Source organism: Periophthalmus magnuspinnatus, chromosome 11, assembly GCF_009829125.3.
Source record: "Periophthalmus magnuspinnatus isolate fPerMag1 chromosome 11, fPerMag1.2.pri, whole genome shotgun sequence".
Lineage (NCBI taxonomy): Eukaryota > Metazoa > Chordata > Actinopteri > Gobiiformes > Gobiidae > Periophthalmus > Periophthalmus magnuspinnatus.
In genome coordinates this window covers 3,607,043-3,888,250 of record NC_047136.2, presented here as the reverse complement: position 1 = coordinate 3,888,250, position 281,208 = coordinate 3,607,043, and the positions used below count along the sequence as shown (strand labels likewise).

Genomic DNA, 281,208 nt, shown 5'->3' with positions numbered 1-281,208 from the left:
CGATATATATTAACATTTGGACTTTTTATTCCCACTACTGGGTATTTTTGGACTACACGAGCCGTAAAAAGTTAAATAAATGACTGAGTATCGCAGTTGGTTGAGTGTTTCCTCACCGATCTGAAGGTTGGAGGTTCGAATCCTGCTCTCGACGTAAAAAAAAAAAACATTATTTGAGCGGTTCCTTGATGATCATTTACGATTACAGATGTGTTTAGAATAGTTTTGGATTTTTATTTTTTTGTGTGTCAGTATCGTTTATCGTCTTACTACTTCAGCGATATGTCGAACTTCAAAATCAGATGTCGTGACTTGGCATGGGGCAGTATCGAAATGTTTTTATCAAGAACAAAAGGATTGCGATTAACGATTATATCACGATAACGATTAAAGTTGCTGGCAGTTTTAAAAATGTTACGGATATGAATAATTATAATTTTAATGTTATGAATAAGTTCCGTGTTTAAACGACTTTTATATAATTGTACAACTACGATCTCGCGGAAAACTTTATGAATAACAGAAATTTAGGGTCCCCGGGTCAAGAAGTGTTACAATTCTGGGCCCCCTAAGACCTCGGGGCCCGGGACAACAGACCGTTTTGTCCGCCCCTGTCGACGCCCCTGTGGTTGAGTAGCTTTTTTTCTGCACATTTTGACGATACAATGGCGATTATCTTTGTCGGCGATTATATAAAATGTCTCACGGACGATTATTATCAATCTTTTTCACCACGATAAACGATATTATTGTTTATCGTCCCGTCTCTAATCGTGACGGGTCAAGATAGTGACATTTTGAAACTGAAAATGGTTGTATCGCGATTCAGTTTCTGTTCATTTCAGCTCCGAGGTCATAAACGATTTTCCTCCTCCTCATTGGTCGGCCTCTGTCGTGTTTTGAGTGACAGGTGAATTCAACCAATCACAGTGAAGTAGACGGAATCGGTTTGTTACTTGAATCGTGAGAACGTTTAAATCGTGGTCTTGGCTCTTGAAAGTCGCGATATGATTTTGACATATGGCGAGGGGCCGATCCAGCTTCTTCAGTTCCAATATCGATACTTTGACTTTAAGACGATACCCGATATAAACCGATACCGGAGCAGTGACAGTCACGTTTTTATACAGCGCTTTTCCGCCGTCAAGTCAATCAAAGCTCTTCACGTCATCTCTGACCGACAAAACCAACGATGTTTACGTCGAGAGCGGGATCCAAACCGTCAGCCAACCGAGCCAAATATCGCCAGTATCGCTCCAAATGGCACTTTTATTTCCTTAAAACAAAAGTTAACGTTTTACACCAGAGCTCCAACAGTGTTATGTAACTGTTATTGACCTGTCGTCCTGTTGTCGCTAAACTATCGAACAGCTTTATATGAGTTAAAGTTCAAACATTATGACACAAAATCAGCCTGTACATAAACTTTATTACATCCAAGTAAAGGCGCAACCAGGATATCGGTTTAACCACTACCACAAAACCGATACCCGATACTCCTTTTGCTGCTTTTGTCATACCTGCCCCATTCAATACCAGTATCGGTTAGAGCTGGGTATCGTTAAGAAGTTGCCGATGCGATACATACCTTGATAAATGGCATTGTTGATTCGATATAGTTAAATTCGATACGATTCAGTGAAAAATAAAGGCTTTCGGGACTCCATTTTCACAAAAAATAAACATTTATTTTTATTATTTTTTTATATTAATCTTCCATTTATTGAAGATGAATGAACATAACAAAGTGAATTTAGTTTTGTGCATTTTACGAACTAGAAAAACATCAGACTGTTTGATTGTCCAGTATTACTCATCCACAGGTTACACGAGCGCCACATTTACATTTACACAGGGACACGTGCAGTTTAACGACGCTGAACGATCACAATTTATGGACTAAATCACAACTGTGACACTAAAAGTCTTTGTTTCACCAAAAGTAATAAATGAAATGAACCTGTTTTAATCATCAAAACAGTGAATCAAATGTCAAACGTTCTGCATAAACACGGTTCTTTCCTCTAAACCTCTAAACTTTACAGAGATGTTATATTAGAGTCTATTTTTAGTTTATTTTTAAGTCTATTTTTTAAATTATTTTAAGCTATTTATCTATTATCTATTGTTTTATTGCATGTACCATTTTCCTTCTGTTCTTTAACTGTGCGGTGCAATACTGGAATTTCCCCACTGTGGGACTAATAAAGGCATATTTTATCTTATATTTTATCTTATATCTTATCTTATCTTAAACAAGCCACACAAATGTAGCGCGGTAACAGAATAATTTAATAAAATATACAAAAAAAAACCCCACTGTTGACAATATATCAATACAGCAGCCCACGATATCGATACTTTTACACACCTTTAGTATCGGTATCTGTTCGTCCTGACATATTTCCCACCTCTTTATTAAACGAATGTGTTTTATTTGGCAGATGTTCGACTGGATCCTGCACAACAAGGGCTTGTTTCTGGCCGGTTACACGGAGATCGGCAACAACCACCCTCACGCCGTGGAGCTGCAGACCCAACACAACCACTTTGCCATGAACTGCATGGTAAGACGACATCAAACTGAGAGATGAACAGCGGGAGGAGGAGCGTTCCACCCACTCGGAGCATCACACGTGCGCCCCGTTCTACATAATCATACACTCGGAGTTCACCTCTGGGTGTTTGTTTGGAGCTGCGTGTGTGTACTTGCACATAGCAGCAGCAACTCAACCCTTAGATATTAACCGATGCTGTTTTGTAGCCGCTGCTGGTCTTACATAACCGTTATGAAACTGTAGATATGAGCGTGATGTGTGTGGATGTTTTAGTTTGCGTTTGAGCACATGAAACGAAACAGTTTTACTTTACTCTGAGGTTGTTTGGTTCACTTTGTAAAGGAATCTCTGTAATTACTTCACGTATTTTATTTTTCCACCCATATAACTATAAACATTTTGCGTTTACCAAAGTATATTTTCAAAAATCCGTCCTCTACCCAGACATTCCATCTGATTTTTGACTGGAAAACAAAACAGATCAACTATGAGACTTTATTTCTGTGATATTTTTGCCTCCCAAACACGGTCTGTCCTGTCTCTTTTTTTTTGCAGAATGTCTACGTCAACATCAACCGCATCATGTCAGTGGGGAACCGGCTGCTGGAGTCGGGTCACTACGCGTCTCAGCAGATAAAGCAGATCTCCGGTCAGCTGGAGCAGGAGTGGAAGGCCTTCGCCGCAGCTCTGGACGAACGAAGCACTTTACTGGATATGTCAGCTACTTTTCACCAGAAGTGTGACAAGGTAAAGCAGCTCCACGAGTTACAGGAACGTACGGACAATAGGGCGGTTTTGTCTTGAGAGCTGCACTGGGGGAAAAGCCTTTTAAAACTCAAATGGATTATGGTCTTCAGGGGTTAAAAAAGTGCCCATTTGCTTTGATTAAATTTATACCAACGTACAAACAGAAAACATTAACATATATTTACATAATATGCAGAACAGAGGGATGTAGTGTTAGTCTGGGGTGAGCTCATTATACTGGGGGAGTGGGGTCTGAATCACTGAAAAATCCCCATGATTTACCATTTACTGGTTTAGTCCTGGTTTAGTCTGACTTAGCCCTGATTTAGCTCCGGTTTAGTCCTGGCTTAGTTCTGGTTTAGCCCTGGTTCAGTTCTGGTTTAGCCCTGGTTTGGCCCTGGTTTAGTCCTGGTTTGGCGCTGGTTTGGCCCTAGTTTAGCCCTGATTTAGTCCTGCTTCGGCCCTGGTTCAGCCCTGGTTCAGCCCTGGTTCAGCCCTGGTTCAGCCCTGGTTCAGCCCTGGTTCAGCCCTGGTTCAGCCCTGGTTCAGCCCTGGTTCAGCCCTGGTTCAGCCCTGGTTCAGCCCTGGTTCAGCCCTGGTTCAGCCCTGGTTTAGCCCTGGTTCAGTCCTGGTTTAGCCCTGGTTTAGTCCGGGTTTAGTCCAGGTTTAGCCCTGATTTAGTCCTGCTTCGGCCCTGGTTTAGCCCTGGTTCAGCCCTGGTTCAGCCCTGGTTCAGCCCTGGTTTAGTCCTGGTTTGGCCCTGGTTTAGCCCTGGTTTGGCCCTGGTTTGGCCCTGGTTTAGTCCTGGTGTTTTGTTTTGGAGCAGATAACATTCTTACGCGGCCTAACACTCACTAGAGTCCATTTTGCGTAATATAAAACCTTTAAACACTCAGAAATATCATTATAAAAAGGTTCAGAGCTGTCCTGGTATGTTCCATTTTCATATCAATGATTATTAGCCTGGGGAAACCTCTGAGAACAGCATCCACCTCCCACTGAAAGAAACAAACAAACATATCAAAGATTTATTAACTCGGCACATGCACAGAAGCTCCAGTTTGAGCTTCTCACAAACATGAATGCTGTTCTTGTGACTGCAACAGATGAGGAAGTCATACCCCAGACCTCAGGGACCGGGGCTAAACCGGGACTAACTGGGGCTAAACCAGAACTAAACCGGGACTAAACCAGGGCAAAACCAGGATTTAAACCAGGACTAAGTCAAGACTAAACCGGGACTAAACCGGGACTAAACCGGGACTAAACCGGAACTAAACTGGGACTAAACCGGGACTAAACCAGGATTTAAACCAGGACTAAGTCAAGACTAAACCGGGACTAAACCGGGACTAAACCGGGACTAAGTCGGGACTAAGTCGGGACTAAGTCGGGACTAAGTCGGGACTAAGTCGGGACTAAGTCGGGACTAAGTCGGGACTAAGTCGGGACTAAGTCGGGACTAAACCAGGATTTAAACCAGGACTAAGTCGAGACTAAACTGGGACTAAACCATGACTAAACTGGGACTAAACCATGACTAAACTGGGACTAAACCATGACTAAACTGGGACTAAACCAGAGCTGAAGCGGGACTAAAGTGAGGCTGAAGCGGGGATGAAGCCAGGACTACGCCAGGGCCGAAGCAGGACTAAACCACGGCTAAACCAGGACTAAACCAGGGTTAAACCAGGACTACATCATGACTGTTTGTGATGAGGAAACATAACATAGATCAGAAAACAGTGTGATATTGGCTCTTTAAACTTTGACACTGGCCCCAGGTGGAGTCTTGTCCTCACAGTCTGACTGTCGTGTGACTCGTAGCATAAACATGTGTAAACACCACCGCTGTCTGTGCTACGTCAGCGGTGAAAAGCTTTAAATGAACGGCAGAGTGTGTTCTTAATGTCTTAATGGCCGTTGTGTTTGTTCCTGAAGTACATGGGGAACGTGGACTCATGGTGCAAAGCGTGCGGCGAAGTGGACTTACCCTCAGAGCTACAGGACCTGGAGGACGCCATCCACCATCACCAGGGCCTGTACGAACACATAACCACGGCGTACTCGGAGGTAACTGGCTTTTCACAAATTATCAACTTGACGCTTTAGGAGGGGGTTTTAAAAGAGTGGTTCCTTCAAGGTTAAAACGAAAACTCGATATCTGACAAGGTTTACTGTTACATTTACATATCTCTTATTTTGATATTGTATAAAAACAGCTAAATGGTCCCAGAATATTGGCGATTAGGATCTACGATGGACTGTATAAAGAAGTGGAGCAAGTTAATACGCACATTTAAGCAGCAGTTACAGAGAGAGGGGCCACAGTTTTTCAATAGAATGTGAATTGCAGCCAGAGTCAGAAGCGCATTAGAAGGTTAGCTATGTCCATTTACAAATACAGTCTATGGGATCGACTCAGAAAATCCATCCATGAGCTTCAGTAAAGTGATTTCTTCTGATTTGAAGTTTCACTAGAGGACTTTTCCTCATTCAAACGAGATAATATTTCGAGTTGAATTGTGTTATTGCTGTAACGGAGGACTGTTGCTATGGCAATTTCCTCAAATCGGGAAGGAATCCTTTGTCTCAGATGAATGAAAAGAATTTGATTAAAATGCTCGATGCCAACAGACCGAAGCAACCGAAGCAAATTAGCTGTAAAACTTTATATTCCAGCGTACAAGTTGTTATTTCACGGTAAACAGTCACATTATACAGCACTTTTCCTCTTTCAAGCCACTCAAAGCACCAGTTTACAGAGACACAGTGGGTGTAAGCGTCTTGCCCGAGGACACGACGACAGCGTTCGTCCGTGGTAATTGTAAATCGCACCTTCAACTTTCGGATCAGTGAACAAATGCTCTACCAACTGAGCAACTGTTAAACCTGAAACATATACAGTATTACATGTTTGTCCACTGAGTCGCACGTTGATGGTTCGATTCCAGCTCGCCACAGATGAACACTGTCGCTGTGTCCTCGGGCAAGACACTTAACCCCCGTCACCCCCAGCATGAATGTGTCAGCGGTTCCTCGATCTAAGGCGCTGTGAGAGCCCCGAAGACGGAAAAGCACCGCTAAAAATTGGACCGTTTAACATTTGACCATTTCCTATAGGTGAGCCAGGACGGGAAAGCCCTCCTGGACAAACTGCAGCGACCTTTGACCCCGGGCAGCGCGGACTCTCTGACGGCCTCAGCCAACTACTCCAAAGCAGTGCACCACGTCCTGGACATAATCCACGAGGTCCTGCACCATCAGAGACAACTGGAGAATATCTGGCAACACCGGAAAGTACGGCTCCATCAGCGTCTGCAGCTCTGCGTGTTCCAGCAGGACGTGCAACAGGTTAAAGCGCCGTGTTACTCTATTCTCTGACATCACGAGGTGGAACAGAGCGTTTTTGAGGTTTGGGGGTGTAGCTAAGACAGACGGACTATTACTCAAACACGTGTGGATGATACAAAACACAACTCTACGCCTGTTTTTCACGAGATCACAGCATTCTGACATGGTTAAACGCTCAAAAGACGCTATTAAACCTTTAAGATCTTAGCACGTATATAATGGACATGTGATTTTTGCCTTGATGCGAGCAGATTTCAGCTTTTGCAAATGTCTGACCAAACGCAGCGACATCTGCTTTTTGCAATGTTTAGGGGGGGATGTAACTTAAGAGGCAGTTTTACCGAGTTGAATGGGGTTGACAGTAATTTGAAAATAATAGGGTAGGTCTCCGGCTAGAAGGATCGTGCTCCTAATAAAGGGGTTTTTATCTTAGCAACAGCCTCGTTTCCTCTCAAAATTCCCTTGAGCTATTCGCCAGATCTTTGTTGTCATCCATCACTGTGCTCGCTAAACGCCGTAAGTGGCCAAATGTGTGCTCGGAAATCAAATATGAAACGCGATAATACCAGATCATGATGTCCAGGAGAACGACGAGCATCTCTTTTTGAGTGCGTCTCCGCGGCAACGACTGCCATGGCAACAGCCGAACTGGGTCATATGTCCATGCAGATGCTGTTTATTCATTTATGGCGAGGGCACAGCGAGCGGTGTGAAAATAAAGCATCGGTGCGACACCTCTCAGAACGCTTTGGCTGTAACATATTGCTCTTACGTAGTCCCTCGCTCTGCCAGGCGCCCTCTGCTGGTTGGTATGTGACGGTGGTTTGTCTGTCGCCAGGTGCTGGACTGGATAGAGAACCACGGAGAGGCCTTCCTCAGCAAACATACAGGTGTTGGGAAGTCTTTGCATCGAGCCAGAGCACTGCAGAAACGTCATGAGGACTTTGAGGAAGTTGCACAGGTTTGTTTTATTTGTTTAAACTTTATTTATATCATCATTTAAGTCAGGGGTTTCCACACTTTTTCAGCATGGGATCTACTTATAAAATTACCAAAAAAAAAGATCTACCACCTACTATAAAACTGCTAAACATATTACATTTGTGTCATGGCACTGAATGGAATCAGCAGGGATCCATAGTCCGGAGAACAGTATTTGGACTTAATAAACTTCATGTAGGAAAAGTCGTACTCGCGTAAATAAGTGGAGCTGAAAAATGTCATCAAGGAGGTAGCGCATTTCCTCATGTTGTGGTACTTTTTCTCTGTGAGTAAATTCGTGTCGTGGCTTTTGTGAACAGTCCGAAAATGCCGCTCCACATTTCTCTTCTTCGGATTAGCAACAGTGCACTGGCAAATGAGGCAAACGCACTTCAAAAATGACACTGTGGAAAAAAAAGTCCTGCTTCCATTTTGTATGAAAGTGGTAGGTTTTTGACTTCTTACTTGGTCCAGCTCCCCCATTCATTTTATCCCCTTTAAGTTTAGATTAATAAATAAATTGGAGCTAACTAGATGATAGCTTGATTTTGTTTTGCTGCGTTTAGCGTCTATTTTTGGGTTAATATCTTGATCTGCTCGTACTACCTTTGCGATCGATGGCATTTCTGATTTAAGTGAACTGCTATTAAAAATAACGCACACAATTTAATGAATGAGTTAAGTTTGGAGCTCAGGCCTCGGCAGAAGAACCAGGGCCAAACCAAGTCTAAACCGGGATTAAACCAGGTCTAAACCAGGACTAAATCAGGACTGAACCAGGATTGAATCAGGACTAAACCAGGTCAAAACCAGGACTAAACCAGGTCTAAACCAGGTCTAAACCAGGTCTAAACCAGGTCTAAACCAGGTCTAAACCAGGTCTAAACCAGGTCCAAACCAAGACTGAACCAGGTCTAAACCAAGACTGAACCAGGTCTAAACCAAGACTGAACCAGGTCTAAACCAAGACTGAACCAGGTCTAAACCAAGACTGAACCAGGTCTAAACCAAGACTGGACTAGGTCTAAACCAAGACTGAACCAGGTCTAAACTTGATCTGAACCAGGTCTAAAGCAGCCCTACATTTCTCAGGTCTAAAGCAGGTCTAAAGCAGGTCTAAAGCAGGTCTAAAGCAGGTCTAAAGCAGGTCTAAAGCAGGTCTAAAGCAGGTCTAAAATAGGTCTAAACTGCTCAAACCCCGGCAGAAGACTTGGCGATGAAGTGTGTGGCGAGTTTGTGGACGTTTAGGAGATGTCTTCACCCCGGGGTCTGGACTCTGGAGGTGGTAGGGGAGAGGGAGGTTTAAACTGGGCAGACTGGGCACTGATTGGACGAAGAGGAGGAACAATGAGGTGATGAAGACTGAGGAGCAGGTAGACCGTGACGTAGACTGTGAGGCAGTTAGATCTTCCAGGCTGAATTTATGCTCACTCCATTTTGGTAAATCTCTCTTATACTCATAATCTCTTTGTTATTGTATTGTTGTTTTATTGTGCTAACCCCCTTTTCTGCAGAACACGTACACCAATGCTGACAAGCTGTTGGAGGCGGCCGAGCAGCTGGCCCAGACGGGTGAGTGCGACCCAGAAGAGATCTACCAAGCCGCCCACCAACTCGAGGACCGCATCCAAGACTTTGTTCGTCGTGTAGAGCAACGCAAAGTCCTGTTGGATATGTCTGTCGCCTTCCACACGCACGTCAAAGAGGTAGGCAGCAGGCTGATGTAACACACAAGTGGATGTCAGGGTGGATGTGGGCTGTGTGTGTGTGAGAGCTCTTAAAACAACGGGCGGGTGGAGAGAGTGTGGAGCAGTTTATTCTGGAGCTTTGGTTTTTGGTAGTTTAATATTTTGTCTCAAAGCTCAAGTGAATGTGAATATTAAAATGTGTTAACTGAATTAAAGATGAGGATGGATGTGGGCCTGTCACGAGAACGAACCGGGACTGAACCGGGACTGAACCGGGTCTGAACCGGGACTGAACCGGGACTGAACCGGGTCTAAACTATATAATAAAACTAGATTGAAATCAGGACTGAACTAGAGCTAAACCAGGTCTAAACCAGGACTTAAACAGGTCTGAACCAGATATAAACTGGGTCCAAACTGGGTCCAAGCTGGATCTAAGCCGGGTTTATACCGGGTCTAAAATGGGTCTAAACCTGGTCTAAACTATATAATAAAACTAGGTTGAAATCAGGATTGAACCAGGTCCAAACCAGGACTAACCCAGGACTAACCCAGGACTAAACCAGGACTAAACCAGGACTAAACCAGGACTAAACCAGGACTAAACCAGGACTAAACCAGGACTAAACCAGGACTAAACCAGGACTGAAACCAGGACTGAACCCAGGACTAAACCCAGGACTAAACCAGGGCCAAAGTTCTTCTGTTTATGTGAACACAGAGGTAACTGTTGGCTTTAACCCACACCAAAACAAGAGCCAAACAACAGCAGACTCAACTCACTAGAGCCAGTCTCCAAAAACAGACCCGTAACTGACCAACAGAACCTCACATCGTGTCGTCATAGCAACCAAGTGTCCAAACAAAAGCAGTTACATTAACAACAACATAAACAGCTACAACTAAAGCTAAACACAAAATATCAGATTGTTACGGTTTATACAAACAGAAGAGAAGTTTTCGTTAACACACTAGTCTCTGATCTATGTTAAAATGGTGTTTCCTCGTCACAAACACACAAAACTAAAGGTAAAAGGAAGCTGCAAAGTTGAAAACTCCAGCTTCATAACATCACAAGGTAGAACGGAGCATTTTCAGCTTTGGAGACGTTACAGACTAATAATAAAGTGTTACTCAAACATGTGTGAATGAAACAAAACACAACTCCAGGTCTGTTTTTGAGGAGGTAACAGCTTTAGAACATGAATTAAAGGTCCTGTATTACACAAAATGGACTCTGGTGAGCTTTAAACTTGATGAACATTTTAACCCTGTTGTTTTGCGTTAGCTGTGGACGTGGCTGGAGGAGCTACAGAAGGAGCTTTTGGACGATGTTTACGCCGAGTCAGTGGAAGCTGTACAAGACCTCATCAAACGCTTCGGCCAACAGCAGCAGACCACGCTTCAGGTCACCGTCAACGTCATCAAGGAAGGGGAGGATCTCATCCAGCAACTCAGGTAACACACACCTGATGAATGTAATGTAGAAAGAAACATTCTCAAAAGCCTCAGTACCTCTAGTTGCATTTGCGTAGTATTACATGACCAGTCTGGATTCTTCTGGTGTAAATTTGAACATCTGCAAATACTTTTTAACTGTATGTTTCGCAATTGTTTCGTATGGTGTCAATAAATGCGTTTTCACCATAGACTGTATATATAAATGGGCATAGCTAACCTGCTAGCCGCCATGTTCCTAATGTTGCGGTCTTAAATGTTCATATTAACCCGCTCTACATGATCCTGGTGTTTTTATTTCACTATTGTGTCTGTAAATCAAGATATGAACATTAATAACAGACAAATCAGGCGCCTTCTTTCCCCCGAGGTCACGCCCGGTAGCATTAGCAACAGGTTTGATTGACAGCGTTGCTAAGTGCCCGCTCCCTGCTTAAACCAGTGGTGCGGGCGGGAAGGGGCGTTACCTTCAACAGCCTCACATAGGATTGGCTCTTTGGTTGCTATGATACTCGCGGTCGGAATTCCAAATATGAAACTCAGCTCCAAATTAGTCGCTATAACCGCTCTAGCCTCAATGAGCTTCATTTGACTGGAGCTGAACGCCGTGGGTGACGTCACACTCACTTTTCGTCCACATCTTTATATAAATTTGCATATTTCCAGAATTTGCATCAGAAAAGGTCATAACAAATACAACTAAGCAAATGTTTACCTGTTTATGAGGGCGGTTTGTCTGCTGCATCATGACACCACTAATCCTACAGAGGGCGCACCGTCCAAGCTAACGTACATGACCATTTACATCAGGGGTCTCAAACTCAAATTATCTGGGGGCTGCAGGAGGCAGAGTCTGGGTGAAGCTGGTCCGCATCAGGTATTCCACAAAAAAAACCTCAGAAGTCATCGCTGTTTTCAACGCACATGAGGAAATATGCCATTTTTTAATGATTTTATGGTTATACATCGTTATTTGTTGAATCTTTTGTGACGGGAGTACACAGCGAGAGTGACACGTGTGTTTGGGGTTTACCGATTTGTCAGAACCTTCTACACGCAACATGGTAACGCCACACTAACATTAAACTTCCATATTGTCCCGCGGGCCACTAAATATTGTCTCGCGGGCCGCAATTTGCCCCTGGACCGTGAGTTTGAGACTGCTGATTTACATAGACAGTGGCTCCCTGTTTTCTGCACCACTCGAGGAAAAACTAAAACTGCTTTGGCTTTGCTAGAGACGCACTTTCCGCTTCCTGTTCGCATTTGTGTCATGTACGTAACTTAGCGGGATCTTTAAAACCTAATAATGCTATAGATTTGTTTGCTAACGCCTGCCGCCTCAGTTTTTTACCAAAGTACAGCAGGGAAAATGAAAAATACTTGCATTGTACAAGCATAAACTTTCCCCGAGTTACTTTATTAATGAATATTAGCACACGGATGGGTCTCTGGGCACGTTATTACTTTCCCAGCGTCGTTTGTTTTTAGCTCGACACTAGCGCGCTGATAATAAAAACAGGAGATAAGGTGTCTCCTTCAGTGTGAGTCAGACTGAAGCATGTAGGACACAGGTGTTCTTCAAGGATAAAGCCACTTATTATGGAGAAACAGATTTATCTTGGCGCAGACCAACGTTAAGATGTGAACGTAGTGGAGCTGCCAAACTGGTCGTTATAAAGGACTTGTAATTTTTCGATATAAACGTTTCTTGGATTTTTCCCAGCAGCTCCACTGCTGTTTCCATCTTCACGTCGGTATGTGCTAAGCTAAATCTCTGTTCTGAGTAGCGCGGTGATGTTTAGCGGTGTTTCTCTGGAGGAATTTGGGCCAACAACGAGCAGCGTGATGGGATTATTCCAGCTTTGTTCATCCACTTCGGTCCAGTGCAGGTTCGTAGTCCGACAGTCACGTGGATTTTATATTTTTTTCACGAGTTTAAGTGCGTTTCCTCCTTCCAAAATGCGCTTTAACCGTTATGAGCTTAAATCAAAACCCTCCTGAAGCAAGAAAAGGAGCGTTTTATGTAATATTTGTGCGTTTCTGCCTCCTCTTACTTATGCAAATCTTTAAAATGTGCATTAAAAAACAAAGTGATTGAAACGCAGCTATTCAGTGCAAAGCGTCTTAAACAAAATCCATATTATTATCATCTACATCATTGTTCTATGGGCAGCCGAGGGACTCTGGAAATCAGCCCCAGGACAAAACGGCTAAATACTTACTAATTAGAAGCTCAGAGAACCTCTTCATTATCATCTACCCACTTTTCTCTCTGTTCTATTCATCTCTCTCTCTCTGGAGTGTAGGGCCCATAATGCATTCTTACATAAGTCTTTTATAAGAGCGTCTAATAGCACGACAGTTTCTCTGGGAGCAAACTGTGGCTCTGCTCACCTTTTCTGTGTGTGTGTTCATCATTGTGTTTGTGTGTCTGTGTGTGTGTGTGTCTGTGTGTGCTTATCTCACACAGATGAATCAAGCGAGACTCAGGATCCATCAAATGTTGTTATAATTCTGCTCCGTCACGTTTTGCCCGCTGTAAACTCGCCTGTGTGTGCATCAGTGTGTATGTGCGTGTCTGTGTATGCGTGTGTGTGTGTGTGTATGTGTCTGCATGTGGGTGTATGTGTGTGTCAGTGTGTGTGCGTCTGTGTGTGTACGTGTGTCACTGTGTCTGTGTGTGTATCACTGTGGGCTTCAGTGTCAGTGGGTATGTGTCTGTTGGGGTGTGTGTGGGGGTGTGTGTGTGTGTGTGTGTTCATGCATGTGGGTGTGCATCAGTGTGTGACTGTGTGTGTGTGTGTGTGACTGTGTGGGTGGGGGTGTGTGTGTGTGTGTTCATGCATGTGTGCAGCTGTCACATCGATGCATCAGATTCACTCACACTCAGTTCATTATGGGGCCTATAGGACCCGTCCCATCATTTCTCTGCACATTCTGTACATTTCTATTTCCAGCTCACCTCCAGATAAAGATATTCCAGACAAAAATATTCCTGATAAATATATTCCAGATAAAGATATTCCTGATAAAGATATTCCTGATAAAGATAGTCCAGATAATGATAGTCCTGATAAAGATATTCCAGATAAAGATATTCCAGATAAAGATATTCCAGATAAAGATAGTCCAGATAAAGATAGTCCAGATAAAGATATTCCAGATAAAGATAGTCCAGATAAAGATAGTCCAGATAAAGATAGTCCAGATAAAGATAGTCCAGATAAAGATGGTCCAGATAAAGATATTCCAGATAAAGATATTCCAGATAAAGATGGTCCAGATAAAGATGGTCCAGATAAAGATATTCCAGATAAAGATGGTCCAGATAAAGATGGTCCAGATAAAGATGGTCCAGATAAAGATAGTCCAGATAAAGATAGTCCAGATAAAGATATTCCAGATAAAGATGGTCCAGATAAAGATGGTCCAGATAAAGATGGTCCAGATAAAGATAGTCCTGATAAAGATATTCCAGATAAAGATATTCCAGATAAAGATGGTCCAGATAAAGATGGTCCTGATAAAGATATTCCTGATAAAGATATTCCAGATAAAGATATTCCAGATAAAGATATTCCAGATAAAGATATTCCAGATAAAGATGGTCCAGATAAAGATATTCCAGATAAAGATAGTCCAGATAAAGATAGTCCAGATAAAGATAGTCCAGATAAAGATAGTCCAGATAAAGATAGTCCAGATAAAGATATTCCAGATAAAGATATTCCAGATAAAGATATTCCAGATAAAGATAGTCCAGATAACGATAGTCCAGATAAAGTCCTTTTTGCATCTGCTCTGACCACAGTAAATATGTCTGGATATAATGTGGATGCAGAAGTCTAATATAACAGCGGTTATGTCGTCAGAGGGTCAACAGGGCGTGGGCGTGGTCAGTATTTGGATGCAGGGAATTCCAGGTGCCACAGTGAGGCGCCAGTGGCAAAGGACTTCCATTGTGTCCTTAGGCAAGACACTTCGCCCATATTGCTCGGTGTGAACGTCATGTGTGTTTTGGTGGTGGTTGGAGGGTCCGATGGCACAGATTGACAGTCTTGCTTCAGTCGGTCTGTCCCAGGGCAGTGTGGAGTGACTGAATAAAGCTCTGTAAAGGGTCTCTGAGTGTCCAAAAAAGCGCTTTATAAATCGGATTTATTATAATTTTTGTTGTTATTCCTATACATAGATTTACAAGTCCTCTCTTTACACAGTCTGTGGTGTCACCTGTCCATGGAACTGCAGATGGAAAGCAGCAGTCGCTAAATCTAGTACAAATGTGTTTTTTTTCTTTTGTGAGATTAATGAATTTGTACACGGTCCCTAACAAATAAAGAATAAACTAAACTAATGCTAAAAAAAACTCAAGATTACTTTTTGTCAATATTACCCATCTCTTTTGCTAAGCAGTAGTTTACTTTTCGGGCTGTTGAATCCCCCTCACCCGTCTGCTTCTGTTGGCTCATTGTGTTTGTGTGTGTTTGTGTGTGTTCACCAGGGACTCTGCCATTTCCAGCAACAAGACTCCCCACAACAGCTCCATCCACCACATCGAGTCCGTGCTGCAGCAGCTGGATGAGGCCCAAGCCCAGATGGAGGAGCTGTTTCAGGAGCGAAAGATCAAACTCGAGCTCTTCCTACAGCTGCGGATCTTTGAGCGAGATGCTATAGACGTGAGTGCGATTAACGATTATGTCACGATGATTATTCAAGTTACTGACAGTTTTAAATGTTATGGATGTGAATAATTATCATTTTTATGTTATAAATAAGTCCCATGTTTAAAAAAACTACTATAACTACGATCTAGTGGAGAATATTCTGGATGAGCAGGACCGTTGACAGTAATTTGGGGGCCCCCGGGCAAGAAGCTTCACATGGGCCCCCTCTAATACAATTTAACAGGAGAAGGGTCCAATTCTGGGCCCCCTAAGACCCTGGGGCCTGGGACGATCGACCCCTTTGTCCCCCTGTTGATTCCCCTGTGAATTAGTAGCTTTTTTCCGCACATTCTCCTGATATAAAGGCGATTATCTTTGTTGGAGATTATCACGATTTTATAAAAAGACCCACGAACGATTATTGTCAACCTTTTTTACCACAATAAACGATATATAATTGTTTCTCATCCCATCTCTAGTGTGAACCAATTTGTGAAGTATGGCGTTCCCGTTTGAATCGTGTTATTAGCCTTAAAGTAAATGTACTGAGCTTGTGTCTGAGATATACTGTAGTTATAATCTAAGGATCGTTATGTTATAATTGGGACATTTGGACATTTTAAATCGTCAATATTCATCTAAAACAACTTAATTAGTCCACTATGGCGCCCAATGCGAGCTGACGTTGAAGTAAACGTCAAAAAATGTGCACCAAAATGATGACGCAACGCTGCCAAATCCTACGAGTATCACTGCTTAAGAAAGTAAAACTGGAGAAGAAATGCGTACGTCACAGTGGAGGTTAAACAGGGGTTGATCGGCAAAATGACGTCTTGAAAATGAGCGATTTACGATTATTGAAACATGAATCACTCTAAAAAGGCAAGGCAAGTTAATGTGTACAGCACAATTCGTACACAAGGTAATTCAAAGTGTTTTACAGAATCAAAAAAGACATTAAAATCACAATACAACAAATCGAAACATAAATAATCCCAAATTAACATCGTAAAATTAACATTAAAGGAGAAAAGTGCAGACTAAAAACCTTTCCAAAAACAACTTTGAGACGGTAAATGAGAATAAACAACCGTAACATTCCCAGAAAAGCTGATGAGACGTCATAACGTACTAATAAAAATCATTTCTTTTTACGGTGGCTGTTCTGAATCAACGCAAAAGCATTTTTTTCACCATCTAAAATTCTATATAGAGTGTAGACTTATAGATACATTCATAATAAAGCTGTATTATTTGACTTTTAGTATAGAAATATCACATAACAAACAATATCTCAGTCGTCTCCGTTGTTCCATTCATCCCAGTCCGAGTGTGGTCTGCTCACATTAATTTGCACATGTTCATTTGGATTTTCATCTCGTTTCTAGATCATTTCTGACCTGGACTCTTGGAATGAGGAGCTGAGTGGGCAGTTGACCGAGTTCGACACAGAGGACCTGACCGTAGCGGAGCAGAGATTACAGCATCACGCCGATAAAGCCCTCACCATGAACAACCTGACCTTTGACGTTATCCACCAGGGTCAGGAGCTGCTGCAGTACGTCAATGAGGTCCAGGCGTCAGGTGAGAGCGACCAAACGGGGAATATTTCTCTGGTTTTATTTTAATACATTGATTTTCCAGACGAAGGTTTAGTTTGTTTCCATCCTTTTTTTTCCTGAACATTTTTTTTTTTAATCAAGTGTTGAAATAATCTGCAGTTATACAAGTTACAGTTGAATTACTTTTTTTTCTTCCCCTTTTTAAACCCAACACCTCTCACCTGTTCAAAAAAAATACAGTATAATAATAAAAAAATAAAATAATTAAATGAATAAATAATAATAATAAAAATATACAAAATCATACCTAACAGACAAAAGAATTATAAAAAATAACTAAACAAAAATGATTTTATATATATATATATATATATATATATATATATATATATATATATATATATATATATATATATATATATATATATATATATATATATATATATATATATATATATATTAATAATACAGTACAATAATAAAAAAATAATTGAATGAATAAATAATAATATCCAAAATAAAAGAATTATAAAAAATAAATACCTGATAGTTTGGACTGCTCGTGATGTTACTGCGACATGTCCGATCAGCTGATTTAAACAGGTTCTGGCGCTGTGTCCCTACCGCTAGAGGCAGGACGACAGCGCCACCTGCAGTCCAACTTCTTCAGGACAGTATCTCAGGTGTGTGAGAGTAAAAATGCCCCTCGTCTCTGTTTAAAGTCTCATGTGCACGTTTCTGTATTTCAATTGCCTCCTTGATATTTCTGTGTTCTTTCGTCGATCGTGACATCGCCTATGACCTCGCCCTTATCTATTTGAGCGACTGTGGCTCAGTTGGTAGAACACTGATCCGAAGGTTGGCGGTTCGAATCCCGCTCTCGACATAGACAGATATTGATGGGATTGTAAAGTTAATTACTATATCGACTAGAACTGGATCTGGAACAGTGTGATTTTGGGGTCGATATGTATTAATATTCGTACTTTTTCTTTGCGCTACTGGGTATTTTTTCACTAAACGCGCTGTAAAAGGTTGAATAAATAACTCAGTATATCAGCTGGTAGAGTGTTTGTCCACTAATCTGAAAGTTGGCCGTTCTAATCCTGCTCTCGACCTAAAAAAAAAAATCATTGGTTGAGCGTTTAGATCACGTGTCAAACTCAAGGCCCGGGGGCCAAATGCGGCCCGCCATGTCATTTTATGTGACCCACAAGGTAAATTTAAATGTATGACTGTCTTAAAATGTCAGTTTATCAGGAGTTATGCAATTAGACAGACATATTTTTTATATCTTTGCAAAATTTGAGACAAACCATTTTGCTGATGTGGCCCTCGGTGAAATTAAGTTTGACGCCCCTGGTTTAGATCCATTGACCCACAGGTTGGTGGTGCGATTCCAGCTGACCTTAAGCTAGCTAATTGCATACTGAGATTAAATTTGTTATTACAACTGTGTTTTATGAAGCTTTTTTCAAACAAAGTCACATTGTCTGTTTTTCTCCAGCCAGTCCTGTTAAAGGTTATACAAGAATTATGATCATAGACTGTATATATAAATGAACATAGCTAACCTGCCGCGTTCGAAATAGTAAGTGAACAAGGGCGCGTTTCCAGCTCCTTTGACCTCAGCTCACTTTCTATTGAACAACTGTCGCCGCTCTCTCTGTAACTGCTACTTCCAGGCTTAATAACAGATAAATCAGGCGCCTTCTTTCCCCCGAGGTCGCTCCCGATAGCGTTAGCAACAGGTCTCTGGTTTATCTTGGTGGTTACGTTCTAAAAATAACCTTCAATAGATGAAATCCACGAAGTATCAGCTTTATTTTTACAATTATTATATATGTATAAGGCTGTAAACCCCTCACCACACACTTTATACACTTTTCTCACACAGGCATTAGCATTTTCTCACATTTCTCTCTTGTTTAAACTCTCTCAAAGTTCAAACCCGCACGTATCTTTCTGCATAATTTTAGGATCGATCGATTTGATGCTGTTCACTGAATCCCAATGAAAACACAGCTTTATCTACTTGTCATTGCCATTATGCTGATATGCTGATGAAACTCTGCGCATTTTTCATAGAACTGGCTTTGCTCGTTTATCATGTAGGTGTTGTGCACTCGCGTTTGTCACCTTTGGTCAGCAGCTGTGAAAAAGCTCCCACTCACAGACCAGAATACCTCGTGGGTGATTTAACATAGGTTACATCACAAACTGGAATAAAACAAATTGTTAATCATAATAATCCATACTCTCGCTGTATAATTGCGAGACGGCAGGCAGAAATAGCGTTGCCTTTGTCAAGCAGAGCCTCTTCTGACTGGTTGTGTAATTGCGTTGCAGGTGTGGAGCTGTTGTGCGATCGAGATGTTGACATGGCGACGCGGGTTCAGGAGCTGCTGGAGTTTCTTCACGAGAAGCAGCAGGAGTTGGACCTGGCGGCCGAGCAGCACCGCAGACACCTGGAGCAGTGTGTCCAGCTCAGGCACCTCCAGGCGGAAGTCAAGCAGGTCAGTCTGTGCAGTGGTTGGCGCCATCTGTAGGGGAATACTTGTAACTACAGCTATACAGCAAAACAAAAGAGGCTAAAGTTTTAGAGTGAAGATTCATGTATTTATTTTATTTTTATTTATTTAATTTTAATTTATTATTATTATTTTATTTTTTTATTAAAAAAAATCCATTTAATTTACTTATTATATTTTACTTATTTATTTTTATTATTATTATTATTGTTTTATTATTATTATTATTAATTTGTATGTACGTATTATATATTTTTAATTATTCATTTAATTTACTTATATTTTACTTTTTATTTTATTTGTATTTATTTATTTATTTATTTACTGATTTGCTTTTATTTAAAACAAGAACAGTGCACAGAAAACCTTAACCCCTACAGGCTCATAGGGGTTAAACACCTCTGACACGAAGATTTAATCAATAACAATGTCTCCTTAAAATAACTACTATCCCAGTTCATTATTAAACCTTTTAAACTGTCAAAATCCATTTATTTCAAGCCGCTTCTTCTTCAGTTCTGGTCAGATTACTGCTGGACACTGCCTTATATCTGTCTGAAACTAACACACCTGTTTGTTTACAGTTTGTTTGTTGTTTAGGTCTATCAAACTGTGCCTGAGCCATATTTAGTATAATCATTCAGGCCCTTAAAGGCTGCACTCACACCTGTTGGCACACAGGCTATTGTTTTGATTTAGGTCTGAGTTATATCGGTGAAACGTCTTCACTTTAAAACCTTTGTCCATTTCCCTGAATCACACCGGGATGACTGAAGGATTACACAAGTCCAGCTATAATCAAGGAATCCATCTTTTGCCACTTTCTGCTTGTGAGTTTGGATCTGATTTGGTGACAGAAAAAAATAATTTCTCACTTTCAGACAAGTCCAGTTCTGTCCTAAAAGAAAAGTGAAGTCTGTGAACTGGACAAACGTTTTAAAGAGCGGCCAGTTGACAGAATTTTAATGTATTTTGTGATGCATCTGTGACATCTTTAAGCTCATTTGTGTCCCCTACATGGCAACGATGGTGATGACGAGGACGACGATGATGATGATGATGTCTGGGCATTGTTTTGTTCTCTTGACACTGTTTAAATTAACTACTTACCAAATTGTTATATTCATTGTGTGAACCGCATCTGTCCGTCACCCAGGTTCTTGGCTGGATTCGTAACGGTGAGTCGATGCTCAACGCCGGTTTGATCACGGCCAGTTCTTTACAAGAAGCCGAGCAACTGCAGCGAGAACATGAGCAATTCCAACACGCCATAGAGGTTTGTAAAACGGAAAGAGCTTAAATGTACAGCTATAGTATTTTAAAGCTCATATTAGGAGGTTTTCTGATCTGTAATGTTGTTTCCTCGTCACAAACAGACCTGGAGTTGTGTTTTGTTTCATTCACACATGTTTAACACACAAACCCTGCAGATTTCTCAAACAGAAAACACTCTGTTCCACCTTGTGATGTCATCATGTGGTAATACAGGAAGTGCTCCACTGTGTCTTTAAACTCCACACACCTTCATTTCTAGAATCATTTGGATCATTTCAGACCTGGAATTGTCAATCTACTGCTGAACTAAAGGTAAATGGAGCTGTTAACTCTCTCGATTTACTGGTCAATCTGTGTTTTACCCTCACCAATGGTCATGAGCTTTGGGTAATGACCAAAAGGACAAGATGGCGGACACAAGCGGACAAAATGGGTTTCCTTCGCAGGGTGGCTAGGTGTCCCCTGAGAGATAGGGTGAGGAGCTCGTTGTAGAGCCGGTGCACCTCCACGTTGAGAGGAGCAGCTGAGGTGGCTCGAGCATCTGTTCCTGATGCCTCCTGGACGCCTCTCTAGGGAGGTGTTCCAGGCATGTCCCACCGGGAGGAGGCCCAGGGGAAGATCCAGGACACGCTGGAGGGACTGTGTCTCTCGGCTGACCTGGGAACGTCTTGGGGGTCCCACCGGAGGAGCTGGAGGACGTGTCTGGGGTGAGGGAAGTCTGGGAGTCCCTGTTTAGACTGCTGCCCCCACGACTTGGCACCGGATAAGAGGAAGATGATGGATAGATGGCGTTATTAACTTGAAAACTACCACTTCATGACATCACAAGGTGGAACAGAGCATTTTCAGCTTTGTAGATGTTACAGACTAATAATAAAGTGTGACTCAAACGTGTGTGAATGAAACAAAACACAACTCCAGGTCTGTTTTTGATGCGTTAACATTATAACATGACTTAAACCTCACAAGAGTCAAGTTTTGTGTGATATACAGGACCTTTATTAAAGTGTAACGTGTCTCATGCAGAAAACCCACCAGAGTGCCCTGCAGGTTCAGCAAAAAGCAGAGGCGCTCCTCCAAGCCAACCACTACGACATGGACCTGATCAGAGACTGCGCCGAGAGCGTGGCGTCGCACTGGCAGCAGCTCATGTTGAAGATGGAGGACAGGCTGAAGCTGGTGAACGCCTCTGTGGCCTTCTATAAAACATCAGAGCAGGTGTGCAGCGTGCTGGAGAGTCTGGAGCAGGAGTACAAACGAGAAGAGGACTGGTGCGGGGGAGCGGACAAACTGGGGCCCAACTCTGAGACGGACCACGTCACCCCCATGATCAGCAAACACCTGGAGCAGAAGGAAGCGTTTCTGAAGGTAGTAATCAAGTGTGGTCCTATCTGTGTTTATCGTAGGTTTAGCTCAGACTGTAGACTGTTTATATAGATGCACATAGCTAACCTGCTAGCCACCGCGTTCTGAATGGGAAGTGATCATGGGTAGAGCGGGGTGTCGTTAAGAAGTTTCTGACTCGATACAATGCACTGTCGATTCAGTACAATACGATATATTTCAAATCAATTCGATACGATTCAGTGAAAAATAAAGGCTTTCGGGGATGCTTCATGATCAACCCCATTTTCACAAAAAATACATATTAATTTTATATATTTTTTGAATTCATCTTCCATTTATTAAAGATGAATGAACATGACAAAGCGAATTTAGTTTTGTGCATTTTACCGACTATTAAAACGCATCAGACTGTTCCATTGTCCAGTATTACTCGTCCACAGGTTACACGAGCTCCACATTTACATTTACACAGGGACACGTGCAGTTTAACGACGCTGAACAATCACAACGTATCGACTAAAACACAACTGTGACACTAAAAGATGATTAAAATATGAAATAAACCGATTTTAATCATCAAAACAGTGAATCAAACGTCAAATATTCTGCATAAACACATTTTTTTCCTCTAAACAAGCCACACAAATGTAGCGCCGTGACAGAATAATTTGGTGAAATATAGAAAAAAACACTCTTGAGAATATATCAATACAGCAGCTCATGGTATCGTTACTGTATCATTATATGAAATTACGATATAGCAATATTTCGAATTTTTTGCGCACTTCTGGCTCCAATTCACTTTACATTAGAGAACTGTGTATCTGCTGCTGTCAGACTCGTCATTTTGGTCTTAAATGTTCGTATTAACCTGCTCTACATGATCCTGGTGTTTTTATTTCACTATTGTGTCTATAAATCAAAATATGAACATTAATAACAGACAAATCGGGCGCCTTCTTTCCTTTCTTTCCACTTCTTTATGACAAAAGGAGCAATAAAGTGAGAATTTGTGATGCCAGTGTTTAGTCCATGGTTTTTTTAGACTTTAGTGGAGAATATTAAACTGTAGTAGTAATTCTATTAATGGGAATCAGTGGTTATATGATCAGTTTTTCTTTTGTTTGCCGGAGAACGTAGCCAAATCAAAAATTTTTACCCTGTCAGTCTGGAGTATATCAAAAAAAACCCACTCATTTTCATCCATCTTGTCTGTCATCTCCACCCAGGCGTGCACTTTAGCCAGAAGAAACGCAGACGTCTTCTTGAAGTACATGCACAGGAACAGCGTGAACATGCCCGGGATGCTGAGCCATGTCAAAGCTCCAGAACAACAGGTTAAAAACATCCTGAACGAGCTGCTTCAGAGAGAAAACAGAGTCCTCCACTTCTGGACCATGAGGAAGAGGCGTTTAGACCAGTGCCAGCAGTACGTGGTGTTCGAGCGCAGCGCCAAACAGGTGAGTGGACGCAAACGCCATCGTAAAGGTCGAAATGTGAGCGAGGATGTTGTTGATGCTTTGCGGTGACATTGCGCGGGACATGGGGAGGTCCTACATACGTCTATATGGCAGAATGTTCAGCAGTTTCCATGGTGACGCAATGCAATGCACAATGGCATTTCCCCCAAGCCTGTAAAACATATGTAGATCCTACAATTAAACTACAGAAAAGGGCAGTAAGAATAATTAATAATGCGGGATTCTGTGATCCAACTAATGAACTATTTATAAAAAACAAATATAATAAAATTTACGGACATAGCTAAGTTAAAAATGTTGACAGTTCTGTTTTGTGTCATGAACAAGGATATTCCTGTATGAATTCAGTCCTTTAAATTAAGAAATAGTCGTTAGAACTTAAGAGGTTCACTTCAATTCGACTCTAATAAAATAAGTTCTAACGTGAGGCAAAGATGTGTCCGTTTGAGGAATAAGACTTTGGAATGAGCTCGGTAATGAATTTAAGTGAATTAAAACTTTAAAACATGAGTTAATTCAGACATTTACATTGCAGTAGGTTTATATGAGTCAAGACGTCTGTGTTTAAGTCAGGGGTGTCCAAACATACTGAAACATATCTGTGTCGAAACAGCGAGTCAAACGTTGCATTTAACACACGTTTGACAGAGACGTTGTACCTTTAATACGACTTGGAAGATTATTTTTAGGTCTGTGTCACGATGCAAAGTGATGTTATTCGGGTTATAGACGTAGAATCTCTTCAGTTTGTAGTAAAAATACTTCCTGATCAACTGGGCCAATTCAGGAGGAGGCATGAGGGCCAACAGAAATGAGTTTGGACAGCCCTGGTTTGAGAGATTGATTTAAGTAAATAAATTGTGTTACGTTGCTCTATTGTGGAGTTATGTGTTGTTCAGGATGTTCTTACATAAACAGCTTCAGCCCAGTCCTTTTTTGGTTGTAATTAATGAAGAAACAAAAACAAACAAAAAAATGTAATCAACCAAAATAAAGTTCATTCATTCAATGCACACGTTAGCAAACTCCACCAAAAAACTCAAGAATAAATACAAAATGGATTTAAACTGGAGATTTTGATCAACCCGAGCGTTTCTGGTCCTGTTAAAGAGTTAGTCATTCTCACCTTTTTGTTGAAAATCGAACTGAAAAACTGTTGGCTAATGCTCGCGCGTGACTGAAATGTCATTTAAGAGACTTGTTTAACAGCACAAATCGGCTCACCTGCTCTAGTTTAAACTAAATCAGCTCTTTATGTTCAGATTGTGTTAAAACAAAGCTCAGATTACAGTCCAACTTGAGTAACATCTTCAAACAAAGCAGCGCCTACAGTTAGCATCACACCCACACGCGCAAAGTATCAATAGTGTAAATTAATATCGCCTGTTGTGTGTTGTTGCTGTGTCTGTTTGTTTTAGGCTTTGGAATGGATTCACGACACCGGGGAGTTTTATCTGTCAACACACACCTCCACGGGCTCCAGTATCCACCACACACAGGAGCTGCTGAAGGAGCACGAGGAGTTCCACATTACAGCCAAGGTACGACTGCACAAGGCTTATATAACCGCGTTTTGAGTTGGCGAACGGCTGCGGTTTAGATAATACCATTTCCTCTGCAAAGAACAAAATAATCTGGCTTCATATAGAAACATTTTGTCATATCTGCAGTTTCTACGTGAGACCTGAAAGACCTGGGTTTCTTGGTGAGGCGCATTGTTCTTCATCAGTTTGTTTTTCGTATTTTTCCGCCCAAACGATCGCATTTTTCACCCACTAAACGTCGACGAAAAGTGTCACATGGAGGTATAGAATCGACCGTTACGGAGAAACATTTCATAAAATTGGCATCGCGACAATGTCCCACGCTCACCGACTCAAAGGCGCCATCTAGAAGTGTTGACCCCAATGGGAGAGGAGCCTCGTAAATTTCAGAATAAACGCAATAAAACTGGAGCGGTGATGGAGCACGATGAGACGAGGCTAAAAAATGAATTGAAGCACGGCCTTATGTTGGACAGGAAGTCGGCCATATTGGATTGAAAATTTGCCGTGTGTTTTCGAGAAGATGTTTAAATCCAGACTCCAAACGGTTCTGTTTATCTGTGCATATGATTGAAAGGGTTTTATTCTTCTTTCTCCTCTTTTAATGTTACTTTTATGATGATTATTTATGTTTTGATTTGTTGTTTCATTATTTTAATGTCTTTCGTATGACGTAAAACACTTTGAATTAAAATCTAACGCTTATTTTTGCTTCCTTTTTCGCAGCAAACTAAAGAGCGAGTAAAGCTGCTCATTCAGTTGGCCGAGGGGTTCTGCGACAAAGGCCACAGTCACGCAGCCGAAATCAAAAAATGGGTGACGGCTGTGGATAAGAGATACAGAGACTTTTCGCTCCGGATGGACAAGTACCGCTGCAGCCTGGAAAAGGCTCTGGGAATCTCCCCCGACTCCAACAAAGCTGTGAGTCTGGAACATCTACACACGCATGTCGACACTGTGAAACGTTTAGAAGTAAAGTGGGACGAGAGATTCACTTTACATTGAAAAACTGTCACCTTTCTCTGTATCTGCTGCTGTCAGACTCATCGTTTTAGTCTTAAATGTTCATATTAACCCGCTCTACATGATCCTGGGGTTTTTATTTTGAGTTTATTTTTTCTATTTTTTATTTTATTTTTTTATTTTTCCTTTTTTTAAATTTATTTTATTTTTTTTACTTATTTTGAGTTCTTTTTTTATTTAGAGTTTATTTTTAACTTTTTTTTGTTATTTTGGGGGGTTTTGTTTTATTTAGTTATTTTATTTATTTATTTATTTATTGGTTATTTTGAGTTTATTTTTTCCATTTTTTATTTTTATTTTTTAGTTATTTTGATTTTTTTTTTAATTTTGAGTTTATTTTTAACTTTTTTTGTAATTTTGAGAGTGTTTGTTTGTTTTTTGTTATTTTGAGGGGTTTTTTTTTAAGTTATTTTGAGTTGGTTTTTTTTGTTTGTTTGTACCTGCTGCTGTCAGACTCGTCATTTTAGTCTTAAATGTTCGTATTAACCCTCTACATGATCCTGGGGTTTTTATTTCTCTGTTGTGTCTGTAAATCAAGATATGACTCCAGTGGTGGAATGTAACAAAGTAAAAGTAGTAAAGTACTGTACTTAAGTAAATTATAAATCATCTGAGCTACTAGGCCGACTGAGCTGAGACAGAACGACTCTCGGACAGGTCAGGGGGTTACTTCACAGCTGAGGCATCATGATCAGCGCCCCCTCATGGCCAAGGTGTGACCAGGAGGAAGGCCCTGCTGCACTTAGCTGTATTGATCATATCTGGGGAATTTTAAAAAATTGGAACGTCACTGAATTTATTTTTTCTCTTCTCTTTAAACTTTCCATCCTTCCCCTCTTATTCCTTTAGTTTTTCTTTTTTCTTACACACACACACTAACACTTACACACTTCCTTTACCTCAAACATGGATGTACACACTCCCTCTTCCCTCAAAGCTAAAATGTCTAATGTCTTTTATTGTTTGTATTGACTCTAATATCATAAAAAATGTTAATTATAAAGTGGATATTTTTTACTTTTACTTCACTACATTTGAGAGCAGTATCTGTACTTTCTACTCCACTACATTTTTGAAGAGGACTAAAAAGTAAAAGTATATTTTATGATTGTCTGAGACCTGGCTGTTCGTAACTGAGCAAACAAAAATATACAGATGTAAACGGCTAAAAAATCCCTGTCGATTCAGTTGTTTCTGTTGAACAAAACTCTGCACAAATCTTCATTAAAATCACCACATTTGAAGCTTTATAAGACTCAAAATCTGCGTGAAATACTTTTACTTTTTACTCTTTAAGTACATTTTTAAACAGGTGCTTTAATACTTTGACTTAAGTTGATTGTTTCATGCAATACTTTTATTTTTTTGTGTATTTTCTGTATTTTTTTGCGTACGTTTACTTAAGCAACATAATCAAGTACTTCTTCTAATTCGTCCACTGTTACTTCCAGAGCAAAGACCTCCAGTTGGACAACATACCTGCCACGGGGTCAGAGGTCAAGCTGAGAGACGCCGCTCATGAGCTGAACGAGGAGAAACGCAAGTCCGCACGCCGAAAAGAGTAAGAAACCATTTTAGGATTTATAAAACAAGCAGATTTATCCAGAATTACACAAAATAACGATGTGCTGATGTTGTGTTCTTAGGTTCATCATGGCGGAGCTGATCCAGACGGAGAAGGCGTATGTGCGGGACCTGCGGGAGTGCATGGACGTGAGTGGGAATTACATTAAAACGGCTCACTGCTTGTTTATTGCATTTGTAGATTAAAATAATAAATCTCTCTGTGACTCTCTACACTTTACGTTTAGTGTCACAGCCCTTAAATGAGGATAGTAGAAATAATCTTTAGGCTTTATTTAAGTTGAGGAGTCCGATCTTCTTCTCTCCTCACATCTTCTGTACCAAATTCTTAAACTATCTCTGCAACCTGATATGTGTCACTTATTTATGTGTCAAAACATTTGTAATAATCTCGACACATTACAGTTGTCCCTCACTATATCACGGTTCACCTTTCGCAGTCTCGCTGTTTCGTGCATTGTGTTGTGTGTGTTGTCCTGATTGGCTGTTGGACTGTAGACCATTGTCCATCAGTCTCCTCCGTGCCGTGTCTCCTGTCCAGTACAGAATGTGTTCAGACAAATTTACATAAACGTTGGATCTCAGTGTGACTCTGAAGTGCTGTACGTTTGCAATTTGTTTTCTCCCCGACAAAACCCACAGTTAAACTCTTTCTTTTCTCTCAGTGAAACTCTCTGTCTCTCCTTTCTCAGTTACTCTCTCTCTTTCTGTCTCTTCTCTCTCTCTCTCTTCTCTGTCTCTCCGTCTGTCTCCACCCTCTCTCTCTCTGTCTCTTCTCTTTTTCTCTCTCTCCCTCCCTCTCTCTATCTGTCTCTCTTCCTGTCTCTGTCTTCCTCTGTTACTCTTTTTTTGCTCTTTCTGTTTCCTCTCTCTCTCCTCTCTCTCTGTCTACCTCTGTTACTCTTTCTCTCTCCTCTGTCCTTCCTGTTTCTCTCTCTCTTTTACTCTCTGTCTCTTCTCTCTTTCTCTGTCCTTCCTCTCAGTTAATCTTTCTCTTTTCTCTTAGTGAAACTCTGTCTCTCTAAGTTCTTACTCTCAGTTAATCCCTCTCCTCCCTCTCCCCCTCCTTCTCTTCTTCCTCAGTTAAACTCATCCTGTCTTTACCACACATGCATATTCTTCTTTTCCTACGTTCTATAGAAATAACCTTGATCTCTCGTCTCCGCTCTCTTCTTGCAGACGTACTTATGGGAGATGACGAGTGGCGTTGAAGAGATTCCTCCAGGCATCGTTAATAAAGAGCACATCATCTTTGGAAACATGCAGGACCTGTTTGAATTTCACCATAAGTAAGTCTGAGAATAAAAACTAAAAATATGAAATACAGAGCTCACATTTACACTCAGAAACAACAACAGAACACACATTTACACTCAGAAACAACAACAGAACGCACATTTACACTCAGAAATAACAACAGAATGCACATTTACACTCAGAAACAACAACAGAACGCACATTTACACTCAGAAAAAACAACAGAACGCACATTTACACTCAGAAATAACAACAGAATGCACATTTACACTCAGAAACAACAACAGAACGCACATTTACACTCAGAAATAACAACAGAATGCACATTTACACTCAGAAACAACAACAGAACGCACATTTACACTCAGAAAAAACAACAGAACGCACATTTACACTTAGAAAAAACAACAGAACGCACATTTACACTTAGAAAAAACAACAGAACGCACATTTACACTCAGAAATAGAATAGAACGCACATTTAAACTCAAAAATAACAATTGAACACACATTTACACTCAGAAATAACAACTGAACGCACATTTACACTCAAAAACAACAACACAATGCACATTTACACTTAGAAAAAACAACAGAACGCACATTTACACTTAGAAAAAACAACAGAACGCACATTTACACTCAGAAATAGAATAGAACGCACATTTAAACTCAAAAATAACAATTGAACGCACATTTACACTCAGAAAGCCACAGATTTTAACTGTAAATTATTCCTTTTCCAGCATCTTCCTCAAAGAGCTGGAGAAATACGAGCAGCTGCCTGAAGACGTCGGCCATTGTTTCGTCACATGGGTGTGTATTATACTCCTCACAGACCCCTGGTGCATTGTGGGAGTTCTCTTTTCGTTTGTGTCGCCGAGTTAATCTGATGTCTCTTCTTTATCAGGCTGACAAGTTCCAGATGTACGTGAACTACTGCAAGAACAAACCAGACTCCACTCAGCTTATCCTGGAGCATGCTGGGAATTACTTTGACGTGAGTGTAACTGTAGTTTTGAAATGTAAAGGAATAGAGATGTAGTGACGTCATTTTATTTGAAAAATGTCCCTGAAAATTGCGACTGAGGCAGAACTATGGGTCGCACAACAGGCCAAATGTGTTTCTTTGCTTTTTTTGTCCTGATCCAAAAAGCAAAATAGTTTGTTTAAATTCTACAAACTCACCCACAAACCTAAACTGTTTATATAAATGGACGTAGCTAACCTGCTAGCCACCACGTTCCAAACAGGAAGTGATCATGCGCGCACTTCCTGCTCCGTCGACTTTTGCTGCAATTCACTTTCTATTGAAAAACTGTGTCCTCTCTCTGTATCTGCTGCTGTCAGACTTGTCATTTTGTGTCTTAAATGTTCGTATTAACCCTCTACGTGATCCTGGGGTTTTTATTTCGCTTTTTTGTCTGTGATTCACAATTTGAACATTAATAACAAACAACTCGCCTGATTTGTCAAAAAGTACACAAGGATTTTTTCATAACTAATTCCAAGTCTGACTTATTCTCAAATTTAAACTCCAAAAAATGAGGCGAAATTTGAATTAAATAAAATATCTTAAAATGATCTTAAATGTTCGTATGAACACGCTCTACATGATCCTGGGGTTTGTTTTAGTTTTTTTGAGTTTATTTTTTAAGTTTATTTATTTATTTTTTTGTTTTAGTTATTTAAATTTTTTTTCTTTTATTTTTTGTTTGCTTTTAGTTATTTTTATAGGTTTTTTTTGTTTAGTTTAGTTTATTTTCTTTAGTTGTTTTGAGGTTTGTTTGTTGTTTTTTTTTCTTGAGTTTTGAGTTTATTTTTAGTTTTTTTTGACAAACTATGACCTCTCTCTCTGTACCTGCTGCTGTCAGTCGTCATTTTGGTCTTAAATGTTCGTATTAACCCTCTACATGATCTTGGGGTTTTTATTTCACTATTGTGTCTGTAAATCGAGATATGAACATTGATAACAGACAAATCAGGCGCCTTCTTTCCTGCCGCTAGTGTTAAAAACAGATTTGATTGACAGCGTTGCAAAGAACCCGCTCTCTGCTAAACCTTTTTTTTTTTTAACCTTCAAATGTTAATATGGCTTTTTTTGTTCAAGCTTTTGGAGATAGTGGATATGTAGGATTCTAATAACTTAATTAAAACCGGAAAAAACAAAGAAGTACAAGAAAATTTACTTTAACCCCGTAGCGTCGGATGCTCTCGTCGCCGATAGACTCGCGACTTTCCATCACCTTAACTCCGCAACCGATTGTACTCTCGTGTAAATTCAAACTGCGTCTCAAAGCAGAGGCATGAGACTCTTTAAATATGTTACTTATTTTACCAAAGATTACAAACTTATAAGCTACAGAACTTATTCTTTAGTAGATATTCCAAAAAATATGACCTGGCAAAATCAATTAAACGCCTGACTTTTTTTTATAAGAAGAGCTGTAAAAACAAACTCTAAGTACAATCTGCATAATCTCTTGTATTAATGTTGATTATTGTTCATATATGTAATTTAAAGTGTTTCTGAGCTGGCCACATAGTTTTTTCATTGTTTAGTTGCATAAAAGTTACTCAAAAGTACATTCGTTTTTATATTTTTCTTCTACTTAAACTGGAAAAATAAGGATGGATAGAGGTGAAAAATGGAGGTAGTTGTGTGAAAAAGGGCAAAGGTAAAAGAAAAAAATGTCTAGGTATAATGTTCTAGCTGTGCGGGCGGGAAGGGGCGTTACCTCGCTCCGAATCGGCTCTTCGGTTGCTATGATACCGCTCCAAATTGTCCGCTGTAACCGCTAGTGTCGATGAGCTTCATTTGAGCCGTTTTGTCGCTAATCCCTTCGTTCTTTTTTTGTTTTTCGCAGGAAATTCAACAGCGGCACAGACTCGCCAACTCCATCTCCTCTTATCTCATCAAACCCGTGCAGAGGATCACCAAGTACCAGCTTCTTCTCAAGGTGCTCCACCGTCATCAGCACCGTCACGTAACACTTCTGTCTCTATGGCAACCACTAAGCTCCTCCTCCTTCTGTCTCCGTCATGTTTAGGAGCTGCTGACCTGCTGTGAAGAGGGAAAAGGAGAGATCATCGACGGCCTTGAAGTGATGCTCAGCGTTCCCAAAAGAGCCAACGACGCCATGCACCTGTCCATGCTCGAAGGTACGTCCGCCCTGGCATTTAAATCAGCCCCGTTGAGCTTGTGTCTCTAAGGTTCTCATCTCCGTGCATCATTCTGTTATGATTTACACATTTTAAATCACAATATTCATCTAAAATGACTTAAGAAAACCGCGGTGTCCAGTGGGAGCTGACGTCGCCGTAAACGTCATCACAACAAAGCGGCGTGTAGCTGTTAGCGCCCCCTATGGACAGATGCACATCACACTTAAAGCAGCACTTTTTTTTTTACATTTGTACCAAAATGATGACGTGACGCTGCCGAATCCTACGAGTATCAACGATTAAGAAAATAAAACTGGAGAAGGAAGTGCGGACGTCACAGTGGAGGTGAAAACGGGGGTTGATCGACAAAATGGCGTCTGGAAAATAGTCGATTAAAGATTAAACTCAAACATCAATCACTCCAAATACAACTTTTAACACGAGCTACACAGGATATGTTTGTGTTTTATTGTTCTTTCTCTATGTATCTTGTTATTTGTTTATTTGTTTTGTGTTGACTTTTATGTGAAGCATCTTAATCAGCTCAAAATGTTTTAAATGTGCTGTAGAAATAACCTTAAACTGAACTGAATACTCAACTAGAAACTCTTGATTTTCCAGGTTTTGACGAGAACATTGACTCCCAGGGTGAGCTGATACTCCAGGATTCCTTCCAAGTTTGGGATCCCAAAACTCTGATCCGAAAAGGCCGCGAGCGACACCTCTTCCTCTTTGAGATGTCTCTGGTGTTTAGTAAAGAGGTGAAGGACTCAAACGGGCGGGGCAAATACATCTACAAGAGCAAACTCTACGTAAGTTACTCTCACCGTTTACGTCCGCTTGTTTGTCAAACGCATTACAATAATAGACATGACCTTTGACCTCCAGACGTCAGAGTTGGGGGTGACGGAACACGTTGAAGGAGATCCGTGTAAATTTGCTCTTTGGGTCGGACGAACGCCCACAAATGACAACAAGATAGTTCTGAAGGTAAGTGCCCCGTGAGTCTGTGGATCCCAGGGGTTAAACTGAGTCTTTAAACTGTGGCTCTTTGGCTGTGGATGTGGTCGTGACGCTCAGTTTAACCCTTTTGGATTCTCTCTGTTTTTCTCTTGTTTTTCTCTCGTTTTTCTCACTGCTGCACCTGTTTTAAGGGGCTTCAGCTCAGCCTGTTGCATGAGCAGCTGCAAAATCGTTTCACTGAGCTCTCTCTTCCTCTGTTCATCCTCTCGCTTAAATGCTCTCTCTTTTCTGTCAGTGAAACTCTGTCTCTCTCTCTCTGTCCTCCCTCTCAGTTAAACTCTCTCCCTCCTAGTCTCTTTCTCCCTCTATCGCCCAATGCCCTCTCCCCCATCCCTCTCTCTCTCTCTCTGTTTCATCCTGTCTTTCTCTCTGGGGCTGTGTTTCTCCTCTGTTACACATTTCTCTTGCTCAGTTGCTCTCTCTCTGTCTCTGCCCCCCCCCCCTCTCTCTCTCTCTCTCTGTTTCATCCCGTCTTTCCCTCGTGCACATCTCTGGGGCCATGTTTCTCCTCTGTTACACATTTCTCTTGCTCAGTTGCTCTCTCTCTCTCTGTCTCTCTGTCTCTCTCTTGCTCTCTCTCCCCCCTCCCCTCTCTCCCCCCCCTCTCTCTCTCTGTTTCATCCTGTCTTTCCCTCGTGCACATCTCTGGGTCCGTGTTTTTCCTCTGTTACACATTTCTCTTGCTCAGTTGCTCTCTCTCTGTCTCTCTCTCTCTCTCTCTCTGTCCCCCCCTCCCCCCTCCCACTTTCTCTCTCTCCCCCCCTCCCCCCCCTCTCTCTCTCTCTCTCTCTCTCCCCCCCCTCCCCCCTCTCTCTCTTTCATCCCGTCTTTCCCTCGTGCACATCTCTGGGGCCATGTTTCTCCTCTGTTACACATTTCTCTTGCTCAGTTGCTCTCTCTCTCTCTGTCTCTCTGTCTCTCTCTCTCTCTCTCTCCCCCCTCCCCTCTCCCCCCCTCTCTCTGTTTCATCCCGTCTTTCCCTCGTGCACATCTTTGGGTCCGTGTTTCTCCTCTGTTACACATTTCTCTTGCTCAGTTGCTCTCTCTCTGTGTCTCTCTCTGTCTCTCTCTCTCTCTGTCCCCCCCTCCCCCCTCTCTCTCTCTCTCTTTCATCCCGTCTTTCCCTCGTGCACATCTCTGGGTCCATGTTTCTCGTCTGTTACACATTTCTCTTGCTCAGTTGCTCTCTCTCTGTGTCTCTCTCTGTCTCTCTCTCTCTCTCTCTCTCTGTCCCCCCTCCCCCCTCTCTCTCTTTCATCCCGTCTTTCCCTCGTGCACATCTCTGGGGCCGTGTTTCTCTGTGGACGTTGGTGTTTCTGGGTCCACATGTTGCACCAGCTGCTGACTCTGATGTTGTTCTGGGAGAGACACTGATTGGTTCAATGGGACATTTAACTAAAATAATCACATTCAGTGACTTTATAACGTCACAAACTTAAAAAAACAAAAAACAAAAACAGCTTTTGGAACAGCATGGATCCAAACTTCTAACTGAGAGCAGCCAAACTAACCGTCCAGATAAGTCTTGTTGTGTGTGCTTAAACTCATGACACACTAATATTGTTGTTCATTTAATTGGTGTAAACATAGAGCCAGTTTATCCTTGTTGTGTGTCACTACAAATACAATTAATGTCTTAAGCATATTCTGAATAAATATTTTAAAATTTCCTTTTATATTTCAAATTTAAAGCTAAGTCAGGGATCCAAACATGGCGCCACGGTGAGTACAAACTCCATAACACAGCCCTTAGCCACTTCATTCTCTGATTTACACTTTTGTTTACAATTTTATGTTGAAAAAAAAAAAATAGGTAAACAACAAAATCCTTAGTTTTAACTTTATCGATGTCTGTGTGACGTTAATCTTGGCTCATAATGTTACGTTCACCAGGCGTCTAACATAGAGAACAAGCAGGACTGGATTAAACACATCAGGGAGGTGATCCAGGAACGCACCATTCACCTGCGGGGGGCGCTAAAGGAGCCTATTCACATCCCCAAAGCCACAGCGGTCAAACATCACAAGGGACGAAGGTAAATGGGACACATATAGTCCACATACACAGACTGTAGAGGCGAGAGGAGCAGATGTGTGACACTTGTTTGTACCAAAGGGACGGGGAGGATCTGGACAGTCAGGGTGAAGGCAGCAGTCAGCCCGACACCATCTCTCTGGCGTCTCGCACGTCTCAAAACACCATGGACAGTGACAAGGTGAGACGCTGACAGGATCATAAGTGAGCTGTTGACTGCTCTTGTGTCTGACCCTCTCTCTGTGGCAGCTCTCTGGAGGCTGTGAGCTCACCGTGGTCATCCATGAGTTTATGGCCAGTAACAGTAATGAGCTGACGGTGCGGCGGGGGCAGACGGTGGAGGTGCTGGAGCGATGCCACGATAAACCAGACTGGTGCCTGGTGCGGACCACGGACCGCTCCCCGGCCCAGGAGGGGCTGGTGCCCTGCTCCATGCTCTGCATCGCCCACTCCAGGTCCTCCATGGAGATGGAGGGAATCTACAACCACAAAGGTGCAGGGACACAGGGTCATGTGACAGAGGTCATAGGGCACTGAGGTGATGGACTCTAGTATAAACTTCGAGTTCTTTTCACAGACACGTTGTCCGTGTGCAGTAACGACGCCATCCTGCCCGGCTCCTCCGCCACGCTTCAGCCAAACCACGGCATCGGCTCACACACGTCCCCCGGGCCGAAGCGTCCGGGTAAATATCAGCACAAATATCTTTAGTTTATTCTTAACTCCATCAGGGGTTTGACGGAGTCTCTGTTTTACTCTCAGGAAACACACTGAGGAAGTGGCTCACGAGCCCCGTGCGGCGCCTCAGCAGCGGCAAAGCCGACGGCCACGTGAAGAAGATCGCCACGAAACACAAGAAGAACCGAGACGTGAGGAAGAGCGGAGAGATCACTATCGGCTCACAGAAAGACTCAGACGAGAGTGCAGCCACTCCACAGGACGAGACCGTGGAGGAGGTCAGAGTTCAGAGTTCAGCCATAAGGTCGACTCTTTGGGTTTGTGTGTTTTTATGTCATTTTCCTGTGTAAATTCCAGAGGGTGCGTAACGAGGGTCTGTCCAGTGGCACTTTATCCAAATCCAGTTCTTCCGGGATGCAGAGCTGTGGTGAAGAAGAAGGGGAGGAGGGGCCTGATGCTGTCCCTCTACCGCCCCCTATGGCCATCCAGCAGCACAGCCTGCTGCAGCCAGACCCACAGGACGACAAGGTAAAAGGACCAGTCAATATATTCAGTACTTTTATAAAAGCACAATTTTCATATTTTCTTGGCACAGTTTTCTTTCAGTCTTTCTTCATTTTAAGCGACACACAGCGACGTGTCTGAGACGACCCTCGTCTCCACAGCTCGGAGACACTGACACTAATTTCTGTTTCTCTTTTGTTTTGTTTCCTGGTTGTATCGTTTTTCATGCTGTAGCATTATCTTGATTTATGTCCTGTCTTTGCTTTGTCTCAGTTTCCATATCTGTCCATCTGAGCGGCTCGTCCCTCTGTCTCTCCCCAGCCACTTCCTTAATGCTTTTCTTCCTCTTTCTTTAAATAGTAGCTGCTTCTTCTTCAGGAAACAGTTTTAGGAAATGAGTTTTAATGTTTCTTTTACTTTATCTGTTATTATTTTTTGCTGATTATAATTTTACATTTATTTAATTAACTTTAAAACGTGAGAGCCCTGGCTGGAGTCGAGCTCGAGCTTAAAAGGGTTTTTGTTTGTGAAAGAAAGTCATTGAGGAAACGTATTCAGTGTAGTTTTAGTCATTAGAAAACGTAACAGAAGGATTCTTAAAAGTAATAAGATGAACAGCACCAGATCACGACAACATAAATTATACAACTAAATATTGACTGTAACCCCCCAAAGACCTTATAAAACTCAAAGCCAGTCCCGTTGTTATTCCCGATCCCTCATATCCTCGCTCGTCCTCATCCCCTTTTACCCTGTGTGCGTAACCTCATTACCCATGCGAGTAATTGGCATCTTTAAACGCTGGCCAGAAGGGCACACAACCTCACCCAGAAATCCTAATTGGGGAAAGTCTTGAAGCACACACAGCAAGGGTGAGAGCCTCCTGCACTATATATATCCTCATACATCTGTAATGCATTCTGCCATCGCCGTTAGCTTTTTATTTTGTAGCTACAGCTCATCCTCACATAAAATACCCTCTTCAGTTTATTTTTACCTCTCAAGTTATTTTCATTTTGCATATATTTCCATTCAGTTGTCATAAAGTCCATCTCCATTTTGAATTTTCTGTGAGACTTTGCATAACCTCGTAAATTATATAAACGATCCATAACACATTCTGGAGTTTAACTTACATTTCATTTGCTTGCGTTAAAAAGAAATGAACTTAAATCCTTACAAAACTAATGTGAAATACTGAACACGGGTCTAACTCGGTGATGTAAGCATGCTCTGTGCTCGTCTAATGTTGAAGTCGTGCAAAATATAATTCAGTTTCACTTAAATAAATACAAAAACGCACGACATAACGCTACACGCTGCCACCTAAACTCATCTCAAGTGCTCAAAGTTTGATATATTTCCCTCCTCCCTGCGCAGGCCGCCTCCCGTCTCTCAGTCCGACCGTCCAGCTCAGAGACGCCCAGTGCAGCCGAGCTCGTTAGCGCCATCGAAGAACTGGTTAAAAGCAAAATGGTGAGGGAAAAAAACATCACAGTACAGTAAAACGTGGTTAAGTTTGTTTGTTACCGTGAGTTTAACCGGTTCAGGCTCTGGAGGACCGGCCGAGTTCACTGTCAGTGGAGCAGGGGGACAGCAGCTCGCCTTCGTGCAACCCGTCGGACCAGTCTCTCCTGTCGTCCTCGTCTCCGATGGAAGAGCTGGACGACCGCAGAGCCAGCGTTCTTAAGAAAAGGCAGTGAGTACTCGAGAACTAGCGTGTTTAAAGCGTCCTCAATGTTTTTGTAATGTTGTGTTTTTGTTTTATTTTATTTTAGATACATCCTTCTCGAGCTCGTTGAGACAGAACGAGATTACGTCCGGGACCTGAGCCTGGTTGTTGAGGTACGTTGATCGATTTCGTGGTTTGAAAACGCTGTAAATCTGCAGAACGCGCCGCTCTAAGTTGTTGAATGCGCTGTTACCACGGCTACAGACCGAAGTGCGTCGCCTGTGAATGCGAAAAGCCTGTTCACTGTCTGTAAATGCCTCGAATATTGTGTTTTAAATCAAGCTCGTCCCAGAGCTGCCAGGTTTCAGCGACCTAACCCGAGTGTCTGAGAAACCTCCCAAAACCAACGGAACGTGCGGCGCAGCTGGATTTTCCGATGTATTTATAAAAGTAGAGCTTCTCCAGTGATGCAGCCCCGCCTTCTTCCCTCTCGCTCGCACAAATACAAGTTCCACAGAGCACTGAAGGCTTTTAGGTTCAGAAATCCTATTGAAAGTCCAAAATTCAGGACTTTTTAATAGGATTATTCTAAAATTGAAACGTTTTACACAGGAAATATCTCTGTCCCGCTCTTAAAAATCCGCCCAATACTGCAGGAAGAACACCGTACCTGGCAACACGGGCTAGTTCCTGCTTTTTACGTAGCGCAGTTGAGGATTTGTTTACCCGCTGCTATGGTGGTAGAGCACTGATATAGAATGTGATTTAACCATTGCCGGAACTACTTGATCATTCCTGTGGCGTTGTGTCATGCCGTTACCATGGTGACACAACGCACACATGAGCGAAAAGAGTCAATAAAGTTTTAACATTGTCTGAAAACTGAAGAAAAAATACAAAATGGATTTAAACAGCACGTTTTCAGGAGCTTGTGGTGAATCCGTGCATGTGTTTAAGGGACTTGTTTAACAGTACATCTCCGCTCACCTGTTTTAGTTCCAGCTCAGTCGTTTTTTTTAAGGTCAGATTAAAGCGTCAGACAGAGCAGAGCCTACAGTTAGCTTCACACCCTCAGGAAATGTTGCGTTCTCACTGATCTTGGTGTAAATGTTGTTGTTTTTTTGCAGGGCTACATGAGCAGGATGAAGGAGGAGGGAGTTCCAGACGACATGAAGGGAAAAGACAAAATCGTGTTTGGAAACATTCATCAGATTTTCGACTGGCACAAAGAGTACGTCATCTGTGTTCTAATGTCGTTTCCTCGTCACAAACAGACCTGGAGTTGTGTTTTTTTTGTTTCATTCACATGTTTAACACACAAACACTGCATATTTAGGCTGAGTTTTTCTCTCAAACTGAAATATAAGACCTTAAAACTTGTTACTCTCATCACTTTAAACCAACTTAAACTCTAAAACTGTCCCGTTCAGCTACTTTCTCGGGGAGCTGGAGAAATGTCTGGAGGACCCTGACAGACTGGGACCGCTCTTTCTCAAACAGGTCCGTGTTTAATCATTCGGCTTCTCCTTATGACACTTGAAATACTCGGATTACGTAATATTATTAATTTGTAAACAGGAGCGGAGACTAAACATGTACGTGGTCTACTGCCAAAACAAGCCCAAGTCGGAGCACATCGTCTCGGAGTATCTCGACACATATTTTGAGGTAACGAATCGATTTAAATCAGATGTCTGTCCGTAGATACAGGTCGTTTGGGTGTTTTTACTCTTCTTCTGTGTAGGACTTAAAGCAGAGGCTTGGACACAGGCTGCAGATCACGGACCTGCTCATAAAACCAGTTCAGAGGATCATGAAGTACCAGCTGCTGCTAAAGGTGAGCTAATTCAGATATATTTAAATGTGTCTCATGGACATTTTAAGATTTTTATGCTTTTTACTTTAATTACAGGACCTTTTGAAATGCTCTAAAAAGGTCGGGCTGGAGTCCATGGAGTTGGAGGTACATTTATAAAGTGATGATTTAATAAAGTCATATTTTTATTGTGTTTAACTTGTTTGAAATCTTTACAGAAAGCCGTGGAGGTCATGTGCATTGTGCCAAAACGATGTAACGATATGATGAACGTGGGTCGACTTCAGGGATTCGATGTAAGATTTTGTGACCAGGACTCTCCGTGTGATCTGATTCTTCTCATTGTTTCTTTCATTTACGTATATGTTTGTATTGATGTGGTCACAGGGGAAGATCGTGGCTCAGGGGCGTCTTCTGCTGCAGGACACGTTCATGGTGTCTGACCCCGAGAGCAGCGTCCAGGGGCGAATGAAGGAGAGGAGAGTGTTTCTGTTTGAGCAGATGGTCATCTTCAGCGAGCCACTGGACAGAAAGAAGGGCTTTTCTTTACCAGGCTTCCTCTATAAACACAGCATCAAGGTAGGACAGTAGGACAAAGGGAGAAAGAGTTTTTTTTTTACTAATTATTGTCAGTCAGGTCAAGTATTAGCATTGATTTTCCTGGTCTCACTGTCCTCTGCAGATCAGCTGTTTGGGCCTGGAGGAGAACGTCGAGGGTGATCCCTGTAAATTCGTTCTGACGTCTCGCTCTTCAAACGGCGTCACGGAGTCGTTCGTGCTCCACTCGGCCCACCCCGGGGTGCGAGAGGTTTGGACTTTACAGATCGGTCAGATACTGGAAAGCCAACGCAACTTCCTCAATGGTAAGTTTAAAAAACACAGTTGTTCTTTTCCACTCCTTGTAAAACAGTTGTTTTTTTCCACTCCTCATAAAACACATTAACATTCTAACATGTTTCTGCAGCTCTCACTTCACCGATCGAGTTCCAGAGGAACCACATCGGCGTGGGTGTGGGCTCTTGTTCTTCTAACCCCGGAGCTGTGAGTGGAGGCAGCTCGTTGCCGGCTGCTGCAAACTCCCAGGTTAGCTCTGTCCCTTCAGGTCCTCTGGGAGGGTCCCGACGCCCATCGAGGATCCCCCAGCCCTCTCGTTTACCTCAGCCCACCCGCCATCACACCGGCACCGACGTGGACAGCCCCCACAAAATGTCAGGTAAGAACGTGCAAATATTATACGTTTACCTTTGAAAGAAAATGTGACTGAAGTGTGAGTTTGACCTACTTGTGATCCAGGTGTGTCCCCCCGCCCCGTCCCCTCCTCCCTCATCCCTTCAGGGAGTAGTCCACAAAGCAAACGATCTAGTCAGAGCTCAGAGGACCAGGCCAACAGTCCAGCCGTGCCCCCCCTCCCCCGCGCCACCGTGGGGCCCTTGCCCTCTACACCCGTTGCCAAAGTTCGGCCCGGGGCCGTGTCCCCGATGGCCTCGCCAATGGCCACTCCTGCTTTTGGTAAAGACGCCCAGATAGGGCCCCCTCCCAGCCCCGGTCACAAGTCTGGACCAGGCTTCTGGAGCTCCATGCCAGCTTCCCCAGCCAGCCGGCCTGGCTCATTCACCTTCCCTGGGGAAACCGGAGAGACTCCAGTGCGTCAGAATTCAAATCCGGTCCAGGCTGGTTCTGGATCTGGGAGCCAAAATCAGTCCCACAGACACTCCACCCACAGCAAGGAGGCTGATCGCATGAGTACATGCTCCTCTGCCAGCGAGCAGTCCATCCAGTCCACCCAGAGCAACGGGGTAAGACTACTGCCCCCTGCTGGTCCAACTAACAGACACACTGAGCCCGGTCTGTCCTGTCTGCTGAAGCCAGTGCTACTAATCTGTCCCTACTGATCCTTCTCCTTCTCTCCACTCGTCTGTAGCAGCCGTCTGCTCTCGTTTCACTGATTTCGGGTTGATTCTGCTCTAATGTTCAGCTCTGTCAAGGCTCTATCTGGATCTCTAACAACGCTTTTACTAACACCTGACTCCCTCTTGGCCGCCCTTCATCTCCTGCTGTCTTCATGATTTCACTCTCAACTCGTCAAATGTACTTCTCTGCTACTAACGCCAACGTTTGTGGTTTTGCCTACAAACGTGCCCTTACAAATCACTGCCTCTCATCTGTGTGGGAGTCAGAAGCAAAGCCAGTGAAAATACACATCTTTTTCTTTAGTTTCTTTCATCAACTGAATCTTGAAAATGAAAAGCCAGTCTAAAGTTTAGTAATGATTTCAACACTTCTCCACATAATTCTGTTGTTCTCGCTGTTCGTCCGCACGTATCGGCTGAGCGTGACCTGTGACCTTGTTGTATTTTGCAGAGTGAAAGTAGCAGCAGCAGTAGCGTCTCCACAATGTTGGTGACCCAGGACTACATGGCGGTTAAGGAGGATGAGATCAGCGTTTCACAGGGAGAGGTGGTCCAGATCTTAGCCAGCAACCAACAAAACATGTTCCTGGTTTTCCGAGCAGCGACCGAACAGGGCCCCGCTGCGGAAGGCTGGATTCCTGGATTTGTACTCGGACACACCTCTGCCACTGCCCCCGAGTGTCCAGAGGGATCGGTCAAGTAAGAGGCCTGACAGCAGACATAACGGGACACGCTTTAGACCATAGACTGTATGTGTAAATGGACATAGCTAACACGCTAACCGCCGCGTTACAAGCAGGAAGTGATCATGAGCTTGATTCTTGCTCCATCAACGCGCTGTCAGACTCGGCTTTTTTGTCTTTTTTGGCCTTTTTTTGGTCTTAAAATGCAGTCTATGGTTTAAACTGATGCTCAGACTCATGTTCTGGTGGATTTTCTGTCTGGTAAAACTGTGGTGTGTGTTTTTTTGTTTTTTTTTCCGTCAGTAGAAAATCTTCCTCTTGGCACACATCATTACGCATCCGCAAGAAGTCTGAAAAAAAAGAAAAAGATCCCAAAAAGGAAACAAAGCTGGAAAACGGGTACAGGAAGTCCAACAAAGTCTCTGTAAAGGTAAAATAAACAACAACCAATTTATCAGTTTATGTTAAAATCCTGGCTGTAAAATGATTCTGATGGTTTTGTTTAATCGCAGCTTCTAAATCCAAACTACATCTACGACGGTAAGAGCGTGTCCCGTTGTAACATACGTGTGGTTAAAGTTGTTAAAGTTACTAAAAGTCGTCTCTGTTTAGTCCCTCCTGAGTTTCTTGTTCCGCTGAGCGATGTCACTTGTGATAACGGGGAGAGCGTCACCCTGAGGTGTAAAGTCTGCGGTCGACCTCGGGCTTCGCTCATTTGGAAAGGTCCAGATCAGAGCACCCTGACCAACAACGGACACTTCAGCATCGCTTACAGGTAGAAAAAGACTAAACATTTTCTTCATTAATTACAACAAAAAAAAAGATTGAGCTGAAGCCGCGTGTTTATTTAAAACCGTCTTTACTGACACATAACTCCACAAAACAATTTATTTACTTAAATCAGTCTCTTAAACACAGACTGCAATGTAAATGTAAGAATTAACTCATGTTTTACAGTTTTTTGGTATTTAGATGTAGGTTTAATTCACTTAAATTCATCATTGATCATTCCAAAGTCTTATTCCTCAAACAGACACATCTTTGCTTCACATTAGCTCTTATTTTACTAGATTCAAACCAAAGTAAACCTCTTAAGTTATAGCGACTATTTCTTAATTTAAAGAAGGACTGAATTTCTATGAGAATATCCTCGCTCACGACACAAAACAGAAGTATAAAAATGTTTAACTTATGTCTGTAAATTTTAATATATTTGTTTTTATAAATAGTTCATTAGTCGGATCACAGAATCCTGCTTTATTAATTCTTCTTACTGCCCTTTTCTGTAGTTTCATTATAAGATCTACGTAACACAACTGAAAATAACTTACTAAATCTTAATATTCTTACAGTCTGAGTCCCAGTCTGTGGTGATAATGTGTCTTTGCTGTTGCCGTAGCGATGCAGGTGAAGCGACTCTGCGGATCATCGGCGTGGACTCGGACGACGACGGACTTTACACTTGTGTCGCCACGAATGATCTCGGCACCGTTACGTCCACAGCCAACCTCAGAGTCCTCGGTAAGAGCGGGTTTAACCGTGTAAACGAGCTGAGGGCGCGTGCTTTTTTGTTTAACGTGTTCTTGTGTCTTCAGCCGTGTCCCGGGACGGCGTCAGGGTGAGCTGGAAGGACAACTTTGACTCTCATTATTCTGAAGTGTCTGAACTCGGCAGGTAAAGAATCAGGAAAAGAATCTCGAAAACACAAAGACGATGCTTGAGCAGAAGTGACTGTCTTGTGTCTGCACTTTCACCAGGGGGCGCTTCTCTGTCGTGAAGCGCTGCGAGCACAAAGGTACAAAGTGTCCCGCTGCAGTGAAACAAGTGAACAAGAAACTGATGCGACGGGACAGAGTGACCCAGGAGCTCAGTCTGCTGCACCGACTCCAACATCCCAACATCGTCAGCCTCATCGACACGTACGAATCCCACAGCAGCTACGCCCTGGTGCTGGAGATGTGAGCGCTCAGCCTCGCACACGTCGGCCATGTTTGGAGTTTTTACTTTTTGGTCACATGACGCTTGTCTCTGTTTCTTAGAGTGGACCAGGGCCGTTTGTTGGACTACATCGTGCGCTGTGGGAATCTGACTGAGGAGAGAGTCGCCGCCTTCCTGAGGGGTGTTTTAGAAGCTTTACATTATCTGCACAACTGTAGGATTGTGCATTTGGACATAAAGGCAAGTCATTTACATTCTATTCATTTAAATTGAATTACTCATTGACCGAATAATAAAACGTGTCTTTTGTTTTCAGCCTGAGAACATCTTGGTGGCCCACAGTCCCATGGGTCAGCCGGTCGTCAAACTCATAGACTTTGGAGACGCCGTCCAGCTCAACAGCGCTCACTACATACACCCCCTGCTGGGCAGTCCTGAATTTGCGTCCCCAGAGTTGGTGTTGGGGGAGCCCGTGTGTCTGACCTCTGACCTCTGGAGTCTAGGCGTGGTGACCTACGTGCTGCTGAGCGGTGCGTCTCCGTTCCTGGACGAGAGCTCAGAGGAAACGTGTCTGAACATCTGTCGGCTGGACTTCAGCTTCCCCAGAGACTACTTCCAGGGCGTAACGCAGGCGGCGCGGGACTTTGTGTGTCTGCTGCTGAGGACTGACCCAGGCAGGAGGCCTCCAGCGGGACTGTGCCTCCAGGACCCGTGGCTCCAGCCGGGCCAGGCCCAGGGAGAGTTCTGCCTGGACACGTCCCGACTCATCACCTTCATGGACAGAAGGAAACACCTGACCGACGCCCGCCCCATAGGAGGAGTCCGCAGCTTTATCCAAAGTCGCCTTCAGTCCAGAGTTTGACACTAGTGGTTCCCTGATCCATTTCTCTGGCCCCAGCGTTTCAGACACAGGTGTTACACAAACATTAACACGTGTGTTAAGTGCACAGGCTGTGGACCTGAGCATCTCCCACTTTCACAGATTAACAATAATGATGAATGCTGATCTGATCTTTTTCACTGACACATTTCAGGCCTGTAGTCCTCACCTACATTTAAAGAGAACCACGTTCTCTCCTGCGACACATGCTCTTATCTACTGCTGCTCGCTAACTCTTAATGCTAACTCTTAACTCTTAACACATTTTGTACGTCAGGAAACAAAGGACTAAAAGACTCGATGAAGTAATTTATTTTTTAAGAGATAAAACTGAGCAGTTTGAAGAGGCAGATGCCACTGGACAGACGCAGAGCTGTTAGAACAAAATGATGCCATCAGAGCTCGCAACGCTGCCTCCCTGTGGAGAAAGAATGAAACTGTGTTGAGCTCTTTTTACTTAAATACAAACTTTCTTATAGAAACTATAAATAGGAAACAGAGTCTTTCAGGACCAGAAGAATAAACATGTCAGGAGTCGCTGTGCTACTTTGACTCGTCACATCCTGAGACTCTAGACGTTTGTATGTGCACTCAGAGCTTTGAGCGGCTGCGCTAACATTAATAACAAAACTATGGACATTTGCCATTTGCTTTTAATAGAACTAACCTTGTGTTGAGCAGTCTGGAAAAGTTCAGGCCTTATCTGTAAATAGACAGATGCCTTCTTCTTCCCTCAGAGCAGTTTGTGGTCGATGGTCCATCGGGGGGAGGGGGGGAGGCAGAAGAAGACGCTGTAAACGCACTCGTCTATGTTCAGTTTATCATGTGCAATGTTGCGGCTTTAACATTTTATGCAACTATTTATGAGACATCTGTTGTATCTGTAATAAATCTATAGAGAAGCACGTACTTGGTACTGCGAGCACTGCTACAGTAGTTTGTGTTTATTTGATCTGGTTTTTCTGAGTTCAAGGCCGGGCTTTTATTACAGGTCTCCCTCTGGATCTTCAGTGTCATCAGATAATGTTCCGTTTGCCTGCGTAGTATTGGTACACCAAAGTTGTTGAAGCTTAATAGTACTTGATACAGATTGTGTTGGCTTCACTTGGGTTTACGAAGACCTCGCTGTTTACTCGACTTAAATAACACCTTTGGTCATTAGCGTGTCGCTGTTCGTACTTAAAATTGTAAATAAAACCAAAATTACTCAAAAACATAAGTTAATCTGATCGGGATGATTCACAGAAGCGTTATTTATTACTGCCGATGCCATTCAAACAAGCAAACTTAAACTGAACGCAACGGTTTAGGTTTCATTTTGTTTTGTCAGTGTTTAAGTTACATGTTTTTTAATCTCTGCATGTATATTTTTGTACAGATCATATTTTCCACTTGTAAATATTCTCATTTTGTCATTTATTTGGAAATTAAAACTATTGAACACATCTGACTTTTTGTTTTTTATTCTTTTACCATTCTATTGGTTTTGTTTTGGTCACACACGGTGCCCACGTCTGTAAACGAAATGGGGCACAGCTGCAGTTTTATTTTTTTAACCACTCGATGGCCCCTCCCCTTTCCCCTGACCTGGCCCCTCCCTCCTCCCCTCACCTGGTCCCTCCCTCCTCCCCCTCACCTAGCCCCTCCCGCCTCTCTTCACCGATCCCTCCTGCCTCCCCTGACCTAGCTCCTCCCCCCTCACCTGGGCTCTTCCGCCTCCCTTCACTTGGCCCCTCCCACCTTTCCCCCACCTGGTCTTTCTCCCCTCACCTGGCCCCTCCTCTCTTTTCTCACCTGACCTGTCCCCTCTCCTCTGCCTTGGCCCATCTCACCTCCCCTCACCCTGGTGTCTCTCCCCTCACTTAGCTTCTCCCGCCTCTCCTCACCTGGCTCCTCCCACCTTCCTTCACCTGGTCCCTCTTGCCTCCCCTGACCTAGCTCCTCCTCCGCTCACCTGGGCTCTCACTTGGCCCCTCCCACCTCCTCCCACCAGGTCTCTCTCCCCTCACTTAGCCTCTCCCGCCTCTCCTCACCTGGTCCCTCCTCCCTTCCTTCACTTGGCTCCTCCTCCTTCTCCTCACCTGTGCCTCGTTCAGACTCACCTGTTCCTCTCTGTTGTTCAGTCAGACCAAAGCGACACTAATCAGCCAAAACCACACTTTTTGACAAAACTTTCCACAGACGAGAGGATCTGGAGCCGTGTCCCGTCTCCCTGATTTCAGAGGCGTGATTGACAGACGGAAGAACCAATCAGAGTGACGCGTGGTCCGTTTATGTCAAAACCAACATGGCTGCTCACACTTACAAAAGAAACAAAGAAACCGACAATGGAAGCACCAAACTCACAGGTAAAGAAGTTTCATTTTGTTCTGAAGGGACTGACAAACACACTGACCTCTAGTGGTGACATGTGAGAATACAACAGGGCAGGTCCAGTGTGGAACTGACTGAGAGGATTAAGTACTCAATTTTGTTTCTTAAATAAAAGTAGATAGAGGTAAAAAAAAAAAAAGTACTCAAGTAAAAGTATCACTTGAAAAAATCAATTTTTTTCCCCAGTATCTGTTTAGTACCTGTTTAAGGGTAAAATTTAAAGGATTTCACATTTTTAAAGTGTAAATGTAGATATTTATTTATAATGATACATAATTTGGTCACAGTAACAACACAAATGAACTTATTAATTTTTTCTTCTGAATTTTGTGTATTTATTTTTGTTTTGCTCAAAGCCGAAGCACGAATTTGAAAACTTTATTCAGGATGTTTCCACGAACATGGTAAAAATACTCCCTCAAATCAGATGAAAAGGACTTTTTACTTTTCAGTCCTGTTCAAAAATGTAGTGGAGTATAAAGTACAGATACTGCTCTCAAATGTAATCAAGTAAAAGTAAAAAGTATCCACTGTAAAATGGACTTAAGTGAAGCATTTAACCTAAAACGTTACTGAAATACTGTACTTTACTACTTGTACTTTGTCACTTTCTGTTGCAGTTCTCATCAGTTTTCACAGGTGGCAGCACAAATCCACAAATAGCAGCACTTATGTTTTTATACGTCTCCATTTTAAGACATGATTCCTTCTTTATTTTCATTATTTCATAGCGTAACGTCTTATATCCACGTCAGAACTCACCGAAAGAAAACACAACTTAAATATTTTGGTTTATAGCAATTTTGTCCTTTATTCTAAGTTCCAATACAGATAATATATCAGTCCCTTATTTGTACAAAAATACCTGATCAAGATACAATGTCGATCCAGGAGCCATACAGATGTGTACAGAATGAAGCAAAGCACAGTGGGAATTCTTTTTTTTTTTTTTTTTTTTTAAATGAACAAGGGTTATCATTTGCACTCTTTCTTTCCCTGAAATTGTATTATTTTTTTTCTCGAGCTTACGATGACATCAACCCAAAGTACAGCTCCACCAGCGCCGAGTCAGGTTCTGTTGGCCCATGACGTCGATGGGACTTCTGTGCAATGTCGGAACTCTACGGCCAAAAAGCGGTGGACGGATGGAAAATAAGGACTCGTTATAGGCACCTGCTGCAAAAATAGGCTCTTGTTATGAACGAACAGAACAGTATGCACCTGGAAGTCTGAATATACGGACAAACTGAACTAGTGTCTCAGCTACAGCACACGTCGCTCTAAGTGTCAGTGACTATTTCCGCGTGGGGCCTGTGCTATGTTACTCCACCTGTGTGTGCATATGTGCAGAGCGTTGGAGCCTGCACACGACTCAACTCCTTACAAAATAACGATAAGACACCGGTTACAGCTAGAAAGTGTAGTAGGATTTTGAACCAGAGTCAGGCTGTCAGCTTATATATGTGCAAGTATTGTTTAGAAATTTGACAAAACGCCAAAAATCCAGTTTGATCTCGTTAAAAAAAAAAAAAAAACAGCTTAATTTAATACTGTATATACTGTGGTATTTTTATATAAAAGGTCATTTGTGGCAAACCAAAGAAATACACAATAATATGTCAATGTACACACAAAAAATACAGGAAGAAAAAAAAACAAATTCTTCATTTTTACATGGAGTTATGAGCAAAAGCATAACACGCCATATAGTGATCTGTGACCTAAGTACAGTGTTAAGGGCTACATCCTTCCCATAGCTTCACATCCTCTGAAAACAAAAGTAACTGGTTTCGTCATTCACGTCTATGTAAGATTGCATTGTAGCACAGTGATTATAAAATGGAGGGAGGTGCGGTTTGGATCGAATCTTTAACAGATAGAAAAGAAACTCTGGTGCGTTTTGCGATTTGCGTTTTGCTTTCGGAGCGCGGTTTAGGCCTGTCATGATAAATACTGCGTCGGGTTATCGTTCCAAGCTGGAATTTAAGGTGTAAACGGTTAATTTCTGCGGGAAAGTGGCGTAAATTTTGATTCCATTTGATTGTTTATGTTTAAAAAGGTAAATAGTCGCGTTTTTATACAGCGTTTTACATCAAAAAAACGACTCACGCATTCAAACGCCAGCGTAAGCAAACACTAGGGGGCGACGTGGGTGAAGCGTCTCGTCACAGCGCTCATCTACGGGGAGCTGGGCGCAGGATTTGAACCGGCGACCTTCAGATCAGCGGGCAAATACTCAACCAACCGCAACTCCAGCAACACGTCGCGCTTCGAAGTTTGTTTTTATCGTGACAGGCCTCGCGCTGGGAATGCTGGGGAAAAAAGAAAACAAAAAAAATTAAAAAACGCCAGCCCACCTCGCGTCTCCACGGCAACAAAAGTACAACCTCGGGAAAAAACAAAAACAAAATAAAAAAAACACAATAGCGACGTTGATAATAACCAGCGTTCCTGAATCGTGAATGTTTATAACAGTCTGGCCATCATCACACTTACACACAACACACTGTATTCACCACAGGGACATAGCTTACAGGCTGGACACAGGTGGGGTCAAAGGTCGGGTGAAAGGGGAGGTCAAAGGGCGCGGGAAAGTTCAAGCATTATCCAATCCCTGGGAGAATCTGCCCTGGCTTGACGATCAGAGTAAAAAGGCCTGATTGGTCGAGGTGCGGAGCTGGTGAGTCGTGGTTTGGTTTGATTGGTTTGACCGGCGGCGGTTGCGGCGGCAGTAGCTTGAGAGCTGTGCGGTGGCGTTGGAAGTAGCGGTGGCCTCCTGTTGACCTCGCTCGCTCAGAACGGGCCACAGGGGGCGACGTGGGGCCGGGCAGGTGCTGGCTAATTCCATTTAAAACTGCAGGGAGCAAGATGGAAGGTGCGTTTTTGTGGGGGGTTTTCGTGGACAGGGCAGCCAGCGCCAGTGTGACCAAAGCGGTTTGTAAAGTCACTCCAGCGTCCGGTTTTCCTGTTTGTGTTCGTGGTCGTCACGGCCGGGCAGTGACGGGTCAGTGGACAGTCCTACGTCAAGAGATTAGAACAGGACAGACGATATTTCTAATCTTTCCATGAGGCTTTTAAACAGCTCAGAATGTCGTTTTCTCGTCAAAAACGGACCTGGAGTTGTGTTTTGTTTCATTCACACACGTTTAACACACAAACCCTGCAGATTCTCAAACTGAAAACACTCTGTTCCAACTTGTGATGTCATCAGTTGATACAGGAAGTGCTCCACTGTGTTTTTAAACTCCACACACCTTCATTTCTTGAATCATTTGGATCATTTCAGCCCCGGAATTGCCATTTTTACAACTGAACTAATGGTAATAGGACATCACAAGGTGGAACGGAGCATTTTGAGCTTTGAAGATGTAGACAGACTAATAATAAACATGTGTAAATTAAATAAAACACAACTCCAGGTCTGTTTTTGAGGAGGAAACAGCGTTTGAACATGACTTAAAGCTCATAAGAGTCAGTTTTGTGTAATATAAGATCTTTAAAATACAAAAAGGTTTCAGAAAGTTCTTGTCTCTCAACCAAAAAACTGACAAAAGCCTCTTTAATAAACACCTTTTGAAACCTTAAATTTTCTTACATAATGAGAAACTGCCCGTATTTGAATGTTTTTTCTTCTCTAAAATTCTGTCTTTTGCCGTAGGACTGTGATACCAAGAGATGCTGCTGTTGTGTTTAGTGAATAAACGGTAAATTTGTGTTTTACCTAATGGAAAAAAAAAAAAAATCTTTTGGCTCATTTTCAGCGGCACTACTTACAGTAAGCGCCTTCTCCACTAGGGGGCGCCCCTTAGTTTAAAACTTTCAAAGTGCTACACATAATGGCTTTAAGATAAACACGAATATTGTAAAAAATAAAGTTTTTGCTGCTGTTACATTGTGTACATCCAAGCTTTTAAATCACTCCAGTTTGGTTTTGATAACGGTCCATTTTCATTGTGTAGGATTTAGACCTGCAACGAAAACGTCAACACGACGCATCATCTGCCCAAGACTGTTCATATAAATGGAGATAGCTAACCTGCTAGCCGCCGCGGTTCAAATAGGACGTGATCATAGGCTCTACATGATCCTGGGTTTTTTATTTATTATTCATTTTGTCCGTAAATCAAGATATGAACATTAATAACAGACAAATCAGACTAGCGTTAGCCACAGGTTGCTATGATACTCGCGGTCGGGAGTCCAAATATGGAACTCGTCTCCAAATTTTCCACTATAACTGCTAGCCACGATGGAGCCGAACATATTCATATCGTATTAACCCGCTCTACATGATCGTGTTGTTTTTATTTCGCTATTTTGTCTGTAAATCAAGACACGAACATTAAAAACAGACAAATCAGACGCCTTTCTTTCTTTCCTGAGGTCTAGCGTTAGCAACAGGTTTGATTGACAGCGTTGCTACGTGCCCCGCTCCGTGCTAAACCAGTGGAGCGTTTCCTTCAACAGCCTCGCTCCTGATTGGCTCTTTGGTTGCTATGATACTCGCGGCCTGAATTCCAAATATGAAACTCGGCTCCAAATTCGCCGCTCTAGCCGCTAGCCTCGATTAGCTTCATTTGACTGTGGTTCTACGGGCGAGATCCGCACAGAGACGTCTACAACCTCTAACCTTCGACCTCTGACCTCGTACTAAATCCTACACAATGCGCACTAAAGCTATACTAAAATATAAAGTCAGGAAACGGCTCGTGTTTTTTGGCATGTTTTCAAACTCGAAACATAATTCACTGATTATCAAAACGTTGAACTTCCGATCGCTTCAAGTTCTCAAATATTGCAACATAACAGCGTCACGTTCTCGGATACAACTCATTTATATAAAAGATCATTATACGTATATTTTACTATAGCTTCGATTCTTACTAAAAGGTTTTCACATATGACAAAGGCGGACATTTTGAGTTCAGGTCGGATCCCCCCCCTCCCCAAAAAAACAACAAAAAAAACACCGTAAAAAGCTCGTGACGGTTCGTCTTGTCTCGTCGCTGGAGGGATCAGTGGTCAGTTAGCTTCGCTCGTACATGTGCTAGCTCAAAACAGACTAAAAATAAAAAACATTCTCGAATCATTTTTCACTGCGAGAGCCCGAGTCGATGTAACGAATGACAAAAGTGGTACGAGATTTCGAGGGGGGGAACATTTGCGGGGAATACGTTTTGTTTTTTGTTTTTTCAAGTCTGCAGTCGACGTCCACTTCCTTGTAGCTTCTTTTCTGAAAGGCACTGCACCATTAGCTTCGCTCTCTCTCGTTCTTTCTCTCAATCTCTCTTTCTTTCTCTTTCTCTCTCTCTCTCTCGGTCTTCTCTGCTGCTCCCACGCCACTGTAATCCAATCAGAGCTGGTGGAAATTCACATGCTTTCCAGAAGGGATGGGGGGGAGGGGGGACGGAGGGAGGGAGGGAGGGAAGGTGGTGGGTGGATGGATGGATGGATGGAGTGAAGAGGAAGAAGATGATAAACCGAAGAGCAGGCATTTTGAGAGAACAGCTGCTGTGTCCGCCTTGGGAGTGCAAAACTAGTTCTGCATTGAATCAACAGTAATTTTAAAAAACAGCATTCGTTTGACATCAAGTAATCGATCGAACTCGTGATCGTGAATCCTCTCGTTCTCGTCTGCCTCGCCTTCGCCGCCGCTCCTCTGCTATTTTCAGCTACTTTCGATTAGCTTTTCCCGCGTTTCCTCGGTTCAGATTGAGGGCTAGGGGGCGCTGTGCTGGACCTGGACACAGCGAGGACAATCACAATCGCGTGTTATTTTGGAGTTGATTTCAAAGGTCAAAGGGGAGTTATTCAGCTTATCCAGACTGGACTGCACAGGTTCAGAAAACTCCTGGATCCCAGTTTTGATGTAAAGACCCAAAGAGGTTCTCGTTCCATCCCTGATGATCAATGAGGAAGTCAAGAAGGGGCTGGCGCCGTCTGCCCGCTGACCAATCGCTTCCAGAGGTCAGGGGTCAGGACAGCGCCACAGCTTATCAGGCCTGGCGGATGTAGGAGGGGGTGACAAAGGTGGGTGGAGCTTCATCGCGGAGCTTACGACGGGAAATCTTTGCTCCGTTTTGTTTTTGTTGTTTTTTTTTTCACAATGCTTGCTCAAGTCTCGGTCGGGACAACACAGAAGCTGGGGAGCAAAATTCCAAAGTCCACGACGATCCGTAATCCTCCTGCCGCACATCCACAAACCCGCCGCAGTGTCACGTGACTATACTTTCTTCTGTGTTGTCGGCCATGTTGCATCGGTGAGAAAGGGGCGTAACGGAGGGGGGGAGGAGCCGAGGGAGGAGAGGTGTGCAAAACAGACGTGTGTGAGCGGAGGGGGTGTCACAAGGCCACAGCGGTGCAGGGGTGTTTGAGTTTGCACGGCAGCACCCCTCTGTTGAGCTGGTAGAACTCCACCAGGTGAATCAGGTCTGTGAACTTAGTGGAGCCGTCGTCCAGGCTGAAGAAAATCTGACCGTCCTCTTCACACTAAACACAAACACAGAGGGACAGGTCAGCTGCTGAGTACGAGTAAAAACAGTAACAAAAACGTCTGAAATACCGTATTTTCCAGACTATACGGAAGTTTTTATTCATACTTTGGTTCGGGGGTGCGACTTAGACGAATGGATTTAGTGATTTGAAGTGTTTGGTAAACTCGTTAGCTTGTTTTTTAACTGTTAACATCTTACGTTAACAAACCAGACACGTGTTCAGTTCTGTCTGTGCTTCATGTGGCTGAATAAATATAAATGTGTTACGTTAGCGTTAGCGTGATGTACTGATATTCAGCCTGTTGTTCCACATTTTATTGTTTTTATTATAACTTGACTTTAAAGATAAAATGTCTGTTCTTGGTCTTGGATTTTGTAAAATAAATTTCGACAAAAATGTGACTTACATGTTTTTTTTTTCATTATTATGCATTTTTTACTGGTGCGACTTAAACTCCAGAGCGACGTATAGTCCAGAAAATACGGTAATAACAGTTGTTTTTTTTTCTTTTTCTTAATGGTTTTTTTTCCAGACGCTCTAAGATTTCGTTCATTATTCTGTCACTCCACATTCGTTTCTATTGTAGCCACAGCTGCCCTGGATAGACTGACAGAAGCGAAGCTGCCGATCTGCGCCATCGGCCCCTCTGATCACCACCAACACTGATCTGATCCGTAATAAAAGCTGAAGTTAGACATAAGACAGTGTCCAGCAGTAAATCTGACCAGAACTGAAGAAGCGTCTTGAACGATCAGCCAAACGTCTTCACTCCTACAACATTTTGTCCAGTTGATAGATTTAACTTAAATTTACCACTTTCATAATGCGCAATGTGGATGAAGTGTCTTGCCTAAAGGACACAATAAGAGTTTGTGCCACTAGCGCCCCCCTGTGGCATCTGATATCCCCAGTGGTCTCCCATCCGAGTCCTGACCACGCCCAGCCCGGAGGTTTAGGCCACAACAAGGAAACAATATCCCAACAATTATTCATCTAAAGGCATTGAACGGATTTAGTGATACTGTTATTTATGTCTCCATCAGGTCTGAGCCACAGTAAAAGAAAAAGTCTAATCTGTCAATGGACGAGGGGCCAAACGTCTTCACTTCAAACGTTTGTCCAAGGGCTTCATCAGCTCTGGTCAGATTATCCATCTTTTCGATCTGTAAATGGATGTGCAGAGTCCTGGTTTAGTCCTGGTTTAGTCCTGGTTTAGACCTGGTTTAGTCCTGGTTTAGACCTGGTTTAGTCCTGGTTTAGTCCTGGTTTAGTCCTGGTTTAGACCTGGTTTAGTCCTGGTTTAGTCCTGGTTTAGACCTGGTTTAGACCTGGTTTAGACCTGGTTTAGACCTGGTTTAGACCTGGTTTAGACCTGGTTTTGACCTGGTTTTGACCTGGTTTTGACCTGGTTTTGACCTGGTTTAGTCCTGGTTTAGTCCTGGTTTAGTCCTGGTTTTGACCTGGTTTTGACCTGGTTTAGTCCTGGTTTAGTCCTGGTTTAGTCCTGGTTTAGTCCTGGTTTAGTCCTGGTTTAGTCCTGGTTTAGTCCTGGTTTTGACCTGGTTTTGACCTGGTTTTGACCTGGTTTTGACCTGGTTTTGACCTGGTTTTGACCTGGTTTAGTCCTGGTTTAGTCCTGGTTTAGTCCTGGTTTAGTCCTGGTTTAGTCCTGGTTTAGTCCTGGTTTTGACCTGGTTTTGACCTGGTTTTGACCTGGTTTTGACCTGGTTTAGTCCTGGTTTAGTCCTGGTTTAGTCCTGGTTTTGACCTGGTTTAGTCCTGGTTTTGACCTGGTTTTGACCTGGTTTTGACCTGGTTTTGACCTGGTTTAGTCCTGGTTTAGTCCTGGTTTAGTCCTGGTTTAGACCTGGTTTTGACCTGGTTTTGACCTGGTTTTGACCTGGTTTTGACCTGGTTTTGACCTGGTTTAGTCCTGGTTTTGACCTGGTTTTGACCTGGTTTTGACCTGGTTTTGACCTGGTTTTGACCTGGTTTAGTCCTGGCTTAGTCCTGGCTTAGTCCTGGTTTAGTCCTGGTTTTGACCTGGTTTTGACCTGGTTTAGTCCTGGTTTAGTCCTGGTTTTGACCTGGTTTAGACCTGGTTTAGACCTGGTTTTGACCTGGTTTAGTCCTGGTTTAGTCCTGGTTTAGTCCTGGTTTTGACCTGGTTTTGACCTGGTTTAGTCCATGGGATTTGATCTCTCCTTCACTGTGGTTCTCCTCGAGGTTTCTCTTTCTCCCACTGTTTTTTTGGTTTTTTTAGTTTTTTCTTTCCGAGAAGAAGTGTCTAAGGACAGGGGGCGCTCTGCTCTGGGTCACTTCTCCATTTGCTTGTTCTCTGTTGATTAATTTCCTTGTCTGTTTCTGTTTCATTCTTGATTTTCTACCTTTCTGTTGTTAAATCAATGCTCATGTTCAGCCCTAAGAGGCAATAAATTGAATTAAAGCCGCAAGCGGCGATGATGGCCCTCGCCCCCCGCGCGACCGCCCCCCCATGCGACCGCCCCCCCATGCGACCGCCCCCCCATGCGACCGCCCGGGGCCGCAATCCGCCCCCTTCACACAATTTCTATATAAATATGTGTGACCCACACATTATAATGGAGGTCCACGGCGTTGAACCGGCAACCTCGTGCACAATACAGGCATGGTGTAATGGACTTTTTTGCCTCTTTTGAGGTCCACAATGATCTCACCAACTTTCATGCCAATCGGACAAAGTTGAGTTTTTTACCTGTACAGTAGGGGGCGCTATGGAGGTCACTGGCCACATGTTTATAATGGTTCTCTATTCACAGTTTTAATCCGCATCAGTGATTAGAATTTGAGCTTTTTAGTCTGATCCACGTGTCTGTGAGAGGGAATCAAATATGCAGGAAAGCAGTCATATTTTGACAGTGTGGTGTGCATAAACCAGAAAGAATATCCCCAAAACGTGGATGATTATTGACAATAATCATATGTACATGCTGTATGTGGAGTTTGATGTAATTCGGATGAAAAACCTAGGAGTAGATATGATTCATAAACATGCAAGTCAAAGTGACAAGTGCCAATTTCTTTTCAATTTATTGCGCCCCTGGTGGCCAACAGTGGAAAATAACCCATGGCCATAATGTAATTTTTTGTTTCTTCTGAGACCCTGAATTGATTCCAAGAATTTCGAAGGAATCCGATAATGTTGGCGATTCACCCCTATGGTAGGGGGCGCTATAGTGTTAATTTTGATTAAAATTAATATTGCATTCCATTCATGCCCCAATCTCGCATATGTGATGTGAATGTGAGCTCTGTAGGGCAATGCCTGTGGTCGTGAGAGGACATCGAAAAAACAGGAAACGAAGGCGTTTTTCGGTGGCGCCGTCCGGGCGAACCGTGTGGAATTTGGAGAAAATGTGGATAAGTTATGAAAACCCATGTGTCTGAATGTGGCATGTGAAATCTGAGCTCATTTGGACCAAAAACCTGAGACTAGTAGCGTTTTGAAAACACGCTGCGAATGAAGTGGCGAATTTTCGATTCAATATAGCCGACTTCCTGTCCGTCCTAGGGCCGCACTATGATTGGCTTTTTTGCTTGTCTCCATGAGCTCTATCACTGGTGTGAATTTCGTCAAGCTAGGGCGAAAAATGCGTGTCGGCTCCCAATTCATTTTAAAATTTTGAATTTTCTAGGTGGCGCTGTCGAGCCGGTGTGCTTCGGACATTGTTGCAATGCCAATTTTATGAAATTTTTCGCCGAACCGGTCGATCCTATACCTATATGTGGGACTTTTCGTCGACGTTCAGGGGGTGAAAAATGTGATTGATTTGGCGGAAAAACGAAGAACAATGTTAATATGCAGTGTGGGCCTGGGCTGTGTGGCCCTGACTCTATATGAGAGGGGTCTGTGGCTTTGTACCGGCAACCGTGTACATAATACAGGTATGGTGTAATTGACTTTTTTGCCCCTTTTAATGCCCACAATTATCTCCCCAAGTTTCATGCCAATCGGACAAAGTTGTGTATTTTACCAGTACTGTAGGGGGCGCTATAGTGTTCATTTACATAACAATTAATAGTGCATTCTATTAATACCCTGATATCACATGTGTGATGAGAATTTCAGCTGTCTAGAACCATGTATGTGCGTGTAAGAAATTTTTTAATGATTTTTTTTGTAGTATTTGCACCCCTGGTGGCCAACCGTGGAAAATGACTGATGGCCATAATGTAATTTTTTGTTTCTTGTGATGCCACTGATTTATTCCCCGAATTTCGTAAGAATCCGATAATGTTGGCGTTTCACCCCTATGGTAGGGGGCACTATAGTGTTCATTTTGATTAAAATTAATATTGCATTCCATTCATGCCCCAATCTTGCATATGTGATGTGAATGTGAGCTCTGTAGGGCAATGCCTGTGGTCGTGAGAGGACATCGAAAAAACAGGAAACGAAGGCGTATTTCGGTGGCGGCGTACGGGCGAACCGTGTGGAATTTGGAGAAAACGTGGATAACTTTTGAAAACCCATGTGTCTGGATGCGGCATGTGAAATCTGAGCTCATTTGGACCAAAAACCTGAGACTAGTAGCGTTTTGAAAACACGCTGCGAATGAAGTGGCGAATTTTTGATCCAAAATGGCCGACTTCCTGTCTGTCATAGAGCAGTGCTTCAATTCATTTTTATGCTTGTCCCCCCATCCTCTGTCACTGTTCTGATTTTTGTGTGTGTTTTCCAAAATAAACCAGGCTCCTCTCCCATAGGGGTGAATTTTTAGGTGGCGCCGTCGAGTCAGGGGGCATGGGACATTTTCCCGACACCAATTTTATGAAATTTTTCGCAGAGCCGGTCGATTCTATACCCCCATGTGAGACTTTTCGTGAATGTTCAGGGGGTGAAAAATGCGATTGTTTTGGCGGAAAAACGAAGAACAATGTTAATATGCAGTGTGGCCCTGAGCTGTGTGGCTCTGACTCTATATGAGAGGGGTCTGTGGCTTTGCACCGGCAACCGTGTACATAATACAGGTATGGTGTAATGGACTTTTTTGACCCTTTTAATGCTCGCAATTATCTCCCCAAGTTTCATGCCAATCGGACAAAGTTGTGTATTTTACCAATACTGTAGGGGGCGCTATAGTGTTCATTTAGATAACAATTAATAGTGCATTCTACTAATACCCTCACATCACATGTGTGATGTGAATTTGAGCTGTGTAGACCAATGCATGTGCGTGTCAGAAATTTTTAAATGATTTTTTTTTTAGTATTTGCGCCCCTGGTGGCCAACCGTGGAAAATGACTCATGGCCATAATGTAATTTTTTGTTTCTTCTGATGCCACTGATTTATTCCCCGAATTTCGTAGGAATCCGATAATATTGGCGTTTCACCCCTATGATAGGGGGCGCTATAGTGTTCTTTTTTATTACAATTAATAATCCATTTTATTAATACCCTCATATCACACGTGTGATGTGAATTTGAGCTGTGTAGACCAATGCATGTGCGTGTCAGACATTTTTAAATGATTTTTTTTGGAGTCTTTGCGCCCCCGGTGGCCAAGTGTGAAAAAAGACCTATGCCCGTAATATTATTTTTTGGTCCTCGTCATGCCCCCAATTTATTCCCCGAATTTCGTAGGAATCCGATAATATTGGCGTTTCACCCCTATGATAGGGGGCGCTATAGTGTTCATTTTTATTACAATTGATAATCCATTTTATTAATACTCTCATATCACACGTGTGATGTGAATTTGAGCTGTGTAGACCAATGCATGTGCGTGTCAGACATTTTTAAATGATTTTATTTGGAGTCTTTGCGCCCCTGGTGGCCTAGTGTGAAAAAAGACCTATGCCCGTAATATTATTTTTTGGTCCTCGTCATGCCCCCAATTTATTCCCCGAATTTCGTAGGAATCCGATAATGTTTGCGTTTCACCCCTAAGGTAGGGGGCGCTATAGTGTTCATTTTGATTAAAATTAATATTGCATTCCACTCATGCCCCAATCTCGCATATGTGATGTGAATGTGAGCTCTGTAGGGCAACGCCTGTGGTCGTGAGAGGACATCGAAAAAACAGGAAATGAAGGCGTATTTCGGTGGCGGCGTACGGGCGAACCGTGTGGAATTTGGAGAAAACGTGGATAACTTTTGAAAACCCATGTGTCTGGATGTGGCATGTGAAATCTGAGCTCATTTGGACCAAAAACCTGAGACTAGTAGCGTTTTGAAAACACGCTGCGAAAAATTTGGCGAATTTTCGATTCAATATAGCCGACTTCCTGTCCGTCCTAGGGCCGCACTATGATTGGCTTTTTTGCTTGTCTCCATGAGCTCTATCACTGGTGTGAATTTCGTCAAGCTAGGGCGAAAAATGCGTGTCGGCTCCCAATTCATTTTAAAATTTTGAATTTTCTAGGTGGCGCTGTCGAGCCGGTGTGCTTCGGACATTGTTGCAATGCCAATTTTATGAAATTTTTCGCCGAACCGGTCGATCCTATACCTATATGTGGGACTTTTCGTCGACGTTCAGGGGGTGAAAAATGTGATTGATTTGGCGGAAAAACGAAGAACAATGTTAATATGCAGTGTGGGCCTGGGCTGTGTGGCCCTGACTCTATATGAGAGGGGTCTGTGGCTTTGTACCGGCAACCGTGTACATAATACAGGTATGGTGTAATTGACTTTTTTGCCCCTTTTAATGCCCACAATTATCTCCCCAAGTTTCATGCCAATCGGACAAAGTTGTGTATTTTACCAATACTGTAGGGGGCGCTATAGTGTTCATTTAGATAACAATTAATAGTGCATTCTATTAATACACTAATATCACATGTGTGATGAGAATTTCAGCTGTCTAGAACCATGTATGTGCGTGTAAGAAATTTTTTAATGATTTTTTTTTGTAGTATTTGCACCCCTGGTGGCCAAACGTGGAAAATAACTAATGGCCATAATGTAATTTTTTGTTTCTTGTGATGCCACTGATTTATTCCCCGAATTTCGTAGGAATCCGATAATGTTGCCGTTTCACCCCTATGGTAGGGGGCGCTATAGTGTTCATTTTGATTAAAATTAATATTGCATTCCATTCATGCCCCAATCTTGCATATGTGATGTGAATGTGAGCTCTGTAGGGCAATGGCTGTGGTCGTGAGAGGACATCGAAAAAACAGGAAACGAAGGCGTATTTCGGTGGCGGCGTACGGGCGAACCGTGTGGAATTTGGAGAAAACGTGGATAACTTCTGAAAACCCATGTGTCTGGATGCGGCATGTGAAATCTGAGCTCATTTGGACCAAAAACCTGAGACTAGTAGCATTTTGAAAACACGCTGCGAATGAAGTGGCGAATTTTTTATCCAAAATGGCCGACTTCCTGTCTGTCATAGAGCAGTGCTTCAATTCATTTTTATGCTTGTCCCCCCATTCTCTATCACTGTTCTGCTTTTAGTGTGTATTTTCCAAAATAAACCAGGCTCCTCTCCCATAGGGGTGAATTTTTAGGTGGCGCCGTCGAGTCAGGGGGCATGGGACATTTTCCCGACACCAATTTTATGAAATTTTTTGCCGAGCCGGTCGATTCTATACCCCCATGTGAGACTTTTTGTGAATGTTCAGGGGGTGAAAAATGCGATTGTTTTGGCGGAAAAACGAAGAACAATGTTAATATGTAGTGTGGCCCTGAGCTGTGTGGCCCTGACTCTATATGAGAGGGGTCTGTGGCTTTGCACCGGCAACCGTGTACATAATACAGGTATGGTGTAATGGACTTTTTTGACCCTTTTAATGCCCACAATTATCTCCCCAAGTTTGATGCCAATCGGACAAAGTTGTGTATTTTACCAATACTGTAGGGGGCGCTATAGTGTTCATTTAGATAACAATTAATAGTGCATTCTATTAATACCCTCACATCACACGTGTGATGTGAATTTGAGCTGTGTAGACCAATGCATGTGCGTGTCAGAAATTTTTGTATGTTTTTTTTTTTAGTATTTGCGCCCCTGGTGGCCAACCGTGGAGAATTACTCATGGCCATAATGTAATTTTTTGTTTCTTCTGATGCCACTGATTTATTCCCCGAATTTCGTAGGAATCCGATAATATTGGCGTTTCACCCCTATGATAGGGGGCGCTATAGTGTTCATTTTTATTACAATTAATAATCCATTTTATCAATACCCTCATATCACACGTGTGATGTGAATTTGAGCTGTGTAGACCAATGCATGTGCGTGTCAGACATTTTTAAATTATTTTTTTTGGAGTCTTTGCGCCCCTGGTGGCCAAGTGTGAAAAATGACCTATGCCCGTAATATTATTTTTTGGTCCACGTCATTCCCCCAATTTATTTCCCGAATTTCGTAGGAATCCGATAATGTTTGCGTTTCACCCCTATGGTAGGGGGCGCTATAGTATTCATTTTGATTCAAATTAATATTGCATTCCATTCATGCCCCAATCACACATATGTGATCTGAATGTGAGCTCTGTAGGGCAATGCCTGTGGTCGTGAGAGGACATCGAAAAAACAGGAAACGAAGGCGTATTTCGATGGCGGCGTACGGGCGAACCGTGTGGAATTTGGAGAAAACGTGGATAACTTCTGAAAACCCACTTGTCTGGATGCGGCATGTGAAATCTGAGCTCATTTGGACCAAAAACCTGAGACTAGTAGCGTTTTGAAAACACGCAACGAAAAATTTGGCGAATTTTCGATTCAATATAGCCGACTTCCTGTCCGTCCTAGGGCCGCACTATGATTGGCTTTTTTGCTTGTCTCCATGAGCTCTATCACTGGTGTGAATTTCGTCAAGCTACGGCGAAAAATGCGTGTCGGCTCCCAATTCATTTCAAAATTTTGAATTTTCTAGGTGGCGCTGTCGAGCCGGTGTGCTTCGGACATTGTCGCGACGCCAATTTTATGAAATTTTTCGCCGAGCCGGTCGATCCTATATATATATGTGGGACTTTTCGTCGACGTTCAGGGGGTGAAAAATGCGATCCTTTTGGCGGAAAAATAATAATAAGAAGAAGAAGAAACCCAGGAAGAACAATGCCCCTCGCCATCACTTCGTGAGTGGCGAGGGCCAATTAAATTAAATTACCACTGGACACTGCCTTATATCTGTCTGAAGAGAGAAGCTAACGACACTGAAGCTAACGACACTGAAGCTAACGACACTGAAGCTAACACACCTGTTTGTTTATCTGTTTGTTGGTTAGTCCTAATCAGCTAAACGTGTGAACTGTGCCTGAATCATATTAGTGTAATCATTCAGGCCCTTAACGGCTGCTCACACCTGTTAGCATACAGGCTAGCACTATTGTCTTCCTGGTTTAGATTCAGGTCTGAAGATGAAGTTATAAATTAAGACATAGATGACGTCTTGGGCCTCTGTTCCTGTTCAAAGATGGATTGGCCTTTCGTAACAAAAACAGCCTCTTTTAACACTTTAAAAACCTTATAATTAAACATGATTTCATTTAAAAGTATAACATATGAACACAGATACAGAACACGGACTAAACCGGTGCCCTACATGTTCCACCATCGTGTTTAAACTGCAGCTCTGGGCCGTCCGCAGAGAGATTATCTTGACTCGTCCCATAAGTTATAAAAGAAAATTCGGCAGAGACACAGCGTACATAAAGCTGCGGCGCGGAACGGCCTAAACACGGCGCACTTTTACATCTGATTCATCCCGTTTCACGTGCGACTCACCGGCAGGATTTGGAAGTGCTTTATTTTCTGGTGGTGGCACAAGGTGAGCACAAAAGCCTTGGGGTTACTCTGGCTGTCCCGAAGCAGGAACAGGCTGGAAAAAGAGGAGAATTCATGACGATAAATGCAAAAAGAACGCGTGAACGTGCGAATGTCGTGCGTCTTTACCCGTCGACTTGGCCCTGCTGCATGATCATTTTATGAGCGTCTTCTCTCATGATGCGGCCGTGAAACCAAACCTGTGTTCTGTGAATGACTGAAGCACGGTTTAATTAGTACTTTATTTATCGTTAGTAATATATTTGTTTTATTTACAGTGGTGGAAGTAAAGTCCTGTACTTAAGTAGAATTTTCAGGTATCTGTACTTTACTTAAGTGCCTTTTACAGTGTGTACTTTTTACTTTTACGTGAGTACATTTGAGAGCCGTATCTGTACTTTCTACTCCACTACGTTTTTGAACAGGACTGTAAAGTAAAAAGTACTTTTCATCTAATTTTAGGGGTTATTTTGTACCATTCTGACTAAAGTTTTCGAGTTCTTTGAGCAAAACAAAAATAAAAACACAAAATTCAGAAGAAAAATTAAGAAACTGATTTGTGTTGTTACTGCTGAACAAAACATGTGTCGTTTTTGAATCAATATCTCCACATTTACACTTGAACAAATGAACAATACTTTTACTTTTCACTCTAAGTACATTTCTAAACAATTCCTTTTTTCCTGTTACTTAAGTAGATGTTTTCACGTGATACTTTTACTTCTATTTGAGTATTTTTTTACCTCTGTATCTGTACTTTTACTTAACAAATCTGAGTACTTCCTCCACCACTGTTCACTTGTCGTCGGGTGAGTTGTACCTGTGCTCAGAGAGGACGGGTGCAGTGGGCTCGAGCTCCCCAAAACATTCATACGCTGACCTCTTTTCTGCGTAAAAAAAATAAAAAAATACATCACTGTTCATAAAAGTTTGATGTCCTGTGATACCTTTGCGGTCAGATGATGTCATAGTCTGTTTAAAGAAGTTGACTGAGCGAGCGCGACGTCACCCACGGCGTTCGGCTTGGGTCAAACGAAGCTCCTCGAGGCTAGCGGTTAGAGCGGCTAATTTGGAGCAGAGTTTCATACTTGGAATTCTGACTGCGCGTATCATAGCAACCAAAGAGCCAATCAGGAGCGAGGCTGTTGAAGGTAACGCCCCGCCCCGCTTCCTTGCCCGCATCACTGGTTTAGCAGGAAGCGGGAGATTTGCAACGCCGTCAATGCTCACTTCCTGTTTGTAACGCGGCGGCTAGCACGTTAGCTACATCCATTTATATAAACAGTCTATGGATGATTTGCTAAAACGTAATCAGAGTAAACGCAGAGAATATGTCGTCATGGTGTTTTCAGGCGCTGCTCCTTACCCTCCAGGTCTGTCCTTCCTCCAGGGCGGCGCTCTGGGCCTCCACGGGGTTCTCGATGACGCGGCCTGTGCGTCCAGAAAAGTCCATGGCGACCAGGGAGTTCTCGGACACGCTGCGCTGTTTGGAGACGTGGCACACGGAGGAGGACGGGGTGGGGGGTGGGGCGGCGCACGGTTTGGGCCAAAGAAAGAGAAGAGAAGGGAGGTGGGGGTGGTAGACAAAGGTCAGAGGTCAAACAAGCCAGACACACTCACTGGGGGGTGATAAATCCTGTCTCCACAGCTCCACTTCAGTCAGACCACAAATTGCGGAGGGTTTGGAACAATTTTTTCCCAATTTTTTTGTTTGTATCCGATTTTTTTATACAGTCGTTCACATTACAACTAAACTGAGACGGCTATTTAACCCCAAAGTGAACGGAATGCAACCGCAAAACGACCTGCACGTGGACTACAAAATCTGACAGAAACCGACAGAACCCAAGGAGCGTGACGGAATCCGGCAGAGCACAACAGAACACAAAAGAACCCGACAGAACATAGCACAACGAAACCCAACAGAACTCGAGGGAACAACCATGAAGGAACCAGGCGGTGTATAATGGAACCCAAAAGAACCCGACAGAACCTGAGGGAGCACGACACACCTGTTTTGGATGTTTTTATTTATATTGCACAGCCCTTTGGACAGCTGTGGTTGTTTTTAAATGTGCTTTATAAATAAATTTGACTTGATCTGACTTGAATTTCCATTTGGAGGAGCGTGTGGCGAGTCGGAGCCGTGGGACACTGACGGGAGCTTCACCGACACAGACTTTAGAAATTATATTTAGGCCACGTCCACGAACAAAACACTTTTAATGTCGTCTCTCGATGGAGAAAAGTCACATGAACATGACGTGTGTTTAGACTAAACCAGGACTGAACCAGGACTAAACAGGGACTGAACCGGGACTGAACCAGGACTGAACCAGGACTGAACCAGGACTGAACCAGGACTAAACCAGGACTAAACCAGGACTAAACCAGGACTAAACAGGGGCTAAAGAGGGACTGAACCGGGACTGAACCGGGCATAAACATGGACTGAACCGGGACTAAACCAGGACTAAAACAGGACTAAAACAGGTTTGAACCGGGACTAAACCAGGACTGAACCAGGACTGAACCAGGACTGAACCAGGACTGAACCAGGACTGAACCAGGACTGAACCAGGACTGAACCAGGACTGAACCAGGACTAAACCAGGACTAAACCAGCACTGAGCCAGGACTAAACAGGGGCTAAACCAGGACTAAACCAGGTTTGAACCGGGACTAAACCAGGACTGAACTAGGACTGAACCAGACTCAACCTGGACTCAACCTGGACTCAACCTGGACTCAACCAGGTCTAACATATTCCTACATTGCTACATCACCCTACGCTGAGTCTAAACATAAACTCGCTTTAATTCCTCGTCATTCTAAACTGACGACACCTTCGCCGCCGCCTCAGGTTATGACGGGTTTAGTCCGGGTCAAACATGTGCTGGACATTAACACAAACAAACAAACAAACAAACATGTGACGGACTCTTTAGCCCAACGCTCCAGCTTTAAAACGTTACGTGTAGGAAGTACTTTTGCTGCCAATACTATTTAAACGAGTAGAATGACCTAAATCTGTCCTGTAAGCCTTTTACTACAGAACATGGTTAACCTCATTAGGCAAAAGGGCAAAGGTCATCGTTTAAATGGGAGTTCACTTGGCCGTTGTCCAGTTCCAGATAAAAAAGTGATCCGATCTGACGTGGATTTAGATCTCCGTGGTCATTTCGCGAGTCGACTGACAAAAAAAAAAAAAAACGCTCCTGGGTTTATCTCTGGCTAATTACTACGTCCCTTTGTCCAGCAGGGGGCACTGATTCTAGACTTAAGCAGGTGATTTTAAAGAGCGGAGCCTCACCACGGGCGCGGAGAAGTGGGAAGGGGCTGGCTTCCTCTGTTGTGGCAGGCTGTAGTTCTGGTAGAGGACGATGCCATACTGCAAAGAGACGGAAATACACAAATTTACACAAAAATCACTGTAGTTAAAGGTTTAATATCACGGTGTGTTATTATAATGTTGTGTTTTGTTCCATTTACACATGTTTAACGCACAAACCCTGCATGTTTAGGCTCGTCTCTCAAACTGAAAACACTCTGTCCCACCTTGTGATGTCATTATGTGGTGATACAGGAAGTGCTCCACTGTGTTTTTAAACTCCACACACCTTCATTTCTAGAATCATTTGGATGAGTTCAGACCTGGAATTTGTCAATCTACCACTGAACTGAAGCTAAAAAGAGCTGTTGTAAACTACCACTTGATGACATCACAAGGTGGAACAGAGCGTTTTGAGCTTTGGAGATGTAACAGACGGACAATAAAGTGTGACTTAAACATGTGTGAATGAAACAAAACACAACTCCAGGTCTGTTTTTGAGGAGGAAACAACATTAGAACATGGATAAAACCTCAAATTTGCATATTACAGTTGTTTGTCACTATATCGTGGTTCACCTTTCGTGGTCTCGCTGTTTCGCGGGTTTTTTTAGTACAATTTTTCATGCTTTTTTACAGTGTATGAGCGTGCATTGTGTCGTGCGTCCTGATTGGCTGTTGGACTGTAGACCATTGTCCATCAGTCTCCTCCGTGCCGTGTCTCCTGTCCAGTACAGAATGTGTTCAGACAAATTTACATAAACGTTGGATCGCAGTGTGACTCTGAAGTGCTGTACGTTTGCAATTTGTTTTCTCCCCGACAAAACCCACAATGTCGATGAAACGTTCTGCACCGACAAAGACGCCTACGAAGGTTTGAACTTTGAGAGAGTTTAAACGAGAGAGAAATTTGAGAAAATGTTAACGCCTGTGTGAGAAAAGTGTATAAAGTGTGTGGTGAGGGGTTTTACAGACAAAAACATAGAGAATAATTGTAAAAAATAAAGCTGATACTTCTGATGAACTTCCCGGGAAACGTTTAGCAGAACAGTCCTCGCTCGCAGTCGTACCTTGAGTAGTCTAAAAGCAGTCATCCAGCAAGTCCGGCTCTGCTCGTCTTCGGCGCACAGCATCTTCAGTTCTTTACAGTCGCTTCTCACTTTACTGGGCTGTCAATCAAGCAGCAGACACAGCGGGAGATGAGATTAACGAGCAAACACGGCCATCGCGGAAAGCTACGGAGACGCTAATGAACCGGGGAGACGTGTGGTTCTGCAGAGGCTCCAAACCTCCCGTTTTATCACAGCGTTTCAAGGTTAATGACGACGTGTTTGGCGATGTCCTGTTAGCATTTATGTGGCTCATTTAGCTTTCATTACGGGAAGGTCGTTAGCATAAACACACACGCGCACGAGGATTTGACTAAACAGTTCTTGGCCAGCCTCGATGAGCTTCATTTGACTTGGTCTTTATACAGTCTACGGTTTGAACACCACATATAAATCATTGGGTTCTCTGGACTCTAAACAATCGGTATCGTCAAGGAAAAACCCCGTATTTTCTGGACTGTAAGTCGCTCTGGAGTATAAGTCGCACCAGCCAAAAAAATGCATAATAATGGTGAAAAAAACATATATAAGTTGCATTTTTTGGGGAAATTTCTTTTACAAAATCCGAGACCAAGAACAGACATTTTATCTTTAAAGACAAGCTATAAAAATAAAAATAAACTGTAACAAAATAACGAAAATGTGAGATTATATACCGTAAATTTCGGACTATATACAACAGTGCAGCTAATTTAAAGATTTTTACTGCCTAACGGCCACTGGGGGGCGCTCTAACAGTAAATGCAAAAGTGAGACATGGGGAAAGATTATGAACTGAACTGCTTTTCACAGTTAAAAAAAAAAAAAAAAGAGTTTCCTAAATTAAAAATAAAAAAACCTTCTGTGTAAATATCACATGTTACAACACAAAAACCTGCGGCTTATATATGTACAAAATTGATTTTCTTTTCAAATTTAGCTGGTGTGGCTTATATTCAGGTGCGCTCTATAGTCCCAAATTTACGGTACTTTAATAATTTCACATATAAGTCGCACCCCCGAACAAACTATGAAAAAAGTGACACTTATAGTCTGGAAAATACGGTAGGTTGATCTGTACTAAAGAAATGTCATATGCATCGATTTGTTGGATAAAGTTTAGTGAGTAAAGTAATATTTTATTTGGTCCTTACAATCAAAATCAAGCATTATTCAACTTGTATAAGGTTGTAACATTTTTATCGTGACCAAAAGGGTTTAGGCTAAAGTAAAAGTTCAAGATTATTAGGATCTCATAAAAACAAAAAACACCTTTGTCTACAGATAAAGATTAATAATCAGCATTTTTAGAAGTGAAACTGCAAAATAAAACTCCCAAAAACCCCAAAAGTCCAGCTAACTCTCGACGCGTTCTCTTTTCTGCCGTGATCCATACGGACGCTTCATTTCAAAATAAAATAATCAGTTGGCGTCTGTGTAATCCTTCTGTCGTCCAGGTCTGATCCATAGCAAAAGACGAAGTCGGCGGTGTCCAATTTCGTATTAATCGGCCAAACGACTAAGGAACGGCCCCCTGCAGCCCTAAAACACACTGGCATCACTGAATTCACATCAGAGCCGCTCCCAGTCGCAGATAAACCTGTCATGATAACACGTTTAGAGAAGCTAACAGCATTAAAACACGATTTAAAGCTCACAAGAGTCACGTTTGCGTAATACAGGAGCTTTAAACGAACAGAATGAACCAATAATCAGCCACAGAACTGTTTTTTTTTAACTCTCTACAGCTCAAATCTTATGTTATCTTACATTAAAATAGCTAAATCTCCTTATTATCGCAAAGAAACTGATAAAAACTGAGCCGCAAACTATATTGTCGAAGCTTCCACATACTGAAATATAAGTTAATACAGTAATTATCATGACAGGTGTAACCGCAGAGGTAAAATCCCATCACCCCATTGACCGCCGGGACAGACACAGAGGTCAGAGGTTAGACAAACTAGATTTGCTGTACCATCCAGGCTTATCCCGTCGAGCTTATCCCCGATCAGCAGGTGCCCACCGCAGAAAACTATGGCCCGAGTCCCGTAGAGTGCGAGTTAGAGCCCCCTGCTGGGTCGTTTTAACCACGCAGATTTGGAGGACACCTGTTACAAAGCGCTTCTGCCAGAGATGAGGTAACAACACATCAGGAGGTTTGTAAGAGACCGCGGATAAAGCCCATTACGGTTTATTTTGTAGGTAAAAGTTAAAATTACGACAGTTTTTGCATGAATTTGAGCCGTGCCAGATCCTAGTTGTATCTTTGCGAATAGAAGGATCATTATTCTTCCAAAAGTGGTGCGGAAAAAGTACCAATAAATAACGCCGGTGCACTGTTAGCATGCTAGTTTTTTTGCTTAAAACGCAGCAAATACAATACAGTGTTTAAATAATCTGGTGAAGCGCTTTTAACAGGAGTCTTGATGCTAGTTTGACTCACAAAAACAACAACAAATATGCGTTTACCTTGATGCAGAACTGGTACTCTGTGGGGGCATTGTGGAGTTTTCGGCCCGTGATGGTGGAGAAGATGTTGCTCTCATCCAAATCGGACAGAAGCTGCAGATGTCTTGGTTCCTGTTGGTTTGACAGAGGGACAATTTAGATGTTTTGCTGTTTTTTGGGTTTTTTTTTACTGTAGCACTTTGAGATCTGCCTTCAAATAAAGCGTAAAGTTCTTTTTAAATGTATTTTTTTTTTTTTATACAGAGTGATATCCATCTGGTCCCCACGTCGTCTGTTGCGTCTCGAGCCCGGTCAAACGTGATCGTCCAATCAGATCCGTTTTTTCAATGACACATCATAGTATCGAGTATCATAGCAACCAAAAAGCCAATCCAGATCAACTTCAATGAAAGAAGGCGCCTGATTTGTCTGTTATTAATGTTCAGATCTTGATTTACAGACACAATCGTGAAATAAAAACCCCAGGATCATGTAGAGGGTTAATACGAACATTTAAGACGTTTTAAGATGTCCATTTATATATACAGTTTATGGCATATGTGTCAAACTCAAGGCCCATGAGCCAAATGTGGCCCGTCGTGCCATTTTATGTGGCCCGCAACAAGGTAAATTAAAATGTTTGACTGTCTTAAAATGTCAGTTTATCAGGAGATAGCAAGTTTATACAGCCATATTTTTTACATTTATGGAAATACATGTGCAATATTTGTAAAGCGAATAAGTAATAAACACAGAAAGTTTATGAAAAAGTAGTTACAGTTATTTTAAAAGTACATCTGGCCATTTGAGAGCGACCATTTTCCTGATGTCGCTTAAAATGTGTTTGACGCCCCTGGTCTATGTAAAACGAAGGAGCTCATTGGTCACCTGAGTCACATGACTGTTTTTCCGCCATGTTTTTCAGCCTTGCAATATAATTTTATTTTACTTTATTATTTCCGATACAGACGGACCCTGCGTGTCCCTAATGGGCTAATCCACCCGTCAATCGCCACTAGTCAGACTAACATCTTCGTAAATCATTAAAGCCGTGCCCGTTCTAGCTCCAAACGTCAAACCAAACGTCTAAACCAGCTCCACACAAAGCGTTGCGTTTGTACCTTGGACGTTCCTTTAGTGGAGTAGTAAAGCCCGGAACGCCGCAGAAACATGTAGAGCTTCTTCCAGGACTTACGGCCCGGCTCCTTCACATATAAATAGCCTTGGATTTCCGGACAGCTGCTAGAGTTTAGGAAATTCTGCAAGAGGAAAATGCAACAAACTGTAGGAAGGCACTGAAAAGTAATTATGTTTTAGCGTTTACAACATGAATTTAAAAATATAATAGTTGGAGCTGACGAGCGGCCCACATGTGCACAAATAAAACTTAACTCCTTTAGCAGTGGGACTTGGACACAGAGGAAGAAGAAGAACTGGATTTTGTGACTTAGAGACTCCACCAAAGAAGCTACACAGTGCAGCTTAGTCTCCATGGAGATCTTACTGCCTCGGAATCTTCCCAACTATGGCATTAAACTTCTTTCTTACATTGATTCAACTGCAGGTGTTTTTATTGTTCAAAAACACCTGGAAAACAATGATTCCTTCTGTAATCAAGCTCTCCTCTCCACAGATCTGACCTCTAACTTGGTCTAATCTTGTGCACGTGGAGATAAAGAAGTTTATTAATGAGATACTGTGGAACATTCCGGGCATAGCAATGCATCTCCATGGCTACACAAGTTGAAAAGTTACACAGTGCGCCTTTGAGTAAAAGTACAGATACCGGAGCAAAGATATGCTTTTATTTTATTCAACAGAAACAACTGATTCGATCTTTTATCATTATTTATGAACGTATTTATTATTATTATTATTATTATTATTATTATTATTATTATTATTATTATTATTATTATTATTATTATTGTTCAAACTATGAGCGTGTTAAAAATAATCCCTCAGCCTTTTCGACAGGTCTCAAACTAAAATAAAAAATACTTTTAAGTCCAGTTAAAAATGTAGTACAGATACTTCTCTCAAATGTAGTGAAGTAAAAGTAACAAGTATCCACTTTAAAATGTAGTCAAGTAAACTACAAATAAGTAAAAATTTATACTACTACTTTACTTTGTTACATAAAAATTCTAATTGCTGTGACTTAAACAGCTAGAACTTAAACAGTCCAAAGTCCAAAATGTTATAAAACGCATGAGGTGTGTTGTTTTTGCACATTTGTTTTCTTTTATATTGTGATAAACATTTCAGCTCACATCACCCTGCCGTAATAACCATGAGATTTCACGTGTTCACAGAACTGTAGTTGTTTTGAAAGTGTGAACGTGTCGGAGGGTGGACCTGTCATTGTTCTGTTTCTGTAAATAGAGGTTATGCAGATGACATCGCCACATGCAGAATTTTTAGATTGAGAGACGTTATGTGAGAGTCAGTGGTGATATAACGGCGTTTTGTCCTGTAAAAGCTGCAAACACTAAAGCAAAAACGTGCTGCTCCAGTTTAAAAACAAAAATAAAAGTCAACAAAGTCTGCAAAGTATTTAGTTTGAGGCTGACTCTAAAACAAGAAACACAAGTCAAAAGTATAAACCAGAGAACAGGTAAAACCGACTCGTGTGAGCTATAAAACTTGTTAAAATGCTGTGAGGTGTGTTCAAAACGCTCTGCCCCACCTTGTGATGTCATGAAGTGGCAGTTTTCAACTTTAACAGCTCCTTTTACCTTTGGTTCAATAGTAGATCGGCAATTCCACAGCTGAAATGATCCAAATGATTCTAGAAATGACGTGGCGTGTGGAGTTTAAAAACACAGTGGAGCACTTCCTGTATCACCACATGATGACATCACAAGGTGGAACAGCACATTTTTAGTTTGGAACGTGTGAAAGAAACGAAAAGCAACTCAATTCTTTACAACATAGATCAGAAAACAGCGTAATATGGTCCCTTTGGATAACATTTTTCTGAGTTTATGTGTTTAAAGAGTTTTGTTGTGGGTGAGTTAAACCGTACTTTGTCTGTGTCGTTAGCTAACACGCTAGCAAAGCTCTGCACAGTCACAGCAACAACAGAGAGACTACTTTCAGTTTCCATTTTGCTGTAAAAAAGCTATTTGCAAGCTAGTTTGAGGGAAAAAAATAGCTCTAAGGGATAAAAAAAAGGCAAAGTCGAAGCAAAGAAACACATTACTTGTCTGTTTTCTTTGCACGGTTTGAAATTTCGAGGGGCTTTTTCTTAAATCGAATGACGTCAGTGTTTAAACCCATGCATATTCCACTGCCACCGTCTCACCTGGAGGAGCTGAGACTGAGGGATTGAGCCATCGGACTCCTGACACCAAGCCACCATCTGCTCGGGAAAGAAGTTCTGCAAAGAGAGAGAGAGAGAGCTACAATTAGACCGTGGACTCTCAAAAGCCCTTGTGCTAATGCAAGAGCAGACTGGAGTGGCTGTCTGCATGCGCACCTCTCCTCCTCCCTTCTCCCCGTCACTGAGAACAAGCTCTGGGCTCAAAGACAAAGTGAGAGGGGGCACTCCAAGCCTGGAAGTAGATGCAGCATGATCTCACCCGCTGACGTAATCCCCTTTAGCGAGCGTTGCTACTCTTAGTGTGATTGACAGGCCACGGCTAGCGCTCTGGTGTTTTACTGTGCTCATTACTACAGAGCTGAGGTCACCTGCTGGCTCTGACATTCACCTAAATCAACCAATGCAATACTGTCACCGCATACCCAGCAGGCCGCGCCGGAGTCCACATCAGCAAAAGGTGCCATGCAAAGTCCCGGGCGCTGGCTAGCCACTTTGCGGTTTTAAAGCTCCTATATTACACAAAATGGACTCTCGTGAGCTTTAAGTCGTGTTATAATGCGGTTAACAAAAAAAAAAAAAAACGTGGAGTCGTGTTTTGTTTCATTCAAAATGCTGTGTTCCAGCTCTAGACTGTGGACTAGAAGAAGTGGACTAAGTGAGTGCGACGTCACCCACAGCGTTCAGCTCCAGTCAAATGAAGCTCATCGAGGCTAACAGTTATAGCGGCTAATTTGGACCTGAGTTTCATTTTTGGAATTATGACCGTGAGTATCATAGCAACCAAAGAGCCAATCTGGAGCGAGGCTGTTGAAGGTTCCCGCCCGCACCACTGGTTTAACAGGGAGCGTGCGCTTAGCAACGCTGTCAATCAAACCTGTTGCTAACGCTAGCAGGAGCGAACTCGGGGAAAGAAGGTGCTTGATTTGTCTGTTACTAATGTTCATATCTTGACACAATAGTGAAATAAAAACCCCAGGATCATGTAGAGGGTTAATACGAACATTTAAGACCAAAATGACGAGTCTGACAGCAGCAGGTACAGAGAGAGGGGATGGTTTTTCAATAGAAAGTGAATTGGAGCCAGAATCGATGGAGCCGGAAGTGTGCCCATGATCACTTCCTGTTTGGAACGTAGCAGCTAGCAGGTTAACTATGTCCATTTATATATAGTACAGTCTACGGTTCCACCTGGTGATGTCATGAAGTGGCAGTTTTCAGATTAACAGCTCCTTTTACCTTTAGTTCAGTAGTAGATTGACAATTCCTGAAGCTGAAATGATCCAAATGATTCTAGAAATGAAGGTGTGTGGAGTTTAAAAACACAGTGGAGCACTTCCTGTATCACCACATGATGACATCACAAGGTGGAAGTGTTTTCAGTTTGAGAAAAGAAAAACTCAGCCTAAATCTGCAGGGTTTGTGTGTTAAACGTGTGTGAATCAAACAAAAAAACACAACTCCAAGTCTGTTTGTGACGAGAAAATGACATTATAATACCACAGATTAGAAAACGGCGTAACATGGGACTTTTAAACACGCACATGAGCCTTGAATCTCTCCCGTTTTCAGTGTGCACTTAAAAATATTTAAAGGTAAATTGGGCGAAGCGTGCCTCGGGGGGGTGAGGGGCGATGGGCTGCGTGCTAAAAGCCAGCAGTCACACAAAGGTCAGCTGTGGGATGAAAGTGACTCACCAGGGGGTTCCTGAAGAATTCATATTTGGCATAGTTCTTCCTGAAGAGGAATTTACTGTCGCTGCTCATGGAGGATTGAACATGGACCACGAGCTCATGGTCCTCCAGACACCTCTCTGCAACGCACACAAACACACTTAAAGCTCCTATATCACACAAAACTGACTCTTGTGAGGTTTAAACCATGTTATACTACTGTTACCTCCTCAAAAACAGACCTGGAGTTGTGTTTTGTGTCATTGATGCATGTTTGAGTAATCCTGCATTATTAATATTCGAATCCCCAAAGCTCAAAATGCTCTGTTCCACCTTGTGATGTCATGAAGTGGTCAAATTGCAAGTTAACAGCTACTTTTTACCTTTAGTTCAGTAGTAGATTGGCAATTCCAGGTTCTGAAATCATCCAAATTATTCTAGTGAAGGTGTGTGGAGTTTAAAAAAAACACACTGGGGAGCACTTCCTGTATTACCACTTGATGACATCACAAGGTGGAATAGAGCATTTTGAGCTTGTGATGTCATGAAGAGGCAATTTTCAAGTTAACAGTTATATTTTACCTTTTGTTTAGTACTAAATTGGCAATTACAGGCTCTGAAATCACTCAAATGGGTGTGTGGAGTTTACTTCCTGTATTACCACATGATGACATCACGAGGTGGAATAGAGCGTTTTCAGTTTGAGAGAAAATCTAAGCCTAAATCTGCAGGGTTTGTGTGTTAAACATGTGTGAATGAAACAAAAAAACACAACTCCAGGTCTGTTTGTGACGAGGAAACAACATTAGAACAGATAAAAACAGCGTAACGTGTGCGCTTTAAACGGCTTAAACAAGAAAAAATCTTCACATATACATTAGTTTTAAAGAATCCTACGTCTTTACCAATGCATTCATTCCAGTTTTATTTACTTCCCAAAAACATGTTCTCAGATCGGTTGAACCATCATCCATCTACACCATGAGCGTCTGACGTGTGCGCAGAGTAAAAACATCTACAAACTCCAAATCCGTCCAGTAACTGCAACCTGCCCGAGCCAAACGTCCGCGTCTGCTTTCGTTTCAATCAGAACTGACTTCGTTTATTGTTATATACAGTGACACAGCAAGAAAAACTGTTGCCAGGAGACAAGCTAGGGACTAAAAGGTTAAACAAGGAGGGGTTGTGAACAGAAGAAGCACAGTGAGGCAGGCGGAGGGGGGGAGGAGGAGGAAGAAGAAGAGGAGGAGGAGGTGGGCATTGCAGGAAGATGATGTCATATATTTAGGCTGATTGCTGAGAGCGGTGCAGCCATAAGAGCCGCGGACGAACTGCCACACGTTAAGAGCCCGTGCTGAGCTAACGAGCCAGTGCGCGGTGTATCTGTGTATGCAAAAGGACAGGTCAGGTCTCCCGTTTGCGCCGGCGGACGGACGGACGGGATATGATGTCAAAGAGGGGACCAGAAACTAGAAACTGATAGTGGCAGAATGTTCTAGTTCACGGCTAATGGTACCTCGCTGATATAATGCGTAGATGTTCTCACAGTTCTGCCTGGAGAGTGTGTGAGCTAGCATGTTTCTTACACACTCCCAGGCACGGCACGGTAACGATTACGTCACGGGAACTGTTAAAGATGCTGACGGTTTAAAATGTTCTGGATATAAGCTCCATGTTTATCGGTGAAAACAACGATCTGGCGGAGAATACGACGAATAACTAGGTCTGTCACGATTAGACTTAGCCGATATTTGCACCGTTTAGCGTAGCTGCAGTCGGTCTTAAATCTGCAGCACAGGCCCATGTTTTGTTTGGGTCAACAACCAGCTGCTGAAAGAATCCACATAAAGCTTTATTTGAGAACATTAACATCAAGAGGACACTGCGCAAAATGTGATTACGCTGCTCTCGTATCCACTTTGTAGAAAAACGGGGCTGTGGAGGAGTAAACGGCCCCACAAACAGTATCGGCAGAAGACGTTTAGCTACTCGTCCAAGCTGCTTCTTCAGTTCTGGTCAGATTACTGCTACAAACTGCCTTATATCTGTCTGCACGGAGGCGCTAACTACACCGAAACTCGCCAAAACTGACCGAAAACACCTATTATCTACACTTTCTGTTTGTAGGCTAGGTCTATCGCGCTACTCTAACTCTGCACTGTGCCCGAGTCCTACTTAGCATAGTCATTCAAGCCCCTAATGAGTGATTTCACACTTATTAGCATCCTGGCTAGCCCCACTTTAGTCGTTAGTTTGCATCTTTAATGAGCCAGAGAAGTTATTTATTCAAACTTTTACAGCTTAAATCTTGTTGTATGGCCAAAAAATTGCAAAAAAAAAATCTCATTAGTGCAAAGAAAAAGTACGCACGATAATTTTGACCCCATAAATATATCGTTAGAGCTGTCAACTATGGAACAGTAGGTCGTTGTGTAGTCATTAAGGACGCGTAGCTTTAGTCTGCACGTCCTGGTGATGTAATGCTGATTATCACGTTTATACAAATTTAATTACAAAGAAAATTGATCAGATAAATTAATTACAGTTGTTCTATTGTTCTCAGTGGTTATAAAAGTCTTTAATCACACTTGGGTCTGCGTGATCGTGTGTTCCTACATCAAACATTTCCAGATCGTTGGATTGGAAAAGCCTCCGCGTTACCGAACAAAAGCAAAAGATACAGACGCGATTGAAGCATTAATGAGGTTTTACGGACACAGTGCTTAAAATATCCCATGAACGATCGACTTGTCATGATCCTAATCAAGATTTTAGCTGCAGAGGGTCAAATAATTAGCTCTACGACTCGTTATAAAACTACTAAAACTAAAACTCGGATTTGGATTTCGAGCCTGTTCTCCCTGCCTGCTCCTTACTCATTCTACTCCCATTTAACTCCAGATATAAACTTCATCTATGTCTATAAGTGGTTAGAACTCATAAAAAGTGTTCTGGTTGAGTAGAAACGCCTGTGCATGTGTGTTGTGTGCATAAAAGTGGCCGGGAGCGGGGGAATTTCCTGTAGAAGGGTGAAGGTAAGACCGATTGGCTGCGGGAGCTAGGGGGCTCGTCCGACGCACACCCATCATTGGCTCCTTGCGGTTCTGGTATGACGCTTTGGTCCAAGCCTCTCTCTCTCCCAACCCTGCCTCCTCCTCCTCCCCCCTTCACCCCTCCAGTCCACACCCCTCCTTCCCTCTCTCTCTCTCTTTCTCTCCATCGCAGCCTGTCGTCCGCTCGCCCCTCTCTAGCCTTGCGTTTCCCTCCCAGCGCCGCTCCTAAACTCACATTCCATCTCCACTCTGCACTTTTTTCCAGAAACAGGGATCAAGCAGCGCCAAAGCACAAAGCCATCCCTTGAATCTAAAAATACAACTTTTGGGAGTAGGAAGCCCATACCAAAAAAACGCTCAAAACTGACATGGGACAGAAGTGAAACAGCTTAGAACTTTTTTTTTTTCCCTCTGTCTGTAAGCTGTGAATTATCGTGAGGTATGTGAGTTGTACATGGAAAATGCCTATTCCCGCGAGCTCCGCACCTCCCTGCCAAAGTCATACAGAAGGGCCTACGAGAAGCAGCGCCATGCTCAAGTGCACCTACATACTGGAACTACACACGGCAGCATCTCCACCCGTGTAGAAACAACAAGAACCATAGACGGAGACGTGCTCAGGAGCCAAGAGCACACCTGCTACTGCTGGAAGGCAAATGAAAAAGCCAAACGCTCAGCAAATCTGGGAACTTAAATCATCATCCCGTTTTGACTGAGTTACCTTATGCTAATTACGTAATCGAATTCCCGAACCAATTTTACACATTTTGCTATAAAAGGCCAAATGTACAACCTTAAACTTCCAAATCAACAAACGCTGAGCTGAGCAAATTTAAACCTTAAAATCTTAAATTTTCTTCACATTTTGACTGATTTTCCTTATTCTAATTTCCAAACCAATTTTGCACATTTTCTTAAATCTTAAAACATCTTCATCTTCACTTTTTTGGCGGATTTACCTTATGCCAATTCCGTGACCAGATTCCCAAACCAATTTTACGCATTTTACTATAAATTTACTACTTTACTACTCCAAATTACCAAACATTGAGCAAATTTAAATCTTAAAATCTAAAATCTTAAAACATCTTCACATTCTAGTTGATTTTTCTTATGCTAATTCCATAACCAAATGCCAAATTCCCAAACCAATTTTACTATAAAAGCCAAATATACTACTTTAAACTTCCAAAACACCAAACTTAAAATCTTAAATCTTAAAACATCATGACATTTGGACAGATTTTCCTTATGCCAATTCCCAAAACAAATTCCCAAACCAATTTTACCCATTTTCCTAAATCTTAAAACTAATTCCGTAACCAAATTCCCAAACCAATTTTACTCATTTCACTATAAAAGGCCAAATATACAACTTTAAACTTCCAAATCACCCAACACTGAGCAAATATAAATCTTAAAACATCTGACTGATTTACCTTATGCCAATTCCCAAACAAAATTCCCAAACCGATGTTTCCCATTATCTTAAATCTTAAAACAACTTCACATTTTGATTGATTTACCTTATTCCAATTCCCAAACCAAATTCCCAAACCAATTTAACTACTTCAAACTTCCAAAGACAACAAAAATTCCTTACCCAGTCCGAGGATGGGATGGTGCTCCACGAGTGTCCACGCGTTGTCGTCTACACAGTGGCTCTTGTACACCAGCAGCTGGCAAACATCCCGGGCCGTCATGTCCGCGGGAATCTCCACCACTTTACCGGCTCCATCCTCGCTCCACACCTTCACGATCTACAAAAACGCACACAACGTAACGGATCGTGCAACAGCGCTCCAAGTGGCTGGGTAGTCTAAAAACTGCGATAAGTCGAGTTGCATCCGTATACATCAACATGAATTACCTCCATGACAGAATTCCCGGTCAGATCCTCCCTAAAAAGCGCACTTCGCATTCTAGTGTCAGTCCAACATGAGATCAGCTTAAAAAATGGACGATGACGTTCAGGAAATGTTGGCTGTCCCGGCGTTCCCAGTTCAACCCTTTGTCCCCCAACACACTTAGGATTGTCGAAAGTAAAAGTTCATACCCGCAATCCCCCTGAATGTGCTAAATTGAATTAAAAAACGCAAAAAAAACATAGTGGAAATGGGAAAGACTGGGACAGATGCACATGTTGCACTGAAATGTCACCCTTTGGAAGCAGAACACAAGTCTGGTTCAAAGGCACAGTACCTCCCATTGTCGCGCCATTTTGAACCATTTCAGCCAAGTGCCCAAAGCGATATTTAAGCTGGGTGTAATTTTGTCTTCTGTGAATGCATTCTCCTCATCGAGCCTCATACCAGTTGCTTCACACCACCTAAAAACTCCGTACAGTACACAACCCAGGTCCAAAAAAACGGCTAAAATAACTGCTCTGACTGTTCAAATCCCAGTAATTTCTCTTTCATAAATCGAAAAAACGCCATATGTGACTTCCAAGTGTGTGTGCGCAAGTCTATTCCCCCCCCCCCCAAACCCACACACCTCCAGCAAATCCTGTCCCTGTACACAGCGGGGAAGCTAAAGCAAATTCAGCTGCCTTGCACACAATCCCAGCGAGGCACAACAGTTGGAAATTATATGAAACATCACAAAGCTGACCCAAAGCAAAAAGCCAGAGCAATGAAACACAGGCCAAAAAAAAAAAAAAAAAGGAAGGATGTAACGGTGGCCTGGAAATGACACAAAAGACCAAATGCACAGCAAAAAAGATAGACATCGACTAAAACATCGTCACAGAGCCGAGTGCCCCTGCAAAAACCAGAAGACAGCCTCCTTTTTAGCCCTACACGCCCCCCCCCCTCCACCCCCCCCACCCCCGGTTAACTAAAACTATTTTCATGACGCATTAGTTTGTATGGTCAAAAGTTTCGGGAGAGACAACGGATCACATCACTCTGCGTTAAAACAAAAGACGCACACACGCACACACACGCACAACTCTCTCCGGCAGCGGGCACATCCGAGCACAATCGAGGTCCCCCCTTACCTCCACAGCCTGAAAGAGGCAGCAGTCTGGAGAGCAGGATGGCATTTTCACACTGAGCGGCTCTCCACCAGTGGCACAGACCAGGAGAGCGAGGGGGAGAGCGGGTGGGAGGAGGAGGAGGAGGAGGAGGAAGAGGAGAGGAAGTCAGGCTGGCGAGTGAGAGAGGAAAGAGGTAGGGTGAGGAGGAGGAGGAGGAAGAAGAGGAGGAGGAGGAGGGGGGAGGCAGCAGACTGACACAACGGCAGAGACTTCTTCTTCTTCGCGGTCTTGGTCTTCTTCTTCTTCTTCTTCTCCTTGCGCTGAAAAAGCCGCTGCGTGTGCTCTCCGGTGTTCTCCCTCTCTCCTCCTCCTCCCTTCTTTCTTTCTTTCCCTCCTGGATTAACCCAGTGTGGGATCGTTCAAACGGTGAGCCGCTACCTGTCACGTACTAGCTCGCCCGCGTTTATCTGGCATTCAAAAATCCTCACGGCATCCTCTTTCTAAAGACAATGAGACGATGTTATTAAGCACATCCACAGACAGTCCCTTTTGAGCTGGGTGATGGTTTCAGTTTCTAGCCCCTCCCCTCCGCCTTTTCCTCTTCGTCCTCCTCAGCTGTATGTGAAATACTAGGCGGGAGTGTTAGGACCAGAGCAACATGTGTAACGCACACCGATTGCTTCGAGCTCGGAAAAGAAGGGAGCCCAAAGTCCTGTGTAAAAGCGGGTGGAGGAGAGAGAGAGAAGAGAGAGAAGGAGAGGGTGAGGTGAGGGGGGGCGTGGGGTTTTTGAGAGAGAGATGGGAATGGATCACGTGTCGGACGTTTGGGCTTTGCTGAAGGAGGGAGCAAATGAGGGAGGCGGGACGGGAGGGGAGGGGAGAGGAGAGGAGGAGGGGGGTGGTTGCTCAGCAAATCTGCCCGGCTGTGGAGAGCAGAAGGCAAGGCGCGAGGAGAGGTAGAAAGAAAAAGAGAGGGAGCGAAGAAGGAGAAAAGAGAGGCAGAGCTATGGAGGAATGTCAGTAATGCAATACTGAGTCATAATCAGGCTCATGTGTAGAGTCCAACCCAGCTGGCCCCTAATACACTGTGCCTGAGAGCCTCAAAACCCCACGCGCACACGCTAACGCACACGCTAACGCACGCACACACAGATACACACACGCGCACACACACACACAGATACACACACGCGCACGCACACACACACGACGCTTGTTCAAAGGGGGAAAGGGATAAAAACGCAAAGTCCCCGACAGTTTTTTTTTACTTTGCCGGTCCTATTTTAACTCCAGTCTCACGCGTTCAGTTTAGCGCCATGTGGGACTAGCCGCCGCACTTTGACCTTGCTAACGGCGTTACAAGAATAATGCGCGTATGGTATGAACACATGTGCGCACCATAATAGTGTTTTTATGATGTGTCGACCCGTGTATTTGCATTTAGAAACCAGCTCCGCGCTCGGCAGTGGGATTCTGTCAAGGTGATCCCTCGGCCTAAAAATAGTACGTTCAACTTTCGGAAATACAAATCAAGGCGCTTTGGTTGGACGGTCGAGGGTAGATTTTTTTTATTTCAATGTTCGTACGACCGTGAGCTTTAAATCCGCCCCAATGTTCTTGCGTCTCTATAGTTCTCAGCTCTGACACTGTGGATCGTTACGTTAGAATTTACACATTTTAAATCACAATATTCATCTGAAACAACTTAATAAAAGAAAAAAATCCGCTGACAGAAGTGCGTACGTCACAGTGGAGGTGAAAATGGGGGTAGAACGGCAAAATGGCGTCTTGAAAATAGTGGATTAAAGATTAAACTCATAACATGAATCACTCCAAATACAACTTCAAGACGGAAAATGAGAAGAAAACAACTATAAAACGGTCAAAAACTTTGAAAAGTCCATTTTGCAGAACAGGTCTGAGACGAAACAGCAATATGACCTGCTAAACTACGCAAGAATCAAGTGTTTTTCAGATGTTTGAACGTTAGGACAGATTTTATTCGCAATAGAATCCCATGATTATGTTGCTGTTTGAACAATACATTACCCACACAACTTCAGCTTTTACCATTTATCTACAGCAACTAGAGAAATAACGTAAAGTAGTAGTAGTAACGAAAAGTAGTTTGGCCGTCGCTGTCTGTATAAAATGTATTTATAAGTGACGACGACGACAGACTGACTCAATATCTCACCTGTTTTGTTGCACTTTGATACAGAAACTTTTAATCTAAGCTCTCATGTCTAAAAATTGGACGCACTAGAACTGAAATGGGGGAGGGAAAAAAGCTTTAAAGATTATTTAACTTCCCAAAAATGGAACAGATTTGAAGGACGTTTAAACTCTGTCCACTGCAGCACTTCAATAATGTGGAGATAAACATTTATAATCAACCTGATCCTGTTTTTAATGTGTTAAACTGACCTGCGCAGTGATGTTTTTGGTTTGCTTTTGTTTGTATTGTTCTGTATTTTAACGGCGCTTATGAAAAAGTCTGGAGCTCTCAATGGGCTTTCCCCGTGTAAATAAAGATTAATGAAACTTAATTCCTATAGTCTGTATAAAGAAGTGGACGAAAAGTGAGTGTGACGTCACCCACGGCGTTCAGCTCCGGTCAAATGAAGCTAATCGAGGCTAGAGCGGTTATAGCGGCTAATTTGGAGTCGGGTTCTATATTTGGAACTCCGACCACGAGTATCATAGCAACCAAAGAGCCAATCCGGAGCGAGGCTGTTGAAGGTAACGCCCCTTTCCTACAAGCACCTCTGGTTTAGCAGGGAGCGGGCACTTAGCAACGCTGTCAATCAACTTGTTGCTAACGCTAGCGGGAACAACCTCGGGAAAAGATCTTCATTTACAGCAAAAAAAAAAAAAAAGTGAAATAAAAACACCAGGCCACAGTTTCTCGATGTAGTGAATTGGAGTCAGAGTCGATGAAGCCGAAAGCGCGCCCATGATCACTTCCTGTTTGTAGCGCGGCGGCTAGCAGGTTAGTTACGTCCATTTATACATCTAGTCTCTGTTCATTTATAGCTGTGGAAATGTATAGAAAAGGGTCCTGGAGCTGCGGTGTGTTAGCCTCAGGGGTCAGGGACAGACACCTGCAAACATATAAACAAAGACCCGCACAGATACAAGACGGTTCAAAGGTCAAACACAATAATCCGTGCCAGGGTCAGGCCCACTTGACCAAGAGGTTTATGGGCCCCTAAACCTATCTAGACAAACACACACACATATACACACACAGGTCAGGACACAACCGAGCCGCAGCTTTAGGCCCTGGCAGATCTCTTTCACAGTAACAAGAGACACAAAGATGGATTCAGGGACATGCGGGAGGAGGGGGACGGCAGCTGGGACAGGACGTTTTTAGCCGATCTTACACTATTTACCTTTTATGTGAAAATGCCATGTTCTGTAACCATTTTCCTACGAATTTAAACGTGAAAATTAGTCTGAAAACGCGTCTCTTCTCCCTGGCATTTAATACTAGCTGTTTTATTGTTCTTTTTCCATGTTTGGTAAAATGGTCAATGGAGTAAATGGACAAAACGTCGCGTCGCCAAACCGGGATTTGAACCAGCAACCTTCGGATCAATGAGCACAAGCTCTACCAACTGAGCCACTGTCAAAAATATAATTAAAAACAGAGCTGGAGTTGTGTTTTGTTTCATTCACACATGTTTAACGCACAAAGAAACCTGCATATTTAGGCTGAGTTTTTCTCTCAAACTGAAAACACTCTGTTCCACCTTGTGATGTCATCATGTGGCGATACAGGAAGTGCTCCACTGTGTTTTTAAACTCCACACACCTTCACTTTTAGAATCATTTGGATCATTTCAGGTCTGGAATTGCAAATTGCTACTGAACTAAAGGTAAAAGGGGCTGTTAACGTAGGAAAACTACCACGTTGTGACATCACAAGGTGGAACGGAGCATTTTGAGCGTTGCAGATGTTACAGAATAATAATAAAGTGTTACTCAAACATGTGTGAATGAAAAAACACAACTCCAGGTCTGTTTTTGAGGAGGTAACAGCATTAGAACATGATTTAAACCTCACAAGAGTCAATTTTCGTGTGATATAGGACTTTTACAGAATAATTTCTTGTTTAAAGTGTGTTTTTTGCGCAGACTGAACACACCCTTCGCTCCGATGCTGCTCAGCGTCCACTTCCCACCTGCTCTGTGACGGCATCGTCCATCTTTCATTTGTCCCAGTGGTCGGGTTACAGGCCAGACAGGGCTGATTAGCTGCACAGACAGACCAAACTCGATTTCACCTCACCAACGCAGAGGCTCCAGCAGCAGCACACCGCCCTGCACCGCCGTGACCCTCTGACCCGCACCGCCATGACCCTCTGTCCTGCACCGCCGTGACCCTCTGACCCACACCGCCATGACCCTCTGACCCGCACCACTATGACCCTCTGTCCTACACCGCCATGACCCTCTGACCTGCACCGCCATGACCCTCTGTCCTGCACCAGCACCGCCATGACCCTCTGACCCGCACCGCCACCGCCATGACCCTCTGTCCTTCACCGGCACCGCCATGACCCTCTGTCCTGCACCGCCACCGCCATGACCCTCTGACCCGCACCGCCACCGCCATGACCCTCTGTCCTGCACCGCCATGACCCTCTGTCCTGCACCGGCACCGCCATGACCCTCTGACCCGCACCGGCATGACCCTCTGACCCGCACCGGCACCGCCATGACTCTCTGACCCGCACCGGCACCGCCATGACCCTCTGTCCTGCACCGGCACCGCCATGACCCTCTGTCCTTCACCGCCATGACCCTCTGTCCTTCACCGCCATGACCCTCTGATCTGCACCGCCATATGTTGTAAAGCTGAGCTAGAATCATCCTTCAGGATTCTCGTCCCTGATTGGCTCTTTGGTTGCTATGATACTCGTGGTCAGAATTCCAAATACGAATCTAATAACGCAGATCACAATATCACATAAAGGTCAACCAGTTTGGCAACTCCGGCCCCGTCTAGCCCCGCCCCCTGCTGTCCAGTCTTTACACACACCAATCTTTCTGAAACAAACTCGGCGCAACGAAGGTCTCAAAACTCATGAGAGCGTCATTTTTCAGATTTGCACGTGTAAAATTACAAAGTTGTGAGCGTAAAACTATATTTGTAAGAGTAAAATGAAATGAAAACAAATAAAATTTAATATTTGCCAGTGTATAAATCAACAATTGTGTCAGTCAGTGGCAAAAATACAACTTCAGTATATGAAAGATGGAACAATATTTATCACGTGCACAATTTCTTTGCGAGAATAGGGAGATTTTTGTTATTTTTGTTGTAATAAATAAAGATTTGAGCTGTAGAGAGTTGGAAAAAGTAACTGCAGCTCGGGCCTTTTATTTATAATCGTTTCACTGTGATTATGTTGTATTATTGTTATCGTGTCGGTGTTTTTCTGACAGGTCTCGTCATCAACATTCCCCGGGGAAGCTAACTGGGAGCACTACTCTGTCTGAAGCTCCGTGACTCCGGTTAGACTCACAGAACACGTCGTCCCAGCGGATCCAAACTAAACAAAGGTTTCTCCGGGGACGTCTTTAAAATGCGGTGAATCAAAGCGTGTTGGCGTCTGACAGTAATTGCACGTGTAAACACAGCGAGCGCGTGTCAGTGTCAAACGGCCACATGTTTCTGCACCGGTTGTGTCGTCACTTAGCAACCGATGTAAAATATTTAGCACTTGGCAGAAATTCAAAAGTTGCATAAATCATGATCCACACTCATGACTTAAAGACGGAGGGAGGGTCCCCCGTAACATTCCATTACATCATCTTATATCGCCAACACACACACACAGGGACATACACACAAACACACACACAGACGTACAAACACAGAGATACACCCACAGACACACACACAGATGTACACACACAGACATAAACACACATACAGAGATGTACACACAAGCAGACATAAACACACATGTACACACACAAGAACAGATACACAAACAGACACACGCAGGCTACAAACACATACACACAGGCATACACACGCAGATGTAAATACACACACAAACACAAGCACAGACACACACATACATGTACACACACACAGACATATACAGACACACAGACACACGCGCACACACACATATATACACACACAGACACGAGCACACTGACACACACGGACACACATATGCACACACACATACACACTCAGAAACACACACATATATACAGACACACACACACACACACACACACACCCTCTTGGTCTGCAGAGGGTCAGCAGACACACTCACACACACACCCCCACACCCTCTCTCACACACACACCCCCTCTCACACACACACCCCCCCTCACACTCACACCCCCCCACACACTCACACACACACCCCTGCACACACACACTCTCTTGGTCTGCAGACACACACACTCACACACACCCCCACACCCTCTCACACACACACACACCCCCCCCCCACACACACACACACCCCCTCTCACTCTCACACACACGCACACCCATACACCCCACCCTCTCACACCCCCACACCCACCCTCTCACACACACCCCCTCTCACACACACACTCACACTCTCACACACACCCCCTCTCTCACTCACACCCTCACACACATACACCCTCTCACACACCCACTCACACACACCCCCACACACACACACACTCTTGTCAGCAGACCGTTGCGTGCAGAGGTGGATCAGCTGACCACAGACAAAAGGGGGATGGGAGTTAAATTATTTCAGTGGAGAGAACACGGTCGCCCCCTGCTTCAGTATCACCTGACGAACACGGAGATTTAACACGTCTATGAACCGGGGCCAGCGCTGCATGAAGGACGCGGGTTTGTTACTGAAGTACAAGTACAAATACACAGGTAAAAAGTAAAAAGTACTGCAAGAAAAAAATCTACTGAAGTATTTTAAGTACCAGTTTAAAAATGCACTGTAATGAGTTTTAAATGTAGTGACACTGATTAAAAATGACATATATTTAGGCCAACAGTAACGATACGCATCAATTTTGTGTATTTATTTATGTTTTGCTCAAAGTCGAGTCAGGATGTTTCCACAAACACGGTAAAAATAACCCCTCAAATCAAATGAAAAGTACTTTTTACTTTTCAGTCCTGTTCATAAATGTAGTGGAGTAGAAAGTACAGATACTGCTCTCAAATGTACTGAAGGAAAAGTAAAAAGTACACACTGTAAAATGTACTTAAGTAGAATTTTTAGGTATCTGTACTTTACTTATGTACACGAAAAAAGTTATGGTGGAAGGTAACAAAGTAAAAGTAAAAAGTGCTGTACTTATTAGATCGTTGAACATATTTATGACTAAATCGTCTTTAATTATTGCTCTTCAGGAGATGTGCTGCTGCGGTTCTTTTGGTAAATGGGAAACGCTCACATTTTTATAGAACTTTTTCACTTTCAAGCCACTCAAAGGTTTTTACATCAAGGAACCACTCACACATTCACACACACTATTTATACACACTGGGGGCGAGGTGTCTTGCCCAAGGACTCTGTGGGAGCTGGAATCGCACCGTCAACCTGTGAGTCAGTGGATCCGACCGCTCAACCAATGATGTTTATGTCTAGAGCGGGATTCGAACCACCAACCTTCAGATCAATGGACAAACGCTCTACAAACTCCACCCACCACCACCCAATGTTCTTTTTTTTTTTATTGCACTGAACCAAAATGACGACACGACGCCGCCGAATCCAACGAGTATCACCGTTTATGAGAAGTACAGTCGCTTGAAATTTAGCCGTTTCAGGCCTCAAACAGTGGGCGTGTCCCGGTGGAGGTTAAACGGGGGCAGATCGACAAAATGTTGTCGATTAAAGATTAAACTCAAACATGAATCACTCCAAATACAACTTCAGACGCTCAACGAGAAGAAACGACTAGAACATGTTTAAACGCTCTGAAAAGTCCATTTTGCAGCATAGATCTGATTTAATTTTTTGATTTTCAGAGACGTGAATAGAGAAACTGAACCCTGTTATGAAAATATCAAAGGAATGAACAGCACTCAGGTCAAATCCAAGCGTCCTCGTTCTACTCACTGTATTTTTATTGCTGTTTATTAGTTTTGGTGATGATCCAAGGGTTTTGTGGTTCAGCAGAAGGACTGTGGCGTTGAGGACTTTTCCCCCCAAAACTTTCACACAGTTCTGCAGATGAAACGCCGGGATCACCTTCAGATAAATGAACTCCGTTAGCTGAAAGGAATTTGACATTTTACTCAGCGATGGGCTCTTGAAGTGTTTATAAACCAGAGGAGTGAAGGTCTAAAGGTCCAATATTACACAAAATTTACTCTTATGAGGTTTAACTCATGTTCTAATGTTGTCTCCTTGTCAAAAACAGACCTGGAGCTGTGTTTTGTTTCATTCACACGTTTGAGTTACACTTTATTATTAGTCTGTAACATCTCCAAAGCTCAAAAACGCTCTGTTCCACCTTGTGATGTCATCAAGTGGTGGTTTTCAACTGGTTTTACCTTTAGTTCAGTAGTAGATTTGGCAATTCCAGCGCTGAAATTACCCAAATAATTCTAGAAATGAAGATGTCTGGAGTTTAAAATCTAGTGGAGAATATTCTGAACGAGCAGGGCCGTCAACTGAAATTTGGGGGCCCCCGTCTAATACAAATTAATAGGAAGAAAGTCCAATTTTGGGCCCCTAAACCCTGGGACAACAGACCTGTTTGTCCCCCCGTGGATAAGTCGTTTTTTTTTCTACACATTCAGACATTTAACGAGTATCTTCATTGGCAATTATCACGATTATATAAAATGTCCCACGAATGATTATTGTCGACCATTTTTATCACGATAAACGATATTATTGTTTATCGTAAGTGGTAGTTTTCAGGTTAACGTCTCCATTTTAACTTTAGTTCAGTAGTAGATTTGACAATTCCAGATGCTGAAATGATCCAAATGATTCTAGAAATGAAGGTGTGTGGAGTTTAAAAACACAGAGAAGCACTTCCTGTATCGCCACATGATGACATCACAAGGTGGAACACAGTGTTTTTGAGAGTGTTTGAGAGAAGAACTCAGCCTAAATCTGCAGGGTTTGTGTGTTAAACATGTGTGAATGAAACAAAACACAACTCTAGCTCTGTTTTTAATTAGTATTTTTGACAGTGGCTCAGTTGGTAGAGCGTTTGCCCGTTGATCCGAAGGTTGGTGGTTCAAATCCCGGTTGGCGATGCGACGTAGAAAAAGAACAATAAAACAGCTAGTATTAAAAAGAGATGTGTCATGTTTAAATTTGTGGGAAATGGAAAACTTTATTATCAGTGTGTACATCTCCAAAGCTCAAAATGCTCTGTTCCACCTTGTGATGTCATGAAGTGGTGGTTTTCAACTTAGCTCCTTTTACCTTTAGTTCAGTAGTAGATCAGCAATTCCAAGGCTGAAATGATCCAAATGATTCTAGAAATGAAGGCGTGTGGAGTTTAAAAACACAGTGGAGCGCTTCCTGTATCGCCACACGATGACATCACAAGGTGGAACAGAGTGTTTTTTTGTTTGAGAGAAGAAGAACTAAGCCTAAATATGCAGGGTTTGTGTGTTAAACATGTGTGAATGAGACAAAACACAACTCCAGGTACGGATTGGACTTCCCGGTGTACCTTTATACACCTGACGGCCCACATTACCAGTTTGTAAAAGTCCGAGTCTGAATCCGTCTCTAACTCGCAAACAAACGGGCCGCTCATAAAAAGCGTGTCCCTGTGTTAAAAGGACTGAAGCTGAGGAATGTTCAGAGTCTATGTGTACAGCTGGAGGGAGAGATCCGCCGATAACGTCCTGCCAATGCAAATACAACGGCAGAGTCAAACCGCATGTCTCGGAGCTGCTTCACAAACTCCTCCGACCGCCGCAGAAACACTTTCAAAATAACACAACTCAAAAAATGCACAAATACCTTTATCGTTCAAACCACAGACTGTGTAAAGAAGTGGACTGAGCGAGTGTGACGTCAGTTATAGTGGCGAATCTGGAGTATCATAGCAACCGAAGAGCCAATCCGGAGCGGCCCTTAGCGACGCTGTCAATCAAACCTGTTGCTAACGGTAGCGGGAGTGACCTCGGGGGAAAGAAGGCGCCTGATTTGTCTGTTATTAATGTTCGTATCTTGATTTACGGACGCAATAGTGAAATAAAAACCCCAGGATCATGTAGAGGGTTAATACGAACATTTAAGACCAAAAGGCAAGGCAAGGCAAGGTAATTTGAACAAAGAAAAATATATAAATAAAAATGGCTCAAAAAATACTGATTCAGTCGTTTCTGTTGGACAAAATTCAGCACAATTTTTTTTTAATCAAAATCACCACATTTGAAGCTTCATCAGATTTGAAAATCTTATAAACAGATACTTTAATATTTTTACTTAAGTAGATTTTTTATGTGATACTTTTACTTTTGCTCCGGTATATGTACTTTTACTTAAGTAACACAATTGAGTACTTCTTCCACCACTAGTTGAGCTAACCATGGCTTAATAAAAATCAAACCAGCATCGTCCCATTAGAGCGCGAGAATCATAGACTGTTTATTTAAATGGACATAGCTAACCTGCTAGCCGCCGCTTTCCAAACATGAAGTTTTCATGTGTGCACTTCCTGGTCCATCGACTCTGGCTCCAATTCACTTTACATTGAAAAACTGTGTCCTCTTTCTCTCTGTACCTGCTGCTGTCAGACTCGTCATTTTGGTCTTAAATGTTCATTAAATGTTCCGCTCTACATCATCCTGGGGTTTGTTTTAGTTTTTTTGAGTTTATTTTTTAGGTTTATTTATTTATTTTTTTTGTTTTAGTTATTTAAATTTTTTTCTTGTTTGTTTTTTATAATTTTTTGTTACTTTTAGTTAGTTGGGTTTTTTTTGTTTTTTTTCTTTAGTTATTTTGAGGTTTTTTTTTTTTATTTGTTTCTTTTTTTTTCTTGAGTTTTGAGTTTATTTTTTGTTTTTTTGACAAACTATGATCTCTCTCTGTACCTGCTGCTGTCAAACTCGTCATTTTGGTCTTAAATGTTCATATTAACCCTCTACATGATCCTGGGGTTTTTATTTCACTATTCTGTCTGTAAATCAAGATATGAACATTAATAACAGACAAATCAGGCGCCTTCTTTCCCTGAGGTCGCTCCCGCTAGCGTTAGCAACAGGTTTGATTGACAGCGTTGCTAAGCGCATGTTCTCTGCTAAATCAGCGGTGCGCATTGGTAAATTGGCCCCTAGAGCTTCATTTGACTGGAGCCGAACGCTGTGGGTGACGTCACATTCACTCAGTCCACTTCTTTACACAGTCTGTGGTTTGTTAACTTACATTAGCATATATTAGCACAACAGTCAGAGCCCGTGTCGTCATGCTGTGTCGTTTATTGAAATCCCAGAGGACCTGATGTCTGGAGATAACAGTCTGGATGTGGCCAATCTGCAGCTCTCAACTCAAGTCATTTGATCAGTGAAGCTTCCATTTAATCACGTCTCGTTTTAAACATTAAGAGCGGATTAACATGGATGACTGGTTCACACGCATACAGTAAAACGGGGACTTACTGGTGCTGCGTTCTGCATGTGTAACACTCTATAATCCATCTACAGTCTTTAAAATGATGAACAAAGAGGCTGATGTGATACTTTCAGCTCTATAAAACGGTATGAGTGAACATATTATCGAGTTCAAGTGTACGCGAGTGAACAAATCCACAAAGTCCTCACCAAACCTCGAAGAAGGTCAAAGTTACACGACCACGACATGTTCACCAATCAGCGTGAGAATCTAGCCTGCGGTCAGTTTGATAAGAGCGGGTCAGAGGAGTGGTCAGACGGGCCGATGGCACAGATTGGCAGCCTCACTTCAGTCTACCCCAGGGCAGCTGTGGCTACAGTAGAAGCTTACCACAACCAAATGTGGAGTGAATGAGTAATGAGTATGAGGGAGGCACCGGCAAACAGGAGCCATTTTTTTAAATTAAATTAAATTAATTTATTTTATGTTTTTTATTTTAATTAATTAATTTATATTTTACTTTATGCTTTCTATTTTATTTATTTTTGTATTTATTTATTTTTATAGCAAAAGACTAAGTGGATCAGACCTGGATGACTGAGAGACTACACAGTTTTTTATTTTATTTATTTATTTATTTATTTATTTTTAATGTTTTTTATTTAAATTAATACATGTATTTATTTATTTTTTGTTTATTTTATTTATTTATTTTTATTCTTTCTTGAGTTTGCATGTTCCTCACTCCTCCTGGTTGTTTTTTTGATCCGGCCACTCCATCAGCCCAAGACACGAATAATACGTAAAACCCTCCAGCTAATTTGGAGATGGTCGGAGGGGCCGATGGCACAAATTGGCAGCCTCATGTCAGTCGACCCCAGGGCAGCTGTGGCTACAATAGTATCTTACCACCAACAAATGTGGAATGAATAAATTATGACACTTGGAGAGCTTTGAGAGGATTCGACAAGCGTAAGCCACTATTAATATCATATTATTTGATTTATTTTTATTTTATTATATTATAATATTTTATTTTATTTATTCATTTATTTATTTTTTTTACATTTATTTATTATTAATTATTATTTTTGTTATTTTTTATTCTTTCTTGAGTTTGCAGGTTCCTCACTGCGTCCTGGTGGGTTTTTACCTGAACACAATAGTTAGTAGTAGAGGATTTAACCTAATTTAATCCTGACCAAGCCGAGCTCAAGATGGGTCAATGGGTCAACGGGTGCAGCACTACAGCACCACTGACCCAGCAGCACTGACAAACGGGGCAAATGCAGAGGACAATCTTCCAACAGGCTGAATAAAACAGTATTTTAACCTTGATAACAATGTTTGTTTTTTTTTCCATTATAGACGCAGATGATGCATTCGTCTGAGAGACTTTCACAGCTCAGGCTATAGAAACAGTGGGAGCCTGTTTCGTTCAGCGGCCTTCGTGAGTTCCTGAACACTTACGCCGATTCTGCCCCATTTAGTGTCTGCGTGTTCGACAAGTGATTCATTTGGGCTCAATTTGGGCCTTTACATGTGGGAGAGATTTGTTAAAGAACTTAACTATACGAGCCATACGGAGAGGAAGACAAGAACCGCACAGTCTGCTCGAAACAAAAGAGCATTTGTACAAACTGCAGACTGGCACAATCGCTCCAGACCTTGTGAGATGATGTCAGAAAATGCCAGAGTAAAGGAAAAAAATACTCCAAAGCGAATCGGTATGGGAAGTTTTAAATACTAATGTTATTGTCGCGGTGTGGGGAGGACATCCTGAAAGTGTCTTGGAGAAAAGTTACTACAGTCCTGGGACGTAAGGGTGGAGGAAGGAAGGATACAGCCTTGACACACGCAAACACCCACTGACACCAAGGGCCCCGATGGCAGCGTGTGAACGGGGAACGGGCGCCTGTCGTCCTGAAGCAAACGCCGTCAGAGAGCGAAACGAAGGGCCCGACGAAGCTGCAGAACAACGGGATTCCCAGCACTGCTAAGGAAGTCTGCTCAGTGTCTGCAGCATCCTGAACTCACAGTGCACTTTGTTCCTGCAAAACAAGCCTGACCCCTCAGCATTTACGTGATTGATAAAAAAAAAAAAAAAAAAATGCTTCCACCATAACATAGAGATAAGATAACCCAGGGTGAACTGTTCTGCAGATGGAAGAGCTTCAGTTTCCAAAGTCAACATGATGTACGTGGTTCTGTTCCAGGGCTGTGGGTTTGTATAGCACAAAAACTCAAACTTCACAGTAAATATAGAACGTTATGACAGTTTTTCAGTGAGATATAGAAGTGAACAGGGTCTGAGCTACCCCAGGGCAGCTGTGGCTACAATAGGAGTTTACCACCACCAAATATGGAGTGAATGATAATAATAATAATATAATGAGTACAGAAGGAGGCATTGATAAACATGAGCCAATTTTTATTATTATTATTTTTATTTATTAATTTGCATTAAATTTATTATTGTTTTATTTATTTTCTATGATCTATTTATTTTTATGTTATTTTATTTACATTTATTTTATTTTTTATGTTTTTTTTTATTTTTTATTTTTAGTCAACATGCTGCACACGGTTCTGTTCAAGGGCTGTGGGTTTGTATAGCACAAAAACTCAAACTTTACAGTAAATATAGAACATTATTTATGAATTTGTATTTTATTTTTATCATTTTATTATTTGTATGTATTAATTTTATTTGTATTATTTTTTTATCTTATTTATGTGTTTTATTTTTTATGTTCTTTTATTAAAATGTATTTATTTATTTTATTTTGATTTTATTTATTTTTTATGTTTTTTAATTTGAATTTGTTTAGTCAACATGCTGTACGCGGTTCTGTTCCAGGGCTGTGGGTTTGTAAAGTGCAAAAACTCAAACTTCACAAAAAAAATATAGAACATTATGACAGTTTTTCAGTGAGATATAGAGGTGAACAGGGTCTGAGATGAAAAAGAAATGGTTTGGTTTGAACTGAACTGACGCAAAATACAAAAAAAAGTACAAAATCTCTTTAAATGCAACTTGCGCTTGTGTGTGTGTGTGTGTGTGTGTGTGTGTGTGTGTGTGTGTGTGTGTGTGTGTGTGTGTGTGTGTGTGTGTGTGTGTGTGTGTGTGTGTGTGTGTGTGTGTGTGTGTGTGTGTGTGTGTGTGTGTGTAGGAGCGTTACTCACATGGTTGTCTGGCATCTGGATGGGGCTGAGTCCGGGCGAGCTCGCGGGACTACAAAGCTCTGGGAAGGGATTGGGGATCGCTGGAAGGGAGGCTGGACGCAAATGCTGCTCTTCCTGAATGCACCTGCAGAGGGAGACAAACGCCTCATAAAGTGAACTGGACCTGGGATCGTTTTATTTAAAAAAAGAAAAAAAAAGAGGGAACATTTGGTGGTTTTCTTTCAGTGGTTGTGGAAATGAGGTTTAAGTCATGTTCTAATGCTGTTACCTCATCAAAAACATACTTGGAATTGTGTTTTGTTTCATTCACACATGTTTGTCACAGTCTGTTTACATCTCCAGAACTCAAAATGTTCTGTTCCATCTTGTGATGTCATGAAGTGGTACTTTTCAAGTTAACAGCTCCTTTTACCTTTAGTTCAGTGGAGATAAGTGGCAATTCCAGAGCTGAAATGAACCAAATGATTCTAGAAATGAAGGTGAGTGGAGTTTAAAAAAAACAGTGAGGCACTTCCTGTATCACGACATGACATCACAAGGTGTAACGGAGTGTTTTCTGTTTGAGAAGGTGTGATATAGGTCAAGTGTAATGTAAAAAAACATGCCTGACTTGTCTAAAATAGCCCAAGTAATGCGAAACACTACGATTGTGAAGTAAAAAGAAGAGGCCACTAAAAGTACAACAAAATAATTCAGAAAGAGTAAGAAATAGACTATACACAGTGAAGGACTTCCTGTATTACCACATGATGACATCACGAAGTGGAACAGAGCGTTTTGAGCTTTGGAAATGCACACAGACTAATAATGCGGGATTATTCAAACATATGTGAATGAAATAAAGCAATTCCAGGTCTGTTTGTGATGAGGAAACAACATTATAACATAGAAAATAGTAAAATATGTTCCCTTAAAGTTAAAAGTGAATGTGCATTGTGCGTCTCACACCTGACGGCTTGGATGTGCATGGGCTGAGAGGACAGTGGAGGCGTGTGGCGTCTCCGTGGCGGTCCGTGGGCCTGGTATGAAGGCAGCACATGATGCCCGTTGTTAAGAAGCAGTGCAGTGTCTGCCTGCGTCGAGTACACGCTCTCCATGGAAGAGTTCATCTCATTCACCAACTTCTCCAGGTCAACATCATCATCTGTGCAGAGAAAGGATCACAGCAGTTTGAAAATCATATCAAAACGAGCGCTGGTTTTAGCTGCAGGGTCAGATTATGGAAATGAGTAAGGTTTGGTTTGGTTTAGTTGGAAAAACAAAAGAAAAATACAATACGAGGTCATTACATAAGAATAGAGACAGACACATAGATTAGTCAGGCCAATATTTGGACTTTTTAGCGTCATCGCTCACTATATCATGGTTCACCTTTCGCAGATTTTTTTAGTGCAATTTTTCATGCTTTTTTACAGCGTCTGAACGTGCATTGTGTTCTGTGTCCTGATTGGCTGTTGGACTGTAGACCATTGTGTTGTGCGTCCTGATTGGCTGTTGGACTGTAGACCATTGTGTCGTGCGTCCTGATTGGCTGTTGGACTGTAGACCATTGTGTCGTGCGTCCTGATTGGTTGTTGGACTGTAGACCATTGTCCATCAGTCTCCTCCGTGCCGTGTCTCCTGTCCAGTACAGAATGTGTTCAGACAAATTCACATAAACGTTGGATCTCAGTGTGACTCTGAAGTGCTGTACGTTTGCAATTTGTTTTCTCCCCGACAAAACCCACAATGTCGATGAAACGTTCTGCACCGACAAAGACGCCTACGAAGGTTTGAACTTTGAGAGAGTTTAAACGAGAGAGAAATGTGAGAAAATGTTAACGCCTGTGTGAGAAAAGTGTATAAAGTGTGTGGTGAGGGGTTTTACAGACAAAAACAGAGAATAATTGTAAAAAATAAAGCTGACGGGTTTTTTTTTCCGAACGTAACCCCCACGATAAACGATAAACGAGACCACTGTATTGTGATTGGGAAAAATGAAACAGGAAACAGGACTTTAGCTGTTTGGCTTCACAAAAATGGAACGCACTCCAAAAAAACAAAAAAAAAGCAAAAATAGAGACTTTGGAGCCACAATTGCAATTTAATAATCTGGTAACAAACATTTACCCACACACATGCTCCTGTTTTTAATGTTTTATATGGATTTATATACTTGTTTGTTTCTCTGTTTGTGTTGTATTTTAAACCGGGCGCCTTTAAATTACATAAATTGGGGAGAATAATCAAAATTGGACTCGCATATCGACCCAAAACATCGGCAGAACTCATCAGCTGAAGGTTGCTTTGGACTCTAAACGATCAGTAATTGGGATAATCAGAAAAAAAAATCCAAAATCGCTTGATCTCTAATAAGAATGTTTATTTTATTTATGTCAAAGCTGCTAATCTGAGCCTAAAGCCACTTTGAACTTCGAGCTGGAGGAAGTGTCTGGGGTGAGGATGTCTGGGAGTTCCTTGATGGACGGATGGATATTTATTTTGAGGACTTTTTCTTTGGGTTTTTTTCTGTTTTATGGTGAGATTTGAGCTGTGGACAGTTGAATAAATAACTTATGACTCATTACAGACTCAACAATTCATATTTTTTTTTTATCAGAACTGTACATTTAGAACAGTTTTTTGGGAGATAATTCTGTTTTATATATTTACTTCAGCAATACATCTCCCTCCAGAATGTGTTATCATGACTGGCCTAGCTCCGCCCATCACTCCCTCACGTTCATATGAGAGGTGTCTTGCTCAAGGGACACGAAAATGGTCGGTAAACAATGTAAGAAGCAGGGAACTTTTTGTTTAAAATAGAACCAGTTTGACAGGAAGTCACAGGGAGCACATTTTGGAACAGAACCTTGGCCCTGGCGTGTTTCTGTGGCGCTCGGAGTCCTGCCCTGACTTGCCAAAACGACTTCTCTCATTGTGTTGTTTGTCGTTGCAGAGGGTTTGCTCCATAAACGATCTCATTTCCTCTGGAGAGTTTTTTACCGACCCGTCACTGCAGAGCGTGGAGGAGAATCATGAAGTAAAACTGTTCCCAACTGTTCCCAACTCTTTCAAACTCTTTCAAACTCTTTCAAACTCTTTCAAACTCTTTCAAACTCTTTCAAAAGCAGCAGGAGAACAACAGTTTTGAACAGTTCTGAAGGACAGACCCACAGCAGCTCCAGAGACTTTAAGTGGAGACAGTGGTTCAGTAACGTTCACATCCAGAAGCTAAACTGTGGAAAAGAACATCTACACCTGTCACGTGACGTCTACATGACACCTACACCCGTCGCGTGACACCTACACCCGTCACGTGACACCTACACCCGTCGCGTGACACCTACACCCGTCGCGTGACACCTACACCCGTCGCGTGACACCTACACCCGTCGCGTGACACCTACACCCGTCACGTGACACCTACACCCGTCACCTGACATCTATGCCCGTCACGTGACACCTACACCCGTCACGTGACGTCTACATGACACCTACACCCGCCACGTGACACCTACGCCAGTGACCTGACACCTACACCCGCCACATGACACCTACACCTGTAGGATGTGCAACTGTGGGAACTGCACTTTTTATTTTGACCCCTCTGTGACCCCAGTCACTGGGACAATGGATGAAAATGATCCTTTGGCTCTGATCCAGTTTGTTTATGTTCATGTTGAATCATGTTTGTTCCTTAACTCGCACTGTCCCAACCAAATAAATAATTTAATTAAATTGGGTGGTTACTGTGTTGAAGGTCCTCTCGGCTAAAGCAGGACCAGACTGACTCTGTAACAGGTGTTGAGGGTCTCCAGGTTAAGGCGAGACACTGAGACCTCTGATGAGGTCACAGCTGTGACCTCTAACCTCTGATGAGGTCACAGCTGTGCTCTTAAACTGTGGCAACAGTAATAAGTGACGACAAACACAAGTGTTCAAACACAAAGCTTCACTGCTCTGGGGACTTTTCTCATCCACAAACTTCTTATGTCCAATATGGAAATACTATGTTAAAAAATATGTAAATGTATAAATGTACAGAGTACGACCTAAAAGAACTGTCCTTTGGTTTCAAAGGCATGAATGGAGTAACTGAATGTAAAACTATCACCACAAAGACACAAAAGTTCTTCTTACAGACACTACTGAAGGTCCAGTGAAAGTAAGTGAAGCCATCAACTAAATTTGTGCGTTTCCAAAACTCCTCGTTTCTCAAGCCCAACACCACACACAGAATTCCTGGCATTCCTGTAGGGAAAAATTACAGCACTGAGGGAACAGGCGGCCGGTACATGGCACACTGTGGACAAACGATCATGACAAAAGTAGGGCACCAAAACACACGCACTCTGAGGAGGGCCAAGGACAGAGTGTACACAAGGAGGGGTGAGTGAGGGGGTGAGTGAGTGTGTGTGCGCGAGTGCGTGCGTGAGTATGTGTGTTACTCTGTGTATATATATGCGTATATGCGTGTCTGTGCGTATGTGTGTGTCAGTCTGTGTGTGTGTATGTTTGTATATGTGTGTATATTTGTATATGTGTGTATGTGTTTCAGTCTGTGTGTATATGTGTGTGTGTGTATGTGTGTGTGTAACCGTCGTTCTTTAGAGAAACACGCACACACACAGAATGTACATGTTCTGTTTAGTGCGTGTCTGTCTGTGTATCTGAGTGTGTGTGTGTGTGTGTGGGGGTGTGTGTGGGGGTGTGTGTGTATATGTGTGTGTATAGCCAAGCACACAGTCGTTCTTTAGAGAAACGCACTAAACAGAACATGTACATTCTGTACATTTGGCCCCGGCCCAGTGGAAAAGAAGCAAATGTACCAAACACAGCAGGAGACGGAGCCTATGTTCTTGGATCGTGGCGAGGTATGCAGTCATGACACACATCCACACAGACGGGGGACATGCCAGGACAGGGTCATGTGACGCAGGGTTCAGACGCAGGGCACGGGTTGGGGGTACAACGCTCAAGCGCACGGGGCAGATGAGGACAGACGCACTCGGAAACTCCAGATGGCAACAACATTTTAGCAGATTTGACTTTTATTACAAATAGTTCTCCCTTTTCCTCTGCGTGTTTAAGGTGTCGTTTATAATCTAGTGTGACGGACATAATGAAAAGAGGAGTTTGGGATGATTAGACTAGAGACAACCAAAAGCACAGTTATTAAAAGCCATCTGGGTATGATCAGTGTTTTCTTCTCCTGACGACTGCAAGAAAAAAGATCATCACCTACTGGCTGAAACTGGAACCACATTTCATTGATACGATAGAAGCTCAACTACGGCTAAAAGTGCCAAGTTTTCAAAGGATTTAGTGTCCAATTATCGCCCTAACTTTTATTTTATCTTGAAGAAAAACTATATTACGTAAAACTGCGTGAAGGCTCAGTCTCAGGACACATTTTGTACCGCACTTCGCTCTGTCGCTCATCTGGTTTGCAGCTCCGGGTTTAATGCACATTCTAGTTCTGTCTTTAAGAATACTGCTTTTATTGTTGTTGGCTTTGGCTCTTGGCTGGAGGACCCTTCTCCTTTCGCAGGGATTCTTGGAACACATGGATACATCGAAAGCTGGAAAGATGGCCAAAGTAACGTATGGACCTGAAGCCGTATCATGAGCTGCAGCTGTAGTTTTTATACAGCCAGAGATTCTTATATTTTTTATACAATCTATAGCTGCAGTGCTGGAAACGTCTGTGCAGTTTGTCTCACTGTGAGCTGCACGCCACATTTAACTTGGATTTCATTAATAATTTATTTACTATACAGCATCTAGTCATGTTTTGTGCTACTGTTAGCTGTAATATTATGATTCAGTCGGTTTGTTTGTGTGCGGTTCACCTTTCACGGTCTCTTTTTTACAGTGTATGAACGTGCATTGTGTCGTGCGTCCTGATTGGCTGTTGGACTGTAGACCATTGTCCATCAGTCTCCTCCGTGCCGTGTCTCCTGTCCAGTACAGAATGTGTTCAGACAAATTTACATAAACGTTGGATCGCAGTGTGACTCTGAAGTGCTGTACGTTTGCAATTTGTTTTCTCCCCGACAAAACCCACAACATCGATGAAACGTTCTGCACCGACAAAGACGCCTACGAAGGTTTGAACTTTGAGAGAGTTTAAACAAGAGAGAAATGTGAGAAAATGTTAACACCTGTGTGAGAAAAGTGTATAAAGTGTGTGGTGAGGAGTTTTACAGCAAAAAACATATGGATTTCGCCTATTGCGGGTTATTTTTAGAACGTGACCCCCGCGATAAACGAGGAACCACTGTATAAATGGGCATAGCTAACCTGCTAGCCGCCGCATTGCAAACAGGAAGTGATCATGCGCGCACTTCCTACTCCATCTACTCATCATTTTGGTCTTAAATGTTCGTATTAACCCTCTACATGATCCTGGGGTTTTTATTTCACTATTATGTCTGTAAATCAAGATATGAACATTAATAACAGACAAATCAGGCGCCTTCTTTCCCTGAGGTCGCTCCCGTTAGCGTTAGCAACAGGTTTGATTGACAGGGTTGCTAAGCACGCGCTCCCTGCTAAACCAGCGGTGCAGGTGGGAAAGGGGCGTTAACTTCATCAGCTTCGCTCCTGATTGGCTCTTTGGCCTCTATGATACTCGTGGTCGGAATTCCAAATACAGAACTCGTCTCCAAATTAGCCGCTGTAACTGCTAGCCTCGATGAGTTTCATTTGACTAGAGCAGTCTGTGGTGTGGTCAGTAAATCTGGCTGTCAGTTTCTAGAATCTAAATGACCCACAGACTCGGCCGCTGTCCCCACAAATAACTTTAAATAATCTAATAATCTGAACAGTTTAAAAACACACACACATATACGGGCCTTTTGTCATCGCAGACAAAGAGCCTTTCATATAACGTGTTCATAAGCGTCTCCAGAGAGAGCGGAGTGTTCAGCCATGGAAGAGGCTATAGTCCCAGATAAATGTGTGGGAGAAAAGGGAGGATGGATTTTAAAGTGAATGGATCCAACTCCAAAGAAGAAGAGTGTTGGCTGTGGAGAGACTGTGAAATACGGACACAGCTGTCAGCTACAATCTAAACTATTGAAAGAAGATAAACAGATTAAGATGTGTAATGGCTTCTTCTAAATCTACAAGACAGCAGAATCAGAGTTACCATGGTGATGTGGCATATTTTGATTGGCTGAGCGCTGAAAGCCTGGAACAATCAGCTCCTCAGGCCTGTGAGAAGAAGTGCGATCCATGTTTTCCTGTCAAAGGCAAAAGGACAAGATCACGCAGCGGAAACACGCAGCCGGTGCTCAAATGTGACTTTTGAAAGAGGAAAGAGACAACGTGTTATGTTCACTGAGGTCACCAGGTCAGACTGCGCTCTAACAACGCCCTGCTCTCAAATGAATGACCAAGTACACTTTGACCCCGTATCCCCGTGGCTGTGTGACCCCTGACCCTGAGACACCAGTGCACACACAAACCCGGAGACAAAGCTGTAGTCACTGCATGTGTTCATCTGTGTGTCAGCGGAGTAAACATGCGTCCTTACGCACACGTCTCCAAATCAACTTGAAAAAGTTCCTCACAGATCGGCTAATTTGAAGCAGCTTCCAGGCAGAAAAGCTGCAGAGGAGAAAGTGGGAGAAAAGCCAAAAAGTTTTAGTTCTTCCCTTTTCCTGGAAAAAGAAGAACGAGGAAGCACTGCTTCCAGGAACAGCTCATGGCCAGAGGTCCCGTTGTGCTGTGTGCACATACACACTCTGCTCCCCCTGTGCTTCGAAAACATCCATAAATGCCCCGAGCAAGATTTATAGCTCTGAGAAGCAGAAGCCAAACACTTTCCAAGGAAGGCCACTAGGCGCAGACCCTGTGAGGCTGAGATCTGCAGGAAACAGACATCTGTCATTTCTTTACAAGTTACGATAAAACAATTATGGATCTGGCAAAGCATTTCATCTGAAGAAAACATGTGACATAAACTGCGCCTGTGTCTTTACATATTGACTTTCTGGGCTCATGTCTAACTTTGTGGAGCTGGTTTTGAGCTTTATTATAACCACTTTGTTAATATATAACTTGTTTTAAACCAGGGACACCCAAATCCGACAGAAACATGTCCCAAGTGAGACTCAGAACAGCTGTCCCACGATCATTACATAAAAACTGACCAATACATCCTAACGAGTGTAACGCACACATCCTGGACCGTCCTGTGGTGTGTTATAGTCTTCATCTTTGCTCCGTCCTGAGGCTCATAACTCAGAGTCTGTGGTTTTAAAGGCTCAAACACAGACTCATGTCAAACAGAAACAATAGAGACAAGTGAGAACTGCTGCCTCCTCTGGGACACCTCTGGAACCAGGCCAAAGATCACACTGAGAACAACACACACATACACAAAGACACACACACACAGACACAAAGACACACACACATAGACATACAAAAGACACAAAGACACACACACACACGCTTACACAGAGAAGTGAGAACTGCTGCCTCCTCTGGGACACCTCTGGAACCAGGCCAAAGATCACACCGAGAACCACACACACATACATACACAAGACGCACACACAGAGACACACAGAGTCAGAGTCACACGCACACTCATACACACAAACCTACACACAAAAACACAGATACACACACAGACACACAGACAAACACAGAGACACACACACAGATACAGATACACACACTCACACACAGACAGACACATATATATACACACACATGCTCACTCACACACACTATCTTAGACACACACACGCAGGCACACATACACACACACACACACCCTCGCACACACACAGACAGACACATACAGACACACTCTCATACACACACAGACAGACACACCCCCACATAGACACACACACTCACAGACACACACACACGGACACACACACACACACCCCCACAGACATACATACACACACACACACACCCCGTCTCACACAGACACACACACACACACCCCCTCACACAGACACACACACACACCCCGTCTCACACAGACACACACACCCCGGCAGGCACACACACACAGACACACACACAGACACACACACACTTACCCTCTCTTGAGAGAGACAGTCCTGGACGCCTGCCCAGATTCCCAGAGATGCCTGGCGTTATGTATGGGGTTATGTAAGTGAGCAGAAAAGAGGCTTGTTTGCTCCTTATCAGTTCTCCCTAAACCGACAATACCGTCCTGACAGATCGTGTTCCATCGAGCGGGACGGTCCGTGCCCCCTGCCTTCTGTTTCACCGCTGCATTAAATATCAAAACGACACAAACAGAGAAGTCCAGACACACCTTTCCTCCCAACTAGCAAACTCCTACTGGACACAAAGCACAAGAATGTTGTTTTGTATGGGGATTGTACTAGTCACTTAAGTCTTACTCGTGCAAACCCCCCTTTCCTGGAAACTAACATGAACCAATCCAACTTAGCATCAGAGCAACAGAGCTACGATTGGATAAGAAGTCACATTATCCCTATTTTTAAGGTCTGGTACTACACAAAATTGACTCTCGTGAGCGTTAAGTCATGCTATATTGCTATTACCACATCAAAAATAGACCTGGAGTTGCGTTTTGTTTCATTCACACATGTTTTGAGATGTAGAAAGACCAATAATTCAGGATTACTCAAAGCTCAAAACGCTCTGTTCCACTTTGTAATGTCATGAAGTGGTAGTTTTTAAGTTAACAGCTCCTTTTTTAGCTTTTATTCAGCTGTGATTGGAGCTGAAATGATCCAAAAGATGAGAAATGAAGGTGTACAGAGTTTAGAAACACAACGGAGCACTTCCTGTATCACCACTTCATGACATCACACGGTGGAACAGAGTGTTTTCCGTTTGAGAGAACAACATCATAGCATGGATCAGAAAACAGCGCGACGGGGGCCCTTTAAAAAAGTCACATGACTGCATTACAAAGGCCGCAGTTTTGTTTTCGTTGTTTGTTTGGAGTTCTATTAATAGACTCACATGTTGCTCTTTAGCCAAATTCTTTAGGTTACCAGGGGGAGAGGAGAAAGTCTGAGCTCGGGCACAAAGAGCCCATTCTGCAAAACTTGGACAGTGGGAATGGGACGGATATGTACGACTGATACCAAGCTTCACCTCAAATGGGCCCTGACAGGATCAAGTTATTCAAGACAGACCATTATTATTATTATTTTGTATTATTATTATTACTATTATTTTGTATTATCATCATTATAATTTATTATTATTATTATTATTATTATTATTATTATTATTATTTCATTAACAACAACAATAATACATATAATACATTTTTATCATCATCATTATCATCTTTTTTATTATTTTATTATTATTATTTGTATTATTATTACTATCATTATTATTATTGTTGTTGTTAACAAAAATATATATCATTATTATTATTATTATTAACAATTGTATAGATTTAATTTATTTTTATTTTTTTAGATAATTATGCTTTTTAGTTTGGTTTCAATATTCTCATTTATCGTTTGCATTTACTTTATCGATGTATCGCACTTCGAAATGTGTTACCACGACAGACTTATTTCTAAAATAAAAATTATGTCTCACTTTTTGGCATTTACATTTGTTATTTTTCATTTTGTTTTCATTATTACAGCAGCCTGGCGAATCCAGACTGGGCTCTCTCTGTGTTTTTTATACAGCTTGATACGAGTCGCATCTCAAACCCAGTCAAACGTGATCGTCCAATCAGATCCGTTTATTTCAGTGACGCATGTTAAACGAAGGTGCTCATTGGTCGCCTGTGATTTACAAATAAAATCACATTTCTCTCACCTCAGATCACCGATTCTGTAGAAATCTGCCACGTTTTTTTAGCTCCTTGTGACAGTTTATTTATTTTGTCCGATACAGATGGACCACGCCTGTCCCTGATTGGCTAATTCACCTGTCAGTCACGCGCATTTGAATGTCGGGTGTGGTGAATGTTCCAGTTTGTACAAATCCTTTACCTGGTAGTTGGAGTGATGTAGGAAGTAATCAGGGCATCCAGCTAAGGCCATGGTGCAATGTTAATATTGCAACGATTGTGGATGACGACAGGTGAGAGTCCTGCACCTGGAGAAAGAAACACAGCTTTAATAAAGGGCCCACATTACACTAAAGGGCCCACATTACACTAAAGGGCCCACATTACACTAAAGGGCCCACATTACTCGTCATAAACAGACCTGGAGTTGTGTTTTGTTCCATTCACACATGTTTAAACACAAACAAACCTGCGTATTTAGGCTGAGTTCTTCTCTCAAACTGAAAACACTCTGTTCCACCTTGTGATGTCATCATGTGGTGATACAGGAAGTGCTCCACTGTCTTTTTAAACTCCACACACCTTCATTTCTAGAATCATTTGGATCTTTTTTTTTTTTTTTTTTCAGGCCTGGAATTGCCAATCTTCTACTGAACTAAAGGTAAAAGGAGCTGTTAACTTGAAAATTACCACTTCATGACATCACAAGGTGGAACAGAGCGTTTTGAGCTTTGGAGATGTAACAGACTGACAATAAAGTGTGACTCAAACATGTGTGAATGAAACAAAACACAACTCCAGGTCTGTTTTTGAGGAGGTAACAGCGTTAGAACATGACTTAACGTTCACAAGAGTCCATTTTGTGTAATACAGGAGCTTTAAAAGGACAAAAGGTGAATAAAAATATGTCAAATATAAAATGAGTCCATCTGTGCATTACTTTACTCATGTCGTGATGAACATGTGCACACGGAGTCCATGAAACACGGCTATTGCATAAGATCAGATCCACACACATGTCAAACCAAACGTAACCTGGGGCTCAGAACTAAATTACAAACGCTGTCTAAGGTCATGAACTACAGGACTGTGTGAACTACAGCGCCGTGTGAACTACAGCGCCGTGTGAACTACAGCGCCGTGTGAACTACAGCGCCGTGTGAACTACAGGGCTGAGTGAACTACAGGACTGTGTGAACTACAGGACTGTGTGAACTACAGCGCCGTGTGAACTACAGGGCCGTGTGAACTACAGGGCCGTGTGAACTACAGGGCCGTGTGAACTACAGCGCTGTGTGAACTACAGGGCTGTGTGAACTACAGGACTGTGTGAACTACAGGGCTGTGTGAACTACAGGGCTGTGTGAACTACAGGGCTGTGTGAACTACAGGGCTGTGTGAACTACAGCGCCGTGTGAACTACAGCGCCGTGTGAACTACAGCGCCGTGTGAACTACAGGACTGTGTGAACTACAGGACTGTGTGAACTACAGGACTGTGTGAACTACAGGACTGTGTGAACTACAGCGCTGTGTGAACTACAGGGCCGTGTGAACTACAGGGCCGTGTGAACTACAGGACCGTGTGAACTACAGGACTGTGTGAACTACAGGACTGTGTGAACTACAGGCCTGTGTGAACTACAGGACTGTGTGAACTACAGCACCGTGTGAACTACAGCACCGTGTGAACTACAGGACCGTGTGAACTACAGGACTGTGTGAACTACAGGACCGTGTGAACTACAGGACCGTGTGAACTACAGGACTGTGTGAACTACAGGACTGTGTGAACTACAGCACACAGATGGACATGAAGCTTTAACTGAAATGTGTTTACAAAGATCTTGTTTTGGAGTCACTCACTTCGCTCATAATAAACACAAAGATACAGCACATAAACAACAGCACATGCACACAGACGCACACAAACACACACACATGCCCACAGACGCACACAAACACACACACATGCCCACAGACACACACACATGCACACACACACAGATACACACAAATGCACATACGTGCACACACACACCTACATACACAGATACACACAAATGCACATACATGCACACACATACACATGCACACCGATACACACACATGCACACACACACACACAGGTCCTAGTTTCACAGTAAAACAGTTTTTTTTATTACTTGTCCATGTTTCTCTGTTGTACAGATGATTATATAACTTATATCAGACAGTTCAAACAATGTCCTGCTCCTCCTCCTCCCGCTCTCTGCACCCCACTAATTAGTGTTTGCACTGGGGCACTATTCTATCTTTAGGTTGCTCTGCTGACCGCCTCAGTTTGTGTAGGAAAAAAACAACGCACACATTTACAGCAAGTGGTTTTATATGTCATATGTTCCAGCCTCTGTAGAGACAGGCCTGGCCAAAAAGGGCAATCCGGGTCAGCTTGAACTGCAGCTATTAAGCTGCAAACAAAACTGGATCTGCAACGAGCTTGGCATTTGCTGACATTTGTGGTTTCTGGACAGAGAAAGGCATTGTTCAGGTTTACAGGTTTTATGGGGACAAGAAGGTTATCAAACGGTACAGCATAAACTTAATAATGCCACAGTGCGCATGTGTTTATAGATAAAACACAAAGTCTCTGCCCAGAAAACACAGCCTCCTATAGAGCTCAGTGACACCTGATCCTCACCAGCCAAGGCTCTGGCAGGAGGCAGAACAAGCAGGGCCTGAGATTAGCCTACATTAGTTTACATGTGCAGCACAGAAGTGCCTAAAGATATAATCACTGGGGAAATAGGCTTGAGGAGTGCACCACACAAACACAGAGAGGGGGCGGGGGACCCTCCAGGCTCTGACAAGAAGCTGCAGCTACAGCCTCAACTCAAATAAAACCTCAGTGTGATAAAGTCTATTATGAAGAGCTGATGTTATGAAGTGTATAAGTTGTGAGTCAGCAGGTTTGACAGTGTACAGTCCCTGCAGCTCTAATGTAAACAGCCTCTGCTTTGCACAGAGTCATGCTTTGTCAGCTCCAACTCCTGGCGTCGTAACGTTTCGCCTGTGCCACTTTGTCAGCGCACACAACAAGCAATCTGTATCTAAACCAGACCTCCAGCTCTCCTCTGAGCATTCACAACAAACATGCAACTTTCTGCAACTTTACGTCTGACACTGTTGCACGAGAAAAGAGACGAACGCGCGTGAGAAGGAAAATCTTACGACTGAGGATCTGGAACACGGAGCTGGAACACGCACCAGACACGGTCCAGTCCCGCTGTGGCGCCTCTGACTGCTCTGATCTCTCGTCCCCGGGCCGTTCTTGCGCTGTCCTCACCTCGTCCTCTCCGTTTGCGTCCAAAGCGCACGTGCACACACTCTCACAGCGCACGCAGCCAAACACGCGCACTCCTCCAGCACTTCTCCACCAGCTGACTGTCCTCACACCGCGTCCACACCGTGTCCACACGCCTCACTCCACTCTCCCTCTGAAGGAAACCTCCTCTGCGCCCCGCCCTGTTCAGAGCAGCGCACTCCAAAAGCAGAGCCCGGGCCTGTCCTGCAGCACCGAGCGGACAAAAGCATCGTGATTACACAACTATCTGCGCATTTAACACACATTAGACCCCGTGTCTACTTAATCACACAAGATCATAAGACAAAGCCACGCCGAGGCCGCGAGGTCTTTACGCACTGCGAGTTTTACAGTGTATCCAACAAGAAGAAGTGTTAACCCTTAATGTGACCACAGACTTCACAGCATCACAGAGACTCCATCTGGAGTCACTGCTCTGAGAGAACAGCTCACTGCAAACAACACAACTCCACCAGAGTCACTCCACAAGTCACTCCACCAGAGTCACTCCACAAGTCACTCCACAAGTCACTCCACAAGTCACTCCACAAGTCACTCCACAAGTCACTCCACAAGTCACTCCACACACAGCAAACTGAGGCCGCGCCCTCTGGACCGTTCAGCCTCAGATTTACAAATACAACTATCAGTAAAAATAACAAAGAGGTGGGTGTGAGTCAGAGCGACCTGCAGACACACACCTGTACACACACCTGTACACACACCTGTACACACACCTGTACACACACACCTGTACACCCCCACCTGCAGACACACACCTGCAGACACACACCTGTACACACACCTGTACACACACACCTGTACACCCCCACCTGCAGACACACACCTGCAGACACACACCTGCAGACACACACCTGTACACACACACCTGTACACACACCTGTACACCCCCACACACCTGTACACACACACCTGCAGACACACACCTGCAGACACACACCTGTACACACACACCTGTAGACACACACCTGTAGACACACACTTGCAGACACACACTTGTAGACACACACCTGTAGACACACACCTGCAGACACACATCTGTACACACACACCTGCAGACACACACCTGTACACACACACACACCTGCAGACACACACCTACAGAAACAGGCGAAACAGTGAGGCGCCATCTGGCGGCGGCTCCATGGGAGCCACGCGGGCAGCGAGGAGGAGAGGGCGGGGCTAAAGCAACGCACTAGGGCTGATTTCTGCCTGTCAATCAACTTTCAAAGAGAGACTCTGATTGGTCCGTGCTGACGTCAGAGCCCTCTGTCTGCAGGCCGAGCCAATGAGCAGCAGCTCTGTGCATGTGACCCCCAAACAACAGCAAATCTGATTGGACCCTGTAGTTTTCAGAGCTCAGGAAGTTACTCCTCTTTATTTATGACATAATGGATAGAAATATAACTTTATCTTTGACAAATAAATGCTGAATTGTGTTTCCATGACGATTCCCCTCTGATAAACTATTCCACAGATCCACTGGAGAGTCTCTGTGACAATGGGACGATAATCACAGTAAAATAATAATTAGACCTTATTAATATTAGTCTGTGTAACAGAGCGCAGCCACAATAAACTCAGGGAAATAAACAAATAAAATAATAAACAAAACTGCAAAAAAACAAACATATTAATAGACCCATAGAATTAAATATAGCTTAGTACTGTCCAGGTGGAAGAAGTACTCAGTCTTGTTACTTAAGTAAAAGTACAGATGCCGGAGCAAAAAAATACTGAGGCAAAAGTAAAAGTATCACATGAAAAAATGTATTTAAGTAAAACTATTAAAGTATTTGTTTAAAAATGTACTTAAAGAGTAAAAGTAAAAGTATTTTGCGCAAATTTTGAGTCTTTTAAGCTTCAAATGTATATTTTTTTTTATCTATCTTTTTATTTGTATATTTTTGTTTTGCTCAAATTATGAACGAGTTAAAAATAAACCCTCAGTCTTTTCACCAGGTCTCAGACTATAATAAAAAATAGTTTTACATTTCAGTCCTGTTAAAAAATGTAGTGGAGTAGAAAGTACAGATACTGCTCTCAAATGTACTGAAGTAAAAGTAAAAGTATCCACTGTAAAACATTTAGTAAAGTGTTTAGTGCAGGACAAGTAGCTCCATGGATGAGCTGCAGTGATGACAAAATAAACGTTATGACCTGAATGTCTGTGTGATCCGTCAGTAAACCTGTCACTACAACACGTTTTAAACTTTGATATATCGCTGGAAGTAACTATATACGATAAACGATAATACTGAAACTGATTTACGCCACTGACACAAAAAAACAGCAGATTTAAACCACAAAAACTATTCTAAATCTACAATATTGTTAAAAATCATGAGCTGCAATAAATAAACAGCAGAATGAAACAGTTTGGTAGTGAGTTTGAGTCTGTAATGAGTCAGACAAGTTATTTATTCAACCCTCCACCGCTCAAATCTAATCGCAGAACAGGAAAAATAACAAAAAGTTCCTGACTAGTTCTGAGAAAAAGTAAGTAAATATTGACCCCCCAAAAATGATTGTTCCATCTGACAGATTTTTGATAAGTGAATATAGTGATTCCTCAGGTCAGGTACGATCCATAGTAGAACTAGCAGAGACTGTTTATGTAAATGGACACAGCTAACCTGCTAGCCGTCACGTTACCAACAGGAAGTGATCATGGGCGCGCTTCCTGCTCCGTCGACTCGTCATTCTCGTCTTAAATGTTCGTATTAACCCTCTACATGATCCTGGGTTTTTTTATTTCACTATTGTGTCTGTAAATCAAGATATGAACATTAATAACAGACAAATCAAGTCACTGTTAGCGTTAGCAACAGATTTAATAGACATCGGATGGAAAGCGGCGTTACCTTCAACAGCCTCGCTCTGGATTGGCTCTTTCGTTGCTATGATACTCACGGTCGGAATTCCAAAAACGAAACTCTGCTCCAAATTAGCCGCTATAGCTGCTAGCCTCGATTAGCTTCATTTGACTGGAGCCGACTGGAGCTAATATTAAAATAAATACTAAAACAACACCACAAACTTAAGTATTCTACATTTTCTCCTCATTATACATTTTTATTTCACTTTTTTGTCTGTAAATCAAGACATAAACATTAAAAACAGACAAATCAGGCGCCTTCTTTCCCCGAGGTCACTCCGGTTAGCGTTAGCAACAGGTTTGATTGACAGTGTTGCTAAGCGCCCGCTCCCTACTAAACAAGCGGTACCGACGGAAAGAGGCGTTACCTTCAACAGCCTCGCTCCGGATTGGCTCTGCGGTTGCTACGATACTCGCGGTCGGAATTTTAAATACAGAACTCTGCTCCAGATTAGCCGGCATAACTGCTAGCCTCGATTAGCTTCATTTGACTGGAGCTGAACGCCGTGGGTGACGTCGCACTCGCTCAGTCCACTTCTTCATACAGTCTGTGAATAAAGACGTGGACTAGTAGTGTTTTCTTGTTCAGAGTAGATGTTTTTTGGCAAACGTCTTTAACCTTTTAGCCTAAAGAGAGGACGGTGTTATCCAGCTGCTGTCGGTCTCAAAACACGATGTTCCTCCAGACACAGCCTTGAGCACATGTCCTCACAGCTCTGACATATACGCTGACGACTCAGGTATGTCCCGTTTTTCTTTACATGTGAAAAGCCTGTCATAAAAACACTATATTTCAAAAAGGAAAGTACATCTGACGTAACACCTCGCATACCCAAGATAACACGCTCTCTGAATAACTCATAGTCACTGCACACAAATAATCTGGAGCCTTAAAGGTCCTGGATCACACAAAATGGACTCTCGTAGCTTTAAGTCGTGTTCTAATGTTATAAACGCGTCAAAAACAGACCTGGAGTTGTGTTTTGTTTCATTCTCACATGTTTGAGTAACACTTTATTATTTGTCTGTTACATCTTCAAAGCTCAAAATGCTCCGTTCCACCTTGTGATGTCATCAAGTGGTAGATTTCAAGTTACCGTTTCAGTTCAGTTCAGTAGAGATTTGAAGTTCCGGAGCTGAAATGGTCCAAGGAAGAAAGAAGGAAAGAAAGAAAGAAGGAAGGAAGATGAAAGGAGGAAGGAAGAAAGAAAAAGAAAGAGAAGGAAGGAAAATAAAAGGAGGAAGGAAGAAAGGAAAGAGGAAGTAAGGGAGGGAGGGAAAAAAGAAAGAGGAAGAGAGGAAGAAAGAAAGAAGGAAGATGAAAGAAATAGGACAGAAAAAGAAAGAAAAAAGAAAGAAAGATGAAGGAACGAAGGAAGACAAAAGGAGGAAGGAAGGAAGGAAGGAAGGAAGGAAGAGGAAGGAAGGAAGATAAAAGGAGGAAGGAAGAAAAAAAGAGGAAGTAAGGGAGGGAGGAAGAAAAAAGAAAGAGGAAGAAAGGAAGAAATAAAGAAAGAAGAAAGGAAGGAAGGAAGATGAAAGAAACAGGACAGAAAAAGAAAGAAAAAAGAAAGAAAGATGAAGGAACGAAGGAAGACAAAAGGAGGAAGGAAGGAAGGAAGGAAGGAAGGAAGAAATGATCCAAATGATTCTAGTGAAGGTGTGTGGAGTTTAAAAACACAGTGTAGCACTTCCTGTATTACCACATGATGACATCACAGAGTGGAACAGAGTGGTTTTTTTCAGTTTGAGAGAAGAACTCAGTCTAAATCTGCAGGTTTGTGTGTTAAACATGTGTGAATGAAACAAGAAAAACACAACTTCCGATTTGTTTGTGATGAGGAAACGACATTAGAACAGATCAGAAAACAGAAAACATTTTAATCTGTTCACACTTTTAACACTAAAGTTCTTCAATCAGTTACAGTTGTTTAAATATTTGACTCGTTATAATCGTTCAGATCATTGTCCAGGACGATTCACTGGAGCATTAATGAACTCGTTTAATCAGACTCTTTAACGACATCTCCTCACATGTCAACTTTTATTTCAGAAAAACTCAAAGCTCATATTCACTGAACTCTAAAACTCCCCAGACATCTGTGACTTCTTATTTCTGCACAAAGGTCATTTTGACTTTTACATAACCATCGTGCTTTGTTTTGAAAACAGTTACTGGCCCATGCGCTGGCCCATGTGCTGGCCCACTTCAGTGCTGCTGAGGCTCACGCTGTGTCTATTTCTTTTCTGACCTGTATCTGCTGCCAATTACGTAACATTACTCTTGACCCGTCCATGGAAACTGACCAGTGGGACAGATCGTCACACAAAACCGGCCCAGACTCAGATCTGGTTCAGGGCCATGTTAGCTGCATTTGTATTGCCTTGTTTGTAGAGGGAAACTGTCTGTGTGCACAACAGCGCCCTCTATCACACTGTTAGCGTCACTACTTCCTGTTCAGTTTTATCTCTATGAGGCTTTTACAGAGTCACGCTAAAATGAGTAAATATTTAAAGATGAGGCAGTGGACAGAGAGCTGCAGGTGGGTCAGAGGTCAGAGGTCAGAGGGTTAGGGTCAGCTGCAGGTAGATGTCACTGTCAACATGTTAAACACTACACAAATAACATGAATACTTCACCAGAGACTGTTTATATAAATGGACATAGCTAACCTGCTAGCTGCCACGGTTCAAACAGGAAGTGATCATGGGCGCACTTCCGGCTCCATCGACTCTGGCTCCAATTCACTTTCTACTGAAAAACCGTCTCCCGTCTCTCTGTACCTGCTGCTGTCAGACTCGTCATTTTGGTCTTAAATGTTCGTATTGTGTCTGTAAATCAAGACATGAACATTAAAAACAGACAAATCAGGTTAATGCTAATGTTAGAAACAGATTTGACAGACACATTGCTAAGCGCCCACTCTCTGCTAAACCAGCGGTGCGGGCAGAAAGGGGCGTTACCTTCAACAGCCTCACTCTGGATTGGCTCTTTGGTTGCTATGATACCCGCGGTCACAATTCCGAATATGGAACCCGGCGCCACGTTCAGCGCTATAACTGCTAGCCTCGACGAGCTTCATTTGACGGGAGCTGAACACTGTGCGTCCACTCCTTTACACAGTTTATGGTCTCAATGCTAATGCTAATGCTAATTTTGAGTCATAATAAACATTAAAACAACACCACAAACTGAAGTACTCTACATATAAAAATAATTGGGTAATATTTATTCGAATCTATTGGAATTTTAACACGTTGTTTATTTTGTTTTCTGATTTTCAAAGTCGGCATTAGCTTTGAGACGCACTGAGCTAGCGACTGAGCGCGCGGCTGTTCATGGAGCCTCTTTGTGCGATTATGAGGGAAAGTTGTATTAGTAAAGTAAAGTGAGTTGTTATTGTGACGACTGACGAGCTGGTGAGGCGTTTGCGTGGGACAGGCTCACACACGCGCTCATGGCCCACGAGCAACGACCTGCGCTGAGGTGCGTCTGGGACAGGGGTAACACCAGTTTGTTTTATTTTTTTCATAGTTTATACGTCTGTTTAGTGTCGACAAATGGTACAGAAATACATGCAAATACCAATGGATCCTGTCCCACCAAAACTTCTTTCACTTTACTATTAGACTTTATATTACGTAATCTGAGTATATCCCTATAGTACTGACAGTGGTGGATGAAGTACTGCATTTTGTTACTTAAGTGAAAGTACAGATACTCAAGCAAAAAAATGCTCAAGTAAAAGTATCAAAATGAAAAAAATCTACTGAGGTAAAAGTGTTAAAGTATTAAAGCTTGTTTAAAAATGTACTTAAAGAGTGAAAAGTAAAAGTATTTCACACAGGTTTTCAGATCTAACTAAGGTGGGGATTTTTTCCTAATTGTTTTTCTTTGTATATTTTAATGATAAAAAATAATCCAAATAAAAATATAATAATAATAATAATAATAATAATAATAATAATAATGAAAATAATAAAAAAATAATAATAAATTGATAATAATAATAAAAAATAATAATAAATAATAATAATACATTTGCTCATATTATGAATTTGATAAATATAACCAGAAGGAGGCCCAGGGGAAGACCCAGGACACTCTGATGGGACCATGTTTCTTGTCTGGCCTGTGAATGTCTTGAGGTCCCACCGGAGGAGCTGGGTGAAGTGTCTGGGGTGGGGGAAGTCCGGGAGTCCCTGCTTAGACTGCTGCCCCATGACCCGGCCCCGGATAAGAGGAAGAAAATGGATGGATAAAAATAAACCCTCAACCTTTTCAGCAGGTCTCAGACAATCATCAAAAATACTTTTACTTTTCAGTCCAGACAGTACAGATACTGCTCTCAAATGTAGTGAAGTAAAAGTAAAACGTATCCACTGTACAATATACTTAAGTAAAGCACAGATACCTAATATTTCTACTTAAGTACAGTACTTTACTACTTGTTCTTCATTACATTCCACTGGTTTGCATCTTTTTTAAATCTATGCAAATCACTTTAAAGAGTCTCATCTCTATTTTAATGTCGTTTCCTCATCACACACAGACCTGGAGTTGTGTTTTTTTGTTTCATTCACACATGTTTCACTCTGCACTTTAGGCTGAGTTCTTCTCCCAAACTGAAAACGCTCTGTTCCACCTTGTGATGTCATCATGTGGCGATACAGGAAGTGCTCCGCTGTGTTTTTAAACTCCACACACCTTCATTTCTAGAATCATTAGGATCATTTCTGCTCTGGAATTGCCAAATCTAATACTGAACTAGAGGTAAAAGGAGCTGTTCACTTGAAAAAAAAAAAACTACCACTTGATGACATCACAAGGTGGAACAGAGCGTTTTGAGCTTTGGAGATGTAATAATAAAGTGTGACTCAAACACAACTCCAGGTCTGTTTTTGATTATGTAACAACCTTAGAACATGACTTAACAAGACCCATTATTGCGTAATACGGGACTTTAAATCAAAATGTCAAAAAGAACAAGCAATTTGTGATTCCCGTGACTAAAGACAGTTCAAAATTAAGTATTTTTATTAAACTAATTTTCGAAATGTGAGAAAAGAACTGACATTACTGTGCAGTGATAGTTTTTTTTTTTTTGCAGATACACAGCACTAAGCCCCGCCTCCTTTTTCTACAAAACATGAACTTAAATATTTCACTTAAAATATAAATATCTGTGAATAAATCTTCTCTTTGAGCTTCTGTCACTAAACTTCAGCCAAAACATGTGACCAGAGGAAACTGAAACAGACACAGTAACTCCTCCACTGCAAAAAGACGACAGAATAACACCACCAGCTCCTCCACCCGTCACCCTCCAACCTCTATCCTCCAGCCTCCAACCTCTATCGTCAATCCTCCATCTTCCAGCTTCCATCATCCACCCTCCAACCTCCAGCCTCCATCCTCCATTCTCCATCCTCCAGCTTCCAACCTCCACCATTCAGCCTCCATTCTCCATTCTCCACCCTTCATCCTCCAGCCTCCATCCTCCAGCCGTCATCCTCCAGCTTCCAACCTCCATCGTCCATCCTCCATCGTCCATCCTCCATCGTCCATCCTCCACCCTCCAACCTTCATCCTACATTGTCCATCATCCATTCTCCAGCCTCCATCATCCATCGTCCATCCTCCACCCTCCAGCCTTCATCCTCCATCATCCATCCTCCAGCTTCCAACCTCCATCATACATTGTCCATCCTCCAACCTTCATCCTCCAGCCTCCATCCTCCATTGTCCATCCTCCAGCTTCCAACCTCCATCATCCATCGTCCATCCTCCACCCTCCAGCCTTCATCCTCCAGCCTCCATCCTCCATTCTCCAACTTCCAGCTTCCAACCTCTACCATCCATTTTCCACTCTCCATTCTCCAACCTCCATCTTCCACACTCCTTCTTCCACCTTCCACCTTCCACCCTCCACCCTTCTGATGTATGCAGAAGAATTAAAAATCCCACAGATGAAAAACAGACTCCAGATCCCTGGGTCATCCTGACATTGTTATTCATCTCATTTACTTCCAGGTCCAATATGAGTCACACCATTCGTTTGTGTGGAGAACTCATCTGTACTACACCCCCCCACCACCACCCCCACCCACACCCCCACCCGCACGCCATATTTGGACACTTAACCACAAAGACAACCGCTCCGAAATCTCGCCAAGATCTTGATAAATCTGTAAATCTGAGTTGGCTTTTGTCTAAAAAATGTCTCTGTTGTTTGGACAAGTCTTCTAAATTACAAGCATAAATCGCATTAAGAGATTGGAACACTGTGTTTGAATTCATAACGGCTCTGGACTTTTTTTATGTTTCTTATAAGCCGTGATCGCACATATACTTCACTGGATAAGGTGTTTCCTCTATATACGATGAATCGAATGTACAAAACCAGTGCGAGGAACAAAAGGCACCGTCCAAACTGGGTCACCGTTGACATTATTGAATCTGACCTGCTGTTAATTTGACCCGTGTGACTCTGTATGTTTTGACGACTTTTCACTAAAGATTACGCCGTTTCAGTGCAAAATGGGAGCTGGTGCCTATGCTTCTAATGCTTCTTCTCTCTAAAGTCTAAAGTGGCTTAACGTGAGTCAGAAGATCAAAGTAAAAGCTGTAGATTAATCCGTATAACAGTGGAATTTGGACTAAAAACCCGTCCGCTCGCTGACTGGTACGACGATACACCAGCACATGCTCCTACAGTGTTCGGACTGAAGAGCTCAAGTGGACACGGTTCTTACTTATAATGTGGGACTGTACATTACATCCATAGACTGTATATATAAATGGACAAAGCTAACGTGCTAGCCGCTGCGTTTCAAACAGGAAGTGATCATGGGCGCACTTCCAGCTCCATCGACTCGTCATTTTGATCCTAAATGTTTGTATTAACCCACTCTACGTGATCCTTATGACTGTATTTTGCAATTTTGTCCATAAATCAAGTATTTGTCTTCGCTTAGCAACAGGTTTGATTGACAGCGTTGCTAAGCAGAAAGGGGCGTTACCTTCAACAGCCTCGCTCTGAGTTCGCTCTTTGGTTGCTATGATACTCACGGTCGGAATTCCAAATCTTTATCTCTGCTCCAGATTAGCCGCTATAACTGCTAGCCTCGATTAGCTTAATTTGCCCAGAGCCGAACGCTGTGGGTGACGTCACAATGCTAACGCTAATGCTAATTTTGCGGCATAATAAATATTAAAACAACACCACAAACTAAAGTATTCTACATATACAAATAATTAGGTAATCTTTATTTGAATTAATTTGAATTTGAATACGTTGTTTACTTTGTTTTCTGATTTTAAAAGTGGCCTCTCAAAACAAAATATAAAGTCTTTTACCAGAGATACATGTGCTTCCTTTGTGCGCTGTTTCTCGATCTGTTATGTTGTTTCTTTTTCTGGTTTTACGTGTTTGTTTTTGACTAACGGACCATGTGTCTCTCTGATTGGTTCATCCACCTGTCAATCACGCCTCTGAAATCAGGGAAACGGGACACGCCTCCAGAACCCCTCGTCTGCGTAAAGTTTTGTCAAAGCCTGTTTCTGGCTCGACAGGATCTTGAGCGAGTCTTGGTCAGGACTACGTTAGCTGAAGGCAGTGCACACATTAGCAAACACTGCCAAAAAAGTTTAAGTTTATCTGAAAACTCAAGAAAAAATACAAAATTGATTTAAAGAGCACATTTTCAGGAGCCTGTGATCATTCCGAGCGTTTATGGTCCTGTGAGAAAAGATGAGAGCAACTAACGGAAAAACTGTTGGCTGATGCTAATGCTAGCTAGCTTGTGACTGTTATGTTATGTGAGAGGAACTTGTTTAACAGCACAAATCAACTCACCTGTTGTAGTTCCAGATAAATTCTTTATGGTCAGATTGTGTTTAAACAAAGCTCAGATTAAAGTCTAACGTGAGTAAGAGCTTCAGACAGAACAGTGCCTCTAGTTAGCACCAGACCCCCAGGGAATGTTGATGTAATGACATACATGTTCATATTGTATATTGTATATATTCATACAGTGAGCAGGCTCGCCACTACACAGACCTGACCTGTAAGTGAAATCAACGTCTTGTCTCCATAGAGGAAGATGTGTTTAATGCCATGGAACCGAAGGTAGTAGGAAGGAAGGAAGGAAGAAAAAAGAAAGAAAGAGCGGGGGAAGGAAGGAAGAAAGAAAGAAGGAAGGAAGGAAGGAAGGAAGGGGAATGAAGGAAGGAAGGAAAAAAGAAAGAAAGAAGGAAGGAAGGGGAATGAAGGAAGAAAGAAAAAAGAAAGAATGAGCAGGGGAAGGAAGAAAGAAAGAAAGAAAGAAAGAAAGAAGGAAGGAACAGGAAGGAAGGAAGAAAAGAAGGATGGAAGGAAGGAAGAAGGAAGAAAGGAAGGAAAAAAGAAAGAGGGAGGAAGGAAGGAAGGAAGAAGGAAAAAAGAAAGAGGAAGGAATAAAGGAGGAAGAAAGAAAGAAAGAGGAAGGAAGGAATGAAGAAAGGAAAGAAGGAAGGAAGAAAGAAAGAAGGGCAGAAGGGCAGAAGGAAGAAGAAAGGAAGGAAGGAAGGAAAGAAGGAAGGAAAAAAGAAAGAGGAAGGAAGACAGGAGGAAGGAAAGAAGAAAGAAAGAAAGAAGGATGATGGAAGGAAGAAAGAAAGAAAGAAAGAAAGAAAGAAAGAAAGAAAGAAAGAAAGAAAGAAAGAAAGAAAGAAAGAAAGAAAGAAAGAAAGAAAGAAAGAAAGAAAGAAAGAAAGAAAGAAAGAAAGAAAGAAAGAAAGAAAGAAAGAAAGAAAGAAAGAAAGAAAGAAAGAAAGAAAGAAAGAAAGAAAGAAAGAAAGAAAGAAAGAAAGAAAGAAAGAAAGAAAGAAAGAAAGAAAGAAAGAAGAAAGAAAGAAAGAAAGAAAGAAAGAAAGAAAGAAAGAAAGAAAGAAAGAAAGAAAGAAAGAAAGAAAGAAAGAAAGAAAGAAAGAAAGAAAGAAAGAAAGAAAGAAAGAAAGAAAGAAAGAAAGAAAGAAAGAAAGAAAGAAAGAAAGAAAGAAAGAAAGAGGAAGGAAGAAATGATTCTAATGAAGGTGTGTGGAGTTTAAAAACACAGTGGAGCACTTCCTGTATTACCACGTGATGACATCACAAGGTGGAACAGAGTGTTTTTTCCCGTTTGAGAGAAGAACTCAGCCTAAATCTGCAGGTTTGTTTGTTTGTTTTTTTGTTAAACTTGTGTGAATGAAACAAAAAAACACAGGTCCAGGTTTGTTTGTGACGAGGAAACGACATTAGAGCAGATCAGACAACAGCGTCACACAGAAGTGAAACAGGCTAAAACAAAGACGTCCATTGCGTTAGAGGCTTATTCCCTTCCCATAATGCATCAGGCCGTGTCTCCTGTCTCTCTTTAAGTACTACATATCTCCTGCCAAAACACTGACTCGATATTAATAGCAACACTCCTCAAATCTAAACCACATTTGTTTAGGGCAGAACGCTGATGAGGGAGGAGAGCTAAACCAGACCCTGCGTTTCAAAAAACTTTAAATCAAAACACGGGGTAATTGTTTCACCTTTGTGGGGGTGAGTGAGTGAAAGTGCAGGACTAACGCCGCTGTCCTGGAGCCAAGATGGAGGCGAGCGTAAACCGTGAGTCTGCTTCAACCACGGGCCGTGTCATTCATCAAATAAAGGTGCTAGCTTAATGTTTATCGTGTTACCGCAGCGTTTTACAGGACGTTAACAGAGACGGGACGCTGTAATAAAGTGAACGCAGTAAATACACACGAGCAGGTGCGAAATAGTGACACCTACTGGCAGATTCCAGCTCCCACGGATCAATGCTGTTGTTGTGTCCTTGGGCAAGACACTTAAACGTCCTGTATAACACAAAAATGACTCTTGTGAGCTTTAAGTCGTGTTATAATGTTGTTAACGCATCAAAAACAGACCTGGAGTTGTGTTTTGCTTCATTCACATATGTTTGAGTAACACTTTATTATTAGTTTGTTACATCTTCAAAGCTCAAAACGCTCTGTTCCACCTTGTGATGTCATCAAGTGGTAGTTTTCAAGTTAACAGCTCCTTTTACCTTTAGTTCAGTAGTAGATCGGCGATTCCAGGAGCTGAAAAAATGATCCAAATGATTTTAGAAATGAAGGTGTGTGGAGTTTAAAAACACAGTGGAGCGCTTCCTGTATCACCACATGATGACATCACAAGGTGGAACAGAGTGTTTTTTTCAGTTTGAGAGAAGAACTCAGTCTAAATATAGAGTTTGTGTGTTAAACATGTCTGAATGAAACAAAAAAAAACACAACTCCAGGTCTGTTTGTGATGAGGAAACAACATTAGAACAGATCAGAGAATAGAGTAATACGGACCCTTTAACCCGTCACGTTGGGGCTGTTCTGCATGTGTTTCTATGGTGGAATGTTGCAGCAACTACCAAGAAAGTCTTAAGTCTAAAAACTTAAAAAATAGAATACAAAATGGATTTAAACAGCACATTTTCAGGATTTTCAACAAAAAGATGAGAGTGGCTAACGGAAAAACTGTTGGCTAATGCTAATGCTAATGCTAACTAGCTTTTGACTGTAATGTTATGTGAGAGAGACTTGTTTAACAACACAAATCAGCTCACCTGTTGTAGTTCCAGCTAAATTCTTAATCGTCAGATTGTGTTTAAACAAAGCTCAGATTAAAGTCTAACTCGACAGAACTTCAGACAGAGCAGTGCCTACAGTTAGCACCACACCCTGAAAGAATGTTGATGACGTCAGCTGCAAACTATCAGGCACATTTATCTTGCATGTATTTAATTACAGCTGTTTTTATAGCTGAAAATCACAGTGATACAGTGAGCAGGCTCGCCACTACACAGATCTGACCTGTAAGTTTAAAACCACACAGAGAAACTAAACAGAGTGTGTTATTTTTCTTGTGCAATTCCAGTGAACTTGTTTGAGCAGTGAAAAGTACTGTTTAGACCTGACCAAGAACCAGTTTGTTAGCCAGCCAACGCACACACCGCTCCACAGAACAGAACAGTAAAGTGTGGAACAGTTTGGTAACACACACACACTCACACACACACTCACACACACTCACACTCACACACACTCACACACTACAGTAAAGTGTGTAACAGTTTGGTAAACAGCAGACAGATAACCCCTGGGTGAGCGTGTCACTCTGATTGGCTTATCTCTGCTCCACGGCTTCAAAAATCCTGGACCACAGCCAATAGAAACAAGGCCAAGAACAGCCACGTCCAATCAATGAAGAGAAAACATGTTATGGTAACAGGAAAGAGAGGAGGAGGAGGAGAAGAAGTGCAAGGGGGAGAGCGAGGAGGAGAAGAGCGTTGAGGAAGAGGAGGAGGTGGAGGAGGAGAAGAGGAGTTGGAGGAACATTCAAGCCCAATCAATGAAGAGAAAACATGTTACGCTAACAGGAAAGAGAGGAGGAGGAGGAGGAGGAGAAGAAGAAGAGTGAAGAGGAGAAGAAGACTGAGGAGGAGGAGGAGGAGGAGGAGGAGGAGAAGACCAAGGAGGAGAAGTAGGAGGAAGTGGAGAGAAGGAAGAGGAGAAAAAGAGCGAGGAGGAAGAGGAGGATGTGGAGGAGTAGGAGGGGGGAGGAGGAGAAGAGTGAGGAGAAGAAGAAGAAGAGTCAAATGCAGAGAACACAAAGGACCTAATGTAAAAATGAAAAGTCAAACGTGATGGTGACGCTGAATGTTCCTGATGTAAAACAAACTCAAGTCGTGTTTTCTCAGTTGTGTCCACAGTCGGTGTAAAGAAGTGACTGAGTGAGCGACGTCACCACAGCGTTCGGCTCCAAATGAAGCTCATCGAGGCCGGAGCAGGTACAGCTGAGAATTTGGAGCCAAGTCCCATATTTGGAATTCCCACCACGAGTATCATAGCAACCAGAGAACCAATCAGGAGCGAGGACGGGGAAAACAATGCCCCTTCCTGCTCACACTGCTGGTGTAACAGTGCTGATTTGTCTGTTATTAATGTTCTTATCTTGATTTACAGACACAATAGCGAAATAAAAACACCAGGATCATGTAGAGCGGGTTAATATGAACATTTAAGACCAAAATGACGAGTCTGAGCCACAGTTTTTCAGCGGGGGCCACAGTTTTTCAATAGAAAGTGAATTGGAGCCAGAGTCGATGGAGCCGGAAGCTTTATAAGACTCAAAATCTGCGTGAAATACTTTGACTTTTTTACTCTTTAAGTACACTTTTAAACAGATTTTTTTTTGTTTCTCCAGCATCTGTCCTTTTTCCACCTCTGTTTTAGCATCTGTAAACTCAAAAAAACTCAAAAAACAACATTCATACATATCTGTGGAATAACTCACAGCACACACAGTTTCCTGCCAGTGCGTTATTCATTTCAAGTACGAGGGAAAGTCAAATCGGAATCAGATATTAAGCCGTGTTCTTGAGCTCTGAGCTGCTTTTTATTGGCTCTGGCTCCGGTGGTAGTTTAATAAGGGGAGTATTAAGTCTGAAAATAAAGGAGAGGGAATGTAATCAGATCAGGTCCAAAGCCAAGCCTGTATTTGTGCTTGAAACGCCGTAAAGTCCGTGTACAGCCTTCATCTACGCACAGCACACACTCAGGACTCTGTCAGATCTGCTAATCACAACAATAAGGCTGTGTATGGAAACAGCGTCATATTTATTCAGCAGAAATCAAACTTTTTTCACTCCTCGGGCCTCGGGAACTTGATTTTAAAGGTGTTAAGTCATGTTATAATGTTTGTTTCTCCTCAAAAAACATACATGGAGTTGTGTTTTGTTTCATTTGCACATGTTCAAGTAATTCTGTATGTGTGTGCCGTATTTTCTGGACGATAAATGTCACTTTTTTCAGTTTGTCCGGTGGTGCGACTTATACTCAGACGCGACTTATATGTAAAATTATTAAAATACTGTTTATAATGTCACATCTTCGTTATTGTCACACTGACCACACGAGGGCGCTCTAGAGCAGTATCTACAACGCGACGCAGCGCTTCATCTACGTCCGGAGTGGGTGGAGTTGTTCAGAAGCGACACCGAGGACGAAGAATTCAACGGATTTAGTGATTTGGAGTGAGATCTGATTAACTGTTAATATCTTACGTGAACAAACCAGACACGTGTTCAGTTCTGTCTGTGCTTCATGGAGCTGAATAAATATAAATGTGTTATGTTAGCGTGATGTACTGATATTCAGCCTGTTGGTCCACATTTTATTGTTTTTATTATAACTTCCTTTAAAGATAAAATGTCTGTTCTTGGTTTTGTAAAATCAATTTCCCCCAAAAATGTGACTTATATATGTTTTTTTCTTCATTATTATGCATTTTTTGGCTGGTGCGACTTATACTCCAGAGCAACGTATTGTCAGGAAATACAGTAATCTTCAAATCTCCAAAGCTCAAAAGGCTCTATTCCACCTTGTGATGTCATAAAGTGGTAGTTTTTAAGTTAACAGCTGCGTTTTATCTTTTGTTCAGTAAAGACTGGCAATTACAGGGCTGAAATCATCTGGAGTGGAGTTTAAAGACACAGTGGAGCACTTCCTGTATCGCCACATGATGACATCACAAGGTGGAACAGAGTGTTTTCAGTTTGAGAGAAGAATCCAGCTTAAATCTGCAGGTTTGTGTGTTAAACATGTGTGAATGAAACAAAAAAAACACAACTCCAGGTCTGTTTGTGATGAGGAAACAACATTAGAACGTAGAACAGAGAATAGTGTAATATGGGCCCTTTACTCTATCACGTTGGGGCTGTTCTGCATGTGTTTCTATGGTGGAAAGTTCATCAGTTACCATGGAGATAAAATGCACATATTAGCAGTAACTACCAAGAAAGTCTTAAGTCTAAAAACTTAAAAAATAGAATACAAAATGGATTTAAACAGCACATTTTCAGGATTTTTAACAAAACGATGAGAGCAGCTAATGGAAAAACTGTTGGCTAATGCTAATGCTAATGCTAACTAGCTTGTGACTGTAATGTTTTGTGAGAGAGACTTGTTTAACAACACAAATCAGCTCATCTGTTGCGGTTCCAGCTCAGTTCTTAATGGTCAGATTGTGTTTAAACAAAGCTCAGGTTAAAGTCTAACTTGACTAACAGAACTTCAGACAGAGCAGTGCCTACAGTTAGCACAACATCCCCAGAGAATGTCGTCTTATCTATGTCTTTGGGCATATAGTTCACATGTGGTATACAAAAATGAGCCATAGTTTTAGCGCTAGAACTTTTTTTTTTATGTTTACTGTAACCATATTTTCAGTTAGCAAAGTTAAGAGTTAGCAAATGAAACCCTGACGTGTCCTTTTTTTACGTCTCCTTTCTCGCCCTTAAGGCTCTTGCACTAAAGGTCACTGTTATGATCACAGTAGAATGTTGTCAAACCTGGAGCGTTGTGTTTGTTTCTCGTCTTTGGGGAAGCGGAGCACAAAGGCCGCGCTCGTCTGGTTGTCGGCGATGAAGAACCATGGAGCGGCGCGTTGTGAGGAAGTTCTCCGCTGGCACAGTCTCACCGACATCCCTCTGACCCTCGCGGCTCAGCGTGACACTGTCTGGAACCCGGGATTGTGAAAATACACAGACAAAACAACAACATCTCACTTGTGCATTCATTGACAGAGCTATTGTTAATAACTGTGGGAGTGTAAAGGGAGCACAGGCCTATTTGAGTGTGGTCTGACAAATGATAGAACACAATCGTTGCAATGTTTCTATATACAAAGAACTTTCTCTCTTCCAAGAATTAGGTTTGTTTACATCCAAACAAGCCCAATTCTCAGAGGTGAACAGACGGTATGTGACATGTAAAGAGGTTTGACATCAGCTGTGCAATTAGATGAAGGAGCTGCTCTTTGTAATAGGACAGATTTGGATAAAAAATATATAAAAATGTGTTCCCCTATAATACTACGGATGCACTGTATGAAAAGTAGCTGGATTGGGTATTGTTCATTTATGACAGTTAAACCGATATCCCGTTTTTTGGCTTTAATTGGATGTAATTACAGGATTTACAGGTTGATTTTAGCGTAGAACGTCTCATAATGTTTGAACTTTTATCCACATAAAGCTGTTCAGTCGTTACTTGCGACATAAAAAACAGTTGCATAACACAATTTGATCTCTGTGTAATAAGTCAACTGTGTTTGAAGGAAATAAGTTCAATTATTTTCTGTCTCGTCACTGATATCGGTTCATGTTGAGTATTAGTCAAAGTAGCAATATCGGTTCAACTCGATTTATTTTTGTCAAGCCCAAAATCAGAACAGCGGTCGCCTCTCAGGGCTGAACGTGAGAATTAATTTAACCAAGAGAAAGTTAGAAAATCAACAATGAAACAGAAACAGGCAAGAAAATTAATCAAGAGAGAACAAGCAAATGGAGAAGTGTCCCAGAGTAGAGCGCCCCCTGTCCTTAGACCCTTCTTCTCGGCAAGGAAAAAGAAAAAAGAAAACAGTGGGAAAAAGAGAAACCTCGAGGAGAATCACAGTGAAGAATAGAGATCCTTCAAAACGATCAGTATCAGAACTGAAGCAGCTGGATCGGTGCATCCCTAAACAATAATAACCAACACTGAAGGCTGTGCACAAAATGAGCAAATTTAAACCATAGCTTTGTTTTCTTACTGCAAAAACAGACTTTTTCTACAGCGTTTGAGTGCAGTGTATATCTACCATGGATCTAATAAAATACCTTTAATATCTACATCTGCAGACTTTCAGTGGCCCAGTTTGAAGACATTTGTCATGAGAATGTGGATGCAAATCTCTCCACATTATATAAGTAAAATGAAAAATGATCTCTCTGTTTCCTGGATGTCACTAAGAGCCAGTGTGACGTCACGCAGGATTTCCTTCAGCGATAGAAAGTTGGGAGAGCAAATATGGAGAAACAAACATGTTTTTACAGAAAGGGCCTCAGGAAACTGAGACAATGGAGCTGTGACGTCGCAACTCAAAATACATTTGATTAATGTCCCGTTACTTTGTGGAAGTAAACCACCGACTTCCTTAAATACTTTAAGTTTAATTTCCAAAGGTTTTAATTTGCACAACCGAAAAACAGTTGTGCGGACGTCTTAAAATTAAAGTCTGAGAGAGGCTTGTTTTTTTCACGGCTGTAATGATGTGTGTAGGTGTGATATTATAGTGTAGAGGTGTGATATTATAGTGTGCAGGTGTGATTTTATAGTGTGCAGGTGTGATTTTATAGTGTAGGTGTGATATCATAGTGCGTAGGTGTGATTTTATAGTGTGCAGGTGTGATTTTATAGTGTGCAGGTGTGATTTTATAGTGTGCAGGTGTGATTTTATAGTGCAGGTGTGATTTTATAGTGTGCAGGTGTGATTTTATAGTGTGCAGGTGTGATTTTATAGTGTGCAGGTGTGATATCATAGTGCGTAGGTGTGATTTTATAGTGTGTAGGTGTGATTTTATAGTGTGCAGGTGTGATTTTATAGTGTGCAGGTGTGATGAGGGGTTTATAATTTGAATGTGTTTTATGCTCATACACTTATTTTAACTGTATGAGCAATTTAAGCACTTTATTTGCTCATTCATAGCCAATTAACCAACCTTTCATCTCTGCAGCCTGTTCTATATGAATATGATTCTAATTGGGCTGCTCTTCCCCACACAGTCCTGCCCCCTGGTGGTAAGGAGCTGGTACCTGCAAACAAGAGAAAATCAGATCATATTTAAACAATTAAACAACAGTCTTATATAACTCGGAATTTCCTTACAAAACATAAAAACAAACCTCTCAGCCCTCAAATATTTGTTTTGTGGTGTCGAAGAAATCTGGATTTTAATCTTCGTGAACCGGTAGACTTAAAACACTAAAACATTAAGTCTCTTAGTACTTACTCTTATTTTTGAGTCGTTAAGATGAAGATTTTCCCAGTTACAATTGTTGAAAAACGCGCATGTTCGTTTATATTTAATATCTTTAAACATCGAATAAAAAAAACTTCAAAGTTTCAGACGCTTGCGCATGCGTAGTTCAAACCGGATGTGGTATCTGCGCAGACCGGAAGCTGTCACGTCCTTTCTGCTCCCGGACAGCCATCATGGTGAGTCCGCCATCAGAGTGTTCACAATATTATACAGTTTTTACTTTAAATATGCTCTTTAATGCTACACATGTTTGGTGGTCGGGTTCTTAAAAGACTTATGTTCACAGTGAAGGTTCATGCGAGGTGTTTGTGTTGGTTTAATTACGCGTTTTGTTGCGTTTTTGTGGAGTCGTTCTTACGTACAACGTGGTCCGGCTCCGCGTGAGCAGCCCGGGCGTTTCACGTGTCAAAATGAACGAAATAGCTAACAGATATTGCTTATTGAGTCTAAATAACTGCTATGTGTATTTTTCTTTTCTTTTGAGTAGCGACAGTGTAGTTTAATGAGCTCTGAGCGCAGGTGCGGGGGCTTAGTCCGGTCTGTGCATGCTGTTGGTGTGTTCACGGGCAAGACACTTCATCCACATTGTCTATATTAATGTTCTGTGTGAGTGATGGTGCATATTGGCAGCCTCGCTTCTATTAGGTTACCCCAGGGCAGCTGTGGCTATCTCTATGGCCTGACACTGTAACTCTCGGCGTGTAGAAAAGCGTTATTTAACCAGTGGACTCTAAATGTTTAATATATGTCGTTTTAGGCGAGTTTATTTGTATAGCACAACACGTACACAAGGTAATTAAAAGTGGTTTACAGAATAATAAAGATTAAGAAACATTAAAATCGCAATGCAACAAATAATCATCATTGGATTAACATTAAAGGAGAAAAGTGCAGAATAAAAACCTTTCTGGCATATGCACAGCTAAAAATAATTATTTTGAGCCTGGATTTAAACATTTTCAAAGTAGAGGCCTGTCTCACCTCTTCAGGAAGACTCTTTTATCTTTTAGGTCCTGGTTTAATCCTGGTTTAATGAAGTCCTGAAGTCCTCAGAGTGCGAGATGCATTTTGGCACTAACATGTCGTTTTTAAAAGTCATATTTTTCATTCTCAGGTGTTCACCCGCTTTGTTGAGATTGGCCGCGTTGCTTACGTCTCCTTTGGACCCCATGCTGGCAAACTGGTGGCCATTGTAGATGTCATCGACCAGAACAGGGTAGGTAACATTTGGGTACTATAGTAAAAACACATCTTTGACTTTGTTTTTTTTTTTAATGTATAATTTCTGCTCTCCAGGCTCTTGTAGATGGACCTTGCACAGGTGTGAAGAGGCAAGCCATGCCCTTCAAGTGCATGCAGCTCACAAACTATGTGATCAAAGTCCCCCACAGGTAAGTCTGTGGATAAATGTATTTAACAAAAGTCCAAGCATCATTTTGTGTCGTCTGGCCAGTGTGACTAATTTGATGTGGACAGTATTGGCAGTAATGACTCATGGATCTATAAAATTAATGGCCCAGAGTCTCTTTCGGAGTTTTTTTCTCATTAAATAATCTTAAAACTAATCAGATTAAACATTAGGGACTCTTGCGTGGCATGGTGTGATTTTAAAGAGTACAGAATGTGTAGATTTTGCCTTAACTCGGCAATATCTGGACATTCGGTTCACTTTTCATCTTCCTATAGTATCACAAAATGTCCCTGGAGATGCTGACAGTGTAAATAATTTTAATTGAAATTGATGAAATGGCAAAAACGCTGTGCTCTAGTTAATGTGCAGGTGTTTAGCCTGTTTCTCTTTGAACTATTCTCTCAGCGAATCGACCATACGCAAACTTACTTTTGAATTGTTATGAGGCAGTGGTTGACTCATTCAAATACAACAACATTGTAAAAATACATTCATGTCTTAATTAAAGTAGGGTTGGATTAGCTGCTAGCCTGTTTAGCTGCAGAAATCCGCTTCTCTCGTCGATCTGGTGCTTTGTAAATCCGATACAAGGCTCACTTTTTCTACTACCCTTGATAATGTGAACATCCTGGTGCACAACAATAATCCACAATCTCGGAAACTCTCAAAGTTTAATTACGGGACACTGTTCATTTCTATGGGAATTCTCCGCTGCTCCACTGGCAGTCTGGGGTTTGGAGGTGCATGCTGGGATTGTGTTGCTCTGTTGAAGTCGAGATCTTTGTCAACAAATGTTCAATATTTTCCAGTGCTCGACAGAAGTTTGTCAGGAGAGCCTGGGAGAAGGCCCAGATCAACGAGAAGTGGTCAGAAACCAGCTGGGCCAAGAAGATCGAGGCAAAACAGAAGGTGAGTTTGAAAAAAGTGTCATGGTTACCACGGCAACAACTGAAATAAATGTGACTATGCGACTGTTGAGGTAATTGTTGTTTTGATTATTGTTATTGGACCATAGCAGTGGTGGAAGAAGTATGCAGTTTTGTTAAATAAAAGTACAGATACCGGAGCGAGAAGTACTCAAGTAGATGTTTTTAGTTGATACTTTTGCTTAAGTGAAATACTGGTTTATAAATGTATTTGAAGAGTAAAAAGTATTTCACTCGTATGTTGGTCTAAATCTTCAAGTGAAGCTCTTTTCCCTTGTTTTTATTTGTATATGTTTGTTTGCTCAAATTGTAAAGTAAAAAGTATCCAGTTTAAAATTTAAGTACAGAATTTTATTTTGTTACGTTCCACCACTTGGACCTTTTTTAGATTCTCAAACACATCAGTGACAATTTCATTAGTGCTGCAACTATTTTTTATAACTGACTTATCACTTAGACTTAGTGGTTAGGACATTGTGACTTAAGTCTGTCACTGTCACTTAAAACTGTTTGTGTTTTTGATTTGTCTACTGTTAAAACCAAATTTCTGCAACTTTCATTTTACTAGTTTCCCTAAAGCAAGTTTGTTTGTAGAGCCACACAAATTAAGCTGCTGTTTAAGGCATTTAACTTGCTCAGATATGAGTCTTTGACAGGACGTATTCAACTGTTAATTGTTCATAATAAACAGTCACTTGTCTGGAGTGAATGCGTAGAACTCCTTAAAACCCTTTTCAATGATTTCGAAAAGAGACGATTGTTTAATTATTATCACAGGGAGACAAACTTGAGTATCTTTCTCTTAAAAATATTTAATTTATACACTGCATCAAAAAGCAGGCCTCAGGTTGCAGATGGCGCACAGGTGCACTTCAGGTGTTGCCCTGTAGATGGCACTAGTCGCTCAGAGGAATTGTGGGTCTGGACACTTGAAACAAAACCAATCTTCTGTAATGTCCTGTATTTGTTTGCAGAGGGCCAAAATGACGGACTTCGACCGCTACAAGGTCATGAAGGCCAAGAGAATGGTGAGTTATGTTTTTATTAAGAGCTTTATCAAGTGTTAAATGTTTTTACTGTTTCAGTTATTGCATGTTTGATCACAGTATTGAGACTTAAACTCACGTGTGTCGCGTTTCTAATCTTTTTTACAGAGGAACAAGATTATCAAGCATGAAGTGAAGAAGCTTCAGAAGGAGGCTGCAAAGAAATGAACAGATTTTCCAAAAATAAAGTCCTGATAAATTCTTAACTGCTTCTTTTTTGTTGCTTTAATTGTAACAAATGTCATTTCTGAAATATTTTGTGATCAAAGTAATGAAAGGTTAATGACGATGAGCAACAGCTGCCGTCAACTGCCCTTCTGCACAAACCCTTATGGTGTCAGTAAAGTACTTACACTAAAGGTGCACTGTGGAACTTTGCTGGTGGAGGACCTGCCATTTTCTTGCCTCTATGGAATATTATTTGCCTGGAATGTTCCACAGTGTGACATTAACCTTAACCTATCTCCTTGACCAGCACGTTACAGCTCAGATCTGATGAGGTTTTTCAAAGTATTCTGGAGAAACAAAAACATCTGTAATTGAATAAATGCAAAATGTTTTAATGCCATACTCTGGAACATTCCAAAGCAAACACTGTAATTTCTATGAGTTACACAGTGCAGGTTCATTTCAAAATAAAAGTATGATTAGACTACAAAACCATCAATCTGTGTGTAAAATATTAAAAGCTTTCTCACTTTTAGTTTTTACCAGGACACTTTTTTATTTTAATTTATGATTCATGCGCTGGAAAAAGAACCGTGAAATTTACTCTGTGTTCAGACTGTACAGGGCGAAGAGAAGGCCACTGGTCAGGTGTGTCCTAGCTAGTGTGTTATAGGCAGTGTGTTATAGTCAGGTGTTTTCTAGTTATGTTTGTCCTGGTTAGTGTGTTTTGGTGATGTTTGTCCTGGTCAGATGTGTCCTAGTTAGTGTGTTATAGTCAAGTGTGTTATAGTCAGGTGTGTTCTAGTTATGTTTGTCCTGGTTAGTGTGTTTTGGTGATGTTTGTCCTGGTTAGTGTGTTTTGGTGATGTTTGTCCTGGTTAGTGTGTTTTGGTGATGTTTGTCCTGGTCAGGTGTGTTCTAGTGAGTGTGTTATAGTCAGGTGTGTTCTAGTGAGTGTGTTATATTCAGGTGTGTTATAGTTATGTGTGTTGTAGTTGGTGTGTTAGTGTCATGCCTCTGCACACACGCTCTGAGCCTGTGACGTCTGTAGTTGCGCATATGCGCAGTCTGTGATGAGCGCGCGCGTTGCCGGAAGTACATTTCCTTCAAAATAAAGCTGAGCAGATTGAGGTGACTGTTCATCACTGTCTCCACTCTGCACGAGATAAGATGTTTTATTAACAAACTATTAACATGTTTGTGTAAAATAGCTCTTTGGAGCAGATCAGAGCTGCTGACGGTGATTTAATATCAAAATGACACTTGGCTCTTATCAGCCTCATTAATGATAAAATCTCCAGGTGTGAACTTTTCCCTGATCACCTATTATATTATTTTATTTGATGAAAGGTAACAAAGAAAAAGTAGAAAAGTCCTGTACTTCAGTAGAATTTTCAGGTATCTGTTCTTTACTTAAGTACATTTTACAGTGGATACTTTTAACTTTTACTTAAGTACATTTGAGAGCAGTATCTGTACTTTCTACTCCACTACATTTTTGAACAGGACTGAAGTAAAAAGTATTTTAGGTACATTTTTTCATGTTATACTTTTACTTTTCCTTGAGCCGCTTTTAACCTCTGTACCTGTACTTTTACTTGATCCATCTCTGTTTATTATTTCATTTGAGTTAAAAATACAAAATTAAATAAATTTAAAGATACGTCTTTTATTTTGAAACAGTGTTTCCGGTGTTTGTCTGGCGCGTGGACTGTTGTTGTGTCTTGACGCGTGGGAGCAGAGAGAGGGGGAGGGACAGGCTCAGTGTGTCACATTCACAGCGGGACCTCGGGCTCAGGTGCTTCTGCTTCGCTCTCGGTCCGATTCAACGGTCAAAGCGGGACCCGGCTCCTGGATCCGGCTCCTGGACGCGCGGCTCTGCGGCTCTGCGGCTCCTGAGACTCGCTCCTGACGCGGGTGAGTGGGGCTGGGGTGATGGTGCATTGGGACAGGCGGTGCTGGGCCCTGCAGTCATGTGTGAAGGTCCTGGGTCTGTTTAAGGCTTTAATTATTACAGGTTATTCGAGCATGTTTCTGTGATTTAATTGGTTTTATTCGGTTAACCGGTGCTGCTGCTGCTGGGATGTTGTTGTAGAGATGCGGTCGCCCTGTCCCCCATTGAGCCAGCAGCACCTTTGCAGTGGAAGAGCAGGCCACAGAGGTTCTACTTTTGCAAAAAACTGTTTAATCAGGCTGTTCGTGCAAAAATCCTGCAACAATAAGTCATTTTTGTGCTTATTTCATCCTCTTTTATGTCATAATTACTGAATATAGTGCTGACATATTTTTGTGGGGCACTACACAGCCATTTACAGCCATTTCATCTCCATATGGGGTCGTTGTGCTTGTATTTTTTACGCTTCAGAAAACATGAATGGGTTTGTCAATGTAGTATATCTATTTTTCACATATAGATTTAAGCCTGTGCTGCAGATAGTTAAAAATAATGGATTAAACTTGGGTCATTAAAGGTCTTACATTACGCAACCATGACTCTTATGAGGTTTAAGTCATGTTCTAATACTGTAACCGCATCAAAAACACACCTGGAGTTGAGTTTTGTTTCATTCGCACATGTCAAAACGCTCCGTTCCACCTTGTGATGTCATGAAGTGGTGTTTTTTTTCAATTTAACAGCTCCTTTTACATTTTATTTCAGTGGTAGATTGGCGACTACAGATTGGCTGAAATGATGATTCTATAAACGAAGGTGTGTGGAGTTTAAAAACACAGTGGAGCACTTCCTGTGTCACCACTTGATGACATCACAAGGTGGAACAGAGTGGGTTTTTTCCAGTTTGAGAGAAGAACTCAGCGTTAAATCTGCAGGGTTTGTGCGTTAAACATGTGTGAATGAAACAAAAAAACACAATTCCAGGTCTGTTATGTCATGGAGTGTTCTTGGGTGTTGAGTACTCGCTTTGTTAGTACTGTACTTTGTTGTTACTGCAGACATACGTAACTTGTAGTATTAGGCATGTACCTTGTAAATCAGTAGGCCGAGAGTTACACAATCGCCTTCTGAAGCATGTTGGACTGGTACCTGTGAAGATTACACAAGAACAATGACCTCGACTGGAGTGTGTAGGTAAAAGTAGTAAAGTACTGCACTTAAGTCGAATTTTTAAGTATCTGTACTTTACTTATGTGCGTTTTACAGTGGATACTTTTGACTTTTACTTCAGTACATTTGAGAGCAGTATCTGTACTTTCTACTCCACTACATTTTTAAAACCAGACTGAAAAGTAAAAAGTACTTTTCATATGACGTGAGATATTATTTTTACCACGTTTCTGACTAAAGTTTTTGAGTTTGAGCTTCAGCTTTGAGCAAAACAAAAATAAAAACACAAAATTCATGAGAAAAATGAAGGAATTGATTCGTTTTGTTACTGTTGAACAAAATATGTCTAATTTTGAATCAGTATCACTAGATTTTAACAACACTTGTGGGAAATACTTTAACTTTTTACTCTTTAAGTACACCCTTAAACAGGTTTTACTTAAGTAGATTTTTCATGTGATACTTTTACTTTTTACCTCTATATCTGTACTTTTACTTAACAAAACTGAGCACTTCCTCCAACTATTTTTAACCCTGTCCAAACATTAGTGATCCGTTTATGTTTCTGTCGTTTTACTCACATACAGTTACATTTTTAATATTCAAATTACTGAAAAAGAGACACACACGGGGCAAACTTTGTGTCTCTAATGCTACGCTAACGAGGAAACGAGGTATTCATAGTACACATTCTGAGTAACTGTAATCTGGCACAGTTACTTTTTCATTTGGAGCTGTTCAGAGTTGAGTTTTATTTAAGCTTCAAACTGAACAGAATCAGTGAGAAAAATATCAATCGCGGCTCTTGTGGTGAAGCAGGTGTGAGTTTAACTTGTTCAGTGAGTGAAAGAAACACAGAACAAACAGTGAGACAGAGACGTTTTTACTGCGTTTTTACACGTTATTTTAAATGCAACACGATGTAAAAGTATTCCAAGTATCCAGAATGCAGTACTCTGACTGGACCATGCACCAGAACAAGTCTCAGTATTCAGTATTTTGTCAGTAAACACATTTTCAAAGTATTTTTCCCAACCCTGGTGATTAGACACGTACTTAAAGCGCACGTATTGTACCGTTTTCTGACCCGTGTTATTATAAATGTCGTTTCCTCGTCACAAACAGACCTGGAGCTGTGTTTTTTTGTTTCATTCGCACATGTTTAACGCACAAACTCTGCATATTTAGACTGAGTTCTTCTCTCAAACTGAAAAAAACACGCTGTTCCACCTTGTGATGTCATCAAGTGGTGATACAGGAAGTGCTCCACTGTGTTTTTAAACTCCACACACCTTCATTTCTAGAATCATTTTGATCATTTCAGCCAATCTGGAGTAGCTAATCTACGACTGAACTAAAGGTAAAAGGAGCTGTTCACTTGAAAAAACTACCACTTGATGACATCACAAGGTGGAACGGAGCATTTTGAGGTTTGGAGATGTAACAGACTAATAATAAAGAAACAAAACACAACTCCAGGTCTGTTTTTGATGCGTTAACAACATTAGAACATGATTTAAAGCTACAAGAGTCAAGTTTGCGTAATACAGGAGCTTTAACGTCCTAATACAGTTTCATTATTTCTTATTTCAGTAAAATCATGACCAACTTAGACTCATCAAATGCAACTTAAATAAACTTTTCAGTGTTTTCCGTCTCGTTTTGAGTCACATTCTGGACTCTGCGGGAGTTACGCCGGTCGACTTGTTACCTGGCAACCGCTGTTTGTTTGCTTTGGTTGTTGTTTCTGGTGACGGCGGGTGAAACGGGGCTTGTCCGGAGCGACTCGCCTCGATCTGAATCTGAACCTGAACCTGAACAGTTGCTTTTTTCAAACTTTGGAATGCTGCCAGTTTGTTGGGAAAAGGGATCGCGTAGCATTCCTTAAGGCGCAGTTTCATAATCGGAGCAGGAGTCATGACGGGAGCGGATTTCAAGTGAATGGGGCTCAGTTCTCGCGTGTCGTAATGGTTTTGTTTACTATGAAGTTAGCTTAACCTTGGACATTTTGTTCAGTTAAACGGTGACGTAATGGTGTGTTTACTGGACCATGTGGCTTTTGGGCTCGAGTAAAAGTATTGGTCGTTTTCAGGTTGTCAGGTAGGGGGCGCAAGATCCAGTATTTCCCATTGATTACATTGGACTTTGCCAAAAATGTCCAAAAAGCAAGAAGAAATTCTATTGGCCGATAAAGTGTTGTGATGTCATCTGTAACCAGCAATTTCTACGAGAGATGAGCCAATTAGGGATGACGATAAACAATAATATCGTTTATCGTGATAAAAAGGGTCGACAATAATCGTTCGTGGGACATTTTATATAATTGTTATAATTCCCTGGTTTATGGTGAGGGTTTCGCTCTAAAAATAACCCGCAATAAGTGAAATCTGCGAAGTATCGACTGTATTTTTTACATTATTGTCTATGTTTTTGTCTGTAAAACCCCTCACCACACACTTTATACACTTTTCTCACACAGGTGTTAACATTTTCTCACATTTCTCTCTCGTTTAAACTCTCTCAAAGTTCAAACCCTCGTAGGCGTCTTTGTCGGTGCAGAACGTTTCATCGACATTGTGAGTTTTGTCGGGGAGAAAACAAATTGCAAACGTACAGCACTTCAGAGTCACACTGCGATCCAACGTTTATGTAAATTTGTCTGAACACATTCTGTACTGGACAGGAGACACGGCACGGAGGAGACTGATGGACAATGGTCTACAGTCCAACAGCCAATCAGGACGCAGGACACAATGCACGATCGTGAAATTGCACACAAAAAAATCCACGAAACAGCGAGACCACGAAAGGTCAACCATGATATAGTGACCTGTACTCGACTTAATGACTTATCCACAGTGGAGTCAACGGGGGGGGTAAAGAAGTCTGTTGTCCCGGGGTTTAGGGGCCCAAAATTGGACTCTCTTCGTATTAATTTGTATTAGACGGGGGGGGGGGGCCCATGTGAGACTTCTTGCTCCAGGTCCGCAAATTTCGGTTGACAAAATATTCTCTGCTAGATCCACTGTGTTTTTAAACTCCACACACCTTCATTTCTAGAATCATTTGGATCATTTCAGCCCGAGAATTGTCAATCTACTACGGAACTAAAGGTAAAAGGAGCTGTTCACTTGAAAACTACCACTTCATGACATCACAAGGTGGAACAGAGCATTTTTAAAGTGTTGCTCAAACATGTGAATGAAACAAAACACAACTCCAGGTCTGTTTTTGAGGAGGTAACGAGACTTTTAACCGTGAACTGTTTTCTATATCTAGGCATAAGTATAAAACTAATAATCTCGTGTTCTTCTTTCGACAGTAAACGACTTTAACATGGGACCAAAGTGACCGCAGCCTCGTAGACGTACTCACGATGGTCCACTGAGCGCGCTCCGAGCGGCGACGCAGCAGCTATGTCCAGCACCAGAGCCATGGCGGGGCTCAAACGCCATCATGACGGGAAGATCGCCGGCCTCTACGACTTGGACAAGACGCTGGGGCGCGGCCATTTTGCTGTGGTCAAACTGGCTCGACACGTGTTCACGGGGGAGAGGGTACGTTTGCGTCGGTTATAGTCGATTATCTTTAACTCTTTGATAAATGTTGTAGTTAAATTGACTTTTATTTTTGCGACTTTTCTCAGGTTGCTGTGAAAGTCATAGATAAGACCAAGCTGGACCCGGTGGCGCGCGGTCACCTCTTTCAGGAAGTCCGCTGCATGAAACTGGTCCAACATCCCAACGTCGTGCGGCTTTACGAGGTCATCGACACGGCGACCAAACTCTACCTCATCCTGGAGCTGGGAGACGGCGGCGACATGTACGACTGCATCATGAAGCACGAGGGCGGACTCAGCGAAGAGGTCAACAACAGATTTATACTCTTATCCTTCTTTTCCTTCTTCTTCCTTCTTCTTCTCCTTTTTCTTCTTCCTTCTTCTTCTTCTTCTTCCTCCTTCTTCTTCCTTCTTCCTCCTTCTTCTTCCTTCTTTTTCTTACTCCTCCTTCCTCCTCCTTCTTCTTCTTTCTTCCTTGCTCCTCCTTCTTCTCCCTTCTTCTTCTTTCTTCCTCTTTCTTCTCCCTTCTTCTTCTTTCTTCTTCCTTCTTCCTCCTTCTTCCTTCTTCCTCCTTCTTCTTCCTTCTTTTTCTTCCTCCTTCCTCCTCCTTCCTCCTCCTTCTTCTTCTTCTTTCTTCCTTGCTCCTCCTTCTTCTCCCTTCTTCTTCTTTCTTCCTCTTTCTTCTCCCTTCTTCTTTCTTCTTCCTTCTTCCTCCTCCTTCTTCCTCCTTCTTCTTCCTTCTTTTTCTTCCTCCTTCTTCCTCCTCCTTCTTCTTCTTTCTTCCTTGCTCCTCCTTCTTCTCCCTTCTTCTTCCTCCTTCCTTCTGCTTCTAATTCTTCTTTCTTCCTTCCTCCTTCTTCTTCTTCTTTCTTCCTTGCTCCTCCTTCTTCTCCCTTCTTCCTCCTTCTTCTTCTTCTTATTATTATCATCATCATCCATGCGTTTTGTTCCGTTGGGTCACGGGGGCTACAGTCTAAGCAGGGACTCCTGACAGACTTCCCTCACCCCAGACACTTCCCCCAGGTGTTCCCAGGCCACAGTCGAGACAGAGTCAGTGTGATTGATGTAATTGTTGGTATAATCATAAAAAAAATAGCCAGTGGTAGAAGAAGTACTCAAAATTTACTCAAGTACAGACACTTTTTTTTACATTCGCCTCTGAAAAGATTCTATACATTTGTTTTACTCCAGCTTCAACAGTTTGTAGAGTGTAAAGAGTCACTTGATCCTTGCCTAACACTTCACTCTCTCGTGTCTTCGTAGGTGGCTAAATGTTACTTCGCTCAAATCGTCCACGCCATCTCCTACTGCCACCAGCTCCATGTGGTGCATCGGGACCTAAAGCCTGAAAACGTGGTGTTCTTCGAAAAACAAGGGATAGTGAAGCTGACGGACTTCGGCTTCAGTAATCGATTTCAGCCCGGCAAGACGCTCAACACCTCCTGTGGATCGCTCGCCTACTCCGCGCCCGAAATCTTACTGGGAGACGAGTACGACGCCCCCGCTGTCGGTAAGTTAGCATTACATCCAGGCGATTCAGCACCGTCTGTGATTTATGAGCTGTGGGTCAGAGGTCGTGCGTAGTGGAGCGAGGTGTCGGATCACGGTGCAGAGTCCACAGTTTTAATCTTTATGGTCAGCATCAATATGTTCAAGACGTCACTGTCGCTATGACTCCTGCTTTTTCAGTTCATTTCAATGTGGATCTATGAACTGGAGGGTGTTGCTGTTTAGAGCTGTGTCGATTTGGACTAGTGGTCACTCATTGGTACTACAACGAAAAAATCCCTCCTGCACAGAAAGGATTTTTCTCATAGAGTGAAATGTGATCGCAAACTGCTGGTGTTCGACTGACAGGGACCTACAGCTGCAACAAAGGTCCAGCTTTGTGGCGATTTTTACCTATTTTCAGATCATAAACGTTTACAAACTGCTTTTAAATCGTTTGCTTCGGCTGCGCTCTGTGTCTGCTCCAGCTAAGCTCAAGCTCTGATTGGTTAGAGCGGTCACATGGTACGACAAGTGTGACGAAGTGTGTGAAAGATGTGAACGAAACCAACTGTCGTGAACAAGCCGCAGGTTTAGAACACGGTTCAGAAGCTCCTGAAGCACAAACATTATCATTAATAATTTGTCATTTATTTATCATAGCCTTCGTGGCCGCTCCGCTTCGTTCCGTTCGCTCTCGTCGCTCAGAGTTTCAGTGGGGGTGGTTCATCTGCACATGGTCCATGGGCAGAGCCGATGTACCGAGCCGCTAAAAGCTAAACTCGCGATATGCCCCATTGAGCTTTGACTTCAGTGGGCGGCCATGTTTAGACCCGCTAGCTAGCTCACTGTGTCTCAAAGCTAACAGTCACTTTTATTAAAATCAGAAAATAAACAACTCATTACAATTCAAATTCATTCAAATAAAGACTACACAATTATTTTTACATGTCTGATATTTCAGTTTGCGGTGTTCTTTTAATATTTCTTATGGTTCAAAATTAGCGTTAGCGTTAGCATTGAGACACAAACATGTCTCTTTCTAACCACAGAAGTGTCTCTGGTGCAGTATTTATTTTTTGTCGTGTTTAACATGTGACGGTGACATCCACCTGCAGCTCTCTGTCCACTGTCTGACCCTAACCCCCTAACCTCTGACCCCTGACCCCTAACACACCCAGAGCATTAATTTTAGCTGGACTCTGATAAAACCTCACATCAAACAAGTTTATTTATAAAGAGCATTTAAAATAACCAAAAAGCTTCACATAAAAGTCAACAAAAAGCAAACAGCTAACACGAAACACAGGAAAAGAACAAAAAAACACCAAGATGTCCTGTGTAGCTAGTGTTAAATACCAGGGAGAAGAGGCGGGTCTAGTGTTAAATACCAGGGAGAAGAGGCGGGTCTAGTGTTAAATACCAGGAAGAAGAGGTGGGAGTCAGTCTAGTCTTAAACTGCATTAAAGACAGAGAATCTGAGTTTTTCTCTTTATTACGTAAGAAACAGAAGTGATTTTTAATATAATACTTTCAGTTATTGTGCGGATTTTAATCCAGGTCAGAATAAACTAAAAGAAAAATCAAAAATCCGTGTCTAGGTGCGTTGTTCTGCGTGACATCTCCCGTTGTGCACGTTTCACTGTCACAACATCGTTCCAGCTAATTAGCGAGGAGCATTATGTAGCTAACGTCGCTATTGTGCGGGTCGTGTCTCTAACAAGGTCATTGTGTTAGTGAAATGGTGAACTTTACTCCTCGCACAATGGCACGTTATGTAAGCGGCGTCTCAATGTAAACCTGTTATAATCTCTTTTGAGTTTGAGTGGCTGAACGCGGCCGTCCTCTTGTAACTTACGTAACAAAGTAAAAGTGGAAAGTGTCAGTACTTTACTTAAAGCGCTCGTGTGACGCCGTTTTCTGTTTCATTCACACATGTTTAACACACAAAACCTGCACATTTAGGCTGAGTTCTTCTCTCAAACTGAAAAAACACTCTGTTCCACCTTGTGATGTCATCATGTGGTAATACAGGAAGTGCTCCACTGTGTTTTTAAACTCCACACACCTTCATTTCTAGAATTTGGATCATTTCAGCCCTGGAGTTGCCACTTATTTCTACTGAACTAAAGGTAAAAGGAGCTGTTAACTTAAAAAAAACAAACAAAAAACTACCACTTGATGACATCACAAGGTGGAACGGAGCGTTTTGAGCTTTGGAGATGTAACAGACTAATGTATGAATGAAACAAAACACAACTCCAGGTCTGTTTTTGATGCGTTAATAAGATTATAACACGGCTTAAAGCTCAGAAGAGTCAATTTTGTGTCATATAGGAACTTTTTTACTTTTTACTTTTACTTCAGTACATTTGAGAGCAGTATCTGTAATTACACAACTTTCTACTCCACTACATTTTTAAACAGGCCTGAAAAGTAAAAGTATTTTTTTTAACATGCAAGATAAAAATATACAAATAAAAACAGCTGGAAAAAAGCTCAAATCTTTATCAAAATCACCACATTTGAAGCTTTATAAGACTCAAAATCTGTGTCAAATACTTTTACTTTTCACTCTTTAAGTACATTTTTTAACAGATACTTTAATACTTTTACATAGTAGATTTTTTCATGCGATACTTTTACGTTCCTGCGCCTGTTCCAGTACTTTTACTTCACTTATATAACCCTTTTCTTATCACTTATCACTATTACACTTGTTTATGACGCCGTTGTTTCATATCAGGGCCGGTTGCCGTGAGAAACGTCAATCGGAGACCTTGACCCAGATACTAAATCAGACGCCACGGAGCATGCTCAGACCGCACGCCCCTCTGCTCACTCAGCTGGGATGATGAGGTTTGGATCCGGTCGGGCGGAGAGTGCGGTGGGGTTCAGCCTGTAGCACACGTTTACAGGACAGAGATCGGAGGTGGAGGAAGTACTCGGCTTTATGAAGTAGAAGTACAGATACAGAGGTGAAAAGTTACTCGAGTAAAAGTATCACATGAAAACATCTACTTAAGTAAAATTATTTAAGTACCTGGTTAAAAATGGACTTTAAGAAATGAACAACACTGTGTCAAATACTTTTACTTTTTGCTCTTAAAGTGTAAATGTAGAGTTTTTGATTAAAATGACACATATTTTGCTCAACAGAAACGATATGAATCAATTTCTTAGTTTTTCTTATGAATTTTGTGGACCATATTTTCGTGAGTATAAGTCGCTCTGGAGTATAAGTTGCACCAGCCAAAAAATGCAAAAAACCCCCAACATATTTCACATATAAATTGTATCTGAGTATAAGTCGCACCTTCGGCCAAACTATGGAGAAAAGTGCGACTTATTGTCCAGAAAATACAGGATTTATTTTTGTTTTGCTCAAAGCCGAAGCTCGAACTCGGAAACTTTATTCAGGATGTTTCCACGAACATGGTCAAAATAACTCCTCAAAACATAGGAAAAGTACTTTTTACTTTTCAGTCCTGTTCAAAAATGTAGTAGAGTAGAAAGTACAGATACTGCTCTCAAATGTACTCAAGTAAAAGTGAAAAGTATCCACTGTAGAATGTAGTAAATTTACAGATACCTAAAGAGTCTACTTAAGTACAGTACTTTACTACTTGTACTTCGTTCCGTTCCACCTCTGTCCCACATAAAGCTGCTGTCCTCACTCGTCTCTCTCCTCTTGGACCTGGTTAGAGGGAAGTTAAATGTTAATAAACTTGTAAAACGATAAAGATCTAATCATCTGCAGGTTCTTCACACAGAGTCAGACGACTGCCAAGTTTATTTGTATAAATGTAATAAGAAAGACTTTAAAATGACAATACAACAAATCAAAACATAAATAATCATCATAAAAGTAACATTAAAAGAGAAAAGTGCAGAATAAACCCCTTTCAGTCACATTCACATAAACAGAACAGTTTGAGTCTGGATTTAAACTTTGTCAAAGTCGAGGTCTGAGTCACATCTTCAGGAAGAATGTTCCAGGTTTAAACTGAACAAAAAAACACTGATTCAACATGTTTAGACCTGGTTTAGTCCTGATTTAGTCCTGGTTTTGTCCTGGTTTAGACCTGGTTTAGACCTGGTTTAGACCTGGTTTAGTCCTGGTTTAGTCCTGGTTTAGTCCCGGTTTAGTCCCGATTTAGTTCCGGTCTAGTCCTGGTCTAGTCCTGGTCTAGTCTTGGTTTAGTCCTGGTTTAGTCCTGGTTTAGCCCTGGTTCAGTCCATGTTTAGTCCTGGTTTAGTCCTGGTTTAGTCCTGGTTTAGTCCTGGTTTAGTCCCGGTTTAGCCCCGGTTTAGCCCCGGTTTAGCCCTGGTTCAGCCCTGGTTCAGCCCTGGTTCAGCCCTGGTTTAGTCCTGGTTTAGCCCCGGTTTAGTCCTAGTTCAGTCTATGTTTAGTCCTGGTTTAGTGCCAATTTAGTCCTCATTTTGCTCTGGTTTAGTCCTGATTTAGTCCTGGTTTAGTCCTGGTTCAGTCCTGGTTTAGTCCTGGTTTAATCCTGGTTCATCTTGTCAAAATAATAACAATAAAATAAAACAATAAAAATACATAAAACTTGTTTAGCTCTTTTCATGACTCTTAAAAACACTTCCAGACAAAACAAAACCCAAATAAAAAGAGACAGAAATGTGAAGTCAGTTGTGATGATTTCTCAGGACTTTTATTTTTTATTTTTTTGAAGATGACGAATGACAAAATGGCCGCCTGTTCTGTTTCCACGGCAGGAAAAGGGATGTTTTTCCGAGCCGCCGCTGCTCTGTTACCATGGTTAGCGCCGTCGTGCTAATGTGCTTTGGCGCGAATCCCGCTATCCTGTGATGTGTCAGCCATCTGGTTTATAAATAAAGTTATCGTGGAAGGAAGTTTGCCGCTCTCATGACGCACGTGACGAGGGAGCGGGCTCGTGGTTGCTAGGAGACGGTGGACAGGAGTGAGATGGTTATTGAGAAACACAGCAGCGCCAATTCTTCTGTTTCACTGCCTTTGAAATATACGTCTAAAGCAGCACACTGGCACATTATTATCAACATGAACAGGAAGAAGTTTGACTGTGCAATGATTTATGTCTCACAGAATCAACTTTAAAGATTTATTATTATTATTTATTTTACACAAAACTGACTCTTGTAGCTTTAAGTCATGTTCTAATGTTGTTAATCAAAAACAGACCTGGAGTTGTGTTTTGTTTCATTCACACATGTTTGAGTCACACTTTATTATTAATCTGTAACATCTCCAAAGCTCAAAACACTCTGTTGCACCTTATGATGTCATCAGGTGGTAGTTTTCAACTGGTTTAACAGCTCCTTTTACTTTTAGTTCTGTAGTAAATTGGCAATTCCAGGACTGAAATTACCCAAATGATTCTAGAAATGAAGGTGTGTGGGGTTTAAAAACACAGTGGAGCACTTCCTGTATCGCCACATTATGACATCACAATGTGGAACAGAGTGGGTTTTTTTTTCATTTTGAGAGAAGAACTTAGTCTAAATCTGCAGAGTTTGTGCGTTAAACGTGTGAATGAAACAAAAAAACACAACTCCAGGTCTGTTTGTGACGAGGAAACGACAGAACAGATCAGATCCTTTTATTCTGGGGCTGTTTCCAACTTTTTGTTACGGAGACGAAGGACAAACTGAGACACTGGAGCAGTAGAGGAATAGATCAGCTCCAAGGACTGTTTATATAAATGGACATAGCTAACCTGCTAGCCGCCGCGTTACAATTTTTTGTTATTTTAAGTTAAATTTTATAAGTTTTTTTAAGTTAAAGTTTATTTATTTATTTTTGAGTTATTTTGATTTTTTTTGTTGTTGTTTTTTTGTTATTTTGAGGTTTTATTTTTGTTATTTTTATTATATATATTAGTTTTTTTTAGGTGTTTTTTTTAGTTTATTTCCTTTATTTTTTATTATTTTGAGGTTTATTTGTTTGGGTTTTTTTTGTTATTTTGAGAGTTTTTTATTTTATTTTTTTTATTTTGAGGTTTATTTGTTTGTTTTTTTTTAGTTATTTTGAGTTAGTTTTGTTTTTTTATTTGAGTTGTTTTTTTGTTTTCTTTTCTTTTTTTTGTTATTTTGAAAAACTGTGTCCTCTCTCTGTATCTGCTGCTGTCACACTCATCATTTTGGTCTTAAATGTTCGTATTAACCCTCTACATGATCCTGGCGTTACTTCACTATTGTGTCTGTAAATCAAGATATGAACATTAATAACAGACAGATGAGGCGTCTGACGTAGAGTTTATTGTAACACAGATTGTGGAGGTGAAGCTGCTGCCCCCTGATGTTTGCACTGCACATCTGAGCTTTTTACATCGATCTTTTCAAAGTCTATTCTCCCAGTGACAAAAACCAGGTCAAACCAACAAGATGACGTCCGTGTGTGCGTCCGTGTGTGCGTCCGTCTCTGTGTCCGTCTCTGTGTCCGACGGCAGACCGCAGGATGTGTGTCAGTGGACCACGTCGTTGACCGGCGCTCCGGTTCCTGCCTGGAGCTGTACGAGAGTCTAAAAATAGAGTCGGCCTGATGCGCTGTAGCATGAAAAATGTATTTGAACGTCAGGTTGAGGCGTGCGCTAACCTACTTTCTGTGTGTTTGTGTTTGGCCTTTCACTATAACACATCTCCAAGTGCGGAATATTACTGGAGTAAATTATAAACGAGAAACGATAATACTGAGACCAAAGCATGAAGTGGAATTATTTTAAATCCAATCCACTTTATTTATACGGCACATTTCACAAAAACACGCAGTTTCCAAAGTGCTGCACAAATACATTATAAATAAAAACAACTAATTAAGTAAATCAACATTTAGACTAAAATCAAATAGCAAAATTAAAATAATAAATATGTATATAAAAGCAATAAAACAATAAAATCAATCAATAAATAATAATAAATGTGCCACGTTGTTAAATTAAACAGAATGAAACACTTCAGTAGAGTTTTTGTCTGTAATGAGTCATAGAAGCTCATGATTCAGCTTTTTACAGATTAAAGCTTTTTTTTTAAATAAATAATGGAAATTTAAAAAATATATATAAAAAAGAGCTCAATCCTGTTTTCATATCACATAAAATATTCTTGCTTGTCGACAAAATATATCCCCATTTCCCACCATCTTTGTGCTAAAACAGCTCACTATTGTAACGAAAATAACCCAAAATATACAAATATATCACTAATTAATGTTGGATAAAAACAGCTCAGATCTTTTTTTTATAATTTATTGTGTCGTATTAAGGTTTCACAAAAAATATCCTAGATTATTCTATCAATAATCTAAAAAAAAACAACAAAAAAAACAACAAAACGGCTCAAATCTTTTTTTTTGTTACTTTTCATACTTTTTTACTTGTCATATTTATTAAAGTTTCACAAAAATATTCTCACTTGTCATTACAGTAGACACAATATTTATGTTTAGTTTCTATTTTTATCCCCATTTTCCCCCATCTTTGTGTTAAACGTCTTACTATTCCAACCTCAAATAATAATAACCCCCAAAAAATATGTATATCAATAATTAAAACAAACAAAATGCTCAAATCTTTTTTTATACTTTATTGTGTCATATTAACATCTTACTACTGTAACAAAAAATAACCAAAAAATACATATATCAATAATCAAAATAAAATAAAATAAAAACAGCTCAAATCCTTTTTTAATACTTTATTGTGTCATATTAAAGTTTCACAAAAATATTCTCATTTGTCATTACAGTAAACACAATATTTATGTTTAGTTTCTATTTTTATCCTCATTTTACTCTGCCTATTGTGCTAAAACAAACTCCAAAAATATATACATATGCAATCAAAGTTATTACATATAATAATTTTGTTTATATCAATAATCAAAATAAAAATAACATTAGAAAAAAAATTAAAAATAAATAAAAACTCATATTATCATAGTGCACACAATAACCAGAATGTTCTCACTGTTGCAAAGAAAAAGCTTTTATAAGTATTCACCTTTAAAAATAATGTTGTCATGTGTCGATACAGTATTTATGTGACAGACCTGTGTTTGTGAGAGATGTTATTGTTTATATTTGTGATGTGGTTTTGTTTTTGTTTTACCTTCACATCACGGAGCAAAAAAAAGTTTAAACGGGGCTTATGCTGTTTCTAATGTAACTTTTTCCCCATTTGTTAAGAAAACAGACGACAAACTGAGACACTGGGGCTCGGCTTCATAGACTGTTTATATAAATGGACATGGCTAACCTGCTAGCCGCCGCTTCATCGACTCTGGCTCCAATTCACTTTCTATTGATAAAACTGTGTCCTCTCTCTGTATCTGCTGCTGTCAGACTCGTCATTTTGGTCTTAAATGTTCATATTAACCCGCTCTATATGATCCTGGTGTTCATTTTTTAATTATTTAGATTTTTATTTTTTTATTTATTTTTTTGTTATTTTGAGTTTTTATTTATTTATTTATTTATTTATTTTTTATTTTTTTTATTTGTTTTACTTATTTTGAGTTTTATTTTATTTTTATTATTATTTTTTAAACTGTCTCCTCTCTGTACCTGCTGCTGTCAGACTCATCATTTTGGTCTTAAATGTTCGTATTAACCCTCTATATGATCCTGGGGTTCATTTTTTTAATTATTTAGATTTTCATTTTATTTATTATTTTTTTAGTTATTTTGAGTTTTTATTTATTTATTTATTTATTTTTATTTTTTAATTTTTATTTTATTTTTATTTTTTTACTGATTTTGAGTTTATTTTATTTTTATTATTATTTTTTAAACTGTCCCCTCTCTCTCTGTACCTGCTGCTGTCAGACTCGTCATTTTGATCTTAAATGTTCGTATTAACCCGCTCTATATGATCCTGGTGTTTTTATTTCACTATTGTGTCTGTAAATCAAGATATGAACATTAATAACAGACAAACCAGACGTCTTCTTTCCTCCGAGGTCGCTGTCATATTTTTGTCGCTCTGTCTGACGTGTTATTTATGATTTATTTTCGTTTCTTTGTGCAGATATCTGGAGTCTGGGCGTGATCCTGTTCATGCTGGTGTGCGGTCAACCCCCCTTTCAAGAGGCTAACGACAGCGAGACGTTAACGATGATCATGGACTGTAAATACAACGTCCCGGTTCATATCTCCGCCGCCTGCAGAGAGTGAGTCACACACACACGCACACGCACGAGAAAGGCACACAGACACACACGCACACACAGGGGCCCCACGCTGCATATTTCATGCGTTGGGCTGCAAAAAGTAAAGTGTCGAGAGAGAGACGGGCCCTTTGGCGGCTCCTCCTGAGACGCGCTGCAGCGTTAAGTGAATCTAATGCAAAAATCAAGCCTCTATTTTTACCGTAGCGAAGGTTTAACCGCGCAAAGAGCAAACAGCGGCTCAGCGTGGAGCTCAGCGTGAACTCTAGCTCAGCGTTTTTATACACGCAGAGTTTAAAGGGAACGTATTACACTGTCTCTGATCTATGTTCTAACGGTGTTTCCTCGTCACAAACAGACCTGAGTTGTGTTAAAGTGTGACTCAAACATGTGTGAATGAAATAAAACACAACTCCGGGTCTGTTTTTGAGGAAGAAACCGTGTTAGAACATGGTTTAAATCTCACAAGAGGCAATGTTGTGTGATGTAGGACCTTTTAAATAGGCCTGAGCAACACATGAGCTATTTTATTTTTTATTTTTATTTTTTTTAAGTCTCTACTAGTGCAAAGAAAAAGCCTCACGATAAATATTGACCCCCAAAAATGATCATTCCATCTGTTATATATAAAATGAGTCCATATACAGCTGAAATGACAAGTTTACATACACTAGATTTAAAGACAAGACACATTCGCATTTTTTTCTCACTGTCTGACATGAAATCAGACGAAACATTTCCTGTTTTAGGTCAATTACGATTAACACAATTATTTTTATTTGCTAAAGCCAGAAAAATGAGAGAAAGATTTTTTTTTATATATTTTTTTTAACATTTTTTTCTTTTAATTTTAGAAGTTTACACTGACTATATTTAAAAACACATTTGCTTTTTTTCTCACTGTCTGACATGAAATCAGACTAAACTTTTCCTGTTTTTGGTCAAATAGGATTAACAAAATTAGTTCCATTTGCTAAATACCACTGTACCCTCTGCCCGACTTGTGACCATGGGGAGCGGGGCTTTCATCCGCTCTGCCCCCCCAGCTCTGGAACTCTCTCCCTCCTGATCTCCGCACCTTAGACTCTCTTCACTCTTCAAATCCAGACTCAAAACTCACCTGTTCAGATTGGCCTGTCTCTTGTAACCAATCACACATCTTCAGTTTTTTGTCATGTTTTATTGTATTTGTATGTTTTTATCTCATTTTTATCTTGTTCATTGTCCTTGGGTGTTTTGAAAGGCACTTATAAATAAAATGCATTATTATTATTATTATTATTATTATTATTATTATTATTATTATTATTATTATTACCAGAATAATGAGAGAAGGATTTTTTTAGACATTTTTTTCTTTTAATTTTTGGAAGATTACGCACACTATATTTAAAAACACATTTGTTTTTTCTCACTGTCTGACATGAAATCAGACTAAAATTTTCCTGTTTTAGGTCAATTATGATTAACAAAATTATTTCTATTTGCCAAATGCCAGAATAATGACAGAAGGATTTTTTTTTTTTTTATTTTAGAAGTTTACACTGACTATACTGAAAAACATATTCGCTTTTTTACTCACTGTCTGACAAGCAATCAGACTAAACTTTTTTTTTTTCTTTTCATTAGGATTCACAAAATTATTTATATTTGCTAAATGCCAGAATAATGAAGGATTTTTTTTTTTTACTTTTTTTTTTTTTTCTTTTAATTTTAGAAGGTTGCACACACTATACTGAAAAACACATTCACTTTTTTTTCCTCTTTGTCTGACATGAAATCAGACTAAACTTTTCCTGTTTTAGGTCAAATAGGATTAACAAAATTATTTCTATTTGCTAAATGCCGGAATAATGAGAGAAGAATTTTTTTTTAAACCTAAAACTGGAAAAATTTAGTCAGACAGTGAGGAAAAAATTGTTTTTAAATATAGCGTAAAATGTAAACTTCTGATTTTAAAAGAAAAAATTGTTTAAAATCTGAGTAAAAGTCGTGACCTCGGACAAACTATGAAAGTCTGGAAAATACGGTATATAGAACATATAGAACAAAATGCTCTTTTTCTAGAATATCTGTGTAATCCCTCAGTTTTACAGGTGATCCATGAGTTTAGAAAAAGAAAATTTCAGTCTGTAACTCGCCAAAAAGTTGCAGGAATGAAAACGTCTTCACTCCTGCAACTTCTACAACTTTTTGTCCAGTTACAGATTCGATTTTTTTTTCCAGAATATTAACACCGTCCCTTTTACCCCGCAGCCTCATCAGCCACATGCTGCAGAGGGATCCAAAGAAACGCGCCACTCTCGCACAGATCGAAACCCACGACTGGCTGAAGGGTGTCGATCCCTCCCCCGCCACTAAGCTGTCCACTCCCCTCGTGTCCCACCGCAACGTCTCGGAGGAAGAACACGGCTCCATTATTCAGAGGATGGTCCTGGGAGGCATCGCGGACCGAGACAACATCACCGAGTACGTGATTATCCTGAGCTCTTTTCACAGTCACGGTTTACAACACGGGGGGAAAACGATTAACGTGTTTCTGAACGGGTTTGAGGAGAATACTTTTTGTTTTGTAATGCGCTTGCGGTGGCCGTGTCAAATCCATTCTTCACAGATGTCGTTTCCTTTTGAGCCTCTGTGACGGAGGGTTTTAGGTTGTGTGTTTTTTTTTTCTCGGTTTTGTCGTGTAATTGTGTTTCCATCTCTCGAACACAGGGCTTTGGAGTCAAATCAGTACAACCACATCACCGCTACGTATTTCTTGCTGGCGGAGAGAATGCTCCGAGAGAGGCAGGAGAAGGAGGCGTCCAGCCAAACGCGATCCCCCAGCCCCAGTAAAGCCCAGTTCAGGTACTTTATGTCGCAAACACAAACAGACACGAACAAGATCTTTATGTAACCAAACAGGAAGTGATCATGGGCGCACTTCCTGCTCCATCGACGTAACTGCTGCTGTCAGACTCGTCATTTTGGTCTTAAATGTTCGTATAACCCGCTCTACAAACATGATCCTGGGGTTTTTATTTGACTATTGTGTCTGTAAATCAAGACGTGAACGTTAAAAACAGACGAATCAGGCGCCTTCTTTCCCCGTGGTCACTCCCACTAGTGTTAGCAACAGGTTTGATTGACAGCGTTGCTAAGCCCTGCTCTGTGCTAAGCTTCAACAACCTCACTCTCGATTGGCTCTTTGGTTGCTATGATACTCCAGGTCAGAACTTTGCTCCAAATTCGCCGCTATAACTGCTCTGGCCTCGATGAGGTTCATTCGGAGCTGAACGCTGTGGATGACGTCAAACTCACTCAGTCACTTCTTTACATAGTCTGTGGATGTAACTGATGGAAAATGTAAGTTAGACACGTATAAACAGCAGTGGTAGAAGGTAACAACGTACAAGTAGTAAAGTACAGTATTTAAGTAGAATTTTCAGGTATCTGTACTTTACTTAAGTACATTTTACAGTGGATCCTTTTACTTTTACTTCAGTACATTTGAGAGCAGTATCTGTACTTTCTACTCCACTACATTTTTGAACAGGACTGAAAAGTAAAAAGTACTTTTCATCTGATTTGAGGGGTTATTTTTACCATGTTCGTGGAAACATCCTGAATAAAGTTTAAGAGTTGAAGCTTCGGCTTTGAGCAAAACAAAAATAAAAAGACAAAATTCATAAGAAAAATGAAGAAATGTATCCGTATTGTTACTGTGACCAAAATATGTGTCATTTCAATCAATATTTCTACGTTTACACTTTAAAAAATGAACAAAACTGTGTGAAATACTTTTATTTTTTACTCTTAAAGGACATGTTTAAACAGGTACTTTAATACATTTACTTAAGATGATTTTTTCATGTGATACTTTTACTTTTACTCGAGTAACTTTTTTCCTCTGTATCTGTACTTTTACTTAAATTATACATCTGAGTACTTCATCCACCTCTGATACACAATGATCATTTATAGCATTTTCTAACCAAAGTTAACTCTGTCTGATGTTCACATGATTGGATATTTCAGTTGTTGCATTTCTTCTTGCAGACAATCGTGGCCCACCAGAGTGGACGTTCATCAGGATGTCAGTGACGGGTTGGGTGGGCCCCCCATCTCACACCCCGGGGGCCCACAGTCTCCGGCCCGCAGCGCAGAGAGCCTCCACAAAGGCCCCAGACCCAAAACGGCGCTCCTGGACGTTAGCCAGCACCACGACAACCACACGTCAGCGTCCAATCAGGAGCCTGCGCGAGGACCCCGGCCGCTCGGCAAACCCCAGGCCATCCCGCACCGCCTGGGTCCCCTGACGGCCGGGGGTCCCTGTAAACCCCGCAGCCCGAGTCTCTTCAGTGTGGAGGAGGATGAAGAGGAGGAAGGTGGAGAAGGGAAATGTCTGCCTCCGGCTTCACTTCCGACTCAAGTGGTGCTCCGCTGTAAATCCTCCTCGTCTGGAAATCGCCTGACGTCCAGAATGAGCGCGCCTGTACTCAACCAGATCCACGAGGAAGACAAAGAGGAAGAGGAAGATGAGGATTATAAAGAGCTGCTTGGACTGGGCGCTCCTAAACCGAGCCTTAGCCTCAACTTGAACTCTAGGATACAGTCTCCTTCACAAATAATGCTGTCCCCTAAAACTGTTATTTCTGTGAGTCCCGGCTCCGAGACGAGCGACGACGATTCAGGAGCCGCTCACAGACAAACTGTACGGGCCAGTGTGAGCGTGACCGACGTGAGAACAGAGGACAGAGAAAGACGGGGGACAGGACCGACCAGTCCCTGCAGTCCCGGCTCAGGGACGGGTCAGGCCAAAGCTAAAACGGCGAGCGGCCTGGTGGAGAGTCTGAAGCTCATGAGCCTCTGCCTCAGCTCTCAGTTCCACAGTCTGAAAGGAGGAGGGGGCGGCGGGGGAGTCAGCAGTGACCCTCAGGACCGACCTGTGTGGAGAATGTGCATGGGTGGCTCCACTGGCAGTCTGGATAAGGTTTCACTCCTCGGGGGTCCTTCACCTAGAGGGAACCTCTGCCAACAGCGTTCACAGCACCAGCCCACAATGGCAGACACTTTTGCAGATCCGCTGCTGGACGGCCCGTGCTCTGGGACACTGAGGCTGGGAGAGCTGGACTTGGCCAGAGAAAACCACAGGAACATGAAGAACCGTGTGCTCCAGATGCCCCTCAGTGACAAGACTCTCTCTGTGAATATCCACCGCAGCCCCAAAGAGGGTCTGCTGTGCACCCCCACCCCACACAGCTGCTGCCAAGTCATCTAAACTAATGTGACCCACTGAACACGCCTCCGCTATTTTTACTCCTGTCCACAGCCTCTGCACGTGATTACATGCACTCGATAGTCCTCTGTGACCTGCTCTTCACAGGTAATATTTATATGACAAATATGTATGAATGTGTCTTCAGACATGCTCAGATGCATGCAGGGCTAAACACTTGGACCAGTTAAAACAGAGCACAGACACAGGGCGTCGTGTGCATGTAAACTGTAAACTGTATAATTGGACTTCTCCATATATGTCATGGCTGGGTTAGTTATTCTGGTACTTTTTACTGTTTACAGCCGGCTGAGGCGGGAGGAGCTGCACACTGCTGCATGTGTTGCACATTTAAAAAGAGTCTATATGAAACAGGCCATGTGCCTCTGATGTATGAAAACATAAAGCTCCTTTAACTCTCAGGCTTCACTTTAAAAACGTCACACTTAAGACCCTAAAGACATAAGTGTCCACTTAAAAACAGCTGTAAAAACATCATAGAATCATACATTTTCAACTAACTCCAAAGATCTGTCCCTGCACTAATCAAAAATAATAATAAAAAAAAAAATCTATATATATTTAAAATCGATTTTTATAAATTTGATATTTTTGATTAAAACAGGGACAGATCTTTGGATTTAGTCAAAAAAAGTATGAAAAAATATGACTATGATGATTTTACAGCTGTTTTTGAAGTGGACATTTATGTCCTTAGGATTATAAGTGTGACCTTTTGTGTTCCAACGCAGCAGCAACACATTTTGAGGAGGACCAAAAACAACAAGAATTATGCCTTTCCTCAAAATGTGACATTTAGCACTGACTGAAATTAAATAATGTCTAAGTTTGAAAAAAATTTCAAAATGGACAAAAACCTCCAGTGAACAGCGTCCATAGACTGTGTGTGTGTGTGTGGGGGGGGGGGTGTATATATATATATATATATGTGTATGTATATATATATATATATATATATATATATATATATATATATATATATATGTATATATATGTATGTATGTATATATATGTATGTATGTATATGTGTATATATATATATGTGTGTGTGTGTATATATATATATATATATATATATATATATATATATATATATATATATATATATATATATATATATATATATATGTATATGTATATATGTGTGTGTATATATATATATATATATATATGTATGTATATGTATATGTTTACACAGCCTGTGGTCCACAGTGAGGCCTGGGGGTTGATGGGTAAAACACAGTGACACTTTCTGCTCATGACTGCGCTCGACGCGCTCGCACACGTGTGTCCACACACCTCTGTACCATGTTACACACTATGTCTTATATTCATTATATTTTTAATACCATTCTTTTAAATTATTTTTGAGAGAATAATTTTATTGTTTTTTGACTAAATGCAAAAAGAAAAATGTTCCACAGCAGCACTTCTGTGGTGCCCCACAGTTTTATTTTTCTATGTCATATACTGTATGTCATATACTATATATATACACATATACTGTAAGTTATATACAGTATATCTATATTGTATATCGTACACTGTATGTCACATACTGTATTTACACATATACAGTATATATACATATACTGTATATATATACATATACTGTATATCTATACTGTACGTCACATACTGTATACATACATATACTCTGTTATATACTGTATGTATACATATACTGTATGTTTAGAAGGAAGCGCACACGTCTTTGGCCCTTAGTTTGGCCCTTAGTTTGGCCCTCAGTGGGGGTTGTACATATGTGAATATCCCAGACTTCATAAGCTGTACTTGTATTGATGCAGTGGAGTTGTCTTGCAGTAGAACCTTCTAGATCCATGTCTCGTTATTCGTTTCCTCTGTGAAATACACAAAGAACAGGTTTTCTAAACCGTTGTTCTAAACCTGTTGTGTGTATTTCATGGTGTGTGTGAATAATGGCAGCCACTGTAGCATATTCCACCTCTATCTGGTCCTAAAGTCCCATCTGCTCTTTTCTGTACTGGTCCGTGTAGCTGGACTCCTGACTCACTCTTAGTGGAATATTTACTCTGACGGTGCATGTGTTTTGCTGTAGCGACCTTTTCTTCCCCTCCACCTGCTCTTCTCTCAGTAACGGGTTAAAACAGTCACTTTACTGTAGCCACCACCACCACCCAGCAATACCAGCAACTGCAAACTGTACAACACTGGATGTGCCATAAGTCCTGTCCTTAGTATAATGTACTGTATGTATATGATAGAGATCTATTAAATTATTACAACGACAAACACTCTCTGAGGTCGTCGTGTCTGTTTTATTTCAGCGTTACAGTGTTTAATGAAACGTCCTTATGTGTTTGTTCATTGAGTAGAAGCTGAGAGTGAAGCGTGTGAAACCTGTGAAGCCAGCGGCCATAACAAAGACACTGTTTACGTCGTATACGAGAACGCACACGCTCCAGTTGTGTTTGTTTTCCTGAATGGTCCTGGAGCTTCAGCTGGGGCCTGTAATCTCCTGCACATCTGGATTACTGTTCCATATCAGGCGGCTGGAGGGAAATGAGATCAGAGCACATAAGCTTTGGGTCAGCTGTGAACTCGTGCGAACACCAGACGCCAGACATCAGACAGGGACGAGGCTGGGACCTGTAGTTTCTTAGGGGGCCCCAGCCTCCCTTAGACTGACCAATGCTCCCCCCATAGCTCCCCCGAAGATGCTTCCCCTGTTCATAGCGCATCCAATTTCAAGTAAAAATGTTCAAATCGCAACCGCAAAGTGTTGGAAATGAAACTACAGTTAAATAAATAATTAGCGTTTATAATCACTACAAGGACGAACAACATTTAAGCTAGTTTGAAACGGCAAAACAAACACGTTAGAGGGTTAAAAAGCTCTAAATTAACTTGTCTGTGTGATCCCGCAGTCGTCCAGGTCTGATCCATCGCAAAAGAAAAGTAAAATCTGTTCAAAAACTGGACAAAACGTTGTAGGAGTGAAGATGTTTGGCTGCTCGTCCAAGCCGCTTCTTCAGTTCTGGTCAGATTACTGCTGGACACTGACTTATATATGTTGGAAGAGAGGAGATAAGTACACTAAAACTGGAAATTGAACTTGTTAAGCTAGCCCCCCACAAGACCTTAGCCCCCCCGTTAGCTCCCCCAAATAAAAATGTCTGGCGCCGCCCCTGGATAACCCTCGAGTTTAGACCTGATATGTTCAAAAATGTAATGTTCTTACTCTGATCTGGAGATGGATTGTGGGGGGCAGCAGTCAAAGCAGGGGCTCCCAGACTTCCCTCACCCCAGACACTTCCTCCAGGTCCCCAAGGCGCAGCTGGGAAACATGTTCTGGGGCCTCCTCCCTGTGGAACACGCCTGGAACATCTCTGCATAGAGGCGTCCAGGAGGCATCCGGAACAGAGGCCCTGCGGAGGAAACTCATCCACCATCTTGTTTTTTTTTTGGTCATTACCCGTGTATGTATTTATTGTGTTCATTTAGAAGCTCATGTGTCAATCATCTCAAGCGTGAATGCTCCTAGAAATTCTTCAAATGTGCAGCGTGAACTGAATCTGCGTCTGAAAACACAAACTGCTGATGTGGCTGGTTTTGGTCTCATGGGAAAAAGGTGAAAGGTGAAACACGAGGAGGAGGGACGCGGTGTCGCCAAAGTAAATTTAACTCTGAGAATATGTGTGTCAACAGGACAGCTGCCACGGCCGCGGAGAGAGCGAGCGACACGTGCATCGGCGTAATCCAACACAATCCTCTCAAATGCACAACGCCGCCATCGCAGAATTAACACGCACACACATAAACACATACAGACACACACATACACACTTCCAAACGTGCCATGGATGTAGCTAAACCTCTAGCCGCTGCGTTCCAAACAGGAAGTGATCATGGGCGTGCTTCCGGCTCCATCGACTCTGGCTCCAATTCACTTTCTATTGAAAAACTGTGTCCTCTCTCTGTACCTGCTGCTGTCAGACTCGTCGTTTTGGTCTTAAATGTTCGTTTTAACCCGCTCCACATGAGTTTTTTTGTCAGTGATTCAAGATACAGTTGTCCCTCGCTATATCGCGGTTCACCTTTCGCGGTCTCGCTGTTTCACGGATTCTTTTAGTGTAATTTTTCATGCTTTTTTACAGTGTATGAACGTGCATTGTGTTGTGCGTCCTGATTGGCTGTTGGACTGTAGACCATTGTCCATCAGTCTCCTCCGTGCCGTGTCTCCTGTCCAGTACAGAATGTGTTCAGACAAATTTACATAAACGTTGGATCTCAGTGTGACTCTGAAGTGCTGTACGTTTGCAATTTGTTTTCCCCCCGACAAAACCCACAATGTCGATGAAACGTTCTGCACCGACAAAGACGCCTACGAAGGTTTGAACTTTGAGAGAGTTTAAACGAGAGAGAAATGTGAGAAAATGTTAACGCCTGTGTGAGAAAAGTGTATAAAGTGTGTGGTGAGGGGTTTTACAGACAAAAACATACAGAATAGTAAAAAATAAAGATGATACTTTGCAGATTTCGACTATTGCGGGTTATTTTTAGAACGTGACCCCAAGATAAACGAGGGACCAGTGTATAAACATATTAACAGACAAATCAGACGCCCTCTTTCCTCGAAGTCACTACCGGTGGCGTTGGCAACAGGTTTGATTGACAGCGTTGCTAAGCGCCCGCTCCCTGCTAAACCAGACGTGCAGGCGGGAAGGGGCTATAACTGCTAGCCTCGATGAGCTTCATTTAACTGAAGCTGAACGCTGTGGGTGACGTCACACTCACTTTTCGTCCACTTCTTTACACAGTCTGTAGTTTAAACTCTTTCAGATGTGCAGTTATGAAACATCTGCTCCGCGTGTCAATCAGCCGCAGTGATGTCACCCATTCAACCCGACGCTTGGAATTCTGGATCTGAAACTGTCAGTGGCTCTTTTTGGATTTTTTTTAATGTCTTTGTGAATGATTACGCGTTACATCACCGAGTCTCTTTTTCACGTTTGCGTTTCTGCAGCTGGTAAATCCCTCTCGGTTTGTTCCACTCCATTCAGGGCTGTGATCATTAACGCTGCCCCCACAGGCTCGATGTAAAAACGCAGAAAAAAAAAAAAGATGGATTTGATGTGAAGCTCGAGGAAAACGATTTGCATTTGATGAGCGTAGTGGGAGGAAGCAGGAGGAGAAAAGAAACGAGGGATATGCAAAAGGACTGGTGACTCGGCTCTGGAAATATGTGCGAGTGAAGCGAGCGTGTACCAACATGTATTTCATCATTTGCACATTACCACGGGAACGTTAGCAAAGAAACAGTGAGCAGTGGTGGAAGAAGTACACAATTACAGATACTGGAGTAAAAGTAAAAGCATCACATGGAAAAATCTACCTAAAAAGTATTAAAGTACCTGTTTAAAAGTCGTATATTACACAAAAATGACTCTTGTAGCTTTAAGTCGTGTTATAATGTCGTTAACGCATCAAAAACAGACCTGGAGTTGTGTTTTGTTTCATTCACACGTGTTTCAGTAACTCTTTATTATAAGTCTGTACATTTCCAAAGCTCAAAACGCTCTGTTCCACCTTGTGATGTCATCAAGTGGTAGTTTTGTTTTTTTAATTAACAGCTCCTTTTACCTTTAGTTCCGTAGAAGATTGGCAGTTCCAGATTCGCTGAAATGATCCAAGTGATTCTAGAAATGAAGGTGTGTGGAGTTTAAAAACACAGCGGAGCACTTCCTGTATCGCCACATGATGACATCACAAGGTGGAACAGAGTGTTTTCAGTTTGAGAGAAAAAGAACTCAGTCTAAATCTGCAGGTTTGTGTGTTAAACGTGTGAATGAAACAAACAAAAAAACACAACTCCAGGTCTGTTTGTGACGAGGAAACAACATTTGAACAGATCAGAAAACAGCGTAATATGAGCAATTAATGAGTAAAAAGTATAAATATTTTGTGCAGATTTTGAGCCTTAAAAAGTTTCAAATGTGGTGATTTTGATTTAAAAAAATTGAGCTGAGTTTTGTTCAACAGAAACAACTGAATCGATCATTTTTTCCAGTTGTTTTTACTTGTATATTTTAGTTTTGCTCAAATTATGAACGTGTTAAAAAATAAACCCTCAGCCTTTTCAGCAGGTTTCAAACTATAATGAAAAGTACTTTTTACTTTTCAAGTCCTGTTCAAAAATGTAGTGGAGTAGAAAGTACAGATACTGCTCTCAAACGTACTGAAGTAAAAGTAAAAGTATCCACTGTAAAATGTACTTCAGTAAAGAACAGATACAGAGGTAAAAAGTTACTCGAGTAAAAGTATCACATGAAAAAATCTACTGATGTAAAAATACAGACACAGAGAGAAAAAGTTGCTCAAGTAAACATACCACGAAAAAATACTTAAGTAAACGTACAAATACAGAGGTAAAAAGTTACTTGAGTAAAAGTACAGATACAGAGGAAAAAGTTACTTGAGTAAAAGAAAAAGTACAGCTAGAGGTAAAGACTTACTCGAGTAAAAGTACAGATACAGAAAAAAAAAAATCACAAAAGTAAAAAATCACATGAAAAAAAATCAACTTAAGTAAAAGTATTCAAATATGTTCAAGTAAGTAAGTATTCAAATATATTCAAAAATGTGTATGAAAACTACTTTTTACTTTTCAGTCCTGTTCAAAAATGTAGTGGAGTAGAAAGTACAGATACTGCTCTCAAATGTACTGAAGTAAAAGTAAAAAGTATCCACTGTAAAATGTACTTAAGTAAAGCACAGATACCTAATAATTCCACTTCAATACAGTACTTTTTATGTGTACTTTATGTGTACTTGTCGCTCTGATACCTGCGGTGAGTCATGTGACCGAGAGAACCTTCACGTGGGAGTTTGACGTCGGAACATTCCAGAAGTGTCTCGTCTTGCTCCGGGACTAAACGATCGCTTTAAGAAATGACAAAAACTTGGAGATATAAAAAAAAAAAAAAAAAACTATGAGAAATGACATGTTTGTGAAGCGATGTCAGTGTTTTACGTGACTGGCAGAGGGTTTGGGTGAATGTGGAAGGTGGTGATTTGTTTCTGATCGTGGCGTTTTTGAAGAAAGAGAAAAAAAAACCATGACCGAAAGTTCAAAAATGGCCGACTTCACCCATCACCGGACGCCAAGTGAGTTCAGTACGGAGCCTGGAAGAGGAGGCTGCTCGACTTTTGAAACCCAAACAAACAAAAAGTTACGCTATGATCCCCCGCTGAAACATTCAAAATTCAAAACTCGACTCCATTTTTCTACGACCTCTGACCTCTGACCTCCAAACTCTACGTCGTCATGTTGATGTTAAAGGTCCTACATGACACAAAACTGACTCTTGTAGCTTTAAGTCGTGTTATAATGTCGTTAACGCACCAAAAATAGGCCTTGGAGTTGTGTTTTGTTTCATTCTCACATGTTTGAGTCACACTTTATTATTAGTCTGTCACATCTCCAAAGCTCATAACGCTCTGTTCCACCTTGTGATGTCATCAAGTGGAAGTTTTCAAGTTTCAACAGCTCCTTTTACCTTTAGTTCAGTAGTAGATTGGCAGATTCCAGAGCTGAAATGATCCAAATGATTCTAGTGAAGATGGAGCACTTCCTGTATCACCCACAGACTATATAAAGACGTGGACTAAGTGAGTGTGACGTCACCCGCGGCGTTCAGCTCCGGTCAAATGAAGCTCATCGACGCTAGAGCGGTTATAGCCGTCAATTTGGAGCTGAATTGCGTATTTGTAATTCCCACCGCAAGTATCATAGCAACCAAAGAGCCAGTCGGGAGCGAGGCTGTTGAAGGTAACGCCCCCTTTCCGCTTGCAATGTTGGTTTAGCAAGGAGCGGGCGCTTAGCAACACTGTCAATCAAACCTGTTGCTAACGCTAACCTTGGGTGAAGAAGGCGCCTGATTTGTCTGTTATTAATGTTCATATCTTGATTTACAGACACAATAGTGAAATAAAAACCCCAGGGTCATGTAGAGGGTTAATACGAACATTTAAAAACAAAATGACGAGTCTGACAGCAGCAGGTACAGAGAGAGGAGACAGTAAAAAAAAAATAAATAATAAAAATAAAATAAACTCAAAATAAGTAAAAAAAAAAAATTAAAAAAAAAAACTTAAAATAAAAAAAAAATAAATAAATAAATAAAAACTCAAAATAACAAAAAAAAAAAAAAAATCTAAATAATTAAAAAAATGAACACCAAGATCATGTAGAGGGTTAATACGAACATTTAAGACCAAAATGAGTCTGACAGCAGCAGGTACAGAGAGAGGACCGTTTTTCAATAGAAAGTGAATTGGAACGAGTCGATGGAGCCCATGATCACTTCCTGTTTGGAACATGGCAGCTAGCAGGTTAACTATGTCCATTTATATAAACAGTCTATGGTACCACCGCATGACATCACAAGGTGGAACAGAGTGATTTTTTCAGTCTAAATCTGCAGGTTTGTGCGTTAAACATGTGTGAACGAAACAAAAAAACACAACTCCAGGTCTGTTTTTGATGAGGAAACGACATTAGAACAGATATGGGCTTTTTAAAAATGCGTTGGAGCTGTGCCTGGGCAGATGGCGGCGTGACCCGTGTGTGTGTGTGTGTGTCTGTGTGTCTTTGTGTGTGTTATTTTTGTGTGCACTTTTTTCACGTTGCTATTTTAAGCCTTTCTGTTGTGTTTTCAGTTCGGCCCAGTCCCAGCGTGAGACCCACTGTCACTTCACCAAACGCTCGTCCTAATCAGATGGAGCCATGTGACTGCGTGGGCGGGAGCGACGCAGACAGGCAAACAAATACTCGCAGTATTATGGGATGGCAGAGGGCTGTCCACGTTTAGCACCCCAGCAGGTGGCGCGCACATGTACCGTCGCTCCTGCTGGATTCTCTGCTGGCTGATTTGACACTCGGCCAGCTCCAACCAAGAAAAACAAGCGTATAACGTTCACATAATCATTTCCCCCGTCCAAGGCTCAGAACCGCGTCCTGAGAGGAGAGAGCGGCTGTCCAAAACGCGTCTCCGTAGCGACGCGTTGCCAGGAAACAGTTTGGGTGGGTTGATGGCTCACGAGATACTTCATTAAAGCTCCTATATTATGTAAAACTGACTCTTGGGAGCTTTAAGTCATGTTATGACGTTACCGCCTCAAAAACAGACCTGGAGTTGGGTTTTGTTTCATTCTGTTCCACCTTGTGATGTCATCAAGTGGTAGTTTTCAAGTTAACAGCTCCTTTTTACCTTTAAGTTCAGTAGTAGATTTGACAATTCCAGAGCTGAAATGATCCAAATGATTCTGGAAATGAAGGTGTGTGGAGTTTAAAAACACAGTGGAGCACTTCCTGTATCACCACACGATGACATCACAAGGTGGAACAGCGTGTTTTTTTTTCAGTTTGAGAGAAGAACTCAGCCTAAATATACAGGGTTTTTTGTGTTAAACATGTGTGAATGAAACAAAACACAACTCCAGCATTAGAACAGATCCAAAAACTACGGAGCCCGGCGTAGGACATTTGCAAAATATAATATTAATAATGATATCACGTTCCCACATGATATTATCTTGAGGGAATTACTTAATTATCACGAGCGGATGAGATATTACTTTTATTTTTTAAGTTAAATATCTTGTGCGCTTGTGAAAATACTGTATATGTTTCCTCAAGATAATATCTCGTTCCTTCATGATAATATATTTTTCGTTTTGTAAATATTCTTCTCCTTTCTGTCATCCGCAGGGCTCCGTAGAAACAGTGTAATATGGAGACACTTTAAAGGTTGAAGTTATTACGCAACGAGAGGAAGCAGCAGCATCATCTAAAAACTGGACGCGCTAGAACTGAAACGGGGGGAAAAAGCTGTGGATGATTTTGCTTCCCAAAAATGGAGCACATTTCAAGTACTTCCACCTCTCCTCCCTGGTATTTAACACTGGCTACACAAGATATTTTGGTGTTTGTTTTGTGTTATCTGTAAATTTTGTCTTTTGCTCTTTGGTTCAGCTCAAGTTGTTCTAAATGTGCTGAACTTGATTTAAATTGGCACATTAAACTGGATAGATTTGTGCCACTATTGCACTTTAATAATGTGGAGATAAAAAGTGTAGTTTCTTGTGTTCAAAATGGAAGAAAAAAACAGAAAACAATTGAATTTGTTATGTTATACAGTATAATGTGCACTGAACAGAGCCCAACCATAGACTGTTTATATAAATGGACATAGCTAACCTGCTAGCCGCCATTTGACAAACAGGGAGTGACCATGGGCGAACTTCCTGCTACTTTGACTCTGGCTCCAATTCACTTTCTATTGAAAAGACTTGTCATTTTAGTCTTAAATGTTCGTATTAACCCTCTACATGATCCTGGGGTTTTTATTTCACTATTGCGTCTGTAAATCAAGATATGAACATTAATAACAGACAAATCAGGCGCCTTCTTTCCCTGAAGTTGCTCCTGTTAGCGTTAGCAACAAGTTTGATTGACAGTGTTGCTAGCTGCCGGCTCTGTGCTAAACCAGTGGTGCGGGTAGAAAAGAGGCGTTACCTTCAACAGCCTCGCTCCTGATTGGCTCTTTGGTTGCTATGATACTTGTGGTCGGAATTACAAATATGAAATGTGGCACCAGATTAGCCGCTATAACTGCTAGCCTCGATTAGCTTCATTTGGATCATAGTCTGTGTAAAGAAGTGGACTCTCAGACTTTATCGTTTTGAAAGACGTCGGTTGTTTATAATCGAAACTGAAACCCGAGCTCGTTTGTGAGTTTAATGAAGAGCAGAAACTGAGGATTAGAAGAAAAAATAATAATAATAAAACAAAAGGTTCCAAACAAACGGTGGCTCTTCGACGTCCCGATGATGTCGCCTGAAACAAGAGGTATTTTTAGTCCTCCACAGACCGACCTTATTCTGTCACACAGAGACAGGCTCAGGGTACGGCTCAGGGTAGTACGGCTCACACATGTAGTACAGCTCAGTGTAGTACGGCTCACACATGTAGTACAGCTCAGTGTAGTACGGCTCACACATGTAGTACGGCTCAATGTGGTACAGCTCAGTGCAGTATGGCTCAATGTAGAACGGCTCAGTGTAGCACGGCTCACTGCAGTATGACTCAGTGCAGTACGGCTCAGTGTGGAATAGCTCAGTGTGGAATAGCTCACTATAGTACAGTTCACTATGGTACAGCTCAGTGTAGTACGGTTCAGTTTGGTACAGCTCAGTTTGGTACGGCTCAGTGTAGTACAGCTCAGTTTGGTACGGCTCAGTTTGATACGGCTCAGTGCAGTACGGCTTAGTGCAGTACGGCTTAGTGCAGTACGGCTTAGTGCAGTACGGCCCAGTGCAGTACGGCCCAGTGCAGTACGGCCCAGTGCAGTACGGCTCAGTGCAGTACGGCTCAGTGCACATGACTGTCAGAGTGGGTCACTTCACACAGTCTGTGATGGTCAGATCTCCTCCACTGGTTCGTGTTTTAAATCCACTTAAAAAAAAAAAATCCAATCCACATTTATGCATTTTTCTTGCTGTAAAATCCTAAATATTATAACAGTTAAAACAGAGTCACATTCAGAGCCGTTTGAGCCGTGCAGTTTGAACCGTCCTGTTTGCATCAGTCTGTTGTAAAAGAGCAGAACGTTTAGATGTAAAAGTAAAACAGATTCATCACCTTTTCATGTTTTGATTGTGTTAAAAAAGTTGTTTAAGATATTTTTAAACCTTGACTCCCCCCTGACAGGCCTGTGGCTCCGGCTCACAGAGGGACGTGCACTGGACTGTGACTCTGCTGCCCTCTGCTGGCCACCATGAGAACAGCACAGTGTGAGGGCGTAAAGGCAGTTTTCCTGGAATAGTCTTACTCTTTCACAGATATCACAGAAAAGGGAGACGTTTAAAAGTAAGAGAGAGGTCATGATGTTACAAAACAAGATTTCCACAATCACAAAACTGATAAAGAGCATTTGAGTCTGGATTTATTTACATAATATTTACACCAGCAATCGTTTCTGTTTCGGAGAATGGCTGCATTTAAATACAAATCTGAATAAATAAAGTGCATAATAATGTTAAGAGTCCATGTTTATACCCCACACAGTGTCCTCTCTACTCGAGGGGGGTGGGCTCGCTCTGACCGCTCCTCTCCGCTCGGCTGACGATCTGAAGGACAGTCTGGTTGAAATCGTCTGGCTGGTCTGCGAAAACATAATGTCCAGCTCCTCTGATCACCTAAACACACACACACACACAGATTTCATAATGTCGTTACGTCTCATCTTAAACATATGAACACATCGTTTGTCTCGGTCGTGTTCCAGACTGACTTTAATCTCCACGTCTGGCCTGCTTGTCTTGACGGCGTGTCCGGAGTCGCTGTCTATGCTCGAGCGGGAGCCGTAGATGAAGGAAATGGGAATGTCAGCCTGGACCCGTCCGATCCTCTGCAGCATCGGCCTCTGCGCCCAACCGTACGGAACGGTCATGTTCTTAAACGCCGTCTCGCCGCTGAAACAGACAGAGCGACGTCACAGGACAGAAACAGCGAACGTCTCTCTCATACGACTGTGGGAAGACGTGGATTGAGTGAGTGTGACGGCGCCCACAGCGTTTAGCTCCAGTCAAATGAAGCTAATCGAGGCTAGCAGTTATAGCAGCTAATCTGGAGTCAAATTCTGTGTATCAGAAGTATCATAGCAACCAAAGAGCCAATCCAGGCTGTTGAAAGTAACGCCCATTCCCACCTGCACTGCTGGTTTCGCAGAGAACGGGCACTTAGCAACACTGTCAATCAAACCTGTTGCTAACACTAGCAGAAATGACCTCGCGGACAGAAGGCGCCTGATTTGTCTGTTATTAATGTTCATATCTTGATTTACAGACACAATAGTGAAATAAAAACACCAGGATCATGTAGAGCGGGTTAATATGAACATTTAAGACCAGTTTTTTAGCGTAAAGTGAATTAGTGCCAGAGTCAATGGAGCCAGAAGCGCACCCATGATCACAGCAGCTAGCAGGTTAGCTATGTCCATTTATATACACTGCCTGGCCAAAAAAAAAAGTCGCCACCACACAAAAAAAAGTCACACACTCTAATATTTGGTTGTTCCGCCTTTAACTTTGATCACTTCTGCTTCTGCAACGTCACAGATTTATTTCCATCCAGTGTTGCATTAATTTTTCACCTGTTGCATTGATGCTGGTCGAGTCTGACGCTGCAGCTTCTCCAGCTCATCCCAAAGATTCTCAATGGGGTTAAGGTCTGGACTCTGTGGTGGACAATCCATGTGTGAAAATGACGTCTCATGCTCCTGATCCACTCTGTCACAATTTGAGCCTGATGAATCCTGGCATTGTCATCTTGGAATATGCCCCGCGTCATCAGGGAAGAAAAAATCCCCTGATGTAATAACCTGGTCATTCAGTATATTCAGGTGTCAGCTGACCTCATTCTGCTGAACCTCGACCGGACCAACTGCAGGACGCTCAGACCTATTTGCTTAGTTAAATCCAGGTGGCGACTTTTTTTTGGTGGTTAATACAGTAAATAAAAGGGACTTATTCCGCCTTCTACAGTTCAAATCTTATTATTACAACAAAAATACCCCAAATCTTTCCACTTTTGCAAAGAAATAATACTCACGAGGCCCAAAATATGTTGTTCCATATATGAGTCGATGAAGCCGGAAGTGCGCCCATGATCACTCCCTATTTGCAACACGGCGGCTAGCAGGTTAGCTAAGTCCATTTACATAAACCAGGCGTACCCAAAGTCCGGCCCGGGGGCCAATTGCGGCCCGTGTACAAATTTCCACTGGCCCGCAGCCTCTGGAATAAAAATAATTATGTGTGGCCCGTTGCACTGTTGACCAACGTAAAATACACATTTACAAGCGATATTATATTTCACCAAGGATGGCAGCGGGTCCGGGCCGTGCTCCGAGATCGCGCTGTTGCTCACTTTTAATGGAAATTGGATAAAAACAGGTTTAAAGAAATTCGTTTTTGAGCCAGACCAGGCCGATTTACTACAGTCCAGACCTCAGTTTCAGTCCAGTCTCAGTTTTTATTTGGTGAATAAATTTGAAAATCTCAGTGAATTAATTTTATTGTGATAATCAAAACCACAGATTAAATGTTCACTTTTTCATATTTATAATCTGTGTATAATTCATTTTGTTTTTGAAAGGTGAAAGCCAGTTGCAATAAAAAAAATGATTTAAAATTTTGCATTGCATTTAATATTAATGGTTCAAAGAATGATCAGGGTGAATGTTCGGCCCCCCGCACCTTTTCACCTCACCAACCCTGGCCCTCATTGCAAAAAGTTTGGACACCCCTGACATAAACAGTCTACGTTCACAGCGCATATACAGTGTCGTGCTCTACCTTGGATCTTGTGCGTTGAGGTGGTAGATGTACTCAGACACGGTGTCGTCGTCAAACACAGACGAGTATTTCTGTTTAAAGTCGGACCTGATTGTCTGGACCAGCATGGGCCCTGTTTCAGAACAACAAACACAAGTAAAAGCATTAGCGTCTCCGGCGTTCTATTTATATTTATACAGTCCCTGGAAATGTGTGTTCAGGCCGAGCACTGGACGGTGAGGGTCATGTGATGCGTTTTCTAGGTGAGGTCAGAGGTCGGCCATTTTGAGACAGGATGAGCTTGTGCTGATCAGAGATTTTTAATAAACTACTGGGAGTAAATGTGTGGAAAGAGATGAGCAGCCGGAAAGAAGGAAAAGAGAGGTTGAGGATGTAGTAACAAGATATTTTAAACTGGAACGGTCACAAATAGTATAAATTTAAAAAATGTTCTGTGTTGTTTCAAGCTTAAAGGTCTTATATCACGCAAAGAATTAAATCATGTTCTACTGCTGTTACCTCCTCAAAAACAGACCTGAAATTGTGTTTTGTTTCACTCACACATGTTTGACTAACACTTTATTATTAGTCTGTAACATCTCCAAAGCTCAAAACGCTCTGTTCCACCTTGTGATGTCATGAAGTGGTAGTTTTCAAGTGAACAGCTCCTTTTACCTTTAGTTCAATAGTAGATTAGCAATTCCAGATTCGCTGAAATGATCCAAATGATTCTAGAAATGAAGGTGTGTGGAGTTTAAAGACACAGTGGAGCACTTCCTGTATCACCACATGATGACATCACAAGGTGGAACAGAGTGTTTTCGGTTCAGAGGTAACTCCTGAAGTGAACAGCTGTAAGGAGAAAAATCTACACTAGCGGAGCAAGTTTGGACACACCGTTCAGTGTTTTAGATTTCATATACAAACAGAAGACATCAAATATATGAAGTAAGATATATGGAATTATGTAGCAAAGAAAAAATGTAAATATTTATTGTTGAAGCCTAACCACAGTTTTATCTTTTTTTTTATTATTGTGATAATTATTACTATTTTGTTTTGATTTAATATTCACTTAAAGTTCATGATTTGAAGTTATTTCAGTCATTTTTGATGATTTATTTTAAAAAGGTAGAACAGCTGTGGTGCCACAAATTTGGACCTTACATCTAAAGTTAATTATTACAAAAATTATTAATATTAAAAGTTTGAAAGCTCAGGGATAATCAGCTACGAGCTAACTAACGACCACAACACCTGTAGTTTTATTTAAAATCTGTTTCTGAAACTTTATAAACTGCCAAATTATTAAAACATTTTGCAGAATCTTTTGTTTTAAATCTGCTTTTTCTGACTAAAAACAACCATATTCTGGACATAAACTGTATAAAGACGTGAACTAAATGAGTGTGGATTATTTTGGTAATTTTTGATGATTATTTGTTCACTAAATAATCAGATTTATTTACATTTTCCATTTAATTCATTATCACTAATGTTAATCAGAAGCTTTACCTCATTAATGTTTATTTTTGTATTATTTTGTGGTCTATGGCTCCTTATTTAAGACGTGTGCAGGTTCATCGGGGGAAAGTGACGTTTTTTCACCTTCTGTCGCTCTGTAAATTTTGTTTTTGTTTGTATTTGTGTGTCCTCAACAATGTGGACTCTCGGTAAAGCATTTTTAACTGCATTTGGATTGTTCTATGGATTTATTTCACTTTTGGGGCATTTTAAAAGGTAGAACAGCTGTGGCGTCACAAATTTAGACCTTACATCTAGAGTTAACTGGCTTTTTTTCTTTACTACATGACTCCATTTGTCTTACTTCATATATTTGACGTCTTATGTGTGTATTTAAAATGTAGAAAGTAGCTAAATTAAGCCGTTGAATGAGATGTCGTGTCCAAACTTTGGCCTGGTCGTGTACATTTCCGCGTGCTAACCTAAGGGTCCTGCCAGTCTGAGCGCCGCCAGAGGGTTGAAGGGGCTCATGAACGCTCCCATGGCTCGGATCCACATCGGGAAGGAGCGGGAGTTGGGATTTTCGGGACGTGCCGCAAACCCCCACGGCTCCACCAACAGGAGATGTTTAACTCTGCAGCACAGACACACGACACAGAGGGAGTTAGACGGATTCATTTTGCAGATGTTACAAAGCCGTGTGCACAGAACAGGGCTCGTTTTACTTTTGATTTTGAAAAATTCTATATAGCTAAAAAAAAAATATTCAAGTTACACAGGGCGGGATTATCAGAGGCAGGGATTATGTCAGTCGTAAGAGGAATGCACATGGACTCGTATTTTACAGCTATAATCTTGGGTTCCATTTCAGATTGGCAAAAGATCACATAAAAAAAAAAATAAATAAATAAAATAAAAATAAAAATAAAAATAAAATAAAATAAAATAAAATAAAATAAAATAAAATAAAATAAAATAAAATAAAATAAAATAAAATAAAATAAAATAAAATAAATATGTGAAAAAAATCTGTTTCTTTTGTTTAAATTGGCATTTTTAAATAGAAATACTTTGAAATAAAATTCATTCATCTTTTGCGATTGCTGGGTCCATGCTGTCTGAATGAAAGGCTAAAAACAAAAACATATCCTAGATTATGGAGCTCCACCCCCCAGGTTAAATACAAATTTCCGATTCCTTTTTGCCATAGATTTTCTGAAAAAAAAATTAAGGTTAAAAGTTTGAAAGCTCAGAGCTAATCAGATACGAGCTAACTACTGACCACAAGACCTGTCATTTTATTTAAAATCTGTTTCTGAAACTTTATAAACTGCTAAATGATTAAAACATTTTGCAGAATCTTGTGTTTTAAATCAGATTTTTTTTTTTTTTTTTTTACTTAAAACAACCGTGTTATGGACATAGACAAGAAGTGGAGTGAGTGACTGTGACATCACCCACAGCACTGAAGCTCATCGAGGCAAGAGCAGTTATAGCGGCCAAATTTCCGATCATGAGTATCATAGCAACCAAAGAGCCAATCCGGAGCAAGGCTGTTGAAGATATTGCCCCTTCCCACTCACACCGCTGGTTTAACAGGGAGTGGGCGCTTAGCAACACTGTCAATCAAACCTGTTGCTAACGCTAGCGGGAACAACCTCAGGGAAAGAAAGCGCCTGATTTGTCTGTTATTAATGTTCATATCTTGATTTACAGACACAATAGTGAAATAAAAACCCCAGGATCATGTAGAGGGTTAATACGAACATTTAAGACCAAAATAACGAGTCTGACAGCAGCAGGGACAGAGAGAGAGGTCATAGTTTGTCAAAAAACAAACAAAAAAAACCCCTCAAAATAACTAAAGAAAATAAACTTAAAAAAAAAAAAACTAACTAAAAGTAACAAAAAAAATTATAAAAATAACTAAAAACAAACAAAAAAACAAAAGAAAAAAATTTTAATAACTAAAACAAAAAAAAAAATAAAATAAATAAACTTAAAAAATTAACTCAAAAAACTAAAACAAACCCCAGGATCATGTAGAGCGGGTTAATACGAACATTTAAGACCAAAATGACGAGTCTGACAGCAGCAGTTACAGAGAGAGGAGACAGTTTTTCAATAGAAAGTGAATTGGAGCAGATGGAGCAGGAAGCGCGCACATGATCACTTCCTATTTAGAACGCAGCGGCTAGCAGGTTAGCTATGTCCATTTACATATACAGTCTATGGTTGTGCATAATAGTTAGCATGTAGCTGATTAGCCTTTCTAGCGGTCACTGTTGAGCTGTATTGCTGGTAGTTAAATAACATGACCCAAGTAAAGAAATCAGTGAAATCCTAACACCAGCTGACCTTTGTGGGTATTTGAGAGCGTAAGCCGCAGCCAGGTATCCCCCGAAGTTATGTCCAAGAAGGAGCATCCCCTCTATCCCAACTCTCTCCCTCCACTCGTCCAGCGCATCCAAAAACAGCTCCTCTGCCAAAACCGGGTCAGCGCAGAACCGAGGTCGGCTGCTGCGTCCAAAACCCAGTAAGTCTAAGGCATACACAGACCCCCAGCTGGAGAGAGCGTCCAAGTTCTGAGCCCACAGTCCCACACCTCCTCCGATCCCGTGCAGCAGGACCAACGGGACGCGTGGACGGGACGGGGGAGCGGAGGAGCTGGACTGCGGGGAAAAGGCCAACGTCCAGAGAAAGTTGCAGTTAGAGATTCGGACGTGCTGCCTGGAAAATGGCTTCTTGACGACTGCAACGGCATAAAAGTCAAACAAAAATACATATAAGTCTGTAGAAGGAGTGTTGGGAAGTAATTTTAAAAGTGACTGTATTCTGGTGCAGTTACTCTTTCATTTGGTGGTATTCAGATTACACTGGTCCCTTGTTTATCGCGGGGGTCACGTTCTAAAAATAACCCGCAATAGGCGAAATCCGCGAAGTATCAGCTTTATTTTTTTACATTTTCGTATATGTTTTTGTCTGTAAAACCCCTCACCACACATTTTATACACTTTTCTCACACAGGCGTTAACATTTTCTCACATTTCTCTCTTGTTTAAACTCTCTCAAAGTTCAAACCTTCGCACGTTCATAAGCTGTAAAAAAAAAAGCATGTAAAATTGCACAAAAAAATCCACAAAATAGAGAGACCATACAACGGAGTATAAGGGTCACTTAAATAAAAAGAATTATAAGGGCGCTACGAGAAAAAAAGTTGTAATATTACGAGAATAAAGTCGTATTTTTATGAGAGTATAGGCTGCTGTGTGTGAGTGACCAGTGCGTTGTGTGTGTCATGGAGAATTTGGAGCATTTTGTTCAGATAAACTTTCAACTGGGGTTTACACACGATGAAATACTGTGTCTTTTATTCCACCATCACCGCACTATCATCAGTATACGTACTTTGAAGGGACACTGCATGTATTTGAGTTTGTTTAGTCACAGGAACCAGACAGATTTGAAAGAAATTGCTACATCTGAATAAAATGCTCCAAATTCTTCATAACGCACTGGTCACTCATTCACGCACAGCAGCCTATTCTCTCATAAAAATACGACTTTATTCTCGTAATATTACAACTTTAATGTCGAAATGCTACGACTTTATTCTCGTAGTGCCCGCATATTTTTAATTTTATTTAAGTGACCCTTATACTCCGTCGTAAGACCGTGAAAGGTGAACCGCGATATAGTGAGAGACAACTCACTACTTACTCAGTTACTTATTATAACATTGATCAGAAAATAACAGTTTGAAAGACGACTGCATATAATTTAATTTAAAATCTGTTTCTGAAACTTTATAAACTGTTAAATTATTCAAATAATTAGCAGAATCTTGTGTTTTAAATCTCCTTTTTGGACTTAAAACGACCGTCTCATGGACATAAACTGAATAAAGAAGTGGATTAAGTGAGTGTGACGTCACCAACAGCGTCCGGCCTCAAATGAAGATCATCGAGGCCAGAGCAGTTATAGCGGCTAATTCTAACTGCAAGTATCACAGTTTTTTGTTTGTTTTTTAAAAATTATTATAATTATTTGTCTTGGGCAAATGGACATCTTTTCTCTTTGCATAGCCTAGGCAGCCACAATCGATATCAATCAACACAATGATACAAGAGACAAGGAAAAAATAAACAAAAACAGACAAACAAAACACACACACACAAAAAAAGAGTATCTCCGATTGCCCAAAAAGGAGTGGGAAGAAGAAAACTTATTTAATCCCACCCCCTCTGTTATTATTTCTTACATTTAGCATACTTTACTTCCTTTTCATGATTGTATTACATGATTACATTGGGGACTATGAGTTACTTTCATGCAACTTAAGTGTTACATCATATTGGATAAGGTGCCAACAATGGTAAGGAAAGTTATTAATACCAACAATGGTAATAAACAGCAATACAGCAAAAGTAATGGACAGCAAAATACAACAATGGTAATGGACAACACCCCTCCGGTTGTAAAATGGCTTCTTGACAAGTACTGGAAGTAAGAAGCTGGGAAGTAACTGAATGCATGTACCAAAAATAACAATTCTGAATAGTAATTCCGTAACTGTAATCTGGTACAGTTACTCTTTCAGTTGGTGGTATTCAGATTACAGTTACTTATTATAACATTGATCAGAAAATAGTGTAATATGGCCCCTTTAATATCCAGTCTTGTAACGTCTAAACCTTGTAATACTGTGGAGTAAACCAGAGCATGTTTAAATATACTGTACATGTTGGGAAGAATACAAAACAGATAATCTAATAGTACTTTCTGGACTTAAAACACGCACTTGCTTGGCCCGAGAGAGCTCAAAATGTAACCGCGGGTGGAGAATTCAAACAGGAACATGACTAAATAAATAAGAAAAAAGCACATGGTCTCTCCATACAATAGCGCCCCCTATAATACACGTAAAACACACAACTTTGTCTTATTGGCATGAAACCTGGGGACTTAATTGTCGGCCTCAAATCAGTTCTTGTGTTAAATTGGAAGTTGGAAAGAGATTGGACAGAACAGCGTTAATAAAGTCAGACGATTTGTAGAGGTAATTTTGAGTAGCTGTAATCTGGTACTGTTACTCTTTCAGTTGGCGGTATTCAGATTACAGTTACTTTTCTCAAATTGTAGTAGCGGATCACTAAAACAAAGTACTATTTTAGTGAAGAAAATATAAAACACAGCTCCTGCGATGAGGCATGTGGGATTTTTCTTTCTCTGATCAGGGATAAATAAGTAAATAAATGCAGAACAAACATAAAGTTCTTTTTTTTTAAATCCTTTGTCATATTTTTACACTATAATATAATGCAGTGTAAAAGTATTCCAAGTATTCTGAATGCAGTACTCTGATTCTTTACATTTTAATGCAGGTATTCAGTATTCTGTAATCGGTAGTGCGACATAACAAAGTAAAAGTAGTAGTAAAAGTACTGTATTTAAATAAAGTACAGATCCCTAAGATTTTGACTTAAGTACATTTTAAAGTGGGTACGTTTTACTTTTACTTCAGTACATTTGAGAGCAGTATCTGTACTTTCTAATCCACTACGTTTTTGAACAGGACTGAAAAGTAAAAGTACTTTTTACTATAGTTGCTGAAAAGGCTGAGCGTTTATTTTTAACATGTTCATAATTTGAGCAAAACTAAAATATACAAATAAAACAGGTAGAAAAAATACAATGTTTCTGTTTAACAAAATTCAGCTCAAATCTTTATCAAAATCACTACATTTGAAGCTTTATTAGATCTGAAAATTTGTGTGAAATACTTTTACTTTTTACTCTTGAAGTACATTTTTAAACATGCACTTACTTTTACGTTGATTTTTTCATGTTGATACTTTTACTTTTCGTATGTTTTTGTACTGATATCTGTACTTTTACTTATGTAACAGAGCTGAGTACTTCTTCCACTGTTCTATGTAACTAAATACATTTTCAAAGTACATTTCCCATCACTGTATATCCCAATTTCCGTTTTTTAATCTAGGATTCCACACAGCATCCAATCTCATAGTGATATAGGCACTATAGGTGACATATCTTGCTCAAAACTACAATGACTCTATGGTTTCGTACGCCTAAACTAGTGCTCTGCAACCCTTGAAAATAAAACATCATATAAATATTTCATGCCTACTTTTAAGCATTTTTTCCTCGGCTTCTTTGAGCTGTGTTGGGGAGGTGGGGCGCCATGAGGGAAGCCAACTCGAGACCCAAGAGCTGCAAAAACAAGACACAGAACGTAACAGGACATTGTGTACTAGTCCTGCTGTATAATGTGTACATAGACAAAACGTACAGTGAACTTTGACCTCTGCAATCTGGAAGTTGCGGAATCTAATCAATAGTTACCATAGTCTAACCCATATGTACAACCAGAGATAAAGACAAAGACACTGCTGTAAATTACATGGAATTAGGGCATTTTAAAGTACCAAGAATAGGGTTTTTGTTATTTTAGTTTAAACATATATAAAAGGTATTTTATTTATTTTATATTATTATTATTATTATTATTATTATTGTTAAAAAAAATATTGATTATTTTTCCAGAGCAAAGTTTAGTTTTACATAAACATAAACGTATTTTATTTATTTTATTTTAATTAATTTATTATTATCATTTATGTTATCATTATCATCATTATTATTAGTAGTACTTTATTTTTGTTATAGATTATTTTTACAGACCAACGTTAAACATAAACGTAATTGAGTTTAATTTTATGAGCATACTAATGTTTAATTTTTCACCACTTATTACAATAAAATATAATCAAAATACAAAATTTAAGCGTAATAAATAAAAGTTAAAGGTAAAACGTCGAACTTTACGTCGCGTCACGTGCTCCTGAAGAGGTCACAGCGCCTCACGATGACCCCAAACAAACCCCGAAATTTAACTTTAACCCCAGACGTTAAAATGGCGGACACAGACTCACCAGGGCTCCTGTCTCGGGGGGACGACCTGCTCCGCCATCCTCCGCATGTTTAGACCGTGGATGTGCGCTTTAAAGTGACTTCTCCATCAGAATGTCAACGGTTTGAACGTGTAATGGCCCGAGGCGTTCAGGTGAAGCGCGGAATACGAGATTTAGCCATTTGTAAACAGGGCGATTTTGATATTTACAGACTGCACTTGAACCTCTCAGCTGTTTAACGGAAATTGATTTTTTATTTTACTTTATTTTTTTTATTTTTTTGACTATTAATTGTTGAACTTTTCTACTTTGCCATCTTTATTGCTATTAATAAAAATAAAAAATAAAAATATTTTTTTTCGTTAGAGAAGACCACGTGATGTAAAACGAGTTTCGGAGTTTAAAAAAACCAAAAAAAAAAACCCGTAGAGGTAATGGCATACAAACAAACAACAAACAACATGGGGAACACAGCTTCTGTAATGCACAAAAAAATTAATAAAAATTTACATTTTTGGCACAGACAGATTTGAGCAACTTCAGGGAGGAGTAGAATAGTTTAAATTTACTCATAAAATGTTGAAAGCAGGAGGTAGAGTTTAGGAGGGGCCTAGCTGGTTTAGTTATTTATCAATACTATTCTAGCTAAACTGGGCAGAGTCTGTGACAGTGATTGCTTTTGTTTTGACTGATCCTAATCTGATACCCAATAAGTACCACAATACCAAAGTTTTCTATCTCCATGGAAACAATTAGGTGACACAACCAGAACAAGTTATAAATTAGATCTGTGGACTGGTGACACCGCTCACAACATGTTTTCCAAGATAATTTCTTCGCTAGGTTAGTTTAATTAATTTTAACAGTGTAATCTGCCTGACAACCTGCTTCAGTGGTGATAAAGTACTCAATTTTGTTATTTAAGTAAAAGTAAAAGAGCAAAATAAATATATAAAAATAAAATTGGCTACTCGAGTAAAAGTATCACATGAAAAAAGAAAAATTTAAAAAAGAAAAAGTAAAATTTACTTTAAGGGTTCAAAGTAAAAGTATTTCACGCAAGTGTTTAATGTAGTGATACTGATTAAAAATATAAACATATTTTGGTCACAGTAACAATACAAATCAATTTCTTCATTTTTCTTCTAAATTTTGTCTATTTATTTTAGTTTTGCTCAAAGTCGAAGCTTGAATTCTTAAACTTTACTCAGGATGTTTCCACGAACAAAAAATAACCCCTCAAACTTTATGAAAAGTACTTTTTACTTTTCAATCCTGTTCAAAAATGTGCTGGAGTAGAAAGTACAGATACTGCTCTCAAATGTACTGAAGTAAAAGTAAAAAGTATCCACTGTAAAATGTACTTACGTAAAGTACAGATACCTAAATATTCTACTTAAATACAGTACTTTTACTTTGTTTTCTTCCACCAATGACCTGCTTTTTAACAAACTTGACGTGAAGTGGAAACACAAAGCATAGGACAGGTTTACCATGGACAAAACAGTAAATAAAACAAAAAACAAAATGATTATCCCTCCTCTTCTCACTGCTGTTTGACTTTATATTCCTATTGACATCCAAGTAGTTAAAATGTTTGCAGACACAGACAGTTTAATTGCCAGTCGCCCTTTCACAATAAAATGCTGATAGCGCGATACGATGTGAAATAAATATAGATTATAAATGATCATTTTGAAACCAAACCTAAACCAGAATTAACCACAAAAAACTGCTGTAAATGTACGATACTGTTAGCTGCAATAAAAGTAGTTAGTTTGTGTCTAAAACAAGTCATTAAAGTTCATAATTCAATCTTCCACTGCTCAAGTCTGATCGTAAGCACAGAAAATGAACCCAAAACTAGTGAAAAAAATGGTTCCATCTAACATATACTGATGATAATTCGATATTCTGTTCGTCGTGACAGGCCTGGTTGCAGCTTATAGCCCATAGAGATCCACGGAGTTAAAGTTTCATGATGCTGCCGGCGTGGACGGTTTGGTTCAGGTTGTTCTTCGCTCCCCACAGGTTAATGCCAGCGTCTATATTCATAGTTATGTGTTTTTCTGCCTGAACTGACTCGGCTTGGAGAGATGTGTGTTCTTCTGGCCCCATAATGATGTGTTTTGTAGTGACAGGTAACAGAAGCCCCAACCTGTGATTTGCATTTTGATTTTTTTTTCAGAGCGTACAATGGATTTTCTGTTTCAGCCTATGTTAAAAATCCCATAATGTAAAATAAATGGTGTATGGTTACGTTTTTATATAGCAATTTTCTGTTTTCCAGGTCCACCTTCTCTTAAAGCATTCTCCAACTGAAGTACACGCCGAACGTAAGTCTGAAAAAATACAAAATAAGACCTTTAATATAAACATTAAAGGTTCTATAACACAAACTTGACTCTCGTGAGCTTTAAGTCGTGTTCTAATGCTGTTCCCGCATCAAAAACAGACCTGGAGTTGTGTTTTGTTTCATTCACATTTGTCTGAGTAACACTTTAAACACTCAAAACGCTCTGTTCCACCTTGTGATGTCATGAAGTGGCAGTTTTTTTTCAAGTTAACAGCTCCTTTTACCTTTAGTTCAGTAGTAGATTGTGAACTCCAGGGCTGAAATGATCTAAATTATTCTATAAATGAAGGTGTGTGGAGTTTAAAGACACAGTGGAGCACTTCCTGTATCACCACATGATGACATCACAAGGTGGAACAGAGTGTTGTCAGTTTGAGAGACATTTGTGTGGGTATTTAGCAAATTGCAGGGACTAAAATCTGTATATGCACCCGATTTGTGGGGACCTGACAAAATCAGATCCTCACGACGTAAATCCTTCAGTGATGTGTTTTAAAGTTAAGATATTGGTTGAATATATGGTTTGTGTTTAGGTTAAGGTTTGGCAAGTAGTAAATCTTAAGTATTATTAGGGATACACCGATCCAGTACTGATATCGGTTCAGCTAACATCCCGTTTACTGTCAATGTTGACCCAAAATGCCTCAAAATATCAAATTTGTATTTTTACAAAGCTGTTCTGTAGTTACTTTAAAGGTTTTATATTACGCAAAATTGACTCTTGTAGCTTTAAGTCATGTTCTAATGTTGTTACCTCCTCAAAAACAGACCTGGAGTTGAGTTTTGTTCCATTCACGCATGTTTGAGTAATCCTACGTCTACATCTCCAAAGCTCAAAATGCTCTGTTCCACCTTGTGATGTCATGAAGTGGTAGTTTTCAAGTTAACAGCTCCTTTTAGTTCAGTAGTAGATTGTCAAATCCTGGGCTGAAATTATCCAAATTATTCTAGAAATGAAGGTGTGTGGAGTTTAAAAACACAGCGGAGCACTTCCTGTATGACATGATGACATCACGAGGTGGAACAGAGCGTTTTCAGTTTGAGAATATGCAGTGTTTGTGCTTTAAACATGTGCGAATGAGACAAAACACAACTCCAGGTCTGTGTGTGATGAGGAAACAACAACATTATTATTATTATGAACTAAAACGTCTCTTCTCTTTAAACTCGCAGCCCAAACATTCTGTAATTCAGTCTCCTTCAGATTAGTCAGCAGCATTTGGTGTTTCTCAGACGTTGCCCAGTGCACTATGGGTAATCAGAGTTAGCAGGCTGTTAGCGGGAGCCAGGGAGGACGTGGAAGAAGGCGGAGAGTCTGTCTGGTTGCTAGGAGACGTGATCGGCGCCAAGAGTGGATATGATTTATAATGGCCCGCCTCTGTCTCACTTTCTCTACTTCTTTCATGTTTCCTCTCCTCCCTCTCTCTTTCCTCTGGCCTTATTCCCTCCCTCATCCATTAGCTCGTCTACAGAACAACCGATCGGGGTACTTTAGACTCATGATGTCACTAGTGAATCTCTATTTTGCCCATTTTGAGAAAGGTATAATTAACTTTTTATGCAATTTCATAAAGTAAAAGCTTTAATTCTAATTTAATTTGATGTAACTTCACACAACAACAGGGCCGGTCCAGCGTATAAGCAGATTGAGCAGCTGCTAAGGGTTCCGAGGCCACTAGGGGGCCCCCATACATTTATATTGAAAATAATATACATTGTTTGCTTGTTTATCGCAGGGGTTACTTTCTAAAAATAACCCGTAATAGGCGAAATCCGCGAAGTATCAGCTTTATTTTTTACAGTTATTCTATATGTTTTTGTCTGTAAAACCCCTCACCACACACTTTATACACTTTTCTCACACAGGCATTAACATTTTCTCACATTTCTCTCTCAAAACACTCTCAAAATTCAAACCTTTGTGTAATATATCCCTTTTTTTGTACTATGATCCTTGTACTCAGTTGGACTTTCTTGTTTTTTGCCAGATTTTACTCCTTGGACCGTCCGTGCACCGCAGCCTTCGATCCAGCCCACGTCGCCCTGTGCCAGTACGCCCACTGCCGACCCAGCCCAGCTCTGACCACCGCCGTTCACATCCTTTATGAGTCTGCATCTTTGGTCCCTCTGGTCATTATGACAACAGTCCCATAGCCAATCAGGAAGCAGAACACAATGTGCGTTCATTCACTGTAAAAAACAAAAAAAAAAATCCACGCAGATTGCAAAAAAAAAAAAAAAAAAAAAAAAAATCCATGAAATGCGAGGCCACAAAAGGTGAACCGTGATTTAGTGAGGGACCACTGTAATATGTGAAGTTACACGATACTAGAAATAGTGCTCTGGTGTTTACGTAACAGTCCCTCTGTAAAGATTACACCTGTTTTTTATTTATAGTAGCAAAATATTTACTGCCTACGTTTGTTTTATCTCTGTGTTTACACCCCTGAGGTGCGCTGAGGTACTTTTGAATGGCTGTTTTAGAGTTAGATTAAAACATTTTGGTCACATAATTGGACAAGGTGATGAGAGCAGGGTCATAATGTCGTCAGGTACATCCACTGCCCGGGGGCCCAGAGACACGTTCTGCTCAGGGCCCCCTGAAAGCTGGAGACGGCCCTGCACAACAGTATGGTTTGTTCAACAGTTACTCTCCATTACTTTGAACCATCTTCTTCTGCTTATCCAAGGCCAGGTCGTGGGGTGAGTCGGCTAAGCAGCGACTCCCAGACTTCCCCCACCCCAGACACTTCCCTCACGTCCCCCCCCCCAAGGCGTTCACAGGTCAGCTTAGAGACATAAATTTACATAAATGATTTGTTATACTGTAAATAAGGCATCTGTAGGAGTTACACACAGTTTTTAAAATAATTTTTTACTACTTTCTACATTTTTATATACACACAGAAGACGTCAAATATATGAAGTAAGACATGGAGTATATACTAACGAAAAAAAAAACTTTACTTTTTTATATTCAAAACCTCAACATAGCCATGCTGAATGTAAGTAAATAGTAAAAAGTAGGAAATAAATAAAAAAAATAAATACATAAAAAAGCAAAAAATAAATAAATACATAAAAAAATAAAAAAAATAAAAATTTAAAAATAATAATAGCTCTACTTTTTTATATTCAAATCCTCAACGTAGCGTTGCCGGAAAATATTTAGCAACTTTTTTGGTTTACTACATTATTTCATTTATCTTACCAGTACTTAATATATTTGATGTGTTCTGTATGTAAGTAAAATGTAAAAAATAGGAAATAAATTTAAAAAAAAATAAAAAATAAAAAAATACATAAATAAAAAAAATATATAAATACAATAAATAAATAAAATAAAAAACACTGAATGAGAGGGTGCGTCTGGCAGTTTACCTTTTGCAACTTACACCAAACATCTTTCTCAACTCTCTCCACAAGGGGCAGTATTTGAACAGTCCAGTCGTCCCTTAATGGTGATATTTAGCTCCAGTTTATGTCAATTCTTCTGTAACTTGACCCTGTAGCTATTACTTCCTGCATAGGGCCTTTCTTGTGCGCGTGTTTGGTTTGCACGACGAGTATCTTCGCAGCACTTGAGTACAGTATGTTGTCGAACTATTCAGTGGCACAAAGATGGGCATCAGATCCATTCAGAGCGTTATTGAGGAGAGCCAAAAGAGTGCTCCGAGCTAAGTGCGACCTAAGTGATACTACCATTCAAACTGGAGTGTCCATGGCTCTGCCGCTGCCCTCTCGGCCCAGTCTCTTCCAGTAAATGGAGGATAATTTTAGAACGATAAAGAGCCCAGAGGAGATTGCGGGGAGGAACACACACATATACACACACACACACGCACACAAGAGCCGGTCCTCATTCGCTCTTGCACCTGCTGACCTCACAGGATCCAGCGAGATCGACTAGTGCTGAGTGCGCGGCTTCCACACACACACACACACAGACACACACACACAGAGGAATGCATACACACTTTGACTAATAGGCCTAATGCTTCCTGAAGAGGGCACAGTGCTGCATTAGCTACGGATGTGGGATTGATTTAGAAACTGAAAGCCTTCTAGTGCGTGCGGCTATTTAGTACACTGTGGGGACTAAAATCTGTATACGCAACCGATTTGTGGGGACCTGGCGCTTTTACGGCGACAAAATCTGGTCCTCAAAACATAAATCCTTCCACATGAGGTCAATAGAGTGTTTTAAAGTTAAGATATTGTTTGAATATATGGTTAGTGTTTAGGTTAAGGTTTGGGAAGAAGTAAATCTTAAGTACTAATTTGGGATACTCATATTATGGCTTATACAGTTGTTACGTCCTCAAAAACAGACCTGGAGTTGTGTTTTTTTCATTTACACATGTTTGAGTAACACTTTATTATTAGTCTGTAACATCTCCAAAGCTCAAAATGCTCTGTTCCACCTTGTGATGTCACGAAGTGGTAGTTTTCATGTTAACAGCTCCTTTTACCTTTAGTTCAGTAGTAGATTGGCAATTCTAGGCCTGAAATGATCCAAATGATTCTAGTGAAAGTGTATTGAGTTTAAAAACACAGTGGAGCACTTCCTGTATCACCACATGATGACATCACAAGGTGGAACAGAGTGTTTTCAGTTTGAGAGAAGAACTCAGCCTAAATCTGCAGGGTTTGTGTGTTAAACATGTGAATGAAACAAAACACAACTCCAGGTCTGTTTGTGACGAGGAAACAACATTAGAACAGATCAGATCTGGTGTTGGTTGATATTTAAAGCCAAAATATATAAATTGGTAAATCTGGTTTAGAGTTTAATAAATGACTAACACTAAACCCAAAAAAGCATCGAAACCCAACATGTGTGTGTGTTTATGCATATGTTTGAGTGCATGTATGTGCATTTGTGTGTGTTTGCGTGTGTGTGTGTGTGTATATATATATATATATATATATATATATATATATATATATATATATATATATATATATATATATATGTGTGTGCATATGTATATAGATGTGTGTGTATATGTGTGCATATGTATATAGATGTGTGTGTATATGTGTGTATATGTATATAGATGTGTGTGTATATGTGTATGAATGTGCATGTGTGTGTATATGTGTGTGTATATGTATATAGATGTGTGTATATGTGTATGAATGTGTGTGTATCCATCTCTGTTCACAGAGGCCCACACAGGCACACTGCACATTTACATGATTTTACATTTCTTGTCTTTCATTTTGTAACAGCGGAGCGTCGAGTGCACAGTTGGTGATAATAACATAACGAAGTCATAATCGTTTCTGACGAGAGCATTAAAAATGTATTGCACTGAGACCAAATTAATTAAATGCACTTGTTCTAAGAGACCTTTTAAAATATAAAAACAGAATCCCTGTAGATTAAACAGTTGATATGTCAAATCTATTTTCTATAAAACCTGCAAAGAGTCACTAAGAAACTGGGTCAGTGTTTGTGTTTATTTGTGAAACAATAAGTTTAAAGGGCTCGAATTACACCACTCTGATCTATGCTCTAATATTGTTCCCTCATCACAAACAGACCTGGAGTTGTGTTTTTTTGCTTCATTCACACATGTTTAACACACAAACCCTGCAGATTTAGGCTGAGTTCTTCTCTCAAACTGAAAAAAACACTCTGTTCCACCTTGTGATGTCATCATGTGGTATTACAGGAAGTGCTTCACTGTGTTTTGAAACTCCACACACCTTCACTAGAATCATTTGGATCATTTCAGCTCAGGAATTGTCAATCTACCACTGAACTAAAGGTAAAAGGAGCTGTTAATGTAAAAAAAAACAACTACCACTTCATGACATCACAAGGTGGAACAGAGCATTTTGAGCTTTGGCGATGTTACAGACAAATAATAAAGTGTTACTCAAACATGTGTGAATGAAACAAAACGCAACTTCAGGTCTGTTTTTTAGGAGGAAACAGCATTAGAACACGACTTAAACCTCACAAGAGTCAGGTTTACGTAATATAAGACCTTTAAAGACAAGACACTGATAAACTCTTCTAAAAATATAATATAAATTGTTTTTTTCCGGTACGTTTCTGCTGCTCCCTTTCTCTTCTGGTGTCTGCTTCACAAACCAGACGATCCTATGGCTTTCCTATACCATCTGTCCCAAATCCACACAAAACAAATGAGGGATCAGAGCTCTGAGGCGGTGCAGAAAAGTGACAAAAACACTGCGATACGTTTAAGTTGGTTTATGGCTCTTTAAGTGACAAACGGAGCTGTGAACGTGTGAGGAACCTGACCTGGATGCAGCTCTGAGCTAAAGGGAGAAACAAAGAGAGACATAAATCACTGTAACTAAACCAGGTAAGAGCCAGAGCCGTGCTGAGAGCGAGGGGCTAATGGGTTAAAGTGTGATGAGAACAGAGGATGAGGCGTCCTGGGAGGAGGAGGAGGAGGAGGAGGAGAAGGCAAGGAACAGATGGAGAAAAGCAGACGTAAAAGAGGTGGAGAATTGATGGAGCACAAAGCAGGGTTATTTCTGTTGTGGATCTATGTGTCTTTGCTGGGCCATAGTCTGTGTAAAGAAGTGGACTAAGTGAGTGTGACGTCAAAGTCAAAAGAAGCTCATCGAGGCTAGCAGTTTTAGCGGCTAATTTGGAGCCGACTTCCATATTTGTAATTCCGACTGCGAGTATCATAGCAACCAAAGAGCCAATCTGGAGTGAGGTTGTTCAAGGTAAAGCCCCTTCCTGCCCACACCACTGGTTTAACACAGAGCGGGCGCGTAGCAACGCTGTCAATCAAACCTGTTGCTAACGCTAGCGGGAGTGATAACTGGGAAAGAAGGCACCTGATTTGTCTGTTATTAATGTTCATATCTTTATTTATGGACAAAATAGCGAAATAAAAACATGATATATTGCTAAAGAGAGATAACATTATAAATTATAATATTGAAACTACTTTAAATCAATTTTAAAATGTGTAGTATAAAAAAAAAAGGCCTGAGCTGTGACAGATAAATAGCAAAATGAAGCAATAATTAGCCATAAACGTTACTGTAGCTCAAATCTTATCGTATTACAACAAAGCTAACCTGCTAGCCGCCACGTTCCAAACAGGAAGTGATCATGTGCGCGCTTCTGGCTCCATGGACTCTGGCTCCAATTCACTTTCTATTGAAAAACTGTGTCCTCTCTCTGTACCTGCTGCTGTCACATTCGTCATTTTGATCTTAAATGTTCGTATTAACCCTCTACATGATCCTGGGGTTTTTATTTCATTGTTGTGTCTGTAAATCAAGATATGAACATTAATAACAGACAAATCAGGCGCCTTCTTTCCCCAAATTCACTCCCGCTAGTGTTAGCAATATGTTTGATTGACAGCGTTGCTAAGCGCTCGCTCCCTGCTAAACCAGCTCTGGATTGGCTATTTCTTTGCTATGATACTTGCGGTCAGTATTTTAAAAATGGAAGTTGGCTCCAAATTGTCCGCTATAACTGCCCTAGCCTCGATGAGCTTCATTTGGAGCTGATCGCCGTGGTTGACGTCACACTCACTTCTTTACACAGTGTATATAGTGATTATCGTGACAGTTCTCGTGTGGAGGAGCTGTGTATCTGTGTTTTCTCGGTGCAGTGCTGTGAGTGTGTGGAGGGAGGCTGTGAATGGCAGACTCTGGCAGTAAATGAAACTATTTATCAGATCAATATTGCCATCATCTCGCAGATGACTGTGGCCTCGGCTGAAGAACAATCATAAATCACAACCGAATATGGAGGGCAGATCTATACAGGCCGCGTGTGTTTCTCTGTGTATCTTTGCACAGCCCAGCCTCCTTCATTATCTCTCTGTGAGCGCAGAGGAGCGGGCCTTTTGTGCATTTGTACAGAACTTCTCAAAATTGCTAAAATTAAACTGCAATTTTATTTTTTTCTGGCTTTTGCAATCCAAACTTTTTCCTTTTTTGGTAGACTGTGACTCATAATATCTTGTCACGTAACTTCAGATGCTTTTGCCAAATACTGGTAGACAACTGTTATGATTAGTACAAACTCATTTATTAGATTCTCTTTTACACTAGCTTTAGCATTTACACTAGCTTTAGTATTTACGCCAGCTTTTACATTTACATCAGCTTTAGCATTTACGCTAGCTTTAGCATTTACGCTAACTTTAGTATTTACACTAGCATTAGCATTTACGGTAGCTTTTGTATTTTTACTCTAGCTTTAGTATTTTTACGCCAGCTTTAGTATTTTTAGGCTAGCTTTAGTATTTACACTAGCTTAAGCTTTAGAATCGTCTCACAACGCCACAAACTTGGATTATCTATTTGTGATTCGCCGAGTTCAGCCGTATGAGAGTATAATTCAGTTACTGGATAGATTTTATTTATGAAGTTGATGTTAGTAATGTTGAGGTGACTCAGTTGTTTATGTAACTCAGCGGGTTTTAGGACCCAGATATAAAACTTTATTTGCTGTGATGTCATTTCTCCACGCCTGTGATAGGCCGAAATAGAAATGCTGATTCCTTATTGGCCCAAGACCACGACTAGCCCCGCCCCGAAGGAGAGAGGCAGAGCACGTACACAACTTGAACTTTACTAAATCTGAAAACATCAACATTGACCCGAGAGAGCAGAGGAGCGGACCTGACCCGCCTCTGCGACCAGTGTGGATTTAAATCAACGCGGTGAGTGGAAACTACTCGTTAACGGGAGCTAACATGCTAATGTTAAGCTACAAGCTAAAACAAATTCACCGTTTTAGATCTGCAGGGAACTAAGCTGAAGGAACTGGGCTGTCAGTGAAATATATCATCGAAGCGTCTCGGTGAGTGACTTTATACGGAGCTAGAGTGTATGCGAGTTACCGGCTAACATAGCAGCTAAAGCTAAGCTACCTCCTTTTGGACATGGGGAAAAAATGTACGGGGTTTCCCTACGGCCTGTTACGTGCTATCGCAGGGGCACGTTCTTATGAACAGTTTAGCACTATTAGATGGAAAATAAGCCATAAAAACAATAAAATGCACCTTTGAAGCTAAGCTATTTCAATAATATAAAGATTTTATTCTATTTTTACACTTAATACAAGCGCGTGCTGTGATTTGAGTATGTGACGTCACCGCTGTCCTGATTTGCCCTCGCGCTCATATTGCACTGTAAAAAAACACAGAGATGGGCATTTATTTATTTTTGGTTATATTGAAAATACAAATTTATTACATTGCAAAAAAACCGTGAATGTTATTTTCCATGATTAAGAGTATAGAAGTAGAGTTTACCATAGTTTATGGTTTATACATGTTAATTGTTTAAAATGTAAACCTTTGATGATTGAATATGCTTTTATGGCATATATTGTTTACATCTCAAGGTTATAAGCTACACTGGAAATGTTTATGTGAAGATTATAATTGATAGAAATAATTGTTCAAAGTGTTAGTTTAAGATAAGATAAGATAAGATATGCCTTTATTAGTCCCACAGTGGGGAAATTCTAGTATTGCACTGCACAGTTAAAGAACAGAAGGAAAATGGTACATGCAATAAAACAAGATAATAGATAAATAGCTTAAAAAAAACAACAAAAAAAACAACAACAACTAAAAATAGACTCTAATGTAACATCTCTGTAAAGTGACTTGAGTATTGCACATAGGTATGGTGGGTAACACCCAGGTACTTGTATGAGTCCACTCTCTCAATGTCCCTTCCCTGGATGTTCACTAAGGGGGCAGTAGAGTGGCGTCTGCGGAAGTCCACCACCATCTCCTTGGTCTTCCCTGCATTGATGATGAGGTGGTTTTGCTGACACCAGTCCACAAAGTCCTGTGTTAGTCCTCTGTACTCCACATCGTCGTCATCCTTGATGAGGCCAATGATGGCAGAGTCATCAGAGAACTTCTGCAGGACGCAGCTGTCCGTGTTGTGTCTGAAGTCTGCAGTGTAAAGGGTGAAAAGAAAGGGCGCGAGGACAGTGCACCCCGGCAGTCTCCAGCTTGTCCCTCAGGAGCAGTGGCTGGATGGTGTTGAAAGCATTGGAGAAGTCAAAGAAGAGAATCCTCACAGTGCTGCCAGGGTTCTCCAGGTGAGACAGTGAGCGGTGCAGCAGGTAGATGACGGCGTCCTTCACTCCGATGCCAGGCCGGTACGCAAACTGCAGCAGGTCCATCGCTGAGCTCACGGTGGAGCGGAGGTGGCCAAGGACCAGTCTCTCCAGTGTCTTCATCAGGTGAGATGTTAGAGCCACCGGCCTGAAGCTGCTGAGCTCCTTGGCCTGTGGCGTCTTGGGCACCGGTACCACACAGGAGGTCTTCCAAAGTTGTGGTTTAAACCATCCATCCATTTTCTTCCGCTTATCCGGGGCCGGGTCGCGGGGGCAGAAGTCTAAGCAGGGACTCCCAGACTTCCCTCACCCCGGACACGTTCTCCAGCTCCTCCGGTGGGACCCCAAGGTGTTCCCAGGCCAGAGAGACATAGTCCCTCCAGCGTGTCCTGGGTCTTCCTCGGGGCCTCCTCCCGGTGGGACATGCCCAGAACACCTCCCTAGGGAGGCGTCCAGGAGGCATCCTGAGCAGATGCCCGAGCCACCTCAATTGGTTCCTCTCAACGTGAAGGAGCAGCGGCTCTACTCCGAGCTCCTCCCGTGTGACCGAGCTCCTCACCCTATACCTAAGGGTGCGCCCGGCTACTCTGCGGAGGAAACCCATTTCAGCCGCTTGTATCCGCGACCTTGTCCTTTCGGTCATTACCCAGAGCTCATGACCATAGGTGAGGGTAGGAACGTAGATTGACCAGTAAATCGAGAGCTTCGCCTTTGGGCTCAGCTCCTTCTTTACCACAACGGACCGATACAGCGACCGCATCACTGCAGACGCTGCACCGATCCGCCTGTCAATCTCACGCTCCATCCTTCCCTCACTCGTGAACAAGACCCCGAGATACTTGAACTCCTCCACTTGGGGCAGAGACTTAGAAGAGGTAAGAGGTTTAAACCACTTACCGTATTTTCCGCACTATAAGGCGCATCGGAATATAAGGCGCACCTTCAATGAATGGCCTATTTTAAAACAAATTTCATATATAGGGCGCACCGCATTATAAGGCGCATAGAATATAAACTACTGTAGTATCTGGGGTTGTGTTACGCATCCACGAGATGGAGCTGCGCTGAAGGGAACGTCAACAAAACAGTCAGATAAGTCAGTCAAACTCACAAAACAAGTTAATGCATTCACAATATAGTAACTCTCGAAATAGTGCAAAGTAATAACAATAACTCAACGTTGTTCAAACGTTAATGTCCATATTCACAATATCTCCCAGCCTTGTTTAGTTGTAAACACGTGAAAGAAACACGTAAAGCCTCACTTTTTCAGCTCATTCCTCATTCACGAATCCGTCGAGTTCTTCCTCTTCAGTGTCTGAGTTGAACAGTTGGTCGAGCTCATTCAAAGAGCCCGATTCTGTGTCGTCAAAATCGCCATTATCCGTGTCGCTGCTGTTGTCTTAACAGTTCAGTGACATTTCCTGCCTTCGTGAGCTCGGACCACAGTTGAGACTGATATATCAGCCCAGGCATCCGCGATCCATTGGCAGATTGTGGCGTATGTCGCCCGGCGCTGTCTCCCCGTCTCCCCGTTATCCCTATAGCGTCGGATCCTGTCGTCGCAGATAGAGCGGGTTGCGGACTTTCCAGCAGCGTAACTCCGCGCCCAGTCGTGCTCTCATGTAAACTCAAACGGCGTCTCAAAGCGGAGACACGGGGATATCTAAATATTTTACCGTCATTACGGTAAATCTGCCTCTGTTGTCCTGAAGGTGACGAATGAGAGCGCGGGGCTGCGGGGATTTTCCCAGTCATTTATTCGACGCGTAAAAGAAAAAATACGGATGGATGTGTAAAATAGAAGTAGTTGTGTGGAAAAAATGCAGCAAATGCTGATACTTCGTTTAACATGATTTTTATGGCTAAAAAATAATAAAAGTCTAGGTCTAGGTGAGCTATACTGGCCCATAGTGTGCTCAAAGTGTTATTACCGCTATTACTTCAGCGACGCCTCCTGACTACGGGTGTCATAATTGACCAATATTGATCCATATATAAGGCGCATCGGATTATAAGGCGCACTGTGGGTTTTTGAGAAAATTAAAGGCTTTTAGGTGCGCCTTATAGTGCGGAAAATACGGTACATTAATACTATGGCCACAATAAGATAGAAATACAAACTCTTTAGTAATAGCCCTGTTCTCTATACAGGCTAGGTTTTTTAGAGTGGACCTTGGAACTGGATTTCTCCCTGACGAGGGGGATAGTGAGTCTTTCTGTTTGGACTGAACCAAAATTTGGCCTTCTGAGAAAGCAGGCCGTTCTCCCACCACTGCAGATAATTGGGGTGCGGTAGGATGGTACAAAACTGCATCAAAGAATTTTTGACTTGACTAACTTATAACTGACTACTTAGCTGACAGGACTTTATATAATCTGAGCTCAGATATTCTATCCTGTACCTGGTTAAATTTATGTTGCAGAGCCTTGGACCCAGAGCTGTGCCTGGAACATCGGCTGAGGAAGCTGCAGTGCTGCTGGTCCTCCAATGACTGTGAGCCGACAAGACTACCACCGCCCCCTGTAAGTTGGTCCAAAGTCCCAAGCGTTCCAGACCCCTTTGGAAGGTAGTACCTCCAGCGGTCTGCTTTGGACCGTAAAAGGTGGTACGGATCACTGAATGCAGTGGAAACACTTAGGTTCTGTACCTTACCGGCCCTGTGGAAATGAGGCTATGTCACCTCCATGGTTCCTCTGTAGGGCTGACAGGAGTGAAAGGTCCAAACATTTGCTCACCTGTTCCACCTTTTTAAAATGTCCCAAAAGTGAAATAAATCCAAACCAAACCAGATGCAGTTAAAAACTTTTTACTGAGTGCTCACATGTTGAGGACACACAAAAGGAGAATTTACAGAGCAACAGAAGGTCAAACTCCACCCCATTTTCCCATGATGCACCTGCAGAGGTCTTAGATAACTTAAGTTTATTTATAAAGCACCCACAGCTGCTCAAAGTGCTGCACAAAGGCAATATAAAGTGTAATCTTATAAAACAAAACATGCAAAAACACGATAAAACAAGACAATACAACCAATAAGTTTTCAACAAAGATTTAAGAATATTTAAAGATTGGGCTTTTCTAATACACAGAGTTAGACTGACCCCCAAATCATGAACTTTAAATAAATTTGAAACCAAAACAAAACAGTAATAACTATTGCAGTAACTAAAATATTACAAAAATGACAAAACTGGGGTTAGGCTCCAGTGAGGACTACTCTTGTTCTGCTTTTGACGGCCCCCAGCGCTCCCTCTGAATAATGTAGCTCTGATATCAGTGACAAGAGTCTTGAAACCAAAATAGCATCTTGAGCTCTGATAAATATAGAAGGTAATTAAATCGGCAGGAGGAGAGAGACAGAGAAAAACCAGGGAACGGCGTAGGTCTGTTTCATGTGTGAGGATGAAACTCTTTAGTCCAAACCATTCGCGATCAAAGCTGCCGTTAGCTCTCCGTCTGTGTGACAAACCCGCTACCGCCACACAAAACCTCATTTCTACACATGGGCGGCGCCAGACATCTTTAGTTGGAGGAGCAAAGGGGGAGCTAAGGTCTTCAGTGTGGGTGCTCAATTAACATGTTAATTTAGAGCCTTTTAACAACGGAGTGAACCCCCTGTGTACCTCCACCATGTTTGTTTCGCTGGTTTAAACAAGTTTACATGGAGTTAGCCCCTGTTATGACCATAGACTGTATGAAGAAGTGGACGAAGTGAGTGTGACGTCGCCCGCAGCGTTTTACTCCAGTCAAATGAGGCTCATCGAGGCTAGCAGTTATAGTGGCTAATTTGTAGCTGAGTTTCTGACCGACCGTATCATAGCAACCAAAGAGCCAATCTGGAGTGAAGCTGTCGACGGTAACACCTCTTCCCGCTTGCGCCGCTGGTTTAGCAGGGGGCGCTGTCAGTCAAACCTGTTGCTAACGCTAGCGGACCAATCTCAGGGAATGAAGGCAGCTGATTGGTCTCTTATTAATGTTTGTATCTTGAGTTACGGACACAATAGCGAAATGAAAACCCCAGGATCATGTAGAGCGGGTTAATACGAACATTTAAGACCAAAATGACGAGTCTGACAGCAGCAGGTACAGAGAGAGGACACAGTTTTGTAACATGAAGTGAATTGGAACCAGAACCAGAGCCGGAAGTGCTTCCACGTTCACTTCCTATTTGGAACGCAGCGGCTGGCAGGTTAGCTATGTCCATTTACATATACAGTCTATGGTAGTGACTTATAAAAGCTAATATGGAAGTCTCATTTTGAACAGCATTTTTAGTCAAGATTGGACATTCTAGTGCTGTGAAAGTGGGGACATTTTTTTTGTGGGAGCTATGGAGGAGCATTGGACATTCTAGGGAAGGCTAATGCCCCCTCAAGCCCCCCCTGGCGCCTCCCCTGTTACACATTTCCTTGCATTTAGCCCTAATAGGTTTGTGAAACATTTCCGGATCTCGAGGTTCACCACTGTCTACTTTGAGGTCCGGCCCATCCTTTCGGTCTGTGAGTCAGCACTATTTCAAGAGCGTATGTCATCTGCCATTTTCTGCTATTTGGTACTACAAAGTTTACAGCTCTATCTCTTCATTTCTTTCGTTTTATTTACAGGAAAACAAAGGCGTTCGAGAGGAGAGGAGAGGAGTGAGAGGTTGCGTAAGGGGTGAATCTGCTTGTCAGTACCGCCAGGCTCCATCCTTGACATGGCTCCCGATGGGACGGTGTATTGAAATGCGAGTGTGGGTCCATTTAGTGTGACAGCTTGTGACAGGAAGTGACTGACAATCCCCCCTTTTGCAGCCGGGTGCCGGGCTCTGCAGACTCATGATGACAGTTAGCAGGTCGCGCGCACACACACACACAGAAACAGAAACACACACGCATACGCACACACACTGCTCCCTTCTTCTCCCCGCTGTCCTCCCATCGCTTTCTCTCTTTGTCTTCCATCTCTCCCTCGTCTACCTCTTCCCTTCCTCTACCACACGCCCACACAGACAATGGCATCTTGTATATCGCCGGTGACACAAAGGCCCTAAAGCGTTCATTGATTCCGGCAGTGCCAAAGTGATCGTGAATATAAACGACCACGCACCCATAGTTCATACAAGTCTTTATGATAAACGTAGCTTCTAAAAAAAAAAAAAAAAAATCTAAAAAAAAAAAAATCCCCTCACTTGCATTGTCTCCCTCTCTCTCTCTTACACACACAAACACACACACAGCACTACTCTCTCTGTCTTGGAATTTTACATTTTGATGAAGGAGGAAGAGCGGCAGCCAATCCGATCGTCCGCAGCAGGAAGAGACCATGTGCGAGCAGACAGCAGGGTGATCCGCCAGCAGCCTATCAGCGCGTTCGCTATCACTACGAGCCAAGTGCCCCTCGTGTACGCGTGGCCGAGTGGTACGACCCGCATGCTCAATAAGAACCCCCGCCTCCCCGTGCGCCCACCAACCCCCCCACCACCACCACCACCCACCCTCCCCTCCTGGTCAGTGCTAGGGTGTAGCTACTGATCCTATACTACAGCAGTGTGGAGGGAGGAGGGACATCAGGTGTCACAGATTTCTGCAACCCGGGCTGAGGCGGCATTACCAGGACAACCGGCTCCCGAGCGCTGCCAGGTGAGTTTGAGGACACGCATGTACAGACGCTGCACTCCCACACTACATGCATGCTGTTGAGTTACTACACTCACATAGGTATTTGGTGTTTCCACGCACAGGTATACACTCACATACTCCAAGATGTGTGTCAGTGTGTGTCAGTCTTTTGTAAGAGCCAATAGTATAGTGAGAAGTAGGAAGGCATTGTCAGCTTTGTGAGCTAGAGCCTCCATGTACACTGTAATTAATGTGTATGTTTGTGTGTGAAGGTACAGCATCCCTTCTTGTGCGGTGGCGGTGGGTGGGAGACAAAGGGTCTTCTCTGTCTGGCACTCCGACACCACCGCTTTTGCCGCCAGCCGAAGCGACCGCAAAGTTCTCCGTGTTTTATAGACAGAGAAAATAACTAATTTTAACTAATGCGTTTTAGTTTCCCTCCCCATCGCTGTCTCCTGACTCATAGTGATAGGAGGACACGGTCACAGCCGAGGATCCAGCCAGGAGGTGGGGGTGGGGGTGTGCTTTGAGGACACAGAAGCAGAGAGGAAGGGGGTAACACTGGTGTATGGGTTATGGCCAGGTCTACTGTAATGTGTCACAGAGGCTCCACAGAGAATGAGGTTAAAACATGTGTGTGTAAGAGGGAAGGAGGGGGGGGGGCGTCGGTGCATGCGTGTGCCAGGAGGGGGAGTCATCTGCCGTGCACATGACTACGAGTGTGAGCATACATGTGAGGAAGACTGGAGACTGGTGTAGCAGACATGTAACGTGCCTTAGTGCTGACCATTTTTGACCAGTGATCCCAGACAAAGAGCGGCGGTCGTATGCGCTGTCTGGTGTCATATGTGTGCGAGTGTGCGTGTGTGTGTGTGAGACCCCGTGTGCCCAACGCATGCCCAAACTATACCCAAAGCGCTTCCTCATATACAGTGTTTCTGATGCCTGTGCACATTTAGTACAGTCGGCTGGCACCCGTACGCACTGCGCCGCTTTCTGATGGGTCCTCCTCCTCCGTCGGCCCCTGACGCCCTTATTCAACCCGTCGTGTTTGACAGCACTTTGTCACACATCCCCTTCACCGACCCCGCCGTTTCAACGCATCAGCAGAGTCTCAGACGTGGGGACGGCTCCACGCCACACCAGTTTATCAGATGCGTTTTTGTGTGAGTGACTGTATTACACGATCTTATCCTTATTTGGCCTCTGTTAAATTCAGCTCATGTGACGATGATGATGAGGATGATGATGATGACGACGACGGGGAGTGTGGTCCAGAGTGTCTGACCCTTTCTTTGTATGACAGGAGTGCGTGGCCATTAGGCTGTTAAGAATCAATAATGAACGTATGTGTAATATGGATTATAGTGTCAGAACATATTAATGGGACATACTTTCTCAGTAAATCAGTTAACAGGAACAACAAGAGAATGGTTCTAGATTTTTATCCCAAATGCTTCTACTTCCATGACGAAAATCTTAACTAGAACGAACCTGAATCGTCTGCATCACGTACATGTGCATGGCTTTGAGAATGTCTACAACTTCACTGCCCAATAATGAAACTACTGCAAAGACGAGGCTTATCCGAACCCTGCGCAAACGCTAAAGCCGCTTCGTGTCATATGTTCCGAAAACTCTCGCTCTGAAACAGTGACCGACCCGTGTTTGAAAGGCGCTGATAAGAACATGCTGTACACTTCTCCTCTTGTTCACTCTCGTTGGCTTTCTGCTGTTCGTTTTTTTTTTACATCCATTTCGTACCATTCTCCCTTCTCTTTCACACACGCACGCACACACACACACACACACGCCTCCTCCCTGTGTGTACACTGTCAAGCTGTAGGGTGTGCCCCCCCCCCCCCCACCTCCCACCTCCTCCACACATTCACACACAGACCCCTCCCTCCCCAACACCATCGGCATCGCCACATACATTACTACGAGCCGCGTTTACATTGATGCCATGCGGAGCTCACACATGGATGCACACTCTCCAGGCTGGCTCTGGTGTGGGCCTCTACATAGACACATGACATGACTGTCACTTTACACTATAAGGTTCTGCGTTCGCTACAAAGAAGGCCCCTGTAATTACGCACAACAGTAAGTGCTTTTTGGAGTAGGAGGTTCTGTCTGTGATGTTGAATAAATAAACTTTACACTGCAATTATAGTAACTGAGCATTCCAGAACAGCTTTGCAAAATGGCCGCCGCTGCCACTTCTCTGTGATGGCCGACAAGTGTGTAGGTCTTAGGTGTCTGCGTCTCTGGCCGGGATCGTCGTGTTGGTAGTAAAGGCGTTTGTGTAAAATTAATTTAGTTTTTCAGCCTTCTTCTAAGTGGTAAACCCTTGCTAATCCTCGGTGTACTTGGTGTTGTCTATATACATTGAATATGTATTTTCACTAACCCGCTCAGGGACTTCAGGTGTAAATTAGCATTCGTGTTACAACCTGGCACTAGCATCTCTCTTATGACTTTTCTTGGTTAATGTCGTTGTGCCTGTACAAATAAAAATCATACCATACTGTAGCACTTTGTGTCACATCACTGTACTAACTTTAAAGCCACACCTTTTTGTTAGCATTGGTAGACAGTTCTGAACTGAAGAAGCGGCTTGGATGAGCAGTGTCCAAATGTCTTCACTCCTACAACCTTTTGTCCAGTTGACAGATTTAACTTTGGCTTTTACACACACTTTTTTGCTAGCATTGTTGGCGACTTCTTCCTTCTAAACCCATCCATATCATACCATGGCACGGCATAGCACTGACTCTGTGCCATCCCACTGTACTAACTTCAAAAATCACACACTTTTATTTTAGCTTTGTTAGCGACTTCATTCTAGATCAGGGGTGGGCAAACGTTTTGACGCACGGGCCGCAATGGCTTCTAAAATTTGAGGGGCCGGACAGGACATATATGTATATTACATTAGAGATTTGTCCTGTAACATGTAGCAAAGCATAAATATGCAAGGCCCATTGTACAAATTGTTTTCCAAATGCATTAATTAAATTAATAATTAAATTTATTACATTTCAGTTAAATAAATACAGTAGAAAAACTCTGAACAAGGTTTACCTTCACCTATTTTAATATAATTTGGTCACATTCAGTGGGCCAGATTAATCAATCCAAAGGGCCGTGTGTGGCCCTCAGGCCGTAGTTTGCACATGTCTGTTCTAGATCCACCCATACCATTGACTTATCTGTGTCATCTCACTGTACTAACTTTAAAACTACACACTTTTTGTTAGCATTATTAGCGTTGTTAGTGACTTCCTTCTCGATCCATCCAAACCATCTCCAAATCCTCAGCGTTTGTCATGGGCTGGTATTAAGATGCTGAATGCGTCCACTTAAAAAGCTGACCATGTATTTTCTTTGCAGCGTTCAGCTTCCAGTGGGCACGGGGGCTGTGTCGTACCCATCCGTTTGGTCCGGCCAAGGCCTGTGTCCTGCCCTCCCCGGAGCTGGCAACCTGCAGGAGTCATCAGGGTTAGTGCTCCTTTGGCTCCGGTCTTTGCCAAACTCGTCTGCCAAGTAGCAAACCGGGGACTTTAAAGAGTAAATGTAAGGCTCTGCTGTTAAATAAAAAACCCAACAATCAAATATTAAACTTGCATAAGGATTTTTATATATTGCGGGGACATAAACTGTGTCTTGAAACAGAGTAGCACAAATAGAAATGGGATCTTTGAGAGGATGGCGTCACAGCAATTTGGTTTATATGATTTATGTACATATAGGATTTGCAAAAAGACCAACGATGCCTTCCAGGTCCCAAATCCAATACGCTGACAGTATTCAATTATATCTATGAGTGCTAAGGCTGCCCATGCACGCTCTGTACAGAAATGTCTCCTAAAGCTGCACTTCTGCCAACTGAAGCCTGAACTGACCAGAGTTTAGATAATGTTATAATCTAATACAGCAGGAGTGGCATGATCTGTGTAACGGGGATCCCAGTGTGTTATGGTGAGTGTGTGTGTGCTCGTGTGTGTGTTCTTGTGTTTGTGTGTTTGTGTATGTGTGCTCTTGTGTGTGCGCTTGTGTGTGTTCGTGCTCATGTGCTCTCGTGTGTGTGTATGTATGTGCTCATGTGTGTTCTCTTGTGTGCTTCTGTATGTGTGTGCTCTTGTGTGCTTCTGTATGTGTGTGCTTGTGTATGTATGTGCTCTTGTGCATGTGTTTGTGTGCTGTCGTGTGTGTGCTCTTGTGCATGTGTTTGTGCTTGTGTGCTCTCGTGTGTGTGTGTGCTCTTGTGCATGTGTGTGTTTGTGCTCATGTGCTGTCTGTGTGTGTGATTGCGAATGCTCAAAGACTTGAATGTGACACAGCCTCACAGTGTAAATCGGCACTGGTGTTTGTGTGCTTGTATGTGTGTGTGTCTGTCGGGGTGTGTGTGTGTGTGTGTGTGTGTGGCTGGTGTTTCTAATGCATTTGTCGAGCAGAAGTGTGTGGCCCTTGTGTCCTGGTGAATGGCCCAAAGACACAGACAGACACTCGGAGCCAGAGCAGTGAACATAAAGACATTTCCGCTTGTCTGCATCTGGCTGGTGCTGGGTGTGTGTGTGTGTGTGTGTGCGCTTGTGCTTGTGTGTGTGTTTGTGTTCATGTGTGCGCCTGGTCCTGGGTGTGTCGGCTGATGTGTCTGCATAGAGTAAACCTTTCACTGTAGAGACGGCTTAAACGACAGTGATGGAAGGTAACAAGGTACAAGTAGTAAAGTAGATTCTTTTATGTATCTGTACTTTACTTAAGTACATTTTACAGTTGATACTTTTACTTTTACTGCAGTATATTTGAGAGTAGCATCTGTACTTTCTACTCCACTACATATCTGAACAGGACTGAAAAGTAAAAAGTACTTTTCATATGATTTCAGGGGTTATTTTTTACGACGTTTCTGACAAAATTTTTCGAATTCAAGCTTCGGCTTTGAGCAAAACAAAAAGAAATACACAGAATTCATAAGAAAAAATAAGAAATTGATTCATATTGTTACTGTGACCAAAATATGTATAATTCTTTTAAATCTATATCACTACATTTACACTTTAACAAATGAACAACACTTGTGTGAAATGGATAAAAGAAGTATATAACAAAGTAAACTATTTTAAACAAAAAAATGGATCCACGTTTGAAATTGCAGTTATAACCCATGTTCATTCATTTATTATACACTTGGATTATTAAATTACATAATCTAGAATCCCTAAAAATCACAATGAAATAAATACATAGCCTATTTTATTGTGTAATCGCTACGGCAACTGCTTTCTTATCCATTCAATAATATATGTATAGAAATGAGGTTAAGGTCGGGTTACATTTTTTTTCTTTTTGAATCTAACGTCTTAAATTCTTCCTCTTTCCTTGAATCTCTTCCCTCTTTCTGTGACTTTAAACTGCAAAAAGGTTATTCCAGTTTTCTGTTTCTGAAAATACGATTCTAATTGTAAAACCAGAACACGAAAAAAAAAAGAAAAGCGAAACTGATGCTTTGAAATGACGGGAAAACGGCTCAACTCAGAGGGAGTCGGGAGAGTTCTGTATCAAGGCGAAAGGGATTTATTCATAGTTGACATGGCGCTGCTACGTAATAATAGTACTTTAAATCACACATTAACACATCGTAGTTTGGAGATGGGGGAAGGCGAGGGCACAGCAGGTCGCGAACAGCCACGCTCGGCACGAGTCGAAACGGCAGAAAACGAGTCTAACGTTTGACCCAAGTGACGGCCCGCTGCTTAATAGTGTCAGATTTAAAATGACGGGAACAAGCCTCTTCCTCCCTGCTCCTCATCCCGGGAGCAGACAACAGTCATCGTCATTTTCCAACTCAATTTACAGACGCATTAGGAGATGCTGAGGCGCGCCCTGCTCTCTCAAATGCAATCAGCCTGCCTGTGTGTTTTAAGAGGAAGCGGAGGGGGCCATTTGACTTCTCTGGATAGACACCCATTATTCACCATTATCTGTGTTATATATACAGCTACTGACAGCTGACGGTCCAAAGGCTAAAAATTTAACTACTGCGAACAACTGCTGATGCATGTACGTGGATATTTGGAGATGAGCAGATGTAGTTTTATCTTTATTTATACAGAGAGACGCAATGAGAGTTTTCTCCTCTTCATGGGAGCCATTTCTATAATAATAATCTATCTATTCCAGCTTTCCAGACTCAAAAATTCCCCATATAAAAGCATTTGTTTTATATACAGTTGTCCCTCACTATATCGCGGTTCATCTTTCACGGTCTCGCTGTTTTGTGCATCGTATTCTGCGTCTGGATTGGCTGTTGGACTGTAGACCATTGTCCATCAGTCTCCTCCGTGCCGTGTCTCCTGTCCAGTACAGAATGTGTTCAGACAAATTTACATAAACGTTGGATCTCAGTGTGACTCTGAAGTGCTGTACGTTTGCAATTTGTTTTCTCCCCGACAAAACCCACAATGTCGATGAAACGTTCTGCACCGACAAAGACGCCTACGAAGGTTTGAACTTTGAGAGAGTTTAAACGAGAGAGAAATGTGAGAAAATGTTAACGCCTGTGTGAGAAAAGTGTATAAAGTGTGTGGTGAGGAGTTTTACAGCCGCAAAACAAATAGAATAACTGTAAAAAATTAAGCGGATTTCGCCTATTTTGGGTTATTTTTAGAACTCAACCCCCGCGATAAACCAGATGTATTTTTTTTTATTTCTTTACCTTCATTTACGGGGAAACCCAATGAGAGCACTGACTTCATGAGCGCCCTTTAACTCAGTAATTTTATGTCTAGCCATCTTGTATTTTTTTTTTTTTATTTAAAATGTTACAAATGTTTTAGTTTAGAACATCATACTTAAGCAAATTCCATATCTGTTCCAGCTTTCCAGATTAAAAAATTCTCCATATAAGACCATTTATTTTTGATAAACACCCATTATTCACATCAGTGTTGTGTATTTAGAGACAGCTGATGTTCCAAAATGCCAAAAATTAAGTATGCAATATAAGATAAATCTGCGGATATTTGTATATACACAGATATATTTTTATTTAAAACATTACAAATTTTAGTTTCAGTTCAGCAAATCATGCCCAAAACAAGCTCCATATCTATTCCAGCTCTTCCAGACTCTAAAATCCTCACTTTAAAGCCATTTATTTTAGTTTATATTTCGTTATAACCCGCGTCAGACCATTTACACGTGTTATTTGGATGTACTTTCTATTTTCTGTTCATAGACTCTCCCATCTGTCCTGTTCTAATGAAACAGCCGATCCGACAACACTGGATTGGCTCTAATTTTAGCTGCCGAGACATAAAATAACAACTGATATATAATTGGGTAATTCAAAAACATTTGTCTGGCCCATTTTTTCAATCTCTTCTCATTCTGTTTTTCAAATGTATTTTTATCTGTTTGTTCTTGGTCTTGTATGCTTACGAGCTTGGATTGCTACGTTTTTTTCCCAATCAAACTGCTGATTTCTATTTGATTTTCGTTGCCATAGCGCTAATAATAATATTTATATTGACAGCACTATTTCTTCAGGTTTCCAGCTCCTGCTCATAACCAAAAAAATGTAATATTTGGTTGTTAATGTGTCTCTGTAATCCCACCTATGCCGAAGCTCGCTAATCTTTAAAGAGTGCACTTTGGAGACCGCGAGGACGGATCCAGAGCTGCCTTTCTAGCGCTATACGGTAAACTCGCGCTCGCTAACGGTCTAAATGTATGAGTTACCGAGGGCCTGTGCTGAAACTGGAGAATGAGGGGGTGAGAAAGGAAGCAGGATGCCAGACAAAGGAAGGGGGCTGGGAATGAACAGAAATGAGAGGATGAGATAAAATATACAGCGAAATAATCAGGGTGAGTTCATTTGAGTTAAAAGATGACGTTTCCCATAATTCCTTTGGCTCACAATACTATCTACAGCAATCGTTAAACTCATTTAGCCTCGTTTGTGTGTCAGTGATTGTTCAAAGCCCCTTTACGCCCGTCGTGTCTCTCCCTGTATCGCTCCAAGAAATGTGAATAAGAGTGGGATTTAATAAGTTTTCTTACTCCCACTCCTTTTTGAGCTTAAATAAGAAAAAATATGTGAAACGTGCATTAAGTGCGTTCATTAATCTGCTAGAAATAAACAAATAAATGGAAAAAATACATAAATGAGTTCATCTGTTTCAGTCAAATCTATTCATTTTTTAAAATTGTTTCGCAATTCAAGCCTCGACATTTTTATTTTGTTTTGTTTTGTTTTGTTTTATTTTATTTCATTTAATTTCATTTTCATTTCTTTTTATTTTATTTTTTATTATTTATCATTTTTATTTTGTTTTATTTTATTTCTTTTCATTTTCATTTATTTTTATTTTATTTATTTTTGTATTATTATTATTTTAAGCTGAAAACTCAAAAACACATTGTGATATTTTATTTCTAACCGCAAAGACAAACCTGAATGTCTCGCGTGTGCATTGTAAAGTGCTGGAGATGTGAGATCTATATAGCACGCAGGTGGAGGAGGTCTCCTGAAGCATGTGGACGTTATCTCGAAACCAGGGGCTCGCTGCCATAGCAACCATATGATGAAGCAGGCGAGGCTATTTAAAGGAATTCAGCTGCTGCTTGCATCGCCGTCAGCTTCACACCAGCCAAAGACAAAAGGACTGGGCTCTACAAACAAAACGCAGCTTTAACTCAAGTACGTTTGGAGTTAAAGCTGCGGTTGTCAGATATGTCGGATTTGAAGACGTTCTGACGCTCGCTGAATAAAATGTAGATGTAGAAATAGAGAGAGATATGTAAAGTATTAAAAGAACATCAGGTGCAATAGAAAAATACCAATACAGTGGTCACTCGTTTATCGCGGGGGTTACGTTTTAAAAATAACCCGCAGAACGCGAAATCCGTGAAGTATTAGCTTTATTTTTTACAATTATTCTCTGTTTTTTTGCTGTAAAACCCCTCACCACACACTTTATACACTTTTCTCACACAGGCGTCAACATTTTCTCACATTTCTCTCTCATTTAAACTCTCTCAAAGTTCAAACCTTCGTAGGCGTCTTTGTCGGTGCAGAATGTTTCATCGACATTGTGGGTTTTGTCGGGGAGAAAACGAATTGCAAATGTACAGCACTTCAGAGTCACACTGAGATCCAACGTTTATGTAAATTTGTCTGAACACATTCTTTACTGGACAGGAGACACGGCACGGAGGAGACTGATGGACAATGGTCTACAGTCCAACAGCCAATCAGGACGCACAACACAATGGTCTACAGTCCAACAGCCAATCAGGACGCACGACACAATGGTCTACAGTCCAACAGCCAATCAGGACGCACAACACAATGCACGATCATACACTGTAAAAAAGCATGGAAAATTGCTTTGAAAAATCTGCGAAACAGCGAGACCACGAAAGGTGAACCGTGTTATAGCGAGGGACAACTATATTATTTTGTCTGGGGCCAGTGACTTTGACTTTTTACCATATTTTTCAGGCAAAACTTTTCCCGAATTCCCTTAAAGAATGACGTTCCCTCTTACCCGTAATAGCCACGGCAAAGAAATCGTGGTTTGGAACGTTTAGGCACAAAAGTGGGCGGGGCTGCATAAGGTTATTCATTCAACGCTCTGCAGCTTAAGGCTTCATCACAGTGCAGACAACGTGACAAAATATCCACTCAAATGCTCAATATTTGCACACACAAGCCCTAGGCGTCGGACAATAAACAATAATACTGTTTATCGTGATAAAAAGGATAAACAAAAATCATTCGTGGGACATTTTATATAATCGTGATGATCAGCAGCAGAGATAATCACCAATGTATCACCTAAATGTGCAGAAAAAAATAACTTCTACAGGGGAGTTGACAGCGGAGGACAAATGGGTCTGTTGTCCAGGGCCCCAGGGTCTTAGGGGGCCCAGAATTGGACACTCTTCCTATTAATTTGTATTACAGGGGGCCCAAAATTTCAGTTGACGGCCCTGCTCATCCATAATATTCTGTGTTAAAGTTATAATTATTCATGTCCATAACAACTTTAGACCATCACAATAGTCACTAAATCAACTTAAAGTTCCATACACAGGAGCTGGAACAATATGTTTTAGGGCCAATATTTATTTCTTCAGTATTTTATCAGCTTTAATGGAAAGAAGTTTGCCATTTTTGTTGTAGAACGGAAAGTTTTGGGCTGTAGAGGGTTGGATAAGTCACTTCTAAGGCTAATATTAGTTCTTTCCGCTGTGTTTTTTGCTCCTCATGGCTTTTAAAGATACCGTCTGTTTAAAAATGGTTTATTGGTTTTATCTTTCATTGTTTTAATTGTATCAGAGACTTTAAGTAGTTTCAATATTATCATTTCACGTGCCGTAAAACTTGGTGTCGTGTCAGGTGTACGTAGACTGTTTAAGGTCACGTTTCTAAATCTGGGGCAGGTTTACGGGACAAAAATACAGTTTTGTTTAGGGATTTGAAGAGATAATGTACAGAGACATTAAACTCATTAAAACAGAGATGTTCCAAACCAGATTTAAGCTGAAGAGTTAGTTTCCATCAGCCTGATTTACGGAAATAAATTGTGTAATGTAATTCAGTCAGTGCTTAAGAGCAAGTCACACTGTCCATTCTCTGACGCACACACCCCCCCCCCCCCCCCACACACACACACACACCCACACCCACACCCACACACACTAACAAAATAAAGAATTAGGTATTTACAAAATCATGAGTTTCATCTTTTAACTTCAAATTTCAAAATATGTTTATAAAGTGAGTGTACTATATGTGTGTGTGTGTGTGTGTGTATATATAGTGAGTGTGGTGTGTATATATAGTGAGTGTTGTGTGTATATATAGATCACATGTGTCAAACTCGAGGTCCGCAGACCAAATGTGGCCCTCCACATCATTTTATGTGGCCCTTGACTTGATAAATTAAAAGGTCTGATGGTCTTAACATGTCATTTTATCAAGAGATACGCCGTTACACAGCCATATTTTTACATCTATACAAATGAATATGCAATGTTTGTAACTTGAATAAGTAATAAATATAGAAACTGTTAATAAAAAAGTTAAAAAGTAGTTACATTTATTTTACATCTGACTCTTTGAGGGCAGCCGTTTTGCTGATGGGCAAATGTTTTTGACACCCCTGATATAGAGTGTGTTCTCTGTGTATATAGCGAGTGTGTTGTGTGTTACATTTTGCTTTTGTGTGATTGTTCTTTTCCGTCCTGCAGTCTGTTTGACACCAACCTGATGGAAATGATCTACATTGGCTTTAATCTTTATTTACATTTCATTATTAGGTGCTGTCCCTTTACACAAAAATAAACTACAAAAAACTAAGAAATATTATAAAACACATCTATAAAGTGAGTCATATATAAATGTAAACTACTCCACTGACACAAAATGAAATGACCTCGTACCACTTCCTGTGCATGCGTATTTTAATCCCTACTCATTTTATATGCTAAGTACAACCTTATATCCCCCTTTACTAGGTTACGCACACACACACACACACACACGACGTTTATTGCTGAGTGTGATTATAAAATTTGCATTTAAGGTGAAGGCGCACGAGGCTAAAGCACAGACTCAGTATCTTCTTCTTCGCCTTAATCAGTGAAATTAACATGTGGAGCGCAGATAAAGTTCTCCCTGTGTCTCACGCTCGCGGTGGAGTCTCATTCTCATTTGCATATGTATTCTCCTCACAGCTGTCACCGATGTGGGAGCGGGAGAGCCAACGCTGCACCCCCAGAAGGAACCCAATGACATGGAACTCTGGATGGAACCCTTTCAGCTCAGTCCAAATCGCTTTACGCATCTGCATGAGAGCGTCATCTTGTGGTTGCGGCGAGGCGGGGCAGCTGGTGTTGTGAATCAGGCCGCCACAGTCCACGGACCGGCTACTTCCCAACACCAGGGTCTCTCCTTCGCCACTCACCCTGCCTGTTTGAAGACGGAGCCTGGTCAGACCTAAAGACATGTGTGAAATACTGAAAACCGCAGAGAACTATAGCTACTGCTGCACACGGTGAACTTAAGTAGCTTTGATTTGCAGAAGATGTGTAAATTTTATGCAATGAATCTGATCTTAAAATTTGATAAAAACTGAAAAATAAAGTTTATGTTTGTGCTGTTTTACTCGTGTTACTCTGACAGTTGCTTTTTAGGGGTATTTTTACTTTTTAGTTTAGATTTTTAAACAGAGTATGCAGATCGTTGTTCAAACATGTTTTTTTTTTTACTGTTTAATCAAGTTATGGGGTAGGACTGGATAAGTTTTCTTCTTCCCACTCCTTTTTGAGCTTGTATGAGAACAGATTTGTGCTTTAAATGTACCTGTGCTCTAAATAAAAATAAAAAAAGGCTGATCTAATATGGCCAAAATGATGTATCCCAAACAGTATACTATTACGAAGTTTTGTGCATATTTTACTTAGTATTTACCTTTTAAGATGGATTTATATTTGCAAATTATGAACATTATAGGTCTGTGCATTAAAGTTCTAATGTAGGAAAACTATTTGCAGTAGGCGCATAAACGGGAATCACAAACTTGTGCGTCTCTGTTGCATTGCGCAGACGCAGTAACAAAAGGAAAAGATCTATTAAAATAATGGTTCTACTGTAAATACAATTAGCTATGTTTTATTTTTAAATGATGTAAAAGGCCCTAAACGGTTTTAATAGTTTATAAGTTGTGTTGATAAGTTGTCGAGCTTTAAATCTAATCTAAATGGATCCATTTTATTAAAAGGTAAAAAAAAAAACCCAGACGCATGCGCAGACAGGAAGCGCTCACAACACCAGGCGCATGCGCAGACAGGACGCGCTCGCAGCACCAGGCGCATGCGCAGACCGGACGCACTCACAAGTCAAGTTCGCGCGCTGCTTCTGAAATAAAAGAAAAAAAGTGAAATAAAAAGGGAAATAAAAGACGACTGGAGTTTAAGAAACATTCAGCTCATAAATTAAAAGAGGTTTATCAGAGCAGACGCTGTAAGGCCCGGGCAGGAGGCTGGAGTCAGTCTGGAAATAACCAAGACCCTGTGCAGAGTTTATTTAGTGAAGTGTCAGCCTCCCCAGGACCAGTAGGTGAACTTCATGTCTTTATTTAACCCGTGTTCCCTTCTTTCCAAAGTATGAATGCATCTACTCAGTTTGAAACCATGTAACAGTTTTTTTAAACGTTTGTACTTTCAAATCAGTTACTTTGCAGAGCTAACTCCGCGCTAAGCTAATCCTGCTAAAGTTAACGGCTCTTGGCTCCACGCTGTTAGCTTTTCTCTTTGACAAATCAATTACACTTTTTGGGTTGTCTCTAAAGTTGAAATGTGTGAAAAGTGTTCCATGTCTCCACAGCTCAGGGGTTATGGCTTAACTTTCAAATATAGATTTTATATGTGAGAAAACAGGGCTGTGGAAATATTGTTGTTCTAGCTCTAAAGTCTCATTTTATATCTTTTTACTTACAGGTTTTGGTGAATATATTCATGTACTTCCTTTTGTGTTTGTTAACTCCCAGAGGGTCTTAAGAGGAGCTGCACCTTATGGCTGTCACACAGAAGAGCAGACTGCAGTAAGTAAAGCCCAGCACCATACTGACTGTTCTCTTACATGAAAACCTCTGCCCCAGAGTGAACCTCTGCAGCCTCTACCCCTACTGTGTCAAATGCAAGCACAAGTGCAGCTTTGTGCTTCCAGATCATGCCAAATCAAAACTAGATCACTGCTTTACCAAAGAAATGAGAGCTGGGTTTAGGTTTAGGCCTGGCTGTCTGGGCCAGAAGAAAACATCATTTAATGAAAGTGTTCAAGTTGTACATAATGGACAAGTGCTCAGGTTAGAGGCAAAGCCAAATGAGCAAAATGACCAAAATAAGGATGTGACAAACGACACTGATCCAGGGGCATCAGCGAGTCATGGAGGACGTGAAAACAGTGAGTCTGCCTCCTGCTCCAGTGAACACAGACTCAAGCTGAGCCTGAACGGCATGAAAAAATATACTGATCAGAACCAAAACATTTTGGAAAAGGCTCTACATACTGACACCGTAAAGACTCTACATACTGACAACATGGAGCTAGGTGAGAAGGCAGACATTTTGTCCCATTCCCATCTCAAAAAACATTTTTGCTTGGACCCATTTGGATCTGTTAATTATGTAATATATGAAGGTCAGTCAGATCCAGTGTGTCTTGAAGGAGAATACAGAGGTGGACAGTCACTGAACCTAAATGGCCCTAGTGCAGAGGACCTGGACTTCTCCTGCCAAAGGGTCAGAGTTTACCAAGGAAAGACCAGCACCACATGCGCACGCACGTATTTAACATGGCCATTTTTGTCAAGAGAAAAAAGGCCCGAAGCTGCAGGAAACGGAGACATATTTCATATTTCACCTTTTCAGAGCAAACTGATTGGAAATGAACCCACAGATCCAGTGTGTCTTGAAGGAGAATACAGAGGTGGACAGTCACTGAACCTAAATGGCCTTAGTGCAGAGGACCTGGACTTCTCCTGCCAAAGGGTCAGAGTTTACCAAGGAAAGACCAGCACCACATGCGCACGCACGTATTTAACATGGCCATTTTTGTCAAGAGAAAAAAGGCCCGAAGCTGCAGGAAACGGAGACATATTTCATATTTCATCTTTTCAGAGCAAACTGATCGGAAATGAACCCACAGATCCAGATCAGCTTCCACAACAGAGCTCTTCTATTTCCAACCAAAGGGAAGGGAGTAAGGAAAAAAACCAAGAAGAGACTTTAAACAAGACTAAAGATTCTGTGGGTTTGTCTTCAGACTTTATAAACATAACATACATAAACAGGCCGTATTCATCACACTCGTCTGAACAATGTGTGACGATGCTTCCACAAAAACAGAACTGTTTTTGTAAAGATATCGCTACAGCTGAGTCACCCACTCCAAATAACGACAATGGCAGGTCTACGCCTTCTCCATCCAGACTGGGCTTGACACAAACTGCCCCCATTATGTTTACGGCATCTTTAATAGACTCCAGTAGCTGTTTAAGTAGTGACTCCAGTTTATCGTCTCCTGTCCCAACACCAGCGCTCCTGTCTTTAGGATCGTCTCCTGTCTTTACGATCACACTCCCACAAGTTCATAGTTTATACGGCTTGGACTCAAATGATTCCTGTGACTCCCCTTTTGTCCTGCCTCAAAACATGGAAGTGTCTCCGGATGAAACTGGTACAAGTCTCAGTCCTCCAAAACTGGAGCCATATTTCAAAACTACGCCTTTAATTCAAAAGTCTGACCCGTCTATAGACCCTGATATTCTGCTTCCGCCTCTGCTTTCTCCTCTCAACTCACCTCTGCAGCACGTCGTTTCTACAGCTTCAGTTGAGTCTGAAAGTAAAAACGGTGATACGTACAAACACAAAATGGCTCCTGAAAATCACACTCCAGAAATACATGAAGTTAGAGAAAGGGATCATGAGTGTGGCTGGCAACAAAACAAAACTACCTCAACTTATAATGACGAGGAGCTGTTCTCAGACACGCCTCCACCTCCCTCTGCTGCTTTGAACGACTCCAGCTCTTGCCCCAGCTGTTCTGAAAGCAACGGGGAACCTTCTACAGACAAAGACTCGTGTACATCTCAGCAGTCAGAAAACCAAAGTCCTGAAGAGGATTGGGAGAAGCCTGAAGCACTGGATGAGATCGAAGCTTACGAACAAGACATTCTGCTCGTTGATGTTTTCAGAGACGACCCTGATCTATTTGAAAACCTACCGCAGAAAAGTATCTTGAAGCTGGGGCCTGTCAAAATGATCCCCCCTGTCCCTGAGTCATCCAAGAAAATGCAAAGGTATTTCTACTTGTATGTTTAGTTTGTGTAGTTAGCGAGGCAAAGTACTGACTGAATCTCTTGCAGTGTTGCTCCTGTCCATCTCGACTTCCTGCACAGTTCAGGTACGCTCCAAAAAGCCGTGTTTCTATGTCTGCTTTCCCACAACAATGACCTCATTATTTTAAACCTGTGTCTGTTCAGAGGACAGCCCCCGAAGATCCTGGAGACCCCAGTGCACCTCTGCTCTGCACAGTAACACTAAAAAACATGTCAAGATCACGGTAATTTTTGCCATTTCCTGCAGAAAAATTGTATCTCTGCCACTTATTTTAAGTCAAGATTTAAATGATGAGATATGAATATGTTTTAGCCATTTTGTCAATATTATCTGGACAATTATTTGAAACTTGGAAAAGAGAAAGATTTAAGTGTAGCATTTTTATTTGAATTTATAATGTTTTGCAGTATTTTTATTAAATATTTAAACACATATTTTAATAAAGACATGTTACAATATTATGTTTTTAGGGTTCAGCTGAAGCCAGAGTTTTGAATTCTGAAGAAGAGAGGTGTGTATTTTTAATATGTTCTCATGTTTAAAAAAGAGATTTAAGGCTCAGTGTTTTTCTCACCTGGTTAAATAAAGGTTAATAATAATAATAAAAAAAAACTTTTATGTTTAAATTTTTGCTGACAAAATGTTTTATTTACAGAACTGAACTCTTTCCAACTGAAAATCATTGCTATAATCACATTTCCTCCAAACTGGTCTCAAGACTTGGTGAGAAAACACTTTAATTATGATGAAAATAATAATTATATCTCTGTAAATAACTATTGAACTGTTGTGCAGGGCCTCGGAGCTCAAACTCACTCAGTGCTTCTGGTCTGAGATGGCCAAAACCTGCAGTAAGTGACAGAGAGACAGTGGCTTTTTTTTTTTTACATGTGGCTCAAAATCTCATTAATATCAGATTTTTGGAGTTATAAAAATGATTAAAATTAAATGTAAACAGCAAAAACATCTGATTTCTGTCTGATCATCTATCTCTCACTTCAAATTCTGCTGTTTACATTCATTTAAATAACAGAAATCAGGTTTTAATCAGACTTTGACGCATGTGAACGAGGGCAGAACAAGTATTTAAAAAAACTAACATTGTTTAAATTTTCAGTACTGTAGAAAATACTTCAGTAACTCGCAAAGCTGCGTCTTTAAAATGTGTCGTTTCCACCACGTGCCAATGGAGGGGGATGAGAAGGTGAGTGTCACATGTCTCCACCTGCCACACGTCTGCAGAGGCAACAACGCCCTCTAATGTTTGCTGCTGGTAATAGATTTTTTTCTGTCTTAATTTTTTTGTATGTAGTTTTGTACGGAAACTGTGGCACGGTTTATGAAAACGCCAGCATGTCTTCATAAAGCAGGTGTGTTTTGTGTTTTTATTTTAACATAATGCTAATTTGTCAAAGTTAAACGAGTTCTGTTAATGTTTTGTTCTGCAGGAGCTGTGTTTACGAGCTACTACCAAAACAACACACCCGGCGCGTTCTTTTCTAAACCGGTGCTCGCGTCTCTTCTTCGGAGTCTTCTTCAAGCTGGAATGTTGTCCGATGTTTTCTCAGTGATCCAAACCAGTTTGACCCATAACATCGTGGTCAGTGGCGTTTTTTTCACCTGCATCGTGCACAGGTTTTATCGTATACACTCACTTTGTTTATATTTGTTGGTGTTTCCAGCCTGAACATGAGTTTCTCCTCGACCTTTTCAACATCATCAGAGAAAAAAACCTCGTCAGCTTTGTCCCAGAACTTGTGCAGCTCACATTTAAGGTAACACAAATTGATAACATTGAACTGGAACTCTTTAAACGACATAAACCCTTTTGTTTACAGATGGCTGCTGCAGGTTTACCTCTGAGTCTGGACTGTCTGGACTATGTGAAAAATACTCCTCAAACACTTCCTTCTAATTCTCCACAAACTATTTCTGGACACAGGTGACCGGACCAGTTAGCGAAACCTTCCTAAGCTATAATTTTCTCTTATCTGTAGTATCTTACCTGATTTTTATGTATTTTTAAAGATCGGTAACGCCTTCAGAGCACTTCTACTTGGCGCACGCTGTGGTGGAGATGGAGGTGAGTAAATAGAACATTGTTTACATGTTGTCTGTGCTGGTGTTTGTCTGATAGGCCTGTCACGATAACGACAATATCGACTTGTATAAACTATTTGGTAACTAATAATGAAACTATGGCGTACGTTGAATATGTTTCTGAATTTGTATAAACGACAACAAACATAGAGCCAGATTTTATGTTATTAGACTAAAAATTCATGACATGAATTACCACTGCGATGTTTTTTTGTCTTTCTTCAGCCTGTTACTGTGTCTTAAAGCTACCATCTGTACATTTATTTGATTTGTTTAACCAGTAGATGGCAGATGTGAGACCTGTTCCCCTCCTACAGTGTCTATAACGTCTCTTCAGTATTTAAAAAAAAAGTCTTACAAAGGCAGTTAATCAGTCTTGTTCTGTTGTACTCAGTGGTTTCCAAAGTGTTTGACCTCATTTAACCCTTAAAGACTGAGCACATTATAGACCATTATAGCTCACCTAGACTTTTTTTCTTTTTCGAGCCATAAAAATCATGTTTTTTTTTCACACAACTACCTCTATTTTACACATCCATCCTTATTTTTCCTTTGATGCATCAAATAACTGACTGAGACAACCCTGCGGCTCCTGCGCTCTGATTGGTCGTCTTTGAGGGACAACGTAAGGACATGACCGTAATGACAGTAACATATTTAAAGAGCCCCATGCCTCTGCTTTGAGACGCCCTTTGAATTTAGATGATGGCACAATTGGTTGCAAAGTTACGGTAAATCCGCAACAGCGAGTCTTTCAGTGACGATAGGATCCGATGCTATAAGGTTAATTCACTTTTATATGGATCCGTTAATCACATGAAGCACATCAAGACGGACTGGATTTCTTGCCGTGTTTTCGCTGTAGCAGAGACTCATCAATCACGTCTGTATCTTTTGCTTTAGTTCAGTAATGTCCCGTATCTTTAACACCGCCCGATATAAAGATGTTCCTCAGATGTTCTTGTCCCACTTCTTTCTCTCTGACACTGTCCCTGTCTCCATAAATGTCTTGTTTCATGCATGAATAGCCGGACGTGATGGTTTGTCTCTTCCAGACTTTGTTCTGTTGTTTCGTTGAGTCTGCGGTTCACATTTTGTCTCAGTAAACCATGATCCACACTGTGCTTCTCTTGAGGAGGAGACATTTCTTAGAGGTTCATTCAAAACGATGCCTCTTTAATCAACACGATGCCTGAACTACAAAAATGCAACGTGATTAAAAACTTTTATAACCACAGAGTACAACAGAACAAATCTAATTAATATGTTATCACTTGCTTTTGTAATTAAAATTTAAAATTGTAGAGAGACTTTGTGGACACCTTATACACATTATTTGGGGTCAATATTATCGTGTTACTTTTTCTTTGCATTACTGGGAAATTTTGGGGTATTTTTTGACTATATGATCAGATTTAAACCGTAAAAGTTTGAATTAATAACTTGTCTGACTCTTTACAGGCACAAACTAATGACTAAAGTGTTTCATTCTGCTGGTTATTTATTTCAGCTCATGATTTTTAACAATATTGTAGATTTAGAATAGTTTTGTGCTTTAAATCTGCTCGTGTTTTTGCGTCAGTGGCATAAATTAGTTTCAATATTATCATTTGTTGTCTATATTTACATCAGAGATACGTCAAACTTCAGAACGCGTTATCGTCACAGGTCTATCGTCTTGTCTTTCTGAGGTTTCCACTGCTGCGCGCTCTTGTAATCATTTCTGAGTTTTAAAAATTGTATGTGTGTGTTTGATGTCAGCTTTGTACCAAACAACAAGACTGGAAAAGACTGGGGGAGGTTTTCAAATCCATCTGTCAATCAGCCCAAGTGAGCCAAGTGGAGCGCATCAGTGGACGAATAGCAGTGGCCCTCCTCTCCGAGAGCAAAGACAGGCTCACTCTGCCGTTTGCCGCCTTCGCCGAGACGGGTATTTGAAAGAATTTTGACTCAGAAGTGCACTTTATGTTGTCAGGCAGATCCAGGACAACATCCGTGTGTATTTTTTATGTAGAGTGAGATCAGTCTGGTCCCCATGTCCAGTGTTGCGTCCATAGACTGTGTAAAGAAGTGAACTGAGTGAGTGCGACGTCACCCACAGCGTTCAGCTCCAAATGAAGCTAATCGAGGCTAGCAGTTATGAAACTCTGCTTCAAATTAGCTGCTATATTTGGAATTATAACCGCGAGTATCATAGCAACCAAAGAGCCAATCTGGAGCGAGGCTGTTGGAGGTAATGGCCCGTCACTTAGCAACGCTGTCAATCAAACCTGTTGCTAACGCTACCAGGAGTGACCTCAGGGAAAGAAGGCACCTGCTTTGTGTCTTTTTTTATTTATTTATTTAAAAGGGACAATGCACATTAATAAACACCAGTAAAAAATACACGTGTAAATGTGCCGAAGTTTGCTGCACAGCTAATTTTCATTCGCAGTCCCTCAACATCTAAAACGAGACAAGAGACAGGACAACACAAACAACAATCAAACAACTCCACAGATCACAAAAAATTCACACTCCATACGGCCTAAGTGACTATTTATAAAGTGCGTATGTGGCTAAAGTGCTTCCAGTAATTTTAAGGTGCTGTTTTCATGTTCATATTTTGATTTACGGACACAATAGCGAACTAAAAACCCCAGGATCATGTAGAGCGGGTTAATCCGAACATTTTAAGACCAAAATGACGAGTCTGACAGCAGCAGGTACAGAGAGAGGAGCGATGGGAGTTGATGGAGCCGGAAGCACACCCATGATCACTTCCTATTTGGAACGCGGCGGCTAGCAACATCGCTACGTCCATTTATATAAACAGTCTATCAAGCCCAGTCAAACATGATCGTCCAATCAGATCCGTATTTTTTTTCAGGAGCTCATTGGTCGCCTATGATCTACAAATAAAATCAACATTTTCTCCCCCCAAATGAACAGTTTAGTGCTTTGCTCATAGATTCTACAAAAATTCGCCATGTTTTTCAGGCCCCTGTGATGTTTTTTTCCTTTATTATTTCCGATGCGGTGAACTATGCCTGTCCCTGATTGGCTAACCCACCTGTCAATAACAAACATTTGAAAACGGGGACCAGACTCACATCTTAAAGTATTGAAAACATGTTTGTTCTGAATCCCAGGCAACACTTTATGTGGATTAAATACGCAGTCCTGTGTTATGTTTTTGCAGCTGGTCACGGTGCGGATGAGGACGGCCCTGTTAAATGTTGTCTTGGTAGAATTGGAGTTTCGCTCATGTTGCGATATCATAAAACTCACCAGTGGGCGAAGGTAAAGACGAAACGCATGTTATTTTAGTTTGTCGTTTTGATTTTAGTTTTTGTTTTTCCTAAATAGGGTCAAAAAGTTGTGGAAGTTCTGTCTGCGGTAAAGGTCAGATACGCGACAATGAAAGGATTGTTTGGGAATGAAGACGGCACGTCACGCTGCTGCCTCGTATCCGTGGCAACTGAGCTCTTCCTTTTAAATGGGAGCGTTGAAGGAGCTTTAAACACATTAAGAGGTAATGCAGTAATGGTATTAGCGATGGGACTTTCGGCTCTTTTATGGGATCCGAATCATTGGGATTTGTTCGTGTCAAAGAGCCGTTCAAAAGACTGGCTCTTTAACTGTTTGTTTATGTGACAGAAGCCGATGTGAGAACTCATTTAACAACAAGCTAATCACAGAATGAAACGAGCTTAAATGTGTTTAAACCGGTTCAAACTGACAGTGAGAGTGTGTTTACCCTTTCAAATTATGCATAATCTGAATAATAATAATAATAATTTTAAAAAACGAACTGTTATTACAATGTCAGATGTGTGTTTTTGTGCACAAAGCTCTCACTTGTGTCGCTTCTGTTCCGATTCTTGTGTTGGTTCAGCCTTAATCAGTATAAAAATGCAAACAAGTTAGAAATATCTGTGTAAACCCTCAGTTGTCCAGGTCTGATCCATAATAAAAGCAAAATATCAAGTCATCTTCTTCAGTTCTGGTCAGATTACTGCTGGACACTGCCTCATATCTGTCTGAAGGGAGGAGCTAACGACACTGAAGCTAACACACCTGTTGTAGACCTAGCTAACAAACAGAAAATGTAAACAATAGGTGTGTAAGTATTAGTAAGTGTTTGTATAAGGCAGTGTCCAGCAGTAAACTGACCAGAACTGAAGCAGCCAAATGTCTTCACCACTACAGCTTTTTTTCCAGTTGACAGATTTAATATTTTTCTTTTACTGTGCAAATTAAACTGAAAAAGCTGTTTTAAAAATGATATCCGGATCTAATCTTTCACGTTGAAGGAAAAGAGCCGACTCCTTCACACACTAAATGATATTAAAACATGTTGAAACGTGGAATAATAACACATTGGTCTGTGGTTTATGCAGAGAATGAGTGGTTCCTGACGTCCAGCGCGTGGCCTTGTGAAGCTGTGGACCTGGAGAAGCGAACTCATGTGTTGTTGTGTTTGGCGGAGAAAACGTCTCACAGAGATACTCTCGAGGTCCTCAGCAATCTGCCTGGACTTAAGGAGCCAAACGGTAAAACTGTGATGTCTTCTGCGCTGGTTTGGTGCTCGTGTTGAACCATTTTTTATCATAGACTGTGTCCTCTCTCTGTACCTGCTGCTGTCAGACTCATCAGTTTCTATCCAACCTTAGGCCACATCGACATCTCCAAGTACACTCCTTTCTTCACTGCTCATCTGCAAGTGTGCCTAGACCGACAGATTCTGGTGTTAGCGTCAGATCTGGTGGACTTCATGCTCGACAAAAACTTACCAGTGGACCATGCCATGCTGCACACGCTTCTGCATAAACTCGGGAAACAGAATTTTTGGCTCAAGGCACGAGAAATCTTCAAAAGTAAGTGTCAGGGGTCAAAGCGCAGGCACCACCGTGAGTCCATGTTCGGTGATTTCATTCTGATCTCTTCCCAGACTCGATGAGCAAAGGCTACCACCCCGAGGTGTGTGCCCCCCTCGGACTGAAGACTCTGGTGGTCCCGTCTCAGCTCGGAGAAATCGAACTGGCTCTCACGTTTGAGATGTTTATTACGATGAATGCGACTTCCATTTTGGCTCTCCCAGAAGGCACCTCATCTACCCTGACCATCACTCTTAAAAGGTAAGTAAAAATGGAATACTTTAAAAAAATAAAGTGGAACTAGTCTGTTTTATCTGATTTTATATATATATGAAGTATTTATAAAATGTGTAAACAAGGTAAGGCAAGTTTATTTTTGAAGTACTTTGTGTATGAATTGAGCTATTCAAAGTGCTTTGCAGAATGAGAAAGACTTTAAAATCACAATACAACAAATCAAAACCTAAATAATCATCATAAAAGGAACATTAAAAGAGAAGAGACAGAGACCTGTCTCACATCTTCAGGAAGAATGTTCCAGGTTTAAACTGCACAAAACTGAAACACTGATTCCCCATATTTAGTCCTGGTTTAGTCCTGGTTTAGTCCTGGTTTAGTCCTGGTTTAGTCCTGGTTTAGTCCTGATTCAGTCCTGGTTTAGTCCTGAGATGGTTCATATGACACTAACATGCTGGAAATATCACAGACATGTCTCTTTTAAACATTCACTTTTACACATGAGGATGTCGTCTGCTCCTGTGTCGTTTGCACCAAACACACGTCCCATAATCTGTTTCTTTTCTAGAGCTCAAACTTGTGAAAGTGAGTATCTTTCCGCTGGCAGCCGTCTGCTCTCTGCAGCTTCTATTCCACAGCCCAAACTCAGTGTTCATTACACAGGCGTGAACTCCTCCCAGGAGCAGGTCTTCACTCTGGACGTGTCCTCTGCTCGCCGCTGGCTCCGACATAATCATTTATGGGCCAATGAGGTTTGGACCATTTCTGTTTAAAAATATAATAATATCTCCTTCAAATCCATAATACGGTTCAATTCAAAATGCATCCACTGCTGTCTGAAGAATGACTCGAACAGATGAAATCAGAACTGTCACATCACAGATACACACAGAGAGGCGCACACACACAGAACACACATATGTACACACACAGAACACACGTACGTACACACAGAACACACACGCACACACAGAACACACGTACGTACACACAGAACACACACGCACACACAGAACACACATATGTACACACACAGAACACACGTACGTACACACAGAATACACACACACACACAGAACACACACACGCACACACAGAACACACGCACACACAGAACACACACACACAGAACACACACACACAGAACACACATACATCAGCTCACAGATCACCGTTTCTTGTTCTTGTTATAAAATATAATTATTGAGTTGACTTTGTGTTTTTGTCACGTCTTTAGTGATGTTTCTAAATTGTTTTTTATACCTTTGACTGTAAATATAAATGTATATTTATGTGGGTCATTAGTTTTATTGACTGACTGGTTCAAAAGCTGCTTTTCCTTTTACATGGGGTTTTATGAAACAGCTGATCTTACTTTTCAGATGAAAATAAAGTTTGTTTACATCTGTTTGTCTTGTGCGCTTCTGTGTTAGTGGAGGTTTACGTTTCAGGAGGCCTCGTTCTTGTTTCCCTCGTGGTTCGTTCATTAAAATTCTTTGCTTGTTTTCTGTGTTAAACAATAAAGAAATGAAATGATTTGATTTGTCAGTTTTGTTCTCACGTCTGTCACCAGGGGGAGACATTTGTCACATTTATTTGGTCAGTTTTCAAAAGGCTTGTCAAAGTATTTATTTTCTTGGACTCTTTAAACATCTGTTGTCTTTAAAATGTTACACTTTAATTTAAATATGCTGCGACAAACAGGCCACTTCTCCCAAAACAGTTGTGATTTTCTTTCTGGCAGTCGCAGCAGAGCCGTGTTGTGTTTGTGTTTTCTGTGTTTAAGGACGTGGTCGTGTCCTCAGGGGTTTATAATATATGACTTTTTTGTTTTACCTGAAATGAAAATGTGGAACCGTTGTGTTTTTTTTCAGTGTTTTCATTCACTCGTCTGTGTCGGTCATGTTTATTACAGAAATTAGGATAATCTACTATTACTATGACCACCACTACGACTACAACTACTACTAATACAGGTAGTACTGGTGGTGGTAGTAAAGTAAAAACACAAAAAAATATTAAGAATGTGTAACCCACTAAGTTTAACATCAAAGTGCTAAATCTTGTCACTTTCCGTTGGTTTACCAAGGAAGTACGGACACAAGAGGAAGTACAGACACAAGAGGAAGTACAGACGCAAGAGGAAGTACAGACGCAAGAGGAAGTACGGACACAAGAGGAAGTACAGACGCAAGAGGAAGTACAGACACAAGAGGAAGTGCAGACACAAAAAGTACAGACACAAGAGGAAGTAGAATAGGAAGTACAGACGCAAGAGGACGTACAATAGGATGTACAGACACAAGAGGAAGTACAGTTGCAAGAGGAAGTACAGACACGAGGAAGAGCAGACACAAGAGGAAGTACAGACACAAGAGGAAGTACAATAGGATGTACAGACACAAGAGGAAGTACAATAGGAAGTACAGACACAAGAGGAAGTACAATAGGAAGTACAATATGAAGTGCAGACAAGAGGAAGTACAATAGGAAGTACAGACACAAGAGGAAGTACAGACACGAGGAAGAGCAGACACAAGAGGAAGTACAATAGAAAGTACAGACACAAGAGGAAGTACAGACACAAGAGGAAGTACAAACACAAGGAGCGTTTCATCGAGAGCGTAGGTTTGTGAGCAGTTGCTGTCTGTGTCTGTATCATGTGTCACAGCTCAAGTCTCATACATAATTTATTGGCCAAATAACTGAATAGACCGATTTGACTCGTGCACCTACGAGAGCTGAAAGGGCTCATATCACGCTATTCTCTGATCTCTGTTCTAATGTCGTTTCCTCATCGCAAACAGACCATGTTTAACACACAAGCTGCATATTTAGGCTGAGTTCTTCTCTTAAACTGAAAACACTCTGTTCCACCTTGTGATGTCATCATGTGGTGATACAGGAAGTGCTCCACTGTGTTTTTAAACTCCACACACCTTCACTAGAATCATTTGGATCATTTCAGCCTTGGAATTGCTGATCTACTACTGAACTAAAGGTAAAAGGAGCTAAGTTGAAAACCACCACTTCATGACATCACAAGGTAGAACAGAGCAATTTGAGGTTTGGAGATGTACAGACTAATAATAAAGTGTTACTCGTGTGAATGAAACAAAACACAACTCCAGGTCTGTTTTTGAGGAGGAAACAGCATTAGAACATGACTTAAAGCTCAAGAGTCATGTTTGTGTGATACAGGGACGACACTAGACCCTTTTTATGGGGCATGTGCCTCAGTAAAGAACAATCCTGTGCACGGGCTGGACATACTCATACAGGCCTCATACACGGGCCTCATACAGGCCTCATACATGGGCCTCATACACGGACCTCATACATGGGCCTCATACACAGACCTCATACATGGGCCTCATACAGGCCTCTCTGTGCTTCACTTGGATTAAAAGCGACATAAAACCTGGGTCCAGGTGTCCTGTAGGCTGTTAGTCTTTAGTGTTGTGTCTGAGCTCACAGACAGGGGGCGCTCAGTGCTGCAGGGGCAGAGCTCAGAGAGGGGGCTGGGGGCTGGGGGTCCACTGGGACCAGTGACACAGGAGCTGGACACAAATGAACAGCAGCCTGTGTAAAAACACACTTTAGGTTTAATAAAAGTCGCTCATATTTGTATTAATAAAAAAATAGAAAAAAAGATGATTGTAGATGATTCTCTGCTGATTCATACATTTGTTCATCTAAAATCCACCAGATCACAGGAAATTATTTATTTTGTGTTAAATTTCCTGAAGGGCGCCCCCTCTGTCTGAAAGAGGTGCACTACTAAGACTTTGTAGATAAAATGTGTTTACAAATCAACAACTAATCATCAGCAGCTCTGTGTCCAGGTGTGATACAGGACCTTAAGGTCAAAGGTTAAATGTGGGGCATTGTTAAGGTAAAACCAGGATAAAGTCATAACACGCTACTTTTAAAACGACTCAACATTAAACAAGTGCACGAGCTTCAGTGATGAGCTTCAGTGATGAGCTTCACGAGCTTCAGGAAAAACACTGTGATAACAGCGCACGCGCACGCTCTCGCCTATGCCCTACTCTCGTGAGCGCGCCTGTGCTCGCTCACGCCGTGTCTCCTCCCAGGGCGGAAGTCGCTGTTTTTTCCTCAGTCGGACTCGAGTCTCTGAAAGAGCCATCGCCACAGTCCCAGGGCTCGGGACGAGTCCCGCTGGAACCGAACACAAACCCACAGAGCACAGGAGCCGCGCGCGCTTCAGACGCACAGCCACGCGCCACAGGAAGGTCTCAGCTCGGGCGCGTTCCAGGAGTGGACTGGCTGCGCATTCCTCCACGCACAGCCAGGGACGGGCTTCCACCGGGGCTGCCCTCCAAAAGAGACCGAGCGGCCTGTTCACGCGCTGCACCGGCGCGTTTACCCCCGGACTGCGCGTAAACCTCCTCTGCCTTCGCCGTGGCGCCTCACTGACTATGGGATCTGCGCTTTGATGAATAATTTACAACCCTCCGGACCAACCGAGCACAAACCCCGACTCCGATGGTGGACTAGCCCCGGGACGCACGACGAGACGCGCTGAAGCTGGAGAAGAGCTGGAAATGAGCTGGATGTGATGATTAGTGGCCTGGATATTTGAAACAGCCCGTAGTCATGTCGACACAGCGGTGGGGGAGGAGAGACGGAGCCCCCTGTTCTCCTGCACAGATCCAGTGCCACTACAGTGTCTGTGGGGTTTTATGAGTTTGACACGAGCGCACAGTGTAATGTGCTTATTCTTTTAGAGCCCTTCTTACGCACAGCCTTACCAAACACAGTTCAAATAGACTTTAAAATAGTCTGATGTTGGAGGAGAGTCCAAAGAGTGTGCAATTAACTACAAGTGTCTCTGACTTTTTTGCGTCTTGCCTGAGTTTCTAGAATAAGCTCCAGATCCGCGTGCGCATGACCCTACCCGCTGTTTCCACTGTTGAACCTCAAGAATCTACCTCAAACACCATTGAAATAGACAACACTGCGGGCCCATGCGTCCTCAAATGAATACCTCAGCCACGTTGATGTGATAAACAGCCTGTGTTTTGCTGCAGATGGCTTCGTTTCCAGACTCAGAGCTGCAGACATGTCCACTCTGCAAGGAGCTGTGCGGCTCCTCCGCGCCCATCTCCTCCAGCTCCTCTACCTCATCTTCCTCCTCACATACCTCCTCCTCCTCCTCTCAGACCACCAGGAGGCTGCACGTGTTACCCTGCCTCCACGCCTTCTGCAGGCAGTGCCTCGAGGCGCAGCGCAGTCCCGGGGACCCGCTCAAGCTGCGCTGTCCCACCTGTGACCACAAAGTGTCCATCTCAGAGGCGGGGGTGGACTCTTTGCCTTCTTCCAACTTTCTTTTCAGTAACTTGCTCGACGTGGTGGTGAGCTCTGAGGAACAGATCCAGAATAAGAACGGTCACAACACGCACCGCGCTCTGGGCTCGTGCTCCTCGGGCTTCCCTCACGCGCACGGAGGCCTTCTGAACCACCTGCACGAGCCCCAGTGCAGCTCGTGCGATGAGGAGAACCCGGCCACGTCCCACTGCCTCGACTGTCAGGAATATCTGTGTGACAACTGTGTGCGTGCGCATCAGAGAGTGCGCCTCACCAAGGACCACTTCATCGAGCGCTTAGGCGAGAGTCTCCACCTGGGACGAGCCAACGCCAACAGCACCCCGGGACAGACAGGGGTGGCCGTGTCCCTCGCCCAGTCACTCCAGAACAACTTCGCGCTGCTGTCCCTTTTCCAGGACCGAATGAGCTTCTGCCAGCACCACGACAATGAGGTGAGACAATGACGCATGACGCACATGATTCCCATTTGGGTTTTTACGCATGACGCAATTCTATTTGTTTCTGTAGTTTTTCTGTGTCAGTAAAACATGCACGAGGCTCTAGAGGCCCGTCCATATTCTCGGGCCCCTCCCCCCCTCTCGTACAATAGCGTTTATATCGTATAGTGTAATTGGATTAACTGTGTAGTATGGGCCATACAGGGGACCATATGGACTCACCTTCAAAGGGACTGGAGTGGCTCTTCACCTACTTCCCTGGGGATGCATGGGCACGTGGAGACACACACACACACACACACACAAACACACACACACACACACACAGAGAGTCTAGTTAATCTGTACCACACCGTTCACTGAGGCCAAAGAGAGGCCCCAGTAGCACACATGTCTCTGGGTCTGATAGAGGCCACGCTGGTGGAGACGCTGCTTTTGGCTGATAATGGGGAGGCAAAGTTTGAACTCTAGCCCAGGACTTTTTCGGTTTCACTCCCTCATACCACGGAGACTTGCAAAGCTGGAAACCTATTTTTATTTAGCCTTTCAGTCATTCAAAGCGCTTTACATCAAGGAAACACTCAAGATACGGCAAGGAAAGTTTATTTGTACAGCGCAATTGGTCTACAAAGTGGTTTACAGAATAAGAAAGACATTTAAATCGCAATACAACAAATCAAAACATAAATAATCATCATAAAACTAGCATTAACCTCCTACGACCTGGCGTGGACAACACATTTTTGGGTTGTCTAGGCCACAATACAATTCTTTTTGCTCTACAAAGTCCTGGTGTCCACATACGAGGTCAGATCTGTGTAAACGCTCAGTCGTCCAGGTCTGATCCACAGCAAAAGACAAAGTTAAAATCTGTCAACTGGACAAATTGTTGCAGAAGTGAAGATGAGCAGCGAAACGTCTTCATTCTTACAACGATTTGTCCAGTTGACAGATTTTAAGCTCGTCTTTTGCTACATATGAGGTCATTATACTGCCATTTAAAGATGACAGAGGAGTTTAACACATAGTTTAGATTCAAGATGAACTAAAGGCATATGTGTTCCTGCACCTGTGTTTCCTGCAAATGAGCCACATTGATCCAAGAGGCACAATTGTTGTTTGTCATTTTGTTTTTACTCGTTGCTCTGTTTAGGCACTTAATAGTTTTTGCAAATAATTATTCAAATGTTCTATCAAAAGGATTAAAACGTAGAACGAATATCCTCATATGTGGACATCATTTTTCTCATAATTTAAAGAGATAATTCTTTATTTTTAGAGTCATCAGGTCCAATCGGCCCAAATAATAAAGAGAAATGAATAAAGCCACGCCTCCTCGTGTCTTAGGAGGTTAAAAGGAAAGAAAAGAGTCACACATTCACTCACACATTCATAAACAGTGCACATAGACACTAGCGGTGACGTGGGTTAAGTGTCTTGCCCAACAACTGTATTCATTTGTCGAAGCTGGAATCGCACCGCCAACCTGTGGATCAGTGCGTCTACCCTCTCTCTCAATGACGTCCACGTGAAATATCTTTAATCACTCAAAAAGAACCTGTTTTTCTTGAGTTCTGCGGCAGGTAGAGGTTAAACCGTTGTCCTGCACACCCTCCGTTTTTAAGCCAAACACAGCTGTCACTGTAACACATTTTAAAGCGCTGTATATTCCTGAAGTAAATATAGACGTTTGGGAACGCCTGGGAACGCCTCAGGGTCCCACCGGAGGAGTTAGAGGAAGTGTCTGGTGTGAGGGAAGTCTGGCTGCTCATTTCTTTTGGATAATAACAAAATTTGAACGCGATGTTTTGTCTGATTTATTACATTTGCAGACCCACATCAACATCTTTTACCTTTTAATTGTTTGAAATAATAATCGCAAACGTAGCCAAACGCTAATTAATCTTCAAAAAGCTCGGTTCACGTTTCCAGTTTAGCTTTTAGTGACTCAGACTCCACCGCTGCCCCCACCCGCTCCAGTAAACCAGCTTGGGTTTTCCAGTAAGAGATCCATCTTCCAGTAAAGGCCTGAGTCCTGAGCGCCTCGGGCCTGGGGGAGGGAGCGACACAGGAGAAGGCTCGTCTTTACCTGGAGCCACGTCCGGCCCTTTGTGAACGACACTGGAGACTCTGCGTGAAGAAGAATCCCTGTGTGATTAGACCTGTCACTGTAATCGCCATAGCAACCTCAGTGTTTCTTTGCAAAATGTGGCCCTCCGCATCATTTTATATGTCCCTCAACAGGGTAAATTAAAGGTATGAAGGTCTTAAAATGTCATTTTATCAGGAGATACGCAGTTACACAGATGTATTTTTACATCTAGGCAAATACATATACAGTATTTGTAACTTGAATAAGTAATAAATACAGAAACGGTTAATTAAAAAGCTAAAAAATTACTTGGATTTATTTTACATCTGGCACTTTGAGAGCAGCCATTTTGCTGATGTGGCCCTTGGTGAAAATGCGGTTGACACCCCTGCGCTATTTGGAGATTTTTGGTTATTTCTTTGGCTATTTGATAAGATTTACGTCATATAAAGTTGAGTTAATGACTTGTACGACTCAGTAGCTCAGTTGGTAGAGTGTTTCTCCACTGATTTGAGGGTTAGCTGGTTCGAATCCCGCGTTTCACCCAAAAAAAAAAAAAAAAAAGATCCACTAACGGTCGTTGTGTCCTTGGGCAAGACACTTAACCCACGTCGTCCCTAGTGTCTGCGTACACCGGCGTATGAATGTGTGACTGGTTTCTTGAGGTAAATCGCTTTTGAGTAACTTGAAGGTGGAAAAGCTCTGTATAAAAATGTGATTACAGTATTTTCCGGAGTATAAGTCAAGAAATGCATAATAATGAAGGAAAAAAACGCGGTTGTGTGGTTGTCAGTGTGACCGTAACAAAGATGTGAAATTATATACTCAGACACGACTTATATTCCACGTATAAGTCGCATCTGAGTATAAGTCGCACCCACCAGACAAACTATGAAAAGTGCGATTTATGGTCTGGAAATACGGTGTTTGCCATCACGGTGTTTAAGTCCGTGATGTCCAAACTTTTCCAAACATTAAGGCCCACATATAAAAACACAAAGCTGAGAGCCAGTACAGTGAATACTTCAAATCTGTGTGTTTATTACTTGTTAAACTGAACCACTAGACCTTTATTCACACTTAAAATCCTCAGTGGGACACATTAAATACTTGATATGGGCTTGTTAAAGTAGATTTTCAGAAATGTACAGTAAAAAGTAGTGTTTAAAGTAATACGGGTCAGCTCACCTGGAAGCTTGACGGCCAAGAAAAATTGGTCTGAGGCCCGCATTTAGTCCCTGGGCCACAGTTTGGACATGCCTGGTTTAAGTGTTTTGCTGTTTATTTATTGCAGCTTATGATTTTTAACAATATTGCAGATTTTTAATAGCTTTGTGGTTTAAATTGTGTTGTGTTTTTGGCGTCAGTGGCATAAATCAGTTTCAGTTTTATCGTTTATATTTAGTTCGGTTGTCTGTCACTATATCGCGGTTCGTCTTTTATACACGTGAGCCGCTTTTAATGAATGAAACAAGAGAGAAATGTGAGAAAATGTTGATAAACGAGGGACCACTGTATCGTATTTGCCTTTCGCTGCGGATCAGACCTGGACGACTGAGGGATTACACAGACATCAGCGATATATCGAACTTCAAACTGTTCTCGTGACAGGCCTGTGTGTGACTCCTTCAGAAAACTCCAGTGTGTTTGCATTTATGGATCTCTCTGTCTATAATCAGACCAGTCACATAGGTTAAAATGCGAAATCCTCTGTCCTCTGGGGCTTCTGTCCAGTGTGGAGTCGATCTGAGCCAAAACATTTGAGCCGTTCCAACATCTGCAGTTATTCTCTGCTTATATAGGTCAGAGCAAATGTATTTTATTTATTTATTTGATTGGGACTGTGCATGTTAATGAACAGACTTGACACCACATGAATGTAAACACAGGATCATAGCCAGAGGATCATTTCCATCCGTTGTCCCAAAGGTCTGGGGTCACAAAAGGGCCAAAATTAAACCTGCACATTCCGCTCAGTGCACAGTTCTCATAATCCCTCATCCCGTCTCCTTTATTTCAGTCACTTTGGCCAAACATTCAAGACAATTACACTTTATGCCACCCTCTTCGTATTTGCCCGCACATGTAAATACGTCTCAAATAAATGGTACGCGCCGCTGTGTGACTCTGTCTAATTCAAGAGCACAGACACAAAATGTCAGGTTTAATCTCATTTCTGCAGTTTCTGTCTTAAACTGGAGTTAAACTGGACTTGAGTCTAAATATGTGACGTCTGAGGCTCCCGTGCTGCGTGTGAAGAGGAAATTGAAAATTGGATTACATGCGGGGCTGCCCTGTGCTGCTGTGATGCTCTGACACAGACTGACTCCATCTGATGTTTAATGATATGATAATCTGAGTCATCGCCATGACGACAGGATTTAGTGACACCCCGCCGCTGTAAACACATCTGCTGCTTTTCTTGTCATTTGTGGAAATGGATCTTTACTCATTTTGTAGTTTTTTTTGTTTCTCTGAGACTGGAGACTCACTGAAAACATATGTGGGCTTGGCTTTGTCTCTCACTCGCAGCTTTGGAGCAGAGAATGTTTGTAAGGAAACCTAACCCTGCTCTGACGCTGATACAAGGCCAAAGGAATTCCTGTAACTTGAGTTTATACCTCCTGGGTTCTTTTTCCCTTTCGCTCTCACATACTCCGGGTATTTCCTCTGTCGGCTCCTGCCTTTCTCATCAGCCCTCGGCCTGCTCCGTGTCAGAGACAATAGGAATTATAGAAGCCCAAAGTCTCCCTAACATGATTTAGCAGCTGTTGCTGTTGAGGGTAAAGCCATTACGTTTCATGACCCTTGGAAGTCTCCATAGAGTGTGGGTCTTTCCTCTAAGAGCATCCCACCTGCAGCTAGTTACGCTCTGAAGAGGATTTCAGTGTTTCCACACAGGCTCCTGGATTATATGAAGTCGGACTTCCAGGATTTTAATGCTCAACATGTGCCCAATAATTGGAGTGTATTCCCTTTTCCTGTGTGTGTGTGTGTGTGTTTGTGAGGCTGACTCACTGAGTGTGTGTGAGGCTGACTCACTGAGTGTGTGTGTGTGTCTCAGGTGGGCTCACCGAGTGTGTGTGTGTGTGTCCGGGCTTTGATGTTTAGGACTTTGAGCCACATAAATGTAATGGTTGCAGAGGAAGGCATTTATCACAGGTCTGTGACACAGGGTTTAAACTCTGCAGAGGCTGAACCTGCCACTTCCGACTCAGGAGCCGCTCTCAAATGAGCTTTTAATTGGCCATTATTTGACCCGACTCGGCGGGATTGTGCCGTTAACACAGACTTCAGGGCGTTTAATCAGACGCCTGCTGGGTTTCATCTCAAAGTGTCGCCGACTTTTGGAGAGAAACAGAAAAAAACTTTGACCTTTTAATCACACGCAGTTTTCTTCAGTGGAAAAGGTCATGTGGTCTGCGGGCCGGTCTGCGGGCCGGTCTGCGGGCCGGTCTGCGGGCCGGTCTGCGGGCCGGTCTGCGGGCCGGTCTGCGGGCCGGTCTGCGGGCCGGTCTGCGGGCCGGTCTGCGGGCCGGTCTGCGGGCCGGTCTGGACTCGTCTGACACAGCGACGGACAGAACAGAAATGAAAAATGGTTTGTTTGAAAGTGTGTGTCGTGTGCACATGCAGAGCTGGTGATGCCATAGAAACGCCATAGAAACGCTCATTAGCTCAGAACGACTGATCCTGAACACAGTCTGATCCTGAACATATGGACAGTCTGATCCTGGGCATGGTCTGAACACGGACTCACCCTGAACACAATCTGATCCTGAACATGGTCTGATCCTGAACACGATGCACGGTCTGATTCTGTTCAGTCTGATCCTGTTCGTTCTGATCCTGAACACTGGTCCTGTTCAGTGTGATGCTGTAAACAGTCGTGCGTTGGTCACACCCAGCTGCTCCACATTTCATTCACGCAGCGTCTCCGTGTCTTTGTTTGCTCTTCGACTGAACGCTCATGTTTCTCCCTCTCTTTTTCTCCTCCGCTGCCGTTTCATTCACTCCAGTTTCACCTTGATGCGTATCTTTCCCTCCGCCTCTGTTTTTTTTTTTACACGCCGAGTATCAAACACGCAGCTCCTCACGGTCACATGCTCACTGGCCGAGGAAACCAGCTGACTGTGGTTTGTTTTCCTTCTCCGCTGCAGGCGTCGTCCAATCAGATCGCAGGATTACGGCCGCCGCCCCCTTGTGTTGTATCTGGCTGAGTGTCAAAACATTGCCAAGCATGTCCCGTGTCTGTGGCAAGCGGCCAGCCAGGTTTACCGCTGGAAAGACAGAGCGGCACACGGATAATCGGGAAAAACATGGAGCGTTGATGCAGATTAGCAGGAAAAACATTAGAAATTCCTCGTTTGCTCATTTTCAAGTAACTTAAATTTGACTTTCACGACTAAATTCACACACTAAACTCAACCAAACAGCACAAACGTTATATTTTCTGCATGTATGAGTTGGAAAGTTGTCCCAGTTGTGTTCGATAAAGCCTGACCTCACTCTTAAGGAATGCTGTTTTGTTTAGTTTTTTTTGGTGCTGCATTTTCAAACTTCTGGCTTTATCTTTTTGACCGGCAGGTAGAAAAAAACGGGTTACTGATCTGGAAAAGCCTGCGGTTCAGTTTCTCCAAGTCAATATTTGTAGAATTAGGAGGAGGAAGAACTTAAGCAGAAAGATGTGTGTTTTTTTTCCCCGTTGGATTCGGAAAATTGATGTTTTAGGATTAAACAAATATCACTTAAGCTCTGATCTAGTTTTTTGTGTTAAACTTTTTGTCGTGTCTATAACAGAACAGCCGGCCTGTTTTTTTTTTGTTTTTTTTTATCAAAACATGGCTCTGGTCCCTTCCCCCACCCCCCGTCACCACCACCACCACCACCCCCTCCTCCGCCACCGCCCCCACCCCCGTTGCTGCTGCTGCTGCCGCGGTGTTCACGCGGTCAACGAATGCTCCACGCAGGGAGGGATTCTACTGGCTGCCTGAGCTCGTGCCCTCTCCCCCAGTTCCCAGTCCCTACAGGGGGAGGGGGAGAGGAGAAGGGGGCGGGGCTTTCGGACTCCGCAGCCCGCTCCTCGCTCCTCCGTCTAAGCCCCAGTGCAAACGGCGTGAATGCACAATAAAGCCACTTTTGAGGTCGTTTTCATATTACAAAGTGGCCGTACGTGCAATAGACGTGAAAAGTGAATGAGTTTGAACGGGTTTGTGAGGTTTTAACGTGGCTTCTGTTCTTAATGTAGGATTACGCTTCTTTTTTAGGTAAAATTTGAGGTATTTTTAGCTGTATGATCAGATTTAAGCTGTAAAAGTTGGAGTAAATAATGACCAGTGTTTCATTCTGCTGGTTATTTGGTGCAGCTCATGACTTATTTTATTTCATCTTTTTTTAACGCAGAGACACAAGTTAAGCATTTTTAAAGACAAGATTGTAGCTCCAACATATACTGATAAGATGAATGATGACAGAATGGGACAGTTTGTAGATGAGACAAAAAAAATGTGTGTGTGGGTAAAGCATGATGGAGATTAAGCTAAAACTATAAAAATAAAATAAAAATAAATAAATAATAAAATAAAAATGTAAAAAAATAATAAATGAAATATAGAATTTATAGTGATTAAAAAAATATAAATAATTTAAAAAAAGCTAAAAATCAGACCTGGTGGAGTTTTAGAGACTGCCACATTTTATTTATTTCTTCTTGCAGCTCATGATTTGTAATAATATTGTAGATTTTTAATAGTTTTTGTAGTTTAAATCTGCTCTTGGGTTTTGTGTCAGTGGCATAAATCAGTCTCAATATTATCGTTTATCGTCTTTTTACTTCAGTGATGTATATCAGACTTCAAAATGTGTTATCGAGACGTCTGTTTTTAATGTTTTATATGGACTTACAAACAGAAAAACAAACAAAACACGTGTATATCATGTTTTAAAGAGTCCGCTCATGAAACGGAGTGTAAGTGTCTCCCTGGATAATTAAAGATAAAGAAAGAATCGGACGAACTGACCATTTGTGCAGCTCTAATTACTCTGAATGTCCAGTGAGTTTAGAATCATCAGACGTCCTGCCTTGAACCCTTTATCTTTGGGCTGAGCTCAGATATTTACAGCTCTGCAAACAGACCAGCGCCCTTGTTTGTCACTTATCTGCTTCACACATAGCCTGTGTGTATGTAAATGCACATAGCTAACCTGCTAGCCGCCGTGTTTCAAGTACGAAGTGATCATGGACGCACTTCCGACTCGTCATTTTGATCTTAAATGTTCGTATTAATCCGCTCTACATGATCCTGTTGTTTTAATTTCACTATTTTATCCATAAATCAGATATGAACATTAGTAACAGACAAATCAATCTTTCCCTGAGGTTTCTCCCGCTAGCGTTAGCAACAGGTTTTTTTGACAGCGTTGCTAAGTGCGAGACAGGGCGTTACCTTCAGCAGCCTCGCTCCAGATTGGCTCTTGCTATGATACTCTGCGTCGTAATTCCTGCTCCAAATTCGCAGCTATAACTGCTAGCCTCGATTAGCTTCCTTTGACTGGAGCTGAACGCTGTGGGTGACATCACACTCACTTTTTACACTTCTTTTCGCAGTCTGTGGTCTCACTTTTAGCTGTGGACTTGGCTGTTCTGTTGCGTTTCTGTTCAGTACTTTAATTTGTTCCTCGTTTTCTTGGTTTGGACACAGGGGCGGCGCCAGAGAGGGGCTTGAGGGGGCCCCAGTCTCCCGTAGATCGGTCAGTTCTCCCCCATAGCTCCTCTTGCCGTGAATTTTCGCTGTACTTTCACAGCAAAAATGTTCAAAATAAGACTCCAGATTATCTTTTTTATTAGCGAACATTGTTAAAAGGCTCTAGATCAGGGGTGCTCAGACTTTTTCAGTATGTGAGCTACTTTTAAAATGATCGTGTCTGAAAGATCTACCACCTAATACAAAAATGTTAAACATACATTTATTTGTAAATGTATTATGAATTCTTACATGTACAGTGCATTTTGATGTACTTTGCACAACGTCATGAGATAAAACTGCACAACACAACTGAACATCTTACATGTTCATAATTACTTGAATGATGATTACTGCTCTGACACTGAATAGAATCAGTGAGGGATGCAGAGTTCGGGCAGAAGCTTCTGACAGCCAGGAGTAAAACTGCATTTTTCGTTTGAAAGCGATAACAGAGCTAATCATGTTGATTACGGTTTTGTCTTTTTTTTGTTAGCCATAAAAATCATGTTAAATGAAGTATCAGAATTTACTGCATTTTTTCACACAACTACTTCTATTTTACACATCCATCCATATTTTTTCTTTTACGCATCGAATAAATGACCCCGCGCTCTCATTCGTCACATTTAAGGGACAACAGAGGCAGATTACCGTAATGACGGTAAAATATTTAGCTAGCCCCGTGTCTCCGCTTTGAGACGCCGTTTGAATTTACATGAGAGCACGACTGGGCGTGGAGTTACGCTGCTGGAAAGTCCACAACCGCGAGTCTAACGGCGACGATAGGATCCGACGCTATAGGGTTAAACTAACTCGCGCTTGTTTCTACGTGTCCAGCGCCCATGATGTGATGATGTGTGCCTCGACGTAATGAACACCCCTGCTCTAGATTAATTAATTAATTGAGCCCCCACTTCGCTCCCCCAACCTAAAAATATCTGGTGCCGCCCCTGTTGGAGTAACACCGCCTTTTGTTTGTCCATGTCTTCTTTTATTTCTGAACAAATACATCCCGTTCTAATTTAAGGTTTGTCGATAATTGGTTTGGGAGCGAGAGAGCGGGGAGGAAATGAAATCCTCCCATTCAGACGTCGGAAAAGAGCCCGCCTCCTGTCGATGATATTGACCGCCATTCCAAGAGGCCACATTATTGTTACATAATCTTATTCTCCGGGCGAACGTAGTGAGAGGTAGACCTGTCAGAGAAATACTACGATAAACGGGGATCTTGGAACTACTTTAAAACGGTGGCACAACAGCAGTAATGCAGGAAAATCACAGGGAAACATTTTAAATCGACATTAAAAGACACGAGCTGCATGAAATAAACAGCAGAATTAACATATATTACAACAAAAATACTCAATCTCCCACGTTTACAAATAAAATGTACATAAATCATAAATCGTGGACCCCAAATTACATTTACAAATTACAACGTTGAGCTGATATAGTGATTATGTTGATAGGCTGAATGCGAAAAGTACTTTGAATACTGCATACTCTAACTTGTTCTGGTGCATGGTCCAATTAGAGTACTGCATTCTGAATACTTGGAATACTTTTACAGCGAGTTGCATTTAAATTAGTGTAAAAAAAAGCAGTAAAAATGTCTTATAAATAGCTCTGTTTGTCTCACTGATTGTTTTCAGTTTGAAGCTTAAACTGTGTGACTAAATACTGCTGTGTATTTCTTTAATTTTACACAATAATCACAATAATCATCACTATATCGGCTTGTGTGTATATATATTTTTGGGGGGTAAATATTTCTCGTCTTTTTCTTTACACGACTGGGAATTTTTTGGTTATTTTTTGACTGTATGATAAGATTTAAGATGCATAAAGTTGAATTAATAACTCGTATGACTCAATATCTCAGTGTTTCTCTGGTGATCTGAAGGTTGTCGGTTCGAATCCCGCTCTCGACCTAAAAAAAAACACATAAGTGGTGTTTCCTTGATGAACTTTTACCATTACAGATGTGTTTCATTCTGTTGTTTATTCATTGCAGCTCATGATTTTTAACAATTTTGCAGATTTAGAACAGTTTTTGTGGTTTAAATTGTGTTTAATGTGTCAGTGGCATCAATCGGTTTCAGTTTTATCGTTTATCGTCTCATATTTACTTCAAAATGTGTTGTTGTGACAGACCCGTTCTTGTTCCGTTACTTCCCAACACTCACTGCACTGACGTCGCTCGTTTTATCCATTCGTTCATTTTAATTAATTTGAAAACGGACTCAAATTCCAAATGTGCAGCACTTTGGAAACAGAATTGGACGTTTTTTATGTCTGTTAAGTTCAACCATAGACTGGTTATATAAATGGACGTAGCTAACCTGCTAGCCGCCGCGTTCCAGTTCACCGTATCGGAAATAATAAAGGTAAAAAATATCACAGCGGGATTAAAAACATGTCGGATTTATGTAGAATCTATGAGCGAAGCACTAAACTGTTAATCTGAGGGAAGAGAAATTACGTTTGACCGGGCTTGAGACGCGACTATAGACTGTATAAATGTAAATAGCTAACCTGCTAGCCGCCACGTTACTAACAGGAAGTGATCATGATCCTGCATTTTTTTATTTCGCTATTTTGTTCGTATATCAAGATATGAACATTAATAACAGACAAATCAGGCGTCTTCTTTCCCCGAGGGCACTCCCGTTAGCGTTAGCAACAGGTTTGATTGACAGCGTTGCTAAGCGTCCGCTCCCTGCTAAACCAACGGTGCTAAGCGGAAAGAGGCGTTACCTTCAACAGCCTCGCTCCTGATTGGCTCTTTGGTTGCTATGATACTCGAGGTCAGAATTCCTGCTCCAGATTCGCCGCTATAACCCGCTCTAGCATCGACGAGCTTCGTTTGACTGGAGCTGAACGCTGTGGGCGACGTCACACTCATCGGTCATGTGCGTGTTGTTTATCTGATTATGAAGAAGAGGATGTACTTTTAAACTTTACACAGACTATTTCAGAGACGCAGCTTTTAAACCCGTTTAGTGCCGCGCTGTAGAAGTAGAAGTCGGTTTTATGACGTCCCTCCAGGAGCAGGTCTCTGTTGGTGGCCGCTGTAAACGTTATTGGCCTGTTTAATTAGCGTGACCTAATTACACTGTTTTGGGGGAAATGGGTCCTGCTTCTTTTGCTTTTCAATATAAAAGCGTATTGTTAACCGAAGTTCTTTGTTAAAGGTTCAATATGACACAAAATGGACTCTCGTCGCTTTAAGTCGTGTTATAATGTCGTTACCGCATCAAAAACGCACCCGGAGGTACGTTTTTGAGGAGGAAACGACGTTATAACGTACATGGTGCTCTTTAAAACTTGTTCAAGCTTGAGTATATTTGATGTGAGACTCCGCCCACGCCGTCTCCGTCTTGTCTCCGTCGTTTCCAGAGCAGCACCACCTCCTCCTCCTCCTCCTCCTCGGCTTCTACACAGCTGCATTCTTTACTATTGTGTGTTCTGTCCCTTTGGAATTCAGGAGGTGGAGGGGGTGGATGTGATGGACGGAGGGGGCAGAAGGACGGAGGGGGCAGAAGGACGGAGGGGGCAGAAGGACGGAGGGGGCAGAAGGACGGAGGGGGCAGAAGGACGGAGGGGGCAGAAGGACGGAGGGGGCAGAAGGACGGAGGGTAAAAGACGGGACAGAAGGAGACGAGGCAGAAGGACAGGGTTACAGGAGAGAGGGTAGAAGGACAAGGGGCAGAAGGAGACGGGAGAAGGACATAGGGTAAATGGAGACGGGACAGAAAGAGACGAGGCAAAAGGGCAGAAGGACATAGGGTAAAAGGAGAGAGGACAGGAGAAGAGAGGGCAGAAAGACATAGGGACAGAAGGACAAGGGGCAGAAGGAGACGGGAGAAGGACATAGGGTAGAAGGAGAGAGGGACAGAAGGGTTTTGGGGGGTAAAAGGACACGGGGCAGAAGGAGACAGAAGGAGGAAGGGCAGAAGAAGAGAGGGGGCAGAAGAAGAGAGGGGGCAGAAGAAGAGAGGGGGCAGAAGAAGAGAGGGGGCAGAAGAAGAGAGGGGACAGAAGAAGAGAGGGGGCAGAAGGGTTTCGGGGGGTAAAATGACCCGGGGCAGAAGGGTTCCGGGGGGTATCGGGGGGGTAATCAGGGGGAAGTGTTTCTGTGCTTCTCATTAGATGATGCCGCTCTCTGGGGGGCCGCTGTTATTGATGCATTGATCTCGAGGACCCTCCCCCTCCAGCAGAAGCTCCTGGTGCATTGTGGGTCATCGATCTGGTGTCTTTAGGATATGATGAGGACAGAGGTTTATTAAACGTGGAGGGTTTTTATGGGAAGGTTCAACTGAGCAGACGGAAGGAAGTTTATGGTTTTGTCATTGAAAATACTCAAGTAAAAGTAACAGTATCACATGAAAAAATCTACTTTAAGTGTAAAAAGTAAAAGTATTTCAAAAAACATGGTAAAAATAACCCCTCAAATCATATGAAAAGTACTTTTTACTTTTCAGTCCAGTTCGAAAATGTAGTGAAGTAGAAAGTACAGATACTGCTCTTAAATGTAGTGAAGTAAAAGTAAAAAGTACCACTGTAAAAAGTAAAATTTTTAGCTGTCTGTACTTTACTTAAGAACAGTACTTTCCTGCTTTTACTTCATTACTTTCCACCACTGGGCATAACTATTACCCGTACTACTCCTTCCTCCTCTAACTCCACCACCACCAGCACCACCTTCACTCTCTAAATCTCTCCTCCGCCCACAGATCTGACCCGTGTGTAAATATTCTCTCGTGTTTCCTTGTTCCTCAGGTGTTCCTCTTCTTCTGTGAATCGTGTTCTGTGCCAATCTGCCGCGAGTGCAGCGTCGGGCGTCACATGGGCCATACGTTTGTGTACCTCCAGGACGCCGTGCAGGACTGTAGAGCCATCACCATCCAGCTGCTGGCAGACGCTCAGCAGGGGCGGCAGGCTGTACAGGTGAGCCATCGTACCACAGGATCAACCTCCTTCTTAACGGTGTCTTATATCACACAAACATGACTCCTGTGAGGTTTAAGTCATGTTGTAATGTTAACGCATCAAAAACAGACCCGGAGTTGTGTTTTGTTTCATTCACACGTGTTTCAGTAAAGCTCAAAATGCTCTGTTCCACCTTGTGATGTCATAAAGTGGTAGTTTTCAAGTTAAACGCCTACCTTTTTTTCGCTTTTGTTCAGTTTTAATTGGCAATTCCAGACGTGAAATGATCCAAATGGTTCTAGAAATGAAGGCGTGTGGAGTTTAAAAACACAGTGGAGCACTTCCTGTATCGCCACACAATGACATCACAAGGTGGAACAGAGTGTTTTTTTCAGTTTGAGAGAAGAAATCCACCTGCATACATACACTTTAACCGGAGAGTTGAGTTTTCTATGAGGTATTTAACGTATATCTTTTTTGTTTTTTTTCCTACACCCATCGTTTTAGGCTGATATGTGAAGCTAATTTTGATTATTCTACCCAAATTATTTCATTTAATTTACTGCAAACTCACCCACAGTGCTTTTTTTTTACCCCAACCCTATAAAAGAGCTGTGGAGCCTCGTTTAGTGCAGTTATCTCTTTGAATTTAATCAGTATCTCTGTCGATCTCTAATCTTACCACTGATTTATTCTGATATTTACGAGGATAATATGAAATTCGGAGTATCGGCTAATCGCTAACGCTAATCGTCTCCGTGGATTGGCCCCTCCTTGTCTCTCTGAGCTTCTGTCTGTCCATGTTCGCAGTAGAATGTTGAGATCAGCAGACCAGATGATTTGGGACGTTCCAAAGTCCCGGCTAAAAACTGGAGGGGGCGGGGCGTTTGCTGTGGCTGGTCCTGTGTGGATTAGAACAGCTCGATCTTTAAATATTCTTAAATCTTTACTGAAAACGTATTGGTTTAGCGGGACACTTGTATTGTCATGTTTTATCGTGTTTTTGCATGTTTTGTTTTGTAAGATTACACTTTATATCACCTTTGAGCAGCTGTGAGTGTTTTTAAATGTGCTTTTTAAATTAATTTGTTTGACTAGCGCACATAGACTGTTTATATAAATGGACATGGCTAACCTGCTAGCTACGAGGGGCTGTCAGACTCGTCATTTTGGACTTAAAATGATCATATTAACCCTCTCTACATGACTTTTATTTTGCTATTTTGTCTGTAAAAGCAAGATATGAACATTTATAACAGCGGTGCGGTGCAGGAAGGGGCGTTACCTTCAACAGCCTCGCTCCTGATTGGCTCTTTGGTTGCTATGATACTCGTGGTCGGAATATAACTGCTAGCCTCGATTAGCTTCATTTGCTCAGTCCACTTCTTTATACAGACTAAACTCACGCCCTAAACACTGACTCTGAAAGCTCTAGAGATTAGACTTGAGGCGTGGAAGCAGAACTTGTATTTACACTTTAAGTAGTCTGAAACGGGGAAATGCACGTATTAAAAAAGCAAACGGAAAAGGTCCTATATTTCGCAAAAAACACTATTGTGAGCTTTAAGTCATGCTTTAATGTCGTAACCGCATCAAAAACAGACCTGGAGTTGTGTTTTGCTTCTTTATTATCAGTCTGTCTACACCTCCAAACCTCAAAACGCTCTGTTCCACCTTATGATGTCATGAAGTGGTAAAAGGAGCTGTTAACGTGGAAAAAAAAAACTACCTTTAGTTCAGTTGTAGATTTGGCAATTCCAGGGCTGAAATTGTCCAAATGATTCTAGAAATGAAGCTGTGTGGAGTTTAAAAACACAGCAGAGCACTTCCTGTATCGCCACACGATGACATCACAAGGTGGAACAGAGTGTTTTCAGTTTTGAGAGAAGAAGTCAATTTAAATATGCAGGTTTTGTGCATTAAACATGTGAATGAAACAAAAAAAAAACAAAAAACACAACTCCAGGTCTGTTTGTGACGAGGAAAACGACATTAGGACGTAGATCAGAGAGCACCGTGATACCTGCCCTTTAATCAGCCTTTAGATATCACGTCTTTTACGTCACAAAATGCCTAAAATGCCGCCCTGCTGAGGATTACATTTGGAAGTGGAGATGTCCAGCTGGCCCTGAGCGGGGGTGGGTCGCTCGGGGTGAGGTCTGGCTGGGGGGCAGTGCTGAAGGTCAGAGGGGAGGAGCAGCAGCAGAGAGAGAAACAGAGAGCGAGAGGAGGCTGGGGGGAGGGTAAAAGAGGTATTTAAAGGATCTCAGAAAATGGAAAACACCCTCGTCTTTTGAAAGAAGTGAAACATTTGCTGCCACCATTCATGTGCGTCCTCATTCAGCCCCTCACTCACGCCGTTCCACACAAGCTCCGACCTTTTCTCCATTTCAATGCCGTGTGGATTGGGTGGTGGCTCCGCGGACCCCTCTCTGTTTGTTGCTGCGCCGAAGTGAAAAGAACCCCTGCTGTTTGAAGTACTTTCTTTTCATCACATGCAAAACGTCAGATTTGGTATAATGCCGTCAGGAAGCCATCTCAATGAATACGCTGAGGTTGTGTCCACGCTATAGTCCCTACAGGGGGCGCTATTTCGGGCTCACGCCGCGTTTAACCCCGTGTGTGAATGTCCAGCTGGTGGAAAAAGTAGAGCACTGACAGTTTCCCACGATGCGTCTTTAGAAAGTAGTGGTCATCAGTGGTCACTAGACTGGTTAATATAGACCACAATGCATTGGGAGAGTGGGATAAACAACAGCGAACGGAGACGGGTCTTAAACTGGACACGACACGACTAATTAAAGCAGATATTACCACAATGTTGATCCCGATTATGAATAAAATGCTCTTAAATGAATCGTTGCTGTGTGAAGTTGCTAGCGTTAGCCCTTTGCCTTAGCTCGAGCTGTTAACAGAGCGAGAATTTCCACATCTCAGACAAAAAATTTAAAAAATCTAGTCTGTTTACGTGAGATCCAACGTGACAAAAACTTGTGTGGTTTTTATTAGCCCGTAAAGATTTGTGTCAGTCCAACTTAACAATTATTTACGAAAGAAATAAAGTTTTATCTGAGTTTAGCCCCCTTTTTTTTTTTTTTAGCACAAATGCCAATGTCACATGACCTGAAAGTAGTGAGAGAAGGGAGTGTCTGCATCTCTCTGAACAAGGCTCTATAGCACATATGTCAAACTCAGGCCCAGGGGCAAAATCTGGCCCGCGGTGTAACCATATTTGGCCCATGAGGTCATAGCAAATGTGTGTTAGAGCTGGCCCGCTGGTATATAGCACATGCACCGCTAATATTACAAATCCCAGAATGCTTTGCTAGTACGCTGGTGTGTAGTCGAGACTCATTAGCAACAAAGCTACTAGTCACCTCGGCCAAAGTAAACACTACAGAGAGACATCTTTAATTTTAAGAAATGAACACTAGTGATGTGTCTTTTATTTCAAATTTAATGTCTCGTATGTTTGTAATATCAAGCTTGAGTTGTTCCAGATTTTGTGTTTAAGCAAAATTAAAGTTTGTTTTTATATGAAAAGGTTAAACGTTACACATCAGGTGCAGTCAGTTTTTCAAAAAATATTGAGTTTGGCTCGTGAATTTGTCTCAGTTTTTGATTTTGGCCCAGTGTGAATTTGAGTTTGACGCCCCTGCTCTTTAAAGTCCACTAAAGAGTGCAGTGAGTGAGGGGGTCAGGGGCTGGGGGAGACATTCAGACAGCGCGGATATGATTAAAAATAAAAAATTAAATGAACAGGTTGGAGCTGGATGTAATTATCTCATTCTAAACTACTTAAAAAACGTGCTTAAACTTCACACAACCAGCGTGTACAAGTGTTAGCTCATTTACACAGAAGGCACGTCTGTCGTTAGCTTGGTTACAGGTGAAACATTAGCCGTTAGCAACCGGGGTCATGTGACACGCCGGGTTTCATGTCTCACGGCTTGACCTTTGTGTTCCTGTGCGTCGTCGAGCGATGTAGAGGCGGACCATTTCACATATTCTGTAGTTATATTATTATTATTATTTTAATTAATTAAACGCCGCGCTAGCTTCCACCATCTTGCAGCTACGTCCCAAACTGCGGCGCTTACCAGATGGCCGTGTGTGTCTGTCGCTGATCACACAGGGCTAAACGCTGACGCCACACAGTATACAAACACGCACGTACTCCAGTCCCCTGAGGTAGGAAATTTCCGCCCACTCCGTATCCATTATCTACCACGACCTCTGACCCTGGACTTATGACCTTCTGCTTTGCCACACCTCTTTCTTTCTGATTGGTCATTCCTGCCCTTTTTCTTCTGCGCGCTTCAGTCCTCGGGGATTGTTGTTGTATTGACAGAAGTGAGAATGCGGACGCGCAAACTGAGAGGCCCGTTATGGCTCCGCGGCCGGCGTCACACAGACGGACTGAATCTCTTAGAACGATACTGAAGAAAGATGGACGTGTTTTGGGGTGACATAATCAAAATTGGGTGAAAATATGAGCCTAAATACAGCGGTTCCTCGTTTATCGCGGGGGTTACGTTCTAAAAATAACCCGCAATAGGAGAAATCCACGAATTAGTAAATTATTCTGTATGTTTTTGCTGTAAAACCCCTCACCACACACTTTATACACTTTTCTCACACAGGCGTTAACATTTTCTCACATTTCTCTCGTTTAAACTCTCTCAAAGTTCAAAGCTTCGTAGGCGTCTTTGTCGGTGCAGAACGTTTCATCGACGTCGTGGGTTTTACAGCAAACATACAGCACTTAAGAGTAACACTGCGATCCAACATTTATGTAACATGTGATTTCTAAACAATCTGTATCGGTGTCGGCTGTGAAAAAACCCATTTTTTTGGCTTTTGTTTCACTTCCTTTCTGACGGCGTTTCGTCTTGGCGTCCTCTTCAGTCATAACACATTTTGAAGTTCGATACACCACTAAAGTAAATATAGACGATAAACCGTAATATTGAAACGAATTTATGCAACCGACACTAAAACCTTGAACCCAAAAACTCTTCTGAACATACAATATCATAAAAAACAAACACAGTAGTTGTTCCGTAGTCCGTTTGAATCTATAATGAGCCGTAGAAGTTATTTATTCAAACTTTTACAGCGCAAATGTTGTCGTAGAACAGAAAAATTAACAACGTACATGAACGAATTTTGTTACTGTGTCTTACTTACAAAATGTGCCCAGTTTGTTCGTGGGATTATAAAACAATATTAACAAAAAACAATAAAATACAACAAGCCAGACGTGTGTCACAAGCACAAATCGACCTTTTTAAACAAACTAATTTGCCGCTTCTTCCAGGTTTTACACAGAAACGTATAAACATTAGAATTAAACGACCTCTTCGTCCTGTTGACGTCGTTACACCAGAATAACAGAACAATTCCACTGGTAGAGATGTATCTGTCTTGCTGTTTCGTGGATTTTTTTGCATGTTTTTTTCCAGTGTATTAACGTGCATTGTGTCGTGCGTCCTGATTGGCTGTTGGACTGTAGACCATTGTGTCGTGCGTCCTGATTGGCTGTTGGACTGTAGACCATTGTCCATCAGTCTCCTCCGTGCCGTGTCTCCTGTCCAGTACAGAATGTGTTCAGACAAATTTACATAAACGTTGGATCTCAGTGTGACTCTGAAGTGCTGTACGTTTACGATTTGTTTTCTCCCCGACAAAAGCCACAATGTCGATGAAACGTTCTGCACCGACAAAGACGCCTACGAAGGTTTGAACTTTGAGAGAGTTTAAACGAGAGAGAAATGTGAGAAAATGTTAACGCCTGTGTGAGAAAAGTGTATAAAGTGTGTGGTGAGGGGTTTTACAGACAAAAACATAGAGAATAGTAAAAAATAAAGATGATACTTTGCGGATTTCGTCTATTGCGGGTTATTTTTAGAACATAACCCCAAGATAAACGAGGGACCACTGTATTTGCACTTTTTCGCGTATCATTTGATCCAGCAGAGGGCGATGTTTTAGTTTTGGCCTAAAGAACACACATACATTTTTGTTAAATTTGTGTTTAGAAAAAGGGGTAGTCGTAAATTTAAATGACATAAGTTGGGTAAAATAATCAAAATCGGACGTATATCGGCAGAGCTCATTGGCTGACGGTTGCTCGGGATTCTAAACATTCGGTATCGGCCATGGAAAAAAAAAACGTATCAATCGAACCCTAAAAACGTCGTTCCAGGTTTTGTATAAAGATATCGTCATTGTCAGGAGAAGCTTAATCTTTCCCCGGAGCGACTGGAGCTGCACGCCTCAGAATAGTGACCTGTAAAGGAGCCCGCTGCTCGGCTTTGTTCCTCCGGGGGCTGTGTGTGGGGGGTGGGAGATCATGACCTGTGGAGGTTTGGCTGACCTTTGACCCCTTTGGCCGATATCACAAAGAGCGCCTTATCCCACCTCCCGTCTGTCCATGTGAGGTCCACGTCAACCCTGACCTCCCCGCAAAAAGCCAGAGGAGAGGCCAAATAAAACAGAAAAATCCAGATCATATGTTCGTCAAAGCTCGGAGTTTTAATTCGGGAAAGTTCTGGCGTAAATTAGTGTCATTTGTTCTGTTTTTATCCTGTTTTTATCCTTTTTTTATCCTTTTTTATCCTTTTTTATCCAGTTTTTATCCTTTTTATCCAGTTTTTATCCAGTTTTTATCCTGATTTATCCTGTTTTTTCCTGATTTATCCTGTTTTCATCCTTTTTTATCCTGTTTTTATCCTGTTTTCATCCTTTTTGATCCTGTTTTTTATCCTTTTTTTATCCTGTTTTTATCCTGATTTATCCTGTTTTTTCCTGATTTATCCTGTTTTCATCCTTTTTTATCCTGTTTTTATCCTGTTTTTATCCTGATTTATCCTGTTTTTTCCTGATTTATCCTGTTTTCATCCTTTTTGATCCTGTTTTTTATCCTGTTTTTATCCTTTTTTATCCTGTTTTTATCCAGTTTTTATCCTGATTTATCCTGTTTTTTCCTGATTTATCCTGTTTTTTCCTGATTTATCCTTTTTTATCCTGTTTTTATCCTGTTTTATCCTGTTTTCATCCTTTTTGATCCTGTTTTTTATCCTTTTTTTTATCCTGTTTTTATCCTGTTTAAAATCTTAATGAATGAGAAAAAGAACATATAAAGGTCCGATATTACACAAAACTGAGTCTTGTAGCTTTAAGTCGTCGTTTGTAACATCTCCAAACCTCAGAACGCTCTAACAGTTAAAATGTGGATTAATGATGAGGATTTAACTTTTACGTGAATTTATTTTCCGTTTGCGTGCCTTTAGTTTGTTTGTAAATGTGTTCTGTATCAAACCTCACGATTTCGCCGCTCGTGACGACGTCTGGAGTCAGTTTGGTCGAGTTTATGAGCTGATGTTAAAGAAACGGACCAGTTAATTTAGTTAATTTAATGTTTTAAATGTCACGTATAAAAGTAGAGTTTATGTTACTGCTTTAAATGCTCAAATATTTATCAGATCTTTTAGGGAAACATGTGAAAAGTGATGGTTTGTTAAAGTATTTAATGAGCTAAAGTCATGTTTTTAATGCATCACACTAATCATTAAAGTGTTACATCCCATTTTAATCAAACCTGAACTGAACCTGTCCACGGTCACATGACTTCCTGTTTAATGTGATGTTTCTAAGATGGACGCCCTCCTCCCGTTCACCGTTGCCATGGCGAATCCTCGTGGCCTTTGTCCTCGGTTAAAATCAAAGTGAACGAACTTCCGAGGGAGTTTCCGATTTCAGAAAACCTGTTTTGACTCGAGAGTTAAACACTGAGTCCACCCTGTTTGAGGAGTTTAACCTGCTTTTGTGAAATTGTACCTCGTGAATCGTGGGTAATGGTCCTGACATAGACTGACATAGCTAACGTGCTAGCCCCTTCAATTCACTTTTTATTGAAAAGCCTTGTCCTCGCTCTGTACCTGCTGCTGTTGGACTCGTTATTTTGGTCTTAAATGTTCGTATTAACCCGCTCTACATGATCCTGTTTTTTTTTTTTATTCCGTTATTTTGCCCGTAAATCAAGATATGAACATTAATAACAGATTAATTCCCTGATGTCACTCCTGCTAGCATTAGCAACAGGCTCGATTGACAGCGTTGCTCCTGCTAAACCAGTAGCGAGGACAGAAAGGGGCGTTACCTTCAACATCCTCGCTCTGGATTGGCTCTTTGGTTGCTATGATACTCATGGTCGGAATTCCAAATATGAAATTCGGCTCCAAATTCGACGCTATAACCGCTAGCCTTCGATTAGCTTCATTTGACACTCACCGAGAGATTTATTCACGGTTTGTTTCTTTCTCGAGCGACTAAGACGTCCTCGTTCAATCAATACACGATCAGTTTTCCTAACGGCGTCCGCTGCTGGTGCTGTTTAATGTGAAGTTTCTGACGATTCTGACGTAGCTCGTGTGTTTTTTTGTTCCACAGCTGAGCATGGAGAAGGTGCAGTCCATGGCGGAGCAGGTGGAGATCAAAGCCAAGGTGGTGCAGACGGAGGTGAAGGCTCTGGTTTTGAGACACAAAAAAGCCCTGGAGGAGCGAGAGTGTGAACTGCTGTGGAAGGTAAACATTTATGCAGACACTTAGCGCTGACGTGAGAACTGCCAAACCCGCTACGCTCCGATATGCTAATTGTCGCTAAGTGAAGTTTACGCCAAGAGTTTAACATCTGCACCGAAGCAACGTGATAAATACATGTACTGGGAATATATACAGAATACAAGCTCTGAGTAACTGTGGTGGAAGGTAACGAAGTAAATCTGTACTTTACTTAAGTACATTTACAGTGGATACTTTTTACTTTTACTTCACTACATTTGAGAGCAGTATCTGTACTTTCTACTCCACTACATTTTTGAACGTGTATGAAAACTACTTTTTACTTTTCAGTCCTATTTTTGAATATATTTGAATACTTACTTACTTGAAAAAAAATCAACTTAAGTAAAAGTATTCAAATATGTTCATGTGATTTTTTAGTTTTGTGATTTTTTTTTTCTTTTTTTCTGTATCTGTACTTTTACTCGAGTAAGTCTTTACCTCTAGCTGTACTTTTTCTTTTACTCAAGTAACTTTTTCCTCTGTATTTGTACGTTTACTTAAGTATTTTTTTCGTGGTATATTTACTCGAGCAACTTTTCTCTCTGTATCTGTATTTTTACATCAGTAGATTTTTTCATGTGATACTTTTACTCGAGTAACTTTTTACCTCTGTATCTGTTCTTTACTGAAGTACATTTTACAGTGGATACTTTTCACTTTTACTTGAGTACATTTGAGAGCAGTATCTGTACTTTCTACTCCACTACATTTTTGAACAAGACTGAAAAGTAAAAAGTACTTTTCATCTGATTTCAGGGGTTATTTTTACCATGTTTATGACTAAACTTTTCGAGTTCGAGCTTCGACTTTGAGCAAAACAAAAATAAAAACACAAAATTCTTAAGAAAAATGAAAAAAAAACTGATTCATATTGTTACTGTTCAACAAAATGTCTCATTTTAAATCAATATCTCTACATTTACACTTTAACAAATGAACAATGTGTGAAATACTCTTTAAGTACACTTTTATGCAAATACTTAAGTAGTTTTTTTTCATGTGATACTTTTATTTTTACTTGAGTCACTTTTACCTCTGTACCTGTACTTTAACTTAACAAAACCGAGTACTTCATCCACCTCTAGTATTCAGTTGCGTTCATAAAGCAAACGAGGACATGGGGATATTTGATCTTGTAATTTAGACTTCAAACTGTGTGGTACTGATGAGAAAAATACTGCTTTTGTGGTAGAAACTTTACAAATGGCACAACAAACATGAAGTCATTTTACTCCTCAGTCACGTTTAAAGAGCCTGTATTACACAAAAGTGACTGTTGTAGCTTTACTCCCTGTTGTAAAGCAGGTACTGGAAAAAGTTATGACGTTACATGTTTGACCAGGTTTACCTCGTGACCCAGTGCCCGTCCTGTGCCCCTCCCCGAGCCTTATCCAAACACCGCGTCTGACCGACTTTACACTTAAGGTCAAAGTGGCCTCAGATCTAATCCTGCTTACATCACTCTGAGTCCTGCTCGTCTCGCTCTGATGATGTCATTAATAAACAGACCAGGACCAGGAGTCCGTGTTATATTTGGTCCACTTCAGTATTATTTCACATTCACATCTCACATTTTAGGTATCGCCCGTGTGCTTCTGGTTTAACTTTAAAAATATAATAAAACAATGTAATTATAATGACACATCTGACATGTTTAAGAGTTTGACAAGAAAATGAGTGGAGAAAAGAGTGTTTGGTTTTGTCGTGATGGAGGTTTTGTGACGGCAGCTGTGGAGGAGTCAGCTCTTCATACGTCTGTGTTGTTCTTTGTGTTTTGTTCTTTTTGTTTTGTTCTTTGTGTTGTTCTTTTTGTTTTGTTCTTTCTGTTTTGTTCTGGACGTTCAGTTTGTGTCATAATTGGAGCTATAAATAACATTTACAATTAACATTGTTTAACTCTGCACCATGTTTTTCTGCTGAAAACCTGGTCTCTTCCTCGTCTGAGCCTTTTGCTGCCCTCTTGTGGTCCTTTATGTAATCACACAGTTTAAATGTCTTATATTCATGAGATGTGCTCCATTTAAAGCTTTAACAGAGTTAAACAGGATAATAATATATATAAAATAACATATTCTTGGGGAAACATTGTGTTTATGATTTTTAATTCCACACTAAGACCTGTTGTTTTTTCTTGCCCTTAGATTGAGAAGATTCGTCAGGTAAAGGCCAAGTCGTTGTACCTGCAGGTGGAAAAATTACACCAAAGTTTGACCAAACTGGACAGTACTATCGCCGCAGTGAGCCAAGTGCTGGACGAAGGACGCCATCTGGACGTTCTGCTGGCGAGGGAGCGCATGCTGTCACAGATCCACGAGCTGAAGGCGCTCAGAGGCCTGCTTCAGCCGCAGGAGGACGACCGCTTCATGTTCACACCTCCAGACCAAGTACTGTGTCGTAGCTCAGGTTTTGTGCAGTTTGAACAGATGAGACTCATGTGACTCTTCTGTTTCAGGCTCTGTACATCGCCATCCAGTCCATGGGCCTGATCAGCAGCGGAGCGTTTGCTCCAGTTACTAAAGCTCATGGCGAGGGTTTGAAGAGTGCGCTCCGAGGAAAGCCCTCCTCCTTCACTGTGATTGGATACGATCACGATGGCGAGCCGCGCCTCTCCGGAGGCGACGCCGTGTCCGCCATCATCATGTCTGCTACGGACGGAAACCTGTCATCTGCCGAGGTGACGGACCATCTGAACGGCTCGTATACGGTGGGCTACCTGCCCAAGTGCGAGGGCGAGCACCTCGTGTCTGTGCTGGTGTGTAACCAGCACATCCAGGGGAGCCCCTTCAAACTGCTGGTGAAATCCGGGCGCTGCTACGGGACGCTGGGCTCCCAGGTGTCGTCCTTTGGCTGCGAGGGTGAAGGAGACGGGCAGCTGTGCCGGCCGTGGGGCATCAGCGTGGACAAGGAGGGCTACGTGGTGGTGGCGGACCGCAGCAACAATCGTATACAGGTGTGAAACGGCCCCGTGCGAGGCCACGGCTCAGTGTGCAGTGTGTTTACAGTGTTCTGTTCCTCAGATATTCAAGCCGTGTGGGGCGTTCCACCATAAGTTTGGTTCTCTCGGTTCTCGCCCCGGTCAGTTTGATCGTCCAGCCGGGGTCGCCTGTGACGGGCAGAGACGAATCATTGTGGCTGATAAAGACAATCACCGTGTTCAGGTTTGTCTGGACTTTACACTGCTCCACATCACATGTATTTAGACAAGGTTAGTTTATTTGTAGAGCACAAGTCACTTTACAAATAACAAAGACTTTAAAATCACAACACAAATATAAACATAAATATCATAATAAATTGACTTTAAAAGAGAAGAGTTCAGAATAAAACCCTGTGTCATATGCACAGCTAAACACACGGCTAATAATCACACTGTTCCACATCGAATATTCAAAAGTCCATTTCAGACGTAGTTTTTCCAGCAGCTGTTCAGTGTAGAACCAGTGGAACACATAAACACGACGCCGCAGCGAGCGCAGAACTTCTAAACACTTCCAACTTGAACGCATTTGCTTCCTTTGACAGGTGTTTACTTTTGAGGGCCAGTTCCTGCTGAAGTTTGGGGAAAAGGGCACCAAGAATGGGCAGTTCAACTACCCGTGGGATGTGGCTGTGAATTCCGAGGGTAAGATCCTCGTCTCCGACACCAGGAACCACCGTGTTCAGCTGTTCGCCCCCGACGGCTCCTTCCTCAACAAGTACGGCTTTGAGGGGGCGCTGTGGAAACACTTTGACTCTCCCCGAGGAGTGGCCTTCAACCACGAGGACCATCTGGTGGTGACCGACTTCAACAACCACCGTCTCCTGGTGATCCGGCCCGACTGCCAGTCTGCCCGCTTCCTGGGCTCCGAGGGCACGGGGAACGGGCAGTTTCTTCGACCCCAGGGAGTCGCGGTGGACCAGGAGAACCGGATCATCGTGGCGGACTCTCGCAATCATCGCATCCAAGTGTTTGAGCCCAACGGAAACTTCTTATGCAAATTTGGCACGCAGGGGAGCGGGTTCGGACAGATGGACCGGCCCTCTGGCGTGGCGGTGGCGCCCGATGGAGTCATTGTAGTTGTAGACTTTGGAAATAATCGTATTCTCAAATTCTAAAGAAGTTTTATTTTTTACATTCTCTTCCTCCGTTTTGCCTTTTGCGTTTGACGAAGGAAATGGAGGAAAGAGAATGAATCAACAGACAGAACAGAAGGCGAGCGCAGCCGGGATTCAGAGCGTGCCGAAGCCGCGGGAAGGATTTCTACAGAGGCGAGAGCGTTTGCCTTTACACTGACGTTTTTTTTTTAATCAGCTGTCAAAATGACAAATTGATAATCAGTATAAATAGAGCCATGTTCCTTCCCTCGGGCGGCTCTGAATCCTCTCTGGAAGCTCGTCTTGGGTTTCATCTCAGGGATATTCTCACTTTTTCTTGAAATCTTGTATCCTCTGCTCCATACCTACCTCATTTCGCTCTTTATGAATGTACTCATAGTCAACGAGCAGAGGTGTAGTCCGTGAAGTTTTACAAAGAAGAAAAGTCTACCTCTATCCTATTTAAAGAGAGACAAAATGGACTCTTCAGTTGAAATTTGCACAGGTTTCATAGATTATTGCTGTGCATAGAGTTAAAAAAAAAAAACGTGAACCTCCTGAATGTTGTTGCTGGGACAATACTCAGACGCTGTAGAGGCTGCGTGATTCATACTTAGAAGGCTTTGCTGGGAGAGGGAACTAGTGTAGAGATGCTTCCCTTAAAATCTGTAGTTTTGTTTTGTTTCGTTCTTTTTTTTTATTTTATTTTTTTGAAATAGTGCGTCGGGTTTTGCCTCCTTGTTGATCTTAAGGAGTTTGTGGCTTTAGTTCGTGGCTTTAGTGGAGTGAAAGTGCAGAACGATGCCAAAACTTAAGAGAATCGAAATTAGCTCAGGTCACGCAGGACTGGAAAATGGTACAGTCCGTCGCAGGCATCCGCCCATAATCTCTGATGATGCTGTGCTAGATGAATATATTATGAGCAAGAATTGTTCAATAAAAGTGTCCGTTTGAAGATTATTTTAAACATGTCCTGCACAATGGCCGATCCTAGATTTGGCATTAATAGAAACTGCAAAATCCCCCTTATAACGTTTTCGAATCGCTACTGGGACGTCCCGTGTTCCATGTCGTTTAATAAACATCTTGAGCAGTTTCGTTTGCGATCTGCAGATATATTTCTATAGACACCCACACCAAAGAAAGCCTTGCCCGCTTTTCTTCCACCGAATAAACTGTCCTTAGGCTCAAGTTAGCGGCGTTTATGACCCAATAAAACATGACGAGAATGAACAGACCCTCCCCTCCCTTTTGTCGTGGGGTTAAGTCCCGTCACATTTGCTCGATGTCCCGTAGAAGCACTAGACGATTCTTTTCTTCATGAACCTAGTAAGGAATTTTAGGACCTATGAAAAGAGTTTCCAAGAGGCCTCGTGTGGTTAGATAAGGCCTGTCTGCACATGACTGGGATCAGCATCGTCCCAGACCTCAACAGACCTCAACAGACCTCAACAGACCTCAACAGACCTCAACAGACCTCAACAGACCTCAACAGACCTCAACAGACCTCAACAGACCTCAACAGACCTCAACAGACCTCAACAGACCTCAACAGACCTCAGTTTTTCAACCTCATTTAACTTAATACCTCAGGCAGCGTCTGTCACGCGGAGCTGCTGTGTCAACATTCAGACTTGTTTAGTGTGTTTTTTCATGTACTTTATACCTCAGTTGTACTTATATGTTTGCATAGCTCATCAGTCTATTTATACTTTACAAATATTCAACATTGTGTTACTTTTACTGTGCAGTATAATGTCTCAAAGCTCGGACCAAAGATCATAGAACAGTTTAAAAGCAAAAGATGTTCTCGAGTCTCCACCCACGCCCACGTGTGTACTACATGTGTACATGTGTGTGTATACACATATATACACATGTACACATGTACACACAGGTATGCATGTACACACATATACATGGGTATACACATGTACATGTGTGCACATACATACGTATATATGTACACACACTTACATACATGTATACACACACACACACACACGACGTGCTCTGTCCGTTGCCTTTGCCTTTATCATTAACAAACCAAATATTTTCCGTTTGGAGCGTTGTGCCAAAATGATCTGTGTGAGTTCTGTGCCAAACGGGGTTGGCATTTGAACGATGTGAGACACAGACTTCACTGGACAGTTTCTGTACTGAGTCATGGCTCTGAAACATGGGCCTGTTCAGATGCACTAAGAGGGCTGGGCCCTCGTACCTCAGAACCATGTGACCTCACTATTCCTCTGTTACTGTGCGTAGAGCAGAGAGGAGTCTGTGGAAAGAGTTAAAACTTGTGCTTTTGAAGGCAGAGCTTCACTCTCACGATCTGAAACATCCTGATTAGAGTGAATTTAAAACGCTCATGTTTGAAGGCGAGAGACAAAATGGGTTTGTGTTTTAAAAACAACACTGTTATACTTAGCACGTTGGCAAATGGCTGGTTCGATGTTTGGAGCTTTAGCACAGTAAAGGGGCTCGGCCCTCAGCCCCTGGGGCCCCCTGGTCCTCGGCCCCTGGGGCCCTCGGTCCTCAAATTCTGCTGCTCTGACTCATTTTCATTCACCTGTTTATTTCAGTATTACTCTTATGTGCATTCATGTTTGCAGCATTTTTTTTAAGATTGCAGAATTCTATCTTAAGATCTTTAGGTCTTCACTCTTAAAGAGCAAAAATATATTTTAAACCTTATTTGTTCCATATTTTGCATGCTTTAAAAGTCCTTGTATAATACTGGTGTCTCTTTGACGGGGTTAAAGCTGGCTTTGGAATGATTTACCAAATTATATACCCAAAGATGTTTAAGTGTGTTAGTGTTGGATGGAATTAACCTTTGACCTTTGCGATTGTATTTCCTATTCTCTTGAGACTCTGCAGAGCACATGCCTCTGACGCCTGGCAGGGTTTTGATACACGCAGACGGCAGTGACCTCTGACCTTTAGTACTAGACTAATATGAGTAGATCTGTGTCACGTTCATTCATTCATTGTACGTTCTGGGACTTGTTCTTTCTTTGATTATATCTTTGAACATCTTTAGCTGAGTTAGCCGTGTGACTCCAGCACACACTCGACCAGGGTTCAGATCAGATCTGGTGATGGGCTCAGCTCCTGTGGCTGAATGCTCTGCTGCTGAGCGGATTTTAATCAGGAACATCATCCATCACTTTATTTCAGCCCTCAAACGGCTTTAAGAGACTAAAGTGCACCAGGTTAGACGTGCGAGGTCTTAGACCTTATAATGATTGTATGGTAAAAAGTTTGGAAAAAATAAAAAATAAAACTCAGGTAGATCTGGCAGCGCTGCCCTGCAGCTGTCTCATTGTGTCCCATAGTGATATCGTAGTGTCCCCTGTACTAGTCCCTCTGTGTCATTTACATAGAAGATTATGTCCCAACCTCAAATTCTTTTTGATTAGTTCCCTTGATTTAATATTTTTGCCAATGTTTTCTTTCTACCAGAAGTACAAATACAAAACACCACTTGACGCTCATGAACTCTTTTAGAATGTATTTTGTGAAGAAAAGGGTTTCATGAGCTCTCATTGATGCGGCTAACACAAGAACAGGCCCCGGCTCAGGAGGGGCAGGAGGCGGTGTGTCCGGACACTGTGGGGCGGGCTGTGGGTCACACTGTGGGTCACACTGTGGGTCACACTGTGGGTCACACTGTGGGTCACACTGTGGGTCACACTGTGGGTCACACTGTGGGTCACACTGTGCGGAGGCATCCAGGGTCCCGCACAGGGGTTCTCACAGTGTGACCCACAGTGTGACCTGCAGACTCCAGGCACACTGTGCGACCCCCGGTTGCCCTCCTGGACCCCGGGCACACTGGCACAGGCCCCTCTTGTGCTGTGGACCTGTTGACACTGTTTCATGTTGGTGTGGGTTTTGTGTGCGCTGCGTCTGTGTTGTCCGAGCAGACATCCACTGAATGTAAACTCCTCACAGTCCCAAGAGGCGGGAGGCGCACGTGGCTACGGCTGAGTTTAGATGGATGCTGCTGGTGCTTGTTCTCGGGGGGTGTGTCTATATCAGCTGAGTCTCGCCGCTCGGCGCACGGCTCTGGGGCAGCGCGACTGTCAGGTCTCCACTCTAAATAAGGCAGAGGAGACTATAATACTTTGGCCACCTGCTGCCCTCCCGGCGCTCTCAGGACTTTAAACATTTCCTATGCAGTTTTGTTTGTTTATGTTTACACGTAAATAAAGTTATTCTTCTCAAACTTTAAATTGTGTGGCTCATTTGTCTGAAAATGAAAAGAGAAGAAAAAATTAACACACAGACACACAGATGAGCCCTGAGCTTTCAAATGTATTTTTTTTTATTCAAATATACAATGGTACAAACAATTAACACTCCCAGAGGCTGAAGTTTCTCCATCCACATTCACGGGGCTTTATGTATTAAACAAATACAAAAATAAATATAATATTACACTTTATATTTCAAATTCTGCACACACAGCTTTTGTTTTCAAGGCTTTTGGGTTTGTGCAGTAGTTTAAAAAAGCTGTGTAAGACGATAAAAGGGACTGAAATACAACAAATTTGGGTTTTTGGCTTGAAAACTTACAGCAATGGATCATATTTTAGGATTAGGTTCAAGACACTTTTTTTCTGCTGCAATATCTTTTTCAAAAATACTAAAGTACATGTTTTGCTTTAAGTTCTAGGTTTGTATCAGGCTTTCTGTTCACAAACCCTCCACTGTGAAGGTTTGTGCTGTGCAACCTGCCGCCACTAGAGGGCAGCATTGATGCACTTTTTTCCTGTGGATCTTTTAAAACATCACAAATATAAAATATAAACATAAATTACATAAAAGATTCTATTATGAAACTGAACAGAGGGGGAGGAAGTACTCAGTTTTGTTACTTAAGATACAGAGGTGAAAAGTTACTCGAGTAAAAGTAAAAGTATCACAGGAAAAATGTATTTACCGTAAGTAAAAATATTAAAGTACCTGTGTGAACATGTACTTTAAGAGCAAAAAGTAAAAGTATTTCACACAAGTATTGATTAAAAACTATTCAAATTTTGGTCACAGTAACAATACAAATCAGTTTTTTCATGTTTTCTTTTGTATTTTTATTTTTGTTTTGCTCAAAATCGAAGTTTGAACTCAAAAAATTTTGTCAGAAACATGATCAAAATAACTCCTCAAATCAGATGGAAAGTACTTTTTACTTTTCAGTCCTACTCCAAAATGTAGTGGAGTAGAAAGTACAGATACTGCTCTCAAAAGTACTCAAGTAAAAGTAAAAAGTATCCACTGTAAAATGTACTTAAGTAAACTACAAACACAGAAATAAAAAGTTACTTGAGTAAATATATCACACAAAAAATCTACTTAAGTAAAAGAACAAATACAGAGGTAAAAAGTTACTCGTAAAAGTAAAAGTATCACATGAAAAAAATCTAATTGAGTAAAAGTACAGATACAGAGGTGTAAAGTTACTCAAATAAAAGTAAAAGTACAGCTACAGAGGTAAAAATATCACATAAAAAATTACTTAAATAAAAGTATTCAAATACCTGTTTCAAAATGTATATGAAAAGTACTTTTTACTTTTCAGTCCTGTTCAAAAATGTAGTGGAGTAGAAAGTACAGATACTGCTCTCAAATGTACTGAGGTAAAAGTAAAAAGTATCCACTGTAAAATGTACTTAAGTAAAGAACAGATACAGAGGTAAAAAGTTACTCAAGTAAAAGTAAAAGTATCACATGAAAAAATCTAATTGAGTAAAAGTACAGATAAAGAGGTGTAAAGTACTCAAGTAAAAGTAAAAAGTATCTACTGTAAAATGTACTTAAGTAAACTACAAATACAGAAATAAAAAGTTACTTGAGTAAATATATCACAAAAAAATCTACTTAAGTAAAAGAACAAATACAGAGGTAAAAAGTTACTCAAGTAAAAGTATCACATGAAAAAATCTAATTGAGTAAAAGTACAGATACAGAGGTGTAAAGTTACTCAAATAAAAGTAAAAGTACAGATACAGAGGAAAAAGTACTCAAGTAAAAGTGAAAGTACAGCTACAGAGGTAAAAACTTACTCGAGTAAAAGTACAGATACAGAGGAAAAAGTACTCAAGTAAAAGTAAAAAGTATCTACTGTAAAATGTACTTAAGTAAACTACAAATACAGAAATAAAAAGTTACTTGAGTAAATATATCACAAAAAAATCTACTTAAGTAAAAGAACAAATACAGAGGTAAAAAGTTACTCAAGTAAAAGTAAAAGTATCACATGAAAAAATCTAATTGAGTAAAAGTACAGATACAGATACAGAGGAAAAAGTACTCAATTAAAGGTAAAAAGTATCTACTGTAAAATGTACTTAAGTAACCTGCAGGTTCCTAAAACAGCGAGCTCCACAGATCTGACTCAGATTCAGGCCAAATATGAACTGACAGCTTTGATAAATTGCGAGACGAGGACAGGACGCCGCGCTCACACAGAACAGCCGGCGGGTGGGACCTGAGGGACACCTGTGGGGACGTGTGAGCCCGGGCAGATGGCACGAGCGCCGGAGTCGTGCGGGTAACGCCGTCCAGGAACGCGGGGCGAACACGAGGGCCTCTCTGTGGAGCCAATTAACTGAGCACTTCTGACGACGGCGTTGTACGTCTGCAAACGAGGAACGAAACCTGAAAACATGAAGAGTTAATCACGAGTCATTTACAGACGGTTTCCTTCTTTAACAACATGAACATTAACACGTCCAAAATACAGATATAAACATGTTTCTAGCCTCGGTTCAGCGTTTTAGGACAACAACAAAATGTCTCAGCAACACACACATCACAAACACACAACATTTGACGACATTTACCTGAAAATATGAAGAATTAAAGAGAGCGATTTGTTGAAACAGCGCCAAATCTCCCATGTGGTGGTCGAAGGAATTACAATGGACTCAAACTCAAACCAATGATCCCAGGATGAAGAGCTGATCACAGATGAGATGATTCAGCAAGAATAACAGAGAAATAAAATATAATACACATTTTAACAAACGTTTAACTGTATTTATATTGTTTTTAAGGCTGATGTAAATGATTATTTATGGAAAATCTTTTACTGTTTTGAACTATTTTCTGTCTTAGCATGAAATTTTCACATCAGTGTAAAAAAGAACAGAGCAAAGTGTTAGAAGAAGAAGAAGAAGACGAAGAAGACGAAGAAGAATAATAAGAAGAAGACGAAGAAGACGACGACCTCAGGAGCTTTGTGCTGAAGGAGGCGTTGTACTGAGCTGATCAGAACAGACCAAACAAGATTTAAACAAACTTCTGTGCATTTTCTCACATTTTACGCATCTATGGCGGCTTGTTAGCTGCTCTTCTTCCTTTCTTTTTTCCTTCTTTCCTCCCTCCTTTCTTTAATTACTTCCATCTCTTCCTTCTTTCCTTCCTTCTCTTCCTTCCCTCCTTTCTTTCTTTCCTTCTTTCCCCTCCTTCCTTTCCTTAATTACTTCCTTGTCTTCCTTCCTTCCCTTCTTTCCTTCCTTCTCTTCCTTTCCTTAATTACTTCCTTCCCTTCCTTCTTTCTTTTCATTTCCTTCTCTTCTTTTCTCTTCCTTCTTTTCTTTTCTGTTCTTTCTCTTCTCTTCCTTCCTTCTCTTCTCTTCCTTCTCTTCTCTTCTTTTCTTTTCTCTTCCTTCTCTTCTCTTCTTTTCTCTTCTCTTCTTTTCTCTCCCTTCTCTTCTTTCTCTTCTCTTCCTTCCTTCCTTCTCTTCTTCCCTCTCCCTTCCTTCCTTGTCATGGACTTTGTCCAAACTCATGAATGTCACTAAATCAGATCTGATTCTTCTCATATTTCTCTGGTGTTTCTTTTCCTCTTCGTGTCTGTGCAGATGAAAAACACACATTTCATCTCATTTACATGAAAAACTCTCAGTTCATCTTTAACAGAAAAACAATAAAACGTCTCTTTGTCCAGTTCAGGACGTTTCCTTCAGTCCAAACACATAAAAATCATTGTGTGCAGGTTTGAAAACAGAACAGAAGAACCGGACACATTTGATTATTTAAAATCTACTGTTTCACATTTCTACTCAAATTATTCAGACGTACAGACAGTTTCAGTTTCAGTTTCAGTTTCAGAGTCTGGAGCTGATTCCTCCGTCCGAAACCTCTCGACCTCCTCCACAGCAGAGAGGAGCAGAGAGGAGCAGAGAGGAGCTGTCAGGGGGAGGAAGAGGAGGCAGAGTTTGTGTTATATTTCACCCCCCCCCCCCCCCCCCCCCCCACACACACACCCCCACACACACCCCACACACACACACACACACTCTTCTTCTTCTTCTCTTGTGTTTGGCGTAGGTCTGAAGCGCGCTCTCGTGTCAGCCGCACGTACAGGCAGATTCTGCTCTCCGGGGAGCTGCAGATAAGTGCTAAAATCGTCCTTATGTCTCACCAAGTCGGGGCTGTTCGCTGAAAAACAAAATGCTTCACGCTAAATGAATCTTCGACCACAGTTTCTTAAAGCGGAGACGTTCAGCGCAGAGTGAAATATTTACACTATAAGCTGCGGTTTTATACAGGGCAGCACTTTACGCGTTAAAAAATATAAATAAATAAATAATAATAATAATGTAAATGAGTTGAAAGAAAAAGGGGGCGGGGCTATAATGCTTAAGCTTTGGCCTGTCGTCAGAAATATGAGAATATGAGGTAATCCTGGGGTAAGAAGCCTCAAACGGGCCCCTCGCTAATATAAATGAAAAGGAAGATGATCTAATTCTGGGAACCTAAGACCCTGGGCCTCTTTAAACAGCCCCCTGTGCCCCCCCCCTGTGCCCCCCCCCCCCGTCGACACCCCTGCTCAGACGACACTACGCTCAGGCTAAAGCTCAGACTAAAAACAGGTCTTTCCTCTCTTTTTCTAAACGTTCTCCCATCTTCCGTTCCACACATGTCCAGGTCTTTCTCTCGTCCAGGGGCGGTGCCAACGGGGGGGACTTCAGGGGCCGCTAAGCCTCCTCTAGAATGACCAACGCACTCCCCGAAGACTTTTACCCCATCGGCTAAAAATTTTCAAACTGCAACTACAGAGAGTTTAGAATGAGACTACGATCAAAAAGACTTGTATATTCGGTTTTATAAATGAATATGGAGATGAGTTTCATATTTGGAATTTTGACAGTGAGTATCATAGCAACCAAAGAGCCAATCAGGAGTGAGGCTGTTGAAGGTAACGCCTCTTCCCGCCCACACCAAAGGTTTAGAGGGAGCGGGCGCTTAGCAACACGACATCTCCGACTAAACCAGGACTAAACCAGGACTAAACCAGGACTAAACCAGGACTAAACATGTTGAATCAGTGTTTGTTTTGTTCAGTTTAAACCTGGAACATTCTTCCTGAAGATGTGACTCAGGCCTCGACTTTGACAATGTTTAAATCCAGACTCAAATTGTTCCGTTTATCTGTGAATGTGACTGAAAGGAGTTTATTCTGCACTTTTCTCTTTTAATATTAATTTTATGATGATTATTTCTGATTATTTATATTTTGACTTGTGTGAATTTAATCTCTTTCTTATTCTGTTGAATGTCTTTGTGTACGAATTGTGCTGTACAAATAAACTTGGCTGTCAATCAAACCTGTTGCTAACGCTAGCAAGAGAGACCTCGGGGAAAGAAGGCGCCTGATTTGTCTATTATTAATGTTCATATCTTGATTTACAGACACAATAGTGAAATAAAAACCCCAGGATCATATAAAGCAGTGGTCCCCAACCTTTTTATCACCGCGGACCGGCCAACGCTTGAAAATTTTATTGCGGACCGGGGGGGCGCTAATGCTAATGATTACACATGATACACATTTGACCCACAATTAAGTTAATAGCAGAATAAACCACACTCACCGATCAGGAACAGCATCCAGTCCATTAAAACATAAGGTCCTCTGCTCCTCAGTCCACCATGAGATCTTCACTCGGTTCCACGAACCGCTCCGGGTCCAGATGCCTCTAGTTTAACTTGTACAAACATCCACAGTGTCCTCGGTCGCGTACTTCCTTTGTTTTGTCCGTTTCGTCATGTTTAAAACACAAAACTGCTGCGTAAAATTACGCAATACGCGCGCGTAATTTTACGTGCGGATCTTTATATCCAGTCTCGTGTTTTTACGCAGAGAAGTGACGGAACAGATTTCACTTTCCTGCAGCAGATTGGACATGGAGGCTCTGACTTCCTTTGTGGACATAATTTCTTGACTGGATTATATTCTCTGGACCTTTACGGAACGAATGAGACCAACTTTGTGTGAATATGTTGATGTTTGACAGAACCAGAGCCTCAATGGTAAGTGAAGTCCAGATTCACATTTCTGACTTCTCTGTAAAAACGTCTTTCCTGTCAGCACTGTGGTGATTCGAGGTGTAAATGGTTTACATATTCAGAAAGATGAATGTCGTAGCTTTCATTTGATGTGTAGATTGTTTGTGTGGGTGACGCAGAAATACACGTACATTGCTGTAAAGTTGTAACGTGTAACGCGGGCGGGCCGTCGGAACGATAAGTGGTTAAGTTGTCGGCGCTCGAGTGACGGAAATGTAACCGAGAGAATCCGGTCATTTTTCAAAATAAAAGATTTTTCAAAATAAACGATTGTTCAGACTCAGATAATAAATACAACAGAAATAATTAATTATTTCTTGGACGGCCCGCGGCCCGGTACCAATTGATCCACGGACCGGTACCGGTCCACGGCCCGGTGGTTGGGGACCACTGCTCTAAAGGGTTAATACGAACATTTACGACTGAAATGATGAGTCTGACAACAGCAGGTACAGAGAGAGGGGCCACAGTTTTTCAATAGAAAGTGAATTGGAGCCAGAGTCGATGGAGCCGGACGCGCCCATGATCACTTCCTATTTAGAACGTGGCAGCTAGCGGGTTAGCTATGTCCGTTTACATACACAGTCTACGTCTCAGGTCCTCATAAGTCTCTAAATCAACATGTCCAGTGTGCAGCCCCCTCCCCCTTCCCCCTCCCCCCCCCCCCCTCCCCCTTCCCCCCGTGCAGCTCCTCCAACCAAAAATATCTGGCGCCGCCCGTGCTCTGGTCCCGTCCGGCCGTAGCAGATCGAGGTGACACGCTGACTCATCCCGAGGACGTTCATTCTGGTCCCGGAGACAGCTGCTGGTGGACCTCGTGCAGACGGGACTCCACACCGTCGACTCCAGACTATTCATTTTATCATCACAACGTTAATTGAATCGTGACATCTCCGTCCATTTCCTTCCTGTTAGGGCGCCATGGCAACCCCCGGGATAAATTTAGGGATCGGAAAGGATTTAATCTGAAGTGAGTTTTGTAATAAGAGCCAGTGTCGCATCATATTAGACACACGCTGGTAAAGACGGCATCATAACAGTGATCGAAGTGACAGATGCAATATAGAGCCATGCGGGAGATTTTGACCTCTGACCTACACCGAAGTACACCGAAGCAAATGACCCTCGCATCATTTCCTGATATAATAAACCTGTGCTGTCATGTGGGAAAACTGTAAGAACGTGGACGGTGCAGGTTTATAGCAGCGAGCCAACACCATATATCTGAGAAAAACAGATTGAAAGATTTAAACATGGACAGTTTTTTTGCTGTTTTTTTTTTTTTTTACATTGTTTCCATGATTATTTACATTGTAGATTCTCACCGAAGCATCAAAACTACGAATGAACATGTTTAGAATGGAGTAAACAAAAAAATAAACCCTCAAAATGACTCCAAACTTGTTTTAGATTTTAAAAAAAAGTAAAAATATCCTTTACCCTTTGCTTTGAATCCTGTTTTTTTTTTTTTTGTGGCATTTTTTGGCACAGCTGTGACGTGAAAACCATGTCAGGAGCGTAGACTGTGTATGTAAATGGGCAGAGCTAACCTGCTAGCCGCCGCATTCCAAACAGGAAGTGATCATGGTGCTTCTGGCTCCAATTCACTTTACATTGAAAAACTTCTAATTTTAGTCTTAAATGTTTGTATTAACCCTCTACATGACCCTGGTGTTTTTATTTCACTATTGTTTCTGTAAATCAACATATGAACATTAATAACAGACAAATCAGGCGCCTTCTTTCCCCGAGGTCGCTCCTGCTCGTGTTAGCAACAGGTTTGATTAACAACGTTGCTAATCGCCCGCTCTCTGCTAAACCAGCGGAAAGGGGCGTTACCTTCAACAGCCTCACTCCAGATTGGCTCTTTGGTTGCTGTGATACTCGCGGTCAGAACTCAGCTCCAAATTAGCCGCTATAACTGCTAGCGTCGATGAGCTTCTGTTGACTGGAGCTGAACGCTGTGGGTGACGTCACACTCACTTAGTCCACTTCTTCATACAGTCTGTGGTTCAGGAGACTTCATCAGGAGGCTCAGTGAGAGGCCCAGGGTTTGCAGCACCGTCCACAATTCAACTTCAATTAAATTCATTTTATTTTTGTAATGCCCAAAATCACAGTTGTCTCGAAGGGCGTTCATGTTTTGGTTGATGGGGGAAACCGGAGTACCCGGAGGAAACCCATCCAGGCACGGGAAGAGAAACATGAAAAACTCCACACAGAAAGGCCTGGTGACCCGGGGATCGAACCAAACCTTCTGCTGTGAGACATGAGCCACTGAGCCACCGAGATATACACACAAAAACACACAGGAAAATCAAACAACTGGAAAAATCAGACAAAACTAGAAAAATTGGCCAGGCGAGGAGGAGGAGAGCTGGATGAGGAGGAGGAGAGGGAGGCGGGTGGAGGAGGGCCAGGCGGGGAGTTGTGGGTGAAGTGTCTTGCCTAAGGACACAACGACTGAACTTGGTCCGAGCGGGACTCGATCCTCCGACCTTCGGGTTGGGGGACCAACACTGTGCTTTACTTAAGTACAGTACTTTACTACTTGTACTTCGTTCCCTTCACCTCTGTTAATGAAGTCATGTGTTGTAAAGTGTTGTTTTTTGATGGATGTTTGTGTTTTTTCTTAAATCGTCTCTGGAGACTGGACTCATTGATCCGTGCGTTTCTGTTTCAGTCTCGGAGTCGTGTGGAGAATATTTAAGTGTGTTTGTGTCGATATAATTCTGCTGCGTCTCATATTTGTTCCGTGTGAATCCGCCCGGAGCGTTTGGAGGGAGAGGCCTGTCACGCGTGAAGGCCGGGGACACGTGTGCTTAGCGTGTTCTTTGTGCTCTTCTTCGCGAGTTTGAGTTTTCATCTTCATCGTGGAGCGTTTCGTTTGAACAGAAGGCCGAGCGCTTCTCAAAGTTTGTTTCATGTGTGAGCAAATGGCAGCCTTTTTATGAGCAGCAGAAGAAGAAGAAGAAGAAGAAGAAGAAGAAGGAGAAGAAGAAACCTCCCAGGACCCGACTCGTCCAGAGCATCTGAAAAACACAAATGTCAAACCCACAGCTCGGCCAAAATATATTTTCAAGTTTCCTCTGTTATGTTTTTGACTGAAGTTTTCAGGCGACATGTCACAGTGATGGAGTCAGTCATCTGCAGCTCACTGAAAACAACGATTAATGAGGTGGAGCGGGTGTAGAGTCTGGACCAACAAACTACACCCAAAGGACCCTAACCCCAGACCGCCACCTAGAGGACCCTACACCAGACCTACGCCAAGAGGACCCCACCCCCAGACCTACGCCAAGAGGACCCCACCCCCAGACCTACGCCAAGAGGACCCCACCCCCAGACCTACGCCAAGAGGACCCCACCCCCAGACCTCCACCAGGATCATAGTCTGTATAAAGAAGTGGACGAAGTGAGTGTGACGTCACCCACAGCGTTCAGATACGGAGGGAAAAAGTTACTCGAGTAAAAGTATCACATGAAAAAACCTACTCGAGTAACTTTTTACCTCTGTACTTTTACTTAAGCAAAAGTATGATAAAATCTACTTAATTAAAAGTACAGCTACAGAGGTAAAAAGTTACTCGCGTAAAAGTCAAAGTATCACATGAAAAAATCTACTTAAGTAAAAGTACAGAAGTAAAAAGTTACTTGAGTAAAAGTCAAAGTAACACTTGAAAAATCTACTTAAGTAAAAGTACAAATACAGGGGTAAAGAGTTACTCGAGTAAAAGTCAAAGTATCAAATGAAAAAATCTACTGAAGTAAAAGTACAGATATAGTGGTGAAAAGTTACTCAAGTAAAAGTAAAAAAAACATGAAAAAATGACTTTGTCTGGACAAACAAACTACACCTAGAGGACCCCACCCCCAGACCTCCACCTAGAGGACCCCACCCCCAGACCTCCACCAGGATCATAATCTGTATAAAGAAGTGGACGAAGTGAGTGTGACGTCAGGCAAATGAAGCTCATCGAGGCCAGAGCGGTTATAGCGGCGAATTTGGAGACAAACTTCATATTTGGAATTCCGAACACGAGTATCATAGCAACCAAAGAGCCAATCTGGAGCAAAGCTATTCGAGGTAACGCCCCGTCCCACCCGCACCGCTGCTGCTCATGTTCATGTGTTGATTTATGGACACAGTAAATCAAGATAAGTGTGTTCTGTTTGTGGTGGTGTCTACCTGCTGCGATCAGTCTCTTCTGTTATACTTGATCCACGAATTAATCAAATTTCTTTACACACAATTGGCATCTAGTTACTCCCTTAAAGCCCCGGAGCCCTATCCAGCTCCCAAACGCTTAGTATTTCGTGGATTAAAAGCCCGTTTTCGCTAGCTTCATCCTGAGCTAGCCTCGTCAACTAGCATCATGGCTCGACCTTCCTCCGCTTCGTTTGCTCTGTCCTGCTCAAGATGTCACATGTGGAGTCAGAATCCTGCCTACTCTCACCAGAAATGCAAACAAATAATTATAACAACGTCTTTATAATCTACTCGAGCGATGGACCAAAACCTGGAGAGTGGACTTTTGTATCAGAGACGACCACAGACCACAGGACAGTCCTTCTGACAAATCTCCGTCCACCAGGGGGCAGATGTTACATAAGACGACTCCAGGAAGCAAAAGCTGTGAGAAAACATCACAAAGAATATAATAAAATAAGATAAGATAAGATAAGATATGCCTTTATTAGTCCCACAGTGGGGAAATTCCAGTATTGCACCGCACAGTTAAAGAACAGAAGGAAAATGGTACATGCAATAAAACAAGATAATAGATAAATAGCTTAAAATAATTAAAAAATAAACTAAAAATAGACTCTAATATAACATACTTCAGTGCTAAAGATCTCACTGGTGTTAGCCTCCAGGGATAGTGGGCTGGTGTTATAAGTGGTAATCGTGACATCAGGATCGAAAAAGTGGTGATATTTTGGGTGAATATGGAATAGAAATAGAAGAGAATTGATCAAACTTGTATCTGAGAATATACATAAAACAAAAGTGGAAAGATTATTTGAGATTTTCCAGGGCGTAGATCAGTTATCAGCCACAACAGCAAAAGAATATCAGATACTGGCAGAGGTGGTAGTAAAGTACTGTACTTTTACTGTGGATACTTTGTACTTATGTACCAGGGCTGAAGTCTAAACCAGGTCTAAACATGGACTGAACCAGGACTGAACCAGGACTAAACCAGGTCTAAACCAGGGCTAAACCAGGTCTAAACATGGACTGAACCAGGACTGAACCAGGTCTGAACCAGGTCTGAACCAGGTCTAAACATGGACTGAAGCAGGACTGAAGCAGGACTAAACCAGGTCTGAACCAGGTCTGAACCAGGTCTGAACCAGGTCTAAACCAGGTCTAAACCAGGTCTAAACCAGGACTAAACCAGGTCCAAACCAGGTCTAAACCAGGTCTAAACATGGACTGAAGCAGGACTGAAGCAGGACTAAACCAGGGCTAAACCAGGGCTAAACCAGGACTAAACCAGGACTAAACACGGACTAAACCAGGACTAGATTTTGTCATGCGATACTTTTACTTTTACTTGAGTATCTGTACTTTTACTTTACTAAACCAGAGCAGTAACTAGGAGCACGTCTGGAGGAGTGAATCACCAAAACAGTGTTGGCTCTACATGTTTTTGTGTGAAATCAGGAGAATGACACAAGCCGCCAAAACTCCAACCAAAATCTGAAGCCCGGCTCTATGCAGTGGGCGTATCCGGAAGGGCATCTGGCATAATTCAATGACAAAGTGTAAAAAGCCAATTTGGGAACGGTTTTGTCTGACTTTTTTTTTCGAGATGCTTTTTTAAGAGTCTTGTTGAAATACCATCAGAACATATTTGTCCCAGTCTAAGTCTTGGGTTTCACTAAAGATTTTAAAATGAAACGATGCCAAAACAAGAACGGACTGTATTTTAAAGCAAGACATTATGGTAGTTGCGCTGGTAATTACTGGTACTTTCTGTGGTACTTACTACTGTTTGGACTGGTAATTACTGGTACTTTCTGGTACTTACTACTGTTTGTACTGGTAATTACTGGTACTTTCTGTGGTACTTACAGCGTTGCTAAGCACTCGCTCCCTGCTAAACCAGCGGTGCGGGCAGGAAGTGGCGTTAGCTTTAACAGGCTCGCTCCTGATTGGCTCTTTGGTTGCTATGATACTCGCAGTCGGAATTCCAAATATGAAACTCTGCTCCAAATTAGCCGCTATAACCGCTAGCCTCGATGCGCTTCATTTGACTGAACGCTGTGGGTGACGTCGCACTCGCTCAGTTCACTTCTTTACACAGTCTATGTGTGTGTCCAACATTTAAAAGTCATCAGATAGAGAGATAAGAGGCGGAGCGGCGCTGACATAATGACTCTGTCGATATTCACCGAGTACAGTAAACACAGGGCTAACGGCAAACACATCACCGATCGATTTACGACGCCAACTCACAAATCACACCGCACCGTTAGCTAATCCTCCAAATAAAAGATTTCAGATTTACACCTCGTAAACTCAAAGCAGATTAATGAGTCCTTAAACTGACCTTTGACCTCGTATCCTGAAAATTCCCATTGCTGTGTTTCAGATGACTTCACAGGATTCTTTAGGCCCTTAATATTTAAAACAGATGAGGGCAGATAAAATGAATATTATTAAAATGCAGTTTTTTTGTTGTTGGACAGTGAGTTCTTGGGTCTAGTCACTGATAGAAATGATCAGGTTCAACATTTGTGCTTTTACCTTCTAGATATTTCATGGTGAAGTACAATGTCATCAATAGGGAAAACTGTCTCTTGCGCCCCCATCTGGAAGTACGACGTCGTCACATTTTAGAATCTGCAAACCACCAATATGAGGTTATGCAGTGACATCATTTTAATCGAAAAATGCCCCTCAACAGCAACAGAGAGCAGGTTTTTAAAGGTCCTATATTACACAAAATTGACTCTTCTGAGGTTCAAGTCATGTTATAATGTTGTTACCTCCTCAAAACAGACCTAGAGTTGTGTTTTGTTTCATTATTATTAATCTGTCCTCATCTCCAAAGCTCAAAATGCTCTGTTTCACCTCGTGATGTCATGAAGTGGTAGTTTTCAAGTTCCTCCTTTTACCTTTAGCTCAGTAGAGACCACAGTCTGTATAAAGACGTGGACTAAGTGAGTGCGACATTATCCACAGCGTTCAGCTCCAGTCAAATGAAGCGCATCGAGGCTAGCGGTTAAAGCGGCTAATTTGGAGCAAGTTTCATATTTGGAATTCCAGTCACGAGTATCATAGCAACCAAAGAGCCAATCAGGAGCGAGGCTGTTGAAGGTAACGCCCCTTTCCGTCCACACCGCTGGTTTAGCAGAGAGCGGACGCTTAGCAACACTGTCAATCAAACCTGTTGCTAACGCTAGCAGGAGCGAACTCGGGGAAAGAAGGCGCCTGATTTGTCTGTTATTAATGTTCATATTTTGATTTACAGACACAATAGTGAAATAAAAACCCCAGGATCATGTAGAGGGTTAATACGAACATTTAAGAACAAAATGAGTCTGACAGCAGCAGGGACAGAGACAGGACACAGTTTTTCAGTGTAAAGTAAATTGGAGAGTCAGTGGAGCAGGAAGTGCACCCATGATCACTTTCTATTTGGACCGCGGCGGCTAGCAGGTTAGCTATGTCCATTTATATAAACAGTCCATGGTAGAGATGGGCAATTCCAGAGCTGAAATGATCCAAATGATTCTAGAAATGAAGGTGTGTGGAGTTTAAAAACGCAGTGGAGCACTTCCTGTATCACCACATGATGACATCACAAGGTGGAACAGCGCGTTTTCAGTTTGTGATGAGGAGACGACATGAATCTAGGTCAGGTTGAGTTGGTTGGTGATAATAAACTTGTGAAACTTGTTCTTTTCCAAAAATGCCCCTGGACTTTCTCACTGAGGCAGAACTATGGGCAGAACAGACAAAATGTGTTTCTTTGATTCTTTGGCCTAATTTTTGTCGATGGAGCTGTTGTTTTTTAGCTCTAATTAGCGTTAAACGGCAAAATGGAAACTGAAAGTAGTCTCTCTGTTGTTGCTGTGACGACAGGAGGAGATAACGGACACTTCAACTCACTCAAACAAACTCAAAAAAGGAGAACCTGAGGAGAACCACAATGAAGGAGAGATCCACTCCAAGGACTGAACCAGGACTGAACCAGGACTGAACCAGGATTGAACCAAGACTAAGCCAAGAGAGAACTAGGAGTGAACTAGGACTAAACCAGGACTAAATCAGGACTGGAAAACAGGATTAGACCAGGACTGGAACAGGACTAAACCAGGACTAGACCAGGACTTAAACCAGGACTAAAACCAGGACTTAAACCAGGACTTAAACCAGGACTTAAACCAGGACAGGACCAGGACTTAAACCAGGACTAGACCAGGACTAGACCAGGACTGGACCAGGACTGGACCAGGACTGGACCAGGACTGGACCAGGACTAAACCAGGACTTAAACCAGGACTAGACCAGGACTAAAACCAGGACTAAAACCAGGACTAGACCAGGACTTAAACCAGGACTTAAACCAGGACTTAAATCAGGACTAGACCAGGACTGGACAAGGACTAAACCAGGACTGGACCAGGATGGACAGGCTGCAGATGTTTTCAGGACTAATCCAGTTCCATTTGCAGATGCAGTTCAAGTCTGTAGATCCAGAGCCACTCAACTTGTCTCCATGGAGATGTCAGTGATTTGCCAGGATTGTTCCACACTACGGCATTAAACTTATCCATCTCAAAAATGGAATTGAGTACTGTAAATGCAGAATGGATAAATGCATACAGAGCTTTTCCACCTTAAAGTCCCTCAAAGCGTTTTACACTGACACTGGGGGCGACGTGGGTGTCCATCAGTGTCTTGCCCAAGGACACAACAACAGTATTCACATGTGGGAGCTAGTTCTGACCGTTTAATCGATGTTTAAATGGGGATTTGAACCGCCAACCTTCAGATCAGCGGACAAACACTCGCCCACAAACCTCACATCTGTATCTGCACCACTAATGTCCTTGGGAAGTTGTCCGTCTCTGGTGAATTCCACACGAGTTAGAAAACAAAGCTGGAAACAAGAACATGTAAATCAATCAAAATGAAACGACAACAGCTCATCGGACAGTTAGTCATTATGTGCCATTCACAAAGAGCCGCCACCGTCTCGTCTCGCGGCTCTGACAACGCACCATTACATGATGTTTTTGTGGAGGGTTTGAAGACGCTCGAGGGACGGGAGGAAAACTGTGTCTTTAAACCGTTAAGAGTCGAGTTAAGTTTTATTATTTGATTATAGACGTGTTGACAAAGGATAAAAAAACAACCAATTTTGGAGGAAACTTTGAAATCAGCAGAGAACATCAAGGAGACAGTGTTGTTTTTCTCTATATGTTTTGTTTAAACTAAGCTTTCAGTTTAATAACAGAGGAAATGAGCAAACAGAGACTTTAATCGTAGTCGCCGCTTAGGGCTAAACAAGATCAGTGATTTAACCAACCACAGACTGTGCGGGAGCGACCTCAGGGGAAAAAAAGCGCCTGATTTGTCTGTTATTAATGTTCATATCTTGATTTACAGACACAATAGTGAAATAAAAACCCCAGGATCATGTAGAGGGTTAATACGAACATTTAAGACCAAAATGATGAGTCTGACAGCAGCAGAGACAGAGAGAGGGGGGCGACAGTTTTTCAATAGAAAGTGAATTGGAGCCAGAGTCGATGGAGTCGGAGTCACACCCATGATCACTTCCTGTTTGGGACGCGGCAGCTAGCAGGTTAGCTATGTCCATTTATGTAAACAGTGTATGGACTAACCAAAAGTAAGAAAATCCAACAGTGGAACAGACATTGGTCAATAACAGATTCACCAGTGTTCATAGAAAACAAGTGAATGGAGAAGTGTCCCAGAGCGCCCCCTGTCCTCAGACCCTCCTCCTGCAGGAACCACTGTCCCAGAGCGCCCCCTGTCCTCAGACCCTCCTCCTGCAGGAAACACTCACAAAAATCCAGTGGGAAAAAGACAAACCTCGAGGAGATTCACAGTGAAGGAGAGATCCACTCCCATGGACTAAACCAGGACTAAACCAGGACTGAACAAAACTGAACCGGGACTAAACCAGGGCTAAACCAGGACTGAACAAGCGCTAAACTGGGACTAAACTGGGACTAAACCAGGGCTAAACAAGGGCTAGACGAGGACTAAACCAGGACTAAACCAGGACTGAACAAGTGCTAAACCGGGACTAAAGCGTGACTGAACCAGGACTAAAGCAGTGCTGGACCAGGACTAAACCAGGACTAAACCAGGGCTAAACCGGGACTAAACCAGGACTAAACCAGGACTAAACCAGGACTGAACCAGGACTAAAGCAGTGCTGGACCAGGACTAAACCAAAAATAAACCAGGTCTAAACCAGGACTAAACCAGGTCTAAACCAGGTCTAAACCAGGTCTAAACCAGGACTAAACCAGGTCTAAACCAGGATAAACCAGGTCTAAACCAGGATAAACCAGGTCTAAACCAGGATAAACCAGGTCTAAACCAGGTCTAAACCAGGACTAAACCAGGTCTAAACCAGGTCTAAACAGGCTCCAGACATGTGCAGCACTAATGCAGATCCATTTGCAGATAAAACTGAAACTTAAACCAAAACATCTTTGCTTCTCTCAAACCATCTGATATTGACCGTCTCCATATTAAAAATGCATGTTAACAATACCACGCTGTGTTTGTGATGATCGTGTTTAAGTGCCAGTCTCACTCCAGCCTCTCCACATCCAAACCCGGCATAATGCGCTGTGTACACGAGCGTTAGCATTAAACATTTAGCCTTTTTAACTTTCCTGCGTCTCATTTTGCGCCTGTAACGAGGAGCCGAGGCTGCTTCATAATCACACTGTGCAAATTTAGCCCTCGCGCCTCATTAATTCTATGCGTTTATGTGCCAAAAGGTGACCGCTCTTAAACCTCCATCTCACGCGCGCACACGGACGCATCCAAAGTGTTAATCTCTCCATCTCCGTCTCCATCTCCACCTCTCCTCCTCTCTTTAAAGTGCCTGCTCTGTATTCCCCGCTCTCCTTTCTCTTTCTATCTGAAGTCGGAAGCTAATGAAGACCAGAGAGACTTGTAATCAAAGTCTGTGGGCACGCGGAGGAAGACGCCATTTCAGACGCGAAACACGTCATTGTGACAGGGACAATTTGGCTTTGTGTTTTCAAAAGTCAGAGTTTGTTTGATGTGAGGAATTAACAAGGGAGGAGACCTAAATCTGACTAAAGTGCATAACTCGGGGCTTTGTAGGCGCCGATTGTAGCTGATAGTCAAGACGCTGCTGTTGAACATAAGCCGGAGGAGCGTTTGTGCCAGTCCTGATCAGAGGTCGAGGGTGAAGAAGTAAAAGGAGTAAAGTACTGGACTTAAGTACGTGGATTTGAGGTTTATAATTCAAATATATATAGTTGGATTAGAGATGCCAAGGTGAAACGGTTAAGCAGTAATTGGGATTAAGGTAAGAACTCGCTTAAAACAAAATTAGAGGCAATCGGGGTGAAATTAATTCAATGGAAATTACAAAAAAGTGAACTTAAGTGTAAAATTTGTGTGTTTTTTTGTTTGTTTGTTTTGTTTTAATCTGGTATAGCGACGTTTCAGTGGTTTCAGGAGATGTTTCAGTTTCCAAAACACCCTGAACGAAAGACGAATTACACCGTCTGGAATAGTAATGTAGACATGAAGTTCAGGATGGAAGAGTCCGAGTCTGTGCAGTGGTGGAAGGGAATGAAGTACAAGTAGTAAAGTCCTGTACTTGAGTTGAATTTTCAGGTATCTGTACTTTACTTAAGTACATTTACGGTGGATACTTTTTACTTTTACTTCAGTACATTTGAGAGCAGTATCTGTACTTTCTACTCCACTACATTTTTGAACAGGATTGAAAAGTACAAAGTACTTTTCATATGATTTGAAGGAGTATTTTTACCATGTTCATCGAAACATCCTGACTAAAGTTTTCGAGTTCAAGCTTCGACTTTGAGCCAAACAAAAATAAAAAGACAAAATTCAGAAGAAAAATGTAAAACTGCTTTGACGACAATATTTATCATTTTAAATCAGTATCTGTACATTTACACTTTAACAAATGAACAACAGTTGTGTGAAATACTTTTACTCTTAAAGTACAATTTTCAGTGGGGGCTTTAATACTTTTACTTGAGTAGATTTTCTCATGTGATATTTTAATTTTTACTTGAGTAACCTCTGTATCTGTACTTTTCCTTAAGTAACAGAATGGAGTACTTGACCCGTGGTCCTGATCATGACTAATCTAAATGTATAAATCTGTATAAACAGAGTGGAGAGTGTACACAGCGCGTATATGAGGCTGAAACATAAACTGATAAACACAGCGCTGGTCTGAAGTCTCAGAGTTTGGACGAGCTCCAGACTCGGCTGAATTTCAAAATGCTGAGAGTGGAGCTTCGGGTAATGGAGAGTCAAGATAAAGTTTTGTTTTTCTGTCGAGGGAACTTCTGGTGTAAACAGCTTAGTGAGGCTGTAAAACTGGAAATGTGAACCAGGAACCAGCATAAAACCAGAGCAGCTATGATGAATGGTCTGATCATAAAACCAGAATGGAGTCATTCTGTGATGTTTGGAGAGATGGACAAGTGTAGAGTATAAAGACAATTAAAGGAAACGATGTGGTCATTACACAAGATCATGACCATTGGTGAGGACTAAACCAGGACTAAACCAGGACTAAACCAGGACTAAACCAGGACTAAACCTGGACTAAACCTGGACTAAACCAGGACTAAACCTGGACTAAACCTGGACTAAACCAGGACTAAACCAGGACTAAACCAGGACTAAACCAGGACTAAACCAGGACTAAACCTGGACTAAACCTGGACTAAACCTGGACTAGACCTGGACTAGACCTGGACTAGACCAGGACTAGACCAGGACTAGACCAGGACTAAACCAGGACTAAACCAGGACTAAACCAGGACTAAATCCAGGAATGTAGATTGACCGGCAAATCGAGAGCTTTGCCTTTGGACTCAGCTCTTTCTTCACCATAACAGGCCGATACAGTGACCACATCACAGCAGACACTGCACCGATCCAACTGTCAATCTCACGCTCCATCCTTCTCTCCCCTTTTTCTGGTCAAGAACCATGGCCTCGGATTTGGAGGAGCTGATTTTCATCCCAGCCACTTCACACTTGGCTCAAACTGCCCCACTACCTGCTGCAGGTCCTGCTCGATGAAGACTCTGGCTCTGAACCGGACCCCCCCCCCCCCCAGCCCCAGAACTGCACCTGGAAATTCTGTCCATAAGAATAATGAACAGAACCGATGACAAAGAACTCATTTCAACATGCAGTTGAAATAAGTTTCTTCCGTAGGGTGGCTGGGCGCTCCCTTAGAGAGGGTGAGGAGCTCAGTCACACGGGAGGAGCTCGGAGTAGAGCGACTGTGCTCAAGCCAGTGTCCCACCGGGAGAAGGCCTCAAGGAAGGTCCAGGACACGTTGGAGGGACTGTGTCTCTCGGCTGCCTTGGGAACGCCTTGGGGTCCCACTGGAGGAGCCAGAAGAAGTGTCTGGGGTGAGCAAAGTCTGGAAGTCCTCGCTTAGATTGAAGATTAGATTTGCTACTAATACTCCACCCACAAAGTATTAAATCGTCTTTGTACCACAAGCCTCTTGTATCACAGGTTACATCTAGAACATTTGTTTTCTGATCTGTTCTAATGTCGTTTCCTCGTCACAAACAGACCTGGAGTTGTGTTTTTTGTTTCATTCACACATGTTTAACACACAAACCCTGCAGATTTAGGCTGAGTTTTTCTTCTCTCAAACAAAAAACACTCTGTTCCACCTTGTGATGTCATCATGTGGTAATACAGGAAGTGCTCCACTGTGTTTTTAAACTCCACACATGTTCACTAGAATCATTTCGATCATTTCAGCCAATCTCATTGCCAATCTACTATTGAACTAAAGGTAAAAGGAGCTGTCAACTTGAAAACTACCACTTGATGACATCACAAGGTGGAACAGAGCATTTCACTTTAGAGATGTAGACAGAAACATGTGTGAATGAAACAAAACACAACTCCAGGTCTGTTTTTGAGGAGGAAACGGCATTAGAACATGGTTTACAGCTCTTAAGTGTCCATTTTGCGTAATATAGGACCATAAACCACATGGTAGTTGTGAGACCACGTTCCAGTCTTTAAACAGTATGTTATTTTTGATTTCTTTCGAGGAGGACTCCGTGTTTTCCTAGAAGCGTTCATACCAGCCTCTCAGGGGACGCGCGCTCTTGTAGGAGGAACTTGAATACGTCTGAGTTCACTTTCCAGCCCAGAGTTTTGAGCATAATGAGCGTTCTTCTTCCAGTCGTCGCCGGGAGAGTCTCACTGGGTAAATGTCGTCAAACCAGAGGAGAGCAACTATGATAAATGGTAAAATTTGCAGAACTGTTCAAATGCGTTGTGGGTGAGGGATTAACTTTGGATCTTGGAGCTGACAGGACCTGGGCCGTTTTGAAAAGTGGTTCAGTGGATGAGGTGATGGAGTTATGAGGCAGCTCCGCAGGGACGATGACAAATGAAGAGAAAAGAGAGGAAACTTCAGATCATAACCTGTGAGGACTGCGACGGAGCCAATGCGGTTTGTGGCACTGAGCCTATCCCGCAATTGTAAAGAAATACTGCACAGATTTGGTAAATAGACACATTTTTCCACCGTCAAGACAAAGCGCTTTACATCAAGGAACCACCACAGACTGCGTAAAGAAGTGGATTAAGTGAAAGTGACGCCGCTTCTGCCGCAACGCTGGTTTGGCTTAGCAACGCTGTCAATCAAACCGGTTGCTAACGCTTACGGGAGTGACCTCTGGGATAGATTTGTCTGTTATTAACGTTCATATCTTGATTTACAGACACAATAGTGAAATAAAAACCCCAGGATCACGTAGAGGGTTAATACAAACATTTAAGACCAAAATTATGAGTTTGACAGCAGCAGGTACAGAGAGAGGACACAGTTTTTCAATAGAAAGTGAATTGAAGCCAGAGTGAGTTGCCATTGTACGTGTATCATTTTGACGCTAGACTTTCCGTACTAAGAAATGGATATTGGTTTATGTTTTACAGGCAAAAAACTGTGCTCCTTCTGTGGCCTGCTGTGGCTCTTATATATATTCTCAATTTCTTGCGATTAAATTCTAAAATTAGTAGCTCTCTGACATTTCTGTTTCGTAAAGCTAACACGAGAGGAAAAAAAGTTGGAGACTATAGGAACCACTCATAAGTCACATCAGAAGTTCATACACCAGCGTACGCAACACAGAGGGTGAGGGGGGGTTAAGTGTCTTGCCCAAGGACACAACAGCGTTCATCTGTGGGAGTTGGAATCACATCGGCGACCTGTGGGCAAGTGGATTTTTATGTCCAGAGCGGGACTTGAACTGTCAACCTTCAGATCAGTGGAAAAACGCTCAACCGACTGAGGTGTGTTCTAATGTTGAGTTGCGTTTTGTTTCATTCACACATGTTTAACACACAAACCCTGTTCTTCTCCCAAACTGGAAAAAAAACCAAAAACACACACTCTGTTCCACCTTGTGATGTCATCATGTGGCGATACAGGAAGTGCTCCACACACCTTCATTTCTAGAATCATTTGGATCATTTCAGTTCTGGAATTGCCAAATCTACTACTGAACGAAAGGTAAAAGGAGCTGTTAAACCAGTCGAAAACTACCACTTGATGACATCACAAGGTGGAACGGAGCATTTTGAGCTTTGGAGATGTAACAGACTAATAATAAAGTGTAACTCAAACATGTGTGAATGAAACAAAACACAACTCCAGGTCTGTTTTTGAAGTAACAGCATTAGAACATGACTTAAAGCTACAAGAGCTAATTTTGCCTAATATAGGAGCTTTAAGCAGCCGCTCTCTCAGCTGTTCCAGTGTCCAGCAGAAAAGCGTGTGATTCAAAGATGGCCGCTCCTCCAGACAGATGTTATCACACCTCCTTCCAATTAACGGAGTGACCACCGTGTCCGGCCTGTTTCAATTGACAGTGTCTTGTTCTGTACAGCTGATAATGAGGTCGGGGTTCTGAGTCGCCAGATAACACAAGTTACAACCTGTTTACATAACACGTGACATCAGAGCGTCTCGTTTATCGCGGGGGTCACGTTCTAAAAATAACCCGCAATAGACGAAATTCAAGAAGTATCAGCCTTATTTTTTACAATTATTCTCTGTTTTTGTCTGTAAAACCCCTCACCACACACTTTATACACTTTTCTCACACAGGCGTTAACATTTTCTCACATTTCTCTCTCGTTTAAACTCTCTCAAAGTTCAAACCTTCGTAGGCGTCTTTGTCGGTGCAGAACGTTTCATCGACATTGTGGGTTTTGTCGGGGAGAAAACAAATTGCAAACGTACAGCACTTCAGAGTCACACTGCGATCCAACGTTTATGTAAATTTGTCTGAACACATTCTGTACTGGACAGGAGACACGGCACGGAGGAGACTGATGGACAATGGTCTACAGTCCAACAGCCAATCAGGACGCACGACACAATGGTCTACAGTCCAACAGCCAATCAGGACGCACGACACAATGGTCTACAGTCCAACAGCCAATCAGGACGCACGACACAATGGTCTACAGTCCAACAGCCAATCAGGACGCACGACACAATGGTCTACAGTCCAACAGCCAATCAGGACGCACAACACAATGGGTGTGTATGTGTGTGTGTGTGTGTGTGTGAGTGTGTGTGTGTGTGACCCTGTCTGGTGTCAAACCCTCAGTGGCTCAGATGAATGTTCCGTCTGAGGCAGAGACAGAAATCATGATTTATTTTGTCTCGTGTTTCAGGATTGGGACGAGTTTTTCTCTAGAAAGTACTGTACTGCTATAATACAGAAGGATTTAAACAGTACTGGCAGCGGCGGAAGTACAGAGTTTTGTTTGTTACTTAAGTAAAAGTATAGATACCGGAGCAAAAAATGCAAAGTAAAAGTATCACATGAAAAAAACTGACTTAATTAAAAGTATCCGTTTAACTTTTTATTGTTTAAGTAAATTTTTAAAGTACTTCACATAGATTTTGAGGTTTTATAAAACTTCAAATGTGGTGATTTTGATAAAGATTTGAGCCGAGTTTTGTTCAACAGAAACATTTGAATCGATCGAGAGTACTTTACTCCTTGTACTTGGTTAGAATATAAGTCGCTCTGGAGTATAAGTCGCACCAGCCAAAAAAATGCACAATAATGAAGAAAAAAACATATTTAAGTCGGATTTTTTGGCGAAATTTATTTTACAAAATCTGAGACCAAGAACAAACATTTTATCTTTAAAGAAAAATTATAATAAAAACAATAAAATGTGGAACAACAGGCTGAATATCAGTACATCACGCTAACGTAACATTTATATTTATTCAGCTCCATGAAGCACAGACAGAACTGAACACGTGTCTGGTTTGTTAACGTAAGATATTAACAACTGAACAACTCCACCAACTCCAGAGGAAGATTAAGTGTCGTTTCCTCTTCCTTGTGGCTGTCATACTGGTACAAGTCTAGAGCGCCCCCTACAGTCGACAATAACGAACATGTTAAATTATATATTTTAATAATTTCACATATAAGTCGCACCCCCGAACAAATTATGAAAAAATTGACACTTATAGTCCAGAAAATACGGTACATGGATATTAAAAACGTGTAGCCTATATGAGATGGGAAAAATACTTTGAAAATGTATTTAGTTACAGAAAACTGAATCCAAAAAAGTATATCTTAAAATTTAAATGTATTTTGTATAGTCCTGTCACAATAACAGTC

The 281,208-nt window shown here is 41.8% G+C and overlaps 8 protein-coding genes across 17 annotated transcripts in view; 6 read left to right on the top strand and 2 right to left on the bottom strand.

Annotated features, from left to right (window-relative positions):
* trioa (trio Rho guanine nucleotide exchange factor a) overlaps nt 1-46,803 on the top strand; it is a 106,439-nt gene extending 59,636 nt beyond the window's left edge. Inside the window, exons 9-61 of one of the 5 annotated variants that reach the window (XM_055225366.1) lie at nt 2,445-2,567; nt 3,114-3,305; nt 5,247-5,378; nt 6,429-6,659; nt 7,498-7,620; nt 9,155-9,346; nt 10,617-10,786; nt 15,288-15,462; nt 16,839-17,034; nt 19,362-19,528; nt 20,700-20,819; nt 21,845-22,186; nt 23,395-23,625; nt 25,065-25,187; nt 25,917-26,111; nt 27,665-27,774; nt 27,860-27,926; nt 28,977-29,086; nt 29,801-29,870; nt 29,965-30,054; nt 31,922-32,014; nt 32,105-32,216; nt 32,841-33,031; nt 33,108-33,209; nt 34,935-34,964; nt 35,136-35,278; nt 35,359-35,458; nt 35,527-35,770; nt 35,855-35,962; nt 36,040-36,233; nt 36,313-36,483; nt 37,840-37,935; nt 38,010-38,158; nt 38,238-38,304; nt 39,259-39,362; nt 39,562-39,631; nt 39,710-39,799; nt 39,876-39,968; nt 40,044-40,094; nt 40,166-40,243; nt 40,335-40,526; nt 40,630-40,810; nt 40,912-41,160; nt 41,241-41,743; nt 42,309-42,556; nt 42,847-42,970; nt 43,053-43,080; nt 43,153-43,315; nt 43,940-44,061; nt 44,136-44,214; nt 44,298-44,498; nt 44,580-44,718; nt 44,795-46,803. In XM_055225366.1, the coding sequence (XP_055081341.1) occupies nt 2,445-2,567; nt 3,114-3,305; nt 5,247-5,378; nt 6,429-6,659; nt 7,498-7,620; nt 9,155-9,346; nt 10,617-10,786; nt 15,288-15,462; nt 16,839-17,034; nt 19,362-19,528; nt 20,700-20,819; nt 21,845-22,186; nt 23,395-23,625; nt 25,065-25,187; nt 25,917-26,111; nt 27,665-27,774; nt 27,860-27,926; nt 28,977-29,086; nt 29,801-29,870; nt 29,965-30,054; nt 31,922-32,014; nt 32,105-32,216; nt 32,841-33,031; nt 33,108-33,209; nt 34,935-34,964; nt 35,136-35,278; nt 35,359-35,458; nt 35,527-35,770; nt 35,855-35,962; nt 36,040-36,233; nt 36,313-36,483; nt 37,840-37,935; nt 38,010-38,158; nt 38,238-38,304; nt 39,259-39,362; nt 39,562-39,631; nt 39,710-39,799; nt 39,876-39,968; nt 40,044-40,094; nt 40,166-40,243; nt 40,335-40,526; nt 40,630-40,810; nt 40,912-41,160; nt 41,241-41,743; nt 42,309-42,556; nt 42,847-42,970; nt 43,053-43,080; nt 43,153-43,315; nt 43,940-44,061; nt 44,136-44,214; nt 44,298-44,498; nt 44,580-44,718; nt 44,795-45,340 (8,220 nt within the window). In that variant the 3' untranslated portion in view covers nt 45,341-46,803. Of the gene's footprint in view, nt 1-2,444; nt 2,568-3,113; nt 3,306-5,246; nt 5,379-6,428; nt 6,660-7,497; nt 7,621-9,154; nt 9,347-10,616; nt 10,787-15,287; nt 15,463-16,838; nt 17,035-19,361; nt 19,529-20,699; nt 20,820-21,844; nt 22,187-23,394; nt 23,626-25,064; nt 25,188-25,916; nt 26,112-27,664; nt 27,775-27,859; nt 27,927-28,976; nt 29,087-29,800; nt 29,871-29,964; nt 30,055-31,921; nt 32,015-32,104; nt 32,217-32,840; nt 33,032-33,107; nt 33,210-34,934; nt 34,965-35,135; nt 35,279-35,358; nt 35,459-35,526; nt 35,771-35,854; nt 35,963-36,039; nt 36,234-36,312; nt 36,484-37,839; nt 37,936-38,009; nt 38,159-38,237; nt 38,305-39,258; nt 39,363-39,561; nt 39,632-39,709; nt 39,800-39,875; nt 39,969-40,043; nt 40,095-40,165; nt 40,244-40,334; nt 40,527-40,629; nt 40,811-40,911; nt 41,161-41,240; nt 41,744-42,308; nt 42,557-42,843; nt 42,971-43,052; nt 43,081-43,152; nt 43,316-43,939; nt 44,062-44,135; nt 44,215-44,297; nt 44,499-44,579; nt 44,719-44,794 lie in introns of those variants that run through there. The other 4 variants (XM_033975559.2, XM_033975561.2, XM_033975560.2 and 1 more) reach the window with 4 other exon arrangements.
* Nucleotides 46,804-48,516: 1,713 nt separating this feature from the next.
* LOC117378412 (growth factor receptor-bound protein 10-like) lies at nt 48,517-110,869 on the bottom strand. Of its 4 annotated transcripts, XM_055225380.1 has the most exons (18): nt 110,617-110,869; nt 107,610-107,715; nt 103,769-103,862; nt 100,762-100,866; nt 97,582-97,777; nt 96,634-96,757; nt 80,500-80,656; nt 75,868-75,983; nt 74,156-74,230; nt 71,970-72,107; nt 70,870-70,980; nt 68,380-68,478; nt 67,292-67,369; nt 65,345-65,461; nt 64,799-64,865; nt 64,108-64,195; nt 63,940-64,033; nt 48,517-54,220 (listed from the first exon to the last, which is right to left on the bottom strand). In XM_055225380.1, the coding sequence occupies exons 2-18, from the start codon at nt 107,658-107,660 to the stop codon at nt 54,074-54,076; spliced, it is 1,857 nt and encodes a 618-aa protein (XP_055081355.1). In that variant the 5' UTR covers nt 107,661-107,715; nt 110,617-110,869; the 3' UTR covers nt 48,517-54,073. The 4 variants fall into 4 exon arrangements, with proteins under 4 accessions (XP_055081355.1, XP_033830897.1, XP_033830898.1 ...); XM_033975006.2 differs by lacking the exon at nt 100,762-100,866; XM_033975007.2 differs by lacking the exons at nt 100,762-100,866; nt 103,769-103,862; nt 110,617-110,869 and having other exon boundaries at nt 107,610-107,690.
* A 19,824-nt stretch (nt 110,870-130,693) lies between these two features.
* On the top strand, nt 130,694-134,166 carry rpl14 (ribosomal protein L14). Its single transcript, XM_033975090.2, has 6 exons — nt 130,694-130,753; nt 131,692-131,793; nt 131,874-131,968; nt 132,798-132,897; nt 133,889-133,942; nt 134,069-134,166. The coding sequence occupies exons 1-6, from the start codon at nt 130,751-130,753 to the stop codon at nt 134,126-134,128; spliced, it is 414 nt and encodes a 137-aa protein (XP_033830981.1). The 5' UTR covers nt 130,694-130,750; the 3' UTR covers nt 134,129-134,166.
* Nucleotides 134,167-135,890: 1,724 nt separating this feature from the next.
* On the top strand, nt 135,891-159,448 carry LOC117378639 (SNF-related serine/threonine-protein kinase-like). Of its 2 annotated transcripts, XR_008648890.1 has the most exons (9): nt 135,891-136,045; nt 140,515-140,749; nt 140,839-141,057; nt 142,015-142,261; nt 151,266-151,407; nt 153,661-153,873; nt 154,120-154,254; nt 155,446-156,772; nt 159,043-159,448. XR_008648890.1 is itself a non-coding variant. In XM_033975281.2 (8 exons), exons 2-8 carry the CDS (start codon nt 140,609-140,611, stop codon nt 156,665-156,667), a joined length of 2,319 nt encoding a protein of 772 aa, XP_033831172.1. In that variant the 5' UTR covers nt 135,891-136,045; nt 140,515-140,608; the 3' UTR covers nt 156,668-157,199. The 2 variants fall into 2 exon arrangements, 1 of the variants encoding a protein (XP_033831172.1); XM_033975281.2 differs by lacking the exon at nt 159,043-159,448 and having other exon boundaries at nt 155,446-157,199.
* Nucleotides 159,449-168,437: 8,989 nt separating this feature from the next.
* Nucleotides 168,438-179,528, bottom strand: LOC117379039 (1-acylglycerol-3-phosphate O-acyltransferase ABHD5-like). Its single transcript, XM_033975753.2, has 7 exons — nt 179,491-179,528; nt 178,686-178,768; nt 174,890-175,283; nt 173,014-173,165; nt 171,089-171,200; nt 169,024-169,204; nt 168,438-168,928 (listed from the first exon to the last, which is right to left on the bottom strand). Exons 1-7 carry the CDS (start codon nt 179,526-179,528, stop codon nt 168,806-168,808), a joined length of 1,083 nt encoding a protein of 360 aa, XP_033831644.2. The 3' UTR covers nt 168,438-168,805.
* Nucleotides 179,529-191,931: 12,403 nt separating this feature from the next.
* Nucleotides 191,932-209,558, top strand: LOC129456673 (uncharacterized). The gene is made up of 6 exons (XM_055225472.1): nt 191,932-192,011; nt 194,348-194,447; nt 197,184-197,325; nt 197,452-197,546; nt 200,922-201,029; nt 209,280-209,558. The coding sequence occupies exons 1-6, from the start codon at nt 191,932-191,934 to the stop codon at nt 209,442-209,444; spliced, it is 690 nt and encodes a 229-aa protein (XP_055081447.1). The 3' UTR covers nt 209,445-209,558.
* An 810-nt stretch (nt 209,559-210,368) lies between these two features.
* Nucleotides 210,369-222,177, top strand: topaz1 (testis and ovary specific TOPAZ 1). 2 transcript variants are annotated; one of them, XM_055225374.1, is made up of 20 exons: nt 210,369-210,659; nt 211,094-213,406; nt 213,473-213,510; nt 213,590-213,669; nt 213,917-213,957; nt 214,102-214,169; nt 214,242-214,297; nt 214,564-214,650; nt 214,759-214,816; nt 214,895-215,046; nt 215,129-215,221; nt 215,285-215,388; nt 215,475-215,529; nt 217,308-217,476; nt 218,728-218,828; nt 218,895-219,060; nt 219,929-220,081; nt 220,202-220,405; nt 220,480-220,666; nt 221,211-222,177. In XM_055225374.1, the coding sequence occupies exons 2-20, from the start codon at nt 211,314-211,316 to the stop codon at nt 221,413-221,415; spliced, it is 4,110 nt and encodes a 1,369-aa protein (XP_055081349.1). In that variant the 5' UTR covers nt 210,369-210,659; nt 211,094-211,313; the 3' UTR covers nt 221,416-222,177. The 2 variants fall into 2 exon arrangements, with proteins under 2 accessions (XP_055081349.1, XP_055081350.1); XM_055225375.1 differs by having other exon boundaries at nt 210,398-210,659; nt 211,044-213,406.
* Nucleotides 222,178-224,712: 2,535 nt separating this feature from the next.
* Nucleotides 224,713-256,479, top strand: trim71 (tripartite motif containing 71, E3 ubiquitin protein ligase). The gene is made up of 7 exons (XM_033975349.2): nt 224,713-226,425; nt 240,049-240,216; nt 248,653-248,787; nt 250,968-251,210; nt 251,279-251,776; nt 251,844-251,984; nt 252,349-256,479. Exons 1-7 carry the CDS (start codon nt 225,697-225,699, stop codon nt 252,919-252,921), a joined length of 2,487 nt encoding a protein of 828 aa, XP_033831240.1. The 5' UTR covers nt 224,713-225,696; the 3' UTR covers nt 252,922-256,479.
* Nucleotides 256,480-281,208: the final 24,729 nt, after the last annotated feature.

Bases quoted from the DNA above. Each gene is read 5' to 3' on its own strand.
- LOC117378412 (XM_055225380.1), bottom strand. From the start codon at position 107,660: ATGGCCTTAGCTGGATGCCCTGATTACTTCCTACATCACTCCAACTAC. The intron at 72,108-74,155 runs GTGAGACGGTGG...TTCCTCTTGCAG, and splicing joins CTCAGTCTCAGCTCCTCCAG to AATTTCCTAAACTCTAGCAG. The intron at 64,034-64,107 runs GTAAAGACGCAC...CTCTTTTTCCAG, and splicing joins CAGCAGGGCCAAGTCGACGG to CCTGTTCCTGCTTCGGGACA.
- rpl14 (XM_033975090.2), top strand. The intron at 131,794-131,873 runs GTAGGTAACATT...TCTGCTCTCCAG, and splicing joins ATGTCATCGACCAGAACAGG to GCTCTTGTAGATGGACCTTG. The intron at 132,898-133,888 runs GTGAGTTTGAAA...ATTTGTTTGCAG, and splicing joins AGATCGAGGCAAAACAGAAG to AGGGCCAAAATGACGGACTT.
- LOC117378639 (XM_033975281.2), top strand. From the start codon at position 140,609: ATGTCCAGCACCAGAGCCATGGCGGGGCTCAAACGCCATCATGACGGG. The intron at 141,058-142,014 runs GTCAACAACAGA...GTGTCTTCGTAG, and splicing joins AGGGCGGACTCAGCGAAGAG to GTGGCTAAATGTTACTTCGC. The intron at 151,408-153,660 runs GTGAGTCACACA...TTTACCCCGCAG, and splicing joins ATCTCCGCCGCCTGCAGAGA to CCTCATCAGCCACATGCTGC.
- LOC117379039 (XM_033975753.2), bottom strand. From the start codon at position 179,528: ATGGCGGAGCAGGTCGTCCCCCCGAGACAGGAGCCCTG. The intron at 178,769-179,490 runs GTGAGTCTGTGT...TTGTTTTTGCAG, and splicing joins CCCCCGAGACAGGAGCCCTG to CTCTTGGGTCTCGAGTTGGC. The intron at 171,201-173,013 runs GTTAGCACGCGG...GTTCTGAAACAG, and splicing joins CAGACTGGCAGGACCCTTAG to GGCCCATGCTGGTCCAGACA.
- LOC129456673 (XM_055225472.1), top strand. From the start codon at position 191,932: ATGACGGCGTCCTTCACTCCGATGCCAGGCCGGTACGCAAACTGCAGC. The intron at 192,012-194,347 runs GTGGCCAAGGAC...TTTATGTTGCAG, and splicing joins GAGCTCACGGTGGAGCGGAG to AGCCTTGGACCCAGAGCTGT. The intron at 197,547-200,921 runs GTGAGTTTGAGG...TTTTCTTTGCAG, and splicing joins CGGCTCCCGAGCGCTGCCAG to CGTTCAGCTTCCAGTGGGCA.
- topaz1 (XM_055225374.1), top strand. From the start codon at position 211,314: ATGAGAGCTGGGTTTAGGTTTAGGCCTGGCTGTCTGGGCCAGAAGAAA. The intron at 219,061-219,928 runs GTAATGCAGTAA...TGGTTTATGCAG, and splicing joins AGCTTTAAACACATTAAGAG to AGAATGAGTGGTTCCTGACG. The intron at 220,082-220,201 runs GTAAAACTGTGA...ATCCAACCTTAG, and splicing joins TGGACTTAAGGAGCCAAACG to GCCACATCGACATCTCCAAG.
- trim71 (XM_033975349.2), top strand. From the start codon at position 225,697: ATGGCTTCGTTTCCAGACTCAGAGCTGCAGACATGTCCACTCTGCAAG. The intron at 240,217-248,652 runs GTGAGCCATCGT...TTTGTTCCACAG, and splicing joins AGGGGCGGCAGGCTGTACAG to CTGAGCATGGAGAAGGTGCA. The intron at 251,211-251,278 runs GTACTGTGTCGT...CTTCTGTTTCAG, and splicing joins TGTTCACACCTCCAGACCAA to GCTCTGTACATCGCCATCCA.